Source organism: Haliotis cracherodii, unplaced genomic scaffold, assembly GCF_022045235.1.
Source record: "Haliotis cracherodii isolate W230 unplaced genomic scaffold, xgHalCrac1.p SCAF_12, whole genome shotgun sequence".
NCBI lineage: Eukaryota > Metazoa > Mollusca > Gastropoda > Lepetellida > Haliotidae > Haliotis > Haliotis cracherodii.
Genome location: NW_027266267.1, coordinates 29,365,261 through 29,599,582, shown reverse-complemented (window position 1 = coordinate 29,599,582; position 234,322 = coordinate 29,365,261). Strand labels below are relative to the sequence as shown.

Below are 234,322 nucleotides of genomic sequence, written 5' to 3'. Positions count from 1 at the left end.
ATTGCCTGATGGGGTAGCCGAGTGGTCAAAGCTTTCGCTCGTCTCGCCGAAGACCCGTGTCCGATTCCCCACATTGGTACAATGTGTGAAACCCATATCTGGTATCAGTGATATTGCTGGAATATTGCTAAAAGCGGCGTAAAACCATACTCACTCACTGAAAAAATGGCTGAACAAAGGTCAGTGTCAGAGTAGACGAATGCCGATCTATTGTAGTGTGTGTAGAATACGTAGACAAATAGGAGGAGATTGTATGACGAATATTGGTTATATTTTGATAATTTAATAAATTTGTAAAAGCAAAGTAACATGTAGGTAACTTACAGATGTAAAGAGTTGTGATACTTTTCCTTATCAAAAGTTCACATGTTCACAATCACTTTTAAAACAAGGTCAAAGTTGACAAGCCAGCAGAAAATTCAGGTATATAGACTGCTCTTCAGATACAAATTTGTACCTTTAACAATAGTTCAATCGGTTCGAACATGCCCTATGAACACTGTTAGAATAACATTATAAAACAGTCGAAAGAAGAATAATTTTCATAAAAGTACTATGGTTATCTTGGTGTTTCAAATATAAATAAGCTTGACCCAATATTGATACGAAAATGCAACAACTTCCTGACAACGAACGCCATGGTGTTTTGTTGTTTTGAGACGCACCCAGCAATACTCTCGCGCTATAACGGCGGTCCGTAAACAATCCCACCAGACAATCCAGTAGCTGATGTTATGACGTTATAAGCAGTAAGTTAGTATGGCCACCCGTTCCCGTCAGTCGTCTCTTACGACCAGAAATGATTGCTTGGGACTATATTCTTTTCCGGATTTATGTATCTTATTGATCAGCTTCCACCAACGCCTAGGTCAGGCCATACGGCACCAGACACACTTGACGGGTGCAGCACACTCAAGGGGGCGACCCAGGACGCCCGCCGGCGCAGGCGCGATGTCGGTGTTGTCTATTCCGACTGCTCTCTCAGGACCACACGGCTGACGGCAGAGTTCACGGTCCATGACGTACTGTTGTCTGACATCCGCGAAAGTCGATCACTGACAAAGTTAAAACATTTTCTTTTGGCAATTGTCTCTTTGCATACATGGTACTTACGCCACAATCATTATGACGTAATATATTAATGCAAAAGGGCGAGTTGGTTCTACTACCGGAATCAACAGTTTGGAGTGATCACTCCGACTTAAACCTTGTTTAATGATTGATCTAATTTTGCAAAGGGATTTGTAGCTGTATCAGATTTGTTTGTTTAGATGCACGTTCAGAATGGCACGTGAATCAACTGCAGAAACAATAGCGTGACGTCATCATAATGATTTAATGTATTAGTATTAATAGTACATAGTACACTATGAATTTGGCTCGCCATGGTTTGGTAAATGCAATGTTTATTGCTAATGCAGGATATTTAACATCCACATACACACTCGCCTGACAGCCTCAATGTATCTATACAAAAGCATTATGAATAGACCTACATTATGAGGTATCCATTCTTGTTTACGTTCGTAAACAAACTAATGAATAAATGAATAACAAGTAGTACCAGAAACGTCAAAGGTCGCATACCGGTAAATCAAATGTCATGCAAGTGTTATGAGACGCGTGTTTCATAACAGTTTGTTGGTGACGTCATGGATATGGTGAGGGACACAGATATTGCGCTCCGTGGATATTTGTGATTTAGTACTTCCGGTTCCAGCATGTGAAGTGATATGTCAGTGACAACACGTGTGTCAGGTACCCAGCATGAGAAGTGATATGACAGTGACAACACATGTGTCAGGTACCCGGCATGAGAAGTGATATGACAGTGACAACACGTGTGTCAGGTACCCAGCATGAGAAGTGATATGTCAGTGACAACACGTGTGTCAGGTACCCGGCATGAGAAGTGATATGACAGTGACAACATGTGTGTCAGGTACCCAGCATGAGAAGTGATATGACAGTGACAACACGTGTGTCAGGTACCCGGCATGAGAAGTGATATGACAGTGACAACACGTGTGTCAGGTACCCAGCATGAGAAGTGAGATGACAGTGACAACACATGTGTCAGGTACCCAGCATGAGGAGTGAGATGACAGTGACAACACGTGTGTCAGGTACCCGGCATGAGAAGTGATATGACAGTGACAACACGTGTGTCAGGTACCCAGCATGAGAAGTGATATGTCAGTGACAACACGTGTGTCAGGTACCCGGCATGAGAAGTGATATGACAGTGACAACACGTGTGTCAGGTACCCAGCATGAGAAGTGATATGTCAGTGACAACACGTGTGTCAGGTACCCGGCATGAGAAGTGATATGACAGTGACAACACGTGTGTCAGGTACCCAGCATGAGAAGTGAGATGACAGTGACAACACGTGTGTCAGGTACCCAGCATGAGAAGTGAGATGACAGTGACAACACGTGTGTCAGGTACCCAGCATGAGGAGTGAGATGACAGTGACAACACGTGTGTCAGGTACCCAGCATGAGAAGTGATATGACAGTGACAACACGTGTGTCAGGTACCCAGCATGAGAAGTGATATGTCAGTGACAACACGTGTGTCAGGTACCCGGCATGAGAAGTGATATGACAGTGACAACACGTGTGTCAGGTACCCAGCATGAGAAGTGATATGTCAGTGACAACACGTGTGTCAGGTACCCGGCATGAGAAGTGATATGACAGTGACAACACGTGTGTCAGGTACCCAGCATGAGAAGTGATATGACAGTGACAACACGTGTGTCAGGTACCCGGCATGAGAAGTGATATGACAGTGACAACACGTGTGTCAGGTACCCAGCATGAGAAGTGATATGTCAGTGACAACACGTGTGTCAGGTACCAGTGCACCCTTGCCAAGAAGAAAGAGACAATGTAAAGCTGCTAGTGCACAAAACATCAGCCAAGATTGAAAGAACAGCTGCCACGTCGAGTGCGATAATTCGAAATCGCCATCAGAAATCAAATTTAAGTCAAGGAAAAGCCTTCAACACCAGTGACTCTATTTGGCAGGCCAGGACAGTGCTGTATAACATCCTTTGCAAATATGTCGGGGACTTTTTTGCCTATATTCACGGCCACGCTCCACGGCACACCGTGCACTCATTGACCCCGATGCAAGTCACATACCAGCCTGAGGATATGGGTCAACTAGCAAGACTCGGCCTTTTGGAAAATAAGATGAATAAACTAGTGTCGGTGATTGGTTGTTATGAAAGTAAGCTGTATAATTAATACAAACAGGGTCAGTGTCGGTTCAGAGCCTGAAAGAATTACTCAACATGAAGATGCACTAAGGAAACAACAAGACACCTTACAGCACTTACAGTCCAGGTCAATGAGGAAGAATCTGATACTATCTGGTGTACAGGAGGAAACGTGAAACTGAGGAAGGAGAAGAAAATACGGAGGAAGTGGTGAGAAAACTACCACCCGAAAACTTGCTAATGTCTCAGGAATGTGTAAACAACATCACATTTGGGCGAGTCCATAGACTGAGAAGCTAGAACAGCAAATACCCAAGACCTATATTCGTCGATGTCTGGGGCCACCGAGATAGAGATGCAGTGCAGTCGTAAGGAATTCAGTAACACTTCAAGGGACAAACATATTTCTATCTCAAATAAATGAGCAGAGAAGAAAGCTGTCTGCAGTTATAAAGTTGGCTGAGGCCAGGGGAAGAGATGTTGACAAGTCTACAGTCGACTCCACGTCGACACTGAGCTGTACTGAGCTGGTCAAGGAACGCGATGGGGTACACCACGAACTCTATGGAATTGTAATGGCCTTAAACGGGCCAAAAACATGTGTTTTTGGCGATATCTTAGTTGGCTATGATATTGTGGCCCTCATGGATACATGGACAGATACAAATAGTAAAATGGACTTTAAAAGTTTTACTTACAAAATATATACATACACGTGCACAAAGAAATAGCGGCGGTGTAAATGTATACGAGGGCTGGTCACAAAGTTCTAACCCTGACTAACTTTCACCTATGGGCCATAACAAAGTGAACTAATCGATGTAGTACATTGTTTGAGTAGTTCATTGCAAGTGTATTTGGTCTGTTGAGGCCGTTTGTATATTAGTGACAGTCAGTTGAACGTGATAGAGGTCCAAATGGACACAGACATGGAAACGAACGAGTACCGAGCAGTCATCTAGTTTTTTTTACTTTAGAGGAGAGTACTCCCCAAGAAAATCATGACCGCATGTCACAAGTGTATGGGGAGAAGTGTCCTAGCAATTCCACTGTTAAACGTTTGGCAGCTATGTTTAAGGCTGGGAGAACAAGCCTTGATGATGACGCTATGTCTGGACGTCCCTCAACTTCCATCAATGAAGATTCAAAGAGATAGAAAAACTATACTGTCAGATGTATTACCATTGCTGAACTTGAAGATGACAGAAGTCTGAGCAAAGGATCCATTAAAACTATATACATGAGCATTTACAGATGAATAAGATATCTGCTCTTTGGGTGCCAACGTTTCTAATTTCTGGTCTTAAGGAAAAAAGAACTGACACTCCAGAGAGAAGTTAGAGCTAATTTAGAGAGATTAGTAACGCGTGAGGGAACATGGGTCTACCACTTTGATCCCGAGTCAAATCCTCAATCCATGGAATGGCTTCATTCCACTTCTCGGGCACCAAAGAAATTAAAGTCTTCAAGATCAGTGAAGCAAAAGGTGTGACCCTTATTGAATAATTCAAAAGACGATTGCCGGTGCCTTCTATGCTGATTTGCTTCATCGCCCGAGAGATTCTATCAAAGAAAAGCGGCGAGGAATGCTGACTTCTGGAATTCTACATCACCAAGTGATTTCCGGCTGTTTCCTAAACTGAAAGAACACCTTCGTGGAAAGCGTTATGACGACAACGATGACCTCAAAGCTGCGGTGAAGGGATTTTTCGGGGTGGCTTCTGAGTCCTGACTGGAATAGTAAAGCTTCACTTTTGATATGAGAAGTGTATTGAAAAGCAGGGAGACACTTTCACAATTGTTGGTTATGTTATTTTAGGCTTAGAACATTTTGACCAGCCCTCGTATATACGACAGGCCTTCTCGGAAGGGGTACATATTATCAGAAATGACTTCAATGACTTCGCTGATATGGCTGAGACAAGATAAGAATTTCTTCTCTGTTGAAAAGTATATTGTTCTTTGTTTTGTACTGAACACTCTGCAGTGTATGGCATTCATAATGTGGATATATTCGGTACTCTGATAGATGGTATAAATACGTACACAACTCAGTATGACGTATCTGAATCGGTGATTGTAATACCCGCGTGGGTGCAAACGCGGACTTTGTGGAGCATGATTACTACTCCAGGTACACCGATGACGACGACGACTCTGCGGATAACATCCTTCCAAGGAATTCGATGAACAAGAAATGTTGATGGACGACGAAATAGGTTTGGACCGGTTCCCGCATTTGCGCCTGTTGATGTCACGCCATTCAGTGACCACGCAACAATGTCGGTAAGACTGAAGTGTGAATCGGGTAGAATAAAACCAGAGACAATACAACGTAAACGTTTTAAATCAAATTTATATTTCAAATGGGATGACTCAGTTTTACGAAGTGTCCAGGAAATAAGTACCATTCTCCTCACCACTGCTAAAACCTACTCGGAGCTGAAATGTACAATGTACAATGTACAATGGACGTACAGAATTCAGTGAGGCATAATTCTGAGTGGTTCGATAAAGACCGTGTAACCAGCGAGAATACCCACCTCACGGCATCAGATACTTTTAAAAGAGATTTGTCAAATTACAACAGAGGAAGATTACATTCTAGCAAAAAGTCATATCAGACACTTGTGAAGAAGAAGAAACGAGCATATTGTGAAAATAATGCAAGGGACATCAGAAATTCTGGAGAGATTTTTTTTAACGTAAAAGCAAAAATCACATAATACAAATATAGCTGCATCGTATTTTCCATGTAATTTTGAAAGTATTTCTTCGGAAATTTGGGCGGTGGGGTAGCATAGTGGATAAAGCTTTGGCTTGTCACGCCGAAGACCAGGGTTCGATTCGCCACATGGCTACAATGCATGAATCCCTTTTTCCGGTGTCCCCAGTCGTGATATTGCTGGAATATTGCTAAAAGTGGCGTAAAACCATGCTCACTCACTCTTCTGAAATTGAATCTTCAAAGAATCCCGACGTAGAAGAAAGTGTCGCCGTAACTAAAGTACAGACCGACTGGTACAGTGGGGAACTTGAAGGGGACATCACCCAGTACAATGAGCAGCCGTGTAATAATCCAGGAAACTTCAGACCAATTACTTTACTCGAAGTCACGGGTAAAATCTTTTCTAAAATTCTGTGCACTAGACTTTCTAAATGGGCTGAAAATCAAAATTTTATTATTCCAGAACAGTCAGGGTTTAGAAAAGGTTTTCAAACGGTAGATAATGTTTTTGTAATTGATACTATCATACAGAAATACCTATCATTATATAAAGGTAGACTTTATTGTGCTTTCATCGATTTGAAAGCAGCCTTCAACTCTGTTCATAGTCCATCTTTATTTTATAAATTGTGGATTGGTAATGTAAAGGGGAAAATATTTAGACTTTTGAATAATATGTATCAAAATGTGAAGTCATGTGATTTGGTTAATAATAGATGTACTCATTTCTTTGACTGTCCTTTTGGTGTACGGCAAGGTTGCCAGTTGTCACCTTTCCTATTTTCATTTTTTGTAAATGATATAGTACAGTTTTTGAGTGTGAATAAGCAATACTGTGTTAATTCAGACTTGCTGGATCTCTTTATACTTTTATTTGCAGATGACATTATCCTATTTGATAGCACTGTTCTCGGGTTACAAAAACGTTTAGATAAGTTAGTGGATTATTGCAATAAGTGGCAATTAAGGGTTAATTCTACCAAAAGTAAAATCATTATTTTTCGTAAGGCAGGTAGGCTTAAAAGCTATGAAAAGTTTTTTCTTAATGGCAGCCCTCTTGAGATAGTCCCCAATTATAAATATCTTGGAGTACATTTTTCTAGCTTGGGTTCCTGGTATAAAACTCAAAAGATATTATCCCAACAAGCTTGGAAGGTAATATTATTGTTACAATCACACATGTACAATTTTCATAAACTTCCCCTGGAAATGTTACTTCGTATCTTTGATGTTAAAGTACTGCCCATACTATTATATGGCTCAGAGATAAGTGGATTTCATCCCTCTAAAAATATTTTAAATGTTCATGATAAATTCTGCAAGCTCATTTTGAAACTGAGAAGAACTGTTCCTAATATTGTAGCAAGAGCTGAACTTGGGAGATACTCGTTAAAAATAAATCAACATCTGAAAATCATTACGTACTGGCTGCGTTTATTAACTCAGAACGAAAACAGTATACTATATCACACCTATGTGAACTAGTATGACAGGGCAGAAAAGGGTCTAGATTGCTGGGCACTGAAAGTTAAAAATCTGTTATTTTCCTTTGGATATGGTGCAATTTGGAATAGACAGTCAGTTTCGTGTATCCATTCGTTTATATCCGCTTTTAGAACAAGATGTATTATTATTGATAACCAGTGTCTCTTTAATTCTTTTGACAAATTATCTTCATTATATTTGTATAAAACAATTACGCTGTCAAATGAATATGAAAATTATTTAAGTGTTGTGAATATTGCTGCATTTAGGATTACTCTCTCACAGTTTCGCACGTCGAGCAGTGATCTAATGGTATCACAGGGTAGAAAGTTAGGTATTCCAAAATGTGAAAGACTCTGTCCATTTTGTATCATTCCAAATGTAGAAACAGAATACCATGTTTGTTTAGTTTGTCCGTTCTATGACGATCTTAGAAGAAACTTTCTGCCAAGTTATTATTATACATTTCAATCAGAGCATAAATGTAAAGCTTTATTTACTACCAGTAATGCTTTCACAATCAATAATCTTGCCAAGTTTACATTCTTTGCTCTTAAGATGAGGAGCAAGCAGTTGTCCATTATATAAACTATTAATTCTACCACCATATGTATATGGTCTCAGATACACTTGTACTGATTAGTATTGATATTACTACATGCACTTGTGGCGCAACATGTTTGAATGCTTGAATATATATATTGTAGAATGGGCCTGTGGCCTGATTTACTGAAATAAACCACTACTACTATATACTACAATGAGCAACTTGAAGGGGACATAACCCAGTACAATGAGCAACTTGAAGGGACATAACCCAGTACAATGAGCAGCTATACCCAGTACAATGAGCAACTTGAAGGGGACATAACCCAGTACAATGAACAACTTGAAGGGGACATAATCCAGTACAATGAACAACTTGAAGGGGACAAAACCCAGTACAATGAGCAACTTGAAGGGGACATAACCCAGTACAATGAACAACTTGAAGGGGACATAACCCAGTACAATGAACAACTTGAAGGGGACATAACCCAGTACAATGAACAACTTGAAGGGGACAGAAAGAAGATGCAGATGCTCATGATAATTAACTTGAAGAGAAATAAATCCTTGGCATTAGATGGCATCATTAATGAATTCTTCAAGTGTGTTAAACATGTTGTGGCTCCAATAACTAAACTATTCAATAAGATATATTCTTCGGGAGTTTTTCCTTAAGCCTGGGCAGTTGGTATGATAATACCAATCCACGAAAAGGGAAATACTGGTGACGTGGGCAGTTCTAGAGGTATAACGCTAAACAGCTGTTTCTCTAAACTGAACTGCCGTGCTGGCAAACAGGTTATCAACATGGGTGGAAAGATATTCTAAGATATCTGACGCACAGCTCGAACTCAAACATGGACATTCCACTACTGAGGCGACATTTGTATTACAGTCATTAGTAAATAAGTATTAAAATGTAATTAGACGTATATATTGTACCTTTGTTGATTTGACATTAGCCTTTGACAGTGTATATAGAAACGGAATAGAAAATGGGGTTTCTGGGAAATGTGCTTTATTGTTCAATCAATGTTGATAATGTTAAAGCATAACATTGTGTAAAATTCAGTTCATCGTTGTCAGATTATGTTTCTATGTGTGCTGGTATAAAACATGGAGAAGTGCTTTCTCCATTTGTACTTTTTCTGTTTCGTGAAGATCTTGAAACTAAGCTTAAAGAACATAATTTGATTATTGAATTTGTAAATATTTTGTATGATTTTATTCGCAGGAGTCAAATTAAAAACTTCACATGTTTAAAAGTAATCCCATATATGATATACAACGGACAAATGTATCAGAGAAGGTAATTTTTAATCATTAATGTCCAAAGAAGGATTTAAATTAACGGTGGTAACCATAATTTGTTCCAAGCACCTACGGTATTCGGTAGTAACATCAACAGTTTAAATCAGGAGACTGCAGGCAGTGGGTATCAGAGTCTACACACTGTAACCAGAAGACTGCGGGCAGTGGGTAACAGAGTCTACACATAGTAACTAGAAGACTGCGGGCAGTGTGTATCAGTGTCTACACACAATAACCAGAAGACTGCAGGCAGTGGGTATCAGAGTCTACACACTGTAACCAGAAGACTGCGGGCAGTGGGTATCAGAGTCTACACACTGTAACCAGAAGACTGCGGGCAGTGGGTATCAGAGTCTACACACAGTAACCAGGAGACTGCGGGCAGTGGGTATCAGAGTCTACACACAGTAACCAGGAGACTGCAGGCAGTGGGTATCAGAGTCTACACACAGTAACCAGGAGACTGCAGGCAGTGGGTATCAGAGTCTACACACTGTAACCAGGAGACTGCAGGCAGTGGGTATCAGAGTCTACACACTGTAACCAGGAGACTGCAGGCAGTGGGTATCAGAGTCTACACACAGTAACCAGGAGACTGCGGGCAGTGGGTATCAGAGTCTACACACAGTAACCAGGAGACTGCGGGCAGTGGGTATCAGGGCCGATACAGCAACCAGGAGAGTGGTTAGAAAAAATAGCTACCGAATAGATGTAACATATTTAAGTGTGTTCCATTGGGATTTGGGGGAAAATGAGTTTACGATATGTGACCTTTTTCATTGTGTGAACCCCGACTGGGTTTGCCGTTCATCATGCTATCAACCACGGGTTTAGCTGGCCCAGACCCGCTGTGCTACAAGTAGATGGTCGTGAAAGTGGCGCAAAACAACATTCAATAGCTCCATGAAGAAATATTTCCACATAGTTCCGCATGGTTGAATCCATGCCTCAGTCGGGCAGTCGTTAAGTTTCGAATTTCACTTGAATTGTTTGGACCACACAAACCCGGGCTTGAGTGCATGTCCCAAGCCCGCAGTTCACGATGAATCATCCAGGACCCACAATGCCATCTTATAGCACTGGGTCAAATTTACGTTATGATCAATGGGCCGAACTCCTATTACAACTACAGCAGAACACGGATATAACGAACTGATTTCTCTGGTCCCTTGTAGTTCGTTATATCCATGCTCTACTGTATTTGTATTGCTATTCGTCAGTGTTTTCTTTGTTGACAAATGAAGAAAGTGACTGTAGGATTAAATGTGATATGCTCCTCTGAAACTCCAGGTGTGCCGTGATATGCATGCTCATGGTATAGTCGGTATAGTCGGAACCGCACATACTAGATACTAGTATATATTTTATGATTATGGAAAGGGGTTTGTCGCTTTTATCTGCAGCTGTACATGTTGAGTAGAATATGACACCATTGTATCAGCATGTTGATGTGGTGCTATCGCTATAAATATAATAAGAGATCTAGATGGGCGATGAAACAAGTATGCACGATTGGCTAAAGACGCGGGCATCTGATCAATGACGGCCCATCTGTCTTCCTGGTTGAAAGTCCAGGTGTTACTGATGGTCCGATTGTGACAACACCTTCTTGTTATGAGTTGGATAACACTTTACTGAACAAGCGTTCTTGTTTATAGTCATAAATAGTTTACTTATACTACATAGAACGAAGTATTGGTTTTAAATGTTCCGAATAACACTCGTAGAGAAGGTAATCTTCAAATACAATTCACGATAGTGACAGACTCACTTACACATTAGGAGAAATCTTTATGGAAAATGCTTATTAAAGTTGATACGGCGGAGTCTCCTGATAGTTATCATAATTGACCGTTATGGAAAATATTATATTAAGAACATTGTAAATAAAATTGTTCAAATTTACCATGCGTGTTTATGATTAAAAGACGTGTTTCATTGTGCATGTTTGTACATAGGAAGTATAGTATTCGTGTTTGTGCATGTTTGTAAATAGAAAGTATAGTATTCGTGTTTGTGCATGATTGTAAATAGAAAGTATAGTATTCGTGTTTGTGCATGTTTGTAAATAGAAAGTATAGTATTCGCGTTTGTGCATGTTTGTAAATAGAAAGTATAGATTCCCGTTTGTGCATGTTTGTAAATCGGAAGTATAGTATTCGTGTTTCTGCATGTTTGTAAATAGAAAGTATAGTATTCGTGTTTCTGCATGTTTGTAAATAGAAAGTATAGTATTCGTGTTTGTGCATGTTTGTAAATAGAAAGTATAGTATTCGTGTTTGTGCATGTTTGTAAATAGAAAGTATAGTATTCGTGTTTATGCATGTTTGTAAATAGAAAGTATAGTATTCGTGTTTGTGCATGTTTGTAAATAGAAAGTATAGTATTCGTGTTTGTGCATGTTTGTAAATAGAAAGTTTAGTATTCGCGTTTGTACATGTTTGTAAATAGAACGTATAGTATTCGTGTTTGTGCATGTTTGTTTCCCGCATCACGAACAGCAAGACATTCACACGCCAGGGTATCTGCAGTGTTCGCATCGTGCCTTGCTGTCATGACTAAGGGGCATTCGTTCCGAAACGACGTGTACATGTAACCTGATATTTGACCACCAATGTAGCACCCATACTTCATATACATTGTTTATCAATAATATATCATAGACTTATATATTACTCCGTCGTTAGTACCCGGAGCTGGATGTTAATACATAGATACGACTCACGCCTTCATAACTTTCTCTACCCGGGGTAGAATAGGTCTTCAGCAACCCATGTTGCCGTAAAAGGCGACTATGCTTGTCGTAAGAGGCGACTTACGGGATCGGGTGGTCAGGCTCGCTGACGTAGTTGTCATTGGTCTCAACTGCGTGGATCGATGCTCATGATATCAATCACTGGATTTCCACGGAGATGTTTTATTTTCACCACGGTAATCGGGAAACAAACAAACTTTCGCATAATGTTTTTGGTTTTTACATTATTGGAGATTTACAACCTGACTAGACTCACTACGTATCCAGTGTGCAATGTTAACAAAATAGCTGCCATGGACATTTTGTAAATATTCGCATATTCAATACGTTTGCTGAACTATCAGCTGCTGATAATCACGTTAATGCTTTACAACACTTACATAGCCAGTTAGAGAAATGATTGAACTTTTAACATTATGTCGTGTTTAGACGAAAATGTGCAGTTTTCATAACGTCAAATACACTCGGCACAGCGATAGTTCACAGGGTATCTTTATGTGGCAACCCGAGGGTTTTTGTTAAACATATTTTATTCCGATTGAAATAGATTGGGAACAAGTTATCTAACTTACCACTCCCTCTCGATGGTATTTACAAAAGCTTGTACAGTAAATCATATACAAGGAAAACAGAAAAAAAGATGAGTGTATAGACATAAAAAAAATGTACAAAAGAGAGTCTAGTATATTTACATAAAAATGTTACCCAAATCTCTTTGTATGACTTATAAACATTTGCACTGCCTTAAAGATATGTTGATTTTCGATAATGGACAAAATTTCATTTCCGTTTAACGTCAAACGTAAATCTAATTTAACATTGTTGTTCACGGCGTTCTGTAAAATGTTCCGAATAATTATTAACTTAGATTTTCTTTGGTGGACGTACAATGGACACTCTGATAAATAGTGAAATGCGTTTTCACATGGATTACCACATTGACATGTTGGATCACATTTGATCTCTATTATGTATAAATCATAATTTACAGTTACAGTTGATGGAATAAAAGAAGACGTTGAGTGTTTCAATCTAGTATATGGAATCACAATATTCTCTGAAATTCTTAAATAAAATGATACATTTGAACATACAATGTCTTTTGTATTTTGTAGGTGAGAGGTGAGGTGAAATGGGGTTTAACGTCGCGTCCAAGATTATTGCACTTATATAGCGACGTGCATTCACGTGTGTGTGTGTGTGTGTGTGGCTGCTTGTACTAGTCCGGACTGATGCCGATTTATAGTGCTAGCTCACTGAGATACCATGCCACAGTTTAACATGAATACCCCACTCAGACACAGTATACTGACTCCGAGCCGACCAGTCTTTGTTTTAGCCCCTTAATGCCGAGCGCCAGACAGGGGAACAACAAGTACCATCTTTTAACGTCTTTTGGTTTATATTTTGTAGAACAAACATTGCTTATGTTTCCTCCTTCGTTCTATTAACGTTTCCCATCCTGTTCATAATACAGATATTTGTGCAAAGTTTGGGAACTTTGGGAGCCTAGTAACTATTCTGGCAGCTTCTAGTTGGAGATTTTCTAATTGAGGTTTAGTGTGTGGAAGAAGTTTAGTGTTTGGAAGAGTTTTAGTGTGTGGAAGAGGTTCAGTGTTTTGAAGAGGTTTAGTGTGTGGAAGAGGTTTAGTGTTTGGAAGAGGTTAAGTGTGTGGAAGAGGTTTAGTGTTTGGAACAGGTTTAGTGTGTGGAAGAGGCTTAGTGTGTGGAAGAGGTTTAGTGTGTGGAAGAAGCTTAGTGTGTGGAAGAGGTTTAGTGTTTGGAAGAGGTTTAGTGTGTGGAAGAGGCTTAGTGTGTGGATGAGGTTTAGTGTGTGGAAGAGGTTTAGTGTGTGGAAGAGGTTTAGTGTTTGGAAGAGGTTTAGTGTTTGGAAGAGATTTAGTGTGTGGAAGAGGTTTAGTGTGTGGAAGAGGTTTAGTGTGTGGAAGAGGTTTAGTGTTTGGAAGAGGTTAAGTGTGTGGAAGAGGTTAAGTGTTTGGAACAGGTTTAGTGTGTGGAAGAGGTTTAGTGTGTGGAAGAGGTTTAGTGTTTGGAAGAGATTGAGTGTGTGGAAGAGGTTTAGTGTTTGGAAGAGGCTTAGTGTGTGGAAGAGGTTTAGTGTGTGGAAGAAGCTTAGTGTGTGGAAGAGGTTTAGTGTTTGGAAGAGGTTTAGTGTGTGGAAGAGGCTTAGTGTGTGGATGAGGTTTAGTGTGTGGAAGAGGTTTAGTGTGTGGAAGAGGTTTAGTGTTTGGAAGAGGTTTAGTGTTTGGAACAGGTTTAGTGTGTGGAAGAGGTTTAGTGTGTGGAAGAGGTTTAGTGTTTGGAAGAGATTGAGTGTGTGGAGGAGGTTTAGTGTGTGGAAAAGGTTTAGTGTGTGGAAGAGGTTTAGTGTGTGGAAGAGGTTTAGTGTTTGGAAGAGACTTAGTGTGTGGAAGAGGTTTAGTGTGTGGAAGAGGTTTAGTGTGTGGAAGAGGTTTAGTGTTTGGAAGAGGTTTTGTGTTTGGAAGAGGTTAAGTGTGTGGAAGAGGTTTAGTCTTTGGAAGAGGTTTAGTGTGTGGAAGAGGTTTAGTGTTTGGAAGAGGTTTAGTGTGTGGAAGAGGCTTAGTGTGTGGAAGAGGCTTAGTGTTTGGAAGAGGTTTAGTCTTTAGAAGAGGCTTAGTGTGTGGAAGAGGCTTAGTGTGTGGAAGAGGTTTAGTGTGTGGAAGAGGTTTAGTGTTTGGAAGAGGTTTAGTGTTTGGAAGAGATTTAGTGTGTGGAAGAGGTTTAGTGTGTGGAAGAGGTTTAGTGTGTGGAAGAGGTTTAGTGTTTGGAAGAGGCTTAGTGTGTGGAAGAGGTTGAGTGTGTGGAAAAGGTTTAGTGTGTGGAAGAGGTTTAGTGTGTGGAAGAGGTTTAGTGTTTGGAAGAGGCTTAGTGTGTGGAAGAGGTTTAGTGTGTGGAAGAGGTTTAGTGTGTGGAAGAGGTTTAGTGTTTGGAAGAGATTTAGTGTGTGGAAGAGGTTAAGTGGGTGGAAGAGGTTTAGTGTGTGGAAGAGGTTTAGTCTTTGGAAGAGGTTGAGTGTGTGGAAGAGGTTAAGTGTTTGGAAGAGATTTAGTGTGTGGAAGAGGTTTAGTGTGTGGAAGAGGTTTTGTGTGGAAGAGGAAACAGGATTGGCATGGTTTTACCACGCATTTAGCATTATTTCAAAACTGGTCATCTCACATTGTGGATTTGAGGGGAATAGATCCTTGCCCACTAAATAACCCATGTCACGATACAGCATGGGTCATTTCCACGCTTATTAGTACATCGAATGGTTGCACGTTAAATCATAACCAGTTTATTTAGAATACGTTTATGTAAATATATGCACGTATTGTATTGTACATGGTTCAGCAATCAACTTTAAAGTAAACACAATGAACGAGACAAAGCCAATCAGCGGACACAACAATGTTGTGCTTCAACATTCAAATGACTTTGATTTTTGTTTGGATATGAACGTTGTGATGATGTTGAAATGTCGATGTTGAATCAACATCAGATATCCATGACGAATTGTGGTTGGGTGTTGGTTGGATTTTAAGTGAGTGGGCGAGTACGGTTATACGCCGCTTTTAGCAATATTCAGGCAATATCACGACGGGGAACACCAGACATGGGCTTCACACATTGTACCCATGTGGGGGATCGAGCCCGGCTCTTCGGCGTGACGAGCAAACGCATAAACCACAAGGCTACCCCACAGCACCTTGTTGAATATTGGCTGCACTGACACATAAAGCTCTTTGAAGTATATAATCCGTTTAATCACTTCCAAAATATACTCCTAGTCTGAGTTCAATCTCCTAAGATACTAGAAGACATTGTGTGGGGATCCCGGTTCATCGCGTGTCGGGGACATGCCAATTTCTCCACAATGGAGACCAGATCTATAGGGTGAATGTTGCATTTTAAGAGAGTCCGGTGTCACTAGTGGTCTGTCACATACCCACAGGGTTATCTCCGTCCACTATGTGGAGTTACCGGCCTTTAGTAGTTTCGCGAAGTCACCTTTGTGTGACACGTTGACATGGAACACTCCTCCCCTGTTAAACTCCCCCGTGTCCTTCAAATACGTAGGTGCAATCCGTGACAGTGCTATTGGGGGACAACCTGTGAGCACCATCCTGAACAGCATAGAGCCTTTGGCACATGCATGATTTGACACAATTTAGTCTTCTGGCATATACCTCGAAGGGTCTCCTCTTGTCGAGTATTTAATGTCGGGTCTGAACACACCAAATTAAGAGCGTGTATCTTCCCACAACATGAACATTACAGCATAAGGGTTGCATTATCTCCCTTGATTCACCAGACATCTGCCCTTGTCCTGTCGACCAACTGAAAGAGAAAGAAAAAACATTCTTATTAACACATAAAGATATCCATTGTTGTGGCAATAATCACGCTATGCTGATACTCTCCCACCAAGAAAAGTTTATTTCCATTTCTCTTATATACAAAAGATGTAGCGTTGTAGCGTTATTACAGTATAAACATTGATCGTTGAATACCAGTTAGGACAGTAGCTGATAATGAGGTTCAGACAAATGCAAATAGAAACAAAATGTTTGCAAAAATCAACAACTACTTCAATGAAACATGTATACATAGAAGCGTTATAAATGTAAAGACTACAACTCACCTCTGTGTTCTGCTATAACAACCATTTCCCTAGCCATTTCCCTCACACCAAGGTGCCCCCTTACCCTAGCCATTTCCCTCACACCTAGGTGCCCCCTTACCCCAGCCATTTCCTTGTGAGTCTGGTGCAAACATGGAGACCTCCTCCCCCACTTTTATCATGTGATCCTGATCATGTGATCTGATGCCAGGATGTGGCTTTTACAATAAAGTTGCAAAATATTAAACAGCAACCTGGAATCACAGTACTGCTAAATGCCTAATTGCTAAGTCCAACATACCCTGGACACTGGCTTAGACTTTAGTTGACATTTAAAAATATTATATTTAGCTGATTGAAACCGGACCCCTGTGACACCGGGTGATTCACGTGCAATGCCGTTGCTGCACGTGATAGATGCTAGCATATTATGGAGCTTTAGACGAGTTCATTATTAACAGTGATGTAGGTATCACATTAATACAAAAAATGCATCAATTCATGCATCAGTCTCAGTTGATGTGAGTTTATAAGTCTGTTATTTGGTCTTGGAGGCCCTGTGGTCTTACGTTTTGACCCACCCAACCGCAGGTCTTACTAGTCCTCGGCCGTGAATCTTGAGGCCACAATGTCATCAATTGCTTTGAAGGGGAACGCCGAGTTGGCGATGTATAGCAGCATGGTATCAGTAACTGATTAGGATTGTAATTATTTGCTCAAAACAATGATAGACTGCTACTTTTGATCTGACACAAGCCCAGCCTTCCAACCCCCAGTTCTTCACACTTACAATCACTTTAGGCTTCGTATTTGGATAAATGTGTTAGGAACAATTCTATGTGATCTTGTATTAAAGTTTTGCATATTGTTATTTTTATTTTCAAAAACAATACTTTTTTATTTCTAAACACATAGTATACTGACTAGTTAAGTCCACTTGTCTCAAAGCTAACAGTGGTGATCCTGAATTGGATTTGAATGAGCGACCATCCTGGAACTTCAGTCTGTCCATGGTGCAGTGATCGGGAATCGTGTTTCTTAGCCAGGATGGGACAAGTCAGTCTGACGAGTGGGTGTGACTTGTATGACTATTCAAGGTGTCACTAATGCACTAGTCAGTTTGGCTAATGTGACTAGTCAATTTGACTGAAGGAACTGGTCATGTTGACTGAAGAGACTAATTACTTTGACCCAAATGACGGCAACTTAACAAACGCAACTTTATAGTTTGTCGACATTTTCCCGAGGCAAGGGGGTTAACTGGCTGTAAAAGTCCAGTTTCCACCCTTGCCGAACTGGGCTAGACTTATGGAGTTATAGTTTGGTTTGACTAACGTGTCTGTGCAGAGTCCAATCAAAATCACGTAAAGAACTAGACATCCGGTTCCTAAACAACATAGCAACTGCCGTGCAGATTTCGGTAAAACTCGTAATAGCCACTTGTACGATCGAGCCCAGAAATTCAATTTTAGAATGTGATTATGGCATACATTACCCTGGGTAGCTGCAGTGACATTTTCAACACAATACACATATTTCATTTATCGTCTTAACCAGAAAATACCTGTAATCTTTAAGGCACGTTGCCTGGAATTGGCCAAAATCTTATGAAGGTACTTCCATGAGAGTGTTAGGAAACAACCATCAAATCATCAGTTATGTAAAGGGATATACTCCAACTTTGTATACATTGTACATGTATATGTGGCTTTGGTTGTTTTTTTCTGGATACTTTAATGGCGGTATGCTTATGCATAGATTCACATGTGTGATTTGGTCAAAACACGCAAGTAAATAGGCAATTTCCTTCTCATCTACTACTTTGTTTTGCTTTTTCTCAGTGCTTCCACGATTACATCAAAAGCTAGTTTTGTCTTTGAAGCAATGCCGATTTATCTTCTGTTGGCCCGTCTGCCCGCCCGTTAGCGCGGATATTTAAAACCTCTTCTTCTGATCAAATAAATATAGTCTTCACGTTATACATGCCATTTCTACATGCTCCTGACTGAATCAATATCAATGTACATTTTTTAAAACCACCACAGTCTTCCGGTTGTACATAGCCCCCCACCTACCCCAACACACACACACACACACACACACACACACACACACACACACACACACTCACACACACACACACACACACACACACACACACACACACACACACACACACACACACACACACTCACACACACACACACACTCTCTCTCTCTCTCTCTCTCACACACACACACACACACACTCACACACACACACTCTCTCTCTCTCACACACACACACTCACACACACACACACACACACTCACACACACACTCACACACACACACTCACACACACACACACACACACACTCACACACACACACTCACACACACACACTCACACACACACACACCAGCAGGTATAGAGGCCCAATGTTTACACTATATATTGCAGCCATCTCTCTGAGACACAGAGAGTGTGGGGGAGGGGAGGCGGTACATTGCTGTGGATCAAGGTCTGAGAAGACAGAAAGATACAGATATCACTCGCATTGTACTGTTCATATAGGTGATATATTATTTGCATTGTACTGTACAGATAGGTGATATATTACTGGCGTTTAACTGTACAGATAAGGTGATATATTACTGGCATTTTACTGTACAGATAAGGTGATATATTACTGGCATTTTACTGATTTTATCGTTAGCCACCCCGAAATCTGAGATGATTCAGATATTTCAAGACAGTCGCATTTGTCACCATCATTATCTATTTGTGACCATGCTGATACTGATTTTATTACTTTGAAACCTCTCAGGTGTTTCATCGACGGCGCCTGCTACAGAATATATTATCAGTCTGTCCGTCTCAGCATGAATATTGTTTTTGTCTCTGGTATTTAAAAGTACAAAAACGCTTACATGCTGGATGTTCTGAATAGAAACGGTGTTGTGTAAAAGATGAAATGGTTAGGCTCATTTTTTTCACAGAAAATAAGCGGTGTCGGTAAAAATATCCCGCCCCACAAAAACTCCTACAAGAAGAATATCAACCACAATCTAAGCCTTGAACTTTGTTTGTCGTCAATACGTTTGTTTAACTTTTAGAATGCATCATAGTTGTGTTTGGGGCATTAATTTGCAGTGTTTCGGCGACTGTATTCCCGCTAGTAACGTTTTGATAACGTTTGTAATGTTTTGGTCAAACCTATCTTTACAGACCCGTGAAGATTCTGGGGTGGCATAGGTCTTCAGCAACCCATACTTGCCGTAAAAGGTGACTATGCTTGTCGTAAAAGGCGACTAACGGGATCGGGTGGTCAGGCTCGCTGACTTGGTTGATGCATGTCATCGATCCCAATTGCGTGGGTCGATGCTCATGATATCAATCACTGGATTGTCTGGTCCAGACTCGATTATGACGTCATTCTATTGTTATCCAGTCGGGTTAAATCTCATAAACAGGGACGTTGTAATGTCCCTGAGATTTTATATAATATCCCCGGGATTTTATAGGATATTCAAGTCATATTTGCTATATAATGTGTTATAATATCCCAAGGATTTTATATAATGTCTTGGGTTTTTTATTAATATAACTTCCGTTCGGATTGTAATATGTAATGAAATGTAAACTCAAATGACAAATGTTTTCTTTATATTCCCGAGGATCGAACTCGCAACCTCCATATCTGTAGCCCAGTGATTGTACCACAAGGCTACAGAGCTGTTATTAAGCCGCTCTGCTTTTAAGAATGTCCTTTTCATGATCCGTACGCCAGCAACAGATATTTTACGCTCGTTTCCTAAGGTTCATGGAAAGTATGTTCGAAACATAAAAATGTTGATAAATGTTGTTTTAAGTTTCTTTTTTCGGTTCATAAGTTAGAACAAACACCTCCCCTCGGGTTTTTGCGTGTTTTAAATGTGATAAGAACCCTTGGACGTTCTTTATTGTACACTTATCATGGGTTGAAATTTAGTTTGTGGATAGTTTTAAGGTTCAAAGTCGGTTTATAAGTAGCCCTCGGACGTGTTTTATCCTATACTTAATCTGGAACGCGACGTTCTACCCCATTTCACCTCACCTTTCCACACTTAATTATCTCCTTTTAACACTTGAAATTCCCATGTTTCTGATTAATAGGTGAGGTGAGGTGAAATGGGGTTTAACGTCGCGTCCAAGATTATTGCACTTATATAGCGACGTGCATGTACGTGTGTGTGTTTGTGTGGCTGCTTGTACTAGTCCGGACTAATGCCGATTTATAGTGCTAGCTCACTGAGATACCATGCCGCAGTTTAACATGAATATCCCACTCAGACACAGTATACTGACTCGGAGCCGACTAGTCCTTGTTTTAGCCCCTTAATGCCGAGCGCCAGACAGGGTAACAACAAGTACCATCTTTTAACGTCTTTTGGTATGACGCGGCCGGGGATCGAACCCCGGACCTTCCGCTCTCCGGGCGGAAGCTCTACCACAAGACCACGGAGGCGATCTCTGATTAATATGAGGGGGTGGGAAATATTTTGATTTACAACAATTTAAAGTACACCCTGGACGTGTATTTAAACTTGAATAAACATTTGAAATATTAATTTGTCTGGTACAGGGTGACAGAAGTGTACTTAGTCGACGATTAAATGCATCTTCCCTAGGCAAGGGCGTTAACTGACTACATAAGTACAGTTTCCACACATCTTCCCTACCCTAGGCAAGGGAGTTATCTGACTACATAAGTCCAGTTTCAACACATCTTCCCTACCCTAGGCAAGGGAGTTAAAATGTTTTAAATGTGATAAGAACCCTTGGACGTTCTTTATTGTACACTTATCATGGGTTGAAATTTAGTTTGTGGATAGTTTTAAGGTTCAAAGTCGGTTTATAAGTAGCCCTCGGACGTGTTTTATCCTATACTTAATCTGGAACGCGACGTTCTACCCCATTTCACCTCACCTTTCCACACTTAATTATCTCCTTTTAACACTTGAAATTCCCATGTTTCTGATTAATAGGTGAGGTGAGGTGAAATGGGGTTTAACGTCGCGTCCAAGATTATTGCACTTATATAGCGACGTGCATGTACGTGTGTGTGTTTGTGTGGCTGCTTGTACTAGTCCGGACTAATGCCGATTTATAGTGCTAGCTCACTGAGATACCATGCCGCAGTTTAACATGAATATCCCACTCAGACACAGTATACTGACTCGGAGCCGACTAGTCCTTGTTTTAGCCCCTTAATGCCGAGCGCCAGACAGGGTAACAACAAGTACCATCTTTTAACGTCTTTTGGTATGACGCGGCCGGGGATCGAACCCCGGACCTTCCGCTCTCCGGGCGGAAGCTCTACCACAAGACCACGGAGGCGATCTCTGATTAATATGAGGGGGTGGGAAATATTTTGATTTACAACAATTTAAAGTACACCCTGGACGTGTATTTAAACTTGAATAAACATTTGAAATATTAATTTGTCTGGTACAGGGTGACAGAAGTGTACTTAGTCGACGATTAAATGCATCTTCCCTAGGCAAGGGCGTTAACTGACTACATAAGTACAGTTTCCACACATCTTCCCTACCCTAGGCAAGGGAGTTATCTGACTACATAAGTCCAGTTTCCACACATCTTCCCTACCCTAGGCAAGGGAGTTAACTGACTACATAAGTCCAGTTTCCACACATCTTCCCTACCCTAGGCAAGGGAGTTAACTGACTACATAAGTCCAGTTTCCACACATCTTCCCTACCCTAGGCAAGGGATTTAACTGACTATAAAGTCCAGTTTCCACACATCTTCCCTACCCTAGGCAAGGGAGTTAACTGACTATAAAGTCCAGTTTCCACACATCTTCCCTACCCTAGGCAAGGGAGTTAACTGACTATAAAGTCCAGTTTCAACACATCTTCCCTACCCTAGGCAAGGGAGTTAACTGACTACATAAGTCCAGTTTCCACACATCTTCCCTACCCTAGGCAAGGGATTTAACTGACTATAAAGTCCAGTTTCCACACATCTTCCCTACCCTAGGCAAGGGAGTTAACTGACTATAAAGTCCAGTTTCAACACATCTTCCCTACCCTAGGCAAGGGAGTTAACTGACTATAAAGTCCAGTTTCAACACATCTTCCCTACCCTAGGCAAGGGAGTTAACTGACTACATAAGTCCAGTTTCCACACATCTTCCCTACCCTAGGCAAGGGAGTTAACTGACTACACAAGTCCAGTTTCCACACATCTTCCCTACCCTAGGCAAGGGAGTTAACTGACTATAAAGTCCAGTTTCAACACATCTTCCCTACCCTAGGCAAGGGAGTTAACTGACTATAAAGTCCAGTTTCAACACATCTTCCCTACCCTAGGCAAGGGAGTTAACTGACTATAAAGTCCAGTTTCCACACATCTTCCCTACCCTAGGCAAGGGAGTTAACTGACTACACAAGTCCAGTTTCCACACATCTTCCCTACCCTAGGCAAGGGAGTTAACTGACTATAAAGTCCAGTTTCAACACATCTTCCCTACCCTAGGCAAGGGAGTTAACTGACTATAAAGTCCAGTTTCAACACATCTTCCCTACCCTAGGCAAGGGAGTTAACTGACTATAAAGTCCAGTTTCCACACATCTTCCCTACCCTAGGCAAGGGAGTTAACTGACTATAAAGTCCAGTTTCAACACATCTTCTCTAGGCAAGGGTGTAAACTGACTATAAAGTCCAGTTTCTATGTATTATGCTATTATATGTTTGTGTATTCTATGTAGTATGCTATTATGTATGTGTGTATTCTATGTAGTATGCTATTATATATTTGTGTATTTTTTGTAGTATGCTATAATATATATGTGTATTCTATGCGGTATGCTATTATATATTTGTGTATTCTATGCAGAATGCTATTTCATATTTGTGTATTCTATGCAGTATGCTATTATAAATTTGTCTATTCTATGCAGTATGCTATTGCATATTTGTATATTTGTGTATTCTATGCAGTATGCTATTATATATGTGTGTATTCTATGTAGTAAGCTATTATATATTTGTGTATTCTGTGTAGTATGCCATTACGTATTTGTGTATTCTATGTAGTATGCTATTATAAATTTGTTTATTCTGTGTAGTATGCTATTATATATGTGTGAATTCTATGCAGTATGCTATTAAATATCTATGTATTCTATGCAGTATGCTATTACATATATTTGTATTCTATGCAGTATGCTATTATATATATGTGTATTCTATGTAGTATGCTAATATATATTTGTGTATTCTATGCAGTATGCTATTACATTTATGTGTATTCTATGCAGTATGCTATTACATATATGTGTATTCTATGTAGTATGCTATTATATATTTGTGTATTTTTTGTAGTATGCTATAATATATATGTGTATTCTATGCTGTATGCTATTATATATTTGTGTATTCTATGCAGAATGCTATTTCATATTTGTGTATTCTATGCAGTATGCTATTATAAATTTGTGTATTCTATGCAGTATGCTATTGCATATTTGTATATTTGTGTATTCTATGCTGTATGCTATTATATATTTTGTGTATTTTATGTAATAAGCTATTATATATTTGTGTATTCTGTGTAGTATGCCATTACGTTTTTGTGTATTCTATGTAGTATGCTATTATAAATTTGTGTATTCTGTGTAGTATGCTATTATATATGTGTGTATTCTATGCAGTATGCTATTAAATATTTTTGTATTCTATGCAGTATGCTATTATATATCTATGTATTCTATGCAGTATGCGATTACATATATTTGTATTCTATGCAGTATGCTATTATATATATGTGTATTCTATGTAGTATGCTAATATATATTTGTGTATTCTATGCAGTATGCTATTACATTTATGTGTATTCTATGCAGTATGCTATTACATATATGTGTATTCTTTGTAGTATGCTATTATATATATGTGTATTCTATGCAGTATGCTATTACATATATGTGTATTCTATGCAGTATGCTATTACATATATGTGTATTCTATGCAGAATGCTAATATATATATGTGTATTCTATGTAGTATGCTATTATATATTTGTGTATTCTATGCAGTATGCTATTACATATATTTGTATTCTATGCAGTATGCTATTACATATATGTGTATTCTATGTAGTATGCTATTATATATTTGTGTAGTCTATGCAGTATGCTATTATAAATTTGTGTATTCTGTGTAGTATGCTATTATATATGTGTGTATTCTATGCAGTATGCTATTAAATATTTTTGTATTCTATGCAGTATGCTATTATATATCTATGTATTCTATGCAGTATGCGATTACATATATTTGTATTCTATGCAGTATGCTATTATATATATGTGTATTCTATGTAGTATGCTAATATATATTTGTGCATTCTATGCAGTATGCTATTACATTTATGTGTATTCTATGCAGTATGCTATTACATATATGTGTATTCTTTGTAGTATGCTATTATATATATGTGTATTCTATGCAGTATGCTATTACATATATGTGTATTCTATGCAGTATGCTATTACATATATGTGTATTCTATGCAGAATGCTATTATATATATGTGTATTCTATGTAGTATGCTATTATATATTTGTGTATTCTATGCAGTATGCTATTACATATATTTGTATTCTATGCAGTATGCTATTACATATATGTGTATTCTATGTAGTATGCTATTATATATTTGTGTAGTCTATGCAGTATGCTATTATATATATGTGTGTTCTATGCAGTATGCTATTACATATATGTGTATTCTATGCAGTATTCTATTATATATATGTGTATTCTATGTAGTATGCGATTATATATTTGTGTATTCTATGTAGTATGCTATTATATATATGTGTATTCTATGCAGTATGCTATTATATATATGTGTATTCTATGCAGTATGCTATTACATATATGTGTATTCTATGCAGTATGCTATTACATATATGTGTATTCTTTGTAATATGCTATTATATATATGTGTATTCTATGCAGTATGCTATTTACATATATGTGTATTCTATGCAGTATGTTATTACATATATGTGTATTCTATGCAGTATGCTATTACATATTTGTGTATTCTATGCAGTATGAGCTCATGGCTACATTAGATTGTATATGGAAACAATCTAATTTGCTGACCTATTCTTTGAATTTGGCTATGGTTCATGGCATCAATTAACAATTAAAGTATAAACGTACATGATTTGACAAGCATTGATTCCATTTGTTCTCTTGTCACCCGCTGTGTGTGCCAGAGATGGTTGGAGAGCGTAGGGATTTTACATTCGCTTCTCGTGCAACTTAATTGTCAATTCCATTTAGTTTACTTCAACTTGTGGCTAAAGAACTGGTGAAACCACACATTGATATTCAGTTACGGTTTGGGTCCGACTTTAATGGGGCAAGTTTTATCGGAAACCACAAAGGCTACAAGTATGCCATTTTGCATGTACGTTGTCAAGGGATATCCATGCAGGTTCGTCGAAAATTTACATTTTACAGAGTTATGGCCCTTGTTTGACCCTTTACACACAATGTACAATACGCCCAATTTCTCGGCAATGATGAATATGTAATAAAGTTTTTGGTTTTTTTCCGTTTTAAACATGTTAGATTTTCTTCCTGAAGATGTAATGAGATATTGTTATGTGACAATTGTTCCTAGCATGGAATGTGGCAAACTAAAGAGCAACGCTTAGGTCTGATGTTAATGTATAGTAAGTATCGATACTACATGTATTTAAAACTCCAGGCAAGCGCCGGACTGTGTGGTCCAGACTTGATTACTTACAGACTGCCAACATATAGTTTATATAGAAAATTGCTAAGTGCGATGTTAAGCAACAAACGCATATACTAACAGTAACAATTTTGGGGACTGCATATCGGCGATACCAGTGTGACACCATACGTATAAACTATAGACACTTGCCACGCTTACATACCGAATTCGGGTATCAGAGGGATTTCAGCTGAACTAACAATGGCTTGAACACACTCGTATACATATAGTCAGAAAACAAATTAAAGCCACGCCCTTCACATGTACACATGTAAGGGGCTGAGGCCGAAATTTTCAAAAAGGGGCGTGGGAGGTGCACGCTAAACACAGATCAAGAAGTGAACAAAACACGTGGCAGCTAGGTTGGCATGATAGATGCCTGAATAAACAACACTGAACCCACACCTGCCCACCGCCCGCGTTCCAGCCCTATCCTTCTCTCACCTAAGGGCTCAGTCAAACATTGAGGAATTTTACTGCCGTCCTTGATAGGACCATTCTCGATTAAAATTTGACAAAAACCTGATCAAGATCCTGTGTTTCGTGACGGGATATTAAAAAACAATCAGATATTGTTGAGGAAGCTTCCCGATTCTCCCGTGTTTACCTCCTCCTGTTTCAGACGCCCTGCATATAAACGTCTAACTAGGTCAATTTTAGTAGCGTTTCTTGACAAGTTCGGCTTTATTTTAAATATTTGAACTGGACTTAGAAGAGAAAAGGTTTGACCATAATCACATTTTATTTCGGATTCGAACTCTTTCCAAATTTGTCTCACGTTCTGATTATCACACTTTCTATCGCTGGCAAATAGAGTTACTTCCCCTGAAGAAAGCCGGAAGTACAGAATCATGGCGAACTTGGCAAGGAAGTGGATAATACTTTCTGTTGAATATATTTTGGTGTTGGCGCTATTACCGAGTTACACAGGTATGTAATTCATCGGAAAAAATGCTTGATCGTTAAGACATGTATTCGAATAAGATGTGACTTCCTTAAGCCCAACCGCTCTTTCAAAAGCGCATTTTGTTTTATTGATTAGACAAAAGTATCCATGACTCAGTTTATGGGCATGGCCTAGGAAATAACGTCAGTGAATAGGTGTAGAAATTTCAGTATGGATATGCAGTAGAATATATTGTCCATTTAGCGGTCCATTTATTTGAAGGTTTAGATTCAAAACTTGAGATCTAATTAATAAACAAACCTCGAAATCATGAAGACAAGATCGGTCCAGATCATGCGACAGACGACAGTCACGCGACTACTGACTAGACTAGTCACTGATCTCGCTTGCCATTTCGATCCTTAGGGTTAGTGTAGATTACCCCCAACTCTAAAATTGGATCTTCTTTCCGATCATAAGGATTGGTGTCCTTTTGAGGTATTTTTTTTATCCAGTTTCACAAAGGAATCTGGCTACTGGGCATGCACATCGAGGTAAACAATCGGCTGCTGATCACTTGCTAACAAGCACTAATTTTTGTTCAAGCACCTGTGGCCCCCCGATAAGTCTTAACTTATTACACCAACTCATTATCACAGCTCAGCTTCAAACGGCAACATGAGCTTGATCCTCTGTGTGGTGCTAATTGATATCCATTTACTGCACCCCATAAAGTGCAGAACTCCCCATTAAAGTGAGTGAGTGAGTTGGGTTTAACGCCGCTTTTAACATTATTCCAGTTATATCGCGGCATGTCAGCTTAATGTGGGAGGAAAGCCCGAAGTGTTTCAGGTCTCAGACGTTTACCACTTCGGTGAAACCCACGAGCACGGGTATGATGGTCACAGACCTAGAAACATAATTGGGCCGAACCGGGATTTGAACCCACAATCATAGGTTTCTGGCGTGCCCAAGGGACGCAACTCCCCATTAAAGACTGCTATAAGACATATAGGGAGTACTGCACTTTACAGGGCACACTTTTCCAGATTCCAATATTCCAACCATTGGGGTAGTGTAGGATCGTACCTGCTTTGTCAGATTGAAGATACAATGAAGACTGAAGGCTAACGAGTTACTGAGCCTGAGAAACTGGCAGTAAGCCAACACTTTTCCATGGGACTGCAGAAGCTTTAACACATAATGAGTGCTCTCCTACCTTGTGATTAGCATCACAGGTAACGAACATGTAAAACACTTTTTAAGGTTCCTTATCCTTCTCTGTTTTTGCTGAAGACTAGTTGGACATACACCATTGTACATAATACTTGAGTTTTGTTTCAGATGCAAAGAGAACAAAGGAGAAGATTTATATTGACCTTCAGACTCAAAATGCTTGTTTCCGGTCTCTGAACGCCACCCACCAGATTGGGTGTACATGTACGTATGCTGTGGGAATGCCATGGTTCTGTCATTAGGTAGTGTTTGAGTACATCGTATACACCTACAACACAATACACCTGTCCGTGTATCAATTCTTTTTTTAATTCTGTATCAATGTAAGTTTCAAAAAGTAACATTTATGAAGCTTTGTAGTAACTGGTTACCTCACCACCTGTCTTGGAACATAACACCATAAAGTGTCATGGGACATGATGAGTTTTAAACACAAAATAGTTGATAGTCTCGGGCCTCATGGAACATGGAGAATTTCACACAAAAAATCTGTGAATTAAGTATTGTTTTACATATTGTATCGTGACACAAGTATGGTAATGTGTATAGACAGAGATGCCAACCATTACGCTCTTGACTTAATAATTACGTTTTTTGGCCTAAAATTACGCCATTATGCTTATCATCCCCAAATTATGACTTTGACATTTTTTCACAAATTATTTAAATGTATAAAATATCATGAAGAGCAAATTGTTAATGCACTGATCATGTGAAGCATTCTGCAGGGAGAGATTGCATCTACACAGGGGCAGATTTAACAACAGATTCGAATGAAGCCAGCTGGCCTTGCTACTTTCAAAAGTTAACTGGCAAAAAACTAAATGTTGGAGGCCTCAACTGAGTTACTCAGCATGCCCAGGGGGCTCCGAAAATTTTAGAACTCCTCACCTCTAAAACGTCATTTCCTGCTCTCTGAGATTATATCTTGACTTCCATTTGCCCCATTTCGTGGCGATTTTATGAACAAATAAAGATGTTGTACGAAACACTACAGGATTGGCCATCTACCGAGATGGTGTTGAGTTAACCATTCACACGACTTCACCCCCCTAAATATTTTTGCAAGATATGACTTGATTCACGAGCAGTGACCAAATAAAAAAATTATACATTCAGGGAGAAGGGGTGAAATTTTGACTAGCCAGACAGGCCATCTATTTTATGTTTGAACAAGCCTTTCATAAATTTGGCTAGCCACAGCCATCAGTTAAGTTCACAGCCATCAGTTAAGTCCACAGCCATCAGTTAAGTCCACTGCCATCAGTTAAGTGACAAGTCAAACCCTGTGTACACCACACCACATTGCCTTTCTGCAATAGAGTTAATATTGTCACATGATGAATTTTTTGAATGTGTGGAACATTGACCACATGTTTATATTTGCAATGTTGATGTCCTTTTTTCACATTTTTAATGATATTCAATTTCGAGGTTTAGTCATATTTGGCCATACAAAGACAAGCAGTTTTGTTTTGCTTATTTTGAGCTTTATCGCCCTACATTACTACCATCAATGCATGTGCACCCATGCTTCATGTACATATGGGCCTCTCACAAACATCAAAGCAAAAACCAGCATCATGCCATGGTACTCTGAACATTACATTACACATGAAAATACACTATTTTACCCCACTGATTACTCCAAGCCTTCAGGCTTTGTATCTCTGCTATACATTCTCAGAGGATGTTTAAGTTAGGGGTATCATGACAACCCTAGAACCCAGGTAGAATTAGTTATAAGGTTACTTGAGACCCTGAATGATATCACATGCAGGGTAAAGTATACAAATGTAAAAAATGTTCAGATTTTACTCATTTTGTTTCAGCATGATAAGTGTCTTAGATACAAATGTAAAATGGCAGGTGAATTGAACCCACATTTCTGGCTGTTCATTCAAATCAAATTAGGGATGTGTGTTGGAGGTTTAAAGTGTATCGAAATATTTTATGATGCACAAGGCCGTGCTGCGATATGTATCAAAATATATTGTATAACTCGAAATATTGAACTCGGGAGCAATTTGAAACATCAGTGTATGAACATGATGAATTGAAGTTAATAGATTGAACCAAACAAGAGGCATGTACACCATGTTTACTCACTCAATAAGTAGGCACAGAAGCACCCTCCTGGACAGTGATGACATGGCATTACAATGGACTAATCCTCCTATCACGTGACTGGACTTTTCTCGTTTGTAAATAAACAGACTGATTCTGAAATCAGAGCAGACTGGGCAATGCAAGCCTTTCACTGTGTTATCTTATTGTTTTGCGTAATTATATAGCTATCTTACTGTGAGAGTGGGGTGCATGACAATATGTCTTTCTACATCCAAGTGACTATAAAGCTACCTCTCCATTGTGCTTTGATGACAGCATGTGGAGCCGGAGAACCATGTGCCACAGGTGTTGTTGATGTAAGTGTACGAAATGATGTGACCCGTGAACATCAGGAGTAGAATAGGTCTTCACCAACCCATGCTTGCCGTAAATGGTGACTATGCTTGTTGTAAGAGGCGACTAATGGGATCGGGTGGTCTAGCTGACTTGGTTGATGCATGTCATCTTGTCCCAATTTCATGATTGATGCTCATGATGTCAATCACTTGATTATTTACAGACCGCCGTCATATAGCTGGAATATTGCAGAGTGCGGCATTAAACAACAAACAAAACGAAATGATGCAAATGCATATAAGGGAGGTAATCTTCATGTCCTTGCATTTTGGAGTTATGGAAACATGTCAGAGGTATTTGGCAAGTGTACAAGATTAAACACAGGAAAAAATTGCTTCTTGAAATCACCCGAAATACCGAGCATTAAAAGGGATATTGTGGTACGTATCATGGAAAGAATGAACCTCAATTACCGATATACCGGTAATACTGCATTCCCTTAGTCTTATGTTTATTTATATGGGTTAGGAGACGAGCTCAGAGGACTTGTGTAAACCTTACTTCACCTGCTTTAACAAGAATATAATATTTACCATGTTTACAAGTTCTGTCCATCTTTTCAGTTCCAATTTGTTGAGAAAAAGAATCACTGAGAACTGGTTCATCAGCATAGCCCTCTAATGCTACTAGTCAATGAGGTCTACCAGCATTGTCATCAGCACTATTTCAGAGTTCATTTCGAAGGCTGGCGTGTTAAGCTTTATTCGATAATGTGTCCACACTGTGTCACACCATATCTCAAAGCAATTTTCGTAGAACCTATTCCAACTATGACCGACTTGACTCGCCCTTGAACTGTGAAGTGTCCCTGCCCACTGTTACAGCCTCCTCCGAGGGCAATGTGGGCGTCCTGCACTACCTGGAGACACAGGACGACTACAGCTGGATACTGAAGGATGGCCCCAACCCTCCCTACGTCGTCTTGATGAACTCTCTCGAGTTTAACAGGTATGCAGTAGTCCTCACGCCAACTGCTTTCAGATGTCGTTTACACTAGATAAAGCTTCTCATGGCTATAAAGGGCAAGTAGACTGAACATAGAAGTTTTGCTATTTAAATATTTAGAGCATGCTTAATCACAAAGGCTTGACATAGATTCAAATTTGAAAAATGTAAATAGAGTAAAACAGATGTTGAAAAATGAAATGATCTTGGTCAGATCTTATATGACTAGCACAATACCCGGACTCTCAAGGTGATACATTTTGACAATCGTCAGCCAAATGAAAAAATGCGCCACTGATGTCAAGACAGGTTTGAATCATGTTTTTCACTTTTCTTGCCCTTTAGGAGGTGTTGTAAGTGGGTGAGATGTTGCACCATGTGTAAGTGGGTGAGATGTCGTGTTGCACCATGTGTAAGTGGGTGAGGTGTTGCAGCATTTGTAAGTGGGTGAGACGTCGTGTTGCACCATGTGTAAGTGGGTGAGATGTCATGTTGCAACATGTGTAAGTGGGTGAGACGTCATATTGCACCATGTGGAAGTGGGTGAGATGTCCTGTTGCAACATGTGTAAGTGGGTGAGACGTCATATTGCACCATGTGGAAGTGGGTGAGATGTCCTGTTGCAACATGTGTAAGTGGTTGAGATGTCGTATTGCACCATGTATAAGTGGGTGAGATGTCGTGTTGCACCATGTGTAAGTGGGTGAGATGTCGTGTTGCACCATGTGTAAGTGGGTGAGATGTCGTGTTGCACCATGTGTAAGTGGGTGAGATGTTGTATTGCAACATGTGTAAGTGGGTGAGATGTCATGTTGCACCATGTGTAAGTGGGTGAGATGTTGCACCATGTGTAAGTGGGTGAGATGTTGCACCATGCGTAAGTGGATGAGATGTTTCACCATGTGTAAGTGGGTGAGATGTCATGTTGCAGCATTTGTAAGTGGTTGAGATGTCGTGTTGCACCATGTGTAAGTGGGTGAGATGTCATGTTGCACCATGTGTAAGTGGGTGAGATGTCGTGTTGCACCATGTGTAAGTGGGTGAGATGTCGTGTTGCACCATGTGTAAGTGGGTGAGACGTCATGTTGCACCATGTGTAAGTGGGTGAGATGTCATGTTGCACCATGTGTAAGTAGGTGAGATGTTGCACCATGTGTAAGTGGGTGAGATGTCGTGTTGCACCATGTGTAAGTGGGTGAGATGTCGTGTTGTACCATGTGTAAGGGGGTGAGATGTCTTGTTGCAGCTCTTACCTGGACATACTGGTGGCCTCGCAGCGAGTCAATGGGATACTGGTCATCAACGTGCTGGAGAACCAGACCTTGACCCCATTTCCTGGCCAGTTCTCCGCGGACAAGTCATGTCCGAATGATGCATATGGTGAGTAACTGGCATAGGAGAGGACATCATACTGGTTCTCCAGAAACAATGATTGCAGATCAGTTCCTTTCAAGTCATTATTGTGTGTGAGCTGGAAGGTCATGTAGCAGTACGCATTTTGGAGTCAGAATCCGAGGAACGTTTGTTTGATTCCCCAAAATTTCTCTGATCATGTTTCTTTGGTTGTCAGCTCCCATTTCGAAAGACCTGCTTAGCTCAGGGTTTCCTCCATAAGATGACTAAAATACAGGTGGTGTTGGACTCCACCCAACTGACTCAGTCATTACCACGGTGATGTTGTTTGAGACACATGGCGCAAGGGCACTCTAGAAGATGATTTATCACTGTTGGTGGGACACACTTCATGTACTCCTATACCAACAGCATTTCTGAACATGATCTGTATCTGTGTTCACCTTGACAATCTATCTGTGTTCACCATGACGATGTATCTGATCACCATGACAATGTATCTGATCACCATGACGATGTATCTGTTTACTATGACGATGTATCTGTTCACCATGACAATGTATCTGTTCACCATGACGATGTATCTGTTCACCATGATGATGTATCTGATCACCATGATGATGTATCTGTTCACCATGACGATGTATGTGATCACCATGACGATGTATCTGATCATCATGACGATGTATCTGTTCACCATGACGATGTATCTGATCACCATGACGATGTATCTGATCACCATGACAATGTTTCCTATCAGGCATGTACCACAAGGACAAGGACTACAGCAACTGCAGGAAGCAGCAGTGGAACGTAGGGGGGACTGACATTGGCATGATGTTCAAGGACTACAGCATCCCCATGTTCTCCCTGCCTAACGAGGACGATGTCACCAAGCTCATCAGCACGGTCAGTGGACTAGTTGACACTCCCCGCTGTATTTTGCGGTCAAAAATAAAAATTCTGCGATCAACTTTTGTAAATTCTGCAGACAATTCTTTTAGGTTAGTTTTCGTAGTTGTGCATCTGTTTGAGCTGTGGTAGGTGTGTAAAGATATGCTCACCATGGCTAGAATAGCTTATGACAGTAAATCTGGAGATCACTAGATGCACTTTCTGTAAGCAACAATACAAAAGTCAACTTCACTTCAAAACAAACTAAATATCTGTGTACATGTTTAAAACCACATTTTGACTCACATGTTAAACTTCTGCAGTGTATTTTACAAATTCTGTGCAAAATGTTATTTTCTGCAAGAAAGATACATTTCTGCACCCAGGAGGCATTTCTGCAAAATATTCTGTGACCATGGAATCGGAGATTACAGCAGGGACTGATTTGAATGCTCTAAGTGGGAAGTAGCCATAACCATCTTCACATTCATAGCATGTCCGTTACGGATTAGGTATATGGGCAATATTTCCTTATCAAATAGAAAATAAAGATAATAATTATCCACTTTTAGTCTGACTGTACAGGCATCCTCACACTCGGCAGCCTGAATCATGTCCAGGAATTAGGTCATCAGTTGGCAGAAAAATTCATTCTGTCTCCCTTTTGAAAATGATATCAATTGATTAGTCATTGTGGATATTAGTGATTGTGATAGTAATACACACTAGACTTGTTATTTGGCTTCAGGAAAGCTATGTTGGTAAACTGGTGAATTATATTGGCAGTGCTATGAGAGATTCAACCGGCCCATAAATGGCACGCCGCGCAACTACCCGCTGTGTGCCGTCCAGCTGAACGACAGGATGGACGCGGCCAAGGACTCCGTGACCTGTACCAGAAGGACGAACAGAATCACCAATCTGAGTAACCCCGTCCGATACTGCGACCCTCTCGGAGACAAGAACATTGTCGCCACCATGAAGACTGTCAACTCTACAGAACAGAGGCTGAACAAGTCCGTGATAGTGTTCGCCACCAAGGTACCTGCTCAACACAGGGCACAGAAGCTAATGTCCATTGCCCTTATTTAGGAGGTTTCAAACAACACACAGTGTTATGTTCACTATGAGACAGTGTTATGAACAGTGTGAGACAGTGCTATGTACAGTGTTATGGACAGTGTACAGTGTGAGACAGTGTTATGGACAGTGTGAGAGTATTATGTACAGTATGAGACAGTGTTATATACAGTATGAGACAGTGTTATATACAGTGTGAGACAGTGTTATGTACAGTGCGAGACAGTGTTATGTTCACTATGAGACAGTGTTATGGACAGTGAGACAGTGTTATATACAGTGTGAGACAGTGTTATGTACAGTGTGAGACAGTGTTATGTTCACTATGAGACAGTGTTATGGACAGTGAGACAGTGTTATGTACAGTGTGAGACAGTATTTTGGACAGCGAGACAGTGTTATGGACAGTGTGAGACAGTGTTATATACAGTGTGAGACAGTGTTATGTACAGTATGAGACAGTGTTATGTACAGTGTGAGACAGTGTTATGTACAGTGTGAGACAGTGTTTTGGACAGTGAGACAGTGTTATATACAGTGTGAGACAGTGTTATGTACAGTATGAGACAGCGTTATGTTCACTATGAGACAGTGTTATGGACAGTGAGACAGTGTTATATACAGTGTGATACAGTGTTATATACAGTGTGAGACAGTGTTATGTACAGTATGAGACACTGTTATGACATGTCTGAGACAAGTATTTGATGTCTTACAGATGGACTCTCTGGCCATGTTTCACAACGAGTACCCAGCCTCGGACTCCACGGTGACGGGCATTGTGACGGTCCTGGCTGTGGCTGAAGCTCTGGGTGCAACCAGACAGGAGATCCAGGACATGCCCACTGCCAAGGACATCATGTTCACCTTGTTCCAAGGGGTCAGTCATACTTCCCTCATCAGTTCAGATCGAGTTTAGTTTGAAGTTAGTTTTATGAGTGTATTTAGATTCTACTTCTAACAAGGACAAAAAGCTGGAAACAACAAATGACCTAGCCTCAGGAAACAATGTACATGTACAATGCTGTGGTTATTTACCCCCTGTTGTGTGGGCACATGTACAGTGCTGTGGTTATTTACCCCCTGTTGTGTGGGCACATGTACAATGCATTAGTTATTTATCCTCCGTTGTGTGGGCACATGTACACTGCTGTGGTTATTTACCCTCCGTTGTGTTGGCACATGTACAATGCAGTAGTTATTTACCCTCCGTTGCGTGGGCACATGTACACTGCTGTGGTTATTTACCCTCCGTTGTGTGGGCACATGTACAATGCATTAGTTATTTACCCTCCGTTGCGTGGGCACATGTACACTGCTGTGGTTATTTACCCTCCGTTGTGTGGGCACATGTACAATGCATTAGTTATTTACCCTCCGTTGTGTGGGCACATGTACAATGCTGGGGTTATTTACCCTCCGTTGTGTGGGCACATGTACAATTCTGTGGTTATTTACCCTCCGTTGTGTGGGCACATGTACAATGCTGTGGTTATTTACCCTCCATTGTTTGGACACATGTACTATGCAGTAGTTATTTACCCCCTGTTGTGTGGGCACATGTACAATGCTGGGGTTATTTACCCCCCTTTGTGTGAGCACATGTACAATGCAGTAGTTATTTACCCCCCGTTGTGTTGGCACATGTACAATGCTGTGGTTATTTACCCCCCGTTGTGTGGGCACATGTACAATGCTGGGGTTATTTCCCCTCCATTGTGTGGGCAAATGTACAATGCAGTAGTTATTTACCCTCCGTTGCGTGGGCACATGTACAATGCAGAAGTCATTTACCCTCCGTTGCGTGGGCAAATGTACAATGCTGGGGTTATTTACCCTCCGTTGTGTGGGCAAATGTACAATGCTAGGGTTATTTACCCTCCGTTGTGTGGGTACATGTACAAACCCGGAGGTGATTTACCCTCCGTTGTGTTAGCACATGTACAATGCTGCGGTTATTTACCCCCCCTTGTGTGGGCACATGTACAATGCTGCGGTTATTTACCCCCCGTTGTGTGGGCACATGTACAATGCTGTGGATATTTACCCTCCGTTGTGTGGGCACATGTACAATGCAGTAGTTATTTACCCCCGTTGTGTTGGCACATGTACAAAGCTGGGGTTGTGTTTCAGGAGTCATTTGACTACATCGGCTCAAGTCGTATGGTTTATGACATGGACTCCAACTCTACCCAGTTCCCCCAGGAGATCAGTGAGAAGGTCGTGAGTCTCCAGGAGATCCGACTTGACGACATTCACAGCTTCGTGGAGGTCAGCCAGGTGGGGCTGCGAGATCAGGGCAAGCTTTGGATACACACCGACCCCATCACTAGACCCAAGCTACAGGATCCCACTCAGGTAAAAGGGGCAAGTGAGGATACTGAAGTCCTGCCTGTGTCATGCTGCAGGATCCCACTCAGGTAAAAGGGGCAAGTGAGGATACTGAAGTCCTGCCTGTGTCATGCTGCAGGATCCCACTCAGGTAAAAGGGGCAAGTGAGGATACTAAAGTCGTGACTGTGTCATGCTGCAGGATCCCACTCAGGTAAAAGGGGCAAGTGAGGATACTGAAGTCCTACCTGTGTCATGCTGCAGGATCCCACTCAGGTAAAAGGGGCAAGTGAGGATACTGAAGTCCTGCCTGTGTCATGCTGAAGGATCCCACTCAGGTAAAAGGGGCAAGTGAGGATACTAAAGTCCTGACTGTGTCATGCTGCAGGGCCATGTGTCGACATACAAGGTAGGTTTTTTTTCAGTCCAGCAGGAGCCTTGGGTGGCGGAGTCATGTGGTCCTGGAATTTGCTTTGCAGAGCTGGTTCCTTCAGCACCATATCCATGCTCCTGGGATTCACTAAAGTGGTCAATGCAAGGTCTTTGCATCTTGAGTATTAATGGTGATATTACATTTTTTCTAGTCAAGTAATCCTTTTTCAGTTATGGTGATATCTACCATGTACAAGTGTTCCATCAATCCTCGGTGTCTACATTCCCTTGGACATGTTGTGTCTTGTTTCTCCTCACGCAGCTGTCTGACATGATCCAGTCCCTCAAGTCCATCGGGTCCAGGCTGGATGTTGACCTTGCCAATGTGACGGAGGATACGCCGCTCCCCCCAGCCTCGGTCCAGAGGTTCCTGATGAAGGCAAACATTCCTGCCATCGTCCTCACTGATCATGAGAAGCAGTTCACCAACAAGTAAGTCTCATGCATGTCATCAGTAAGTCCTTGCATTGTGGCACAAGGATAGATGTTTCATTGCCCATATATGACCTGGAGGGTTGACCTGCAGCAGACATGCCCTGAAAGGTTGACCTGCAGCAGACATGACCTGGAGGGTTGACCTGCAGCAGACATGACCTGGAAGGTTGACATGCAGCAGACATGACCTGCAGCAGACATGGCCTGGAGGGTTGACCTGCAGCAGACATGCCCTGGAAGGTTGACCTGCAGCAGACATGACCTGGAAGGTTGACATGCAGCAGACTTGACCTGCAGCAGACATGGCCTGGAGGGTTGACATGCAGCAGACATGACCTGGAAGGTTGACATGCAGCAGACTTGACCTGCAGCAGACATGACCTGGAAGGTTGACATGCAGCAGACTTGACCTGCAGCAGACATGACCTGGAGGGTTGACCTGCAGCAGACATGACCTGGATGGTTAGCTACTCTCAATAGTAGTTATGACAGTGGATTGTTGAAAGATCCACTGGCTACAGTTTGTTTTGCCCCAATGACAATCTTTGATCTGTCAGCTACATGTTTGTGGTAAACATCCATGACTTGACATCTTGGTTTATCCAAACCCATTATGCGGACATGTTTATCTTTAACTCCGAACTGCTGTAAGCTGCCTGAAACCAGCTGACTGTCTCCTATTGCAGGTACTACAACAGCCGCTTTGACCTTCCCTCTAAGATTAATGTGTCCGACCACGGCAACCAGTCGGACCCCTCGGACGACACACAGACTCAGTCTCTCACAGACCTAGCCACCACTCTTGCTCAATTCCTGTACAAACTCTCGACTGGCAAGGACGCCCCCAGCACTCTCAAGGCTAATAAGGACACAGTGAGTTATCTCCCGTTTACCTGTCATCCAATCTGTTTCCTAATCTGTGTCATGACGCATTTGTTTTCGTGTTCATTTAGGTGCGCGGTATTACCGGTTTATCGGTGAATTGAGGTTCGTTCTTTCCACAATACATATCAAAATTATAAGTAAATTGGGTGGATTCAAATTTTATCATGTGTTTTAAGTTATACACTTTGAAATACCTTTGAAATGCTTCTGTAATTCCAAAAGGAATCTGCATGCGCATACTTACACTTCTGTCGTCAACTTGAATTGTGTATGCAGCCGATTCGAAGGGTAATAAGAGGGCTGTAATGTAAGTGATGACTGAGTGTTTGCCTGTCCAGGTGGAGAGTCTCCTCCAGTGCTTCCTCTACAACCAACACTGTGAGCTGTTCCGCAGAAGCATCGACCCAGATGATGCCGAAAGTCTGGGTACGTACTCTCATGGTACTGGAGGTACATATAAACAGTATTTGTATCCATGGTAACTGACATATTAGACCACACTGGTTGAGATATAGTACTTGACTGTCACTGCTCGAGACAGCATCTGGAGATGCCACCCAGGATGGTTTAGTCATAATTGGTATGAAAAGTGTTAGTAATAATGTGGCTATTTAGTTGGTGCCGTACCTCTACACACCGAAGGGGCATGCTCAAGGCGCATACAGAAGACATGAAACACACAAAATATATATATACAAAGTAACAAGAGAAAAAGTGTAGCAGAGATCCATAGTGAAGCAGAGATCAACAGTGAAGCAGAGATCCATAGTGAAGCAGAGATCCATGATGAAGCAGAGATCCATAGTGAAACAGAGATCCATGGTGAAACAGAGATCCATAGTGAAACAGAGATCAATAGTGAAACAGAGATCCATAGTGAAGCAGAGATCCATAGTGAAGCAGAGATCCATGGTGAAGCAGAGATCCATGGTGAAGCAGAGATCCATGGTGAAGCAGAGATCCACGGTGAAGCAGAGATCCATGGTGAAGCAGAGATCCACGGTGAAGCAGAGATCCATAGTGAAGCAGAGATCCATAGTGAAACAGAGATCCATAGTGAAACAGAGATCCATAGTGAAACAGAGATCCATAGTGAAGCAGAGATCCATGGTGAAGCAGAGATCAATAGTGAAACAGAGATCCATAGTGAAGCAGAGATCCATAGTGAAGCAGAGATCCATGGTGAAGCAGAGATCCATGGTGAAGCAGAGATCCACGGTGAAGCAGAGATCCATGGTGAAGCAGAGATCCACGGTGAAGCAGAGATCCATAGTGAATCAGAGATCCATAGTGAAGCAGAGATCCATAGTGAAACAGAGATCCACAGTGAAGCAGAGATCCATGGTGAAGCAGAGATCCATGGTGAAGCAGAGATCCATGGTGAAACAGAGATCCATCCATGGTGAAACAGAGATCCATGGTGAAGCAGAGATCCATGGTGAAGCAGAGATCCATAGTGAAGCAGAGATCCATAGTGAAACAGATCCATAGTGAAACAGATCCATGGTGAAGCAGAGATCCATGGTGAAGCAGAGATCCATAGTAAGGCAGAGATCCAAGAGAACCAAGACTGGAGTGACCCAAGACTGGAGTGAGCAAAGACTGGAGTGAGCAAAGACTGGAGTGGCCCAAGACTGGAGTTAACCAAGCCTGGAGTGACCCAAGACTGGAGTGAACCAAGACTGGAGTGAACCAAGACTGGAGTGAACTAAGACTAGAGTGAACCAAGACTGGAGTGACCCAAGACTGGAGTGAACCAAGACTGGAGTGAACCAAGACTGGAGTAAATCAAGACTGGAGTGAACCAAGACTGGAGTGAACCAAGACTGGAGTGAACCAAGCCTGGAGTGAACCAAGCCTGGAGTGACCCAAGACTGGAGTAAATCAAGACTGGAGTGGCCCAAGACTGGAGTGAACCAAGCCTGGAGTGAACCAAGACTGGAGTGACCCAAGACTGGAGTGAACCAAGACTGGAGTGACCCAAGACTGAGTGAACCAAGACTTGAGTGAACCAAGACTGGAGTGACCCAAGACTGGAGTGAACCAAGCCTGGAGTGAACCATGACTGGAGTGAACCAAGACTGGAGTGAACCAAGCCTGGAGTGAACCAAGCCTGGAGTGACCCAAGACTGGAGTAAATCAAGACTGGAGTGACCCAAGACTGGAGTGAACCAAGACTGGAGTGACCCAAGACTGGAGTGAACCAAGACTGGAGTGACCCAAGACTGGAGTGAACCAAGACTTGAGTGAACCAAGACTGGAGTGACCCAAGACTGGAGTGAACCAAGCCTGGAGTGAACCATGACTGGAGTGAACCAAGACTGGAGTGAACCAAGCCTGGAGTGACCCAAGACTGGAGTGAACCAAGACTGGAGTAAATCAAGACTGGAATGACCCAAGACTGGAGTGAACCAAGACTGGAGTAAATCAAGCCTGGAGTGACCCAAGCTTAGAGTAAATCAAGACTGGAGTGACCCAAGACTGGAGTGAACCAAGCCTGGAGTGACCCAAAACTGGAGTGAACCAAAACTGGAGTGAACCAAGACTGGAGTGACCCAAGACTGGAGTGAACCAAGACTGGAGTGAACCAAGCCTGGAGTGACCCAAAACTGGAGTGAACCAAAACTGGAGTGAACCAAGACTGGAGTGACCCAAGACTGGAGTGAACCAAGACTGGAGTGACCCAAGACTGGAGTGAACCAAAACTGGAGTGAACCAAGACTGGAGTGAACCAAGACTGGAGTGACCCAAGACTGGAGTAAATCAAGGCTGGAGTTAATCAAGACTGGAGTGAACCAAGACTGGAGTGAACCAAGACTGGAGTGACCCAAAACTGGAGTGAACCAAGACTGGAGTGACCCAAAACTGGAGTGAACCAAAACTGGAGTGAACCAAGACTGGAGTGACCCAAGACTGGAGTGACCCAAGACTGGAGTAAATCAAGGCTGGAGTTAATCAAGACTGGAGTGAACCAAGACTGGAGTGAACCAAGACTGGAGTGAACCAAGCCTGGAGTGAACCAAGACTGGAGTGAACCAAGACTGGAGTAAATCAAGGCTGGAGTTAATCAAGACTGGAGTGAACCAAGCTTGGAGTGACCCAAGACTGGAGTGAACCAAGACTGGAGTGAACCAAGACTGGAGTGAACCAGGCCTGGAGTGAACCAGGCCTGGAGTGAACCAAGACTGGAGTGAACCAAGACTGGAGTGAACCAAGACTGGAGTGAACCAAAACTGGAGAGTCCCAGGAGAGGGAGACGTTGTTTAGTGAGGAAGCGAGACATGGTTTATTTAGGGATGTTGATTAGAGGGAGGCATTGGTTTGGTATTCACAGGCTGCCCAGTTGAGTTTCTATTTCATTTGCAGAGAAGGCCAAGAAGCCATTCCCCTTCTATGTGAGTGTGAATTTGAACACTAACCAGGTGACGACCTTGACCCATCACATCCTGGCACAGTACCTGGGGGAGAAAGTCAACACTTCTAAAGACAGCTGTAAAGCTCCAGACAATGATAAGGTGTGTGTGGAGCTTTGAATTGTCAGTCCCTACGTCATTCTGGTGAGACATCCTTGAGATGTCGAGATTGACTTTGCCAAATTCTATTTTCTATAGACAAGTTTTAGATACAGTTTTAGTGAGTCAGTTTTCCAATAAAGAGCATTTTTACAAAAATTGTTGACACTCTTATATACCATAGATGTATAAGTACAATAAATTTCTTGTTCATATAAACATTGGTATTTGGTGATATTATATGTTCAACAAACCTTTCATTTCTGTCATTGTGAGGAAATTATTTCAGCTGTTAAGTTTTATCTGCCTTCAGACACATCAGTTTCTGTGGATACAAGGAAACTTGAAACCCAATGCAACTGACAACTCTCGAGTAGGAGCCTGTATAAAGTCTACCACCATGTTGACAACAGCTAAGTCTCCAGCGTTTGATATTGATGGTAAGTAAAACGGCAATTGAGTAGGAGCCTGTACAAAGTCTACCACCATAATGTTTTTACAACATATTGGATAGTGCTACTTGTTTCTTGCCTCAGTCCCAGGCCAGTTGCCTGTTACCCTTTGAAGGCTGCTGCCCTGTGTCAGGCTAGTCCCAGGCCTGTTGCCTCTTACCCTTTGAAGGCTGCTGCCCTGTCTCAGACTAGTCCCAGGCCAGTTGCCTGTTACCCTTTGAAGGCTGCTGCCCTGTGTCAGGCTAGTCCCAGGCCAGTTGCCTCTTACCCTTTGAAGGCTGCTGCACTGTGTCAGGCTAGTCCCAGGCCAGTTGCCTGTTACCCTTTGAAGGCTGCTGCCCTGTGTCAGGCTAGTCCCAGGCCAGTTGCCTGTTACCCTTTGAAGGCTGCTGCCCTGTCAGACTAGTCCCAGGCCAGTTGCCTGTTACCCTTTGAAGGCTGCTGCCCTGTGTCAGGCTAGTCCCAGGCCAGTTGCCTGTTACCCTTTGAAGGCTGCTGCACTGTGTCAGGCTAGTCCCACGCCAGTTGCCTGTTACCCTTTGAAGGCTGCTGTCCTGTGTCAGACTAGTCCCAGGCCAGTTGCCTGTTACCCTTTGAAGGCTGCTGCCCTGTCTCAGACTAGTCCCAGGCCAGTTGCCTGTTACCCTTTGAAGGCTGCTGCCCTGTGTCAGGCTAGTCCCAGGCCAGTTGCCTGTTACCCTTTGAAGGCTGCTGCACTGTGTCAGGCTAGTCCCAGGCCAGTTGCCTGTTACCCTTTGAAGGCTGCTGCCCTGTGTCAGGCTAGTCTCAGGCCAGTTGCCTGTTACCCTTTGAAGGCTGCTGCCCTGTCAGACTAGTCCCAGGCCAGTTGCCTGTTACCCTTTGAAGGCTGCTGCCCTGTGTCAGGCTAGTCCCAGGCCAGTTGCCTGTTACCCTTTGAAGGCTGCTGCACTGTGTCAGGCTAGTCCCACGCCAGTTGCCTGTTACCCTTTGAAGGCTGCTGTCCTGTGTCAGACTAGTCCCAGGCCAGTTGCCTGTTACCCTTTGAAGGCTGCTGCCCTGTGTCAGGCTAGTCCCAGGCCAGTTGCCTGTTACCCTTTGAAGGCTGCTGCCCTGTGTCAGGCTAGTCCCAGGCCAGTTGCCTGTTACCCTTTGAAGGCTGCTGCACTGTGTCAGGCTAGTCCCAGGCCAGTTGCCTGTTACCCTTTGAAGGTTGCTGCCCTGTGTCAGACTAGTCCCAGGCCAGTTGCCTCTTACCCTTTGAAGGCTGCTGCCCTGTGTCAGACTAGTCCCAGGCCAGTTGCCTGTTACCCTTTGAAGGCTGCTGCCCTGTGCCAGACTAGTCCCCGGCCATTTGCCTGTTACCCTTTGAAGGCTGCTGCCCTGTGTCAGGCTAGTCCCAGGCCAGTTGCCTGTTACCCTTTGAAGGCTGCTGCACTGTGTCAGGCTAGTCCCAGGCCAGTTGCCTGTTACCCTTTGAAGGCTGCTGCTCTGTGTCAGGCTAGTCCCAGGCCAGTTGCCTGTTACCCTTTGAAGGCTGCTGCTCTGTGTCTGGCTAGTCCCCGGCCAGTTGCCTGTTACCCTTTGAAGGCTGCTGCCCTGTGTCAGACTAGTCCCAGGCCAGTTGCCTGTTACCCTTTGAAGGCTGCTGCCCTGTGTCAGGCTAGTCCCAGGCCAGTTGCCTGTTACCCTTTGAAGGCTGCTGCCCTGTGTCAGACTAGTCCCAGGCCAGTTGCCTCTTACCCTTTGAAGGCTGCTGCTCTGTGTCTGGCTAGTCCCAGGCCAGTTGCCTGTTACCCTTTGAAGGCTGCTGCCCTGTGTCAGACTAGTCCCAGGCCATTTGCCTGTTACCCTTTGAAGGCTGCTGCTCTGTGTCTGGCTAGTCCCAGGCCAGTTGCCTGTTACCCTTTGAAGGCTGCTGCCCTGTGTCAGACTAGTCACACTCAGGCCAGTTGCTTCTTACCGTTTGAAGGCCGCTGCCCTGTGTCAGACTAGTCCCAGGCCAGTTGCCTCTTACCCTTTGAAGGCTGCTGCCCTGTGTCAGACTAGTCCCAGGCCAGTTGCCTGTTACCCTTTGAAGGCTGCTGCCCTGTGCCAGACTAGTCCCCGGCCATTTGCCTGTTACCCTTTGAAGGCTGCTGCCCTGTGTCAGGCTAGTCCCAGGCCAGTTGCCTGTTACCCTTTGAAGGCTGCTGCACTGTGTCAGGCTAGTCCCAGGCCAGTTGCCTGTTACCCTTTGAAGGCTGCTGCTCTGTGTCAGGCTAGTCCCAGGCCAGTTGCCTGTTACCCTTTGAAGGCTGCTGCTCTGTGTCTGGCTAGTCCCAGGCCAGTTGCCTGTTACCCTTTGAAGGCTGCTGCCCTGTGTCAGACTAGTCCCAGGCCAGTTGCCTGTTACCCTTTGAAGGCTGCTGCCCTGTGTCAGGCTAGTCCCAGGCCAGTTGCCTGTTACCCTTTGAAGGCTGCTGCCCTGTGTCAGACTAGTCCCAGGCCAGTTGCCTCTTACCCTTTGAAGGCTGCTGCTCTGTGTCTGGCTAGTCCCAGGCCAGTTGCCTGTTACCCTTTGAAGGCTGCTGCCCTGTGTCAGACTAGTCCCAGGCCATTTGCCTCTTACCCTTTGAAGGCTGCTGCTCTGTGTCTGGCTAGTCCCAGGCCAGTTGCCTGTTACCCTTTGAAGGCTGCTGCCCTGTGTCAGACTAGTCCCAGGCCTGTTGCCTCTTACCCTTTGAAGGCTGCTGCACTGTGTCTGGCTAGTCCCAGGCCTGTTGCCTCTTACCCTTTGAAGGCTGCTGCCCTGTGTCAGTCTAGTCCCAGGCCATTTGCCTCTTACCCTTTGAAGGCTGCTGCTCTGTGTCAAACTAGTCCCAGGCCAGTTGCCTGTTACCCTTTGAAGGCTGCTGCCCTGTGTCAGACTAGTCCCAGGCCATTTGCCTCTTACCCTTTGAAGGTTGCTGCCCTGTATCAGACTAGTCCCACGCAGGCCAGTTGCTTGTTACCGTTTGAAGGCTGCTTCCCTGTCAGACTAGTCCCACTCAGGCCATTTGCCTCCTACTGTTTGAAGGCTGCTGCCCTGTGTCTGACTAGTCGCACTCAGGCCAATTGCCTCTTACCGTTTGAAGGTTGCTGCCCTGTATCAGACTAGTCCCACGCAGGCCAGTTGCCTCTTACCGTTTGAAGGCTGCTTCCCTGTCAGACTAGTCCCACTCAGGCCAGTTGCCTCTTACCGTTTGAAGGCTGCTGCCCTGTCAAAATAGTCCCAGGCCAGTTGCCTCTTACCGTTTGAAGGCTGCTTCCCTGTCAGACTAGTCCCACTCAGGCCAGTTGCTTGTTACCGTTTGAAGGCTGCTGCCCTGTGTCAGACTAGTCCCACTCAGGCCAGTTGCCTCCTTCCGTTTGAAGGCCGCTGCCCTGTCTGACTAGTCCCACGCCAGTTGCCTCCTAACGTTTGAAGGCTGCTGCTCTGTGTCAGACTAGTCCCACGCCAGTTGCCTCTTACCGTTTGAAGGCTGCTGCTCTGTGTCAGACTAGTCCCACTCAGGCTGGTTGCCTCTTACCGTTTGAAGGCTGCTGCCCTGTGTCAGACTAGTCCCACGCAGGCCAGTTGCCTCTTACCTTTTGAAGGCTGCTGCCCTGTCAGACTAGTCCCACTCAGGCCGGTTGCCTCTTACCTTTTGAAGGCTGCTACCCTGTGTCAGACTAGTCCCACTCAGGCCGGTTGCCTCTTACCTTTTGAAGGCTGCTACCCTGTGTCAGACTAGTCACACTCAGGCCAGTTGCTTCTTACCGTTTGAAGGCCGCTGCCCTGTGTCAGACTAGTCCCACTCAGGCCAGTTGCCTCTTACCGTTTGAAGGTTGCTGCCCTGTATCAGACTAGTCCCACGCCAGTTGCCTCTTACCGTTTGAAGGCTGCTGCTCTGTGTCAGACTAGTCCCAGGCCAGTTGCCTCTTACCGTTTGAAGGCTGCTGCCCTGTCAGACTAGTCCCACTCAGGCTGGTTGCCTCCTACTGTTTGAAGGCTGCTGCCCTGTGTCCGACTAGTCCCACCCAGGCCAGTTGCCTCTTACCGTTTGAAGGCTGCTGCCCTGTGTCAGACTAGTCCCACGCAGGCCAGTTGCCTCTTACCGTTTGAAGGCTGCTGCTGTGTCAGACTAGTCCCACGCAGGCCAGTTGCCTCTTACCGTTTGAAGGCTGCTTCCCTGTCAGACTAGTCCCACTCAGGCCAGTTGCCTCTTACCGTTTGAAGGCTGCTGCCCTGTCAAAATAGTCCCAGGCCAGTTGCCTCTTACCGTTTGAAGGCTGCTTCCCTGTCAGACTAGTCCCACTCAGGCCAGTTACTTGTTACCGTTTGAAGGCTGCTGCCCTGTGTCAGACTAGTCACACTCAGGCCAGTTGCTTGTTACCGTTTGAAGGCCTCTGCCCTGTGTCAGACTAGTCCCACTCAGGCCGGTTGCCTCTTACTGTTTGAAGGCTGCTGCCCTGTGTCAGACTAGTCCCAGGCCAGTTGCCTCTTACCGTTTGAAGGCTGCTGCTCTGTGTCAGACTAGTCCCAACCAGGCCAGTTGCCTCTTACCGTTTGAAGGCTGCTGCTCTGTGTCAGACTAGTCCCACGACAGTTGCCTCTTACCGTTTGAAGGCTGCTGTCCTGTGTCAGACTAGTCCCACTCAGGCCGGTTGCCTCTTACCTTTTGAAGGCTGCTACCCTGTGTCAGACTAGTCCCACTCAGACCAGTTGCCTCTTACCCTTTGAAGGCTGCTGCCCCGTGTCAGACTAGTCCCACTTAGGCCAGTTGCCTCTATTTGCTAGGCCCATGGAGCAGGCAGTGATATGTATGACTGTGTTTCAGGCTATGACTGGCTGTCAGGCACATACTCTACATGGACGGAGAGTGTATGGGAACCTCTCAAAGTCAGGATATTCCTCGTCCCTAGTCAACAGTTCCAGGTAGGAATAACAGCCATAGTCTTTTCATTTACATACATTTTGGATTTCTCGTTTTCAATGCAACATTAATTTCTTGTTTCTCTTCCTTTTCTGTATGACCTCTGACCTCTGATACTTAACAGCATTTTCTGCATCAGCTTTCTTCAAAGCATTTCTCCTCAACCTTGTAGCAAGTGATGATGTGGGTTAACTTCAGTGACAACTCAAAGGGAAGAAGGTGTAGTGTAGTGTGGTTAACTTCAGTGACAACACAAAGGGAAGAAGGTGTAGTGGGGTCAACTTCAGTGACAACACAAAGGGAAGAAGGTGTAGTGTAGTGGGGTTAACTTCAGTGACGACGCAAAGGGAAGAAGGTGTAGTGAAGTGGGGATAACTTCAGTGACAACACAAAGGGAAGAATGTGTAGTGAAGTGGGGATAACTTCAGTGACGACGCAAAGGGAAGAAGGTGTAGTGAAGTGGGGATAACTTCAGTGACAACACAAAGGGAAGAATGTGTAGTGTAGTGGGGTTAACTTCAGTGACAACACAAAGGGAAGAAGGTGTAGTGTGGTTAACTTCAGTGACAACTCAAAGGGAAGAAGGTGTAGTGTAGTGGGGATAACTTCAGTGACAACACAAAGGGAAGAAGGTGTAGTGAAGTGGGGTTAACTTCAGTGACAACACAAAGGGAAGAAGGTGTAGTGAAGTGGGGATAACTTCAGTGACAACACAAAGGGAAGAATGTGTAGTGTAGTGGGGTTAACTTCAGTGACAACACAAAGGGAAGAATGTGTAGTGTAGTGGGGATAACTTCAGTGACGACGCAAAGGGAAGAATGTGTAGTGAAGTGGGGATAACTTCAGTGACAACACAAAGGGAAGAAGGTGTAGTGTAGTGGGGTTAACTTCAGTGACAACACAAAGGGAAGAAGGTGTAGTGTAGTGTGGTTAACTTCAGTGACAACACAAAGGGAAGAAGGTGTAGTGTAGTGTGGTTAACTTCAGTGACAACACAAAGGGAAGAAGGTGTAGTGTAGTGGGGTTAACTTCAGTGACAACACAAAGGGAAGAAGGTGTAGTGAAGTGGGGATAACTTCAGTGACAACACAAAGGGAAGAAGGTGTAGTGTAGTGGGGTTAACTTCAGTGACAACACAAAGGGAAGAAGGTGTAGTGTAGTGGGGTTAACTTCAGTGACAACACAAAGGGAAGAAGGTGTAGTGTGGTTAACTTCAGTGACAACACAAAGGGAAGATGGTGTAGTGTGGTTAACTTCAGTGACAACACAAAGGGAAGAAGGTGTAGTGAAGTGGGGATAACTTCAGTGACAACACAAAGGGAAGAATGTGTAGTGTAGTGGGGTTAACTTCAGTGACAACACAAAGGGAAGAATGTGTAGTGTAGTGGGGATAACTTCAGTGACGACGCAAAGGGAAGAATGTGTAGTGAAGTGGGGATAACTTCAGTGACAACACAAAGGGAAGAATGTGTAGTGTAGTGGGGATAACTTCAGTGACAACACAAAGGGAAGAATGTGTAGTGTAGTGGGGTTAACTTCAGTGACAACACAAAGGGAAGAAGGTGTAGTGAAGTGGGGATAACTTCAGTGACAACACAAAGGGAAGAAGGTGTAGTGTAGTGGGGTTAACTTCAGTGACGACGCAAAGGGAAGAAGGTGTAGTGTAGTGGGGTTAACTTCAGTGACGACGCAAAGGGAAGAATGTGTAGTGAAGTGGGGATAACTTTAGTGACAACACAAAGGGAAGAAGGTGTAGTGAAGTGGGGATAACTTCAGTGACAACACAAAGGGAAGAATGTGTAGTGAAGTGGGGATAACTTCAGTGACAACACAAAGGGAAGAAGGTGTAGTGAAGTGGGGATAACTTCAGTGACAACACAAAGGGAAGAATGTGTAGTGAAGTGGGGATAACTTCAGTGACGACGCAAAGGGAAGAATGTGTAGTGAAGTGGGGATAACTTCAGTGACAACACAAAGGGAAGAATGTGTAGTGAAGTGGGGATAACTTCAGTGACAACACAAAGGGAAGAATGTGTAGTGTAGTGGGGTTAACTTCAGTGACAACACAAAGGGAAGAATGTGTAGTGTAGTGGGGATAACTTCAGTGACGACGCAAAGGGAAGAATGTGTAGTGAAGTGGGGATAACTTCAGTGACAACACAAAGGGAAGAAGGTGTAGTGTAGTGGGGATAACTTCAGTGACAACACAAAGGGAAGAAGGTGTAGTGTAGTGGGGATAACTTCAGTGACAACACAAAGGGAAGAAGGTGTAGTGAAGTGGGGATAACTTCAGTGACGACGCAAAGGGAAGAATGTGTAGTGAAGTGGGGATAACTTCAGTGACAACACAAAGGGAAGAAGGTGTAGTGAAGTGGGGATAACTTCAGTGACAACACAAAGGGAAGAATGTGTAGTGTAGTGGGGATAACTTCAGTGACGACGCAAAGGGAAGAATGTGTAATGAAGTGAGGATAACTTCAGTGACGACACAAAGGGAAGAAGGTGTAGTGTAGTGGGGTTAACTTCAGTGACAACACAAAGGGAAGAAGGTGTAGTGTAGTGGGGTTAACTTCAGTGACGACACAAATGGAAGAAGGTGTAGTGTAGTGGGGTTAACTTCAGTGTCAACACAAAGGGAAAAAGGTGTAGTGTAGTGGGGTTAATTTTAGTCACAACACAAAGGGAAGAAGGTGTAGTGTGGTTAACTTCAGTGACAACACAAAGGGAAGAAGGTGTAGTGTAGTGGGGTTAATTTTAGTCACAACACAAAGGGAAGATGGTGTAGTGTGGTTTACTTCAGTGACAACACAATGGGAAGAAGGTGTAGTGTAGTGGGGTTTACTTCAGTGACAACTCAAAGGGAAGATGGTGTAGTGTGGTTAACTTCAGTGACAACACAAAGGGAAGATGGTGTAGTGTGGTTAACTTCAGTGAAAACTCAAAGGGAAGATGGTGTAGTGTGGTTAACTTCAGTGACAACACAAAGGGAAGAAGGTGTAGTGTGGTTAACTTCAGTGACAACACAAAGGGAAGAAGGTGTAGTGAAGTGGGGTTAACTTCAGTGAAAACTCAAAGGGAAGATGGTGTAGTGTGGTTAACTTCAGTGACAACACAAAGGGAAGAAGGTGTAGTGTGGTTAACTTCAGTGACAACACAAAGGGAAGAAGGTGTAGTGTGGTTAACTTCAGTGACAACACAAAGGGAAGAAGGTGTAGTGTGGTTAACTTCAGTGACAACACAAAGGGAAGAAGGTGTAGTGTAGTGTGGTTAACTTCAGTGACAACACAAAGGGAAGAAGGTGTAGTGTGGTTAACTTCAGTGACAACACAAAGGGAAGAAGGTGTAGTGTGGTTAACTTCAGTGACAACACAAAGGGAAGAAGGTGTAGTGTGGTTAACTTCAGTGACAACACAAAGGGAAGAAGGTGTAGTGTAGTGTGGTTAACTTCAGTGACAACACAAAGGGAAGAAGGTGTAGTGTGGTTAACTTCAGTGACAACACAAAGGGAAGAAGGTGTAGTGTGGTTAACTTCAGTGACAACACAAAGGGAAGAAGGTGTAGTGTAGTGGGGTTAACTTCAGTGTCAACACAAAGGGAAGATGGTGTAGTGTAGTGGAGATAACTTCAGTGACAACACAAAGGGAAGATGGTTTAGTGGGGTCAACTTCAGTGACAACACAATGGGAAGAAGGTGTAGTGTAGTGGGGTTAATTTTAGTCACAACACAAAGGGAAGATGGTGTAGTGTGGTTTACTTCAGTGACAACACAATGGGAAGAAGGTGTAGTGTAGTGGGGTTTACTTCAGTGACAACTCAAAGGGAAGATGGTGTAGTGTGGTTAACTTCAGTGACAACTCAAAGGGAAGATGGTGTAGTGTGGTTAACTTCAGTGACAACACAAAGGGAAGATGGTGTAGTGTGGTTTACTTCAGTGACAACACAATGGGAAGAAGGTGTAGTGTAGTGGGGTTTACTTCAGTGACAACTCAAAGGGAAGATGGTGTAGTGTGGTTAACTTCAGTGACAACACAAAGGGAAGATGGTGTAGTGTGGTTAACTTAAGTGACAACTCAAAGGGAAGATGGTGTAGTGTGGTTAACTTCAGTGACAACACAAAGGGAAGAAGGTGTAGTGTGGTTAACTTCAGTGACAACACAAAGGGAAGAAGGTGTAGTGTGGTTAACTTCAGTGACAACACAAAGGGAAGAAGGTGTAGTGTGGTTAACTTCAGTGACAACACAAAGGGAAGAAGGTGTAGTGTGGTTAACTTCAGTGACAACACAAAGGGAAGAAGGTGTAGTGTAGTGTGGTTAACTTCAGTGACAACACAAAGGGAAGAAGGTGTAGTGTGGTTAACTTCAGTGACAACACAAAGGGAAGAAGGTGTAGTGTGGTTAACTTCAGTGACAACACAAAGGGAAGAAGGTGTAGTGTGGTTAACTTCAGTGACAACTCAAAGGGAAGATGGTGTAGTGTGGTTAACTTCAGTGACAACTCCCAAAACACTGATCTTTGAAAGTAGGCTTTCTCAGAAAAGACTAGGAATATTTCTAGAACAGTTTGTGAAACAATCCCTGTGGATAGAGAGTAAAGCATGTGTGGTGTATGAAGAGCCCAGGTGAAGGGTTTGCTGTACCCCCTCCTGGTTTCTGTAGAGAACAACAGCAGCTGTTAATGCATCAGAAGTCTTCACTGTACGTCTGGTGGCTGTAGCTTCCACAATGTTTTATGTGTATCCTTCATGGGAAACTATGATGACTTAGAGCCTCGGTGACCTATGATTTGAATTTGAATCATGTATATATAGGAAGACTCATAAATGTAATGTCTGTTAACTGTCTAGTGGTCTTGTTAATCACGTATATCTATACTGTCAATTTCCTTGTACTCATCATCGTCATAACTATCTTATGTGGGCACAAGATTGGATTTTATGTATCATCGTAACAGATTCACACACCTGCTCAGCTTCAACTTGTCTATGGTATCTGCATTGTATATTTGCTGTTGCCATGGTTACCATGTAACCTATACCTACCACTAAGTATCAGTTTGTGTCATTCTGCTTTCATTATATTGAATTAAGCTGTTTTGTAGTGCTGTGTTAACTCGTAGCATATATAAGTTGAGAAAAGTGTCCAGCTCTTGATGTGTAAGGTTTCATTCAATACATGTTTGTCCTGGAAATGAATTCGTTATAACATGCTGTGGGAGTTTTAAAACACTTTAGTAATTTCATCATATGGTGGTGTTTCCATGACAACAATAAAATCAAAATTGGATTCCATGACTTGCTTTGGGTGACTTTGGCAATAACTTGGTATTTGAAATCATGCACTTTTCCAATTCACCAAACCTTAACAAGCATGGTGAAGATTTTCTTCAAATAGAAGCTGCTATATCAGATATATTCAGTATGCCATGTGAAATATTTAAAAAAACACTTTATGGGATAATATTTTCATGACAACTACTTTGCTTTCAGGTTTTAACCCTTTGTGTTGGGATAGCCATTCTACTAGTCTCAATGATAGTAGTATATTTTGTCAACGGGAGCGCAGATGTAATATTTAGCACTGGCTCGAGCCAGACGCCACAAAGTTGATGAAAGAATATAATGTAAGCCCGAGCGATGATGTCTCCAGAACCGTAGACCTTGTGGTGACTGGGTACATTCTCAGCATGGCTTCCTTATCAATTTAACCTTCAACTGCCAAGTACTGCACTGTAGTTCACTTAATATAGTTCAGTAAAGCTTTTTAAAATCTTTTCTAATTTTTTAATTTTGGGAAGTCTTGTCCAAGTCTTTTCACATTATTCAGCATCTGTTGCCATCTGGAAACTTATTCTCTTCCCCATTCCTTATGAGGTGAGGTGAAATCGGGTTTCCTGTCGCGTCCAAGATTACTACACTTTATATAGCGACGTGCGTGTGTGTGTGTTTGTGTTTTGTAATGTCTTTTGGTATGAAACCACTGCTCTCCGAACAGACGCTCTACCACTAGGCAATGGAAATGATTCCCATTCCTCAATAACTGCAAAGTAGTTTGGGGTATGTTTTCAAGAATTAAACCTTATTATGTAAAGTTGAATTGTCATCCTTGCAACATAATTAACAGTATACCATTGTTCTTATTTTTCACTGTTGAGGATGTAGGTTTCATATTTACTTATTTATGATGCTGATGATGCTGATGCTTTTGATAGTCACAGGCTCAGTGAACTAAACCGTGATCTGTAGGAGTCCTGTAGATGCCCAGCTACTCTGTGACATCACCTGAATACTTGACACCAGGAGTCATGACACCTGAATACTTGACACCAGGAGCCATGACACCTAAATACTTGACACTAGGAGTCATGACACCTAAATACTTGACACTAGGAGTCATGACACCTAAATACCTGACACTAGGAGTCATGACACCTGAATACTTGACACCTGAATTCTTGACACTAGGAGTCATGACACCTAAATACTTGACACTAGGAGTCATGACACCTAAATACTTGACACTAGGAGTCATGACACCTGAATACTTGACACTAGGAGCCATGACACCTGAATTCTTGACACTAGGAGTCATGACACCTGAATACTTGACACTAGGAGTCATGACACCTGAATACTTGACACCAGGAACAATGACACCTGAATACTTGACACCAGGAGCCATGACACCTGAATACTTGACACTAGGAGTCATGACACCTAAACACTTGACACTAGGAGTCATGACACCTGAATACTTGACACCAGGACCCATGACACCTGAATTCTTGACACCAGGAGTCATGACGCCTGAATACTTGACACTAGGAGTCATGAACCTAAATACTTGACACTAGGAGTCATGACACCTAAATACCTGACACTTGGAGTCATGACACCTGGAGCCATGACACCTGAATACTTGACACTAGGAGCCATGACACCTGAATACTTGACACAAGGGGTCATGACACCTAAATACTTGACACTTGGAGTCATGACACCTGAATACTTGACACCAGGACCCATGACACCTGAATTCTTGACACCAGGACCCATGACACCTGAATACTTGACACCAGGACCCATGACACCTGAATTCTTGACACTAAGAGCCATGACACCTGAATACTTGACACCAGGAACCATGACACCTGAATACTTGACACTAGGAGCCATGACACCTGAATACTTGACAATAGGAGTCATGACACCTAAATACCTGACACTAGGAGTCATGACACCTGAATACTTGACACTAGGAGTAATGACAGCTGAATACTTGACACTAGGAGTCATGACACCTGAATACTTGTCACTAGGAGTCATGACACCTAAATACTTGACACTATGAGTCATGACACCTGAATACTTGACACCAGGAGTCATGACACCTGAATACTTGACACCAGGAACTGTGCACATGTATTAACCCTTTCGTGTGCAGTGTGCTGTATGTTGTGTGGCAGATCAGGGAACGTGCGGGGTACTGTGACAATGCGTGTGCTGTGTGCTGTACGTTGTGTGGCAGATCAGGGAACTTGTAGAGTACTATGACAATGTGTGTGCAGTGTGCTGTGTGCTGTACGTTGTGTGGCAGATCAGGGAACTTGTAGGGTACTATGACAACCTGTGTGCTGTGTGCTGTGTGCTGTACGTTGTGTGGTACATCAGGGAACTTGTAGGGTACTATGACAACCTGTGTGCTGTGTGCTGTACGTTGTGTGGTAGATCAGGGAACTTGTAGGGTACTGTGACAATGCGTGTGCTGTGTGCTGTACGTTGTGTGGCAGATCAGGGAACTTGTAGGGTACTGTGACAATGCGTGTGCTGTGTGCTGTACGTTGTGTGGCAGATCAGGGAACTTGTAGAGTACTATGACAATGTGTGTGCAGTGTGCTGTGTGCTGTACGTTGTGTGGTAGATCAGGGAACTTGTAGGGTACTATGACAACCTGTGTGCTGTGTGCTGTGTGCTGTACGTTGTGTGGTACATCAGGGAACTTGTAGGGTACTATGACAACCTGTGTGCTGTGTGCTGTACGTTGTGTGGTAGATCAGGGAACTTGTAGGGTACTGTGACAATGCGTGTGCTGTGTGCTGTACGTTGTGTCGTAGATCAGGGAACCTGCAGGGTACTGTGACAACGTGTGTGCTGTGTGCTGTACGTTGTGTGGTACATCAGGGAACTTGTAGGGTACTGTGACAATGTGTGTGCTGTGACAATGTGTGTGCTGTGTGCTGTACGTTGTGTGGTAGATCAGGGAACTTGTAGGGTACTGTGACAACCCGTGTGCTGTGTGCTGTGTGCTGTACGTTGTGTGGCAGATCAGGTAACAGAGGGCAAACATTGGTGTTCCATCATCCCATGGTTACTTGGTCTGCATGACACACATACTTTCAATATGACTATTTTACCATTAGCTACACCTCCAGAGGCTGTGAAGGAGAAGTCCCTCTGATCTGGTGTATCCAGAAGTAGAAGGAAGGATCCCCACAGTGGCTAGTTGATTCTACTCCCAGAAGCATAAGATTCAAGTTATTTCTCCGACTTAAACCATGTTATAGTTGGTGTATTATTTCTCTATAATTTGGCACAATGACCAATAGGTGCAACAACAGCGTGGCATCATCCTAATGGTTGATGTAGTGATATGTGTATCTTCCCCTTTATTGATATGTTTGTTTGGGATCTCCCCAAACGCAAAGGCTAAACGTTTCAATAGTTGGCAACAGGTAGTAGATAGTGATTGTATATTTGTTGGGTGGGATGAGTATCAAGGGAGTCATTGTATATTCCCTATATGGGAAGTCCAGCTTAATGAGGATGTACCACAACAAAGCCACTCTACGATTCTGAAGTCTGTATGTGGTGTCGGCCATGAGTGGCAGTTGTCTCCCTTAGATAGTAGTCTCGTGGAAATGAAGTGTAAAATATATCACTCTTGTAATGGCCACGAGTGAATCTTTTGCATGTTATTTGACCACCTACAGACATGTTCTTGCTTTTACTAACAGCATGCTGGTTTTTTCTCTGATCAGGATCAGTCAGACTGGGCTACTTTTTTTCTGGACATAAGATATATTTTTTAAAATAAATCACGTCTTCCATAACAAATTTAAGATGAAAATTATATATATATGAGATTATCAGTTACAAGCAGGCCATGACAAGATGTTTCTTTTGTCAATAATTTCCAAATTTTATTGAACATTTAACACAGAATGGAAGACAATATCCAAAGTCATTGTCCTTGTTTGGTGTTGATGAAGAACAAGCTGAGTATAATAGACTGATGCAACTCACGCTGACAGTCTGACTTGCTCCAGACTTTGGGAAGCTTTAGATGTTGTGTTGTGACAGTTGTCTGTTGTTTAGCAGCAAGGCAGGCACAGTTTGTATAGTCGGTGGAATGGATTTAGTTCTGTAGAATTTATTTTAGCTAGCTCTAGCTGGTGTAGTTTGAGCAAGGTGTGGGGGAATCATCTGTGTGTCCCAGTTAACGTGTCCTATTGCCTACATTTTGTTTATTGGTATATTCGAGTACTTCTTGTTCATTATGTATTTAGTGATGAAATATCATTCATAGCCTCTGAATATAAAATATATATTTCACAAGAGTGAAATTTCAAATGCAGGAACTGTTTTCTATGTTTTTCAGACGAAGATCATTGACAAAATACATTTCTATATAGAACATTTGTCCAATCTTGTCAAATAACATGCATATCAGATCATGTGATAAGTTGGGCATTTTCACGTATTGCCAGCCTCATGATAGTGTTGTCTCTTGGACTACTTGTTACGTACTCAGCGTACGTTATGGATTAGCATTATTGGACCTGATAAGCCACGTGTGTGTGTAGTTAATAAGTTCTGATGCATAGTTTACCTTGAAATGTTCTGTCAAACTCAATTTATAAAGGTGATGAATGAGATGTAAGGCTGACAAAGCTAGAATTGTGACTATCAGACAGTATGTAGCTTCAGCCTGAAGTAGTTATTGTTATTGTGTAAATATGATGATAAGAACAAGCTGCTGTCCCCATTCAATGTTGTGGAATTCTTAGCCTCACACTCTAGGTGTTTGCGATGGCTGATTAGTTGTTCCGGTTCAAGGGAAGGGCTACTGACATTAATTTGGTGATGCACTAAGTTCCTGATTTCTGGTATTGCCCACTGCCACTACAGACACATACTAAGATCATAGCCTTCTCTGTGTTACAGTTAACATGTCTAACATCTTGCAATGGAAACAGAATCAGTTTTTTCCAACTAAGCCAACCTTACAACACAACTTACATTTGCAGTTTAGAACTCATTGACCTAGACACTTTATGTTTTAGTAACCTTGTCATGTTGTTTGGGTTGTGAACTGTAAGATTAGAACGTGTGTCCTACTATTGCTGACCTATGACCTGACTGTTCGTCACTCACCTCATCAGGTCCATCTCTATAATGCCTTTCAAACGAGCTGGCTTTGTCACGTCTGTCTCTCTGCCTACAGAGCAGTGTGTCTGTCTCTGCCTACAGAGCAGTGTGTCGGAAAAAACTTTTATATAATCCTAAATATACTCTTTCTTGCCAATATTACATATGGTTCATTTTTTTCAGGGAGTTCTTATTGTGTTTAATTTGTTCAGAATTTGTGCATATCAGTGTTTTTCTAAACATTAAAACCTGTGAACATTTTGATCATGAAAATATATGTTTGCTTTTTTATCATATAGGATGCGTCTTAAAAATGTGGGTGACCTTCACCTTTGATGAAATAACAATGAAAAGAAATGAAATTAATTTATAGGATAGCACTGAGTATTATTACATATTATTCATTTAGTTTTGTATTAACTGACGAAAATATACTAAGAGATTAATATTAAAGTGTGGTGTATGTTGAATGTCATACAGTGTTAACGATTGTGAACAAAACAGTACGCTGTTCTTATCATCATATCTTGACCATGTGACTTGATTGTACTGGAACCATATCATCTTTCTGGTCCTTCCCAGCAAGACTGTGTAAACATACTTCTTATTGCTTGAACATTTTCTGTTTCAGACAACAACTTTGAGCCTTGGGGTTGTGATCATGTTGGTGTCTTTTGTCATCGTGTACTTTATCAATGAGCAGTCGGATATACTGTTCACACACCCAACATCTAATAGATATTACACGTATTGAAACTAGGTCAAGGTCATCACCAACTCACTTTAGTTCTCCACTGAGGTTGTCATGATGGGTCAAGGTCATCTTGATTGCCAAGGTCACATGTTGCAATCTATATTTCCTTAACAATGTTTATGACTCAGTGATGTTTAAACAGTTTATGAACCAAATTTGTTGTAGGCTGTAAGCCTATTGTAAAACTCTCTAGCCATCAGATGTAAGTTCAGAGGAACTGTGAAGCTTTAATTCTCAAAGGTCACCCTGAAGGTCACTTGGCATGCTTAGTGTGTTGAGGTATGATTACATTATTATTATTCACAATATTGTCGATAATTCATAAGTTTGGCCTAAGTTAACAATTTAAATATATATATGTTAATATTATTCGAGTTAGTGAACAAATTTACTAGTTAGAAGAAAAACCCAAGGTAGCTCAATTTAGAAGTGAAATACAACTTTTGTGCCTTTTTTTGCACTCTATTCTCTTATTTCTTTTTTTACTTCACTCTCCTGAGTATGCTGAAAGTTTTGGTAGCTCTTAATAAGAATGTTTTGTCTACTTTTACTTTTCTGATATTTTGACCATGGACCCAAGAAAATCACTAACCAAGAAGATGAAAGCTGCATGTGAATAGATGACACATTCAAGCATTCACCAATGACGAGCTGGTCCCCAGCTGGTAGACTGGCTCCCGCTTACCTGGTGCAGTGTGCTAGCCATGCAGTGGCCGGGGTCTGACAACTGTGTTGGATGTTCTGTGCTGGGTGATTGTGGACCTCTGCCATGCTTGAAGTGACCCTGTGGAATCTGGCAGTCCTGGGACTACAGCTGCCGTCAGGCACCAGGCGGGGAGGAGCAGACAGTTAGCCCAGATCAGGACTGTTTCAAAAGTCGGGCTTCTATGATTCAGATCAGAAATATGCTTTTGGCCACACATTTTTTATTTTTCCATTTCACAGGCCTGCCGCCCCTTCTGAAAATTGACCAGTCTAAGAAATGAATTAAACATTAAGATGTTTATCGTCATTATGTCTCCCGCTAGTAATATAGACCCTCTTCTGCAATATTAAATGTTATATATGAATTCCATGTCTACATCCCTATCAGGGATTTAAGAGGCCACCTGCAGTTTTAACTCCACATCAGAATGACATTCATAGAAATAAATGAATAAATGACATTTATTTTATTTTATTTTGGACTGACCTTGTGTGGAAAGCTGGAATAATTCCGTGAAACATAAAATTAAAAGAGTGTGGCCTTATGGTAATAATCTGTTTTTGATTCTACTAGACATCTATGACTAATGATAACTGACAATAAGTTTTCTCAAGTTCCATATCTTCCTAGAACATTCCAATCTTGTAGGGGGACCACTTAGAAGTAGAGGTGTAGTCGTCGTTGTGTTGTCACCTGTGTTGGTGTAAGTGTGGCGGTCGGTGTGTCAAGTAAAGGCTGCACCCTTTTGTGCAATTCAGTGGCACACAAATACTCAATGATGAAAACTTTCACTTTCTTATTGTCGTGATGATACAACCAACAGAAGATAAGGGATGCTGTATTCCTTCAGCTCACCTCATCACCTTGCTACAAGTCAACATTGAGGATGCCTGCCATATATAGTGATGGTAAACTAGAGATTGCTTGTAGTGAGATATTTTCCAAACCTTTTCATGTTTTTAAGCAAGGTGCTCACATGATTTGGTGCACTTCACAATGTAAGATCCGTTTTATCTCAATATAGATCTTGATTATCGATCAGATCATCTTGACTGGGCACAGCCATTTTGTTTGAAACAATTGATGGTGATGGAATCCGATTGGTCCATAGGAGAGGCTTATTAACTCGTAATAACCACTGGTGGCGCTACAATCGAGCCCAGGAATTCCAGCCTAGATCGGCAAGGCTGGCAACTGTACTATTAAAGTCAGTTAACTCTCTTGCCTCGGGAAGATGTATTCCCTGCTGAGGTGAAGTTGTGACATGGCCATCTTGCCAAACCATCACCTGTGGAAGAATGTACTTGACTTCTAAAATGTTCTTGCCACATATTATCTTGACTACATCTATAGATACTGGTGTACTATAGATACTGGAGTACTATAGATACTGGGGTACTATAGATACTGGTGTACTATGGATACTGGGGTACTATAGATACTGGGGTACTATAGATACTGGGGTACTATAGATACTGGTGTACTATAGATACTGGTGTACTATAGATACTGGGGTACTATAGATACTGGTGTACTATAGATACTGGGGTACTATAGATACTGGGGTACTATAGATACTGGTGTACTATAGATACTGGGGTACTATAGATACTGGGGTACTATAGATACTGGTGTACTATAGATACTGGTGTACTATAGATACTGGTGTACTATAGATACTGGTGTACTATAGATACTGGTGTACTATAGATACTGGGGTACTATGGATACTGGTGTAATATGGATACTGGAGTACTATGGATACTGGTGTACTATAGATACTGGGGTACTATAGATACTGGTGTACTATAGATACTGGTGTACTATAGATACTGGGGTACTATAGATACTGGTGTACTATAGATACTGGGGCACTATAGATACTGGTGTAATATAGATACTGGTGTAATATAGATACTGGAGTACTATGGATACTGGAGTACTATGGATACTGGTGTACTATAGATACTGGTGTACTATAGATACTGGTGTACTATAGATACTGGTGTACTATAGATACTGGTGTACTATAGATACTGGAGTACTATAGATACTGGAGTACTATAGATACTGGTGTACTATAGATACTGGTGTACTATAGATACTGGTGTACTATAGATACTGGTGTACTTTAGATACTGGAGTACTATAGATACTGGTGTACTATAGATACTGGTGTACTATAGATACTGGTGTACTATGGATACTGGTGTACTATAGATACTGGGGTACTATGGATACTGGTGTACTATGGATACTGGTGTACTATGGATACTGGTGTACTATAGATACTGGTGTACTATAGATACTGGGGTACTATGGATACTGGTGTACTATGGATACTGGTGTACTATATATACTGGGGTACTATAGATACTGGTGTACTATAGATACTGGTGTACTATCGATACTGGTGTACTATGGATACTGGTGTACTATAGATACTGGTGTACTATAGATACTGGTGTACTATAGATACTGGTGTTCACTTACTGCGTAGTAGTCTGTGTTTGTCTCAGTAAGGAATAAGCTCTGAAGACCCGCCAATATGTGTGTGGCCTTTGTTATGTTACCACTTATCATGAAACAAGGTGCGAAATCTTCAGTGCATAAATCAGAACAAACTAAGTTAACTGGTCCTGCAAGTAAAACACAAACTGCTTGATAGCAACAATGTCTTTAACAGGGAGGGTCACATTGAACATGACCAATTTCAAGCTAAAACAGTGCGAAAAGAGTATTGCAGCTCAAGTATCATGATATGTATAGCCACACCGTGGTGCCGTGCTGAGGTTGGACGATTCCGTCTGAAGAGACAAGAGCAAGCCTTGGTTCAGGGCTTTGAATTGTCACATAATTGTGTGAGTATGTCGCTTTCATGGCCAATGTAGCTAGAGTTGATTGGCACTCCACGCTCACCTCTGTGATATGGACACATAGGATGGCGCTGACCAATACATGCACGAGGTAGACTACGGTGACACCTACAGTGTGGTAGTCATGCAAGGAGCGGGGCCGGACCTCACACCACTACACTGATGGCATTCTTTGTGACTGTTGGTTGTACATTCACCTTGAAATGTGTGGCAATCAAATTGTATTGAGTGCTGACAAGGTTGGGTTACACTGTAAATATCCTAGTTGTTGGAGAAACAAAATAGATTGTGATATTAATAGTTACGACCCAGTGATATACCCCTGCTACTGCTTCTGTTTCTGTTAAAACAATGTGTAATATACAAAAGAAAATGTAGATCATCATTTGGGGGCGCTTAAGATTACTTTTTACAGATTGGTCTAGAAGCTGGTCGTGGGCGCTTAATATGGAGAATAGAATAGATTTATATGTACACATGATTTCAGTTACTTTTCATTAAGAATAAAAAATTCAGACTATATTTTCCTGATCAAGTTATGTTTAAGTTGAACAAGAAATAGTTTATTCCAGAAATGATGATAGCATCGGGATGTGGGGACTTTTCTAGAAGTGTTGCTAGTGTGTTGTATAATGTCCTCCTGTGTTCCTCCTTGTGGAGGACATGTCAGTGAAGGTGGACAGATTGAATACTTAACTGCTTCAGCTTGATGCTTCTTTTTATTTGCACAGAACATTGTATTGTAAACACTGATTTCTGGTGACACATTTGAATGCTGGTGATTGTGTTGTCATAGCAACAAGTGTTGACCTAAGTATATTAAATAACAGCGCATTGTCGGTGTTTGATGATGTCGTCAGGCTTGTATTTTTATCACACAATCTTACTTTTTATTTCATAGACAATCGTGGGAAGAAAAATATTTTTCATAAATTGTGCATGAGGTTTACTCATGGTGTACCAGACCCGTGAAGATACGGGTAGAACAGGTCTTCAGCAACCCATGCTTGTTGTAAGAGGCGACTAACAGGATCGGGTGGTCAGACTCACTGACTTGGTTGATGCCTGTCATCTTATTCCAATTGTATGGATCGATGCTCATGACATCAATCACTGGTCCAGACTCGATTATTTACAGACCATCGTCATGTAGCTGAAATATTGCTGAATGCGGCGTTAAACAACAAACAAACATTATGTACCACTAGTATGGCGGTGTTTGTCACGTGATGGGACTTGTAAATATATTTCATGGAAACTGCAGCTTATTGTTTTCTCAAACTTTCATACATAATTTTATTTTCATCTTTTAGTTGCATACATAGATTTCTTTGATCAGTTCTCTTACTGTATTTTATTTTCTTATAATAATCATAAATGTGCCAAGGTTTAGTGATCTATTTAAAAACATTTTTGGTGCGTGATTTATAATTGTCTGCTGACACCTTGTGGCTATGAGATCAGAAATAAGTATTTGGTTGAAATGATTATATTGTCATGGGCAATAAGAAAGTAAAACATGCATCAGGAATGAATTTCTTTCCTGGTTAATGCGAGAACAGCTGTAGAGAATCCATTGTCACCTATTTGTATTGTCTTTAGTCTGGTGTGTGGACATGTAGGTTGTACATTTTATCACAGAATGGAAACATTCTAAAATACCTTATCTCATAAACAATATAATAAAATATGCCTGATCAAAATTATTTTGTTTGCTTGCCTGCAAATTATATTTGTGTGAATCATTGTCAAGTGACAAGTGAGTGTTGAGTGGAGAATGGTTGAACCATGTACTTGTACATTCCAGCATTCAGCTATGTCATTACATCTTTAAATTAAACATCTCACATATGTATATATTTTTTGCCATTAAAGTGTATGAATCATTGTCGAAATCCATTTTGTCATGACAAATCACTGGATCGTCTTCATACTATTTGTGTTGCCATGGATTTAAGAAAAGAGTTTAACTGAATGTCTCTCATTGTTAATGACAGTGTATTTGTTGTGTTATCATGTATTGGTTTGTATTGTAGTAATTTTATGTCAGGCTTTGTTTAAAGTTAGGTTTTCAATTACCAGAATGTGTTTTGCTATTCAGCTTATTTATCGAATATATGAAGTAGTAGAATTTTCATTGTATTTATGATTATTACACTAATGACTAGTCTAAGAACCTTTCTTGGTTATTTTTTTTCAAATGAAAAGAAAAGTATTTTTCTTTAATCAGGTTCAAAGGAACTAATTTAGATGGCGATGTTTCAGTGGAAGCAGAGTGACAGCTTTATGGTGCTGGGGTTCTTATCAGAGAGATGCTGACCAAGATTGAAGCTTTGGGTTAAAAAAGAGTAATTTCATGCGAAAAAGAGTAATGTTAATAGTACCAATACGCAGGTTTTCGCTTCGACATTATCGTTAGGCCTGGATGTACGTGAAATATTTGTACACGCATAGATGCTACTAATATAGCCCCATGTGACAGCATCACTATTTGAAAAATCTGTGGTAATTAAAAATTACATTTACATATGAAAACATTTATTTCAAGCTGTTATTTACTAACTGTATTGCAGAAATACAATGAGTTGTTTTTAGTTTGAGTGTAAATGCAATTAGTTCCCTCTGGATTGCTGCACAAGACTGGTGCACTAACAATTTGCTCTCCATGATATTTTATGCATGAAAATAATTTGTTGAAAAAAATTCAAAAATCAATATTTGAGGACAAGTGTAATTATAGACCCAAAGCCTAATTATTATGCCTAAAGTGTAATGGTTTGTATCTCGGCTATAGTAATGGTTCTTGAAATTAGAGATCTACTTATTTTGAATCTTTAAACATCTGTAACTGTTTCTACACATACAGTTATGACTTCCATGCTTCCACTGTTTCATGTTATGTAAATTAGTTTCTCATTATGTATACTGTATGTCTGTTTTGTACATGATCATGTGTAAATATCATTTTATGGAACAAAAAAATTCTCATGTAAATAAAATATCACATTGTCCTTGAGTTATGGTCTTTGATTGAAAGGACAGGGTCTACAAGATGTGATGGAGAGCCTGCTGCCAGCCTTGTCGCTACAGCACTCACCCGGCACACCCACATGGCACACCCACCCGGCACACCCACATGGCTTCACCAGACTTGAAGGCTGTTCATGATACATTGTAGTGCTAAAAGCAGAGTGACAGTACGTTTGTGTTGCTACAGTTACATGTGTTACTGTTCACAAATTCACATCAGAGTTACTTATTGAACTGATAAGTGCATGCAGCACATTCAGCTTGACACCAACTTAAAACATTGTGTACTGGAATAAGTACACACATCGGCAGGCCCAGTCATTCAGGGCGCGCTGCTATTCCCTGTGCAGTGCTGCATTGCATCCCTTAGATTAACACTAAATCACTTCAGGCTTTTCCCACATGGAGCGGACAGTGGCTTTGAACAGTATTTCAGTAATCAGTGTCCATGACTGACACTCTGATTAACTGAAACACTGTTCAAACCCAACTCACTCAATTGCTATCTGTGCACTGCCACAATGAGACAAGACATGGGGAGGATGGTGAACATTTAATGGCAGTAGGTACAGTTACAACAGTGTAAAAGTAACACATAACAAACATGACTGTAAGAAACTGAGTTTCTTGTGGTCTATGGACCCGGCGTGTCCAACACGGTGTGTACGTACTGGTCACACACACAACTACCCCTGCTGTACACATAGTTGTCACATAAAAATAAATAACATCAAACTCAAAGCTCTACAGTTACCTTGGAAATTGCTTACCTTGTACATAATTAATTATTTATAATCAAAAAGCCATTTTAGCCTGGAACAAAGAAAACTTATTGCTTAACATGGCTTCTTAATTTTATTTGTTGATCAGAGATACAAAGTCAACCAATGTTTGGGCTGACCTATCGTGAAGACATAGTGACAAGGAAATACTTCCTCAGTCTTCTTAGTCAATCAGGAAGATGTCATTAATTGTGACTAACTGTGACTTCAGCCACTACCCTAATGCCCAAATCTAGTAAAACCATGTTCGGTCTGGTAAGCTCTGGTTTAGCCTATAGATAGCTACTAAAACCTTCTGAATGTGATGTCCATAGACATGTTTGAACATTTGACATTTTTGGCACAGACTTTTACTGGTTGAACAACAAAATTTAGTTCAAAGTATTTACAGACATTATGTGTGTGGAATTATGCCCATTTGTGAAATATACTGGAGGAGGATCTCGGGTTTCTATACACTTGAATTGCTTCTTTTGGAAAGTACACAACCCAATAAAGATGGGGTATCGGGTTAAATCTGATGCCGTAGACACACAGGAAACCAAGTGGCATCCGCCTTCAGGTGCTTGTCACAGATTTCTCAGTGCCTGTGAACTGACAGTCTTATTTTTAGGCATTCTAATTTTTCATTAGTTGGTTCACAAAACCAGCATATTAATTGAAGTTAGAAAAATTTGAAATGATATCCTTAATGTTTTGAATGGGTCAAAATTCACAATTAAATGTGTTGTCCCAGGAAAATGAAACTAATGTAAGTTACAGCTGTTTGCATAACGAATACCATCCATTTAGAAACTGATGCCTCCTGTAACTACCTGTGAGTATCCTGTATGAATACCCTGATGGACACACTGATTGATGTTCCCTGATGTTTCTCTGCACATATCTGTGCCTACCAACAGGACAGAAACTGCTGAAACTAGAGTCCAACCATCATTTCGATGTTCTGCCAAGTTTAATCTTGTTCTTCATTAGAGAGGGTATTTTGTCAAGTATATTCCCCCTACCTACACTGATTTTTGGGCCAATCTTTTATGAACCAACTACTAAAACAAAGAAGTCTTCATACTCGTAAGATGTTCTGAATCCAGGTGACACAAGATGAGGATTATCTCTACGAGTGTTTAAGCCAAGACATATTTGTACAGATATCTAAACCAGCTAGTAACTACCAGATACACAGACAGATTGTGGAACAGCCAGCTCATTTCAGACTATAATGCAATCAATATAAGACACACATCCACATTAGTATATGTACGCTAGGCAAAATAAAAATCACTGTTCAACTGTAAAATGCTTTTCATCCAGAACAATCTATTACATTCATGTATTTGTATTTAAGTTTTACACATATTCTAAGTTTCATATACTGTGTCAGATGTCCAAACAGTAGTATGTAGCACAGTAGCTCACCTGAATAAGTAGTCCACAGTCTAACATGACAACAGACTGCCATTTAAGAACAGTTGGTGCCAGTATTGCTACTCAAGTACCTTCTGCATCAATACTGAAGACAAAAGTGTGACACAAGTAACAAAGTCACTAGGATTCTAAATCTGCAAGAATAAATGTACTATTGTAGAACATTGTTACAATACACAAGTTTCATCTCCGAGCCTCATAAACCTTTCAAGGATAATAATTTTCCGATGCCACAGAACTGTTTCACAAGAAACATTGAAATCTTACTGATTGAAAACGATATGATGCCATGAGGGGAACGATCTGCAGTCTGGCAATGTCACAGATGTTTACAGAGAAAATGCATTTTGAGATAATTTCAGAGCATTACATTATATTTGGGGCAGAAATTGCTGAGCAGTGGCCATCAATACCTTTTTTTCCAATATAACTGTTGTGGTGGCCATATTGAAATTCAGATTAGAGCCTGTTGAACAAATTCAGTGGTGAATCAATGGTGGAAACAAGCATGTTATGGTTACAGTGTGAGAAAATGCATTTTGAGATAATGTAAGGGCATATTTTAAAAGTGCAAAGGTCAAACCAAGATCAAAATAAGATTTAGCGTAAGATGGAACACATGTGTTGAGCCCACTACCAACTACACACATACCAAATTTCAGGACCATAGGAAGTTTCAGCTTTCAGTATGTTTGAAGTACCAAGGTCAAATCAAGGTCAAAATTTAAAACATCACAAAAAACAGCACACATTACGTATGCTGAGAGCCACTACAAACTAAACATGTACCAAATTTCAGTAATTTTGTAAGAAATGGCCATAAAGGGTTTTTTCAATATGGCTGCCTTGGAGACTTTGAACATTTTGAACAAATTGGGGTGTCATTGGTGGGAACAAGAATGTGAAGTTTTAGTTTCATCATTCCAGTGGCTTAAGTCAGGTGAGTTAAAATGTAGTTCTCTCTAAATGAGAACAAAATCCCCAAGCAGATTTACAGCTAGAAATGTAAGACCAAATTTGGCCAACCCTTACCGTGCATATGATGAAAACATTTGCCATAATCATAATACTGGACTCAGATTCTTTAGGATTTTGAAATATTACAGAATAATAGCCTTACAAGTGAAAACAAAGTGAGAGAATTCAACTTAACATTCAATTCATGCATTTTAATTGCCTTACGTGGAAGTCTAAGTATATATATATACATGACACTTAACAAATGCGGGTGATACACTATCACTTCTGTATTGGATTAATTAAAATTAAAATCAGATCTTTTGTACAAATTAGACACCTACACCTCCCTCAGAGGTAAAAGATCGGATTTTAAATAGATTAATAAAATGATAGTAAACTAGAGTACAAGGGGTAGGATTGTACTACAGTAATTACTACAGCAATATGAGATTACAAGAGACATAAAGCGACACAGAGACATGCTTGAGCAACAGCTTCACCATGGTGGAGTCGCCAACTCAAGATGTACTCAAATTGTAGAGAAATTGAATTGCAAAATACTAGAACCTTAAATATATAGTGCCACAGCATTAGTAGATACATGAATTTAATTGCATGTCTGCAATCATTTGTTTGTTGTTTAATGCTGCAGTCAGCAATATTCCAGCATGGCAACCTTTAAGATAATACTGCCAAGACAAACCTGTAATATTACAAGTAATGTCCAGATCTGACAGGGTACAACGACACAACATCAACCCAGTCACTGAGCCCAACCACAGCCTACTGGGGAACAAATCTCACCTTGAGTGCCCATGGTGTTGGCAACATGTTGATAAAATCAATCTCAATTAAACTCAGATCTTTTACACCTATTTGATACCCCTCAAGTTGATACCTTTCTGTCAGAATCTGACAATGAGAAAAATTTGAAAGTGCAGGATTTGTGTGCTTTTGGGCTACTCCAATGTCAGCTTTCTAAAACAACTCAGCTTTGTCAAACTGGAGGATCACTTTAGGAGTCAGTTTTACTACAGTTTGTTGTAGGAGAAATGAAAGCACACCTGGGGAAATTCTGAGGTCACTGACTGTAAGAAAGGACAGGGTGTAAAATATCCACAACATTGTGCAACCACAATTATTCCCATTCGGAGCTGCCTGTTCATTTTTCAGTATACGGAAATCAGATATGTTGCTTGTTATACTATGCTGACTTGTACGGACAATTAGGCCTCCACGATGATTGGCTGATCTGAAAGTTCACCTGATAACTGCTGCCATGCCGTGACCTGATAACACCTGCCATGCAGTGACCTGATAACACCTGCCATGCAGTGACCTGATGACACCTGCCATGCAGTGACCTGATAACACCTGCCATGCAGTGACCTGATAACACCTGCCATGCAGTGACCTGATAACACCTGCCATGCCGTGACCTGATAACACCTGCCATGCCGTGACCTGATAACACCTGCCATGCAGTGACCTGATGACACCTGCCATGCAGTGACCTGATGACACCTGCCATGCAGTGACCTGATGACACCTGCCATGCAGTGACCTGATGACACCTGCCATGCAGTGACCTGATGACACCTGCCATGCAGTGACCTGATGACACCTGCCATGCAGTGACCTGATAACACCTGCCATGCAGTGACCTGATAACACCTGCCATGCAGTGACCTGATATGACCTGATAACACCTGCCATGCAGTGACCTGATAACACCTGCCATGCAGTGACCTGATAACACCTGCTATGCAGTGTTCGTCAGATCTTTATGGAGAGGGCTATCAAATCAGAGTGAAAGATCTGACGTTAATGAGATTGTTGTAGGAATTAAGCAGCCATTCACAATAGCAACTGAACATGTATTTACATTGATGATATATAGACAAACAAAAGTTGATAAAATCTCCATTATATTAATGTAACAAAAGCTGGTTGATGGTTCCCACAAGCCTGTGAACACGTATGGCACTGTGATACACGTTGGTCCATCTGGTCAGTGCCTTGGACTGAGTCACTGGGATCTCTATGCAGAAATGTCACAACCACAGTCTGAGAGCGGGTGGGGTGGGTGGGGGTGTGTCTATTTCACCCATGATTCACATGCTGCTGACTTGCAGGCAGAGGTCGTCGGAACAGCAGAACATGGGGCTCTGCAACAGATCATCACAAGTCAAAAGAACTGTGGTTGGTTTTGGAAAAAAAGTGAGAAGAAATAAAACGGTTTATTGCAAGCAATTTTACTGATAGTGGGATCTTGAATAGAATATACTTAAGGGGTCCTGGGGTTCTTGAGGTTCACTCCTGTATTTGAATCTGGTGACTCTGGTGACTCTGGTGAATCTCCTAAATATTAAACTTTTAATCATTAGGGCAAAGGTCCCCTTGCCCTTCATTCTTAATATTTAACACTGTGTGAACATTTATTACAGACTTTTGAAGGAGCATCATCAGCATTATATCAGTTCTCGCCGTATTCCGTGATTCCGTGGTCACAGAATATTTTGTTGAAATGACCAGTCAGAGAAGAAATATGCCTATCTTGCAGAAAATCTATCTTTTAGCAGAACTTGTGAAGAATTTTGCATTTCTCTGCCACAGAGTTCGTCAAATACACTGCATGATTTTAACACGTGAATAAAAAGCTGTTTTTAACGAGTAGAAGGACATTTATTGAAGTGAAGTGAGGTGTCAAATAGATGCGAAACTATGAAATTCACGAAAACTAAGCTTAAATGCTCACAGAACAAGGGCAAAAGTGAGCGTGGCTCACTAATACCCCCGACCTGCCTAGTGTGTCAGTACTTTCAAACTGAATAGCTAGGATAGGGTTAGGGTTTGAAAAATTCATAAAAAAATGGAAAATTAATAAAAACAATTTTTTTCTTTTGACTGCACCCCTCCATATGACACAGATTATATGTACTAAGTTTGAGATGAATCCACTGAATAGTTTAAGAGGAATCACGCGGACAAAGTTTTCGGACGGCCGTTAGGGTTCGAAAAATTCATTAAAAAATGGAAAATTAATAAAAACAGGTTTTTTTCTTTTGACTGCACCCCTCCATATGACACAGATTATATGTACTAAGTTTGAGATGAATTCACTGAATAGTTTAAGAGAAATCGTGGGGACAAAGTTTTCGGACGGATGTTAGGGTTTGAAAAATTCATTAAAAAAATGGAAAATTAATATAAACAATTTTTTTCTTTTGACTGCACCCCTCCATATGACACAGATTATATGTACTAAGTTTGAGATGAATCCCCTGAATAGTTTAAGAGAAATTGCGCGGACAAAGTTTTCGGACGGACAGAAGGACGGACGGACGGAATCTTGGTATAATAATTATCAAAATTTGGTTGTATAATTCACAAAAATAGATTCCAGAATTTTGATTCCCTAGGCTCAACCCTGCAGCCACACACAAAGGCTGATAACCCTCATTCAGTGATATTACATCCTAGCAGAGCTCCAAATCAACCATTAGTTCCAGACTAGTCAAATTCAGGAAGGACTAGTGATCGTTCCTTGTGGACTACCACTTTTTCCATTTGGGTTGTGTGAGTGAGTGAGTTGGGTTTAATGCCGCTTTTAACCGTATTCCAGTTATATCATGGCGTGTCAGCTTAATGTGGGAGGAAAGCCCAAAGTGATGAAGGTCTCAGACGTTTACCACTTCGATGAAACCCATGAGCACGGGTATGGTGCTGACAAACCTAGAAACATAATCGGGGTGAACCGGGATTTGAACCCACAATCAAAGGTTTCTGGCTTGCCCCAGGGACGCAACTCTGCACAGCAAATCACGGTGCCTTAGACGACTGGGCCACCTGTGCCCCCTTTTCATTTGGCAGTTGACAACTATGGATCAGATCATTTTTGCGGACTAATGAAAATAAAAAAATAATTTCTATCTCTGAAAACTCAACAGAGAGAACCATTACGATATGCCTCACACATGATATGGTGTACAAGTTGTGTAAATAGATATAACAAGATAAGGCCTTGTCAAAAAAACACTTTTAATTAGGAGTGTGTTTCAATGCATATGATAAAAGTGAAAGTAAGTTGGATATGTTTTACTAAATAAATGTTCTCAAGTTGTAATAAATTGAGAGAGTGAGTTTGGTTTAGAGCCGCTTTTAACAACATTCCAGATACGTCACAACATGTCAGCTGATTGTGGGAGGAAAGACCGAAGTGATGCTGGTCCCTGAAGTTCAACGCTTTAGTGAAACCCAAGAGTACAGGTATAGTGCTGACAAACCTAGAAACATAATCAGGACGAACCGGGATTCAAACCCATAATCATAGGTTTCTGGTGTGCCCAAGGGACACAACTCAGCACAACAAACTGGGAGGCCTTAGACGACTTGGTCACCCGTGCCCCCGATTGTCTTCATGTGTACACGTTGCCTATGTTAGATTGTTTCATGAGTCCTGTTTCCCAACAAATTACAGTTGTATACATCCCTGACTGCGCCATGCAGATATCAAGTCTGCCCCTGGCTCAAAATCTAGGTCTAGCCAAGCAAGGTTTTTTTCTTTATTTGGTTTCCAGATTCTGCTGACCCACAGAAATGAAAACTTGATAAACTGTTTTTTCAGTGTTATTCCAGCATATATGCCTAATGCAACTGTGTACATGCAGAGGTTGAAAAATACCATTGCCCGACGCCCGTGCCAAGCAAGGTTTATATATCGGGAGTTTAATATACGTTTCCTAGTATGCCCGTGGACAAGTGGAGCATGCTTACAAAATGAACTGGGTCAAGTTTCACGTGAATGTAATCATGTGATCATGTTACAATATTTGATTGGCTAATATTTTGCTAGTATCCCAGACTGGCAGTCTAATTTGCATACAGCTACACCAGTCAACCAATGGTATTTATACACTTCGATGTCAGGCAGGTCAACAACGAGAACCAGACTTGTTTCATTGTTAAATCGTAGTAACACTTCCATATATGGCACATGCTTCTTGGAAAATGGAATAACAGACAGTTGACTACTTTACTTGGATTTTGTAATGCGAGGTAGAAACGATTTCCGACAATAGACGCTTCGTTAGGCCTAGCTTTGATGAAATTTATTTTTTTGACCGTCGAGGCTCACACGCTCTTGGTCACGTAGACTGTTGACATAAAACAGTCGAACTACGACAAATGTGACTTTTAACGAGTCAAAGCAAGGCATTTATAATATAGATCTATATATCTATTTCCTGCCAACTAAAGTTCGTTTCAAGGCGTCAATAGCGATAACCTGACCGTGGTTGCTGTAAATAACGGCGAGTTGTGCAATCTACCGATCCTTTTACACACGATTTCGCCAAAATTAATATAAAATATATTTAACGAAATTTTGAATAAAATTAATAAAATATGCTACAAACATATGTAAAGGTGTACAACGAACATGTTTTTATAACCAGATGTGTAATAATAGGATTAAATTGAGGACTTTATTGCGGATTTGTGATTGGTATTTCCGGTGTTGCGTGCTCGCAGTGATCAGCTTGTAATATTTTTTTTGCGATGGGGAAAAGACATCATGTCAGTGACTTAAGTTTACTGAACGTGAATATAAATTTTTGGAGCCATGTGTTAAAGCCGGCAATAACTGAGTTATCGCGATATTGAAGAGCGCAATAGCGAGGTATCACTGTAAGTAAACCTGTAGTCTTTTGTTTCAAATGAGTAAGCTAGTGATAGAGTAGCCTCCCTTTGCCTCGTCAGGGATATCAACAATAACAATCTCCATTGCCAGTACCGCAAATGTCAGATCATGTCACAGCTAGCGGTCTATTTAATTTTTTTCAGCGGTGGGGACAAACTTAAAAGGAAGGCGGAGGGGAATTCTGAAAATTCAAATGAATCTATTTCGGCCAAGAATAAGAAGTATGACGAATGTAAACGAAAACGAACATTCATCGCTGAGTGGAAAGACACGGCCAAAGTCATGAACTGCACCATCTGTTCCAAGTCCCCAAACATACAAGCTTGCAATCGAATACAAACTTTCAAAGTTGGATGTTCAAATTTCAGAATTGAATATTTGAAAAGTCACAATACATCAGATGTACACTAACATTTTACTGAATTTATTAGCTTGATTTTGGGCAAGTACATTTTAAAATAGGGCAAGTAAGAATGTTGGTCATACTTGTCCTTGGTCAAGTAACATTTTTCATAAATTTTCAACCCGACATGACAGGTTAAGCTGCAAGACAAGCCTAACACTGCACACAGCAACATATTCACATAACATTTGAAGACCAAACATAATCTGAATTGTCTTTTTTTTATTTTCTCACTACTCAACTTTGAAAACCAAGAAATAAAAAGTCTGGCCTAAAAATATCTTTCCATAATAATTGAAAACATACTGAGTTGCAGATTGTGTTTGGAGAGGTAGTGGAGTGTGGCGTGTGTGCCTGGTTACCTGGTGAGTGCATCATGTAGTGTATCCAGCCTGGCGACTGCTGCACTCCCAGATTTCTCCACTCAGTCTCCGTCATCAGGTGGTTCTTGGGCACCTGCTTTGCTATGTCGGACGGCAGAATCACGTGTCTGGGGATGGCAGGACAATGAAACAGAGCATTTCAAGGATCATTGTGTGTACTCTTCAGTGTTTGAAGTTATGGGCTCCCTGAGGTCTTTCCTTAGGTATTAAAACCTCAGGAATCTTAAATCTCTAACTTTCAACAATAGGGTTATAACAAGGATCCCACGACTTTCATGCTGAATTTCAAAAACTGTTCTTGATATTTTAACACACGAGACACGACAAATGGTCCCACTTTTCAAGATTTATGGTAGGATCAAATTGTCCTTTCAATATCAGAATGGCTCCAGTTGTACATTCGAACACATCAAAAAAATCAGGCATGCCCAAGTGCACTGGACCTGTTTTTCAGGTGAGCCATTTTCAATTTAGGTGTGCCTTGTCTACCAAACCCGTGAAGATCCGGGTTAGACTTGGTCTTGAGCAACCCATGTTTGTTGAGACACATGACTAACAGGATCAGGTGGTCAGGATCGCTGACTTGGTTTGAAGCATATCATTGTATCCCAATTGCACAGATCAATGTTCATGACGTCAATCACTGGATTGTCTGGTCCAGACTCGATTATTTACAGACTGCAGTGATATAGTTGGAATATTGCTGAGTGCTGAGTTAAATAAACTATATTTCCCAATATTTATAACAAGAGGCAGCTAATCCATTAGACAGAGATCTAAGAGGCTTAGAAAGTTTTTTCCTTAAACATACTAATGAACTGGTTATGATCATCATCATACCCTTTGCAAATTTGGCAAAATATTAAATTTTTATCCCTGTCACATATTAACCACAATTTGTACTTTCGAATTTGTACCTCGTGAATACAAAATTTGTTCTATTTGGACAAATAGCGATCCTCTCCTAGGTTTTTCACAACATTTAACACGAATTACCTATGTAATTAATTTATGATATACAGCCAAAATACAGAAAGAAGCAAGTACATCCAAAAGTATTTCGTGCAATCTTAAGCTATTGTGAAACATGCAACTAATGGGGGAAATTCTTTCATTTCACAGTTTATTTTGTCAAGACATGAAATAAACATTATTTTAAGTACTTGTAATGAAAATGGCCTTGCCCAAGAGGCACTGGACATTAAATTCAAGCATGCTACTTCCTATATTATGTGTACATAAAACCCCATTGGGAGTCTTGATCCAACAACCTATGCTGATCGTAAGAGGCGACCAAATGGTCAGGCTTGGTGACTTTGTTGATACTGACAGCATGGATCACTGCTCACAATATCAATCACCAGATTGTCAGGCCCAGACTTGATTATTTACAGGCTGTCGTCAATGTTAATTTACCTGTATTCAAACTTCTCATCATAATACTTTTCTGAGTAGGTGATTTGGTTGACAGGCATTTTGAAGATTCAAGTCTGAAAGATAAAATAATTGTGTTTTTTTATGAATCAATTAATTCAACAGTTTAGACAAAGCAGTAACTAGTTCCACACTCATATCATGGCAGGGAAACAAGGATAAGAAAAATCAATCAGTGGTTTATAGTTTGAGCAACATGGAGATATACAGAATAAGTTCACAGCTGGGATTTTGTTAATGTTCATGTTGTGACTTGGGCATCATTTGAAGACATGGTTTTTTTCATGTTAAGGATACAGCAAAACCCGTCTAGGCCTGAAACTCAGCCTTCCAGACGACTACCATTTCGAACATATTACTGCATACAAATTCATTTGTCCAGAAACTTGTTAGTCTGTATGATTTCAGTACTTCAGTGCTGTACTTTTGCTAGATTCTATTCAATGACTTGCTTCAAACAATAATCAAGTCATCTCATATCAATTTGTGCTACCTGAAAGTCAAACTAAGTTATCTGTCTGTCATTTTCTGGGGAAATGAGATTTGTCATATACATGTATTTTATAAAAAAAACAACATATTAAATACATTGCAGTGGCATTCCCCTCCAATTCACAAATTTGAAAAACATCACGTTTTTGTTACAGTAAAGAGTATGATCAGACAGGTCATAAATTGTTGATTTACATGCTGAGGCTGAAGAAAAAAAACAATATTATTGGGGTAAACATGTTAGCATAGCCTCCAAATCTTTGGTCCTTTGGCACTTGTCTACATATTGTACACATATTCCAATTATCCCTGTTTTACAAAGTGACAACATTTTCCCAATCAGTTAATACCGAGTAACTATTTTTATGGATGTGGTCGAAATAATCTATTAGTATTAGCCACTTAATAGATAGACAAGTATCGTGCGAACCAAGTTTGAATACCGAATACATGTTATTAAATGACATGTCACGTAAGTTGTCCTATTCCGTAGGTAACTACACGTAGACCGAATGACAAGTTGTCAACCAACTTCATCTGCTCGAACACACGTTTGACCTGCCGTCTGCTTGAGAATGTTGGAAGGAACGAAAATACATTTCATTGATATGAAATGTGCTGTCTCATTAAGTGCAAATGGTACACAAATCACATTCTGGAAACACTGGTGAGAGACAACCCCAAAGTATACCTATATGCACAAAGTAGTGTTGGTTTGGGTTTGTTGACAAATTTCGTGTGTGGCGCGCCTGCAATTTGAAATCTCGCGGTATTTCACATCGTACGATACATGCTATTTGTAAGACACCTTTCGATATAACTAGCATCGACTTTGGGGGTGTCTGTTGATTTATACACGTATTTGCATGTGAAGTGTTTTGTTATAATGCACGTTTTTGCTTTGAGACAATTGTACCTGAATTTCAGTTAGACATTTTATTCTTGAAATGTCATTATTTTTTATTTCCTGTTAAGTTTTGAAATGAAGGTTTCAGCTTCAACTGCGTGTATAATTGTGTGTGTAATAACCGCTGTACGCGTAATACTGTATGGTTAACACTCGCTGTACGTGTAATACTCACTGTACGTGTAATACTGTATGAGTAACACTCGCTGTACGTGTAATACTGTATGAGTAACACTCGCTGTACGTGTATTACTCATAAACAAATATTACGTCATGAATGGAATTCCCCATTCAATGACATACGCGATGCGTTAAAAGTAGGTGCATCGCCTATTCAAAATTATGTTTCATTGCGTTTGAGATCGTTGGTGACATCTATTAACTCATCATCTTCTATGTTGTAAATCTTAGGCAATATTGTGTCTCGGGCCTCATGGCCGAGTATTGTATACTTTTTAATGGATTTGACATTGTTTTTAATATGTGTGCAATACATGACACAGTAATAGAATCATTTTCTTATTATTAATCTTATAAAAGAAAAACACGGTGTGCCGGGAGGGTTGCGGTAATCTCGTACACAAATCGATCTCGTACACGGAAATTACGGTAATCTTGTACACAGTTTAGTATGTAATCTTGTACGTAAAAGATAAATTGGTAAACGTCTGAGATCTGCATCACTTCGGGCTTTTCTCCCACAATAAGCTGACACGCCCATGGCCAGATACAACTGGAATACTATTCAAAGCGGCACTAAACCAAACTCACTCATACACCTTGACTGGCCGACCTATGCACATACACTTTTGTTGACAGGTTTTAACGGGATGAATAATTATTAGGAATGGACGCAAATGATACCCCAGTCCCTTTAGACGCAAAAGAGTATGGGTGTTTGAATGATTGAAACAAACTAAATTAATGCAAGCACATTAGATTCGTCACATATTTCTGTTCTGGTTATAAAATGCAATAAAAGTTCAGACACATTATCTTCACTCGATCACAAAGTTTCAAACAAGGAAATCCCTTATACGGTCAGCATAAGGCATCACACATATAGTTTCTACTCTACTTCCTGCTGGTATGGCGGCAGTGCCTGGAGCCCCGTCTGTCGTGTGACTGGGACCCCAGCAGTTATGACGGAGAGTCCCCGGGACTCTCTACAGACACTGAAAACATATATGTACATCAGGTTTCAGAATGAATCATATTGTTTTACTATTTACATTGAACATTTAAAATATAGAGGATTGTTTTCTCAAAAAGCATGTTTATTTCAGCGAGTGACAGATATATATTGTCATGAGCGGCGCAACTTCGCAGACCACGAAATTAATTAAACATGTTATTTTATCAAGAAAGGAAAATATTTATTATGTATTTTCTCACTGATTCACACGGCCAGACAAGCTTAGCCACAAGCAAGTAGGCTGAAGGTAGTTCCGGCACCAAGGGGTATTTCACCAGAGTGAAATATTGATTTGACTTTTTCAGACATGGTATTTCATCTGTCAATAAATAATAATTTGATAGTAGACTGAGGAGCAAAAGAAACTATACCTCTCAGTATATTTCATCATATGCTTGATTTGCAATTTAAAAGATGTTAAGTAAGCGATATTATACCAAACATGGAACTGTACTGGCTTGAAGTCAGCACTCAAAGAATACTTCTGCATGGTTTTATTTAAAAAAAATATAATTTGATTTAAAAGTTGTTAAAATGTACAAACATTGCGTATACACACATTGCTAATGGGTATTTTAGACATCCTATCTTTAAAAAATACTAAATTTGCTCTTTTCGGCACAAAAATACAACATATCAAGGTGGCGTGTGGTTGATAATTAAATTCTTACCCCAACCTTCATTGAACCAGTTTATTTTTACACAAAACTACCCAGCCACAGATTACTTTCTACAAACTGTTGCAGGAATGAGTGGTGTTTAAACAGACATAATCAATTTAACAACAGTTATATCAGTTTTCAATTTCATTAAAAACAGTCGCGGTCTACTACCTCGCCCTGAAATGTAGCTTAAATACTGCTGCGGGAACGTGCGTACACTTACATCAACAGTCCTCCATCTTCCCTAGAAGACTTCGGTTCACGAGTAGGCGTGCCTGAATCACTTTGGTGGACCACCGAGAACCGACTTATAACCATGACGCCTTATCTATATTGTGAAAACTGAAGTGAATAATACTGAACTCTCGACCACAAATTTAATCTCTACAGTTTTACACAAATATGAAGAAAAGGGTGTGTTTGTTTTTTGTTGACAATCGGAATGCTGACGATAAAGTAATTGTATCTTTGCGAAAAATATGAAAATCTAAAACAAATTCAAAATATACATGAATAAAATCAACATATAAAATCGTCCATGTCATGTTCTCTAATTTTTGTTCATTAAAATGTCAGTGATACCTATACTGATATTGCCTCATACCGACCAGATAATGATAAATGTCAAGTATTGTTAAAAATATACTGTGAGGCAAGTGATTACGGACCAGCAAGTTGTATTTATGAAATATTTAATACAGGTTAGGTAATGTTATGTAGGGGTATCATTGTGTAGAAGTTGACCATTACCTGTATTACATAGTCACAATAGTGATAGTTATATTTAAGTGTTTGGCGGAGTATTCAACATTTGCCCAACAGTACCCGCTACGATTAATTATAAATGCGTGACGGTTGAAGTTTCAATGTCTTGGAGACAATGTTAACTACTCGTCGACAAATACAATTTACAAAATGTTGTCATACCGGTTTATGTTAAATTGAACATTATTCTACATTTCCGAAATAGATAAAACATCGATTTCATACTTTTCACTTTGAAAGTAGATTTGTAATATTCAGTGCTAAACTTGCCCCCCTTGCTTTGTATAACAATATACAGTTTATATATGATTAACGTTTTGGTTCAGTGGAATCGATGTGAAGCAAATTTCGCTAATGTTGCATTCGTTTCATTTTCCGTAGCCGAGTCTTCATTCCACCTGCAGACAAGATGGCGATGCTTTTGAGGTAGTTGCACGGTTATCAGCGCTTATTTCCTATTCCTTTTTCCCCACTTGCTCAAGAATTAACTAAATGGCAGTGTGCACGAACGAAATTAAAGCTTAAAGCACCTTTCATTGAATTGAACAGCTAGTTTTCCACTGTTTTGCTGCTATGCTTCGCCAATATATTGAAGGCCGGGGGCCGCCCTTCCATGTCTTCATTGGTTTCATCTCATTCTTGTTTATTAGGAACCCCTCTTTCTACTGGACATTTGCGTGTCACGTTATTTGGTTGTTTACACACCTGACGTAGTTTATAATCAACGGAAAAGTTTGATGGGAAAAGCCAACGCGTTATCGACTGACCTTCACCTATGTGACCTTGATTGTCGTTTTCATGCTTTCAAAACCCAAGTTCTAAGTGGCAACTGTGAATGGTCAAGCAAAAGATTCATTTGGAAAGATCTACTATACTGGAACTAGCTATATGAATTTTCTTGTAACCAAAATTTGACAACATGTGGTGCAGTTTTCAACTCGGCAATGCTGTCAACTTCCTGATAAACAGCAGCTTTCTTTCCATGAGCTTTCTACCATGCCAGTGACGAAAGATATTTTAAGAACATTTTAATCAACATGGCTGTCGTCAGAGTTTTCTGTTGATTGGGAGATGACTTTCCATTAGTTACACACGAGTGGGTGGTTGTTATTTGATGTATAACTCATTAGTTTTGACAACACAGGAAAAAAATGGGTAACAAATGATACTATTGATAGGTTCTTTAAGGAATGTACATACTGCTCCCCTACTCAAGTTAAACACATTAAACAAACGCAATGCAGTGGTCTTTTCCAAACCATCAGACATGTTGGACAGATAGCATTTAGAGGGTTATTCAGATCATTTAGTATTTGTTACATCATCAGACTCATCATGATCATGTTGTGGTTAGTGTTAGGACATGGAGAATATAGTCTTGTATACCAGGTACACATAGGACAGGTAGGACTGCTAACAGGAAGCATAGGTAAATATTGAAACAGTGTTCATCAAGTTTATTCTCAGTCTCTAAGAACAGTTACCATAAGCACGTTATGAAGACTTATTCCCATCACTACACTAGTCAATAGACAATCCACACCAAAGGAGGTACGTACCCATCTGAAATGGCTTATACACACCTAAAATTCCTGTCTTCCATTCCTGATATTGAGCATTTTATTTTCCATGACTCATACACAAATTGGATGAACCATACCCATTTATTTATAGAGTAAGCACCAATTAACACATTCAGCGTCCCACAGAAGCAGTTTACACTTCATCAGCCGATAGGCGCTGATTTCTCTGATTGTTTCTCATATTATTCTAGGTCATTGCTACAGATAACAATAGAACACTAGAGGTGAATAATGTTTAGTTTAATAAGAAATCATCTACATTTACATTGTGTACAAATACACGTATTTGGGGTATGAGTCATCCCGTAGATCAAGTACAGGTGTGTAGAGGTAATGCAGCATTTGTGTAGTAGTCCGCCAAAATATACAAGGTACGGATCTCCGTGGGTATTGATTGTCCAGTTCCCGTCACATGTTGTGTAAAGACTTGTTCCCATGGCTACACAAATCCCATGTTGTGTTCCAGATCTGTAGGCAGGCAGAGCCTGTTGAGGCAGCATGCAGTGTTTGTCAACAAGTAAGTACCTCACGACGCACGGACCATGTGCAAATGTCAACAACTAGCGTGTTTGTCTGTAAACACATAGTACACTTCAATAAGGTTATGTGTTACCTACATTATAAATAACATAATCGTTCGAATGTGCTGGCCCAGACATGGCGCTTACATCATTTCAGTAGATTTTTGTTTTATTTTAAGGATTTTGGACTAAAGAACAGTTAGAAATGCCATAAAAATGCTTTTCTGGCTTCATTTAGTAAATACGAATCATAGCGCTATGAAAGTAGCATGTATCCAAAGAATGCAAATCTATCTAATCTAGTTGATTCTGACACTGTGATTAGCCTAAAAAGGTACTTTTTCAGGTAAAATGATGGTGAACTTATGTGGTAAAATAAAATGATGGTAAAATATGTGCGTTGCCATGCATGAATGAAACAGCTTATTGCCTGAGGTAATCACCTAACACCTGTCCCGAAGTGATGACCTGAAACAGGCCCATGCATTCGCACTGCCACATTAGTGTGATTATTACGAAGTTATTTGTGGGTGATGGAAGAATGTTGTGTGTCCAGAACATAAAGTAATGACAGTGTAACAGGATTATTTCCATGTCTTCCAACTAGCTGTCAATTGCTGAACTCTGTTGTTGTCCAGGATTCCGATGTCTTCAAGTACAGCCTATGAAGAAATGCGGAAGTACTGGGACAAGAACAGACAGCTGAATCGCCCGCTCTCACCGTTCCTCTCCTCATACAGGCAAGTTTTAAGTATAAATTATTTTTATCACAATAACCATTAAGAATCAAAACTATTGATATACTCATACACAATAATTGACGACAAGAAAATGTTCTTATTTATATCTGCCACTAACAGTGGATGATGAGTGAGTGAGTATGGTTTTACACAGCTTTTAGCAATATTCCAGCAATATCACGGTGGCGGACACCAGAAATGGGCTTCACACATTGTACCCATATTGGGAATCGAACCCAGGTCTTCGGCAAGACGAGCAAACACTTTGACCTCAAGGCTACCCCACCGACCCTCAACATATGATGACCATGTAGTCCAAATTTGTAACACAAAGCAAAACAATCAAGACATCCTCTAGCTCCACTTCCACCGACATGCCAAGCCCTAACCCCATCTTGTACACAGCCACGGAGACATCCTCTAGCTCCACTTCCACCGACATGCCAAGCCCTACCCCTATCATGTACACAGCCATGGAGACATCCTCTAGCTCCACTTCCACCGACATGCCAAGCCCTAACCCCATCTTGTACACAGCCACGGAGACATCCTCTAGCTCCACTTCCACCGACATGCCAAGCCCTACCCCTATCATGTACACAGCCATGGAGACATCCTCTAGCTCCACTTCCACCGACATGCCAAGCCCTAACCCCATCTTGTACACAGCCACGGAGACATCCTCTAGCTCCACTTCCACCGACATGCCAAGCCCTACCCCTATCATGTACACAGCCATGGAGACATCCTCTAGCTCCACTTCCACTGACATGCCAAGCCCTAACCCCATCTTGTACACAGCCACGGAGACATCCTCTAGCTCCACTTCCACCGACATGCCAAGCCCTACCCCTATCATGTACACAGCCATGGAGACATCCTCTAGCTCCACTTCCACCGACATGCCAAGCCCTAACCCCATCTTGTACACAGCCACGGAGACATCCTCTAGCTCCACTTCCACCGACATGCCAAGCCCTACCCCTATCATGTACACAGCCATGGAGACATCCTCTAGCTCCACTTCCACCGACATGCCAAGCCCTAACCCCATCTTGTACACAGCCACGGAGACATCCTCTAGCTCCACTTCCACCGACATGCCAAGCCCTAACCCCATCTTGTACACAGCCACGGAGACATCCTCCAGCTCCACTTCCACCAACATGCCAAGCACTAACACCATCTTGTACACAGCCATGGAGACATCCTCCAGCTCCACTTCCACCGACATGCCAAGCCCTACCCCTATCATGTACACAGCCATGGAGACATCCTCTAGCTCCACTTCCACCGACATGCCAAGCCCTACCCCTATCATGTACACAGCCATGGAGACATCCTCTAGCTCCACTTCCACCGACATGCCAAGCCCTACCCCTATCATGTACACAGCCATGGAGACATCCTCTAGCTCCACTTCCACTGACATGCCAAGCCCTAACCCCATCTTGTACACAGCCACGGAGACATCCTCTAGCTCCACTTCCACCGACATGCCAAGCCCTAACCCCATCTTGTACACAGCCATGGAGACATCCTCTAGCTCCACTTCCACCGACATGCCAAGCCCTAACCCCATCTTGTACACAGCCACGGAGACATCCTCTAGCTCCACTTCCACCGACATGCCAAGCCCTACCCCTATCATGTACACAGCCATGGAGACATCCTCTAGCTCCACTTCCACCGACATGCCAAGCCCTAACCCCATCTTGTACACAGCCACGGAGACATCCTCTAGCTCCACTTCCACCGACATGCCAAGCCCTACCCCTATCATGTACACAGCCATGGAGACATCCTCTAGCTCCACTTCCACCGACATGCCAAGCCCTAACCCCATCTTGTACACAGCCACGGAGACATCCTCTAGCTCCACTTCCACCGACATGCCAAGCCCTACCCCTATCATGTACACAGCCATGGAGACATCCTCTAGCTCCACTTCCACTGACATGCCAAGCCCTAACCCCATCTTGTACACAGCCACGGAGACATCCTCTAGCTCCACTTCCACCGACATGCCAAGCCCTACCCCTATCATGTACACAGCCATGGAGACATCCTCTAGCTCCACTTCCACCGACATGCCAAGCCCTAACCCCATCTTGTACACAGCCACGGAGACATCCTCTAGCTCCACTTCCACCGACATGCCAAGCCCTACCCCTATCATGTACACAGCCATGGAGACATCCTCTAGCTCCACTTCCACCGACATGCCAAGCCCTAACCCCATCTTGTACACAGCCACGGAGACATCCTCTAGCTCCACTTCCACCGACATGCCAAGCCCTAACCCCATCTTGTACACAGCCACGGAGACATCCTCCAGCTCCACTTCCACCAACATGCCAAGCACTAACACCATCTTGTACACAGCCATGGAGACATCCTCCAGCTCCACTTCCACCGACATGCCAAGCCCTACCCCTATCATGTACACAGCCATGGAGACATCCTCTAGCTCCACTTCCACCGACATGCCAAGCCCTACCCCTATCATGTACACAGCCATGGAGACATCCTCTAGCTCCACTTCCACCGACATGCCAAGCCCTACCCCTATCATGTACACAGCCATGGAGACATCCTCTAGCTCCACTTCCACCGACATGCCAAGCCCTAACCCCATCTTGTACACAGCCACGGAGACATCCTCTAGCTCCACTTCCACCGACATGCCAAGCCCTAACCCCATCTTGTACACAGCCACGGAGACATCCTCCAGCTCCACTTCCACCAACATGCCAAGCACTAACACCATCTTGTACACAGCCATGGAGACATCCTCCAGCTCCACTTCCACCGACATGCCAAGCCCTACCCCTATCATGTACACAGCCATGGAGACATCCTCTAGCTCCACTTCCACCGACATGCCAAGCCCTACCCCTATCATGTACACAGCCATGGAGACATCCTCTAGCTCCACTTCCACCGACATGCCAAGCCCTACCCCTATCATGTACACAGCCATGGAGACATCCTCTAGCTCCACTTCCACCGACATGCCAAGCCCTACCCCTATCATGTACACAGCCATGGAGACATCCTCCAGCTCCACTTCCACCAACATGCCAAGCCCTATCCCCATCTTGTACACAGCCATGGAGACATCCTCTAGCTCCACTTCCACCGACATGCCAAGCACTAACACCATCTTGTACACAGCCATGGAGACATCTACAAGCAAACAGACAGACACACACAGACACACACAGACACACACACACACACACACACACACACACACACACACACACACACACACACACACACACACACACACACACACACACACACACACACACATGTTGCTATATAAGTGCAATAATCTTGAACAAAGAGCCCCATTTCATCTCACCTTAACAGCCATGTCACGTATAGGGCCCCAACAACCTTTGCTGGCGACGCCTATTTGGATTGAGTGATTATGCTCTTTGACTTGGTTGATAACGAGTTAATGAACCTCAATAAGATGAGACGTTCATCATAATATCCATCACTTGCTTGTGTGGTCCAGCCACCAATATTTACAGGTTGTCATTTGTAGAATATTGCAAACTTATCAAATAATTTACAGGCTGTTGTGGATAAGCCTCTAATATTGCTGACTGCAATAAATAACATCGACTTGCTCATTTACCTGTTAATAAGGACTTTGTTTTGTCTGGCAGGCCACATCTCGCCATGTCCATGTCCCTGACTCACCGAGTGACTGGTGTCGGCATGTCAGTAGGTGAGTATACTGTCTCTGACTCACCGGGTGACTGGTGTCGGCATGTCAGTAGGTGAGTATACTGTCTCTGACTCACCGAGTGACTGGTGTCGGCATGTCAGTAGGTGAGTAGACTCTCTGACTCACCGAGTGACTGGTGTCGGCATGTCAGTAGGTGAGTATACTGTCTCTGACTCACCGAGTGACTGGTGTCGGCATGTCAGTAGGTGAGTATACTGTCTGACTCACCGAGTGACTGGTGTCGGCATGTCAGTAGGTGAGTATACTGTCTCTGACTCACCGAGTGACTGGTGTCGGCATGTCAGTAGGTGAATATACTGTCTCTGACTCACCGAGTGACTGGTGTTGGCATGTCAGTAGGTGAGTATACTGTCTCTGACTCACCGAGTGACTGGTGTCGGCATGTCAGTAGGTGAGTATACTGTCTCTGACTCACCGAGTGACTGGTGTCGGCATGTCAGTAGGTGAGTATACTGTCTCTGACTCACCGAGTGACTGGTGTCGGCATGTCAGTAGGTGAGTATACTGTCTCTGACTCACCGAGTGACTGGTGTCGGCATGTCAGTAGGTGAGTATACTGGATTCTTCAAGAAAATTGCTAAAAATATCCTTCCCATACCAATTATGGGTAAAATTTAAAATAGGCTTATCAGAGTCTTGTTGTGAGGGCCAGTAGAATTTCCAGCTCATTGGAGTGTCCTTGTGTATTATCTTCCCACTGGCATAGTTATAATGCAGGGGGATATAGTTGAAGCCTCATCTGTCTCCATCTGCCTGCCTGTCTGTCTGTCCATAATAATTTTGTTTCCGGTGCAAGCCAGAAAACTGTTCAATATATCGAAAACTGTGAAAGACTTTTTTTTCTTCCATACTGGCTACATGTATTAACAAAGGTGGTGCCTTTTAATTTTTAGAAATTTAGGAGAAGTAATTTTTTTCTGTTTTCATGGCAACAAGTTTGACTTTGACTCTGTTCATAGTGGTGTGTTTGTCTGGACCATATCTCTAAAACTATTCTTTCATGACACTTTGCGAAAACAAAGACCAGGTTGTCAACATGGAAACAAGTTAACTTTGCTGAAATGGAGGTAGGTGTTTCCAGAATAGAACCACAAAACTATTCAATATTTTTCAGCCAAACTAGATAATTGTTTTAATCAAGGTCTGAAGTGGTTCCCTTTGCTATTGAGGAATCTTTAAAAAAAATATTTTTTCAGTTTTCTGTTTCCTGTTTTTCAGAGAGCTACCCCCAACTCCCTGTCTCTCTATCTGTCTGACTTCACTGTGTTGTGTTACAGTTGTGTCCGGGTCACTGTTCTGATGCTGTGTCTCCCAGAGAGCTACCCCTACTCCCTGTCTGTCTGTCTGTCTGACTTCACTGTGTTGTGTTACAGTTGTGTTACAGTTGTGTCCGGGGTCTCTGTCCTGATGCTGTGTCTCCTAGAGAACTACCCCTACTACCTGTCTGTCTGTCTCTCTATCTGTCTGACTTCACTGTGTTGTGTTACAGTTGTGTCCAGGTCACTGTTCTGATGCTGTGTCTCCCAGAGAGCTACCCCTACTCCCTGTCTGTCTGTCTGTCTGACTTCACTGTGTTGTGTTACAGTTGTGTCCGGGGTCTCTGTCCTGATGCTGTGTCTCCTAGAGAGTTACCCCAACTCCCTGTCTCTCTATCTGTCTGACTTCACTGTGTTGTGTTACAGTTGTGTTACAGTTGTGTCCGGGGTCTCTGTCCTGATGCTGTGTCTCCCAGAGAGTTACCCCTACTCCCTGTCTCTCTATCTGTCTGACTTCACTGTGTTGTGTTACAGTTGTGTCCGGGTCACTGTTCTGATGCTGTGTCTCCCAGAGAGCTACCCCTACTCCCTGTCTGTCTGTCTGTCTGTCTGTCTGACTTTACTGTGTTGTGTTACAGTTGTGTCCGGGGTCTCTGTCCTGATGCTGTGTCTCCTAGAGAACTACCCCTACTACCTGTCTGTCTGTCCCTCTATCTGTCTGACTTCACTGTGTTGTGTTACAGTTGTGTCCAGGTCACTGTTCTGATGCTGTGTCTCCCAGAGAGCTACTCCTACTCCCTGTCTGTCTGTCTGTCTGTCTGACCTCACTGTGTTGTGTTACAGTTGTGTCTGGGGTCTCTGTCCTGATGCTGTGTCTCCCAGAGAGCTACCCCTACTCCCTGTCTGTCTGACCTCACTGTGTTGTGTTACAGTTGTGTCCGGGTCTCTGTCCTGATGCTGTGTCTCCCAGAGAGCTACCCCTACTCCCTGTCTGTCTGTCTGACCTCACTGTGTTGTGTTACAGTTGTGTCCGGGGTCTCTGTCCTGATGCTGTGTCTCCCAGAGAGCTACCCCTACTCCCTGTCTGTCTGTCTGTCTGACCTTACTGTGTTGTGTTACAGTTGTGTCCGGGTCTCTGTCCTGATGCTGTGTCTCCCAGAGAGCTACCCCTACTCCCTGTCTGTCTGTCTGACCTCACTGTGTTGTGTTACAGTTGTGTCCGGGGTCTCTGTCCTGATGCTGTGTCTCCCAGAGAGCTACCCCTACTCCCTGTCTGTCTGTCTGTCTGACCTCACTGTGTTGTGTTACAGTTGTGTCCGGGGTCTCTGTCCTGATGCTGTGTCTCCCAGAGAGCTACCCCTACTCCCTGTCTGTCTGTCTGTCTGTCTGACCTCACTGTGTTGTGTTACAGTTGTGTCCGGGGTCTCTGTCCTGATGCTGTGTCTCCCAGAGAGTTACCCCTACTCCCTGTCTGTCTGTCTGTCTGACCTCACTGTGTTGTGTTACAGTTGTGTCCGGGGTCTCTGTCCTGATGCTGTGTCTCCCAGAGAGCTACCCCTACTCCCTGTCTGTCTGTCTGACTTTACTGTGTTGTGTTACAGTTGTGTCCGGGGTCTCTGTCCTGATGCTGTGTCTCCCAGAGAGCTACCCCTACTCCCTGTCTGTCTGTCTGACCTCACTGTGTTGTGTTACAGTTGTGTCCGGGGTCTCTGTCCTGATGCTGTGTCTTCAAGAGAGCTACCCCTACTCCCTGTCTGTCTGTCTGTCTGTCAGACTTTACTGTGTTGTGTTACAGTTGTGTCCGGGGTCTCTGTCCTGATGCTGTGTCTCCCAGAGAGCTACCCCTACTCCCTGTCTGTCTGTCTGACTTTACTGTGTTGTGTTACAGTTGTGTCCGGGGTCTCTGTCCTGATGCTGTGTCTTCAAGAGAGCTACTCCTACTCCCTGTCCGTCTGTCTGTCTGACTTTACTGTGTTGTGTTACAGTTGTGTCTGGGGTCTCTGTCCTGATGCTGTGTCTCCCAGAGAGCTACCCCTACTATCTACAGATGATCAAGGATTTGTCCCTGGGGCCAGCTATCCTCACCGGGATGAAGTACACGCTAGCTCTGCCTGTCACATACCACTTTCTCAATGGAATCAGGCATTTGGTAAGTAAAACATGAGGCTTGGAGAAAAGTGATTTAATATTTTATTGTTTTTTCCAGGCTCATTTTCAGATCCATGCATCAGACCTTTTTCCCTTATTTTCTGGACTACAACAGATGGATTTCCAGGACAAGTAAATCCTGCACATTACCTTCCTCCTGGCATTCCAGAAGAAAGAAGAAGTTTGCATGAGTTGTTTGCTTCGATTTGAAATATCAAATTATATCAAAAACATAAAACCTTTTCTCGTATACCTTCACATTTAAATGTCCTGAATAAGCGTCATATGTACACACATATGTACAGCTTGACTGCATTAGCCCTCAAATAACACATACAGCCTGACTGCATTAGCCCACAAATAACACATACAGCTTGACTGCATTAGCCAACAAATAACACATACAGCTTGACTGCATAAGCCAACAAATAACACATACAGCTTGACTGCATTAGCCCTCAAATAACACATACAGCTTGACTGCATTGGCCAACAAATAACACATACAGCTTGACTGCATTAGCCAACAAATAACACATGCAGCTTGACTGCATTAGTCCTCAAATAACACATACAGCCTGACTGCATTAGCCCACAAATAACACGTACAGCTTGACTGCATTAGCCCTCAAATAACACATACAGCTTGACTGTATTAGCCCACAAATAACACATACAGCTTGACTGCATTGGCCCACAAATAACACGTACAGCTTGACTGAATTGGCCCAAATGACACTTGTAAGGGGCAGATGCTTTTCTGAGTCGACTGACAAGTAAATTGAGGATGGGGTGGTTTCCACATGCCAGTGATGACTGTGTGTCAATGTGTCCTGAGTCGGGTACTTGCTGTCATCCACCTGTTCGCCTGGTCACCAACCTTGTTGACTGCTCCCTAAAACAACATTCATTCACTGTATTCATACAATTTCGTGTTTTGCAGGCATGGGATGCTGGATACGGTTTCGGACTTAAAAACCTGTACAAGTCGGGCTACTTTGTGATGGCCCTGTCACTGGCTGTATCCACAGTTTTTGTGTTTGGTATGTGAAGTCAACAGTAGTTTTTCATCTCAAGCAGCTGATGTGTCTATGCTTGAAGAAGCCAGCTGGCAGTTCGTCATAGGAACATCACTAGCAGCTTGACCAGATCTGCTCAACACAGTCATATTCACAGGAGAGTGTTTGTTCCTGCCCACACAAAGATCAACTTAATAATGCCAGTTAGTTGAAAGTGAATTGATGTGAGATATGATCTGTGATGAATCTGTGTGCTGGACAGAACACAATGGACACATGAAACCTCTTGTGGATTCAGTTATTGAAAACATTCAATCTTGGAGTTTATGGTAACAAGGTGTGTATGTTCTGGCGGACAGTATGACGGTGTCCATTGTGCTCTTGTTAATTTGCATTGAATCACGAATCCTGACTTAAGTTTGTCTGTGCACTGATTATCTTCTTTATCTGTGAAGCTGGCTCAGGCTCTGTTCACATATTGCATGTTAAAACTGGTTGACAGTGAATGTATGCACGGGGTGGAAGGTATGAATATATACTGCTGTAACACATTTTTGTAGTACAGTGCGCTTAATATTAGTGGGAAATGGTTTTTTGTAAGCAGCTTTAAAATAAAGTGATTGCAGGCCTTTCAATTAAAGGATTTTGTACTATTTTGTCTATTGAAATTATCTCTGATGGCTTTCATTTTGTGGAAATATTGTCCTGTGTGGTTTAAATAATGATATCAATCATGGAGAAACACTGGCTGAGATATGTAGCTTGTTTGATCAGATAGATATATTTGAAACAGTGGAATTCTAATTTACATCATTCATGCATGATGAACATGATAAATGTATCTGTTTACATTAAAATACATGTTTTGTTAAATATATAATGGTGGTTGATTGTTATATCTTTTAATGGGGGTACAGGCCAAGATGCAATATACTCGTCATAATTGCTGTGCAAGGAACCAAACCTTCAACGGTGTGCTACATTTCCTGGTCCCTGTTTATCGATAATGTCCTGCACCTACTCCTGCAAGGATCAGTCCATATCACAGCAGGGATGTAGGTACAGGGTAAGACGGGGCAGTAGTGCAATTTGGGATATACTTACCAAAGTTTCACATGAAGTTTGGGCTTACAGCCTTGTGCTGCAAGGATACACATTGGTCCCGTGTCTACATAGTGATGTTTGAGAGGCTCCACACATGGCAGCTGTCAGTAAGTTTTCGCGTGTCCAGCATACCTGTGCTGGCAGGTTACACCTATCAACGTAGCAGATGATCAGATGGACTTAGGACTCATTTTTTTGTTTGTTTTGTCTGTTATTTAATGCCGTTCTCAGCAATATTCCAGCTAAATGAAGGCGGTCTGTAAATAATCGAGTCTGCACCAGACAGTCCAGTGATTGATATCATGAGCATAGATGACATTCATCAACCAAGTCACAGATTCTGACCAACCAATAACGTTAGTCTCATTTTGTACTAATTGAGAGTGAAGGGAACGCTGAGTAGTTGACTCGGTTACAAAAAAGGCAATCATGAGATCTGTCTTTTCCACCAAATATGTGTTGGAAACAATGCACAGAAACTCATCTCTACAGTAGCTTTAGCATATGCAAACCATAACGTAATGGGTATAAAGACAAAGACGTCTGGTGTTACCTATGATTGTAGAACTGAACTCTGACGTATTGAGGGTAGCCTGGTAGGTCTTTGCTACCGTGAAGAAGTCAATGGTAACAAACAGTGTAGTGTTAAGCGACACTTGGAGTTTCATGAGACTGTGCATGTCCACATATGGCCGTGTGTCAGTGGACTTTCTCAAATCCACAACGTCACATTACTCCCCTGGCCCGCCAAGAGTCCAGATATTAGTCTAATGAAACATCTTCGTGATGTTCCACGAGCTGTCTAGTGGAAGTTAATCCAGAGTGAGCCAAGCATGTGTTGCATTTGTATGTGCAGTATTACGAATGTACTGACAGTTAAGTTTATTTCCATATTTTTTTTCCATTGTTCCCTTATTCGTTTCCATCAGCATGATCAGTACATGTAAAAACTTGACAAAAATCACAAAAATATGACATTTCTGAATACCGGCGCCACTTCACTGCCTCATGTAGTGCTGCGAAATCGAAATCGTAATCGTAGCTACATGTACTGCTCTGCATTTACCATAGTCGGACATGCAGATAGCTATGATTCATACTTTCATAGTGTTCTTATAAAGTCAAATGCTGACTGCACGCTCCACCATAGAGCAAATTATTGGATTTTTCCATGTGACAAAAAATTCCAACAAACAACATGTGTTCAATAATCAGTCTAAGCACTCGTCAAAATGAGAGTATTTGACTGACACGTAAAACAATTATGAAAACAAATTCATTGTCCGAAAAAATCCAACTTGCCATAGCGCAAATGTGATCCATATGATGCTAATACATCTTCGCAACATCATCTCATGCTCCCAATAAGTGTCTGGATGGTTGCCAAGGGAAGATTGTTCCACTTTTCATTAGGACCATTGCTGAGTTCCAGTAGAGTTGGGGGAAGGACAGGTCGTCATGAGAGGCGATCTGAAGCTTGTTCCACATGTGTTCGATTGGGTTGAGGTCTGGTGACCGGGCTGGCCACTGAAATCTTTCTCCTTGTCTACGCCACACTTGGGCACGTCGATCTGTGAAGCCAGACAGTATATTGATAATATGTGAAAAGTACTGGTCCTGGTCTGTCCAATTAACGTGATCTTCATCCCAATCCAAACGTGCCTGCCAGTGATGTCGGGTCAGTAGCATGGGAATGGATGCTCTCCGTGACCGGAGACCACCCTCACAAAGACAGTTACGCACTGTCTGAGTAGAAATGTTGACGCCACTGGCGTTCCGATGGTCATTTCTGAGTGTGGTGGCAGTCACGAAGTGATGACGTCTTGCTGCTGAAAGGCCATAAATTAAGTGTATTCAGCTGAAGCCATCTTCACAAGCAAATGCTGTTTTGCTCTCTGATAATAACGAACATCGATTCTGTCAATATACATCCAAACAGGTTTTAAAGCACCTCGAGCACATCGTGCCCTTGACAGCATGTCTCTGTCCGTTCATCGTGAAATTGAGGTCCTTTTGAGGTTACACAAATCATTGTGTACCGAGATATTTAAGTCTTTTATTTGTAGTGGATTCTTGGATACATCAAAACTTAAACCTTAGCTTACTTTGAGGAGTATATTTCAAAGGGTGTTTTTACTTGATAGTTGTCTTAGTAACAATAACTCGATCCCGTTTTTTAATCATTAACACTTACATTGCCAAACGAAAGGTTAAGCTGTATTCAAATGTAAATGGCTTGGGAACAAGGGGTATAAAAATCAAGGTATTCATAAGTTTCCAGCATTCAATTAACATATATATGCATTAACGATAATTTTCAATCTCAATAACATTGTGACAAATATCTGATTTTTCTTCAAAGCCCGCCCTCCACGAGCACCATTTCAAAGTACAACTCACACTGTATATAAACCAACAGTGCTTGTCTCGTTTACGCAAACTTGACCATCGAAGCTTTGAGTAGATACTTGTTCAAGCTTTCAAGCACTTCGTTAATATATGAAGTCATGTTTTCGAAACTTTCAAGATGGCGACACTACTGAGGTAGGCATGTAATTCATAGGATAATGTTGAATAAATCAATATAGTGAAGATACATTGATGGGCGTAAATATGTGCAATGACGTTCGTTACATTGTCTTCCTTTGTGTACATATTGTCTGCTAATCGGTGATATTGACACGTTGAGTAGTTACAGATTACCGATAGACTCAAGCAAACGTGTAACGTCATAACACCACCACTGATTGCACGTGAATCTTTCAGTGTGTAACAGCACCTGTCTTATTGTTGTAACTAACATGCATAGACAAATCAGTATTGACTATTATAATACGTGAATGGCTAGAGTTCATTGTTTAAGAAACGCGTGACATTAAAGATTTCCTCTGAACAGAAATGGACAGGAAAGATAACTCTTGCTTAACAGCTGGTTAGTACAAAAAGTGGTAATTCCGGTGGTAGACACGGTGGGATCACTCGTCACGGAAGCAAGAATCCCATTGAGAAGAAATGATTAACTAACGAAGATAGCTGCATGTGTGCTAATACTTATAAAGTGAAGACAAGCCATTCCACCGATAAGGAATATTACTTACACTAGTTACAACACTACCTGCCTGTACAACAATGCTTAACAATACAATTCATGATTTCTAAATGAGTGAATTGTGCAGTGGGGGATATATGACTTAGTCTCTTAGTCTTCTTGTTGGAGTGACACTTGTACTCCTAAGATATTTCATTGGGAACAGAAAATGGTTTATTCAATTTTTATCAAACTCCCTCAAGCTGTCTTGCTTGGAAAAGTGAATATTTCAGAGTTTTGTTTCACATTCATCATCACTGGACATCACAAAAGAATCAAGGATGATGTCGATCGGCATGTTTGTAATATTTATTTGTAATGTTATTCAGAGCACTGAGCAGACAAAACCTGCTGAGTCTGCGATTGCTGGGCATCAACAGTAGGTAAGTAATTGCACATGCCGTCTTTATTTATATTATATATTATCAGTCCCCGCTGTATTCCGCAATTCGACAGTGGGGGCGTAGTTTGCAGCAATGCCCACTAGGTGCAGAAATGTAACTATCTCCCAGAAAATCACAATTTGTGCAGTCTTTTCATTTGTCTGCCGCAGAATTCGCCCAATACACTCCACAATATTAACATGTGGGTCAAAAGCTGGTTGTAAGGTGTAAACATATCAATTTAGTTTTGAAGTGAAGTTGACTTTTGTATTATTGCTGACTGTAAGTGCATGTCTCCTGATTCACTAATAAGCTATTCTAGCCATGAAAAGCATAAGCATGCATGTCAAACAGTTGCAAAACTACCAAATTCACAAAAACTTGCAGAATTATCAAAATTTGGTTGCAGAACTTACAAAAATGACTCCAGAATTTAGATAAATGTTTTTGGGGCCGCGGAATGCAGGGAGCGGGCATTCAAATCCTTACATAGCCTTTACATGTAGATTTACGAGTCTGTCAAGTGGAATCCAGGAGAACCAGTCCTAATTTTCTCTTGATTTCGAAGAGGGTTACCTCGCATTCTGTTTAATTACATAATAGGTTTAATCAGGGGAAAAGTTACACATGAATGAATGCTTACTGAACACCCGCCTTCCCTTAGACTAGTCCTTTTAAAACATAATTATAAAGACCAGTATATGAAGAATGTGAATACATATCAACCTATCTTGTCTCATGACACAGTGAGAACTGGCTTCTGACATTTGCTGCAGTTAATTTACTTAAATTTAATTTGACTTGTGACTTAATTTTTTTAATGTCAAGATGACATATATGAACATATACTGTACTTACGATGTGATGTCATGTATATGATAAGAATGTTATTTTGTCAAACGTGAAATATGATGAATGCAATACAAATGAAAGATGTTGACACAATCGGTAACGTTTTACAAAATGGATAATCACCTCTTATCCGAATATCCTTGAAGGCTTATTCCTAACACAGTTGACCGCCTCCGTGGTCTAGTGATAGAGCATCCGCCTGGAGAGGAGGGCCGGGGTTTGATGCCCGGTCGCGTCATACCAAAAGACGTTTAAAGGTGGAACTTGTTGTAACCCAGCCAGGCGCCCATCGTCATTAAGGGCATGGTCGGCTCGGACTCAGTATACTGTATCTGAGTGGCGTATGCATGTAAAACTGCGCATCTCGTCTTAGTGGGCTAGCACTATAAAATCGGCATCGGTCTGGACTAGTACAAGCAGCACCACATACACACACGTGCATGCACCTCGCTATTTAAGTGGAATAATCTTAAACGCGATGTTAAACTCCATTTCATCTCACCTCCTAATACAGTTTCGGAAAGAATAAATGTAATTTATCAACATGGTTACTCTTTACAAATAGTGCTTTACGGAAATTCGTATTTAATCAAGGAAGATCAAATTAAATTATCAGATTCTATTCAAAACATCATATCAAAAACTAGTAGATTTTCAGTTTAGTAAATGAATTGATTAATATAAAGTGCAAGTATATCTATCATATATACACATCTAGCTTGGCATGTATATTTCATTTGTAATTGCAATTGGGATACGATGACATGCATCAACCAAGTCAGCGAGCCTGACCACCCGACCCCGTTAGTCGCCTCTTACGACAAGCACAGTCGCATTTTGCGGCAAGCATGGGTTGCTGAAGACCTATTCTACCCCGGAACTTCACGGGTCTCGTGTATTATGTTTTAGAGCAGTATGAACACGATTCGATTGTTCACCCATCCTTTTCACTTTTGGGTTAGGGTTAGTGTTAGGGTTAGGGTTAGGGTTCTATTTTGTGAAAATAGATAGGTTATAATCATACACATGAACATAAGAGTATAATTACTTATGTGATATCAGTATACTGTGGCAGTGTGGGGTATTCCTGTGAAACTGCGGCATGGTATCGTCCCTATATGACTGCAATAATCTTGGAGGCGAGGTTAAACCCCATTTCACCTCAGCTATTAATACAAATATCCATAGAGTATTTATTATACCGTTGTGCTTCCAGTTCCAGTGATACCCTACTTAGATCCTCGCAGAAGGTACAATCTAATTTACTACCTCAGTCCTGTTTCAGCCAGGATATACAAAGGAGTCAGTATATAAAAGTGTGTTCATTACTGAGTATATTAACTAAAAGTGTAAACAATCTAAGCATAGTTGTTAAAGGGTCCTTGTGTGGTTTTAGTCTTGTAATCTGGTACAACTGATCCCATTCGGCACACAAATAGTTCCAAGGTACCACGTCTTCACATTGGTATGCAGTCTGTCGCTGGGTGACTGGGGTTACCACTGCTCTCATCTGTCCTCAACAGGTCCTCAATGGGGGCCCCATTGTAGGAATGTGTGCGGGTGTGGCAAAACATGATAGGCTACAGTTTTACTGTTGCTGATGACAAACGACACCTGTAACAATGAATGCAATAATAAGAATACACTTGTCCATCACACAATGCACGTAAAGCCGTAGCAGACTTAGTAATAATCTACTACACTTATAAGATGTTAATGATGTTAGATTCCACAATTAGAAGCTATGGTATATCCTTTTTTGTTGTTACATTTGTACATATAATATAAATATGGTACAATGAACGTAATATTATTGTACGGTAAAATTCTTCCAATCAGAATCATACATGTATGATAATATGTATGTATCTATACCAGGTGAATCCCATTTGGGTGTATCCGGGTGGTTATCCTCATGATAACATGGCATAAAACATCATGAAAACACAAAATTACGTAGATCAACACAAACACGCATACGATAAAATCAATTACATCCTATTGGCGCCGTGCTCTATTTGTTTTTGGTTTCAGAAAGTTACGTGAGGATGAGGAATCGTTGGAAAAATGTAAACCAACTTCCCAGAGACACTTTGTATTTGCCTCACATGTGTATAGAATGATATGCGTACATGCGAAATGATTTAATATTAAAAAAATATTTTTTAAGCAATCATATCTGTAAATTATTACACTAAACAAACATGTTTGCGTTATTCGGCAAATATGAGAGGGATTCACGGCCTGTCCTAGACCGGTTTACCTGACCTAGAGCGCTTACGCTCCTCGCCTGCAGCCTCGAGGAGGGGAAGGGAAAGTTACCAGACCAGCTCTATCCGACCTATTTCCCCATACAACATTTCGCTGCGATGAAACGTTGACCTATTTCCATGTAGCGGGTCTGTCTGTCGAGAGGGTCGGGGACAGGCCTACATCATATCGCTATGCGGGAAACATTGACCCAGTATCCGTGTAGCGAGATATTATAGACAGTGTATATAATTAAGACAGTATAGGTACTTGCCTCAATAGGTAGGTATAATAAAAAAATGTTTTCGCCATGTTGATCCTCTGGATCAAAGTTATCTTGTACAAATACACTCACCATGCACACCCACACACTGGTATAGGTGTCATGTTTAAATACCACTAAGGAGATATAAACATTTATTCATACATCATACTGGATTAAATAGAATACTATGATAACTTTTAAACTACTAGCCTTCACTGGTCCTCTCTTTTCCCCAGTGCAGAGTGGAGTGTCATTGAAAAGTGCAGAGGTGAAAACAAAGGGTTATAAAAAAGTAGGGCACTGAGATTTCAAATTAGCCAATCAAGACAAAACCTGGGCTTCCACATTGATAGATCACCAAAGATACCTGCCTCCCCTTCATTGATGGGGACAGGTAAAGAGTAGATCTTTAATGATGATACTAGCTTACAACTACTTAAATATCTTATGCAGCCTGAAATGAAGAAATACAATTATTGCAGATACATCAATAAATATACTTGCTTTATAAACCTGAAATATATACAATAAATAATCGATAGTGACTGCATTATCTGATTTATACAAATAACATTGTTTATTACTTACTGAAGTAGAACAGCTAAATAATAAAACATGATCAATTTATACAACCGCTAGTCTATCACACTTATGATGAGATATAGTCTTAATAAACGTACTATTCCCTTGACTACAAATAATACAAATGCTTCTGCTCGTGCAGTTCATGCACACAGTTGTATTTGGGAGGTCATATCTAATGGTTTGCATGGTGATCACGTGCATCAAACAGCGTGCCCTACATACATGCACATCCAGTAACTGCATCGGCGGATGCGACTTATCGGCAGAGTCCTTTTGGATCAGACAAGACTAAATCGTAGAAGATGACGGGTTGTTGGAATAGTTCATTAAAAGAGTTTCAGACATAAAATGTTGGGCATTTTAAAGCAGTTTTATTCATATGACAGTTGAGCATACATCAGAACAATTTCTGATCACCGCCGGTTCAGCAGCTTTACGCCGACAAGGGTAGTCGTTTGCTCTGCTGATGCAGCTGCAAATTTCATACCAGTACATAGATATATGTAGATAAAAACTTACTTTGAGTGATGTTGATGCGATGATCTGTTTTTGAAAGATTTATATAACATTATTTCCTATCTGTTGAACTCTAGTTGTAGTCATACACACGGACATTGTAGTTGAAGAGCGAAAGTTATGAGATTTGCACTCGAAGTAAAAACTTGATTGTATATTTTTGCACATTCTTAGGTCGGGTGACCTCTGACGGGATCGGGTGGTGAGACTCGCTGACTTGGTTGATACGTGTCATCGTATTCCAACTGCATAGATCGATGCTCATGATGTCCATCACTATATTGTCTGGTTCAGACTCGATGATTTACAGACCGCCGTCATATAGCTGGAATATTGCTGAGTGCGGCGTTAAACAACAAACCAAGCAACCCAGCCATTTGCTGTATACATGCTGTATACATGTTTATAACGAACTACAGTTATAATGAACTAAAATTAGTGGCCCTCTTAGGTATGCCCAGAAATGGTTCTGGTGTATGCTTTTAAACTGCGTAATACTGCTTTAAAATGCTTTAAAATGCGCTACATTTAATGCCTGAAACACTTTTAATGAAGTATTCCAACAACCCGTCATCTTCTACGATTTGGTCTTGTCTGCTACAACATGACTCCGCCAATACGTCACATCCGCCGAAGAAGTTGTAGGTTGATGGGTGTGACGTCTGTACATGAACGTCCTGTACACAGGGTTGTACCGGATGCACAATATTGCGTCGCATGCGCATACACACTGAGCAAGGATAAATAAAGACAACACTGTGAGTCCCAAGAATTAAAGGCTGGCTGTCATTGCATCCATTTCAGTTGTGGCCATGATAGCAAGCACATACAATTTTATGACTAGTGATCATTGTTTTCACTTAAACACTCATGTTAATTCAAGCACGGAAAACACGATCCATAATCAGCATAAAGCTTTATGTAAGTTGTGTGTTCAGTAGTCACCCGGGAACTCCTGTTATCATCCCTTGGACCCCTACACATAATAACTGAGGGTGCCCACGACTCACAAATAGAAAGACCAGGTAAATCCCTGCCCTAGTGATGAAATGATGGTGTCTCATTGGACAATCGAAACTAGTACACGTGGTGGTTTTAAGGTATTTGACGTCACGATCCCGTGGCAGTAAACATATAACTGTACGTACATGGCTTCTTTCAGATCCATAGACAGGTCCTGTCCAGACAATGATAAAAGGTCACGTTTTTCACAATATTAGTATTTCATAAGAATTAACCTGTCTTGACTGGGTAACTGATGTCTGTGTTGCTATGGTTTGCGCAGGATGTCCATGACGTCATCGCGAGGATACGAGGAAATGAAACAATACTGGGAGAAAAACAGAGCCCTGAGTCGTCCACTGTCTCCCTTCCTCACATACAAGTAAGTTCATAATGCATGGTGCATCGGGGTGAGGATGTGTAGGGGCGTTGTGACAAGGAGGGTCAGGGGCAGGGTGGGTAGGGGTCAGGTTACAAGACATCAGGGGCGGGTATGGGAAGGGGTCAGGGCCCCGTTCCTCAAAGCGATCTTAGCGCTAAGGTGATCGCAAGTCCCATACTTTAACATAGGCTTACGATCATCGTAGCGCTAAGATCGGTTTGAGGAACGGGGCCTAGGACATCAGGGGCGGGGGTGGGTAGGGGGTCAAGAAACGGGACAGGGGCAAGGATGGGTTGGGGGTCGTGACAAGGAGCGTCATGGGCGGGGTGGGTAGGGGGTCAGGACATCAAGGGCGGGGGTGGGGAGGGGATCAGGACATCAGGGAATGGGTGGGTAGGGGTCAGGACACAGGACAACGGGGTTAGGGATGGCATGGCGTGACACAGAGAACATCGGGGAAAGGGGGCTATTTCGTAATTGTAGATAACAAAGACTGCCAGTCAGCCAGTACTGTCACCATACACTGTTTAACTACATATAGTCAGTGACTTTCTCCTCTGTTCCAGACCTCACCTCGTGATGAGTATGTCTCTCACACACCGCATCACTGGAGTGTATCTGACTGTAGGTGAGTGTCATTGGGGTGTATCTGACTGTAGGTGAGTGTCACTTGTGTGTATCTGACTGTAGGTGAGTGTCACTGGAGTGTATCTGACTGTAGGTGAGTGTCACTGGAGTGTATCTGACTGTAGGTGAGTGTCACTGGAGTGTATCTGACTGTAGGTGAGTGTCACTGGAGTGTATCTGACTGTAGGTGAGTGTCACTGGAGTGTATCTGACTGTAGGTGAAAGTCACTGGAGTGTATCTGACCCTGTTGTGATATAGTTATGTCCGGGGTCTCTGTCCTGATGCTGTGTCTCCCAGAGAGCTACCCCTACTCCCTGTCTGTCTGTCTGTCTGTCTGACCTCACTGTGTTGTGTTACAGTTGTGTCCGGGTCTCTGTCCTGAAACTGTGTCTCCCAGAGAGTTACCCCTACTCCCTGTCTGTCTGTCTGACCTCACTGTGTTGTGTTACAGTTGTGTCCGGGGTCTCTGTCCTGATGCTGTGTCTCCCAGAGAGTTACCCCTACTCCCTGTCTGTCTGTCTGTCTGACCTCACTGTGTTGTGTTATAGTTGTGTCCGGGGTCTCTATCCTGATGCTGTGTCTCCCAGAGAGCTACTCCTACTTCCTGTCTGTCTGTCTGTGTGACCTCACTGTGTTGTGTTATAGTTGTGTCCGGGGTCTCTATCCTGATGCTGTGTCTCCCAGAGAGCTACCCCTACTCCCTGTCTGTCTCTCTATCTGTCTGACTTTACTGTGTTGTGTTACAGTTGTGTCCGGGGTCTCTGTCCTGATGCTGTGTCTCCCAGAGAGTTACCCCTACTCCCTGTCTGTCTGTCTGTCTGTGTGACCTCACTGTGTTGTGTTATAGTTGTGTCCGGGGTCTCTATCCTGATGCTGTGTCTCCCAGAGAGCTACTCCTACTTCCTGTCTGTCTGTCTGTGTGACCTCACTGTGTTGTGTTATAGTTGTGTCCGGGGTCTCTATCCTGATGCTGTGTCTCCCAGAGAGCTACCCCTACTCCCTGTCTGTCTCTCTATCTGTCTGACTTTACTGTGTTGTGTTACAGTTGTGTCCGGGGTCTCTGTCCTGATGCTGTGTCTCCCAGAGAGTTACCCCTACTCCCTGTCTGTCTCTCTATCTGTCTGACTTTACTGTGTTGTGTTACAGTTGTGTCCGGGGTCTCTGTCCTGATGCTGTGTCTCCCAGAGAGCTACCCCTACTCCCTGTCTGTCTCTCTATCTGTCTGACTTTACTGTGTTGTGTTATAGTTGTGTCCGGGGTCTCTATCCTGATGCTGTGTCTCCCAGAGAGCTACCCCTACTCCCTGTCTGTCTCTCTATCTGTCTGACTTTACTGTGTTGTGTTACAGTTGTGTCCGGGGTCTCTGTCCTGATGCTGTGTCTCCCAGAGAGTTACCCCTACTCCCTGTCTGTCTGTCTGTCTGTGTGACCTCACTGTGTTGTGTTATAGTTGTGTCCGGGGTCTCTATCCTGATGCTGTGTCTCCCAGAGAGCTACTCCTACTTCCTGTCTGTCTGTCCGTGTGACCTCACTGTGTTGTGTTACAGTTGTGTCTGGGGTCTCTGTCCTGATGCTGTGTCTCCCAGAGAGTTACTCCTACTCCCTGTCCGTCTGTCTGTCTGACTTTACTGTGTTGTGTTATAGTTGTGTCCGGGGTCTCTGTCCTGATGCTGTGTCTCCCGGAGAGCTACCCCTACTATCTACAGATGATCAAGGATTTGTCCCTGGGACCAGCTATCCTCACCGGGATGAAGTACTCGCTAGCTCTGCCTGTCACATACCACTTTCTGAACGGAATCAGGCATTTGGTGAGTACTCATGGAAGACCGGCTTTGCCAAATTCAGATTTTAACATCGCGAAAGAAGTCCCGTAAAGTTTAGGGTGCACAATCAGCCGACCACAGCCTGCACGCAAGTCTGCCAACATGTTTCATCACATTGTCTGCAAACATTGGGGAGAAAAGGCAAACACTATTTAACAAATGTTTTTCTGGGATAACACTTTCTTAGTAATGTACAGATTCCGGGATTCGAACTCACACTGCCAGAATGAGTCACCTAATCGCCATTACACAAAGTCAGCGATATAACCCACCACCGAAGCTTCAACAAAAATGAAAGTCCGACAACTGGTTGTCTAGATCACGTATTTTGTGTACCCCTCTGACAAGTGTCTTTCTTTCGGCCATGGGGGCCGTGCCAATTGACACTTGTCCTGGCGATTAGGTGCCTCACAATGGCAGTGTGAGTTCGAATCCCGGATGGGATTCAACCTAACAAAGTGCGAGATTCTGTACTTTACTAAGAAAGTGTTATTCCAAATATAACATTTTGTTACATTTGACCACTTGCTAAATGGCATTGTGTGTTGGTAACAGTGGGTATTTCAAATATGTCAGATAAGCTACACTGCGATGTGTCTCTATTACTTACATCAACTTGCAATAGACATGGACAACATTATGTGCGAACGTCCCTCTCCTTCACTTAGCATATTGACCGTAAAATCGTAAAACAATGCGTTACTCACAGATCACCTTTTAAATATCAATACACACTTTGCTTAAGCATGACTTCAATACTTTTTAGCGTTTAAGTAAGTGTGATCGTACAATCCGCTGTGCACACTGCAACTCCGCCAGGCCTAACGAGGGAAAGACTCGGAATGAAAACGGTATCTAACGACGACTCATTTGTAATCTATAAAAAAAATTAAAATTATCTGACCTAATTCATGAAATTAAGAAATGTTACACTTCTGTTCCAGGCTTGGGATGCCGGTTATGGATTTGGAAAGAAAGACATGTATACCTCTGGATACCTCGTTTTAGCGCTGTCTCTCGCTATATCATCCATGATGGTGTTTATGCTTTGATGTTGGCATTCCACGGCCTTCCGGCCTTCGTGACCAGTTGTCACTTATTTTGGTTACGTTAGTTCAACCACAAGGATGTTGCGACAAGCAGAACCAGGCATGAGCAAAAATGGAAAGACTGCATGTATTCAAACTGAAAACATTCACAAATACCTTTCGTATTTAGTAACCTGTCGTAAACAGAATACAATATGGTAACGTATCTTAAGGGTTAAAACGTCTTCCTTTTAATACAGTCGGAATGACATGAGAAGAAATCAAATAAGTGAGTAAAGTTATTATAGAATGAGAGAATCTGGTTACAATATCAACAGTCTCCGCAATCGGGGTACGATGACACTCGTCTCCCCAGGTCACAAATTATAACTACATGGGTTTACCGCCGCTTTGTACAGTGTTTGGGTTATATCACGGCGTGATGGGGAATAAAAGCCCGATGTGATGCAGGTCTTAGACGTTCTACACTTCAGTGAATCCGACGAGCACGCTGTTTGTGCTTAAAACCTAGAAACAATCACGGTGAACCGGGATTCGAACCCACCATGTTAGGTTTCTAGCACGCATAAGGTACAGAACTCTGCACAGCGATTTGCCGCGCCTTTGATGTCGTGCCCCCTGCAATATATACTGCCTCTGTGGTCTAGTGGATAGAGAATCTGCTGAAGAATGGAGGTCGGTGGTTCGAATACCAGAATACGTTAAAACATGGTATTTTTTGTTTCCCTGCCTGGCGTTATGCATTAATCGGTTAAAACAAAGGACTGGGCTAGCACGATAAAACCGGCATTAGTCAGCACAGGTACAAGCAAGCACACACGCATGCACGCACGCGCGTCGCTACATAAGTGCAATAATCTTGAACGCGACGTTAAACCACATTTTACACGCATTTGACCTGTTGGATGCAACAATGTAGAAGTGAAGTCTTTACATCATAAAAAGAAATAGGTGCATGGGTCAAGAGGTCATCCGCGGACTTGCAGCCAGAGGCTACATAAGCTCTACTGGAAAAACATGTTTGCAGGAAACCATCTTGATAGCTTCACCCAGTGAAACACGAGGGTGGTATTTTGTTTGCAATATCAATACATCATGACTTGGGAATGGATCCCTGGGCCCACTTGCACAAAGCGATCCTAGTGCTAAGACTATTGTAAGCCTATGTTAAAGTATGGGAGTTACGATCACCTTAGCGCTAAGATCACTTTGTGCAAGTGGGTGCTGGTGTTCTGCGTGTGGAACGAACGCTTTAGTTTAAACTATTGGCTATCCTGTAACAGAGAAAAGAAAAAATCTTCCAACTAGGAAATTGGAGCAGAAAAAAGAGCGCATACGCTTGAAAATAAAGACTTGACCAAAACATTAGAAATGTTATCCAAACATCATTAGGCTGAAAACAGTCACCGAAACAGTGCTTAAGGTCCAGAACACAACCATGAAACACGTAGCAAATACATCACCATCGAATAACCATTTCTTGTTCGTTTCATTTTTAGCCACTATCTATTGGGTGTATACTTTCTTTGGCCCGGCAATTATTACGTATATCCTCATGAACTTCCGTTTGTGCTTTGGAGACAGGAACTGACTATAATTATTATTATCATTATTATGAATTACGCTGAAGCACATGATTACTAGAGCTTCCAGAAACAGATCGATTTGTTTGTGAATTTCTACTCGGATACCAATACGATAACAAAAAGCGAGAGATGTTCAACCATCAATGAAGTGTTATAAGACAATGATAACATACATTATTTATACCACTGAAGAATATCACCGTCATGTGAGCCATTATCTTCATAATTGTTGCAAACAGTTATTGCAGCAATAGTTTGGTCTCAATACACAGCACAAGTAAAGTTGGGCTTCCGGAATGCAAGTAAACCCTATAAGAAACAGCAATGACTTGAGGAGAAAATTACAACACAAATTTGATTCTTTAAGCAAGAATGATTCGAAATCGTTTTGGAAACTGTTAAAACAAGGACATTCTGATGATAAGTTACCTCCGTTGGAAGAGATCTATGATCATTATAAGGAAATGAATGAAGAAGATGATGATTGTGATAAACTTGTACATATAGAGTTAAATGAATTGATTGACCTATCACAAATGAAGAGGTATTGAGACGTGTGGTATGGTTAATGTCATCAATGAATATATTATATACAAAATGATCAAAGTGTACATAATACAATGCTTGATACGGGATATTATCCTGCTAGTTCGTTGAAAGGGATTGTAAGACGCATCTATAAAGTGACTACACTGATCCGAAACATTACAGATCTATTGCATTGCTGTGATGCATGAGTACATTATTACTACGTTCTTAGATCTCATACCATGTCATACATTCCAACTGGATTTAGAAACGGCTAGTCAACTTGAGACCACATATTTACACTTCATGATATTGTACGTTTGTTGAAGAACCGAAGAAAAAACTGTTTTTTGCTTTTATTGACTTTGTAAAGGCGTTTGATTGTGTATGGAGATCTGGTTTATGTAATAAGCTCATTAAATATGAAATTACAGGTAAATGTTTCAGAATATTTTAATCTATGTATGACAGTATTTAGTCATGCCTGTCATTCAAAGGCCATGCTACATAATATGTTAACTGCTTAAAAGGCTGAAAGGCAAGGTGAAAATCTTGATACAATACTTCACTTTCAATAACAGTGATGGGAATTTACTCGAAGATGACCGCGTAAATATCTACGTGAAGTTATTCCCTTTGCTCTGTGCTGACGATACAGTGATGTTAACTTGTTCTTAGGATGATCTGCAGAAAGGACGGTGTATTTACCGATTATTGCAATCGATGGAAACTAAAACTAAATTTTGAAAAATGTAAAGTATTCAATACAACAAAGTATTTATGTAAAAAGGGTACAAAAGCCATTGCTTTTATTCTGTCACGAACTAGGCATAATAATCTGACAATTAACTGCCTGCTCAAGCTATCGTAACTTACGAATCAGAAATACTGGGTTTTGAAAACTTACATATGATTGAAAACATCCACTTAACGTTCATAAGAAAAATATTACCTGTTAGGAAAAGTACCATATGCTCTACGTATGCTATACAGTAAAGCAGGAAGAAAGCCTCTATATATAGATATTTATACTACAATTATCTCGAAGCTATCTGGTCTTATCTATAACGTCCTTAACTTGGTATTTCAGAAGAAAAGACAAAAAAGTCAACCAAACAAAGGATGTCTTCCTTTATGAGTCTAATTAGGACAGGTAATAATCACACGTGGACTGACTAAGTCTATCAACACAGTCATTGGCTTCATCATAAAAAAGAACACTCGGACCTATATATTCAAAAATGGAACTCTGATCGAGAAACATCATGTAGAAGCAGATTCTGCAAGACAAGTTATGAAAATACTGTCATTGAATTTTTTCTACAATATTTATCTAACAAATGTCCAATTTAGTTCAGTTCAGACTTTCTTATCACCGCGTACCTGTTGAAAGAGGTAGATGCCAGAACATTCCTCTCAGGGAAAGAAAATGTACATTATGTCCAACAAATGATCCTGCAGATGAATACCATTATTTGTTTAACTGTGTGTATTTTAATGATTCAAGAAGCTTTTTTATCTTCTTATTACATTAATCGGCCATCGGTTTTTAAAATGACCAAGTTATTACAGCGTAAAAATGTACCTACTCTGGGGAAACTGTGTTTGTACATTTATACAGCACAACTGTTGTATATGGAAGAGAGTATGTGGTGCCGCCATGTCTATTTTTTAGATCTCTATATTAACTCCGCATGATGCTATGTTCATAGCCTTGAGCGAATAAGTTCTGTTTCGTTCTGAATCATCATCATCGTGGACAATCAGATCTCACATTGTCGCCATCGCTCTGTCTTCCAGGACTTCACACAACACTGTCCGTCCGCGACATCGCTATTTATAGCGCAACCCCTAATACGCTCCGCCCACTGTAATCGAGTCTTACGTTCAAACACGATCGATTCTACTTTTTATGATAAAACTACAGAAAATTTATAGTCTTATATCTGGGTATGGAGCGATTTGTGGTATCCAAGGTTTGACATTCAAGTTGATAGGAAGTTTGACGGTCTTTGGTGATCTTGTTTACGTACGGTTTTCAAAAAGCTTCTCCCGACACTCGGTTATGTCGGTCACTGTTCGAAAATGAAACACCGCCACCTTGCGGGACATTTATACTTAGTCAGCGTGGGGCTTTAAAAAGATATATACAGTCGTAGATATGTGACAGATTTAGTTTCATCGCCCTATTACCAATAAAAAACTAGGTCATGATGATATTTATTTACTTATCGACTGTCACTAATTTCTTCAGATATCCCCAAGTGCTCAAACGGGCAGTTAATGTCAAAAACATTTTCAACGTGTATTATAAATCACTTCGTCTTGACAGCAAAAGATGTCACTGAAGGGGCATAACTCGTGAAGGACTGTTATACATTCATGCACACATAAAATATACTTTTCACTCGTTCTTGTATTGACGTGAGTGACTTGGGTCTAACGCTGCGTCACGGCGTGTCGGCGATCATAGGTTTCTGGCACGGCGCCTCGGACGATTTGGCCACCATTGCCCCTTGAACTGACATTACCTCTGTGAAGATGGTGAATATTATTATACTAGTGAAGATATGCTTAAGTCCCAAGCAAAACGCTTGTGTTTATTACACGCCGGGATCATTCGTTCGCCCCCTCACCCATGCACGTCGCTTGACATGCGAGCAGTTTGTTAACATAAGTTTCGGATCAAAATCTGTCGGTCAGCAAAAACGTTTAAAGAGCCCGCATACGCCTGCCACGGTGCCAGCACGCTTCACCGTCAAACATATAACTCTCTTACTGGTATCACAGGATGCTGCATCACCCAACATCATTGTCAAAGCTTGATCTTGTGGTCGAATCCGTTTTTCACTCTGATTGTGACGGTGTTGTACATTACATATTACATAGTATAGGTGTATTTTATAAAAGGAAACCAGGATTATTAGTTTGGTGGTAAAATTAAAATTACGTCTGATCTCATTCATATTTGAACAATGTTTATACTAAGTTGAAAGATGTATTCGTTTCTAATTTCCACCTATCATATAATGTAAATATGTTCTTTTAAATTATGTTTTTATCATTCGTTTAGTTGTAATATATGATCTGTGTTGGCGGGTAAGGCAGGGTTACAGCGGAATTTCCTGCGAGCAATTAAAATTTCCCCTTCTCTTACATGACTTGTCATGGTTTTAGAGGGAGATAAATATCACCATGTTGAAGTATCTAAATACATATATGTATTGACATCAGACTAAAATATATCTGATTTTCTTTGATATACATCAAACAATGAACAAGAATAACAAACAAATGAGACGCTAATTGTTTTATTGATGAGAACTAAGGTCATAGCTGGCGCGCTCACGCCTCACAGATCACGAAGCTGTTTAGCGAGGATGGGCCCCGGCTTGAACCGATCCGAGAGACAATCGACTTTCTCCATTGAGCAAATCATAAATATAATTAACTCAGATTATATCGCGAGACACATCGACAACCAGAGACTTAATTACCCCTCTTTGTTCCGTACCCAGTAAAACACGCCTTCTGCTGACATGGGCGACTCCTCCACTGCTCCAGTGCGGGTCGGGTTTGACACTGACACATGTGCCCGACCCCATGTTGAGATTCTACCCGTCGTCGTCCAAAGGAACAACGTTATGGTACAAACTATTAATTTAAAGTTTCGACATATTAGTAGTCTTTAAGAAAAGGTATGATCACTCAGGCCCACCCGCTCACTCTATGCATACACGCACGATCGGGATTGTCAGGGGTCTGGATCCACGACGAACGTTTGCGTGCACTGTAAGGGAAGTAACTCTGCACAGCGAAGTGTTCCGCCCGTACATGACATGTTTTGGCTCATACGGCTTGGCATGCAGAGACCAGCGAGTTAAATATAACGTCGCATCGGCATATTGCCACATAGCACTGGGCATAGAGGTCTTAGTTCAATGATTATGACAAAGAAAATAGTATAGTACGCTTTTGTTCGTGAAAGAATATTTTACAACTCATAAGCTTGCGTATATATTACCGTCCACACGTTCTGTTTCAACATGGAAGTGAGTAGGTCAGGTGAAATTAGCGACATTCCAGCCTCGTGACGACGCAGGGCATAGAGAATGGCTACCTTTTTGTTTGTGTTTGTTTAACGCCGCATTTAGCAATAGTTCAACTATATGATTGAAACTGATCGAGTCTGGACCAGACAAACCAGTGATTTATGTTATGATCTTGGAACGATGACTCACACTCACCCATGTCACCAGGCCGGCTGTCAGCGACCATTGTAACCGGGAATCTTAATGCGGATTTCACCAATTATTGTGTCAACATATGATCTTGACATGACGAGTGAACGCTCTGGTAAACAAGGTTGCTGTGTCCGCCTCTTACATATATAAAGCAATATTTCACATATTTAAGTCAAAGCGGTATGTTAAGCCATGTGTTTGCGTTATCGGCATATTTTTTGGTATTATGTCAACACTTCGGTTCATATAGAGGTCAGAATCTGATCACGTGGTACTCACAGATTCATTTCAGTCACGATACGCCCGTACGCCCGTCGTCAACACCTTGCATGAGAGATGCACATTTCGAATGTAATCAGTCGTTGTGACGTACTTGCGTGAATCAGTGACAAAACAATCTGTTGCTCTTTTCTTTCCAAACCGTTATTGCTGCACTTGACCGTTAGTCAGACAGTATTTACTCGCATGACATTGTTGTCGAATTTGTTTGTTGGTTTGTTTATTTGATGTATAACGCCGCACTCATCAATATTCCACCTATATGACGGCAGTCTGCAAATAATTAAGTCTGCAAAGGTGGATCCAGCATTTTCAAAACCCTCTCTCCGATTATTTTACAGCCTACAACATGGGGGGGGGGGGGGGGGGGGGGGGGGGGGGATCCAGTGATTGACAGCATGAGGACTTGAGGACCGATCTACCCAATAGGTATATAAGTTGGCGTGCATCAACCAAGTCAGCGAGCCTGACCATCCGATCCCGTTAGTCGCCTCTTACGACAAGCATAGTCGCCTTTTACGGCAAAAATGCATGGGTTACTGAAGATCTGTTCTAGCCGACCGGATCAGATTGTGAATGCGTCGTCTACAACGTGATTACCTGCTAAGGGCTATTTAGCAGGCTTCGAAATGCTTCAACTCGAGGAGGGGTTGACAATATGTTCAATTTTCCCCGGTCTCTGATTTGCAGACTTTCCAACAGGTTTCTGCAAACACAAAATGAAAGTGACCGGCCCCGCACAGGACGCCATAGGTCAACAAATAAAATCTAATGACCATGGTGTGTTTATGAATCCATTATGAAAAAACACATGGTCGATTAATAACAAACCAGGATTACAAAATCGAGCCCAAACACTCGATGAAATCGCTGTTCACATGCGCCCAGCCAACGGAGTTCAAGTTTCTGCATGCTCGGCGACCACCTGCATTTTGTACACGCGTTAAACAAATCAACACATTCTAGTGATATGCCCATTGTGTTTGCAGCGTAGAAACTTGGAGAATCGCCTGCAGCCTCGTGTTGTGTTATCAGATGAGTCCAACTATGGACTTTCTGGATACGGGTTTATTTTTCTGAAGGCGTCATGCGAATGTCAACGTAACGCGACATTGGGTTGGGTCTGTAATAATATGGGGCGGAATCACTGTAATTGCCAGACCACCACAGGAATGGTCACTGGACAGTACTACCGAGACAACGTATGCGTGTATGCTGGCGCCAATGGGTGTACTGCCGTTTGCGCGTCATGCCAGTCCACGTTTTGTTTTTCAAGACGGAAAAGCTCGTGCCCACCGTGTACGTATCATAGCTGTTTACATCCATCAGCAAAACATCACCAGAAAGCAACGGCCAGCCATTTCCGACTGATTGAGCACAACTAGGACATGATCGGGTGACGTGCTCGCCGACATCAACGGCCACCCGCAACGTGAGCTGAAATTGACCAGGCGCGGCAAGAGAAGTGGACATGACACCCTCAAAATGTCAATGACTGAAAATTTCAGTCAATAAGTACATTGCCTGAGTGAATCATTTAATATGTATATTGACAGGAATGTTTTCTGTCAATAATCAATATACATATTGCTTGATCAAAGACATTGACTGTCACATCACCATCACTCGAGTTATGTGTCTGTAATCATGTGTTATTTTCTAATATCCCCTACTGTTTTAGAGTGTGTGTATTCTCTACTCAAATATTGGCTTTAAACATCTCTTAAGTATCTGTCGTCTGTACTCTCCCTACTTGAAACTAATATTCAAAGCATTTGGATACTTCCTAGTTGATGCATTTTAAAAATAGCGTAACATACCGGAAGCATACGAGAGACACCGAATGTAGTCACGTACTGTGATTCACGCTTTAAACAATCTGAATAGCCCGGTTAGGTTTTTTCCTACTTTTACGTGAAGGTGTGTGGTATAATTATAGAAACTCGTGCATTGAACATGACTTAACGTTTATCGCTTACTTCCATCTATCGCGTCAATGTCTTGGCGATAAAGTCTTCCTCGACGCTAAAAATAGATATGTTTAATATAAACTACATTCCGTGGTACGTACGTGGTTTGCGTGGGTCTGACATAAAAGTATACATGTATATACCTTGAGATTTATGTTCTCAGATAATCTGATTTTTGTTATTTAGTTATAATCAAACACGGCACTGGTGGTTTGAAAGGTTTTATAATTACTTCTACCTTTGTTTATAGGTTGTTGAAACCTATGAAGAAACGCCCACTTCACAATATATTTAGGTACATACGCAAAGACGTTGGCGTTCTTTTTTAAAAACTGGAGTAATAATCACAACACGTGTATCAACTGCTTGTCGACAACATAGTATCGTCTGTTCGTATCTTTCTGACTGTAGCGAGCTTTAAGATAAAATAATCAGGACACTGGGAAATGTCGCTTTGTAGATTTGTAATCATTTCTTATTCGCTGCTTAATACTGTGAACGTAGCAATACGTCATGTAATATGTTATATCACCGTAGGAGGCACGCTTTCTGCCTCAATACGACTGAGTCATTGCGTTTTGCAATCCTGTCCAGGAGAACGTGGGCCCGGATCGAGCCTAGCCAACAAGTGTAGTAACTCTCATAGTAACTGCATACAAATACACACAAATGTGCGTCCCGTGTTTCCATTTACAGCTGTTGACCCACATAGCTGTTATTTGATTGGCCAATGACAAGAACCCTGGATATGATCGTGCGCTCATTGGCTCTTTTCGGCGTGACGTATTCATTATAACCCTTTGTTCGATAAATGGATTATAACCCTGGATTTCACGAGGAGTAATTTTTTGATACTGCTGCATATATATGCATGTGCATATGTTTCGATATAAATGCACACTATATGTCTGCAATTTGCACCTACGTTACAATGCAGCACTAATGCATAATGTTGTTGTGGTAGTCTCTTCGCTGATAGTAAATCCCAGATAGTAAACGATGAATGTCAGCCACAACATTAGGTAGCCAATCAATGCAGTGGAATCCATCTATGAAAGGTCACATGACTGGTTGGGCTCCCAATCGAACCAATCAAACGAGAGGGCATAAGCTCATTCACCTTTTTTAGCTCAAGCCAGTTTCCCAGCTTCGAGTGCTGTGGAAATGGTCAACTCGAAGAAAGACTGCCAGTAATATGGTGACCGTTCAAGGTAAACCAGTTGTCTTTTCTTCATCGTTGACTCATTTCGTAACGGTACTGTTACAATCTGTTTAACTGACTATTCAATCTTCGACTCAAATTTGATGTACTTTCCTTCTGAAAGGCACGAAAGTTGCCGGAATGTTACAAACGCCTGTCCTCGATTCGTGATAAGGCGTTCACCGAAGACGCAATTTGTGGCAAATTTAGTTATATTATTGCCCGAACCATAAGTCTCTCTGGAGCTGAGAACATTCAAATTGAATCATAGTTACATGTCCGTGAACAAAATAAGAACTTGTTGTACTATTAAGCCTAACTTTGGAGATCAAACGTGTCGCATATTTCTCTACCGGCGAAGCCATTTTGTTGTCATCGGTATAGCTGAGCGAGGTCAGCGATTTGCACGAAGGCGAACCAACTAGGGTGACCGCTCTCTTTGTTGAAATGTTTCTCCATATTTAGGCGACGCCTTAAGATGCCAGTCGCATAAACTGTCATGTTGTCATTATTGATATATGTAGAAGTTGCGTTCTCTTCTCATAGTATTTACACAGGTATTTGAAACACCACTGTCTGTGACAGTGCACACGACCTATTTGACAGTGAGCTGGATGAGGAAAAGGTGACTGGGGGTGGTTAGTGTGGGACCAAATCATGGGTGGTTCATCTGAAATAGTGTGGGTCTATTATCTTAATATATATAAGAATACGTTTATGTCTAATAATAAATTCATGATATTTACAGAAATGTAACAGTACTAACACCTTTTCAATGAATATTATCTCATGACAGACAATGATGAAGATTAATGTTTAGAAGTTTCAAAATATGTAAACAAAATATAAACATGATAAAACATGGGTTAATGGAGGGATCTTTTAGCAGAAACTACAGTAGACTATGTTTATAACAAACACGCTTATAATGGCGGATGTAACCCACATTTTTTTGGTCCCAGTCTTTTGCGACAAGTGAAAGGTGACTATGCTTGTCGTAAGACAGGACGAACGGGATTGGGTGGTCAGACTCGCTGACTTGGTTGATGCATGTCATCGTGTCCCAATTGCGAGGATCGATGCTCGTGATATCGATCACTGGATTGTCTTGTCCAGACTCAATTATCTACAGATCGCTGCCATAGCTGGAATATCCCTGAGTGCGACGTTAAACAACAAACCAACCAACCCAGCCATTTGCTGTATACATGCGGTATATATGTTTATAACGAACTACAGTTATAATGAACTAAAATTAGTGGTCCCTTTGAGTTCGTTATAACCTTAGTTATAACCTGTATATAGATATCAACTTGAGTTAAAAGAACAACTGGTTGGTATAGGGTAATGTGTTGGTATTTGTAAACACTGAAAGGTTGCGGCCATAATGTATTATATTCCACACTCTTAAAGGACGGGGTAAGATTAATATTTATTAGACCTATGGATATAAACTGGACGTCAATCTTGGAAATACTGGCATGAAAATTTCCTATGTTCATATAGCTGACAACTAGCTGTTTTTCTTAACTACATTTGCAAGTCTTGGACCAGTTAGAGCCTGATCAAAACATGCACGTATCATATCAAGCGCTCCCTGCCCTATTGAGAACCATATGTAAATTAGTGAAATTGTTATCTCTTGTGTGTCCAGTACTACGCCTGAGCAGTTACATGATAGTCCATATCTCCTTGTGTATTATTTGTAGATAGGGCACACGTCTGTTTAAATACTAACTATTATTGAAAAAGTTTTGATTTCATCAATGTTTTTCACTACTGATCAATCTCTGATGACAAAATGAACTTGTTGTGTTTTGTTGTAATAACCGACCATCCCCTTTGTCAGTTTAGTGAAATAATGATCTTTTGCCGCATGTTTGTACAATTCCTTACAATACTAGCTTGGGCCAAAACTGGCTTGTGTTCCAAACTCTCATATTCATTTTTAATATTTTGCCTATCTTTACATTTGTTGTTATTTTAAGTCAGTCACACATGTACAGGGAAACACATCTGATATGTCTGATATGTGAATTAACTCAGATCCCATCGGTCAAAACAGCGTTTGTCATACCTTACCCTCGGGAAACCATGCCACAGGGATTGAGGTTCTGTGTTGTTAGTTCTACAGTATGTGAAACAAAAGTGAAGCGTATGTTGACAGTAGTTTCATAAATATGTAGGTAAATGGCCACTGCCTGTATTGTAGGAGTCCAGGGTGGCCATGTTGTCGGCGGCTTCACGTAATGGGGGAGGGGGAACACAGCCACACATATGATGCAGCATGTTGCTGTAACAATAAGGCCTTGTATTTAGCTTACATGTTGGTAACACCACTGTAAAACATGTTCACTTACCCAGCTGTTGCAGACACACTATCATGTTACACTGTCATGGTAACTCCCATTTTAATCCTGTGGTACTGTTGATCGGTTCTTCACCAGGCGGCACGTTGACCGCTCCACCCCCTTGTAATCCTGTGGCACATTGTAATCCTGTGGTACTGTGGATCTGTTCTTCATCAAGCAGCACAGTGACCACATTACAGTGTACATGGTACAACACAGGGATGGGGAGACACTATGTCACACTGTACATGGCACAACACAGGGATGGGGAGACACAGTGTACATGTCACAACACAGGGATGGGGAGACACTATGTCACACTGTACATGGCACAACCCATCGATGGGGAGACACTATGTCACACTGTACATGGCACAACACAGGGATGGGGAGACACAGTGTACATGTCACAACACAGGGATGGGGAGACACACTGTACATGGCACAACACAGGGATGGGGAGACACAGCGTACATGGCACAACACAGGGATGGGGAGACACAGTGTACATGGCACAACACAGGGATGGGGAGACACACTGTACATGGCACAACACAGGGATGGGGAGACACAGTGTACATGGCACAACACAGGGATGGGGAGACACTATGTCACAGTGTACATGGCACAACACAGGGATGGGGAGACACTATGTCACACTACATGGCACAACACAGGGATGGGGAGACACAGCGTACATGGCACAACACAGGGATGGGGAGACACAGCGTACATGGCACAACACAGGGATGGGGAGACACAGTGTACATGGCACAACACAGGGATGGGGAGACACAGTGTACATGGCACAACACAGGGATTGGGAGACACTATGTCACAGTGTACATGGCACAACACAGGGATGGGGAAACACTCTGTCACAGTGTACATGGCACAACACAGGGATGGGGACACACTATGTCACACTACATGGCACAACACAGGGATGGGGAGACACACTGTACATGGCACAACACAGGGATGGGGAGACACAGCGTACATGGCACAACACAGGGATGGGGGGACACAGCTTACATGGCACAACACAGGGATGGGGAGACACAGTGTACATGGCACAACACAGGGATGGGGAGACACTATGTCACAGTGTACATGGCACAACACAGGGATGGGGAGACACTATGTCACAGCGTACATGGCACAACACAGGGATGGGGAGACACTATGTCACAGTGTACATGGCACAACACAGGGATGGGGAGACACAGTGTACATGGCACAACACAGGGTTTGGGAGACACTATGTCACACTGTACAGGGCACAACACAGGGATGGGGAGACACTATGTCACAGCGTACGTGGCACAACACAGGGATGGGGAGACACTATGTCACACTGTACATGGCACAACACAGGGATGGGGAGACACAGTGTACATGGCACAACACAGGGATGGGGAGACACAGTGTACATGGCACAACACAGGGATGGGGAGACACTATGTCACAGTGTACATGGCACAACACAGGGATGGGGAGACACAGTGTACATGGCACAACACAGGGATGGGGAGACACAGTGTACATGGCACAACACAGGGATGGGGAGACACAGTGTACATGGCACAACACAGGGATGGGGAGACACAGCGTACATGGCACAACACAGGGATGGGGAGACACAGTGTACATGGCACAACACAGGGATGGGGAGACACTATGTCACACTGTACATGGCACAACACAGGGATGGGGAGACACAGCGTACATGGCACAACACAGGGATGGGGAGACACACTGTACATGGCACAACACAGGGATGGGGAGACACTATGTCACACTGTACATGGCACAACACAGGGATGGGGAGACACAGCGTACATGGCACAACACAGGGATGGGGAGACACACTGTACATGGCACAACACAGGGATGGGGAGACACTATGTCACACTGTACATGGCACAACACAGGGATGGGAAGACACTATGTCACACTGTACATGGCACAACACAGGGATGGGGAGACACTGTGTCACACTGTACATGGCACAACACAGGGATGGGGAGACACTATGTCACAGTCTACATGGTACGACACAGGGATGGGGAGACTGTCATAGTCTACATGGTACGACACATGGATGAAGACAATGAGACGCAACACTTTAATCGTATTGATTCGATCATAGATTCATTAGTGGGGGGCTAAAACAAATAGACACTTAAGCTGTAGTAAACATGGTTGACAAATTCATTGGTATGTTTCAGTCATTTTTTCTTGAACATTCCACTTTCACTTCGACATGGTTACCCAGCAGTATGAATGATGCGATGTGTAAACATACTTATTCTTCAACATGACATGTTAAATATACTGTTATTCAGTGTAGACTTTTGATGATAGTTTTTGTGCATTGCAGATCATGCCTAAAAGATGACAAGACGTAGCGACAGTCGCACCAGGCGTGGTCGATCTAACAGCTCTTCACCAACAGGCCCCAGACAAACCAAATCCAGACGCAGAAATGCCAATCAGACATCTGAAAGCCCAGCCCCTGTTCCTGAGGAGTCTCCCATTCAGGAGAACAACACTGAAGTAGAAACAAAAGGCAAAGACGAACAAATGGAGCAGACGGCCAAACGCCAAAGTCAGAGGAATGCTGGCAAAGAGTCTGAGGCAAAGAAGCAAACTCCTGCAGCAAGTCTTAAAAGTACACGCACACCTCGGGCTGGGAAGAAAGTTGGTATGGAGCTTGATCAGGAGGCAGCCTCTGAAATGGCGAAGCCCTCGTCTTCTGTGTCACTGGCCACCAGCTTGCCCGTCACCCCCAGCAACATGCCCAAACCAGAGCCTGTGGATACTCCTGGTGATTCAGGTATCGAGAAGTCTCCAACTGAGCTGCAGGTCGTCAGAGCAATAGCCAAGCCTCCCAAAAAACGTAAAGCAAATGATATTGAGCCTGAACTTGTGGTGTCACCTCCACCAAAACGACCTGCTATTGACTTAAATGAATGGAAGAATCAACGTGTTCTTGCTAAAAGGGAGACTGTTTTCCAGCCTGGTGTTGTGAAGCAGATTCGTCAGAATCGACACATTGGAATCTGCTTTGATGATAAGACTTTAATCTATTACAACGACATCTTGAATGCCCCATTGTGTGACATCATATCAGACAACTCCCCGATGGGGATGCTGGTTTCCATAGGAACTAAAGTGTGTGTGAGAATCAGTTCTGAAGAAAATGTTTTCTATGAAGGTTTTGTGATGGAAAAGAAAAATGCACCTGTTATGTATAAAATACACTTGGACAACAAACCCGAGAACAAGCCTGAAGACTGCTGGGTGACTCGGGCCAACATTCGGCTCCTCCAGCCTCCATGGTATGAGGATATGGAGGACAACTTCTCCGAGCCGGAGCACATGTATCAGCCCATCCCTGGTGGAGGAGTCTATAGAATAGAGAGGCCTGCATCAAGCGTTGCTAGTATAGCAAGCTTTGATAAAAATGACTCGTCTGAAGATGAAATGACAGCGGAGAATCTGAGCTTTGACTCTTCTGGAATGAGTACACCTAGATCAGGCAGTGCAACACCAGGTGCTCGTTCACAGAATGGACGGGAACGCAATAAGCAGCCTCCTAAAAAACGTGAATCTGCACGCAGTCGGAGTGCCCAATCCACAGAGAGTAGTCGGTCGAGTACTCCTCGATCTCCCCTGACAACAAAATACAAGAAAGGTGATGTTGTGTCCACTCCTAATGGAATACGGAAAAAATTCAATGGAAAGCAATGGAGAAGGTTGTGCTCTAAAGAAGGGTGTACAAAAGAGTCTCAGAGGCGAGGTTTTTGTTCAAGACATTTATCACTGAAAGGCAAGAGTCTTCGTCAAGCTCCAACTTTCCCTGGGTGTCGGAAAGGGGAGATGAAAGAAGGCCAGATTCAGTGGACAGACCAATCAAGAGAAGGTGAATCTGAACATGACAGACTGCTACAGCATCAGTTTGATATGGATGAGAAGGAGGCAGCCAATATGTTAGTCTCATTGGGCAACTCTCGGTCAACGACACCAGCCTTCTCTCCGACACCGCAGACACCCATCTCGCCACGTCTGTCAGCCCAATCACCCCCAGGTTCCGCCATCTACAGAAGTGGGTCAACATCATTCACCCCCATCTCCCCGCATACCAACCCCCAGAACCCTGGCTTCATTACCTCGCCCTCCCGATCATGGAGTGCTGGCACCTCCAAGTCCAGCACCTCGTCTGAACATGTATCCCCAGTCACACCAAGATTTCCTCCATCTTCAGGTGGCCCATCTGCCTTCCAGCCGAAGATTAATGTCATTGACCCTAACGTCTTGCCCAAACCCAGGAGTTTGTCCATTGCTACTCGACAGGACTCCATTGTGAGTGAAGATTCGGGAATTGAAATTCAGCCCCCAAAGACACCAGATCAACATTCTTCACATTCTGCACATACAAGACAGAATTTGTATCCAACCGGTGCATGTTCGATTCTCACTTCGACAATTCAGCAGCGTCTTGCTGCCCACAATGCTGAGATGGCCAGGGAAACGGCATTTGTGACAGTGTCTCAGCAACAGGCACATGCAGGGAGGGAACAGAGGGCATATTCTGAGACTGGGGTGAGGAACTATTCTGTCATGGTTTCAGGAAAGAGTCACTCCATGGACCATGTGGCTGATAGACATGTTGCCATATTGCCTGATCATATCAATGGTGGGAGACTACCTCGACCCTCACACCAGGAATATGAACAACAGTTGCATCATGGGATGCAGGAACGTGCCCACGATGCACATTCTAACGTTCCGATGGAGCTGACCAGTCGGGCGAGTGTAAGTGTATCCCATAACACCCTTTCCCAGAATACAGTTGTCAGCCAAGCACATACCACCCTGCAACAACAGCTGCACCAAGCTACACCAAATGCTGGTCAACAGCAGGGGTCAAGTTACCACGCTGGAGCCGTGCACCCAACAGCATCCACGCTGTTGCCAGTGTTACCAGTGAATGAGCACCCGAAGGAAGCCGCCCCAGCAGAGAGAACCAATCACATGAGGGAAGACCATTCAGAACGTAAGTGTTGACAATATTTCAGAGCTTCACTCAACATTGTAGAACTCTTTCATTTGCAATGTTCCCAGACCAAACGAGTCTCCCTACATAGAGATGTATCTGGGAATTTCAACTAAATACATGTAGCGTGGAAATTGGAGAAAACAACTCATCTTTTTGTACCAAATTATAGAGTATTTCTGTATTCTTATGTTCTTACATTCAGAGGTCCTGAAGCAGTCAATGCAGTGATGTCAAACTAGGACACATATACAAAGATGTAACATATTCAATCAAAATGTATGATAAACTGAAATGGGATATTCCAATTTGGAAGACAAGGGGCTGAATTTCAGCCCATGAGAATGTCTAGATGGATCCTAGCTACATTAATGTGTACACAATGTTTCTATTCTTGTGAGTGGTTGATGGTGACTGAAATATAGGAAATAATTATACTTATATGATGTACCACATTGTACGATTCGTACCAATGTTTGATGCAAGGGGCGGTTTAACGAACTTGAATGTAAAACCTGAACCAGGTGCATGTTGACGTGAAAAGCTAGTTGCACCCTAAATTTATCAAAGTTAAAACACTGATGCATGCATGCTTAATTTTGAAAACTGTCCAAGAAAGTAGAGTTACTTTGTTTGAAGGTGTGATAGGCCTTAGTGTTATCAGTATGGTCACAGCGACAGACAGATATGTTGGCGTTCATCAGTTAGCACCAGACCAGTCATACTAAGTTGACGCTAAGTTGAGTTTCAAGTGGCCGTAATTGTGAAGTTTCTGTGCGATTAAACAGTCCCCAACATCCAGTTACTTATCCATGGTGTGACGTGATATGCGGACAAAAGTTGTCCCTGACTGACCTCCACTGTCCCAGTGACATTTGAGGGACATCAATCAGGTGCAGTGTTCTGGATTACCATCATCAGTAGGGGTCAAGCGGTGGGCATGACAACAATGAACATGACAGAATATGTAACAGACAGCACATTAAGGGAAAGACACCGCCTTTGTCTGCTAGTCCGAGACTAGTGAAAATCTAGTTGGACTAGTTGTTGTCTCCTGTAATCTGGTTGCTCTGAATAAGCCTCTTGTCCAACATGTGTTATGGCCCAGTTGTATTTGACCAGTGGTGTCTACCCTGGCTGTTTGGTTTTTGAGTGTGCGTCATGTTCATCCATAACGTGGCATCCATTAGCTCCAACAGTTCATTCTGAGATGCCAGTGACAGAGCTGTTAGTTCACTTTGGATAGTTCATCTACTAACAAGACTGTTTCTTCAGAAATGTTTGCACACAATGATGTGCTGCTGATTAGGTATTATTTTTACATATGTCATTTCCATGGAAACAGTTTGTATCCTGGCTGTCACGGATCTGTTTCAGTCGTTCTGGCACTATGAATGGGAATATGTCCTGCTGACTATCTGACTCTGCAGCCCAGTGTGGCTGGTCTACTTCTGAGACTTATTGATGAAGGCATTCATCCAGTGCTTTGTGTACTGCAGCTATCTGCTCCAGTGTTGTGGGTCCTAGGTCCCTGAATGAGCTCATCCCAAATGTAGATGAACAACATGGAACCATCGCTCTAGACTTTGCACACAGCAAGATGGTACCCTCGTTCCTTTCTTATTCCAAACTGAAGATAATAATGATAATAAGTGTCAGTTTACAAGCTTTAGAGAAGGAAAAAGGAATGGGAAACCTCAGTTATGTGTTATAGGTTCTACACAAATATTGTCTTTAGGATTCATACGACATTTCAGCATAATGTCAGACGTGATTGATATAAATAGATACATGTTAAGTTTATTTTTTATTCCTCACTGGTACCTTGTTTGTATGGCTTCTAGGTCTTGGAGATGTATTGATGCATGTTGTACTGCACTGTGGTCAAACTATGCATCCAACATGTTTGTCATATTTGTGTAGAATCAGTGTGGTCAAACTATGCATCCAACATGTGTGTCATATTTGTGTAGAATCATTGTGGTCAAACTATGCATCAAACGTGTGTCATGTTCGTGTAGAATCATTGTGGTCAAACTATGCATCCAACATGTGTGTCATATTTGTGTAGAATCATTGTGGTCAAACTATGCACCCAACATGTGTGTCATGTTCGTGTAGAATCACTGTGGTCAAACTATGCATCCAACATGTGTGCCATGTTCGTGTAGAATCATTGTGGTCAAACTATGCACCCAACATGTGTGTCATGTTCGTGTAGAATCACTGTGGTCAAACTATGCATCAAACGTGTGTCATGTTCGTGTAGAATCAATGTGGTCAAACTATGCACCCAACATGTGTGTCATGTTCGTGTAGAATCACTGTGGTCAAACTATGCATCCAACATGTGTGTCATATTTGTGTGGAATCATTGTGGTCAAACTATGCATCCAACATGTGTGTCATATTTGTGTAGAATCACTGTGGTCAAACTATGCATCCAACATGTGTGTCATATTTGTGTAGAATCATTGTGGTCAAACTATGCATCCAACATGTGTGTCATATTTGTGTGGAATCAGTGTGATCTGGTAATAGGATTAATCAATATATTTTATATCTGAAGGTAACTGTTGCCTTCAGGCTTATTTGTAATATGAGCATGATGAGAATGAGTGGGTTAAGATTTAGCTTCAATTTTACTGCCACGTCAACAACATTGCAGCCATGTAGAGACTGTGAGACAAGAAAATGAATTTCCTAGAATGTCACAAGGGTTTTAGTAGTAGTCAAAAACCACTTGACATTCCTCATATTGTTTTAGAAAATGTGGATTCACCGCGAATAGCTGCAAAATTACTGATGCGGCATTAAGCAATGCCTACTCACTTACTCACCACTATCAGTGCCATGTTTGTTTCAAGTTAAAGTGCATTTTTGGATATGACAGCATAGAAATATTCTACTTCCTTATAAGAAATTAAAACAAGACATCAGTCATCGTGGGGACTGCATACTCCAGTGGAGGTATCCCTTGTCACATGAGTGTGCACTTATTGTGCAGGTTGTTATAGCTGCATGAGGATAGCTTGGCCTCGTGCTGACATAACCAAAGTGATTTTTAAGCAAGTAGGTGTGAAAACCAACACTGCTGGCTAGCCTCGTCTCTCCACAGACTCACAATTAGAGTGACCTAAATAACTGGTGAACACCATTTTCTGCAGTAGTTCTACCCTTCCTGCAGTTCTCGTTTATTGAGTGTTATTTGTGTGATCACACATTGAATCTGCACAATTCTTTTCCTGAATTGTTTTTAGTTTCTTTTTTGGGGGTTGGTTGTGAAAATATGTGAGCTTGGTGTTCAGCTTGCTCTAGCTGTAGTGGCTGAGATCAGCTGGGAAGACTCCATGCATTTCATTATCCTCACTCAGGGCTGTCCTGTCACTTGATTGGCTGCTATATGCTGACATCACAGTTTTCACTTTAGGGCTGAGTGCACAAGTGTAGTCTGATTGGTTGGTTGTGATGAAAGAACTCTTTTGATTGGCTGTTGATGATGTAGTCAGTGTTTCAGTGAGAATGCAGTTTGTAATCTACATAAGCCATCAGCAGGATGTGCAGACATTGCAGGGAGGCTTTGGGCTGGCCTAGTTACTGCTGCAGTGTAATTTTGCACTTAGAGTGTGCACTTGTGCATCATTTGCACAACACTGGCACAACATCTGTTCAAATGCTTACAATAATTAAACAGATTTAGGTTTCAGCAGTCTGTTATGCAAGGCACATTCAAACTAAAGGCATGTTACACAGAGATCCATGTAGACAGTTAGCTGCACTCTTCACACCTGAGCCATAATCACAATAATGCAAAAGCACAGCAATTGACAATTAATTACATTCATATATATTTTTGTTATCCATGGTCAATGAATGTCAGTCCTTCTGTAGCATTAATTGTGTTCCAAGTCAATAATTCAAGCCATCCCTGTACAGGCAGACGTGAAGCAGGTCAGGACTTGTATCAGTCATCTTTGTCATCGTGAACAGTTTCAGAGAAATTACTGTCATCATAGGGGAAGTGATCTTTGTTCTCGTTATGTTATTGTTAAACAAGGAAATACAGTATGTCAGATTAATAGATTACAAATGTGCACTTGAAATTCTTTTGGAAGTAGAAACTAGGAGTACTTTCAAGTTGATCTTCCTCATCCTTGAGACCTGGTGTACATGCCAAACATTGTTCAGGTATCTCAAAACTCGCATTAACTCTTGAATTATTGGAAGCAGTATTTATCTCTGTACCATTTATGAACAATGAAGTTTATTTGGGTTATTAATATTTTTAGACATCTTGTGTTTTTCTGTATTTTTTTTACTAGCTTTGGTTACCTGACCCTGTCACTGATTCAGTTAGCTGGTTAGAATTAGATTAGGTGATTGGGTACGAGCTGGTGACGCACCCTGCTAATCAGGGTGATTGGGTACGAGCTGGTGACGCACCCTGCTAATCAGGATGATTGGTGACGAGCTGGTGATGAATCCTGCTAATCAGGGTGATTGGTGACAGGCTGGTGACGCACCCTGCTAATCAGGGTGATTGGTGACGAGCTGGTGACGCACCCTGCTAATCAGGATGATTGGTGACAGGCTGGTGACGCACCCTGCTCATCAGGATGATTGGTGAACAGCTGGTGACGCACCCTGCTAATCAGGGTGATTGGTAACAAGCTGGTGAAGCACCCTGCTAATCAGGGTGATTGGTGACAAGCTGGTGAAGCACCCTGCTAATCAGGGTGATTGGTGAACAGCTGGTGACGCACCCTGCTAATCAGGATGATTGGTGAACAGCTGGTGACGCACCCTGCTAATCAGGGTGATTGGTGACAAGCTGGTGACGCACCCTGCTAATCAGGGTGATTGGTGAACAGCTGGTGACGCACCCTGCTAATCAGGGTGATTGGTGACAAGCTGGTGACGCACCCTGCTAATCAGGGTGATTGGTGACAAGCTGGTGACGCACCCTGCTAATCAGGGTGATTGGTGAACAGCTGGTGATGCACCCTGCTAATGCACCCTGGTGTGTAGGGTTGTGACGGGTATTCGAGTACCCGATAACGGGTCGGGTAGTTTTTGACTCGAGTCCAATTTTCAGGACTCGAGTACCCATTCAGGGGAGATAACTCTAATCGCCTTTCGTAACTCGTAAGTCACTTCAAAATGGACGACAAAGCGGACAAACGTTCAAATGTTTGGGCGTATTTTGACCTTGATGACACAAAGAGAAAGACCAAATGCCGTCTCTGTGGCATATGTTTGAGCTACGCAGGTAGTTTGACGAGTTCCATGAAAAAGCATCTAAGTTTTAAACACGAGCATTTCTCTTGCCGGCAGCGACAGCACAAAAGCCAAAAAACAATCAACTTTAACGTAAGGGGCGTTTGGATTGTATAATCTTAAGCGGATTAATAATACCTTAGAATAGATCAATAGATGTTTGATGACCTTTTATTCGCAAAAGCATTACAAACAACATTGAACTACGGGTACTCGAGTCTGGTTCGAGTATTGTGTGATGTCAGGACAAAAGACGTGTACAGTTGTAGTGAGATGTAAGGACAATAGACGTGTACAGTTGTAGTGAGATGTAAGGACACAAGACGTGTGTACAGTTGCAGTGTGATGTAAGGACACAAGACGTGTGTACAGTTGTAGTGAGATGTAAGGACACAAGACGTGTGTACAGTTGTAGTGAGATGTAAGGACACAAGACGTGTGTACAGTTGCAGTGTGATGTAAGGACACAAGACGTGTGTACAGATGTAGTGAGATGTAAGGACACAAGACGTGTGTACAGTTGTAGTGAGATGTAAGGACACAAGACGTGTACAGTTGTAGTGAGATGTAAGGACACAAGACGTGTGTACAGTTGTAGTGAGATGTAAGGACACAAGACGTGTACAGTTGTAGTGAGATGTAAGGACACAAGACGTGTACAGTTGTAGTGAGATGTAAGGACACAAGACGTGTACAGTTGTAGTGAGATGTAAGGACACAACACGTGTGTACAGTTGCAGTGAGATGTAAGGACACAAGACACGTGTACAGTTTTAGTGAGATGTAAGGACACAAGACGTGTGTACAGTTGCAGTGTGATGTAAGGACACAAAACGTGTGTACAGTTGTAGTGAGATGTAAGGACACAAGACGTGTGTACAGTTGCAGTGAGATGTAAGGACACAAGACGTGTGTACAGTTTTAGTGAAATGTAAGGACACAAGACGTGTGTACAGTTGCAGTGAGATGTAAGGAGACAAGACGTGTGTACAGTTGTAGTGAGATGTAAGGAGACAAGACGTGTGTACAGTTGTTGTGAGATGTAAGGAGACAAGACGTGTGTACAGTTGCAGTGAGATGTAAGGAGACAAGACGTGTGTACAGTTGCAGTGAGATGTAAGGACACAAGACGTGTACAGTTGTAGTGAGATGTAAGGAGACAAGACGTGTGTACAGTTGCAGTGTGATGTAAGGACACAAGACGTGTGTGAAGTTGTAGTGAGATGTAAGGACACAAGACGTGTGTACAGTTGTAGTGAGATGTAAGGACACAAGACGTGTGTACAGTTGCAGTGTGATGTAAGGACACAAGACGTGTGTACAGTTGTAGTGAGATGTAAGGACACAAGACGTGTGTACAGTTGTAGTGAGATGTAAGGACGCAAGACGTGTGTACAGTTGTAGTGAGATGTAAGGACACAAAACGTGTGTAGAGTTCCAGTGTGATGTAAGGACACAAGACGTGTGTACAGTTGTAGTGAGATGTAAGGACACAAGACGTGTGTACAGTTGTAGTGAGATGTAAGGAGACAAGACGTGTGTACAGTTGTAGTGAGATGTAAGGACACAAGACGTGTGTACAGTTGTAGTGAGATGTAAGGACAAAAGACGTGTACAGTTGTAGTGAGATGTAAGGACAATAGACGTGTACAGTTGCAGTGTGATGTAAGGACACAAGACGTGTGTACAGTTGTAGTGTGATGTAAGGACACAAGACGTGTGTACAGTTGTAGTGAGATGTAAGGACACAAGAGTGTGTACAGTTGTAGTGAGATGTAAGGACACAAGACGTGTGTACAGTTGTAGTGTGATGTAAGGACACAAGACGTGTGTATAGTTGTAGTGAGATGTAAGGACACAAGACGTGTGTACAGTTGTAGTGTGATGTAAGGACACAGGACGTGTGTACTGTTGTAGTGTGATGTAAGGACACAAGACGTGTACTGTTGTAGTGAGATGTAAGGACGCAAGACGTGTGTACAGTTGTAGTGTGATGTAAGGACGCAAGACGTGTGTACAGTTGTAGTGAGATGTAAGGACACAAGACGTGTGTACAGTTGTAGTGTGATGTAAGGACACAAGACGTGTGTACGGTTGTAGTGAGATGTAAGGACACAAGACGTGTACAGTTGCACGTACTTTCTAACTCTTTTAGCATGTTTAATGTTTGATCTGTAACCATCATTTGGCCAGCTGTTTTTATGTAGATAGAAGTCTTGAGGTATGAGGAAGATGGTGGATTGTGGTGAGTGAGGTCGTGGTTGTGGCGGCTCTGCTGGTCATGCTGTTGCTTCTACACATCCTGGTCACAACACTGTCTGGTAGTAGTACTAGCACTGCATGCCGGGGCTCTGTCTTCCTGGTGGAACACTTTACCTCACCAGCTGCGTGTCAGTGGTTCACTGGCAGCCTGAACATCATCATTAACACCTGCTACTGCTGACAGTGCTTGATTAACATTTAAGTACTGTGTACAATTGTTTAAGCACTGTGTACAAATGTTTAAGCACTGCAGCCTAAGATATGGGCACTAGTCCTATAGTCCTTACCAAACTGCCTAATAGTAAAGGTATCATATGGACTCATAGAAATTGGCCATTTTTAAGGATTTGGCTGTATGTTATCATAATAAGGACTAGGGGACTGAAACTGTTAGTTTCTATCGCTGCACTTTGTTCACATGTTTTTCTACCGTGTAACAAATGTTTTACCACTGTGTAATGTCCTCAATTCTTTAACCACTTTCACGGCGTGTACTGTGTACAAATCTTTAGACTTGTGTGACCTGTGCTCTAAATTGAGCTAATCCGTGAAGATTCGGGGTAGAATAGGTCTTCAGCAACCCATGCTTGCTGTAAAAGGCAATTATGCTTGTCGTAAGAGGCGACTAATGGGATCATGTGATCAAGCTCGATGACTTTGCTGATGCATGTCATTGTATCCAAAATGCGTAGATCGATGCTCATGATATCAATCACTCGATTGTCTGGTCCAGACTTGAGTATTTACAGACCGCCATCATAAAGCTGAAATATTTGCTGAGTGCAGCGTAAACAGCAAACCAACCAAATCTAAATAGAACTGATTTCAGAATAGCTCTTCAACGGTAAAGCATTTCATGAAGTCTTTGTTGTTGTGCTCTTTTGAAGTTTCCATTAGAATTACTGTCACTATTTATATTATTTTAGTGTGAAAACTGCAAATTTTATTGCTTTTCATTTCAGTAACCCTTTTGGTCGTCAGTGTCACTGACCTTAAACCGTGAACAGTTGTATAATGCTTGTAAAATCAATGCCCAACATCACTAGGTGATAACTGTCATACATAACAGTGATATATTGTCCCATATCACATGGTGGCTGTAGCTGCTACTGATCAATAGTTCACATATTGCACGTCAATAGCACACTGACATCACTTTCAGCTCATCTCATTGGCTGCTTCTTGCGTCATTCACAAATATATTTGTATCCTTACATCATAGATGTCATTATCATACCTTTTTCCATTGCTTGTAATGTCAATCAGGCCTTGCCAGTCTCAGTATGATGCTTGACAAATATTTAAAATGCCCCCCAAAATGTTTACTAAATCTGTAAATTTAAAGAAGTTTATGCATGTGAAAAAACTAATCATTAGTGAGTAAATATAAGTGCAGCTGTGCTACCTCATATTTTGACTGCTCCTACCTTCATGTCATGTCAGTGCATGGCATCTGGTTTATGAGACTTATGCATGTTTTTGTTCATGCATTAAATTGTTTTTCAGTTGTTCATGAATACAAAGTAGTTATACTAATGTGTAATTATATTGTATTACAAGTCATTCTGTAAATAATTCAGTTTTCCATCCAGTAATTAATTCTCATATGACATTTGTATCTTTTGGCGATGTTGTCATGGTGATAAGAGTTGTATTTTCTCATCAGTCTGATCTATGTATATTAGCATGTCATAGCATCTCTGTGTTTCAGTAATTGTGTTACTGATCACCACTGTGATGACCGGAGATGGCTGGTGATGGTGTTTCACAGTATTTGTTGAGTCATGGCTAAACGAGTGGACAAAAATCAGTTGAAATAGTTTAAGTACTGTATGAACGTTTCTCTCTTCATTGTTCATACATCAGTGATCAATGTACATCTGTTTTTGTGTTTGTTAATAATGTTTCTGGATTGATGATTTTATGGAGATTGGATTATTTTATAAAAACAGTGACATGGGAATCTGTGACCGAGAGCGAGTGACCATGAACTTGGATTAATATGAAACACAAGGTACAGGTTGAGATCTTTCTGTTGTCAACAAGGAAGCGTTCAGCAGTTAGCGTTCACCCCCCAGCTACATCCGTGTAGGGGAGGATGCTATGATGCCCCAGTAAAACATCCGAGTCGGCTGCAGGAGACCTGGGCACTCACCTGGGAGTCTTTGTTAGGGACACAACATATTTTATTTGCAACAAAACATACCCAATAAAAATCGGGGAGCTGAACAGTTTGCCACAAGATGTTTTTTCTCTCTCAAACTCAAACTTGTTCTCAAACTATTGTGAAGACGGTTTCAAACTACTGACTACAGTGCCATGGAGAATGCCTCATAAGTGCGTTGGTTGTGCCTAATCCATTGGATTTTTCACAAAAAATATCTTTTTAATCGTTGAAAGGACACCTATGGTGTGTTTAGAAAATAGCAGGCTTTTATTAAGGAGATTTGTAGTTCTTCATGAAATTATATCAATAACTGAATGACTAGTTTTATTGTCCAGTTATAACAGATCTCTAGTTCCCACATACACTAGTAGTTTGTTCTCCAGCAGCATCTGACTCTGGTGAAAGTAGTTTGTCAATGAATGGATGTGGTCATTGATTGGGAGTTTGTTGATATGTGATAGTGACAAGCTGCTGCCATGTTGATATCTTGTAGTATTTATCGGCATGCTGGCTACCGTCTACTCTTGACATATGGAATTTTAGGTGACTCTACGTGAGTCTCCTTGTGCTCCTGTCTGCATTACAGCATTGGCATGTTTTTTATTTGTGGGTTTACAACACACTTTCACTCTCTTTGGTTTTACGCATTGATCTCATGATAGAATTTTGTAATGAAACGCCCCTCCCTCCTGCCACTTACTGGCCAGGAAATGAGCGGTTAGGTCAATTATGCAGTGTTCATTTTGTCAGAAATTTTGAAAACATAAACTCTTACAGTCTGTGGCTGAGAAGTATTGACATGTGAAGGTATGAAACCCTGGGACCTAAACACATGCACCCACCAATCACAGCCTTAGTTCCCTTGTGTCATTGCACTGTCAACTCCACTCACACCCACTGGAGCTGCCAAATACATTCTGGCATTGCAGTCACAACTATAACAGCTATGGGCTAGTGGAGGGAATGGGGGGAGATATTCTCACTCCAATGTGTGGCTCGTCAATCTCACTGTCATTAGGAAAGTGTCTGTTTATGCAGTAATAGGGACAGGTCATTTATTAAATGGGAGCATGGGACAGAGGAAATCAGGGAAGGGTCACCAAAAACATATGACATTATATAGCGACGTGTGTGTGTGTGTGTGTGTGTGTGTGTGTGTGTGTGTGTGTGTGTGTGTGTGTGTGTGTGTGTGTGTGTGTGTGTGTGTGTGTGTGTGTGTGTGTGTGTGTGTGTGTGTGTGTGTGTGTGTGTGTGTGTGTGTGTGTGTGGCTGCTTGTACTAGTCCGGACCGATGCCGATTTATATTGCTACCACACTTAGATACCATGCCGCAGTTTAACATGAATACCCCACTCAGACACAGTACACAGTACTCCGAGCCGACCAGTCCTTGTTTTAGCCCCTTAATGCCGAGCGCCAGACAGGGTAACAACAAGTACCATCTTTTAATATCTTTTGGTATGACACGGCTGGGGATTGAGCCCCCGGACCTTCCGTTCTCCGGGGGACGCTCTACCATTAGTGGTCTATGTCATTAGGAAATTGTCTCTTTATGCTGTAATAGGGACTGGTTATTTATTAAGTGGGTGCATGGGGCAGAGGAAATCAGGGAAGGGTCACCAAAAACATATGACAGTCTCCGGGGGAGGGTCATAAAAAATAACACATATCTGGGGAGGGTCATGAAAAAATGGACATTTTATAATAAAATATAAAGTGCTTTTGCATTTTTTCTTTTCAGGGCAGGTTGTGAAAAAAATGTAAATGGTCATGGGGACTGTCATCTGAAAATATGACAATCATTAGGGGAGGGTGATTACTTTCTGTGTGTTAATTAGTGTATCAAAAACCTGTCATATATTGAGTAGACCGTTGAATATCACCATGCACATAACGATATAATGCAGAGCTCCACTGTGATTAACAGAAACACTTTAGTGATATTATTCGCCACACCCACTTGTAACGTCACAAACACTGACTAGCCCTTGTCACTGTTACTGTTAGTCAGAGCTGGTAAACATGCTCAAAGTTTGCAATTGTTCGCAAAATGATTTTGGAATGATAAGATAACTTAGCACTGAAATTCATTGCAATGCTGCCAATAAAATAAATATATTCTGTATTTGCCTACAAATTCCCCTTATAAGCCCTTTGAAACTTTGCCTAGCCACATACATGCAAGTGGTCTCGTGTTGATCTTCAACACGGTTAAATGGAGATCCTCAATATTTGTCACATGCTATTATTTGTCAAAACCTGAAAGGAAAAACGTATAAAACTGTGTGACAAATTGCTAATACCATTTTCAAATTAGCTTTGACCTGAAGATAAATATAGCTCCTTCAGCACCCCACTGCCCCTTTTTCTAGCATCTGTAAATGCCAGGGTTCTGGCCACGCTTGGCCCCAGGTCAGTGCTACTAATAGGGTAGGTGCCAAGCCTTCATTAGCCTCGGCCTCATCACAGGCCCAGGAGCAGGTCTTGTCAAACTCTCATAAATCAGATGTATTTGGGGATGTCAGATGACGTCTATTTTCCTAAAATATATTTAAGAATGAGGAAAGAAAAGGCTTGTTAAATATGGAATTGGGGATATGAAGAACAGATGACCTCTTGAGTTTATATAACCATCATGTGTGGCTGCAGCCAGGGGGTGATATATGACAGAATCTGTTTTCCACATTGTAATTGACACATTTGATAAGACTAGATATCAGGGCTAAATGTAGACAAGATATAGATGTAGATATGTTTTGTGGAAAGCAGTGGAACTATGAAGGAGAGCACTCACTGTGTGTGCTGTGCCTTGTGTGTGTCCCATGTGCCCTATGTGTGTCCCGTGTGTGCCCCGTGTGTGCCCCGTGTGTGTCCCGTGTGTGTCCCGTGTGTGTCCCGTGTGTGTCCCATGTGTGTCCCGTGTGTGCCCCGTGTGTGTCCTGTGTGTGTCCCGTGTGTGTCCCATGTGTGTCCCGTGTGTGTCCCGTGTGTGTCCCGTGTGTGTCCCGTGTGTGCCCCGTGTGTGCCCCGTGTGTGTCCCGTGTGTGTCCCGTGTGTGTCCCGTGTGTGCCCCGTGTGTGTCCCAGATGTGTCCTGTGTGTGTCCCATGTGTGTCCCATGTGTGTCCCGTGTGTGCCCCATGTGTGTCCCGTGTGTGTCCCATGTGTGTCCCATGTGTGTCTTGTGTGTGCCCCGTGTGTGCCCCAATGTGTGCCCCATGTGTGTCCCATGTGTGTCCTGTGTGTGCTGTGTGTGCCCCATGTGTGTCCCATGTGTGTCCCGTGTGTGTCCCGTGTGTGTCCCGTGTGTGTCCTGTGTGTGCCCCGTGTGTGCCCCAATGTGTGCCCCATGTGTGCCCCATGTGTGCCCAATGTGTAGTGAGGGTCCTGATGGGATATACTGTTAAGTACAATACAACTGAGAGAAACTGTCATTAGGGTGAGATGAATAAAATATTTATTTGATTGTCCAAAAAACTGCTTAGCGTAAGTTAATACTTTACTATTTATCGCAAACATGTGAAAATTTCGTAAAAGTCGTATATAAATACCTGGATCTAGTAACACAATAAAACTGTTTATAGTGTTTAGTATTTGCAAAACACCAAATGCAGTAATGAAATAAAATCAAACAGCTGTCCCAATGTTTCCTACAGTCAGACTGAGGACATTGTGAATACTGTGTGTGTGTATGGTATGTGTGGTATGTGTGTAGGTTGTCATATATGATGAATTCAAACCTGACTGATGACAGATCTCAATATCTCTATGAAACTGCTCTCTAACTGATAGTCATTAACACTGACAAAATGGCATATGTGATTCACCGGCACACCATGGCACCATGCCTTCTATGTAGAGTCCTTATGAATACAAGGACCACATTTTGTGTAAGTACTTCAGCTGTACCCAGTATGGGTGTATTTCAAGCTTATATGTCCACTTAGTGGATCCCCCATTCACTAACTGCTCTCCCTCCTGCACTCCTTCTGACATCAAGTGCTGTTGCCAGCCATTCTAGTTCCACTCTCGGCGACTTTCCAGCATCACTTCTTTCCGATGCAGGCGTTTCATCAGTGGGATAACATGAATAGAAGCTGCCTGGCTGACACCCTCAGGCTCCGACACAAGGATGGGCTTGTGGGATGAGGCTGTACTTGGGGAGAGAGAGAGATGCTGTCACAGTCTTGCCCTGATGCTGTCACAGTCTTGCCCTGATGCAGTCACAGCCTTGCCCTGATGCAGTCAGTCTTGCCCTAATGCAGTCACAGTCTTGCCCTGATGCAGTCACAGTCTTGCCCTAATGCAGTCACAGCCTTGCCCTGATGCAGTCAGTCTTGCCCTGATGCTGTCACAGTCTTGCTCTAATGCAGTCACAGCCTTCCCCTGATGCAGTCACAGCCTTGCCCTGATGCAGTCACAGCCTTGCCCTGATGCAGTCACAGCCTTGCCCTGATGCTGTCACAGTCTTGCCCTAATGCAGTCACAGTCTTGCCCTGCTGCAGTCACAGTCTTGCCCTGATGCTGTCACAGTCTTGCCCTAATGCAGTCACAGTCTTGCCCTGATGCAGTCACAGTCTTGCCCAAATGCAGTCACAGTCTTGCCCTGATGCAGTCAGTCTTTCCCTAATTATGGTATATCTATCCCCCAAGGCTGGAATGACTACTATCTGCCTGTTTTTAAATATTAATCAAATCAGGTCGTTGGGTCACCGAAACTTCTTTTCACGAATCCGTGACTTCAGGTTGAAGAACTGGACATAACTATTTCGATAATGTTAATGTAATTTTAGTTTTCAGGTTATGTTTTGACAAATTGAACTCATGATGAACCTGTTTTCATCATGCCTTGTCTAATCCAGGCGGGACTGGCAGACCTACACCCAGTATTGTATGTGTCAATGTACAGTTATAAATACACTACTACATGACTGCCAGCGCTGGCCAGCGGTGTCTGTACACAACCATGACCACACAATGCTGGTGCTATTTTTACATCTGACCTGCCAACGAGGTCACAACACATATAGAGCTGATGAAAGGTAGTAGTAGGATGATATTATTCCTGTGTAAGTGGTAAAAACATAAATTATAATTTGGTAATATATTTCTTGTTCCTTGAGTGGACATTGGTCTTTTATCAACAACCTGTATTTTGATACTTTTCTTGCTTTCATTTTCAGTAGATCTTAGTCTTAAAATATAGACTATTATTGACTAAGATTATTAGGAAATTGTACTCAATTTAGCCGTTGGCTGTATTACCATGGTGATTACGGGTATCTAAAATCATTTGATGTTTCATAGAATCTAGTTGAAATATATTTTAATGACCATTCTACTCTTTAGTGTCAGCCAATATATTGAGTTATGCGCCATGGGTTGAGTCAAGAGTTTTGTGTGGATTGTCAATCTGAATTGTGGAATTGCCACCAACAGCCGTATACCAAATAAGGCGCTGTATATGCTGTTAACACCGTAATATTTCACTGAAACATAGGACAGTAAATGAAAGTATGCTGTACACCAACAACCCAAGCTGACAGAAAGGGTACTCCTAAATAGGCCTACCAAAGAGAACCACTAGAGAGCAAGCAAGCTATGCTGGGTTTCTTTGGTCGGCCTGCTAAAGAAAACTAAACAAGCCTGACTACTACACCGCACATCACTATAATGACATCATATCGCTCATTGTGAACCCAAAAGTATGATCTCACAGTCATACATGATGAGATATAGAAAAAAAGAGCTAAATACCATGTTTTCTGCACAAAATGTATGCCACACATCCTTGGAGTGTTGAACTGCAACTGTGTATTTTGTGATCTATGATTGTACAATCAATTATTTTAAAATGTCTACTAATGATTAAAAAAAAAGTATGATTATTATGAATGTTAGCTTCTGCTGTGATGCAGCCATCAAACTGTCTGTTTCAGTTTTTAGTGATTTGATTACCTCTGACTGACCAATCAGAATAGTAATGTCCAAATTCAATGTAGAATAATGATTTGGTCATGTTCATAAAATTGCTATAAGACTGAAATTTGATTGGAATATGTTGACTGTGGACAAAGGGCAAGCCTTGTGATGAGTGAGACTGGTTGTAGGTTGTGTAACAATTAGTACATTGTTAGAGACGGGGTTGTTCCGTATGGCTGCTAAGGTGCTTGTCATGCTTTTAGCGGAAACACTTGAGGCCATACTGGCAGGGGTGATACTCTCAACTGCACTGCAATGCTCAGAATAGGCACATTAACTGCGTCATTCCCTCTGATCCGGTCACAATTACTAATTGTATCACTTTGAGATTGTATTTCACTGGGAAGTTTGAAGACAGTGATGGCTGTTGAGGCTTGAAGCATGTGAAGTGACTTTTGTGTTGGTTGGTATATGGAGCAGAGCTGTTCACTGCCTGTCCAGGTTGAAAACATGACTCCCGGGCTGGGACACATTGTACAAGACTGTTCTCAGTGACACACTTTCAGTTGGGGAGAACTACAATGCATGGGATGAACTCAGACTAAATCAAATATTCTCAGTGGCACTGTGTTTTGGTTGAATGCCAGACATGAATATCAATTAGAATATTCATTAAGGACAACATACAATGTCGGGTGTCGGCATAGGCTATAGACTGCCCAAATTCATAATAAATTTGATAATATCTTTAAATGATATTAATTACATTCTTAAGTGGTACTGGAATGGTCCAGTATTTGTGAGTCAAGAGTAAGAATTATCAAGTTTAGAAAAAAAGTGATTATTGCCTCCAAATATTGGCACGATGAAAGTTGAAGAGGTCTTTGTTGTGGCCTAGCTTGTTATGAAGATAATGACTGAGTCATGTTTCTGATAGCTGAACATTTTACTGCCATTAGTGAAACAATAACTGTACAGGATTCAACAGGAGTGTTGTAACAAATGTCATAAAGGATGTTTTCATAATTTTACCATCTTTTTTTAGAACATTCTTCTATGTCATTACCAAATTGAAAATGGGACATTTTGGATGACCATCTGTCAGTGTCCTCGAGAGGAACTGATCAAATACCCTGTAACATGCCGGCCATTGGTATACTGCACTGTCGCATTATGTAATATTGCACAATAGCAAAAAACCCTCTAAAATCCAAGCAATATTCCAGTTTTCTGCCTCTCATCCCCAGAGAATAAATTAAAGGAGTCCAACTCAAGTCTAGAATGATGTGCCAAGTCTAAATTGCCTCAGCTCGAGGCTGAATTTAAGGATTGTTCTAGGCTCCATTTGGATGTAAATATTTATATTTTGTAGGTACATATTTATGAATAATATAACTTTATTTCCAGGACTAAATGTCAGCCTATGGTTCTTGCTGTACTTAATGACAATTAACAACTTCCTTTTCTCTGTTTTAGCTTCTCGGAATGAGATCCGTGTGTATCCTTGGCATTCACTGGTTCCTTTTCTGACCAATACGGGACCAGCTGTTCCAGCAACCCCCCCAAATGGAGCAAGTCACCCGCCCCCACAGCCAGCCACCCCACCCCCTGTTGTTAGCAAACAGGAACCTCCTCCAACGACACCAGGAGTGGTGGAAACATGTGAGTAATATGTATATGCACTTGATAACAAATAATCAGTTTAATGACTGCTCACAGAGCTGCTCAAGGTATTGAGATTTGCAAGTATGAATGAATATAGTCACAGCTATCTGACAAGATGGTTGCCTGATAATCCATAAGAGTTGTTGAAGTGATTGTTCTGTGGAACGTGATACTGGGTCAGTTATACTGGTCAGTGATACTGGGTCAGTGAAACTGGTCAGTGATACTGGGTCAGTTATACTGGTCAGTGATACTGGGGCAGTGTTACTGGTCAGTCAGTGATACTATGGCAGTGATACTGGACAGTAATACTGGTCAGTCAGTGATACTGGACAGTAATACTGGTCAGTCAGTGATACTGGGTCAGTGATACTGGGTCAGTGATACTGGGTCAATGACACTGGGGCAGTGATACTGGTCAATATACTGGTCAGTCAGTGATACTGGGTCAGTAATACTGGGTCAGTGATACTGGTCAGTCAGTGATACTGGACAGTGATACTGGTCAGTGATACTGGTCAGTCAGTGATAATGGGTCATTGATACTGGGTCCGTGATACTGGGTCAGTGATACTGGGTCAGTGATACTGGTTCAGTGATACTGGGTCAGTGATACTGGTCAGTGATACTGGGTCAGTGATACTGGGTCAGTGATACTGGATCAGTGATACTGGATCAGTGATACTGGGGCAGTGATACTGGATCAGTGATACTGGATCAGTGATACTGGGTCAGTGATACTGGACAGTGATACTGGGTCATTGATCCTGGGTCAGTGATACTGGATCAGTGATACTGGGTCAGTGAAACTGGGCAGTGATACTGGGTCAGTGATACTGGTCAGTCAGTGATACTGCGTCAGTGATACTGGTTGTGATACTGGACATAAAATACTGTGGCAGTGATACTGGGTCAATGATACTGGTCAATGATACTGGGTCAGTTATACTGGACAGTGATACTGGGTCAGTGATACTGAGGCAGTGATACTGGTCAATGATACTGGGTCAGTGATACTGGTCAATGATGCTGGGTCAGTGATATTGGACAGCGATACTAGGTCAATGATACTGGGGCAGTTATACTGGGGCAGTGATACTGGGTCAGTGATACTGGTCAATGATACTGGTCAGTCAGTGATACTGGATCAGTGATACTGGTCAGTGATACTGGGTCAATGATACTGGTCAGTCAGTGATACTGGGTCAGTGATACTGGATCAGTGATACTGGTCAGTCAGTGATACTGGTCAGTCAGTGATACTGGTCAGTGATACTGGTCAGTGATACTGGATCAGTGATACTGGTCAGTCAGTGATACTGGGTCAGTGACACTGGATCAGTGATACTGGTCAGTCAGTGATACTGGGTCAGTGACACTGGATCAGTGATACTGGTCAGTCAGTGATACTGGTCAGTGATACTGGGTCAGTGATACTGGGTCAGTGATACTGGTCAGTCAGTGATACTGGTCAGTGATACTGGTCAGTGATACTGGGTCAGTGATACTGGGTCAGTGATCTTGGGTCAGTGATACTGGATCAGTGATACTGGGTTAGTGATACTGGACAGTGATACTGGATCACTGATACTGGATCACTGATACTGGTCAGTCAATGATACTGGGTCAGTGATACTGGTCAGTCAGTGATACTGGTCAGTGATACTGGTCTATGATACTGGTCATCGATACTGGATCAGTGATACTGGGTCAGTGATACTGGGTCAGTGATACTGGACAGTGATACTGGTCAGTGATACTGGGTCAGTGATACTGGGTTCATGATACTGGGTCCTTGATACTGGTCAGTGATACTGGTCAGTCAGTGATACTGGGTCAGTGATACTGGTCAATGATACTGGGTCATTGGTACTGGATCCGTGATACTGGTCAGTGATACTTGGTCCATGATACTGGTCAGTGATACGGGTCAGTGATACTGGTCAGTGATAAGTGGTCCGTGATACTGGTCAGTGATACTGGTCTATGATACTAGGTCCGTGATACTGGGTCCGTGATACTGGGTCAGTGATACTGGTCAGTGATACTGGTCAGTCAGTGATACTGGACAGTGATACTGGTCAGTGATACTGGACAGTTAGTGATACTGGACAGTGATACTGGTCAGTGATACTGGACAGTGATACTGGTCAGTGATACTGGACAGTGATACTGGTCAGTGATACTGGTCCATGATACTGGATCAGTGATACTGGTCAGTCAGTGATACTGGTCAGTGATACTGGGTCAGTGATACTGGGTCAATGATACTGGTCAGTGATACTGGGTTCGTGATACTGGGTCCGTGATACTGGGTCCGTGATACTGGTCAGTCAGTGATACTGGGTCAGTGACACTGGATCAGTGATACTGGTCCGTCAGTGATACTGGTCAGTGATACTGGTCAGTGATACTGGTCAGTGATACTGGTCAGTCAGTGATACTGGTCAGTGATACTGGTCAGTCAGTGATACTGGTCAGTGATACTGGGTCAGTGATACTGGGTCAGTGATACTGGACAGTGATACTGGGTCAATGATACTGGACAGTGATACTGGTCAGTGATACTGGTCAGTGATACTGGGTCTGTGATACTGGGTCCGTGATACTGGGTCAGTGATACTGGTCAGTCAATGATACTGGGTCCGTGATACTGGGTCCGTGATACTGGGTCCGTGATACGGGTCTGTGATACTGGGTCCGTGATACTGGGTCAGCCTGAGAGCGAGGTCAGACATCCTGTGAAGTGCCACCTATCTGGGGGAAATGCAAGTGTTATGTCAGTTGGTGAACATGCTGACCAGGAGTTGTGAATAATTAGGGCCCTAAACAGGGATGTTTGTATCTCCAGTTTTTTGTACCTCATCAAAGATGATCTTGAATATTGTTATAGCTACAAATGTTACACAACATCACACACGTAATGCATATTACTTTCCCAAACTTCATCATATGCTGCCATGGCCAAGGTGCTCCCTGATAAGCCAGTGTCTCTTGTCTCATTTCCTTTATGATAAGGACCCTGGACCCACATGCTTGGAGTCCTGTTCAGATGACGATGCACTAAAATAGCCTTCCAGTCAAATTATGCTGTTCTTTCATTGTAATGTAACAAGGTGTGCTTTGACAGTACTTGACATGGCCTGTGTACATCTCAAATACAACGGGGTACTCCAGGCAGCATGAGGACTTACTCCCCACTAATATGAAACAATGCAGGTTCAAGTCCACTCAAATCGAACAATGCAGGTTCAACCCACTCAAATCAAACAATGCAAGTTCAAACTCACTCAAATCAAACAATGCAAGTTCAAGCCCACTCAAATCAAACAATGCAGGTTCAAACCCACTCAAATCAAACAATGCAGGTTCAATCCCACTCAAATCATCCAGAACAGGTTCAAGCTTTACTCAAAGATCTAGCAGAAATACAAGTGTGTGTGTGTGTGTCTGTTGTATTCCTGGCAAAGATCTAGCAGAAATACAAGTGTGTGTGTGTGTGTCTGTTGTATTCCTGTCAAAGATCCAGCAGAAATACAAGTGTGTGCTTGTCGTGCTGGGTGTATGGCTTGGTGCTTGGTGCTTGTTGTGCTGGGTGTATGGCTTGGAGCTTGTTGTGCTGGGTGTATGGCTTGGTGCTTGTTGTGCTGGGTGTATGGCTTGGTGCTTGTTGTGCTGGGTGTATGGCTTGGTGTTTGTTGTGCTGGGTGTATGGCTTGGTGCTTGTTGTGCTGGGTGTATGGCTTGGTGCTTGTTGTGCTGGGTGTATGGCTTGGTGCTTGTTGTGCTGGGTGTATGGCTTGGCGTTTGTTGTGCTGGGTGTATGGCTTGGTGCTTGTTGTGCTGGGTGTATGGCTTGGTGCTTGTTGTGCTGGGTGTATGGCTTGGTGCTTGTTGTGCTGGGTGTATGGCTTGGTGCTTGTCGTGCTGGGTGTATGGCTTGGTGTTTGTTGTGCTGGGTGTATGGCTTGGTGTTTGTTGTGCTGGGTGTATGGCTTGGTGCTTGTTGTGCTGGGTGTATGGCTTGGTGCTTGTTGTGCTGGGTGTATGGCTTGGTGTTTGTTGTGCTGGGTGTATGGCTTGGTGCTTGTTGTGCTGGGTGTATGGCTTGGTGCTTGTTGTGCTGGGTGTATGGCTTGGTGCTTGTTGTGCTGGGTGTATGGCTTGGTGCTTGTCGTGCTGGGTGTATGGCTTGGTGTTTGTTGTGCTGGGTGTATGGCTTGGTGCTTGTTGTGCTGGGTGTATGGCTTGGTGCTTGTTGTGCTGGGTGTATGGCTTGGTGCTTGTTGTGCTGGGTGTATGGCTTGGTGCTTGTTGTGCTGGGTGTATGGCTTGGTGCTTGTTGTGCTGGGTGTATGGCTTGGTGCTTGTTGTGCTGGGTGTATGGCTTGGTGCTTGTTGTGCTGGGTGTATGGCTTGGTGCTTGTCGTGCTGGGTGTATGGCTTGGTGTTTGTTGTGCTGGGTGTATGGCTTGGTGCTTGTCATGCTGGGTGTATGGCTTGGTGCTTGTCATGCTGGGTGTATGGCTTGGAGCTTGTTGTGCTGGGTGTATGGCTTGGTGCTTGTCATGCTGGGTGTATGGCTTGGCGTTTGTTGTGCTGGGTGTATGGCTTGGTGTTTGTTGTGCTGGGTGTATGGCTGAAAGTGTAAACAGCCCATACTTTACTTCCAGCTTTCAAAGTGGATGATGACATAGATGAGGATGATGACGATGTTTTTGAACCTGCACCAATTGATTCACCCAAAAAGTTGAATGCCAGGTCCCCCACCAAGAGACGTACTCAGTCCCTGAGTGCTCTGAAGGACAAGGAGGAGCCGCGCAGCCCACGCAAGGTAGGAGAGCATCGTCACCAGCTTACTGGCACATGTAGCAAGGTAGGGGAGCATTGTCACCAGCTTACTGTCACATGTAGCAAGGTAGGCTAGCATCATGACCAGCTTACTGTCACATGTAGCAAGGTAGGCTAGCATCATGACCAGCTTACTGTCACATGTAGCAAGGTAGGATAGCATCATCACCAGCTTACTGTCACATGTAGCAAGGTAGGATAGCATCATCACCAGCTTACTGGCACATGTAGCAAGGTAGGATAGCATCATCACCAGCTTACTGTCACATGTAGCAAGGTAGGCTAGCATCATGACCAGCTTACTGTCACATGTAGCAAGGTAGGAGAGCATCATCACCAGCTTACTGTCACATGTAGCAAGGTAGGAGAGCATCATCACCAGCTTACTGTCACATGTAGCAAGGTAGGATAGCATCGTCACCAGCTTACTGTCACATGTAGCAAGGTAGGATAGCATCATCACCAGCTTACTGTCACATGTAGCAAGGTCATAATCTTGGAACTAAGTTAAGATCCATCTTTATAAATTTGAATTTTAGTCTTGACTGTGTACATCACATAATATACTTTGAATCCTTGAATGTCAAACAAAGGCCAGATGTGTTGTTGGTAGGACTATCAGGCATCAAATTCTGTCGGAATGACAAAAGAGGGAAAGAATGCTAATTCTAGTTTTGTGAATGTACTTATAGAGTTTTGTCTGTCTACAATACAATAAGGTTGGTGGTAGGCATGTTTGAGAAAGTATACCTCAACAAGTGGTAATGTAAAATATTAGTCCACTCAACCACACATTTTGTAGTTTGACAACGGATCTAAGACTTGGGTATTTTCTTCACATTAAGCTGATGCCCATGTTAATTTTTAAACACTGTTCAAGGTGCTGTTATACCAGACTTACTCAACAAGGTTACTCCTTTGTCTTTTGGGTAACTGATCATGCTGATGAGATCTCAGGTCTCCTTAAAATCAGATCTTAGTTCTCGCTACCGCTAAACGATCTGAGGACATCTTATTACGGGTCTAGTAAGAACAACCTTTCATCCGACCAATCAGAGCATCGCTTACCAGATCAAGAAAGTGACAATCAGAATGAGGTTTTCATGCAATGAGTTACCTCGAAAAGGTTAACAGTGGGTATTCTGAATGACAGTTACAGGCAGATCATAAACTATTATCTGTCTCTCGCTTCAATGGGCTAAACATGTAAATGGAAGAGACTTTCATTGCCTGCAGGAAGTACTGCCATGTAAAATCGACCATCTAATAGACATTCAGAATGTTTTTTTGTTCTAAATATTTTTCAAAGTGTAGTCTGGAATGGAAGCCGCCAGTTTGAAACACTACAAAACGAGCTCCTTTCTGATTGTTGTTGACTTCTTGTTCATCATTTCATTCGTCAGTCAAAGTCCACGAAAGGTCATTCTGATGTGATCTGTAGTGGGATGTCCTCAGAAGTTTGTTTAGCAGCAGCGAGAACTAAATTTGATTTTAATGAGATTGATGGGATCCCAAGACCTCAATCAGAAAATAAGATAAACATCTTTGATGCAAAAAGTAGAAAGATAAAACAAACAAAAAGGTACCTGTTTACCTTTTGATCACATAAAGGTATCGGATGCATTGTGGTAACCTGTGCAGTTGCTGTCACACAGATCAAAGTCTTCCCTCTACATACCTGACCAACCACACCACTACATGCCAAGTGTATATGTTTTTGAGCTACATAATTTTTTTGTTTGTTTCAACATACCCAAGCTAACATATGTAACCCATGAAATAGGATAAATGTGGCCTCCTCAGTCTTTGCCTTCCTCCTCTCCAGTCCCGGGACAAGGACCACATCCGCCGTCCCATGAACGCTTTCATGATCTTCAGCAAGCGGCATCGAGCTCTGGTTCATCAGCGCCATCCCAACCAGGACAACCGCACAGTCAGCAAGATCCTCGGCGAGTGGTGGTATGCCCTGGGGCCCAAGGAGAAGCAGAAATATCATGATCTGGCATCACAGGTAGGGACACTGACACTCTGTTCTTTAGCTACTAATACCACTGTTGCAAGTTTAGATCACATTGTCCATGTGGAACTGGTGGAGTTGGAAGACACAGTTCGATTCCCCACATGTTTACAATGTGAGAAGCTCATTTCTGGTGTCCCCAGATATTGCTGGAATATTGCCAACAGCTGGGTAAAACCATACTCAATCACTATATGGTTGTTTTTTTTCCAGGTGAAAGAGGCCCACTTCAAGGCGCATCCGGATTGGAAGTGGTGTTCCAAGGACAGAAAGCGGTCTAGCACAATTGCAGCGACCTTGAAACAAAGGGGAGGTAACCGACGTCTGAGTTCAACTGATGACCTCTCTGAAGCAGTTGGAGACATAGGTGAATACTGAACTTTACAAGCAAGGTGTCAGGGTGACTATCAGTAAGCGTAATGGAGTAAGAGGTTATTTATTCCACACCTGATAACCCAGTTGATGATTCCTTATACAGTAGAACACGAATATAATGAAGACGGATACAACGAACTGTTACAAAATCCCCGATTTATCTCCTATATATAATATTTACGTACATAACAAACTCTCTACAGGGAACTAATGTATATAACGAACTGATATCTGATCCCTGACAAGCCCAAATGCCACGAATTAGTGAAGTGTGTAGCGAACTGAGAAATCTCACTCAGTGTCACTGAAAATGAGCGGCAAATCAACACAATCAAACTTGTTAAACTTGCTTTATGTTAATCTTAGTATTCTTACCCGTACACAAAATATGACTAATCTTGTCTGTAAAACAAACATTTAACCAGCAAAACAGGGCCAGAGCAAAATCACCGACTTTCTAGAAACAAGGTTCTAAAATCAAGGTTCTGAAAAGGTTAAGAATTTAATGTCATTAAATGAATGTTATGAAATGCTAACAATTAAATGCTATGAAGTGATCACTGCTAATACAAGTCAATGCTGCAATTACGTGTATTGTGTTTTGTTTTATCCAAGATGGCGGATGTTTCCAAGGGGAAATGTATGTAATGAACTGATTTCTCCGTTCCCTTGTAGTTCGTTATATCCATCTTCTACTGTATTGCCATCTCAATTACTGCTGATTGTCCAGAACAATGCAAGGAAATAAATCTATATTTTATTTAAAATTTGGATTTTTTTGTAGCTCTTATATTCTTAAATTCAGAGGTATTTTGATATTGTATTATGAGATTGCATTCAATACAATAATATGAAATAACCATTTAAACTTATTCCTCTTTATTGATCCTGTTATCAGTGAAGTACAGGTCACCTCTGCAAAGCCAAAATTAGTTATTAGTTATTAACTGAATTGGGAAATTTGTCATTCCTATTTGTCGGCCTTTTAGCAGGTCCAGATAAGTCCCTACAATGTTACCTTTGTGCTGGTCTTGTTAGTCTGGAGTTGTCAGTACAGGTTTTTGTTAGCCCAGATCTTGTTAGTCTGGAGTTTTCAGTACAGGTTGTCTTGCTAGCCAAGATCTTGTTAGTCTGGAGTTGTCAGTACAGGTTGTCTTGTTAGCCTAGATCTTGTTAGTCTGGAGTTGTCAGTACAGGTTATCTTGTTAGTCTGGAGTTGTCAGTACAGGTTGTCTTGTTAGCCCAGATCTTGTTAGTCTGGAGTTGTCAGTACAGGTTGTCTTGTTAGCCAAGATCTTGTTAGTCTGGAGTTGTCAGTACAGGTTGTCTTGTTAGCCCAGATCTTGTTAGTCTGGAGTTGTCAGTACAGGTTGTCATGTTAGCCCAGATCTTGTTAGTCTGGAGTTGTCAGTACAGGTTGTCTTGTTAGCCCAGATCTTGTTAGTCTGGAGTTGTCAGTACAGGTTGTCTTGTTAGCCCTGATCTTGTTAGTCTGGAGTTGTCAGTACAGGTTGTCATGTTAGCCCCGATCTTGTTAGTCTGGAGTTGTCAGTACAGGTTGTCTTGTTAGCCCAGATCTTGTTAGTCTGGAGTTGTCAGTACAGTTGTCTTTTTAGCCCAGATCTTATTAGTCCAGAAACTTGCTTGAGCACATATGATTTTTTTCTGTGATACATTGTTGAGTTCATCTGGAAAAACTGTTGAATGTGGTGTGCACAGCTGGATCTGGACGTAGAGTGTACTGCTGTATGTAGACGCAGTGTGTACATCTGCTTGATGTGTTGGCAGATGACAAGTTGGACCCTGAGGTACTGGACCTGGAAGAGCGTGAGGTCGTCAACAGCCTTGACCCTGAGTCCTCCATGCCCCTGTCCCAGGCGGCTATCAGTGGCATCATGAAGCAGCGATCTCTCAGCTTCTCTGCTGTGCCGCAAGAGGAGGTGCGCGGCTTCCTGCCACCCACCTGCAAGTCCTATCAACAGCCCGAGGTAAGTGTTCACACAGGGACTGAATTCACCAAGCTTGTTGTTTGATGTGACTAGAATGTTGATCCACTGGCCACAATGGCTTCTCGTCATGACAAATTGCATTGGTACGTTACCGTCTTCCATGTTGGCATGAACAGGTTGATCCAGGATTTTGGAAAATGGGTTGCACACTACCCAAGTCTTGAAGTGAAAAAATATTATTGGACTTGCATATGATGACAATGGGGTGTCTGAGGATAAGGTGTGCACCCTCCCCTGGATCAACCAGTGAGCAACAATCCAAACTTCCAGGCTGCATCACACTCATTCAAGTATGATCAAGCTGTGATTTTGGTCACAATGGCGTAAAAAATCTTCACTGTCATGATGAATAGAATTGTCTGAAGAACAGCTGAAAAGAACTAAATGTCTTCTTGATGTGTCTTTTCAGGGCCTGGCAGTGGAATCTGGAGGCATCTCAGTGGGCAGGCCCCATCAGTTGTATCAGCAACCTGGCTCTTCTAACAACCCCCCTCGCACCACTGTGGCATTCCATGATGCCCCACCCCCACACACATCTCAGCCGTCGCAGATGTCCCAGCAGCATTACAACTTCACACAGGAGCAGGTGCGGCAGTTTCACCGCAGCCTCGGTTCAAAGGGTGATGATGATGACAGTGATGATGAGAAGATGGTTATATGCGAGGATGGTGAGCAAAATTTGGATTTTGAAGCTCTGCATGATTCAGTATTGATTGAATAGTATTGGGTGCTGCATTAATGAGTCTATTATTGCTGCACATCGGTAAACAGTTTCTGCCTTACAACACCTTACAACAAAGCACCAGAATTACAAGTGATCCATAAGATTGTCTCGTTTAATTCTGTATTGATATGTATTGTTTGAATTATTTTGGAAGGTCTACAAACCATTATTTCTTCCTACCTCTATTACATCATAGCCACAAATTCCTGTTTTGGCTGTCAATCACACTGCAAGAGATGCCAGATGCAACCGGTCCCAAATTGGCTATTATGTATTTGCTTTGTCGATTCCTACAGTTCTTCCATGTGGTCATGTAAAGGTATTGTCTTGAGATAGCATGAACATTTGTTGAAATATCAGTCAGTGAATATCTGGGGAAATACTCTCACAACCAAATGATGCAATTCTACCTGATGTGGTGTTTCACATTTGCGTTGTGACTTTGGTGTAATATGGACAAAGAAAACCCCCAAATGCAGTGTCATCCCTACTGATGATATCCAGAGTCTTGCTGTGCTTCAAGGATGCTGGTTTGAGTTAATAAGCGCTACATGGGGCTTTTTTCACTATTGCAATTGTATTGAAATAGTAGCCCACACAATTGCAATAGTATTGTGATAGCTGTAAACCAACTTTAAGGCTTGATAATTATATCAATCAATGTAATCAAAGTTGGCCATTTTCCTCCTTGTTGCTTACTCTACCCAAAGTGATGTAACTCTAAACTGAAGTAGTCATAATCCTTGCAGGTTTGAAATTGGCAAAATTAATGTTTTATGTATGACTAATTGCAGCTATTAAAACTTTCGACTGTTGTGCATACTATTGACAATACTATTGATATTTTTAAATTTAAATTACTGGTGTAGGGCAAACTATTGCAATCGTTCGGTCGTTTCAAATATATTGTTACACTCTTATAAGTTAATGATTACAAGGTTTCTGAATATTACTATTATTTTCTCTTCTCCTCAGAAGGTGGCATCAGTGCTGGTGGTGAGATGGGTGGCATTGACCTCAACTGTAAGGAGCATGTGTCGGACAGCGAGACCGACAGTCAGACGGAGGAAGACACTCTCATCGAAAACAAGGCGTTCCCCCAACAGCGCTTCTCTCCAGTCATGAAGAACATCACCCCTGCAGATATCGCTTACCGCCCCAAACCCATCCGCCGCATGCCCGATCCTCAGATGGAGATGGATGTGAGCTCCCCCATCAACAAGCAGCTGGCAGAAGGGCTGTTGATGCCGCGACCCTCCAGCACTGGCTCCAGCTTTCAGCCGAAGGGAGCCGTGTTTAAAGCCAAGTCACGCGATGGGCGACTTATGTCTGCCAGTTCTCTGGACATGCTGACCGAAGCCCGTGATGATGAGGGCATGTACAGCACTAGTTCGCGTATGCCGGGTACGCAGCAGCAGACGGTCAAACTTGGTCAGATGAAGATCCACAACATTACAATGACCCAGGACAAGCAGCAGTTTATTGTGTCCTCCAACATGCAGACCACTCTCGGCAAGCAGAATGGGCGGGGGCCGGTGATGGGGAAGATAACTCAGAAGTCGCGAGCCGCTAAACCCATGCCTCAGAGTCCTCTATCGTATTCTCCAAGCCAGGCTTCCCCTGTTTCCTCACACCACGTCGCCCGGCCCCCCACAGCCAGTACAGTCCAGTTCCCTGCCGTGCCGCAGGTGATGGTAACTCATGCTGGTCATCATGTTGGTGGAAGTGTGGCCCCAACGTTTTCCACAACGGACAAACCCATCACTACTCCCATCCCCATTGCCTCAAAGCCTATTCACAATTTACCACAGACAACATCATCTAAAACTGCCTCCGTTAACAATGTGTGTATCCCCCAACAGACTCTTTTGACCGGCAACAATTCTAATGGCAGCATGAAAAACGTGAGCACAATTCTGTTACAGAGCATTCCAAGCAGCCCATATGGCATGACAATCCTCAACTCCCCAACTGTTAGTGCTGTCACGGCCAATAAACTCAACAATAGTGCTAATGTGCAAACTTCGGTCAACTCGGGTGCATATGTTACAACGCTACGCAACATTGCCCCGCCCCAGAGTGTGCAGCCGCCGCAGCAACAAGTGCAAAACCTGGCTTCCCCAGCATTGCTGACTAATGTGCTACTTAAGACCAACCAGTCCAGTCCTGGCACTGCCACCATGGCCATCCAGCAGCCCCAGACCCCCACACAGCCCACCCTGCAGCCCACGCATGTTCAGTATATCCTACCGTCAGTGCGAGTGCAGCCTGCTCCTCCGGGGGGCAAGGTCCAGAACGTTCTGCAGATGGCTCTGCCAGGAGGTGCTGTGCAGCAGAACATTGTCGCTGTGGCCAGCAATAATGTGGCCCCGCCTGCACAGGTTCAGACCAGCAACTTCCAGATCAGCACAGCACCTGGAGGGCTTCGTATGACAAACTCTCCTCAAAGCAAGGTCATGCCACAGCAACAAACACAGACTTTGATGGCAGCACCCAAACAGCATCCTCAGCAAGCGAAGGCTGTTGCCATGGTTACACAGCTAGTGACTGTTAATCCGTCGCCGGCAGTGCTGGCGACATCCCCACATCACGTACAGCTGGGTCAGCCGGTAGTGTCACTCACTGTGGCTCATCCCTCGGTGCAACATCAGATGCAGCCCACCCAGTCACAGAGTGTCATATCACAGCAACTACAGCAACAGCAGCAGCAACAGCGCATTCTCTTGCCTTCTACACAGAAGTGAGTGAATGCCCAAGTTAAACATGTTAAGCAGACAGGAGGTAGTGAAATCTTCCCGATAATCAGTAATGAACCATAACATGAACTAGAGAAACAACCATTTGTTTCAATATCAGCAGAAGCAGTATTTTAATAAACTGTGTTTACAGATCAAATCTTCACGCTTCTGAACATGTTTGTTTTGTTTAACATTGCAGTTAAAGATGTTGCTAATATAAGGTGATCTGCAATTTGCTTTCAGAATTGCATACGTCCAGCAAGGGACGGGCATAGCCGTGCCTGTGGCGACAACCCCCCCAGGGAACAAGGCTGAGGTGTCCCACGCATACATCCCAGCAGCTTACGTAGGCTCTGTGCCTCAGGGTAGGTAGCGGCTCCAGGGGGGACACAGTCAGGTAGACAGGGATCTGTAGACATCCCAGCAGCTTACGTAGGCTCCGTGCCTCAGGGTAGGTAGCAGCTCCAGGGGGGAGACAGTCAGGTAGACAGGGATCTGTAGACATCCCAGCAGCTTACATAGGCTCCGTGCCTCAGGGTAGGTAACAGTTCCAGGGGGTAGACAGTCAAGTAGACAGGGATCTGTAGACATCCCAGCAGCTTACATAGGCTCGTTGCCTCAGGGTAGGTAACAGCTCCAGGGGGGGCACAGTCAGGTAGACAGGGATCTGTAGACATCCCAGCAGCTTACTTAGGCTCCGTTCCTCAGGGTAAGTAACAGCTCCAGGGGGGACACAGTCAGGTAGACAGGGATCTGTAGACATCCCAGCACCTAACGTAGGCTCCGTGCCTCAGGGTAGGTAGCATCTCTGGGGGGTGGTGGGGGGTGGGGTGGTGCACAGTCAGGTAGACAGGGATCTGTATACATCCCAGCAGCTTAAGTAGGCTCCGTGCCTCAGGGTAGGTAGCAGCTCCAGGGGGGGCACAGTCAGGTAGACAGGGTTCTTGCATTTGTGTGTATGTAACCAACATCCATTGTCAGCCAGTTATATACTGTAGACTATGACCTGATTGTTACATCGTCTGAATGTTCCATGGAAATGCAGACAAATTGACCCCTCTTCCATTTTTGCACAAAACCAAGTGATACTGAGACCATCTGTGTTCCAAATCAGTTGTCAGAAGCCAACATTGGGCAAGTAAACCTTGTAAACTTCTGTAACCATTTCCTAGATAGTGTAGCTGTGAAATAGGGAGACATGGCTACCATGAAGACTTTAGACTCACTACTTTGTGATAAAGTCATGAACAGATCTCCTTTGTCCTTTTTATGACGCCAAACACCAGTTGGAAGACTTTAAGATCCAATGTTGTTGTCCTCTGTCTATTGTCTAGTGCTATGCCACTGTCTTGTTTCCAACTTGTGACCATGGTGACAGTGTTCCCTTATTGCAGTATCATGCATTGCAATCGTCTGTCAGAGGTTGAAGCATCTGAAGCATACTTCTCAAAGGAACATGATTAAGTTACTCACCTTCTCTTCCAATAGTTTTGTTACAAGGGGTCTGTTTGCCCACAGTGAACCAGGGCAACGTACAACAGGTCCTGATTCAGCCACAAGCAGTCCCATCTCCATCACTGGCCACCAGTCCAGCTCCCCCTGCCCAGCCAAACATCGCCCCTAAACCTCAGCTGTCTGCGCACAAGACACAACAGAGTCCACCACAGTCACAGAGTTCCATGTATTATGGTATGTAGACACTGAGACCCATGAAAGGGTATGTAGACACTGAGACCCATGTGTTATGGTATGTAGACACAGTGACCCATGTGTTATGGTATGTAGACACAGTGACCCATGTGTTATGGTATGTAGACACAGTGACCCATGTGTTATGTAGACTTAGCAACCCATGAGTTATGGTATGTAGACAAAGTGACCCATGTGTTATGTTATGTAGACATAGCAACCCATGAGTTATGGTATGTAGACACAGTGACCCATGTGTTATGGTATGTAGACACAGTGACCCATGTGTTATGGTATGTAGACACAGTGACCCATGTGTTATGTTATGTAGACACAGTGACCCATGAGTTATGGTATGTAGACACAGTGACCCATGTGTTATGGTATGTAGACACAGTGACCGATGTGTTATGGTATGTAGACACAGTGACCCATGTGTTATGGTATGTAGACACAGTGACCCATGTGTTATGTTATGTAGACATAGTGACCCATGTGTTATGGTATGTAGACACAGTGACCCATGTGTTATGTTATGTAGACATAGTGACCCATGTGTTATGGTATGTAGACACAGTGACCCATGTGTTATGTTATGTAGACATAGTGACCCATGTGTTTTGGTATGAAGACAAATGATCAGATAACCGAGTCTACTCTAAGTATACCACTACTGCAGTCACTTCACTGGCTGCCAGTACAATCTGGAGTTGATTCAGTTCTTCCTGTGACATATCAGTGTGCCAGTGAAACGGCCCCTGACTACCTCTGTGTGTTCATAAATGTGTCAAGCCCCCAAGACTCCTTTGTTCTGACTCCTAAGAATCTGGTACAATCTCAAAGACGAAAACATTTCTTTGAAAAACTCTGCCGTTAAATGGGTCAGATGAAATCCAAAGTTCTCCATCAGCTACTCTCATTTACTTAATCCGGCGATTAGAGAGAATACAGTTTATTTGCATCTGGTGCTGTGTTTGTGGTCTTATTATTTATATATTTATTCACAAGGCTAAAAAAAAAAATAGTCATGGGTCTCAGGCACGGCCCGCATCATAAAGTCCGCCGCATGTATCATTTTTATTTCCATTCTAATTTTTTTTTAAACCTTTAAATTATCCACGTCTCAAACACACGACCCCAGCAATGAAATGCAACAACACTTAACATGATTTCACCGAAACTATTGTAAACAAAATTTGGTTACATACTGGTGTGAACAACCAAGAAAAACACTGCCCGCCTGCACAATATTTACAAAAGCCATTACCTCAGAAGCAATTCTTTTATTTTTTAAGCCTAATGTATTACCAAAACTGGCATAAGGCACTGTAATGTGAAGTATTCTTATGGTCAAAGGGGAGATAATTTAAAGATATGTTATTAGTTGTCTGCCTTAGAAAGTATTAAAGTGATCATGATCATGATGCTATTTTTGTTGTAAGATTTGTTTATTCAATTGGGGAATATTTGCTATCTACATCATTATTTTCTTTAGAAAAGCAAATGATCATCAATTACTTTGTGCAGTTGATCACACCAAGCCTTTCCTTCATTATGATTGCAGCAGTTCTAATTTCATTTTGGTGATGACTTCATTTTAATGAGGATCAGGTGTCCACAATGACAATGGCTACTGAATGTGTCTACTATTGTCTTGCCCAGTTTGTATGGGTTTTGTTCTGTCTCTCACTGTTTGATATCCTGTGTTTCCAGGTGTGATGAACGTGCGGTCTTCCAGCTACATCACTTTCCCAACCGATGGGAAGGGAGAGATTGGCTACATCAGCAACCCCAACTTCCAGACTCGACCCACCAAGGTGAAGGCCACCCTTGCCAGCATCCCTGTCGCCACAGAGAGCCTGCAGAGACCACCAGTCTCTCAAGGTCAGTTATACTTGACAACTTCTCAAAACAAATATTGTGTGAGGATTCAGTAATTTTAAGTGTTCTTCTTTCACTTGTATCATTATAAATGGTTGTCTTAATGTTTTATTCCCACAGGCCGCCAGGTGTCTGTCAGCTCTCCACGCCCCTCCCCCTCCCCAGGATATCACCTGTCTCCTAGTCCCAGCACCCCAATACACTGCAGCCCCGCCCCCTCCCCTACTCCCATCCACAGACCTCCCCCACCCCCTCAGCCGGTTATGACACAGCCCCAAGTAGAGCCACAGCCACCACCTCCTCAGCCTCTGCAGTCAGCCATGAGTCAAGGGCGGACAACTGTGGACACTCGTGAGGTCACATTTAGCTTTGACGTAATGAAGGACTCAGACAGTGGGGAGAAACCTCAACGGGCCTGTAAAGGGAAAAAGTACAGTCAGCTCCGGGAGTCAGAGATGAGGGTGAAGAGGAAGAAGCCAAGCCCCCTGTCTGACATCCATGAGGACCAGGGGATGCTGTCACAAGAGTCCTCCCCCCACGGAGACCCGAGTGAGAGCGATCACCAGCCAATGGAGGCCATGCCCGAGACACAGTCGAGTCCTGCAGCATCAGCATCACCAGAAACACCATCACAGGTGGGGGAGCAGCTGGGGAATGTTGTTCTGTAGACTTGAGCAGTAGCCAGGATGATGAGAGCAAGGCACTGTCACAGTGATGACAAGCACTGTTCAAATAGCTGTACTTAGGTTGGGAATTGATTATTATTCAAATGTAGAAAATCTGTTTGAAAATGCAGTTCATGACTGATTAAGGATAAGGAATGACAATTGAAAAAAACGTTCACATGGTGGGTCTTTTTCACTATCCTTCACTATTAAGAATGCTAGCTATGTTCTCCTCACAAACACATTCTCAACAAACTCATAATTTCATGATCAATTCCCTGGTTGGAAATGACAGCCACCAGTTTCTTTGAACAACTCTGATGTGTATATATGTGATGTATATATCTCACTTATCATGAAGTACAAGTTTTGATATTTGTTTTGCTGTTGACATCTTGGCCGTTGTGTGTGCTCCAGCCCAAGGCCAAGCACAAGCCCCCTCCTCTGTCCGTCCCTCCACACGTACTGCAGACCTCAAGCGCCCCCATGCCCTCGCCCAGCCTCAACAGTCCACGCAGGAGCTTCTTCAAGAAAACAGTGGACGACGGCATGGACAAGTAAGTGTTGAAACATGGCTCAGCTGCCTTCACAAGGGACACAGCAGACACTCACACAGGCTTGAAAAGGCCTTTATACTGGAATACATGCTGTGAGAAACCTTTGCATTTAGCAACTTGTCTTAGCTCCGCTGGTAAACAAATGTGGATATTCATTTCATTAAAACCGGTAATGCCTGTTGACATCATGCGGCAAGAGATTACTCCCTGACTTGATTGACAAATAACATGGAGATACTTGTGTGGACTTGACTATTTTTATGATGTATCTGACAAGGACAAGCTGTGGGTATGTACTATTTGTGCCATGTACGATGTTCAGGCAGAAAAGAGGATAGAAGCGGGATAGAATATGGAATCAGGATGGAATTTAACGGAAAGCCACACATACTAGGGACTCCACCTGTCACAGAAGGGAGCAACAATTACGTAACAAGGCAATAAACATGGCCACAGGTTAGACCAGAAACTGGCAATGTCTGGTGACAAGCAGTAATGGGAAGTTGTGTGATGTCATCGCTCCCGGGGTTACGTGGGTACTGTCATGGGTCCTGCATCGGTTAGTTGGAACAACTTTTCCTCTACAGCTGGACCCCATACAATTTTGTTTCTGTCAGGGTAAGCAGTAAATGCATTAAGGAGTAATGCAGAAGAAGTATAAATTATGAAAAAAATATTTAGATTTTACTAAACTTTGGTGTCTGGTTTTGTATGAACCATGTACCATGTACAATGTTTAGGCAGAAAAATGGATAGAGGCAGGATAGAATATTTATGGTTAGATGTATGTATGTTATTACAGAGTATTGAATCTTTTTGTATGATAGATAAATAATTATAGAGAATTGTCACCAAGAGATCTACATTTCCATGCAAGACTAAATTGATATCTGATGGAATTATTTTCATGACTACATTGTGTGTAACTCAAACTTCTTAACAACTGGCATGCATACACCTTACATTGAAAAAAAGTACAGAACTCAGTTTTCCCATGGATCCCCCCACATATGCTTTGAACTCTAATAATGCCTATTCTGTACATAGCATAATTTAATTGAGTGGTTATTTAGCTTAGTATGGTATAAATTATTTAAATCATGTTAATTTTGCCAAATTAAACCTATTTTGGTGCAATCAAATGATCTTTTCTAGAGTTGCCCAGAACTTTGATAAAGGTGTATTGTAGAGTGTAAGGCATGTCGTGCAGTATTATTCCACGTTCTTATTGTCAAAGGAAAAGATAATTCATGAGAAGGATGTAATCTTGCAAAGGAAGTTGAATGTTATTAGCATTTTGAAGAGAAAACATGTCTTTTGATCCAACTTTTCCTGAGGTGAGGTCTTGAAACTGCTATGTGGTGATTATTGAGAAGACTGGTGTGGTGATTATTGACAAGCGTTCTATGCAGTGTATAGAAGTTTTGGTTCAGGATAAATAGCTTGATAAATAATTCTTTTGAAATGGATGATTTCATTCATGCATTATTTCAATCAGCAAAGTTTGTAAACAGTTGAGTAATATGTATGTTCTAAACGGTCCCTCAGGGTGCTGGAAACAGTGAACTTCGAGAGGAAGTTTGAGTCCCTGCCTCAGTTTGTGCCTGAAGAGACGGAGTCCAAGACTCCCATCCCCCAGAGTCCCAGGGCCATTATCAATGTGTACAGGAAGAGGAGGAAGGTCTCAGGACTCGGTGTGTACTTCTTGTTGTTGTCCACAAGGAGCGTTCATATGGACCATACCATGAACAGTCTATTTAGCCTTGAAAGCTCTAGCAGCTTTCAACTACTATGAAACCGATAACATTGTTTTTGATTTGATTTTAATGGTATCTGATCAAGAAATTAATTTCCTAAAAAATTTAAATGTATGGAAAATCATATATTTTTTATTAACTTTTACCTCAGAAGAAAAGTGAATTAATGTTCTTACTTGTGCACTATGGCCCTTTTTGAGGGTTGTGGTATGCTTTGATGTGTTTCTTTCTGTGGCCAGTGAAAGGGGATATAGGGGAAACTGACAGTAACAAGTTCTCCAGTGAGTCGGAGACCACCACACCCAAGACTCCTCACAGTGCCAGGTTTGAAGACACCAAGTTCTTTGGATCCAACTTTAATCTGGACGCTTTGAAGGATCCGGATTTTGTGAACAAAATGAGTGAGTGTATGTCTTTTTGCCACTTTATTTAACATGAGTGACTAATTTTGTGTTCAGATTTGTGTGCTAAGTACACAGCACTATCTGGTTCTGTAGTGAGGGGGTAATGCTCCAGCTCTGTAGACGAGTGTCTGGCTGTACGTGTACCGTGATCATGTCACCAGATGTTGCAGTCATCCTGTTTGGGACTGTCCTTCAGTCTGTTGGCAGAGTAATAAATGGTATATTTGGGGAATTGTTTGTTCATATAATTTTTACCTCAGATGTAATTTTTTTCTAATCTTAGGGCTGTTTTACTTGTGCTCATGGTGACATTTTTCTGCTACTTTATTGAAGGTTTGTTGGAGTATGAGGATTTGAACTCCCCCCGCACTCCAAAGACGCCTAGTTCCCCAGGTGCGTTCTCCAATCGCAGACTGCTGGACCAGAGACGCCAGCTTGTGATGCAGCTGTTTGAAGAACAAGGGCTGTTCCCTACAGGTAGGTGGACAGGATGGGAGGAGGAGGAAGAGGCAGGTGATTAGTGGGCCCTGGAATCTGTACTAAGTGAAATTATTTGAAAATTTTAGTACTTAGAGAATGCACTTTCAAATATTCATATTTTTTTTTATTTCTAATCACTTAATGAGCATTTGGTGGTGAACCTTCTCCCATGTTAGATTTGTCGTTTACTGCCCACTGCATGGAGGCACCAGGAAGGGTAGTCTGATGCAGTTAATGAAGTAGATGTCTGCCCACTAGCTCGTGGCTTGCCAAATTTCAGTCGGGCTAAAGACGCTCAAATGTCCCTAGCCCGAATGCCTCCTAAAATGTAAACTGTGATTTTGTTTTTGCATGACTGATTGAAATAAAAAAGTCCTAATAAATCAAAATAATATCCGAAACGAATCAACGATCAGAGTACACCACTTCTTAATATTTGACTCATGTATTGCAGTGTAGGTTTACTTTATTGTTACCTAAGCAGAATCACATTTCTTGAAAAGTAAACTGTTGCATAGTTAAGATAGTGAAATTTGAAACTGGCTAGTTACGTTAAGGCCAGCTTGGCCATCTGGCCAGCAATATGTTGAGACTATTAGCCACTGTTCTGAAGGACACTAATGATTAGTGTCGGAATGACTGAGTTTGGTGTATGTATGTGTGCGTGCACGGTGCGGTGGGGTTTGTGTTGTGGGGTGTCAGTAGTCATGAGAAAACACTCCCCATCTGCACAGAGCCAACAGTGTCTGGAGTATTGGTAAAGCTGTGCAGCCTGTGAATGACAATGTATGATTCATTGAGCATGTGTCACTTATCTTGGGTAGCTAGGGAACAAAATGGGAATTCACGACCGTCCGTACGTCCCCCCTGTTTGTTGCCGCAATATCTCACGAACTAAACACTGGATTGTCTTTATATTTGGAACTATGTTGTATATACAGACTCTGCAGACACCAGTCGGTTTTGGTGACCTTGACCCAATTTTCAAGGTCACAGCAGGCAAATCTGCTTTTGGAGTTGGAAAACGGTGTTGCCGCAATATCTCAAGAACTAATCACTGGATTGTCTTCATATTTGGAACTATGGTGTATATACAGACACCGCAGACACCAGTCGGTTTTGGTGACCTTCACCCCATTTTCAAGGTCACAGCAGGCAAATCTGCTTTTGGAGTTGGAAAACGGTGTTGCCCCAATATCTCAAGAACTAATCGCTGGATTGTCTTCATATTTGGTACTATGGTGTATGTACAGGCGGGGAACATTTCGTCACTTTGTGACAAATACTTGTTGTATAAGTAAGTGTGATTATCAGGCTCTGTGTTAATAAAATAACATGTTAACCTGGAATTATATTTTCTTTCTGGACTCCTTTGTAGTTGATGTGACATTGATGTAAAATCACTGGCTCTTTGATGAACTGTTTTCACCTTGTTCCAGCACAAGCTACAGCCGGCTTCCAGTCCAAGCACCAGGACATCTTCCCAACCAAGGTCTGTCTCCAACTGAAGATCCGAGAAGTCCGACAGAAAATGATGGCCCAGTCTGCCGCAGCTACCAAGGACTTTGAGGAGGGCCACGGCCCATTGACCCCCAACACCCTGGAGGCACAGTTCATGGCGGCAGTAGCTTCCTCCACGGCCACCACCTCCAGCTCCTCCACTGCCACTGGACCCAACCCCGTGTCCACCGCGGGCCAGATGTACCCCCCCACTACCTACCCCTGAACTCAGCAGTGAGGGGCCATGTCTCAACATGGATTTCAACACTGGAAAATGTTTGTTTGCTCAAACACGAAATTAAAAAAATCTATTTTTGACTTTGAAGAGTGAGAGAACTGCTTTGTGCTTTGAAGTACGACCGATATGAGAGGTTCATCGACTGGGTCTGCTTGTGAGTTGCGTGGGTTGAGCGATGGTATTTTGTCAGATTTGCCTTTTGGAAAAGGAAGGTGTTATGTATATCAACGAACAGTAATATCAATTCATTTCTGACTTTTTAAGATGAAACTTTTTGTTTCACAAGGTGAATGCATGTATTAGAGAGAGTTGATATGTATTGGAAATGTGCAAGACATTTTACGCATTTTATTTGTGTTGTTGCTTCCTCTGTTGGAGTAAGTTCTGTTACCATTGTTAGTGAAATGTGGTTTCACAATGACATTCTTCTTGTGGTTTTACCATAGGAGGGAAAGTTGAAGATGTAAGAGGTATGAACATATTTGAGACAAGAAACTAAAAGGTGATGGCATACCTTCACAAATACTAAAAGACTTAGTCACTTAGTAATGTTTTATTTGAAACGATGTATGCCTGTTTATTTTCCTATTTAAATGTTGAAAAAACGTGCTTATAAGTAGTGCTTTGAAGAACTTGCTTCAAAATTCCTGGTGTTTAATGGAATGAGATGGTGAATCATTGTTGAGTTTGCTACTCCTGTGTTGCAATAAAAATATGTCAAATTTTCTTCCCACTGCTTCAACAATAAATTATGTTCAGCCCTGTGATAAGGCATTGATGCTTGGGGTTGGGAAAGTGTCGTCGATGTGATATTCCGACATGACGCGGGGTGTTGATATGGGCAATAGGTGACACTAGTTATACAACGTTTATCATGCATTCTGGTAGTTGTACAGGACACATTCTGTTTGCTATACGGCATGTTAGATGAAGAGAAGGATGTAAATGCTTATGAAATGCAAGGGCGGATCCAGCATATTTAATGCTCTCTGTCAAATTTACTGCCAACAACATACTACATTTTGTTTTCAAGGGTTGGGGGAGTGGGTGTGTGTATGTGTCCGGACCCCCTGGACACCCCCACCCCCCATCACCCCACCCCTCTGGATCCACCCCTCTGGATCCACCTGTGACATGTGCTGTTCACCAGCTAGTGGTAGTTGGAATGGCTGTTCATTGTTCCAGCCACCCACACAGTCCTTGGGTTGCAATAAATACAAGGCTCACCTGTTTCTGTAGAGTGTATCACTGCATTTTTCTGCTGAACTCATACAAAACCTAACATGTTCCTTTCAAATTTACTTTTAAGAAATCTGATTTACTTGTATGTGCCTGAAGGAAGTTTTCATAACATCTTGCTTCAGTGGAGAGTGTTTGTTACAATATATGCGAGAGGTTTCTGTGCAGACAGTTGATGTAGTAGATTATTACCTTTGTATTTGCCTTCTTGGATATTCTAGAAAAGTAAGCAAAGCCAATGGAAGTTTTTAAGAGATAAACAATACTGACAATATGGTAATGACAGCTTCAGTCACAGAAGTATGATACATCATTTGTTGGTTATTTATGATACAGGACTTGGTTTGAGCTACCCGGTATATGATTTCTCTACTGTTTTTCTGGAATATATTTGGTGAGGCTTGCAAGTTGTACATTGGAGATGTGTTTGGCAGGTTCGTGTGAGGGGCATTTCCAGCCGCAATGTGACTCCTGATTTATTGTGAATGACGTTTTGGAAAAGTATGGTGCTCACACATGCTGAATAAAACATGTTTTGAAAGCATTGAAAGTCCAAATTTGCACAGATTACCTCTAGCAGATTCAGTAAAGAATTTGTACACTCAAAAACAATGTGAAAGGAATTTTGATGTTGGTGGTTATCTCTGATACAAGGGAGACAACTCTAGATGAACGTTTGGAAAGGAATATTTTTGCCTTTAAATGTAGGCAGCGTGTTTTTATATGAAATATATCTACCCATTTCTATTTTTGCACCAAGAATGACTTAAGCACCTGTATATCAACTAATCAGAGTGAACCATGATATAAATGTTGCTAATTTTATACTTGTCAGACCCTAATGTCTTGGTGAAATCACTTTTTTGTACCATGATATCATGGTAAAATATATTGTTTGAAGTTCTTTAAAAAAATATTTATGAAGTGTATTCTTTGAATTAAGACTCCAAATGGCATGGAAGTGTCAAAGACGAAGATATTATTTGGCCCTCTCAGTTGATCAATAGGTCTCTGAATGTCATGGTTTAATTTGTGTGCATCTATCAGGCCGAAATATTTATTTATTAGAAATAATTTAATTATGAGATGATATACCAAAGAGGTGTGTTACCAAGACATTCCGGTTGATGTATTTATCCAGTATAGCTTCACAGGGATGTGAACATAGGAAGAAACTGTGATAGACTAGTTGGTTTACTTAAATACTTGCTACTTTGTTACACGTGTGTGAACAGTGGTTAGTTAATGACAATACTTTTTAAACATTGTTGATTTTGTTAATATGTACATTTCTTGTAAATACTTATCTGTGTAAAATAGAACACACGTCATCTTGATAGGTCATTGTTATTTGTTCTCAAGTTGATCAAGAGTAAAACCTCGAAGCATTTATGTCTGAAATCTGATTCTTTGTGTAACCATGGATACGGAGTCAAGGTATTTAACATTAGACTCAATCCCTTAGAGGACGTGAGATTTGTGTTTTGAAGGATCACATTTTTCTAAAAGTGGCAGGTTGGCTTTGTCAGCTCAATTAATGCTCATCTCCTTTGTATGTCAACATTTTTGTGAAATCATTTGTCATTTTTCAAAAGTTAATGTTTTAGTGCTTATTTTATAATGTCCAATGTTTTGAACTAAGAACTAGCAGCAGTGTTCCTCAATGAAATTGTTCGTTATTGGCTATCAAGTTAAAAAGTATTTGTCCCCATTCTTTCTTTAAAACTTTAGGATATTTGCCCTTCATTTTGAGCATGAAAAGACCTCTTTGTCTTTTTTCTGACAATCGTTTGTTACAAAGTGGTCCATCTGTCAAATTGTCCTGAAGATCTGTATATTTTCATGTCTGGTCACTTGCATTTATTATCTGTCACAAGTCTATCATGTTTTGTAAATTTGTCATTTCATTCCTTTGTGTGTAGAAATAGCTTAGTTTCCCATAATGCACAAACGTTGCCAATGTTTTACAAGAAACTCCTTGTATTCTTTGAATATGTATTTTATACAGAGTTTGGCCTGATGAGGCACATTTTTTGGTTCCCAGTTTATCATGTCCTACAGGGACAACAGTGTTTTCTGATAAGTGAAGTTTCTTTTTCTAAATTAATGAAATAGGGATATTTCACAGATGATTATGCTGGAGATGTTAAATAGCTCTTGAAAGCTCTTGAAATAGTGAGGCATCCTTAAATTCAAAATTCTAACACTACTTTGTGTACATGCTCTGTTCAACACCGTTGAGGTTTATAAGAATGTTCTCTAAGAGATGCAGATGCAGATGCTGGTAAATGCCTTTGAGTGGAAGGAGTCCTAACATCGCTCTTCCTCATACTGTATGTTTTAAAGTGAACTCGGTATGTATACAGTTTGTTATGTACATAGTGTATATGTTGGTTCTGGGGTCGCCACTAGGTGGCTCTAGATGTCAAGGTCAGTGCAAGATAATAAACACATTGATTGTATGAACTATCAAGGAGTGTGTTGTGTTGTGTCTGGCATGGGTCTTGGGCTGAGTGCTGCTGTGTACCTGAAGATTCAACTGGTGATCAGATGTTAAAACACCACTTTGTCTGCAACTCAAGTTTTATTCTGTATATCAGTCCAGCAGTTACACATTACAATCACTGCTCAGACAAGCAGTAAATTTCACTTGTCACTGCGGTAAATACATAGATGAGACCTAATAGAAATAGAACACTGCTGAAAACAGACCCCTTGTAATATCGGAGGTAGGCATAATGTATGTGATGCAGATTTTCTAAAATCCAGTAGCACCTTCCAATGCTGATAAATGGTGATGAGTGTGGATCTGGGGTTTGAACAATGTTCAGCAGATCCTGGCACAGCTAAGGGATGCAACTATGCCCTTATGACTTAGTTCATTCATCCACAGCCCTGAAGACGTGCAGTATTTGTCTTTGTATCAACAGCTTGATTGTCTTGCTATTGTATGACAAAGCTGGGATGACTCTAAGGGGTGGTTGTTAAAAGGTTCATGGTATAAATTGGCATTGTTGTTTGGTTACAGTTGTTATGAGGTCATTTCCAAGTTGAATCATGAAGGTTAACCCAGAAATTGGAACAATATTGTGAAAATTGAAATAAATACATAATGTCGCAAGTCCTCCTTTTTAACATGTTAATTGTAGCCGTACCTGTACTTCCCCATCTTCCTGAGGCCAGGGCGTTTACGGACTATAAAAGTTCAGTTTCATTCCTTGCTGTGCAAGGCTCAAATTTCCAGGTTTGATCGTAGTGCATTTGCTTCAAACAAAATGGCCATCTGATCGATATCTATGCTGTAATGAAACAGGTCTTACCCTGCAACCTACATCATATCAATGGAGCACCTTGATTAAAAACATGCAAGGATTTACAACATATATGTCAACGCCCACTTTGCAGTACATATGCTTTGCAATCCTGCAGGTTGAAATCCATGTTGTTTACGAACTGGATGTCTAGTTTGTTACACGATTTTGATTGGACTATGCCTAGACTCGTTAGTCCAGCCAAAATGTAACTCCGGAATTCCAGCCTAGTTCGGCAAGAGTGGAAACTGGACCTTTATAGTCCTTGCCTCGGGAAGCTGCTACAATTTAGAAAGAAGTGCCTGGTCTATCTCACGATAAAACATTTTTCTATCATGACGTCATTTCTGGAGATTCAAACATCCGCCCACAACTTGATGAGGTCGTAAATGTAGAATACGAAACAAGCTCCCTTGTAATATCAATTTTATGAAACGAGTGAATAGTTGTGGTATCTGATGAGTGAGTTTCATAATATTGGTTTTACACGGGAGGGAGTTTAGTATTTTATTTATTACTTGCCATTTATAACGTTTTTTAGAATTGTAATGTTGGTTTATGAATAGGCTGACACCTACACGATCCACGACATAGTCCAATTGAGTTTAACAGAATAATACTTCAAACACGTCAAAAGTTGAAACGTATGAATTTAATACCATACAACGGTCCACCTTTAGAATTCACAAAATATCGTAGGGCTAAGACTATCGCAACTCACATACTTTAACTTATAACGACTGTCGTTCAGCTACAATTCGATCGCCTTGTGGAACCGGCCTTGCAACTCAAAGTTTACAATCACGTCACAATACCCGATGACGTAATTTTGTGGAATTTTGTTGCAAGATCCATCAGCGAAACAATGCCATGTGACGTCATCGTTGCTGGGTCATCGAGTGTGCATAAGATCCTCTCAGGGATCTATCAACTCCACACGCAATGTCGTTGAATAAGCCAAGGGATGTTGAGAGCTTTCAATAGTTGTTCGTGTTCCGAGAGTACATAAACACACACTGCTAATAATCTCTTCATCATATAATACCATGCTTACGATCATTGAAGTTTGAGCCATATTCCCATTCTCTGAACTCAGCGAGCCTTCCTCTTCTGTGTACTGACATGTTTATAAATAGATATTTGGGAATCCCAATGACATCCGCCATTGCGCAGTCACACGGCTCACTTTTACACCTACGTCTACAGCATTTATTTCCCTTTTGTTAGCAGTAAAGCGTTCAATATCTTACTCTTTCTCTTAAGCATATTCAGGTTTCATCACCATTTTCCAGGGATTTTCGAATGAAGATAGTTGCATAGCGGTCTCTGCTTATCATTGTCAAAGGTTGGTGACTTGATATGTTGTCTATTTTTCATATTTCTGCAGGCCCCATGACAACAAGTCGCCTCCATTTACTGTCACAGTGTGCGGCGCCTCCATTCACTGTCACAGTGTACGGCGCACACCTCTTTACCACACGCTCGAATTGTCCGTATGGCTCACACCGCCTGCTGGGTTTTCATGTAGCAGATACACGATAAGGTGTTTAATACAACCCGTATTTACCTGCACATGATGCCATTTATAGTGATAGAAATCTGACCTGTTGCACACTCGCACGGTACTCTCACTATCCTAGTCGTCCACCTCACGTCACCTATATTCGTGGGTGTCACAATGTCATACTGATTTTGCTCAATTTAGTTGCCAAATTTGTATTAATGAATATTTCTTATGTGAAAGTCTTCTAGTTGGAGATATAGACCAACACTTATGATATATACACTTGACCCCCCCTAAGAAGCAATGACGTAAACCTTTATATTACGCCCTTTCATTTGAATCCGATGTGTTGTTTTTCCCACGAAAGCGAAAGTAGAAATGAATTTCACTTTTCCGGCCTCAGCAGTATTTTGATGGATTTGTTTCGACGATTTGTTTTAGCTTCTCTGACTGAAATTAAAGTGTCCTTATGTCATGGCCTGTTTTCCGTCGTAAACATCTTATCCCCAGAAAGCGCTGAGCCAGAGAAGCACCAGTTCACATGCTTGTACCCACAATGACCCGCGAATAGTTGGAATATTGCTGATGCGGCTTAAAGCAACACTTACTCACCCACAATGATGGCACACCAACTTTTTCAAGAGGTTCAGTTTATGGCCATTACTCTATCATATTCCTGTCAATTTCTTTAATTTCATTTAATTTTATACATGTGTAATCAGTAGTGGGGTTTAACATACATTTATGTTTTCCCCCGATATTTTAAGATATGACCTTTGCACTTCGACCATACTAAATGCTGAAACTTTTTCTGGAAACTTGGTATATGTGTAGTCCGTCATCAAACTTTGCACAAATTATGTGTAGTGAACACAAATTATGTGTGCCATTTACCTTTTATTTTACTGACTCTTTCGGTTTCGAATGAAATTTACAGGTATCGATTATATGTTAGAAATCTCAAAATTGAAATATAGAAGGGTTATCTTCTAAATTTACATTGTCCCCAAAGCTGATGTTGGGCTAAGACTGTATTGTCACGATAAGGCCGATTGAAGAGACGCTTCTGTGGTCGAGTGGATACAGAGCGCCAGCCCAGAAAGCGGAAGATAGGAGGTTTCAGAATTGAAATTTACACACTGATATGACTGGTCAGGATCTTAAATGAGTTCGAAAATTGGTGTCTTAAATTCATGGCCCTTGCTCCCCATTTTTCAACTTAGTGCATACTGCATGAAATGGGGACAAGTTGTCTAAGAAACTACTGAAGTTACATGAATGAAAATTTGCATGCTTATCTAAGAGATACTTGTCAAGACTGAGTTCGAAAATTGGTGCCATAAATTATTTTCTTACAGAGTTATGGTCCTTGCTCTATACTTTTCAACTTACGACATAGTGTCTGCAATGGGGACAACTTTTCTCAGAAGTTACTGGCGTTATATGAATGAAACTTTGCATGCTTATCTAAGAGTTACCTGTCAAGACAAATTATATCTTCCAGAGTTACTTCCCGTGCTACATTAGATTTTAAAATACAAATACAAATATACCAAAGTTTTCCGTTACTTTACAGTTTGACAGTTCCAGTTGACCAATCTGACCATTTGATGTTTCAGATGGCGACAAGTGGTCCAGACTCAACACAAGCAAAAAGCACATACCCGCCAAAGTGTGACATCTGCGTAAAACGACAGAAACACGTGCTAGCCACGTGCATGTGTCACGACTGTGACATGGCGATGTGTGTCGACTGTGAGTTCACGCACTCGGTGACATGTAAATCTCATGATGTCAGAAAACTCAGCCATATCGCTAAGGAAGGGTCGAGCGTTGATTTTGAGATGATGGAAACGGATGTTGGGTCGGTTGCTTCCAGTATGCCCGAATTGGAACAGGATGCCGACGTTCCACGTGACGGTGATATTCCCAGATTTGCCCTCTTAAAAGTGTTTTCCTCTGAGGTCGAAGACGATGAGGTGCCTCCAGATGTCAGGTCTGTGTTGGTACTGAAATCTGGTGTCATCTTGGCAACAGATTGGGCCAATTGTTCTCTGAAGGCTTTCAACCAAAACGGGACATTTTTAGGGGATCATTACTTCGATAAAAAGGGCAACGATGCTGGTCGGATTATGGGAGTTTGCCAGAAGGATGAAGACACAGTGCTTGTCACACTTCCATCTTTAAGAATGATTGCAACGATTACTATCAAGCTACGGGAAGGTAAAGTGACCTTTTTACCTGTAATGCACACGACCAAAAGAAGATATTTCGGCATCGCGCATCTCTCTGAAACCAAACAAGTCCTAGCCGGGACAACAGATACCGTTGATATTTTGACTTACAGTGCTCGTTTTATTACATCAGTTGCAAAAAACACTTTTGAGAATCCTTACAACATGGCGACCGAGTCCCCAACCTCGGCGTTAGTGTCAGACACCAAACAGAACTGTTTGTTCCGAATACGCGCAGATCAAAGAGTAAAGAGAATACACGTGGATGATACCACTGTTCGGCTAAGAGGAGTCACTGCGGATGACGATGGCAATGTGTTTTTCTGCGGCTTGAAGAGCGAAGGAATCGGATGGGTGAACATCAAGGACGAGATAATGGGAAATGTGTTGCCTGGCGGGTCATGTCTTCGTGACGCCGTGGGGATCTCCTTTAAGAAGACTGACTGCGGCCGACAGTTGGCAGTGTCGGTCAGTTGTGGGGATGTGAAGGTCTACAAGGTGACATATGGCGCCTAGAGACAGAATGAACACGTTAGACACAATGCCATGCCTTTTACCGATTGGCAATAGATACCTATTTTTAGATATTCTCGAAGTGCTTGCTTGTTCATTCCCATTATGTTGTTAGTATTTGAACCAGCTGAGTCTTCTCGTCGTTTAATTGTACAGGTTGACTTTAATGTGATCACTATCTTGTGTACAAGAACAGAAAATATGTCTTTTAGTAATAATGCTATTTCGTTTTTCCCTCCTTTTGGATGCTGATAACGCTAATCAGGTTCTAATATCTCTAAATAATGGACATACTTGTAATACATGGACTCTGTCTTCCTGATAGCGTTACAGTAGGAACACATCGCCACAATACATTGTTTATTTATAAGTAAGGAGCCTGAATATTTTGAATGAAAACCACCCTGCAACAATGTAATTTTGTGGCAGGCAATTTCTTTGTAGTCAACAGTATGAAGCATAATAATATTTTTCAAGAATTTTTCAATTTATTTTTTTCGATATATTCACAATCCCCAAAACAACGCAGGTCAGTGCGTGAGCTTTGACCACCAGCTGCCCCTATGCCCTAGATGTTGCATTTGGCCATATTTCGACGTATCTTTTATAGGGATCATTCATTCACCCGAAATGTATATGTCAACATTTCGGAGAAATTGATTTGTTTCCAGACCTTTGAAGATCCGGGTAGAAAATAGGTCCTCAGCAGCCCATACATGTCGTAAGAGGCGACTATAGGGATCAGGTGGTCAGGCTAGCTGACTTGGTTGATGCATATCACCATAGCCTAGTTCCGTGGATCGATGCTCATGATATCAGTGACTGGATTGTCTAGTCCAGACTCGGATTATTTACAGAAAGCCGTCAAGCAGCTGGAATATTGATCAGTGCAGCGTTAAACAAAATCAACAAACAAACTTTAGAGGTTCAGGACAATTAATGAAAGGGTAAATCTAATGTCATCTGAAGTTTACTGAGTAAATTATGTGAAATGCTGCAGGTCCTCGTTGATAACATCAATGTTAAATTTAGGTGTAAATGGCCAAATGAAAACTAGGTAATGTGGTCAAGAACATACTAGGCTTCAGGTATGTCGACGATCTGTTCAATACAGTCAAATAGCTATTCCGGTACAGAGACCAGTAAAACCGCCTCATCTGTTTCATATTTAGATCTATGCATATAGATTCAGAGTGACAAAACACTCCAATTCCCCACAAGACTGTATGACCATAGGCATGACATCAACTTTTTCCTAATGCCGATTTGGTTTGTTGTTTCTAACGCTGCACTCAGCAATATTCCAGCTATTTGACGGCGGTCTGTAAATAATCCAGTCTGGACCAGACATTCCAGTGATTGATATCATAAGGATCGATCCACGCAATTGGGATCGATGACATGCATCAACCAAGTAAGAGAGTCTGACCACCCGATCCCGTTAGTCGCCTTTTACGACAAGCATAGTCGCCATTTACGGCAAGCATGGGTTGCTGAAGACCTATTCTACCCCGGATCTTCACGGGTCTCCCTTATGCCGAGCTATATGCAACTTATGCCGACCTATATGCAACTTTTGAGGTACATTCGAGTACCTCTTAGGTGGCAGATATTTTATTCTGAACACAAGTGCTCTTAGTGACAAAATTTGATTAAGACTAGCTTTAGAATTAAGAAGGAACAATATTTCAGTGCTCAGAAGAAAACAGTTAGTAGCAGCTGGTAAGGATTCTGGAGAATACTTAAACAATGTACAGTAAAGTACGGTTATAACGAAATTAAAGGGACTACAAATTTAAGTTCGTTTTAACCTAGTTCGTTATAAGCATATATACAGCATAACTGCAGCAAATAGTCGGGACCAAAAAAGTAGTTCGTTATATCCGTCAGTTCGTTATAAGCGTGTTCGTTATAACCGTAGTTTACTGTAATATGTTTTGTGGCATTTCACAGTCAATATCATGTCAGCAGGTGGTGGATCACTTCATGTCACTCCTGTCTGTTGAACCAGTCAGTGTATTGCCCCCTGATGTCGATGATGATTTGCTTCCTTCTACAGACATACCTACTGGAAAACTTAATAAACCATTAACTGACCAAGAAGGGATCATTACTCCACTATTGACAATATCCTTTCTATTACAGGCTATAATTTAAAAAATACTTTCTTTGGTAAGAGTCTTTTCTTTCTGTAATAGTAAAAGCTGCCTCTTGGCAGATTGTACTGCAGCTTCATTGACTTTGCCAAGGCATACGACACTCCTAAGACGTGATGTTCCCCTGCATTCACTGTGTGACGTTGGTAGTAAAAGTGCATTTTTTATCCCCTCAATGTATAATACTATATTTGCTTGAGTTAGAACCTCTAACGTATATCTAAGTGGTTTACCTGTAACATTGTCATCCATCAAGGATGTATTTTAACTCCACAACTATCTGATATATTTATAAAGGAAATGGCCCTAATGGGAAGCGAGGTGGTCAAGCTATTACTGTAACATCTTCCATGAACCATTTGTGTTCTCTCATGTTTGCTGACAATGTCTCAGCAATGTCCGACACCCGTTCACAACAGTAGAGAAAGATTACTGTGCCAGGGAGTGTTTGTAAACATACTGGCCTGAAAGTTAATATGAAGGAATCTGCAAGTATTGGGTTTAGAAATGGTGGTCCCCCCAGGTCGTATAAAAGTGGTTGTGTGATGGTGCATCTATAGAAACAGTAGCATCATATAAATACCTGGGACTTGTACTCACCCCTACCTTAATCTGGAGCAAAGATCAGATCTGTTCTGTATCCAAGCGGTTGTGTGATGGTGCATCTATAGAAACAGTAGCATCATATACATGCCTGGGACTTGTACTCACCCCTACGTTAATCTGGAGCAAAGATCAGATCTGTTCTGTATCCAAGTGGTTGTGTGATGGTGCATCTATAGAAACAGTAGCATCATATACATGCCTGGGACTTGTACTCACCCCTACCTTAATCTGGAGCAAAGATCAGATCTGTTCTGTATCCAAGCAAATGAGGCAATATTTTCTGTTGATAATTATCACAGGTCAAGTGGTTATATGAGTTGTCCAGATATATTAAATACTTAATTGTATTAAACACCTTTTTCAAAATATGAAGAACCACATATTGTAATATGTAAGCTGTACATATTAAACTTTGTAAATCTAGTTTAAAGTTTAGTAGATCAACTTATAATAACCTGGTTCTGGGGGAATGTGGGAGAATGCCATACAGGTTGTAGATACGACAAAGGCAGACATAACATTCAGCAAACAGTAGGTGTGTTATATTATGTTACAATCTGTGGATGATGTAGAACGTAATACATGGGAAACACATTTTTTGGCTTGGTCTGGATTAGTCAGCAAATAGGGAACCATACAGCTCTCACTGCACTGTTTAAGCAAGGAGAACATGATAATCTCTTTCAGCCTTGGCAAGCATCATTACACGCAAAACAAGAAAGTGTTTACTATAACCAGTTTAAATCCCTTCAAATTGTTGGACCGGAGGCATTATACTGTCTGCCTGTCTGTCTCTAAAGATACAATATACAGCTTGAACAGACATCAGCATCAACATCCTCAATGTAGAAACTGATGGCATGCATGTCTACGTGGGCAGTAATTATATGCATATATACATATATGCAGATTGCAATCATTAATATTATTTAAGTCGCGGATATATCTTTTTTAAATGCTAGACGAAACAAATAAATTGTTCAGGATACCATTCAGTCCCCTCACACCCACCCCACCCAGATCCGGTACGCATATTTATTGAGCTCAAGATACCCACAGTTTGCAAAGATCACCACCTAGTTATGATAAATAATCACTCACCCCACGTTTAACTGGTGACTCATGTACCGATATGCCACTGGGACACCACCACCCCACCACCCCCACCCACCCACCCACCCCTTGACCACCCGTCGGACTGCCACGTCATGATACCATAATCTACTGTGAGTGAGTGAGTGAGGTTTAAGCTGCTTCTAGAAGTATTCCAGCAATATCACGGCGGGGGACACCAGAAATGGGCTTCACACATTGTACCTTTGTCGGGAATCGAACTCGGGTCTTCGGCGTGATCGAACGAATGCTTTAATCACAAGACTAGCCGACCGCCCCCCATAATCTTAAATTATATCTGATAATTAAGACCATTCGACACACATGGTAAGTGAATGAATCGTTTTACTTTATAATAATTTCTTGAATACTAAATGAGAGAACATCTGCGAGTTTTGTTACGTAAATGCATATCTCTAACAAAGAACTGCCAAAACAATTGAATAACTGAAGAAACTTTACTGAAAGCTTAAATACTGTAATGGTCTCTAATGATTTTTAATTTTTGTTTAAAGGTTCTTCCGTATCAAGGCTTATTTTGCCTTTAGTTTCTTGTGCATTAGATATTCCGTTTCCTTGATTAAGGGAATATTTTTATGTCATATGCTTCCGGCGTGCACATTCAAGGCTGTGCATCACTTGCAGCTGCGGTCGTTGGGGCGTTTCATAATGGCGCGTACACGGCCCAATGTCGCAATACTCAGACTGCTCTTTGTTGTGTTAACGTTTTGCATCGGACTCTTGGTTTTCTATTGGATCATTATTACGAGGTAAGCAAATGTTTCTTAAATTGGATGAAAATCTTGTCAAATGTGAGGTAAATATATTTATAATAATTTAAATTCTAAGATATATTAATAAAACAAGCGTATGTTAAATTCTTTATATCAAACGGAGACCCGAAGGCTCCCGCAAATCAACTAACACTCTTGTTTTCTAGTTGACAGTTTATGAATTAACAAATAGTTAATGATGCCCTGTATTACAGAAACACATGTCTCAGTTTCACAGGCGACAGTAATCCCAACGCCCAGACAACAGACGGTGAATTGGCAACAGGCTGTAACCGTCAAGTAACTATTATTAGTAACCATACCACTCGCCGGAGTTTTATAAAACCTAACTAGGGTCGCATAAAACGCCATGTACCCCGAGTGCTCCTGCTCCAACTAATTTATCTTAGTCTGACTTTGTTAAAGAATTACCACAAATTCAACATTGATAGAAAACTGTTGTTCGACTGAGCAGAGGTTTACTTGTGCTATATAACGTGACTTCCATTGACTCGGGGAAAAAAGCATGTGGCTTTTTTTGCATTGAAGGGGGTTTTAAGGGATTTATCTCCCCTTGAGAAATCCACGTGCAGCCGGTTTCGCACGTGGCGGGGTATCAGGGATTTATTCACCCGCTGAGAAATGTATGACCCTCCAAGACGGGTTACACAGTATTGTACCCTTCGAATACACCGCAAATAGAAGATATATGGTCACGAATAGGGCCGTGGTATAAAGCCTTCTAGCAGGGATATAAAATACACTTGATAATCCAGTAATGCACCGTCGCGATATTTTTATTTCTATTATCTTTGGTGAAAATCAACGTTTCCCGTCGTGAACAGCGGCAGGTTGACGATGCGTATGTTAATCATGTTCAGTCAGTGGAATAATAACAGTAGTATGACGAAAAATATTGATTTATATTATATCAATCTCTGTCTTTCATATATCTTACATATAATGTCTAAAGTGTGATTCACTTCAGGCAATTTACAAATTGACTGAAACAGCCCAAATGGCTTAAAACATCCCAGTAGACTTATTTATGTTGGGACTAGAAGCCACAAAGTAAAATGTCGTTTTGATTTAACCCTGTCATTTTCAGTTAATGGGTGACGGAATTCAACATCAAGATGTTTGGAGAAATCGTTATAATAAAATAAATGGAAAAATAATTGGAACATTACTGAAATATTAAGGTGTTTTGTAAATTGCCTAAGTGAATACTTCAGTCATATTACACATGGACTGCAACGTGACTCGTACACAATCGTAACAACACTACCAGCGAGTTGATACTTGTGAGAAAGAAATTCTTGTTATATCAAATCTCAGTGGCCACACTGTGCGGCTAGCTATGTTCACAGTTATATGACGGACTGTGCAGTGGATATGAAGTTTCAGATTTATATTCAAATATTGGTATTTAGTGGTTATATTGAATTTTAGCAAATGAACTATAAGGGAGATAACTCATAGACGTCTTGTGAAACAACTGGTTTGGGGTAAATTCTGAGAGGACCTCATATAGATCATACTTGTTCCAACAAGTATTTACATGAATGAAAACTAAACTTGTTATAGCCTTTATTGTCATGTTAAAAAGTAGATTCAGACAATAACAATCAACATTGATATCTAAACTCGCCAAAACATGTAATTTAAGAGATAAATATTGGTATTTGGTGGTTATATTGGATTTATGCAAATGACTGAGTATTCTACATACATCCTTGGGTCTGTTTACTCAAATGTAGAAGTTCAAATCATTCAAATATGTCATCAGAGAACAACAGTGTCATTAAAACACTTGGCGGCCATCTTGGAATTTTGGGCCACCATGGGGCTCTGGTGATGGAATTTCTTATCTTAAAGTGTTAACTATACTTCAGTGAGTTAATGTGCCAAGATATATGCATATAAGTCCTAGCACACCATTTTAGAAAAGTTCAAAGATTCAACAGTGTAAACACACATTTAGAAAACTTGTCGGCCATCTTGAAATTGGTGGCCATCTTGAATTTTTGCAGATTTGTCAATAGTCGAAAACGTTCAGTTGTTGTGAATATCTTTTTAGAAACATAATATGGCTATTTCGCAATACAACACATGCTTTTTTCACCAAAACATTGACCCTAATCTGAAATATAGAAGATATATTGATAATTGGTGGCCATATTGGATTATGCAAATTAGACATATTTCCCAAGCTGGGAATGCTTGGGACTTTTAGTATGTTGTTTTCGGGACCTTGTAGAAATGCATTGTGGTAAAATAAATTCTGTTGCAATTTGTTCCACCTTTAGCGAAAAAATGGCCTAGATTGCCTGGACTATATAGAGAGTTTCCGAACTGTCCCCAGCGGCAGCAACTTGTTGGACTGGCGGTTGTTGTGTTTCCTAGTCACGCAGACAAAGGACTTGGATTCCTGACTTGAGTTCTTAAGACATCTGGTATATCTGGCTATAGTGGTAATATTTACAGCTATAGTTTATTCTTCGGATATACGTTTTTACCACTGTTGACTGCTTTAAAGAAAAAATATATAAAAAAAATGAATGGAAACATTAATGTTCTTTTTGACCGACTGGGTCCAAGTTTAAATAGTATTTTCCCCTAAAAGTAACCTACTTGATCTATTATTCGGTTGGGAGACAGGTGGTCCATAAACATTTGTACAGAGTTGCGTTCCTTAGTGTTCCCAGGATTTGCTGATCAAAGGTTCGTGGGTTTGCCGTGATTATCATACTTGGTCGATCAGCACCATCCCCGTACTCGTTGGTAGTTAACGTCACTTTGGGCTTTCCTTCCAATTCGAGCTAAAACGGTATAAATGATCAAAGCGGCGTTAAACTCAACTCGTTCACTGTTTGGCGAATCGCCCGGATCAACGGCTCAGCTGAAATGCCCGCTTGATCCACCCACAGCTACAGAATGTGCAGCTACACCAGTCAATGAGGACAAATCACTTTATACTAGAATGTCTACTTCTACACCTCTCCGACCCTCGCCTACATCGACACCTCCCCGACCCTGTCTACTTCTACACATCCCCGACCCTCGTCTACTTCTACACCTCCCCGACCATCGCCTACTTCTACACCTCCCCGACCCTCGTCTACTTCTACATCTCCCCAACCCTCGTCTACTTCTACACCTCCCCGACTCTCGTCTATATCGACACCTCCACGACCCTCGTCTACTTCTACACCTCCCCGATCCTGTCTACTTCTACACCTCCCCGACCCTCGTCTATTTCTACACCCCCCCGACCCTCGCCTACATCGAAACCTCCCCGACCCTGTCTGCTTCTACACCGCCCCGAACCTCGCCTACTTCTACACCTCCCCGACCCTCGCCTACATCGACACCTCCCCGACTCTCGTCTACATTGACACCTCCCCGACTCCCGTCTACTTCTACACCTCCCCGACCCTGTCTACTTCTACACCTCCCCGACTCCCGTCTACTTCTACACCTCCCCGACCCTGTCTACTTCTACACCTCCCCGACCCTCGTCTACTTCTACACCTCCCCGACCCTCGCCTACTTCTACACCTCCCCGACCCTGTCTACTTCTACACCTCCCTGACCCTCGTCTACTTCTACACCTCCCCGACTCTCGTCTATATCGACACCTCCACGACCCTCGTCTACTTCTACACCTCCCCGATCCTGTCTACTTCTACACCTCCCCGACCCTCGTCTATTTCTACACCCCCCCGACCCTCGCCTACATCGAAACCTCCCCGACCCTGTCTGCTTCTACACCGCCCCGAACCTCGCCTACTTCTACCCCTCCCCGACCCTCGCCTACATCGACACCTCCCCGACTCTCGTCTACATCGACACCTCCCCGACTCCCGTCTACTTCTACACCTCCCCGACCCTGTCTACTTCTACACCTCCCCGACTCCCGTCTACTTCTACACCTCCCCGACCCTGTCTACTTCTACACCTCCCCGACCCTCGTCTACTTCTACACCTCCCCGACCCTCGTCTACTTCTACACCTCCCCGACCCTGTCTACTTCTACACCTCCCCGACCCTGTCTACTTCTACACCTCCCTGACCCTGTCTACTTCTACACCACCCCGAACCTCGTCTACTTCTACACCTCCCCGACCCTTGCCTACATCGACATCTCCCCGACCCTCGTCTACTTCTACACCTCCCCCAACTTCGCCTACTTCTACACCTCCCCGACCCTCGCCTACATCGACACCTCCACGACACTCGTCTACTTCTACACCTCCCCGACTCTCGTCTACATCGACACCTCCCCGACCCTCGTCTACTTCTACACCGCTCCGAACCTCGCCTACTTCTACACCTTCCCGACTCTCATCTACATCGACACCTCCCCGACCCTCGTCTACTTCTACATCTCCCGACCCTCGTCTACTTCTACACTTCCCCGACTCTCGTCTACTTCTACACCTCCCCGACCCTCGTCTATTTCTACACCTCCCCGACCCTGTCTACTTCTACACCTCCCCGACCCTCGTCTACTTCTACACCTCCACGACTCTCGTCTACATCGACGCCTCCCCGACTCTCGTCTACTTCTACACCTCCCCGACTCTCGTCTACTTCTACACCTCCACGACACTCGTCTACTTCTACACCTCCCCGACCCACGCCTACTTCTACACCTCCACGACACTCGTCTACATCGACACCTCCACGACACTCGTCTACTTCTACACCTCCCCGACTCTCGTCTACATCGACGCCTCCACGACTCTCGTCTACTTCTACACCTCCCCGACCCTCGTCTACATCGACGCCTCCACGACTCTCGTCTACTTCTACACCTCCCCGACCCTCGTCTACTTCTACACCTCCCCGACTCTCGTCTACATCGACACCTCCTCGACCCTCGTCTACTTCTACACTTCCCCGACTCTCGTCTACATCGACACCTCCCCGACCCTCGTCTACTTCTACACCGCTCCGAACCTCGCCTACTTCTACACCTTCCCGACTCTCATCTACATCGACACCTCCCCGACCCTCGTCTACTTCTACATCTCCCGACCCTCGTCTACTTCTACACCTCCCCGACCCTCGTCTACTTCTACACCTCCACGACTCTCGTCTACATCGACGCCTCCCCGACTCTCGTCTACTTCTACACCTCCCCGACACTCGTCTACTTCTACACCTCCCCGACTCTCGTCTACATCGACACCTCCCCGACCCTCGTCTACTTCTACACCGCTCCGAACCTCGCCTACTTCTACACCTTCCCGACTCTCATCTACATCGACACCTCCCCGACCCTCGTCTACTTCTACATCTCCCGACCCTCGTCTACTTCTACACTTCCCCGACTCTCGTCTACTTCTACACCTCCCCGACCCTCGTCTATTTCTACACCTCCCCGACCCTGTCTACTTCTACACCTCCCCGACCCTCGTCTACTTCTACACCTCCACGACTCTCGTCTACATCGACGCCTCCCCGACTCTCGTCTACTTCTACACCTCCCCGACTCTCGTCTACATCGACGCCTCCACGACTCTCGTCTACTTCTACACCTCCCCGACCCTCGTCTACTTCTACACCGCCCAGAACCTCGCCTACTTCTACACCTTCCCGACTCTCGTCTACATCGACGCCTCCCCGACTCTCGTCTACTTCTACACCTCCCCGACTCTCGTCTACTTCTACACCTCCACGACACTCGTCTACTTCTACACCTCCCCGACCCACGCCTACTTCTACACCTCCACGACACTCGTCTACATCGACACCTCCACGACACTCGTCTACTTCTACACCTCCCCGACTCTCGTCTACATCGACGCCTCCACGACTCTCGTCTACTTCTACACCTCCCCGACCCTCGTCTACATCGACGCCTCCACGACTCTCGTCTACTTCTACACCTCCCCGACCCTCGTCTACTTCTACACCTCCCCGACTCTCGTCTACATCGACACCTCCTCGACCCTCGTCTACTTCTACACTTCCCCGACCCTCGTCTACTTCTACACCTCCCCGACCCACGCCTACATCCACACCTCCCTGACCCTCGTCTACTTCTACACCTCCCCGACCCTCGTCTACCTCTACACCGCCCAGAACCTCGCCTACTTCTACACCTCCACGACTCTCGTCTACATCGACGCCTCCGCGACTCTCGTCTACTTCTACACCTCCCCGACTCTCGTCTACATCTACCCCTCCCCGACCCTGTCTACTTCTACACCTCCCCGACCCTTCCTCTGCCTCGGTAGTCGTCCACTCCTACCCCTTCCTGACCCTTCCTCTGCCTCGGTAGTCGCCTACGCCTATCCCTTTCTTACCCTCGTCCATTCATGATCCCCGTCCACTCCTACCCCTTCCTGATCCCTGCCCGCTTCTGTACCTCCCTTACCCCCGCCCACTCCTGTCAGGACCTTCTGACCCTCCCTGTCCAATGCACTTTCCTCCCGTCCTTTCCTGAATTATCCGGTCACCTCTTGTCCCTCCCCGATCCACTCTGTCCGTTCCTGTTCCCACTTGTTCCTTCCTGTAACCTCTGTCCCCGACCCTCCCTGTTGCTTCCTGTCCCTTGCTGTCTTGCCGTGACATTAAGTGCCGCGCTTACTCCCACGTTCAAGTGTCCCTTGCTGTCTTGCCGTCACATTAAATGTCTCGCTTACTCCTGTGTTCAAGTGTCCCTCGCTGTCTTGCCGTCACATTAAAGGTCTCGCTTACTCCCACGTTCAAGTGTCCCTTGCTGTCTTGCCGTCACATTAAAGGTCTCGCTTACTCCCACGTTCAAGTGTCCCTTGCTGTCTTGCCGTCACATTGAATGTCTCGCTTACTCCTGTGTTCAAGTGTCCCTTGCTGTCTTGCCGTCACATTAAATGTCTCGCTTACTCCTGTGTTCAAGTGTCCCTTGCTGTCTTGCCGTCACATTACATGTCTCGCTTACTCCTGTGTTCAAGTGTCCCTTGCTGTCTTGCCGTCACATTAAATGTCTCGCTTACTCCTGTGTTCAAGTGTCCCTTGCTGTCTTGCCGTCACATTAAATGTCTCGCTTACTCCTGTGTTCAAGTGTCCCTTGCTGTCTTGCCGTCACATTACATGTCTCGCTTACTCCTGTGTTCAAGTGTCCCTTGCTGTCTTGCCGTCACATTAAATGTCTCGCTTACTCCTGTGTTCAAGTGTCCCTCGCTGTCTTGCCGTCACATTAAAGGTCTCGCTTACTCCTGTGTTCAAGTGTCCCTTGCTGTCTTGCCGTCACATTGAATGTCTCGCTTACTCCCATGTTCAAGTGTCCCTTGCTGTCTTGCCGGCACATTAAATGTCTCGCTTACTCCTGTGTTCAAGTGTCCCTTGCTGTCTTGCCGTCACATTAAATGTCTCGCTTACTCCTGTGTTCAAGTGTCCCTCGCTGTCTTGCCGTCACATTGAATGTCTCGCTTACTCCTGTGTTCAAGTGTCCCTTGCTGTCTTGCCGTCACATTGAATGTCTCGCTTACTCCTGTGTTCAAGTGTCCCTTGCTGTCTTGCCGGCACATTAAATGTCTCGCTTACTCCTGTGTTCAAGTGTCCCTTGCTGTCTTGCCGTCACATTAAATGTCTCGCTTACTCCTGTGTTCAAGTGTCCCTTGCTGTCTTGCCGTCACATTAAATGTCTCGCTTACTCCCACGTTCAAGTGTCCATTGCTGTCTTGCCGTCACATTAAATGTCTCGCTTACTCCCACGTTCAAGTGTCCCTTGCTGTCTTGCCGTCACATTAAATGTCTCGCTTACTCCTGTGTTCAAGTGTCCCTTGCTGTCCTGCCGTCACATTAAATGTCTCGCTTACTCCCACGTTCAAGTGTCCCTTGCTGTCTTGCCGTCACATTACATGTCTCGCTTACTCCCATGTTCAAGTGTCCCCTGCTGTCAAGCCGTCACATTAAAGGTCTCGCTTACTCCTGTGTTCAAGTGTCCCTTGCTATCTTGCCGTCACATTAAATGTCTCGCTTACTCCTGTGTTCAAGTGTCCCTTGCTGTCTTGCCGTCACATTAAATGTCTCGCTTACTCCTGTGTTCAAGTGTCCCTTGCTGTCTTGCCGTCACATTAAATGTCTCGCTTACTCCTGTGTTCAAGTGTCCCTTGCTGTTTTGCCGTCACATTAAATGTCTCGCTTACTCCCACGTTCAAGTGTCCCTTGCTGTCTTGCCGTCACATTACATGTCTCGCTTACTCCCACGTTCAAGTGTCCCTTGCTGTCTTGCCGTCACATTAAAGGTCTCGCTTACTCCTGTGTTCAAGTGTCCCTTGCTGTCTTGCCGTCACATTAAAGGTCTCGCTTACTCCTGTGTTCAAGTGTCCCTTGCTGTCTTGCCGTCACATTAAATGTCTCGCTTACTCCTGTGTTCAAGTGTCCCTTGCTGTCTTGCCGTCACATTAAATGTCTCGCTTACTCCTGTGTTCAAGTGTCCCTCGCTGTCTTGCCGTCACATTGAATGTCTCGCTTACTCCCATGTTCAAGTGTCCCTTGCTGTCTTGCCGTCACATTAAATGTCTCGCTTACTCCTGTGTTCAAGTGTCCCTTGCTGTCTTGCCGTCACATTACATGTCTCGCTTACTCCCACGTTCAAGTGTCCCTCGCTGTCTTGCCGTCACATTGAATGTCTCGCTTACTCCTGTGTTCAAGTGTCCCTCGCTGTCTTGCCGTCACATTAAATGTCTCGCTTACTCCTGTGTTCAAGTGTCCCTCGCTGTCTTGCCGTCACATTAAATGTCTCGCTTACTCCTGTGTTCAAGTGTCCATCACCTGTTATATCTGGTTTAATCGGTTTCGGAAGGGATGAACACATTTAGGACATTAACATTCTACCATGCCGACAAGAAGAGGTGGTCTTTTTGGAACGCGTAATTACACGTGGTTACACAGGTAAGCAATCTTAGAACGCTCCGTAAAGGGGTCACAGGAAGTGAAAGGCAAAACAAATATTACTCAAGCCAATTCAAAATAATGGTTACAAAATTAATAGTTTTTCAAAAGGAATTGATATAATTAATTTCATCGCTAATTTCAACTATTGCATATTTCCATTCAACCAAGTCATTTAAAAAAAAAATATCAATATGACATCTCCCCATTGTTAGGGTTGACATGTTGTAGAAATAGTGCAAAAAATGATGAATGAATTTATTTCTCCAACAAACTTTAAATAACAGGATTTAGGTATTTTGAAGTTGTTCTTATGTAGCAGTTGGTTTGAAATATCTCAATAATACATCATTATTACGAATGACTATCTCTCCACTACAGACTTCAAACTGGCTGAACTCGACTTACTTCCGTTACTCTGCACTGTCCAGCTGTTGTTTCCGATGACAGTACTATTTACAAATTCCATAAACCCAGAGGACAATCCCGATCTGTAGTTATGTGCAAAATTAACCAGAGTTACTGCCGAAAATGAGCCTACTGGCACAACCACTGCGAGCTGAAAGCCCTGTCGTATGGCTGAATACTGCAGGTTTTGGCTGCAGACGATAAAGAGACTGCTGATATGACTGTGACCGATGATTATGTGACGGGCGTGTGTTCTAGGTAGCGTGTTTGAGGTAATGTAGGATGTTTGTTAGCTTTGTGGTGCTGAGTTCTAAGGGTAGGCCAAGAAGTATAGTCTCCTATAAACATTCAACAATGCCGGTTGTGTTACATGCCTGGATAATAGGAAGATGGGCGAGTGATCATATGACATGTTGTTCTTCTTGTGGAGTTTTATGGTCTTATGTGGTTCTTTCCACAGGTCTACAATCAATTATGAACCACTCGGAAACCACCCAAATCCATCCATACCGGATCAGTCGGACATACCTCCAGGTGACAGAGACGTTGTATTTCCCGAGCGTCTTCCGAGGCTAAAACACGAAGATCTGTTCACCGAATTCGACGATGTTGTGTTGAACGGGTTATACGAAGACGGTGAATATGTAATCGATTATAGATTCGACGGGGATCGAAGAATCGATGAACTAGCTTTAGCGAATGCTTCATATTCAAGAGTAACACTTCTGAGTCCTAAACAATTTTACGAAGTGGGTGACGTCATACACGTATCAATAGAGTTGCAGAATGGATACAACAAACGTATACTTCGAGGTGGGGACAGGGTCCGGGTGTGGATAAAGGAAGTAAGTCACGGCGCATGCGCAAGAGGATATGTGGTTGATCACGGAAACGGAAGTTATACTGGCGTCGTTCGTGTTTTGTGGCCAGGACGGGTGGACGTTCTTGCGGCAGTTGTCTTGTCCCGAGAGGCCGTGAGAGTGTTGTATAAAATCCACAGAGAAGGCCACTTGGTGAGGCAGTTGTTTGCGATTTTTCAGAGAAGATTCATGTATGAGATGACGTTGTGTGGCCCTTCCCCCTTTCTGCTCGGGTACACGCGAGTCTGTAACCTGACTAGACGCCATTATGGCCTCCCCTGGTACTGTGGACATCCGGAAGTACTGACATGCGCAGAGTGGACCCGGATAGGTGGTTCCCAGCCTCCATGGCCAATGTTTGAAGAGGAGCGTAAGCTGTTTGAAAAGTAAATCGGGTCTTCTTTCTATGATAATGGAATTTCTTTTTGACCATGGACAATAAATATAGAGACGCGATATTGAGCCAAACTATGGAAACTGTTATGTTTTATTATTACTAATACGGATTCGTATGATATGTTTTATTACATATTTTCCAATTTCAGACATAATGTACAACAGAATATTCACAAGCATGTCACCGTGGAGGCTCATGGTATGATTTATATTATAAATAATGAAATGATGACAATAATTTTTACCTCTAGTTAGGAAATATATGTATAAAGGCACAATATCACAACCCAGATAATATCCGAGTAACGAGTATCTCTCTTTCTTAAAATTAAAAAAAAAAACATTCGAAAGAATTTCATTCATGTTTCTAGCAACACCGAAACCTGTCTGTATTTGTGTACAGCAAGTAACATGTATTGACGGCCTATTGAATCCTAGAATCTCCTTGTATTGGTGTAACTCTTCAAACAGTTAGTCATCCCCCTACCAACATTCGCGAATGAACGCCAATTACACAGTAACCATCGACAAACGACGTATTTAAATAATCTTTCATAAATCATTTTCTCTATTTTACCTTGTTCAGGTAGAGGCCCGTTCAGTGTACAGACACCATGCAACCAAATTCCAGCACTTGTCACGTGGGGACAAGCACCCCCTGTCGGCTACTTCCTCAACTGGACATGGTGTTCCACGGCTTGCACCAACACCCTTCCCAACACTGTACGGAGCTGGGACGAGTGTCTTCGTAACAGAAGAATATGGATGCATGGAGACTCCACACTACGCCAGTGGTTCTCATATCTGAAGCAACGCCAAAAAGTGACTCTGGTGTCCGACATATGGCGCTACCCAGCATGGCCGCTCCCCTCTACTCTCTCCAGCACCAAATACAACTACGCTGTTTTCTGGGGCACTCACGAGTTGCCGTTCACAAACTCCGGTGAGTTTACTCCCATGGAAGCACACAAGGCCACCCACGCCTACCTAGACGAGCTGCCGAGAGGCAACCGAGACATCGTCATCATTCATTTCTACCTCCACTTCACAGCCTACCCTCCCACGTTGCTAAGGACGCACGTCAGGCGGACTGTGCAATCAGTGAAGGCGCTTCTGGAACGTGCCCCGGAAGCGAGGGTATTCGTGAAAGGCCCGCACTCGTTTCGTATCACTACGTACGCACGTGGTGTGATTGAAGACTACTGGGGGACCATTCATCAACAGATACTGAAGAAAGAATTTGAACCCATTCAGGACAGAGTGTATTACCTGGACTTTTGGGACATGACCGTTGCTGGTGAAAATAACGATGTTCATCCCAACATGACGCTAGTAGGCCAGATGTTACACACTCTGCTGGGTTATATATGTCCGAACTAATCTATTTGACCATTTACAGCTACTAACATCACTTTTGATTCTGCGTGCTAGGTCATGACGTGGGTTGAGTACACATCGATGCCGGCAGTGTGAGACACGGATAGTCGGCCCAAGATTCAGAGAGTGGCGCTGTCTGACGTTTTGTTGGGAATTCTTAGTTCTGTGCGCTTGAATTACAGTTAGTTGAAATAAGACGTAAATAAAGATGTTGATCGTTGCTAATGTCATGTTTACACACACAATAGCAAAACACTTTAATAATTCGTGTGCCTAAAAATATTAACAATGCCCATGTTTGGGCATATACCTATCCAATCGGTTTCGGTTTGGTTTGACGTGGGCAATAAATAGAATATCACACTCACCTTAAATACCAGCTTATTGCAGTATTTCTATTTATGCGATAGTCAACAGTATTGTAGTTATACCAGGGCGTACTGTAACTATACCTAATCAAAACTAACAACCAGACCTAAATCAGGATGGAAAATAGATAAATACATATATTAGTGTTATTCTTTATTGAGGAATAATATCCCTATATAATGCAGTTATGAAATAGTTATTAAGTAGTTAGTCGTGACCGGTTCATGTCCAGTGTAGTCTCTGTGTTCAGACCGGTTGACTTGAGATTGTGCATCTCTTTGAAACATAAGCTCCTCATACATGGGCGTAGTCGGAGTGAGCACTGGCTGACATGAGGAAATAACGTGCTACAAGCTCCTTTATCGCTAGCAAGGGAAACTGATTGACTGTGACTGCTTCCTTGTAAGAATCTGATAGTAATGATTTACACAGATACAGAAAACTGTCTTTTGTCATGCAGACGCAATCTAGTCGACATGCCACCCGAATAGGCAACTGTAAGCTACTGTCACGTTATTGCCAAATGCGCACATACAATGTTGTTTATCAGCCATGATGAATGTTAATGATATGTACTCTGACAGATGGATTGGGTTGGCCTGTACATTGTTACACAGCAGGCCATCTACACATGATGTGGAGTCTGTATACCAACTCCTTTCAAGGTACTTACGACTCCTGTAGTTAAATATAGATCATCTTGTTCCGGTCCTGCTCATTTCAAGGTTTTGGCAAACGTCTTGAATCTAAGTCTTTCAAAGTATGCCATACCAGGACACCAGGTTGTACGTCATACCAGGACACCAGGTTGTACGTCATACCAGGACACCAGGTTGTACGTCATACCAGGACACCAGGTTGGCGCACGACCCTGCAGATACACATTGAAGGAAGTGTGCCATGGACCTGACCATGTGGGTGGTGGTGGTGTGCGGGATTCCCACAGTCTGTGGTAAGTGACAGTTTGTTAATGTAAGTTAAAGTTCTCTAGTATTGTCGCTGAGGTCATTATCAATATCAGTATTGACTGACATTTCAAAATATACATTTCACAATTTCTCCATTTTAGTTGGGAACAGCACTGTTGTCGTTATAGTAAAGGTATTTGTCACAGCATCAGTTTGTTGCGATGTAGCATCCACATTCAACTTTACAAACCAAAAAACATTAAATATATGATTGTGTGATACATCAACAGGTTCGGTGATTCTGACAAGTTCCCCAGAGACAACAACTGATGGCGATGCCTTGACACTGATCTGCAGCAGCATCCCAAGCGGGGGGAAAAGTAGACAGTGGTTCAGAGAGTATCAATGCGACTTCTACACGATGCGTGAACCCTCAAGTCTCAGTGTACCGTATACTGACATCTTCAACACCTTCCTATTGGGACGTATCAACACGTCTGATGTCTCCCAACACAATGTGACTCTTAGGATAGACGCCGACATAGACGATGGATCTGTGTGGCAGTGCATTCCTTCCTCATGTCGGGGAAACGGCTCTATTCCCAACATGTGTATAATGTCCGATGACAATTGCATGTCCCATGACGTTATTTTGAAATCTTGCTGAACGCTGCGTGAAACTCACTCACTCAAAATAAGTGACGTTTGCATAACAAGTTATCGCTGTCTTTGCTTATATGAACAGCAAGTGGCTGCTATCGACTCTAACCATATTCTCACAAACAGAAAAGCAGCTGGATATTTCACTAAATTATGTCTTTTTCTGGTAACAGCTAACCGTCCTATTCCCATTTCTTCAGGTGTTGTAGTGCCTTCGACGACTGTTCCACCCACGTCAACATCAACATCCTCGTCCGGAATAACAAATGTCGACACTACAACTGATGTGTCCGTCCGTGGTCACACACATGCTGTGACCAGGAACTGTCCAGGTAAACGCAGCTGCTGATCATGGTGACCGTACCTTTCAATGAGATAAGATAAACAATGGCTGCATTACCTCTTGGCTCTTGCCCTTTGTTTGTTTGTTGTTAAACACCAAACAGCCCAGTGACTGACAATACGAGCATCAATCTACGCAACTGCGAAGCAATGACATGCATCAACTGAGTCACCGAGCCGACCAGTTGTTGTTTTGTCCCCTTAATGTCGAGCGCCAGGCAGAGTAACAACAAGTACCATATTTTCACGTCTTTTGGTATGACGCGGCCGGGGATCGAACCCTCGACCTTCCGGTCTCCGGGCAGACATTCTACCCACTAGACCACGGAAGCGGCCATATGTTATCAGATAAAACATGTTGACAACATTGCTCCTTTCCCTCAATGAGTTCACTGTTGGAAGCACTTCCCAGGTTTATACCCACATTTCAAAGTTACAAAGGATTTGGGTTCAAACATCCAACTATATAAACGCGATTTCTTTCTTCAAACGTATAACGTGTATATATGTATACAAGTCTGCTGAGCTGTTTGGTCACTGGGTATACACAAATGATGTCTGCTAGTGCACACACAATGAGACGAATAGCGCTGTTTGTAACATCTCAATTAAAACTTATATCGATTCAATACAGTTTGGGAAAGGGTCAATTATAACAGTGCTGAATCTGTACAGCTGAATGTTTTCCAAGATGACAAAGGTCTTTCGCTCATGTTAATAGACATCGTCATCTTCATCGTCACGAGCGCTGCAGGTGGTGTCGTGGTTGGCGACGGCGTTACCTTGATCATCATATTCACATGGATGAGAATGAAAAAGAGAAAACGTTAGTAGTTATTTTCCATTTTACTTTGTCAAGTTGCAAAGAATTATTCTCTTGTTACAGTAGAACGAGATACTAGAACTGAAGTATAACATTGGTATTACACGTGATCTTATTCAGACACGAAATGTTGCTTTGTTTCAGACGTCCGAGCTCACATATACGCCTCTCCATCTGCGTATGAGAACATGGATCATCAGTACATGACGGCGCCGAGACAGCCTACCAACACTGTAGAGACACCTCGCAAAGTGAACACAGACATAGATACCGGAGAACCAACATACTACAGCACCATACAGCCAACACTGTAGATACACGTGAATACAGACACGTCCTACTAGAACACTACACAGTGAACACTGTGGGCATAGACACACCACACCACGTGAATACAGACACGTCCTACTAGAACACTACACAGTGAACACTGTGGGTATAGAGACACCACACCACGTGAATACAGACACGTCCTACTAAAACACTACACAGTGAACACTGTGGGCATAGACACACCACACTGCGTGAATACAGACACGTCCTACTAGAACACTACACAGTGAACACTGTGGGTACAGAGACACCACACTCCGTGAATACAGACACGTCCTACTAGAACGCTACACAGTGGACACTATGGGTACAGAGACACCACACTACCCGTGTCGAGCGAATGCAACTCTTTGTGTTCTAATCATGCTAATAAATAAGCGTTCCTGCATTGATAAGCGTAGAGAGTGTCTGACTCTGGCCGACAGTTGAACAAGGTGAAGCCGGGGTTAGACAATGGCTTCACCAACTGAAAAGAAATCATATGGACATGGCACCCAGGAATTAATAGGTTGTATGCAAGGTTTCATTGTCCTTGTTTAAAATAACATGTGGCTCTGCAAATATGCATTGCGATTGTCAATGGAATGCCTTTGTGATATTATATAACCTGCACACCACGGAAGTGTGTTCCTACAACGTATATGCGCTGTACTCAATTTGTAGTGACTAACCACGGTGAGTGCGTTATAGCATGTGACAACTGTATCACCGATAAATATCTTGCAACATCCTTTGATCTTACAGAAATGCTCACCAGAAATGAGCTTCACACATGACATCCAGAGAAGAAGATGAGTGTAGAGATAACAAGAAATGTACAGAAGAGAGACCAGTATATGTACATTAAAGTGTTACCCAAATCTCTCTGTATGACTTATAAACATTTGCACTGCTTTAAACATGTGTTGATTTTCGATAATGGACAAACATTCATTTCCGTTTAACATCAACCTTAAATCTAATTTAACATTTTTGTTCACGGCGTTCTGTTAAATGTCCCGAATTATTATTAACATGGATTTTCTTTGGTGGACGTACAATGGACACTTTAATAAATAATGATATGCGTTTTCACATGGATCACCACATTGACATATTGGATCACATTCTATCTCTATTCTTTATAAATCATAATTTAACTGGCTTTTCATGTATCTTAAAGTATGATAAATATTCAACTTTCTAACACCATAGGAAAAATATGGAGGTGCAATTACTTGCTCTTTTTGTATGTATGTCTTGAATTGGGATGTAGATGTACAATTTCTACCTGCTGCAGGAATAGTGTTCCATAACCTTACAGTTGATGGAATAAAAAAAGACGTATCGTCAGCAAAGAGTCTTGTTATGCAATCTAATTCATCAGCAATGTCGTTAACAAATACAATGAATAAAAAGGGACCTAACACCGATCCCTGTGGAACGCCAGCCTTTAAAATTGGATAGAGCCCCGCTTACAAACACTGATTGAGTACGATTGCTTATGTAACTCGACAGCCATTCAAGTAAATTCCCTTTTATACCATACATTTCTAATTTGTACATAAGCCCTCTATGCCAGACACGATCAAATGCTTTTGACACATCGCAAAAACCCATGCAATATTTTTCTCTATTATCTAAAGATATACAAATTTGATTATACAATTCAATTAATTGATGGACAGTGGAATAGCCTTTTTGAAAGCCCGACTGGTATTTATATAACAATTTATTGTCGTGAAAGTAGTTATAAAGATGCTTAAATACAACTCCCTCAAACACTACCAGTACAATTGATGAGTGATATTGGTCTGTAATTTGTCACAACTGAATGATCTCCTTTCTTATACAATGGCATAACATGCGCTCTTTTCCATTCTGTTGGATATGCATTTAAAGCCAATCAATGATTGAACAACATACAAAAAACAATACTAATGCTGTTTACTGTTTTCTTTAATAGGTTGTTACTTATTCTGTCTGGACCAGATGCCTTGTTAATTTGAAGACATTTAATAACGTCAGATATTTCATTTTCTGAGACAGTTAATTTGTCGAAAAATACTCTTAGTGCGTTGATTGAAATATGGTAATTCTTCCCGTTCTTCTGTTAGGGTAGATATGGATTGGAAATATTCATTTAATTTCTCTGATTTTTCTAAATCTGAAAATATAGTGGGACAGTCATCGGTATCTTGTTTCCTTAACGAGGGAATGCTCGTAGATGTTCCAGAGTTTTTGACGACATATCTTAGTAATTTCCAATATGATTGTTTATTTACTATATATAGTTCCGAAAGAAATTCATCGATGTTAGAATAATTCTTTTCTTTCGCATAACTTTTCATGTTGTTGACTTTATTGCGTTGTTTTTTGTATGCTATAATATCTGTCTCCTTATTACTCCTTTTTGATTTCTTTCGTAACCTATTACGTATCCTACACCCCTTTCTTAAATGTGAATAAAACCATGGTTTGTCATTTGGTCGAATAGCGACAATTTTAGATGGAATACATTGTGTTACAAAATAATTCAATCTTTCATACAACACTTCACACATATCATCAACATTTGTACATTCATTAAATAAAACAGATTGGTAATGTTTAGGAGATCATTCAATTTAACAAAGTCTCCTCTGTTATAACATAAAACCTTGCGTTTATAAGCTATCATGGTGCATATGTATGTGTCCATTTCCATATAAGTACCTCTGCGATCAGATATTGTACTATCGAAGTCGATCACACCACTGACCTTTACATCAACATCTTCACTAACAATGATTGGATCTAAAAGTGTGCTAGATTTAGAAGTGAGGGTTCATCAATTACATTCCTTAATTTTTTTCTGTGTAAAATTTCGTTTATGTTATTTTTTCTGTTAGATAATAAATATCCATATTGACTCCTATTGAATCTGATGTGCAGGTCTCAGACGTACACACGGGTTTATCATTCTTCAATGACCGGGCGACCCGTCCCAGATCCTCGCGCTGTTCACACATCGAACACCGGCAATTGTGCCCGATGTTGTGAATCGCTTCTCGTGTTTTCAACCATGTCCACGTTCTTTTCGGTCAAGAATTAACAGATCGCTGTGATTACCGCGCCTTTTTTTCGTATAATAGATAAACGTTACACAGAGACGCCAGCCACTGATTGGGCTGGGTTGAGTGATGGAAGACACCGAAATTCTGACTTATATAGGATACTTCTTAGTGATGAAAAGAAGAATGTCAACAAGAGGATTAAGGAGACTGATGTGCTGATCCTTGATAAGATAAGCATGATCAGTAGAAAGATATTTTGATATCTTCAAAGTTCCATCACAAATCAAAACTTCAATACAGTTTAAACGTGTAAACATCAATATGCCCAAACAAAGGTTATCTTTAACATTTTTATGTGTAGGAAATATTCTAATGAATATGGCAAGTCACATTTATAGTAACTATATCTGTAACTATATCTATATCTGATTGGTTGACATTGGTTAGCCAAGGTTAACCGGGTCGTCAAGGGTTTTGAAATCTAACGCAAGCTGTATGTTCGGAATAGCTTGGCGAAGCAATTTATTTGCGCCTCACTGTTCAGTCACCGATGCTGAGCACCCGAGCCGCAGTCGCCTCTTACGACAGCAATCCGGGCGAGAACAGGTCATCAGAAACCCTTGCTTGCCGTAAAATGCGACTGCAAGTGTCGTGAGAGGCGACTAACGGGAACAGGTGGTCCGGCTCGCTGACTTGGTTGATGCATGTCATCGTATCCCAATTGTGTAGGGGGCGGTGGGGGGTAACCTAGTGGTTAAACATTCGTTCGATTCCCCACATGAGTACTATGTGTGAAGCACATTTCTGGTGTCCCCCGCCGTGATATTGCGGGAATATTGCTACAAGAGGCGTAAAACCATACTCACTCAATCCCAATTGCGTAGATCGATCCTCATGATGTAATTCACTGGATAATGCAGACAGATTATTTACAGATGCCATCATACAGCTGGAATATTGTTGAGTGAGGCGTTAAACAAAACACACACACACACACACACACACGCACACACGCACGCACGCACGCACGCACGCACGCACACACACACACTTATGACAGTATAATGCCCTACGGTGTACAGTTAACACCATATTCATTTTGCAAATGTCTCATATGTCTCAAGTGAGTAAAACCTCCAAGTATTAGTAACTAGTAACCAGTATATTATTGTGTGAGTCACGCCTTGTGCTTCTGGGAAGCTTCACCTGAAACTCGTTCCTTCTTCTACGTATCATGTGTGTACTGCCTGCCAATGAACACTGGTAATTGTCCGGGTGAACACTGCTCTGCTTTCACCATCTGAATGGGAATGCAACAGAGTCTTTGTGCCAAACCAGGTGTAGGGGTGTTAGTATGACAGCTTGTTGTGCTGTCAATGGTGCTGACTGAATACGCTGTCGGTGTTTGAACTGTGTAGCCTCGCCAATTCTTCTCTCGTTAAGGCGTAGCGTCAGGCTATATACAACATACCTGCAGGATATGTCATGTCCATGACAGTACACACAAACATGGCCACGGCCCAGAAAGTGCGGATATAGCTGGAGGTGTGTCCATCCAGATGTGCCTGCTCCCTTATCTGCAGTGACTGACTACTAGTGACATGGGACTGTAGCATAATATGGAGAATTTATACATCCTCTTGTTCGTGTTGTGTTGTGGTGTGGTCGGATTTGTCAACGGTGAGTAAATAACAACGTTCAATATATCCTGTTATGCAGTTACTTTATTGTGAACATATTCAGTGATGATCTAGGTCGAACCGGAAATGAGGCTGATGATATAGATGCATACACTATTACGTCATCGATGTATTGACAGGTTACATAAAGTCAACTTTTACTTCTGTTGTAAGAAGAATACAAATTTTGGCCACGTCATAACTAAAGGCAAACATTTCTGACCAGAAAGGGGCATCAGGTTCAATTACCTGTCTACTGCGCCGCAATCTGTGTCATGCCGGGATCCACTGATGGTGGGTTGGAATCCCAGATTGGCCCCTCTGATGCTTGGCCCCTCTGATTCTTGGCCCCTCTGATTCTTGGTCCGTGCTCGTGGGTTTCACCGAAGTGGTAAACGTCTGACACCTGCATCACTTCGGGCTTTCCTCCCACATTAAGCTGATACGCCGTAATATAACTGGATTTAGACTACCAGTTGTCGGACTTTCATTTTTATGGAAGCCTCGGTGGCTGAGTTGGTTAGATCGCTGACTTCGTGTGCTGGCGATTAGGTGCCTCACTCTGGCAAGTGTTGGTTCGAATCCCGGACGGGACTCAACCCCCAAGAGTACGAGAATATGTACTTTACTAAGAAAGTGCTATCCCAAATATAACATTTGTTACATTTGACCACTTTCTAAATGGCATTGTGTATTCACGTTTATGCAGGTTAATGGAAAGTTTAAGTCATCCCTCTTGTCATGTAGTCTCGCCCACAGTGGTTTGTAACTCTGAATCTGCATATACCTGAATATGAAACGGATGAGGTGGTCTCATCGGTCTCCTTTACGTTATTTCTAGTTCAGGTGGGTAAATCAGTGGAAGGGAATTGGTTATTGTGTAAGTTTGATCAATAAGTACATGCGCCACAATCTGTTTTCCTTACACACACAGTACAAATAAACGACTGTTGGCTAGTTTTGATGACAGTTCAACCAGATATATATAGCCACATGTGTTTAATAATATTTTTTGTATGAAACGCTATCTTCATTATGCTTTACATTCATCATCCGATTGTGGGTCAGAGAGTTTAAAAGAACATGATAACTGACACTTTAAGATTACAAATAATGGCACATTGTAACATTACAACATTCACGGCATAATCATCCACAGCGTGGGTTGTACAGTACACATGTAACTGTTGTGTCACCAGGCTCCCTGCAACTGACGACATTCCCCGCCCAGGCCACGGAAGGAAACGCGTACACACTCACGTGTTCCAGCAACAACAATGTATCAGCATCAAAGATTATCTGGTACTGGAGGACTGTTGCCGTAGTGGAAACAACATATCTTAATGATACGTGCGATGTGGTTGTGCCCCAGAATGAATATTTTGAGACCTACTTTTCAAAACGTGTCAGTATCAGCTGTGGTGTTCTCCAACACAATGTGACTCTCCGTATAAACTCTACTGTAGACAATGGAACGTTATGGTACTGTAAGGATCCAAGTACAGATGAAACCAGCCATACTGTAACAATAGGTGAGTAGATATTGATGCGCTGCTTCTACGATGAGTGTTAGACAGTCTGAAAATTGATAAATGCATTAGCTGCACAAAACCAAAATAGTATTACTGCAATGTTGTGTTCCCCTACAATGTGACATATTACGTAACATAAACACATTTGAAAATACAAACATAGTGATAAGGTAAAATTCTGACAGTGTAAAATCCAAATTTGATGGAGTCTTTTGAGTAAATATTTTACGTAAAACCAACAACCTCCAAACTAATTAAATATTATTTCGAACCAGTATAGAAAATTTAGTTAACCTACAAGGTTTAATCAGATACATCTCATGATTCAAACAAGATTCGCACTGTCCATTATTGCGAAGATTGGTGCTCATGATGTCAATCACTGGATTGTCTGGTCCAGACTCGATTACTTACAGACCGGTGTCATTTAACTGGCATAGTGCTGAGTGCGGAGGTAAACAACAAACAACAACCGTTCAAATCTTTTTTAGATGTAACAGATGAACCAACACATTCAACCTCTGTCACCACAACGCCAGCATCTGCAACGCCTACAATTACAACTGATGCAGAAATAGTTTCATCAACGTTCAGTCCCATTTCAACCAGTACAGGTACAGGGACAGGTAATGGTACGTATTTGTCTCCATGGACTGATAGGAACTGCAGCTACAAGTCAAAGTATAATGACTTAAACATGTAATGGCATTATCATATCTGTTGAGTTTCTCAATGTTATAATTCCTGTTTGAATTAATGGAATGCGTCATTACTGGCTCAGCTTGATATTATTTGCGCGCAGCCACTATTGACATGTGCAGTGTACTTTAAATGCTTAACATCCTGATAATTAAATCATATATTCCAAAAAAAGTCTCCATTTGTGTCACTTCGTGAATACAACAAATCTACAAACCTACACAGCAGGCGACCATTACAGCTGGACTTCACAGCTAGAATGTACACGCGAGGACGGCCATGTGACATAATCTGTGCAGTGCATGATATTCAGGGGCTCTTTTTTTTACCTCGCATCAACCATGCATGTAATATTGAAACGACATTCAGAGTTGTGGAGTTGTCCACTGTGTCGTGACATCCTGATGGCTTGTCTATATATTTATTGATTGAGGTTGATAGAAGATCTTTAATTGATATGAGCAATAGTAAGCAGTATATACTTCAACTTTTATTATCTACGTTTCCATGTGACCCATGTTACACCCATACATTTCTTTTCTGTAGCATGAAGGAAGGTGAGATAGCCAGCACGTAAATAGTATCCCCGTATTTAATTTGGCTTGGTTATTGTCATATGACGATGTATTTTTGTAAATTTGGGCTACACATTATCCGCCCGTGTGTTATCCGTAACAGACACAGCAAGTACACCGGCGACATCTTCCCCGACGTCCACAGACACGACTCAGAGCATGGGACAAACATCAGTGACGTCAACTAAGCCAGGTATCATATATTTCATATATCCATTATTGAGGAGAGTGTTCTGTATGTGTATTGTTTAACGCTGCAATATTCCAGCCATATGACGGCGGCCTGACACCCCCCCCCCCACCCCTACACCCCCACCCCCCCCCCACATCCCCCACCCCCCACCCCCCAGTATGGACGAGGCAATCCAGTGTTTGATGTTACAAGCAACAATCCGCGCCATCGGGTACATTAACAACCAAATCACCGAGTAGGACCACCCATCTACTTATTCGCTTTTTATGACCAGCATACGTGTAGGTGCTGGGCCCTGTACTAACCCGGAATCCCCATGTGTCTCTGAAAGTTGACACACGGTGCGATAAACACGATACAACACAGAAATAATATCCTGGTATTTTATTTGGCATTATTGGGCATTGCCATAGGACGATTCGGGTTCCCATGGTTGAAAACATTATTCTTAAGTATTGTTCCTGTATAGACATAGAAAGAACTCCAGTTGTATCCAGTGGTATCTAAAGTCACGCCCACAGAAAGAGAAATGATATTTTTAAAAAATTGATTGAGTGGTAAAACATTCCTAACCTGTTTATGACCTACTTATAAATTATCATTCTAACTGCATATTTCGGGTTCTGTGAAATAAATGCTAGAAACGTATACAGATAGATGAATATATAAACAACACACGCCTGGTGTGGAAGTATACTGAACAACAAAAGTTCCTGTGACATTGAATAAGATTTAATGCAAAGTTATGTTTTTTTACCAAATCTGAAACAATTTCGGTTTGCAACAGATAAAAGACTCCTGTAAGTGTTTAAATGGTTTAATTTGCCATATTGACTTCAGAAAATGCGTGATTTCATAAAAAACCATGGACATGCCAAAATGTCAATTCACAAATCAATAGCGTGTGTCCAACTCTGGTTGCGATGCAAGCATCACATCTTTGTCTCATGGAATGGATCAGACGTCGCACAAAGTCTTGTGGGATACCTGTCCATATCTGCTGGAGCATGTTTCGAAGTTCCTGGAGTGTCTGTGGAACACGTGGTTGACGTCAAAGGAGCGTATCCATCTCTTAACACATGTGCTCGATTGGTGAGAGATCAGGAGAGCGAACCGTTCAGGGGATGACATTCAAGTTGTTTTGTTGAAGAGAACCCTGAACAAGTCGAGCAGTATGAGGCCTGGGCGTTGTCATGTTGAAAGGTAATGACTGGGCCATGACGACGCAAAAACGGTAGAACAACAGGGCCGATGAACGGGTCGCGGTAGCGCTGTCCATTGAGATTTCCCTCTACCACTATCAAACAGGTCCTCAGTCTTGCTGTAATCCCACCCCATACCATAACGCTGCTGCCCCTGAACCAATCTTCTTCCATGACACAATGATTGACGTAACGTTCACCTCGACGTCGGTACACTCGAATCCGTCCATCGCTGTGGCTGAGGTGAAAACGAGACTCGTCAGTGAATAGAACTTGTCCCCACTGGCCGTCCAGCGTAGAGGCTGTCTTGCACCACTGTAGACGTGCTTGATGGTGGTTTCCTGTCTGGCGGGTTTTCTGGCGACAATCCCTGCACATCTGAGGCGACGACGTACGGTTTGTGAAGATACTCGTCGAAGGCCAGGGATGCTTCTTGCAGTCACTGTTGCTGGCTGGAATCGATTTCGTAGGTGTGTTGTTCGAATCCAGTTGTCTTATCAATTATTGGTTACGCGTGGCCTGCCACTCCGAGGATGGTCTCTGACAGCATTCGTCTGTTGCCAACTTTGCCATTAACACCAAATGATGTTTCTGTGGACATAAAATTGTCTTGCAACATCACGTTGACTCGATCCTGCTTCGAGCATACCAATGGCTCTCAGACGCTCATTTTCTGACGCTCCAAACTCGTAGTTTATTCTCTAATTATGTAACTTGATTCATTACAGAGAATCAACTGCCAATTATCTACATTGCCGTTGGTGGAAGTATTGCTGTTGTCATTATCATCGTCATCGTCGTCAGTATTGTCCTCTTGAGAAGACGGAAAACACGCACAGTTAAACTGGGTAAATTTTTCATACAGAATTGTACAGCAACACTAATAGGAGTGATGTTGTGTGAATTGTGGTGAACGTATTTGTAACTCTAAACTGGAGCAATATATACTGAGCATATTAACCCAAATAGCCCCCAAATGACCAAAAACGTTTTCTGTACAATAAAAGGACATGGAACGCCAGTACACTTTTCCTTCCCGATTTAAGACGTTAATGCTTAACGAGTGTGCATTCACTACGTCCCATCATTAGCCGTGAATACACACTGCCGCCTTGCTGTGTTGTCGCACTGCCGCCTTGCTGTGTTATCGCTGTGTTGTCGCACTGCCGCCTTGCTGTGTTATCGCTGTGTTGTCGCACTGCCGCCTTGCTGTGTTATCGCTGTGTTGTCGCACTGCCGCCTTGCTGTGTTATCGCTGTGTTGTCGCACTGCCGCCTTGCTGTGTTATCGTTGTGTTGTGGCATTGCCGCCTTGCTGTGTTGTCGCATTGCCGCCTTGCTGTGTTGTCGCACTGCCGCCTTGCTGTGTTGTCGCACTGCCGCCTTGCTGTGTTATCGTTGTGTTGTCGCACTGCCGCCTTGCTGTGTTGTGGCATTGCCGCCTTGCTGTGTTGTCGCATTGCCGCCTCGCTGTGTTGTCGCACTGCCGCCTTGCTGTGTTATCGCTGTGTTGTCGCATTGCCGCCTTGCTGTGTTGTCGCACTGCCGCCTTGCTGTGTTATCGCTGTGTTGTCGCATTGCCGCCTTGCTGTGTTGTCGCACTGCCGCCTTGTTGTGATGACGCTATTTTGATCCACCCAATCAACCCTCGGCCTGGCCCCAGTGGGAGGGAAACCAGCGAGTGCACTGACCAATGAGCGCTCAGGTTATGTCGACATCGTATGAATGTACCACTGCCTTGCGGGTCGTATCCGTGACTGTGGAAGGTGTATTTTATGAAACCAGCACTGATCTATTTTAGAGAAAAAGCAAGTCAGACAGTTCTATTCCACAAATTCAGTATTAAGAAAATTAATAGAGGAGAGAAATGTATTTTTTAATATGTACATGTACCAACACTTGTTATATAATTGCAGCTGGTGACGATAAGTTTGTGAAGACAACAGAGGTGTAGCCATACAAGTTCACCATCCCAGCAGCCAGGGCAACCATGAAGTCATCACCCGGCCATTACAGTCACTCAAAGAAAGCATGGTGATGCCGTCATATTGATGTTAGACGGTGGATGTTTCAGGAGATACAGTACATCACGTATTGCATGGAATGTGCTTCCAGGCCTTACACAAACTACAGGCGACGGTTACCACATTAGAGAACCTGCTTCAGATAGGACTGTGTGTATGTGTTCAGCGTGCAGACTGACAAAGATGACTGGGACCGGGGTAATAATTTCACAGACTTTCAACATGCGTTGTGTGGAAGGGTCGTTATTCAAATGTACATATTATTTTGGCATATTACTGAAATTTGGTATAGTCCAAATGTAGAGTAGATACCTATTATTGAAATTTGGAACCCATCGCATTAGCTAATCACCTCTTTTTAACCAATCAAAATCAATCAGACTTCTAGGTCATGGTAGAATATTATCTAATTATGTTTGTGTTATTACTATGGAAAAATAGGAAGAAATATCGCGACACAAGAGGGATTATATTTCACGATAGCTGACTGGTTATGTAAGTCTGGAAGACCAGTTGCAGTATTTAAACATTATCTGGAGCTGTGCATGTGCGTGCATGCGTGCGTATGTGTTGTGGGTGCGTGTTTCGAGTGAATGTGTGTTGTGCGTGCGTGTGTGTTGTGGGTGCGTGCGTGTTATGCGTGCGTGTGTGTTATGAGTGCGTGTGTGTGGTGGCTGTAGCGAGAGATGTGTGTTGTGCGTGCGTGAATGTTATGTGTGCGTGTGTGTGTTGCGTGCGTGTGTGTTATGCGTGCGTGTGTGTATTGCGTACGTATGTATTGTGCGTGCGGATGTGCTGTGCTGTGTTGTGCGTGCGTGTGTGTGGTGCGTACGTATGTATTGCGAGTGCGGGTGTGCTGTGCTGTGCGTGTACATCCGCCTGTTTGAAGAATACAAAACATTTATGAAGAGTAAATAGTGTACAGATGATGGGGTTCCCCGGAAAACGATGACGTCACTATAAGGAAGCAATGTTGTGATTTGAAATCATGCTTAGAACTCTGCTTTTAGCAGCCGAAAGGGTTTTGTCGCTTTTATTCATCCTGTATACTTGTAGAGCTCCATCAGTGATAAACACAACAGCGTGTGGGGCGCCATAATTTACCTCAAACTTAACTTGTTGTTGTTTCATATTTAGATCTATACATTAAGGTTCAGAGTAACAATAAAATATCCACAAGACTGTACGACAAGAGGGATGGCCATCGTTCCCTTTGTGTCTCTATGTCGCTCAATACTCCTGCAGCTCCCGCCGTTGGTGTCAACAGTTCACAAGCTTCGAGGTACCATGTCCGTGATGGCCCTTGGTCTGCTGACTGTTGACAAATGATGTGATGTTTGATGGGGTGAGACGAAGACTTTATTGATCTTCAACGAAACGATATCCGCCCGCACATGGTCAATATGTGTCTACAATAATAGACCTTCAATGCATGTACGCTACATCATGGAGCATGCTCTTTCTGTGAAGATTTCTGTGACTCTTACTCAGAAGTTGTTTGATCAGGACTACAACATTCAAAGCCTCAGTAAAGCTTTCTAAACGTTAGTAGACATTTCCAAATTTGACGCATCAGTGAAACAAAATGAATTTCTGATGCAAATCACTATTTTGACTTGTATGATATGTTCCCTGTTTTGTCAGGTGAACACGTGACTCGCCTTAGCGTCTTGGTGTTAGCACTGTGTACCAGGATCAGCAGACATTTATTATGATTATGGGAGGGTTTTGTCGCTTTAAGTTACTGCGATCCTATGATCACACGTTCGAATTCCGATTCGCCCCGATTATGTTTCTAGGTTTGTCAAGACCATACCTGTTCTCGTTGGTTTCACTGAAGTGGTGAACAGAAACAATCTGCATCACTTGGGAGTTTCCTCCCACGTCCTGACACGCCGTGATATAACCGACATACTCCTCGTTACACCCAACTCACTCGTTCCAAGTACCTGCTGTCGTCACTGTGAACTCGGTCACGGATCCACACTGCGTTAAAGGCTGAACCACTTCCACTCCAACTATATTCCATTATAAGCAATGTTTCCAGATGTAATTAAGCACCGTTATACAGACTACGTAGCTCCACCATATAATTACAGAATGTGTAAATCTGTGAGGTGAGGTGAAATGGGGTTTAACCTGGCATTCAAGACTATTGCCCTTAATATATAGCGGCGTGCATGCACGTGTGTGAGGGGCTGCTTCAACTAGTCCGGACTAATACCGATTTTATAGTGATAGCCCACTGAGATACCATGCCCCAGTTTAACATGAATACCCCACCTAGACACAGTATACTGACTGCTAGCCAACCAGTCCTTGTTTTAGTCCCTTATGCCGAGCGCCTACTACCACTAGGCCACGGAGGCGGTCTGTATATCTATACACAAAGAAAAAAGTTAAGCACACCCCTATTTTTGAACCATGACAAAAATCATGGCAAGGGATGACTGACCACAGGAGCTGGGCGATACCAATATCATCGGATAGAACAAACATTTGACAACAAATAAAGAAGATATTGGTGAGTTGTGATTGAAATTTACTGACATAAACTTCATGGTAACACAGGTACTGTTTTTGACCTAAGACAATACCTAAAAAAAGTATGGAGCTGCAGGATTAAGTTAAGGAGTTACTTTGGATGTTTCATGTGAAAATGTTCTTTAAAGTTTCTACTTAACATGACACGTGAAACAGATCAGTAGGGTTATTGAAAGTGAAAGTGAAAGCTATGTCTCCGCTCTAAACTAAACGTACTTGTAAAGCTGTACTACGTCCAGACAATTGTATTTCAAACTACTATTTAGTGAACAAAAAATATATCTCTGCCATTGGATGGGGAAGTTTGATAAGAAATCAGCAATCACTTCGGTTTAAAGCATAAAGGTTTATAAGAGCCGAAAACATCTGAGACTTTTTCAGTCCACAAATTGATAGCTTTCGGCCCGTCTGCAGCCATGGGCCTTTGTAAAATAAAACTAAACTAGGCCTACATTTTAAAATATATATTAATTTAAAGAACATTTTAACTTTATTGTTGACCAACGACATTGTGCAGCCTCTAACAAACTTCAAGAGGACAACCACGGTGACAGCTGCATTGAGTAATTAGAGTGGCCTTCCTGTCCAAATATCAACTAGCGACAACACAGCATCACGCATTATAACCACGAGGCATGCAGTATGATGATTCAGAGGCAGAGGCGTGAGAATGAGTGAGTGAGTGAGTGAGTGATGTTAACGCAGCAATATCCCAGCTACATCATGGTGGCCTTTGAATAGTCCGCCCTGCACAGGCTACCGGTGGCTGACAGTATGAGCAACTATCGGGACAACACGTGATCAGCCAGATCACATATTAATTGTCTTAAATATTATATACTTATGACAGGCATGGGGACCCATACAGTCCATATTGGATGAAAATATTGCAATACGTCTTTAACCTAGGCACATCTTTCACGTATCGGGTTTCCGCTGATTGTAAGTATTATTTTATTTGTTGTTTAACGCCGCCCTCAGCACTATTCCAGCTATATGACGGCGGTCTGTAAACAGCCGAGTCTAGACCAGTCAGTTAAGTGATTGAAGCAATTGGGATACGATGACATGCATCAATGAGGTCAGCGAGACTGATCCTTCCCTTCCCTCTTTTCACGACAAGTTTGGGTTGCTGAAGACCTTTCCTGACCCGGATGTTCAAGGGTCGAGTGAATGAGTGAGTGAGTAACACCTACCCACGCTATAGTCGGAATCGTACAATGAATGTGGAAATGGTTTATCGATTCTGGTTATTGTCATGCAATGTGTAAACGCTATCAAGACCATGTCGTCAGTAAGGGTTTTGAGTCAAGAAATGTCTAAGTCTTTGCTTTTGCTATCTTACCTGAACATCATTAGACGTGTAACTATTTCAGTCTAATGTCACGTGATGGAGGACAGATTTACCATACAAAACCTACACGTAATTCAGTGTAAAGTTAGTTTCTGTCACTGTGGCAACTGAATATTCAAAGGTTGAATAACGACGGTACAGGAAACTTACTATGAGGAAAATGATCATATTTATTTTTAAATGACACATTTCCCCAGACAGCGAAGTTTATCAGGCTAAAATCAATCCAAACTCATTGTGATTCAATCACCTCTTGCGTCACACATTGAGTACATGTACCCGCGAGCTATTCTGACCTGGAATCCCCCACGGATGCATGCCACGAACATGTTCTTTCTGTTTCCTGGAGTTACACAATAACGATAGTATACATATGTATTTGTCTTACGTAAAGCGGTTGACGTGATTTCACTTTCATTTATTATTTACATTCATGCAACAATTAAGTCAAATGTATTCGCGGTTATGATACTAGTATTTGGTTCCTCCAAGGTTAACCTTCTTGGTTTGTTTCTTGTTTTACGCCACACTCAACAATATTTCAACTTTATGACGGCGGTCTGTAAATAATCGAGTCTGGACCAGACAATCCAGTGATTGATATCACGAGCATCGTTCCACGCAATTGGGATCGATGACATGTATCAATCAAGTCAGCGAACCTGACCACCCGATCCCGTTAGTCGCCTCTTACGACAAGCATAGTCACCTTTTACGACAAGCATAGTCGCCTTTTGCGACAAGCATAGTCGCCTTTTACGGCAAGCTGGGGATGCTAAAGACCTATTTTACCTCGGATCTTCACGGGGATCAAAGGTTAAAAATATGTCTTCAAGGCATATCGCCTATCGTCTTATTACATTTCATTGACAGATATCCGCTGTGAAAGTTATCCAGAAAAGTTACCAGACATGTTTATTTCCTCAAGTGGGCGGGTTTGTTTAAAAGCTGCTATGAGTGATATTTCAGTAAAATCCGGGCGAGTATACGTTATTTTTTGGTTTGGTCATACGTTGACCTTAATAAGTAAAGTAACGATGGCCCAAAAGGACCCAACAGAAACGTAGACACTGAAAGAAGGTAATTGTGATGATCGTCTACTCCCCATTGAGGAAATGACTGTTTACAGCAGCCAACAGCCTATAGGAACCATGATGCGTGTTTGGCGAAACTTCCTCCATACTACTCCAGAGAACACTTGCTCAGGGACAAGACTGCTCCACTTACGTCCATATCGGTTCGATGCCCGGCCGCGTCATATAAAGAGAAGTAAAAAGATGGTGCTCAAAATGTGGCTCGGAGTCAAGTACACTGTGTCCCAGTTGGGTGTTCATGTTACCCAAATAGTCTAGAACTGTATAATCGGTATTAGTACGGACAAGTACAGGCACGCACACATACACACACACACACACACGCACGCACACATACACACCCGCACGCACGCAAGGGCATACACAATCACAAACAAACACAAGAACAAACACAAATACACACAATAACAAAACGTTCGTAAAGTTGTTCTTGTAGATTAGTAAAGTACACCGATTTACATGTTACATGTATATGCAGAAGGTGGCATATACATGCATATAGATAAGTGTTGTACGACTTGATCAACACCAGCCCAAATTTCAAGTCTAGGTTTAGATATGGGAGTTACGATCACCTTAGCGCTAAGATCTTTGTACAACACCACCCAGATCAGTATAAACAAAGATGGACTTAAAAAATACAAACATCTGTTATAGTGTGTTATAAACAGTCATATTGATATGGGAGAGTGTATGCTATATAGCACTATATATCCCCAGGTAACCACTAGTCGGCCTCTCCTATGTCCGTGTCGCCCTGGACACCCGATGTCGTTCCTCCCTGATAGTGATTCACTAACACATGCTGATGAGACAATCACTGGACCCTGCCTCTAGCAGATATTTGTTATGATGATGGAAATGGACTTGTTGCCTTCTTCTGTGTACCGTTTACGGTAGAATGGGGGAGAGGGATTAACACCCAGCTGAGTGACAGTACTTGTCCTCTTGCCATGTACAAGATTTTGGAGATAAAGAACGTTATGAATAACGTTATTCACAAAGAATTTTCTAAGAAATTTACATAAGTTTTCTTAAATTCACAAACAGTCTAAGCATGATTCTTGGCAAAGTATTAGCGCAATACCTAAGAATGTTCTTAGTCTTTCCCGTTTCATCTTGGGATATAAAATTTTGACTAAATATTTTCTTAACACCTTTCGAGTGACGTTTTGGAGATTCCCTTATCTATAAATAGCAACGAAACACGACTCTTCAGTGTTGAAAACGTAAAAGTCAAAAGTTTTGGTAGACGACCTATTTTCGATCGGAGGGAACATCGACGGTAACCATGACAAAATGCGAAAACCTAACTGAACAAGAGGACCAAAACCTGCTTCTGGCAAAGCTCGTAGAAGATATAAAGGGTTTTGTCGGTAATGTTCGGCGCAGGAGTTATAGCGCAGAAGAAAAAGGAAAGAATAGGCGGAGTTGATCCACACGATCAAGGCAGCATTTCCAGGTACGGCACAGCATATTGATCGATAATTATAAAGATTGTTTGTTGTATCGAAATATAAACAAGATTCAAATAATGTTTATAATTCTGTTTCCTTTTAAGATGTTTCACGGGTGATATTTTTATGATGAATTAGGCGATGGAACATACATGTATGTTTAATTTCCATTTAGAACAGCTTATATAATTGTTAAAGAACAAACACACAGTCAAAATATATCACCATGAAGTACTCTCTTACCATACACTATATGCTGTACCTGTAACAATTTTTATTTAAGATTTTAGTATTTTGGCAAATTTTCACAGCAAAAACCCACATTAAATCGGACGGATATTTTTAAAATATCAAGATTGTATTGTATTATATTTTATTTAACATAAATTTATTCATTTTCAGGAAGAAAAAAAGTTTATTGTACAAATTTTCAGTTATATCAATTGTCATATCCAGGACATATTCGTTTATTTCTGAAATTTAGATTACACAGTTGTGAATTGTATATTTTTATGTAAATGACAGGATGCGTCAGAGCCCCAGGGGAGGTGGCCAAAGTGGCATAACATACACAGTAATGCAAGGTGTTTTCAGAACAGATATTTATTGTCGTTCACATTTTGCAAAACTTAAGAAAATTCTAAAAAGATTTGTGAATACCGCCACTGGACTATTGCCCCTGGCCTCGTCGCCCCGGACAAATGAATAACAGGGCAATCTCTACATCCACCATACCAGGATTGCTTGGGATAGTAAGAGTGACGCCAAGGAACCGCCTTCGTGAGGCCATGTGTGGTTTCATTGCTGGCAGCCATGACCCGGGTGATATGTTGAGTGTTTGTTGCTGTTTAACTCACACCAGCAATATTCAAGCTGTATGACCGAGGCATGTACATAATCAATTCTGAACCAGACAATCCAGTGATTGTTATGACAAGCAACGATCCACGCTTTTACCGAGCCTGACCACCCGGCCAATTAAGTCGCCTTTTACGACCAGCACAGGTTGCTGAAGATTTGTCGCAATTTGTGAATTATTCAAACAGTCGACACAGCTCCCACATCTTAAAACTTCGTTCATTTCTGGAACTCTGAATCTGACTATTGTGACAAATTACTTATCATGAGAGCTGGATTGTGTGAAGATACCAGTGCCTCAACGCCAATCATGTATCTCGTTCATATGGGCTATACATTGCATGACAGTCTGTGAACTGAATGTGACTATCGCCCTCTCCATTGTTCATGGCGCTCTATTCAAGTTAAAGTAAGCCACAGGCCGATGCCAATACACGTGCTCTAAATTCGTCACAGTGGAAACCTTTTCTACCCAAGAAATCAGTTATATAACAAGCAGTTTAGGTGTAGGTGTAGACACGCCCGGTCACGCTACAAATGAGCCTCGTTTTGGTATTCAACGGTGCCTGGAATGAGAGTTTGATGATGACCTGCAACTTCCCGATTATGATCCTTGGTTTGTTTCTTAGCACCAGATACATTTCGCCAAGGTGATAAACGTCTACAACGTAACTACAATAATGAAAACACAATTCACTCAGTGATTACTTGCGTCAAAATGAACACTAATCGGCGCATATTCCTTTTAAATTAAGGTCAGGTTGCTTTGATTACCTAACAATATGATATTCATGCTACTGATAATGGACGTATCAGTAGATAAATCGATTGGTATGAATATGTTATTAGTCTATCACGTGTTAAATACTGGTTTTATTCCAGTTACAACTTCCTTGGCTGAGAACACGAACACAAACAATTTGCACACTGTTAGAAAACCCAGGAAATATAGAACAGTCCTAACTGTGGATCGAATGGATTATTCATTCGCGTTTGTCTGGTTGGTGTTGGGATATGTTACTGTCGGTTACGTTGTCGGTGAGTATATGCCAATAGTCCATTGCTTTGTATTTCATTTGTTTTCTTTGGGACAATACCCTCACATTCAATGCCATGTGGCAACATCTGTACCTCTTTACTTACGAGTGTGCGGCCACGGTTTACAGTCTCAGACGCTATCATGTTATTGAAGTAAAGTTAGGTCTGGTGTGGACATGTGTGTAAACCGCTAAGAGGGTCACGTGACTGTAGCTGAATGGATGACATCACTACGAGTACAATATGGCAGGATTGTGCTCGATACAGTTCTCCACCAGTGTTCCTATATTTAGTACTTTAACTCCTTTTGTTTTACAAACTAACTTTACATTATGAGTGTTGTTGATAGGAGTATCATAACAGTAGCTGTTTTTTTTTTAACAGATTCTCTAATCTTGACGACGTTCCCAGAAAGGGCAACAGAGGGAAAACCTTACACTCTGGTGTGCAGCCGCATTAAAAGTGCACGCAATATTGACTGGTTCTTGAGGAATGACCGTGTCATTACATCACGTTATATATCGGACACTCAGTGTACAGTACACAACCTGAACAATTCCAATTATAACACTTACGTGTTAGAGCGTGTCAATGTGAGCTGTAGCTTCAACCAATCCAACCTGACTCTCACAATAGACTGCGCCATTGACAAAAGATCTGTGTGGTGGTGTGCGATGAATGGTGGAGGGTATAGCGGTAATAAAGAAGTCAGCAACAACATAACTATAGGTGAGTAAGGACCTGGGTGATGTGTCGTTGATCATGCAGCACAGAAAATATGGGTCAGCCATGCAAAAAATGAACATCGTGGCTGTTAAAGGTTGCACACAACCAAATGTTTTCCCATAGACTTCTATAGTAACGTTATATTTTTTTTAAAATAACTAAGCATTCAACAGCCATTACCTGTACGTGTGTGCACAGGTTGGCCTTAGAGCAGCAATACAAAAAAATGATTAGCTTAGCCAGCTCCTTTTCCGAGTACAGGAAGCTAAACACACCCCCACCCAGTTTCGCACCAATGTCACCTACTTGAAAATAGCTGTGGTCACATTCAGCATAAGTCATCATGTTGAAAAAGACAGTACTAAATATAGAAAAACATGGTCAGTTTTAATAACTGGATGGATGTAAATTTGAAAGACATAAAAATCTTACAGAATATCCTTCAATCACAGCCTGCAGATATCCATCGATCTGCACTGAAGGCTCCCTACGAAAACCGCACTCTCCAAACTGGTACTGATTTGGTGTAGTAGAACCTTAAGGCACAACGAAGCGAATCTTCATTGGTGGGCTGTAAATGTGTCCAACTCGCTTGATTTGATATGTCCATGTATTTGCTGTTAGACTACAGTATTATTCTAACTATATGTTAAAACATGTACAGTGCATACACACAGGACCACTGGTGTGGTACTCATGTGGAGAAGGTGTCGTGGGGCTGTGATACGTGATCGTTGACTGAAGTAATATTTTGTCTCAAACACAGTTCCCCAACCACCCGCTGGATGGTAAGTCATGGAAACGAGATATATAATCATGGGAACGAGGTGGTAAGTTATGGAAACGAGTTATATAATCATGGGAACGAGATATATAATCATGCGAACGAGCTAGAAAGTCATGGAAACGAGATATATAATCATGAGAACGAGCTAGTAAGTCATGGAAACTAGATATATAATATTATAATCATGGGAACGAGCTAGAAAGTCATGGAAACGAGATATATAATCATGGGAACGAGGAAGTCAGTCATGGAAACGAGATATATGATATTATAATCATGGGAACGAGGTAGTCAGTCATGGAAACGAGTTATATAATCATGAGAACGAGCTAGTAAGTCATGGAAACTAGATATATAATATTATAATCATGGCAACGAGGTAGTAAGTCATGGAAACGAGATATATAATATTATAATCATGGCAACGAGGTAGTCAGTCATGGAAACGAGTTATATAATCATGAGAACGAGGTAGTAAGTCATGGAAACTAGATATATAATATTATAATCATGGCAACGAGGTAGTAAGTCATGGAAACGAGATATATAATATTATAATCATGGCAACGAGGTAGTAAGTCATGGAAACGAGATATATAATATTATAATCATGGCAACGAGGTAGTAAGTCATGGAAACGAGATATATAATATTATAATCATGGCAACGAGGTAGTAAGTCATGGAAACTAGATATATAATATTATAATCATGGCAACGAGGTAGTAAGTCATGGAAACTAGATATATAATATTATAATCATGGCAACGAGGTAGTAAGTCATGGAAACTAGATATATAATATTATAATCATGGCAACGAGGTAGTAAGTCATGGAAACGAGATATATAGTAATGGAAACGAGCTAGTAAGTCATGGGAACGAGATATATAATCATGGGAACGAGCTAGTAAGTCATGGGAACGTGTGGATTCCGGGGAGGAACATATGTCCCCCGTCCCCGCCGCCACCAACTACTACACCGCCACCAACTATTACACCATCCCCACCACTAACATCACCTCCTGCTTCGACTTCAGCTCCCTGTGAGACATCTCAAGCAACGTCTGGAGAATCAACGACTTCTTCCAATGAAGGAAAAGGTAATTATAGGCTGTCATTTAACCAAAGCAAGCTAATGCCCCCGTGGGATTCTGGGTAAGAATAGGTCCACAGCACACTTATGCTGGTCACGAGAAGCGACTAAATGAATAAAGCGGTCAGACTCGCTGACTTGGTTGATGCATGTCATCGTATCCCAGTTGCTTAGACCGATGCTCATGATACCTACCACTGGATTGTCTGAGCAGACACGATTATTTACATATATAGTCAAAGGTATTATAACGATTATTTACCCAGTCATATAGCTGGGATACACTAATGACTGCGGCGTTTAACAAGAAACAAAGAATTTACTTAATTCACACTGTGAAATCAAAGCTTTGTTAACTTTCTGCACAGAGACTGGGAACTCCATCACATCAACTTCATCTACAACAATGCATACAGATATGAGTGGCCACAGTCCTTCACCAGCTGCTGGAAGTAAAACCTTTTTCATGTTTAAATCGTACTAGAACCGGGGGATGAACTAGAATGGGGGAGAGGGATTAACACCCAGCTGAGTGACAGTACTTGTCCTCTTGCCATGAACAAGATATTGGAGATAAAGAACGTTATGAATAACGTTATTCACAAAGAATTTTCTAAGAAATTGACATAAGTTTTTCTTAAATTCACAAACAGTCTAAGCATGATTCATGGCAAAGTATTAGCGCAATACCTAAGAATTTTCTTAGTCTTTCCCGTTTCATCTTGGGATATAAAATTTTGACTAAATATTTTCTTAACACCTTTCGAGTGACGTTTTGGAGATTCGCTTATCTATAAATAGCAACGAAACACGACTCTTCAGTGTTGAAAACGCAAAAGTCAAACGTTTTGGTAGACGACCTATTTTCGATCGGAGGGAACATCGACGGTAACCATGACAAAATGCGAAAACCTAACTGAACAAGAGGACCAAAACCTGCTTCTGGTAGTAAGTCATGGGAACGAGATATATAATGATGGGAACGAGCTTGTAAGTCATGGGAACATGTGGATTCCGGGGAGGAATATATGTCCCCCGCCCCCGCCGCCACCAACTACTACACCGCCACCAACTACTACACCATCCCCACCACTAACAGCACCTCCTGCTTCGACTTCAGCTCCCTGTGAGACATCTCAAGCAACGTCTGGAGAATCAACGACTTCTTCCAATGAAGGAAAAGGTAATTATAGGCTGTCATTTAACCAATGCAAGCTAATGCACCATGTGTATAACTCACTACTGCTACTATACCCCCGTGGGATTCTGGGTAAGAATAGGTCCACAGCACACTTATGCTGGTCGTGAGAAGCGACTAAATGAATAAAGCGGTCAGACTCGCTGACTTGGTTGATACATGTCATCGTATCCCAGTTGCTTAGATCGATGCTCATGATACCTACCACTGGATTGTCTGAGCAGACACGATTATTTACATATATAGTCAAAGGTATTATAACGATTATTTACCCAGTCATATAGCTGGGATACACTAATGACTGTGGCGTTTAACAAGAAACAAAGAATTTACTTAATTCACACTGTGAAATCAACGCTGTGTTAACTTTCTGCACAGAGACTGGGAACTCCATCACATCAACTTCATCTACAACATTGCATACAGATATGAGTGGCCACAGTCCTTCACCAGCTGCTGGAAGTAAAACCTTTTTCATGTTTAAATCGTACTAGAACCGGGGGATGAACTCAGGCCGGTACATGCAAATGGTGGTTTATTCCTACTTTGAAAACCCCCCCGATAGTTTTGCTGTAAAAGATGTCAATACATTCAGAAATCACAATACTTCAAACGGGGCAAATATATTTTGTTATTTGGGCTCCTAAAAGGGGGACTCCCCGATGCAGCAATAGGCGCAGTAACGATGATGTTGTTGAATTGTTAATTACTTAACAACAAGATGCATTGTTATGGTCGTTCATTTACTTTTACTGGTGTTGCACTTATATTTAGCAGATGGCTTGCAAGTCGTTTACATCGTCGTTGGAGTAGCAGCAGCTGTTGTTGTTGTCGTCAGCGTTCTATGCGTCGTAAGGAGAAAGGGATGGAGTCCTTTTAACAAGGGTAAATGGTCATCCGTATAACCATGCACACGATTTGATTCTGTGATGTAATGTGCAATGTCCATAATGAATGATGTGTGAGATATATTAATGTGTGATCACAATACGGCCGTCTACAGCGAGTCCAGAGATACATGCTACACCCTTTTGCAGGTGAAACAGAACAGATCGGAAGCACCAACCTGAACATACGACACAACAACGAGTAAGTAACCTCCAAGTATTTGTACTTTAAGTATTAGATTCAAACTGTTTGCGGTATATATTAAAACCACTCAAAAGAAATATTTTAATGGTTTGAATAAAGGCCCTGTATTAGTGATAGGAAATATATATTTTCTACATGGACTGATTCTCAGCAGTTGTCAGTTAGGAGTACATGTACGTTAATTCCAAACTATGACAGAAATCACGGCCCATACAAAATACAAGCCTCTGTGCAGTAGAATTTCGCACCACATAATTCATTCGGCTATCTCCCACCCCCACATTATGAAACGTTCGCTCGCTTTTAATGTATATTCTGATGCGGTTTTATGAACAAAAATCCCCATAATTATATTTGCAATTGTCTGCTAAAGATGAATGTTGTATGTTTAATATTTGTTTTTTATGATTGTTTAGAAATCTGGAGCTGCAAAACAACAGCGACCATAACAGAGTAACTGGTAGGTTTCTAACATATATTCACCTTTAGATCTAATGGTTCAAAACAAACACAAACGCATGTACGACAATTAACATTTACGATAGTGTGCACATGTGCGATCACCACGAAGTTCTATATTTTGTCTTTGTAAAGTAAACATATCACAGTGCACACATCCATTGCAAGACAAAATGCTTTCAGAAGAAAAGTGTATATTTCTCCTTTCTGTAGACAATGGTATATACGTGGGTGACAGTTCATCTGACGGTGACTCAACAGAATGGTCTACTGACGATGATGACGAGGTCACAGGTCAGGTTCTTTGATCACAATCTATTTACTATACTGTCTATCATTGAAGTACTAGCATCATCATGTTTGAGGGTTCCGGGGATTAAATAGATTCGAATTCCTTGACAAATGTTTTCAAATTCCGCAGAATATACGGCAAAAACTCATCAGTCTTTCGATAATATACTGAAAACCTCATTTTGAGGAACCTCGGTTATGTAACTTAATAGTCTGACGTTCACGATTACATAAAGAAATATTTCTTTTAAATAAACTCCCCACAATTCATCTGGATAGCAGCTGGTGTCCATTACCTCAGTATTTGTAAATCTGTCCGACATTCAGATCTTACAGGGCAGTGACACGATCAGTGCACGTCCTTTTCGAGTGAATGATTCAGTTATGTAATCTCCACGGGGTATTACTGAGTGCTTGATCGGTGTCGGGCCGGGAAGTCGAAAATCTATTTACCAGTAGTACCGGAAAGGCGAATGGAGGGGTAAGGGACTGGGGACCGGGAAGGCGAATGAAAATATCAGTTGTGTTGTCGTTGCATTAGGTGTTTAAGAGGTCGCCTTCTGCCTAGGCAATTTCGGCTGACCTGTCCCTCTTTGGGACTCCTGTGTGTGAAAAGGGTTCACATATCTATTGTGATTTCGGTGTTCACATAATTTCTGTTTTTGCATTGATATGATTTCTATTTTCTTATATTGATATGATTTCATTTTTATCCTTGGCTGCTCTGTTTATATACGTTCGAGCAGCTGTCCATCTCTCAGAAATAGAGTTAGTTTGGCCTTCGCTATTGCATCTCTTGGCTTTAGGAGATCCATGACAGATAGCGGATCTAACTGCAATTCTTGTTTTAACCTAGCCCGGGCTGGGGCATGGTCTTGACATTCTAGTAACAGGTGGTCAATGGTTTCAGCCTGATTGCAAGATGAACAAACCTTGTCATAGTGCTTTTTGTGACCAAGTCTGAGGCGTGAGATAGCAGTTTCAATTCTCCTTTCATTTGAGTATGAGTTTGGCTTTTGTTGGACCTTGGGTTGAATTTTGTATAGCCATCTGCCGATCTTACTTGCGTCCCATTGGGCTTGCCATCTTTTTGCTATGGAGGCTTTGATTTTGCTTTTTATCTCTAGTTTACTAAAGGGAATAGGCTGTATATCCGCTTTGTCTAGAGCTAGCTTCGCCATTGAGTCTGTTTTTTCGTCATGAATATCTATGTGAGAGGGGATCCAACACAGCTCCACCTGTTGCCCTTGGTCCGATAGTTTTGTATATTCGTATAGAATATTGTTGACTGTGTTTGGCCTGGAGTTTGAGTTTCTCCCACTGATGGCATGAAGTGCACTTAGCGAGTCTGATAGGACGACTGCCTTTGCTTCCGGGAGTTCCGGTATGAGTTTGAGTGCATGATGAATTGCCTCCAATTCAGCCGTGAATACTGACTGACCATCAGGCAAGCGAACTGAATGTGCTTGGGGTTTGGAGCTGTGGATATGGATCCCGTAACCAGCACTGTTGTTGATAGGATTCTTGGATCCATCAGTGTATATATGGGCCCAGCTGTCCCAGGTAGTTTGAATTTTAGTGATAGCTACTGATCGTAGTAGGGTTGGGTTTTCTCTTTTAGTGACTTCTGATGTTAAAGCAGTGTCAACTTTGGGTGTTTGTAAAGTCCAGGGAGGGTGTAACCCTTTGTAGTGACTTTCTGGAGGCTGAATGTCATCGCAATTGTGACTTCGAATGAGTTCACGTACTAATATCCCAGATGGCTTTAGTGAGGGATTTTTTCGAGCTAGGGCTTCATCTCGAGCGTTTTTGTCTTGCCATATCTTTTTAACCAAAGGGTTTGATGTTCGTCCCCAGAACGATAATATTGCCTGCTCTCTTCTTAGTTTCAATGGGAGTTCTCCCATCAGTGATGTGTACCCTCGTTATGTATACAACGGACACTTATACATTGAGGACACTGGGGTGTTGTGAGACGGAAAAGTGAAGAAAGAGATAAAAAAAAATTGAACTCAGAGAACGTGATTACTAACTTCCATTGAACTCGTGAGACGGAAAAATAGAAAGAGATAATCTACTAAAATTGTTAAAATTGAACTCAGAGAATGTGATTACTAACTTCCATTGAACTCAGATTTAGTAATCTAGTAAAGACACGATGAAGCTATAACAACACGCGGGAATCAGTTAATCTCTACTACTATATCTTGTATTGAGAAGATGCGACTTTAACGCAAAAGTTGTTTGAATTGTGAGTAGGATGTCTCTTTGTTCTGAAACCCAAGTAAGAAGTATATACGATTTTTATATGTACAAGATCATTAACGTTCAAAACGATGGCTAATGCATAGGTACGTTTGTTTTCATCGACTCTGTTCGTGGCGGCAAGCATCTTTACTACAGTGGTCATAAGTATCGTTTTAACAAGAAGACTGATGAGAAGACTTATTGGAAGTGTGTCACCAGCCAGTGCAAGGCCAAACTCATCACCTCCGATGATGTCCTTCAGTCACAAAGACAGGCACACAACCATGTAGAACAGCCCTTCATCATGCACGTTGATGCCTTCAAATCGAAACTAGTTCATCGTACCAAGACCGAGGTGACTCCTATACCCAGGATCTACGATGATGAGATCGCCAACCTGAGGAAGAACCACGACGTTGTACCTGATGGTGTGCTGGCTGAGATCCCGACCTTTGCAGCGATGAAGACTATCCTTTACCGCCAGCGTCACAAGACTGTTCCACGCCTGCCTCAAAGTAGACTACATGTCAACTTAGAAGGAGTGTGGCCCCGCACTCAAGGAGGAGAGAGATTTCTTCAAATGGTACCTATGTCAGAAGGCGAAGACCCTATCCTTATCTTCACTACTGACAAGAACCTAGAACTGTTGTGTGAAGCAGACATTGTGTATGCAGATGACACTTTCTCGTCTTCTCCGAAGCTGTTCGACCAAGTGTACACCATTCATGCTGAGTTTCAAGAGCATATGTTCCCTCTTGTATTCTGTCTTCTACCAAACAAGGCAGAGTGTACTTACGTGAGAGCTTTTGAATACATCCAAGGGGCTGCACACAACTTACGTTTTGACTGGACTCCCCGGGTGTTTCAGCTAGACTTTGAGCGCGCTGCCCACAACGCCGTTCAATCTGTGTTCGCAACTACACATACTAGAGGCTGCTTCTTTCACTTTACCCAATGTATGTGGCGACGCGTACAGAAGGAAGGACTGGCAACAGAATACACTAGCGTTGAAGAAGTGAAGAAGGTTGTAAGACGAGCTTCTGCCCTTCCCTTGGTGCCACTAGACATGGTTGAAGACGCGTGGGCTGATGCGATTGCAGACAGTCCTCAAGGCGTCAAGGTGACGCGCTTCATGGGCTATGTTACCACTACATGGGTAGAAGGATCTTGGAGCAAGGACCTGTGGAATCACTTTGGAAACCAGGGACGCAGAACAAACAACAACCTTGAAGGATGGCATCATCACCTGAACAAGAGCGCCCAGAAGACTCATCCTAACATCTTCGAGGTAGTGAATCTTCTGAAACGTGAACAATCTCTAACAGAAGTTAGGGTTGAGCAGCTAGGCGCTCACCCAAGAGCACCTGCTCGGAAGAGAAAATACCGAGTGATTGACTCTAGACTCCATGCCTTGAAAGAAGATCTGTTGAACCAATTGACGACAACAATGGACTACACTGACGATATGGCAGATCTACTGCACTGGGAATGAACTGAATTATTACATAAATGATAAAATGTATGTCTATATACATCTTCAAATACATGCATGATATATGATATGTTATACTATACTTGTTATATATTGACTTTGTTGCCCAGATTAAATAGTGACCTCATTTCATTGGTGTTTTCTTTTTAATTAACAAGTACCGGGAAGGCGATCATCTGCCATAATAAGAATTTTGTGATGACCGGGAAGGCGAACGTAATTTCTAACTCTGAGGGATTGATTTTCGCCTTCCCGGCCCATAACCGCTTGATCATTCACTTATTTGTCCAACCATTCATTCACTCCTTCATTTGATATTTATCTATGAGTTATTAAACGCTTACGTTACTTGCCCTTCCTCCTTTGTGTATTGTTCCCTTGATGAGACATTATAGATTTCCTTCAGTGTTGTTGTTCTCCATGTATTAGCGTGCATTAGGCAGATCTTTACTTTCTTGTTATCAGTTTGGTTATATGGTTGTCGGTTTATCAATCAATTACAGTTCCTGAAGTATATAATCAATAGTTTACCGATGTAAGCCCAGGAAGCATGTTGTAAATAAATGTCCGATAATGTTCGACGATGCCGGTTAACTTAGTACAATACAGGCAAGCTGTGTGTCTGTTCGTGGGAAATAATCTTCATAAGATTAAACACAAGCTTGATTACATTTCTCACAATTGTATATTACTGCGCCTATATAACATGCAAATTTCACTACTGATAACACTAATATTTCTATGCTCTGGGAATGTGCAACCAAACCCTAGCCCTGCTGGAGATAAATTGCTAAAAATAGTTCATTTAAATGTTTGTAGTTTGAAAGGCAAAACTGATATAATCGAAATTGAATTTCATGATTATGATATAATTTGCATCACAGAAACCTGTTTGCATTCTTATATATTAGATAATGAAATAACACTGCGGGGTTTTCATACTCCTTTCAGGAAAGATAGAGGAGGTGGAGGTGCAGGTCGAATGTATGACCTAGAACTACCCGGGCTTGAGGCGGTATCAGTAAAGACAACATGTAAAAGACAAAATATGCTGATCTGTACTATCTACAGGGTTGATACACAAAAATCATACTGGGAATTAATTAACGATTCTAATGTCATAGGCTTCAATATTGTTACCGTTATTGCTGGGGATTTAAATATTAATCTTCTGAGTGAAAACAGCCCAAAAATTTACTTTTTGAAATCAGCATATGGACTTCGTCAGTTAATTAAACATCCAACGAGAATAACAGAGCAATCTCTAGGAAAAGTCTCGCAATTATGTATAAATCATTCATCTTACCAATATTTGATTATTGTAGTATACTTGGGAATAATTGTACTAAAGACACTGACTCTTGAAAACTTAAATCTGGATGCTCTAAGAACCATATTTGGTGCTACACGGGGCACACGCCATAACAAATTGTATACAGAAACAAACCTGAAACCTATGTCACTAAGACGATGTAAAACCCATTTCTGGTGTCACCGCCGTGATATTGCTGGCATATTGCTAAAAGCGGCGTAAAACATCACTCCCTCACTAAGGCGCAAAAATTAATCTTTATCTTTATTCTACAAAATGGCACACAATTAAGCACCAGCTTATCTCTGTAACCTAATCCCAGACCAGGAAAACGCTCGCAGTGATCACAGTCTTAGAAACTTCTCAGACCGCCAAATAGTTAGATGTAAGTCTGAACAAGATGCAAAATTCTTTATACCTAACTCCACAAAATTATGGAATAATCTATCTGAAGAAATTAAATCTACTGGCTATTACTCAAATTCTCGAAATGTATTATCATGCAATAACAATAACAAAGATATCTTTAATACAGATTTTGGAACCAGATTCTGTCCAATTATCCACTGCCGCCTCAGACTCGGATGTAGTGACCAAAACGGACATACATCCGATAGATTCATAACTGACAGCCCCGATTGTTCCCCTGTCACTACTGTGAAGGCCCACTACACTACTTCTTTGTTTGTTGCAACTGTGATCAAATCAACGTATTATATTGTATATATGGATATGATGTAAATACAGTACTTTACGGATGTGAAGGCCTATCATTTGAAACAAATCAAGAATTTTGTCTCTCTGTCCAACTTTCATCAAATTCTGGTAGATAAATAATACATCAAACTCTCGCATATAATATGTACCTTGTGTACATTATGTAGTAGTCTATACTACGAATAGCCCCATAATTCTGACTATCAAAACCGGACACTTATGATCATGCTTGATAACTGACCACCAAGGTATTTTTGTGTAAATATTTTGTAAACACCTTGACCATCTTTCTTACCTGATTTCTATGTAGGGAGAAGTATTTGAATCAGCGCTGTCTTGTTTACCGATCCCAATTTTCAGTTGAAATAAAATAGATGTTTAAACCACGTGCACTTGTCGACTGAGCCACAACGCCAGCCCTGATACTGTAAACTAAAGGCTCTTGTAATAAATGTACATTACTGGTGAATTAATAAACATAAATCTCTAGTATAATTATTCCGCTTACTGACATTCCTAGTTTGATAATAGAATTCTCTTCTGTTTTAGCAGACCACGTTAACGCACCTCGCATTTACAATACTCCAAACTACTACGGCAACGTGGATCACCAGTGTGATGTATTCCACGTGCAGGGACAGAACGTCCACCCTGGAGAGTGGACAGAGAGGGAAACATCAGGCTATGTTGCTGAATTTTAACGAGCACCAGCTTGGATGTGTTTCATGTAACAAATACTTGGGATTATTATTCTCTAGATCACTATTGTGGTCTGCTCATGTTAATAGTGCACCAACTCAGGCAAAAAAGGTTATGTGTGGAATTATTAAATCATTATATATGTTAAATCCATTACCTCATGATCTATTTTTTTAAATCTTTGATTTCAAAATCAGCCCGATTCTGTTGTATGGCTCTGAAGTTTGGGGTGTTCATAATTACGAAGAAATAGAAGTTGTACAAATGTTTGCCTGTTTTTATATGTTAAGCAGTCATCCGCAAGTCACGTTGTTAGAGGAGAATGCGGAAGATACCCAATGTACATATTTGCACGTGTTGTTAAGTATTGGTGGAAAATAATTAATATGCCTGGATCACGTTTGGTAAAGAAATGTTATAACTTAGTATTGTTAGAACGTAGTAATGGTAAAACTAACTGGGCATCAAAAGTAAGACACATCCTATTCTCTTCTGGTTTTGGTTACATATGGGAACAACAATTTATAAGAAATATCTCCAGCCTTCTGTCGGAATTTTTACTCCGTCTAAAATTATCTTTACCACAAAATTGGTACGCAGCTCCTTCATCAAACTCAAATCAACTCTTTACAGTTTATTCAAAACAAATTTGGGCTTAGAAACATACTTAAAAGAGTTATCAGTTTTTAAATATGGACGTGCCCTTGCGCAATTCAGATGCTGCTCCCACCAGCTCCGAATTGAGACTGGGAGGTCTAAAAAAGAGTTAAAATCTGAAAGGGTGTGTCTGGCTTGCAATCAAAATCAAATTGAAGATGAATTTCATTTTATAATAATTTGTGATCGATATGTACATTCAAGACGAAAGTACATACCCAAAAAGTTTTACCTGTACCCCTCCATACATACGCTTAATATATTAATGGCATCAAATAATGTATTAATCATACAAGATCTACCCATATTCATCTACAAAGCAATGAAACTACGTCTTGTGTAAATCACCTAAAATTTACTTTTGTATTATAATGTTTCTCTCTCACTGTTGACTCTGTAATGTATAATGGGCCTGTGGCCTACAATACATAATGAATAAAGACTATATATAGGTTGCTGTAATATGTAATATGTAATAAGAGCAAGGAACGCAGCTTTCTGCAACACAGTACAGGATACCGGCCTTCACCAGAACCTCTAATTTAGCAGACAGCGTACTACAACACAGTACAGGATACCGACCTTCAATGTTGCAAATTGACAAATAAATGTACTTGCATATCGTACTTTGTTGAAAACCGCTTGAGTGAGTGAGTCGGGTTTATGTCGCTTTTAACAATGTTCCAACAATATCACGATGGGGAACACCTGAAATAGGCTTCACACATTGTACGCATGTGTGGAATCAAACCTGGGACTTCGACGTGACGAGCGAACCCTATAACCACTAGGTTATCCCACAGCCCCAACCGCTGTAACATTGGTGTTTTCACAGTTGATGGAGAAACATGCTTATTGGTGTGGTCACACAGCTAACGTGTGTGTGTGTGTGTGTGTGTGTGTGTGTGTGTGTGTGTGTGTGTGTGACTGTGTGTATTTTTGTGCTAGATAATTACATAACTCCCACCAGAAAGAAAACTTGATAGGAGCTATACAGTTCAATAGATAGAGACTTGTTACATAGATATGAATATTCCTTCTTGAACAAAGAGCCTATGCTTGGTATTATGAATAAAATACAAATTTGAATAGCGACTATTGTGTTGTAGTCTGTGAATCTTACTAATTTAATACAGTACACAATAGAATGCAGGGTTCATGGGAGAATGCTTGGTTCATGGTAGAATACAGCGTTCATGGTAGAATGCAGTGTTCATGGTAGAAGGCATGGTCCGTGGAAGGATGCAGGGTTCATGGTAGAAGGCATGGTTCATGGTAGAAGGCACGGTTCATGGTAGAAGGCATGGTTTGTGGAAGGATGCAGGGTTCATGGTAGAAGGCACGGTTCATGGTAGAAGGCAGGGTTCATGGTAGAATGCAGGGTTCATGGTAGAATGCAGTGTTCATGGTAGAAGGCATGGTCCGTGGAAGGATGCAGGGTTCATGGTAGAAGGCATGGTTCATGGTAGAAGGCATGGTTCATGGTAGAATGCAGTGTTCATGGTAGAAGGCATGGTCCGTGGAAGGATGCAGGGTTCATGGTAGAAGGTATGGTTCATGGTAGAAGGAACGGTTCATGGTAGAAGGCATGGTTTGTGGAAGGATGCAGTGTTCATGGTAGAAGGCAGTGTTCATGGTAGAATGCAGGGTTCATGGTAGAATACAGTGTTCATGGTAGAATGCAGTGTTCATGGTAGAGTGCAGTGTTCATGGTAGAATGCAGGGTTCATGGTAGAATGCAATGTTCATGGTAGAATGCAGTGTTCAAGCTAGAATGCAGTTTTCATGGTAGAATGCAGTGTTCATGGTAGAATGCAGTGTACATGGTAGAATGCAGGGTTCATGGTAGAGTGCAGTGTTCATGGTAGAATGCAGGGTTCATGGTAGAATGCAGTGTTCATGGTAGAATGCAGTGTTCAAGCTAGAATGCAGTTTTCATGGTAGAAGGCACGGTTCATGGTAGAATGCAGTGTTCATGGTAGAATGCAGTGTTCATGGTAGAAGGCATGGTTCGTGGAAGAATGCAGGGTTCATGGTAGAATGCAGTGTTCATGGTAGAATGCAGGGTTTATGGTAGAATGCGGTGTTCATGGAAGAATGGTTACAGGTATTTAGTTACAGGTCAGTCTCCTGTAACCGTGTGTACTTCTAGCTTTAGTTACATGTCAGTCTCCTGTATCCCTGTGTACTTCTAGCTTTGGTTACAGGTCAGTCTCCTGTATCCGTGTGTACTTCTAGCTTTGGTTACAGGTCAGTCTGTTGTATCCGTGTGTACTTCTAGCTGTAGTTACAGGTCAGTCTCCTGTATCCGCGTATACTTCTAGCTGTAGTTACAGGTCAGTTTCCTGTATCCGTGTATACTTCTAGCTTTCGTAGCAGGTAAGTCTCCTGTATCCGAGTGTACTTCTAGCTTTAGTTATGGATCAGTCTCCTGTATCCGTGTGTATAGCTAGCTTTAGTTACAGGTCAGTCTCCTGTATCCGTGTGTACTTCTAGCTTTAGTTACAGGTCAGTCTCCTGTATCCGTGTGTACTTCTAGCTGTAGTTACAGGTCAGTCTCCTGTATCCGTGAGTACTTCTAGCTTTAGTTACATGTCAGTCTCCTGTATCCGTGTGTACTTCTAGCTGTAGTTACAGGTCAGTCTCCTGTATCCGTGTGTACTTCTAGCTTTAGTTACAGGTCAGTCTCCTGTATCCGTGTGTACTTCTAGCTGTAGTTACAGGTCAGTCTCCTGTATCCGTGTGTACTTCTAGCTTTAGTTACATGTCAGTCTCCTGTATCCGTGTGTACTTCTAGCTTTAGTTACATGTCAGTCTCCTGTATCCCTGTGTACTTCTAGCTTTGGTTACAGGTCAGTCTCCTGTATCCGTGTGTACTTCTAGCTTTGGTTACAGGTCAGTCTGTTGTATCCGTGTGTACTTCTAGCTGTAGTTACAGGTCAGTCTCCTGTATCCGTGTGTACTTCTAGCTTTAGTTACAGGTCAGTCTCCTGTATCCGTGTGTACTTCTATATGCTTGTATATCCAGTATACTGATGTTTAAGTTCTTGGAATGCTTGTTGATATGATAAGGAGTTCGCATCTGCCTTTTTCAAGTTAACTCAATATTGACATTGGGCTGTATTGACTGGTGGCACTTCAGGTAGTGTTTATCTTGCATTTCAAGAACTATTTAGATCCGAATCTGTAATGTGTTGTTGAATACGGATACCAAGTGGAGAAATTCAGTTAGGTTTCTTGTCATACAAATATTAATGATGTTAAACGACGGATTTTATTGACTGGAATGGAGTTTTGTAACGTATTGCCGTGCAAGTTTTATCCTTCTCATATCAAGACAAAGTTCATTAGCATCAACATATAAACTTTCAACAGGGGAAGTTCTAAATGCATCCCGACACAATCTAAGATCTTGATGATGAAAGGTGTTAAGCTGTTTAATTTCCGATTTCCGGGCTGAACCATATATGAACCCAGCCGTAAACAAATTTAGATCAAATCAATGTTCTATGGAGATGTAACAATGTTTGTTGTCTCAACCCCAGTTAGCATTTGATACCACCTTAAGTATATCAAGATCTTTCAAACATCTAGCCTTCAGATGTTTTATATGATAATGAGGTATAAAGGATAACTTATGATCAAAGGTAAGACCAAAAAACTTGGTTTCTTTGTCCACTTTAAAAAAAAAAAATATTCAAAGTCAATTCTGGATCTTTATGTATGTCCGTTTATTGCAAAAAAATGAATACAGAAGGTTTTACTTTTTGAGAACGTAAAACCATTTTCTGTATATTATTGAAACAAATTTGTAATTGTCTTTCAATGGTATTCATATTTCGACCACAGCACAATACATTGAAATCATCAACAAATAACAAACCATCAATATTATCATTCACAACTTGTGCAAGGCCATTGATTTTTATGCTAAAAAGTGTCACTGATAAAATACTGACATGAGGGACCCCCATTTCCTGATGATAAATCTCAGATAATGTGGAGCCCACTCGAACTTTAAATTGTCTATCTTCTAACAAGCGTGTGATAAAATCAGGCATACGGCCAAGAGGACCCATATTATGGAGATAATTTAAGGTGCCATATTTCCATGTTGTATCGTCTGCCTTCTCTAAATAAAAGAGATTGAAACGACATATTATTTATTAATAAAACCATTACGTACATATGACTCTGATCTAACGAGATTATCAATGATGCTCCTCTGATGCCTGAAACCGGACTGAATATCAGTTATCATGTTATTAGATTCTACACACCAGTCAAGACGCCTGTTGATCATTCGTTCCATGGTTTTACAGATGCAACTTGTTAAAGCAATTGGACGGTAATTAGAAGGATTCGAGTGATCCTTCCCTTGTTTTGGCACAGGAATGATAGTAGCCTCGCGCCAAGAAGAAGGAAAATTACTCGATTCCAAAATATAATTGAAAATATACAAGAAGGTTAAAAGAGATGACTCTGGATGGTTGGTTCGCTTGTTGTTTTACGCCGCATACAGCGATATTCCAGCTATATGACGGCGGTCTGTAAATAATCGAGTCTTAACCAGACAATCCAATGATTGATATCATGAGCATCGAACCACGCATTTGGGATCGATGAGATGCTTTCAACCACCCGATCCCGTTAGTCGCCCCTTTATGGCAAGCATGGGCTGCTGAAGACCTATTCTACCCCGGATCTTCACAGGTCAGATGACTCAGGTAGATGTTTCACTAATTGATAATGGATATCATCTGGCCCAAATGCTGTATCATGAGCTTTGTGTAGAGCCTCTTGCAGTTCACTTAAGGAAAAAGATTTCATTAATTATCGGATCTGAAATTCAGAATATTCGCTTCTTGCTGATTTTGATAGATGTGAAATTTGGGGTCATGGTTGGCAGACGATGATTTTTTACTAATTTACTCTGTCAGCTTATTAGCTATGTCCTTTTTGGATGTTAGTGTATCAGTATCAGTTTTCAAGTGTTGAACACTGCTAGAGGACCCTTTACCTTATATTCTTCTAACCATATTCCATTGAGTCGAGTACGAGTAGTTAATTTGGAGTAATAAAAGTGTCTCCAGCTGCTACCTTTATTTTGTTAAATTGTTCTACGAGCCTTTGCTCTTGATATCCTTCGGTGTTTTAAGTTATCTTGAGTGGAATGTTTATTGAAAACTCTTCGAGCCTTTTTCGGGTTTTTCCCCAGCTGTATTGCAATCATCATTGTACCATGGTGTACTAACACATGGCGTTGTAGAAGTCTTAGAGATTGTTTCAGTACTAATGTTTAGTGAAGTATCAGAAAACAGCTTAATTTGGCCCTGATCATGATCATTTCAGTTGAGTGCTGCACAAAGAGCTAAAAGATAGCCAATCAGCCTGGGAGAATTGCCATTTGGAAATGGAACTAACAATGAAAATTCATTAAAAAGTGATGTGTCAGAAATTGACAAAACCAATGCTGAGTACGTACCTGTTGCCGGATGTCTATTCTTATCTAGAATCTGTCACTTTTCCTTTATCATTATGATGGGATGAAGCCCATAAGGGAACCAAAAAAATGGTTTTGGAAGTTGCCCAATAAGATTATCCAGATCCCTGAGATGAAGCGCACAACATGATGGAGTTATACATAAAGAACACAGAGTAATTGTAATATGCAATGTTATACCTACTGCAACATCCTGTAAGGATGTATTTAGTGTAATGGGGCTATGACGTGTTCCCTGTTTCTCTAGTATACTTGTGCCACCAGAGGCCTTACCATTAGTCACTCTTGCAAACGAACTACAGGTTTCATATTGCAAATAGTTTATCATCTCTTAAAAATGCATATGTTTCCTGCAGGTTAGTGAGTGATTTGGGTTTAACTCCGCTTTTAACATTATTCCAGTTATGTCCCGGCGTGTCAGCTTAATGTGGGAGGAAAGCCCGAAGTGATGCAGGTCTCAGACGTTTACCACTTGGGTATGGTGCTGAAAAACATAATCGGGACGAAACGGGATTTGAACCAACAATCATAAGTTTCTGGCGTGCCTAAGGGACGCAAGTCTGCACAGCGAATCGCGGCGCCTCAGATAGGTTAAATGGAGGTTAAATGACACTGTGTTATAATCTTTAGCTAAAAATTTGACTTCATCAAAATAATCCCAAATTCCCAGACAGTTCCATTGTATGATATTGTGATTCAAGGAGGGTGAACAGGTGATCTACTTCTACCCTTTTTCTTTCAGAAGAATGGGGGCGGTCGGGTAGCCTAGTGGTTAAAGCGTTCGCTCGTCACACCGAAGACCCAGGTTCGAATCCCGACATGGGTACAATGTGTGAAGCCCATTTCTGGTGTCCCCCGCCGTGGAATATTGCTAAAAGAGGCGTAAAAACATACTCACTCACTCACTCACTCACTCACTCAGAAGAGTGGCCATGTATGAGGCCACTTTTACCTGGTTCGGGAGTCACATCCATATCTTCAAGAAGACCAAACCGATTGTATATTTGGACAGGGACCTCTAGGCTTTTTGGACGTCTGTCTGTTTCACGAATCCTTTGTTTAATTAAAGGATGCACTAATTCTGCTTCTGCCGGGGTGCTACTTCTATTGGTGATATTACTTGTTGTTGTTGTGTTTGGACATTTGTAGGGGATGTTTGAACGGAAACTGAAGATACGTTATTAGATTGATCAGAGGAAGATATGCAGGATTGTCTGACTTGACCCTTGTACAGTTTGTTTGACACATAACAGAACTTTTGGTGGGTTTTGGGGCTTATGCATAAGATCATTTAGTTGGCCCTGCGGGAGAATTACCAGTAACTATCTTACGTGCATCAACGTAGCAATTACCTTGTTCAAGACGTGCTCCGCTGCGCGCACTGCCGACTCTCTAGCAACCTTTCAGATCTTGACTTTCTAAATTATTTACATGCATTTGACATTGTATGTCTAGTTGAAACGTTTTTGTCTAACGAATTACCAAATAGTTGGTTACCTGGATGTATAAGTTTTTATTCATCAAAATATGTAAATGCCGTCGATGTTGTGGTGGTGTTTGTGTCTGTATTAAGCAAGCTATTGATGGTTTTTGCACCGTTATGCAAACCAACTCGGATAATGTTGTTTGTCGCAGGCTATCAAAACGTATTCTTAAAATTGGTTTTGACTTTGTTCTAGTTTGTGTATATATTCCTCCACAAGGATCTACTTATTAAGCTAATAAGTCATCAACGCGTGCTACAGATCGGCTGGAGTTGTTTTGTCTGATTTACTACCCGATGTATCAGATCGTCATGTTGTGTTGTGTGGAGACATGAACGCAGTTGTGGTAATGAGAATAACTACAGAGACTGTAACCCAGACAGCATACAGAATAGAGGTGATAGTTATCCCGGGGATACCACCCCTAGTGGACAGAACTTCACAAGATACCAGTATTAGCAGAATCAGTCGCACGGTGTTAAACTTATGTGATGTGTTTGACTTCTGTATTGTGAACGGTCGAATGGAGGGTGAAACTAATGGTGAATACACGTTCGTCAGTAGCCAGGGCAGCAGTGTAAATGATTACTTTATATGCTCTATGAATGTTTTCACACATATCTATGTTGAATGTTGGTGCAATATTAGACTCTGGAACTCAGTTGTAAATATGGCGATGACGCAGAGGATCAGCAGCTTGGAATTAGTAATGTACATTATAATATAAGTACATTTGGAATGATAACTTCAGTTTTCAGTTTCTAGATACTTTACGATAAAACTATACTCTCAACAACAAAGGTTCCTGTGACACCACTATTTTAGTGTATTTTTCAAACAAGTAAAGTTTGGTTTTCAATATTGTAGTACATGTATGGAATCAAGTCACAAAAAACGCAACTGATACACAGAAAAGCATGCATTCCATGCAAGCCCCATGCATTTCACTACCCAAGAATGGGTATAAAAACATGTGCGTTAACGGGATTCCATATGCATCGTTTAGCATCATGCTGACAACATCTACTCGGAAAAACAACAAAATTACGCAATTATTCAGCATCACGAAATGCCACGCCTGTCCGAAAATGAGCGCCTGGGAGCCATTGGTAAGCTTGAAGCAGGATCGAGTCAACGTGATGTTGCAAGACAATTTAACGTCCACAGAAACACCATCTGGTGTTTATGGCAACGTTGGCAACAGACGAATTCGGTCAGTGACCATCCTCGGAGTGGCAGGCCACGCGTAACAACAATTCGAACAACACACCTACGAAATCGTCTCCAGCCAGCAACAGTGACTGCAAGAAGCATCCCTTCCTGGCTTTCGACGAATATCTCCACAAACCGCACGTCGTCGCCTCAGATGTGCAGGGATTATCGCCAAAAGACCCACCAGACGTCCCATTCTGACAGGAAACCCCTGTCAAGCACGTCTACAGTGGTGCAGACAGCGTCTACGCTGGACGGCCATGCAGTGGGGACTATTCACTGACGAGTCTCGTTTTCACCTCAGCCACAGCGATGGACGGATTCGAGTGTACCGACGTCGAGGTGAACGTTACGTCAATCATTGTGTGGAAGAAGATCGGCTCGGGGTTGGGATTACAGCAAGACAGAGGACCCGTTTGATAGTGGTAGAGGGAAATCTCAATGGACAGCGCTACCGCGACGAAATCATCGGCCCTATTGTTCTACCGTTTTTGCGTCGTCATGGCCCAGGCGCGGCATTACCTTTCACCATGACAACGCCCGGCATCATATTGCTCGACTTGTTCAGGATTCTCTTCACCTAAACAACTTGAATGTCATCCTCTGGCCGGCTCGCTCCCCTGATCTCTCACCAGTAGAGCACATGTGGGATGAGATGGACCGGCGCCTTCGATGTCAACGACGTGTTCCACAGACACTCAAGTAACTAAGAAACATGCTCCAGCAGATATGGACAGATATCCCACAGGACTTTGTGCGACGCCTGGTCCATTTCATCAAACGAAGATGTGTTGCTTGCATCGCAACCAGAGGTGGACACACGCTATTGATTTGTAAATTGACATTTTGGCATGTCCATGTTTTTTTTATATGAAATCACGCATTTTCTGAAGTCAATATGGCAAATTAAACCATTTGAACACTTACAGGAGCCTTTTATCTGTTGCAAACCGAAATTGTTTCAGATTTGGTAAAAAACATAACTTTGCATTAAATCGTATTCAATGTCACAGAAACCTTTGCTGTTCAGTATATGTTATTAGATCGTCTGTTGTTAGATGTTGATGAAAATGAAGATATAGCTCTGTACGATCTTGTAAAAATAATTTTAGAATCATCTGATTGTATGAAAAAAATGTCCGTCAAATATCCACAGTACAGCCAATAGAATAATATTAAAATTTAATGGTGAATGTAGATCTGCTAAACATACCTGCAGGCGAACACTTCGACAGTTCAGACGAGATAGAAATGAACATTCCAGAAAACAATATTGTACTGTTCGGAATAAATATACGCAAACATGTCGGAGGTAAAAATTTCAAGTTAGGCAACATAAAGTTGATAAATTATGCAAATCTCTCGGTAACCCTACAAAATTTTGGAAAGAGATTCCAAATATTAACTCAAAGACATATACCACTTGCAAAATTAATCCCACCAAATGATTAACTCATTTCAAAGATGTCTTCCATACTGCTGATATGTTTGAGAACTTTACCAGTTCAGATACAGACAGATATATGTTATCATGAGTATTATACTGATATTGATCGATGTATTCTTGATGCCAATATCACTGTTGTATTGATGCAATGTATTCTGTGAAGAATGGAAAGTCCCCTGGACTAGATTATCTTCTTGTTGAAATGCTTAAATGTTCCAAGGAAATGATACTGCAGTTTTTCGCGAAATATTTTAATATGATATATTCAAGTCGCCGTTTCCCTAATATGTGGTCGAAAGCTATAATTGTGCCTCTCCACAAAAAGGGTGATCCTAATAATCTTGATAACTATAGAGGAATATCCCTGAATAGTACACTTAGTAAAGTCTTTACACAGGAGACCTACGCCTTGGGCAAATATGAGAGACAAAATTCCGGAAACGCAAGCTGGTTTTCGAAAACATTATTCTACTACTGACCACATGTTTACACTTCATGCTATTGTTCAGAAATATCTATTAAGGCGTAAGAAGACGCTCTAGGTAACATTCGTTGACTTTAAGAAAGCGTTTGAGTCTGTTAATCGACATAAATGATGGCTTTGTTTGCAAAATACTGGCATGAAGGGTAAAATGCTACATATGTTAAAAAGTATGTGAGAGCATATGTACGGTTGGATGGTCAGTTAACAGACTTTTTCGATTGTCCTCTTGGTTTGAAACAAGGCTGCTTATTAAGTCCTATGTTGTTCTCATTTTTCATTAACGAGTTAACGTACGATATTGTCAGACAGGGGAAACACGTGATATAAATAGATAGTTTTGAGTTATTCATGCTATTGTTTGCTGATGATGTTATATTTGTGTCAGATACTGTGATAGTGCTTCAAAACCAGCTGAATATCTTAGAAAAGTTTACAGATGAATGAAAACCTTTAGATAAAAAACCTAGATAAAGAAATGTGGTTGTGTTTAGGAGAGGCGGTCAACTCGCTAAGTCCGAAAAATGGTTTTCTTGTAGATGAATATGAATACCTGGGTATTTAATTTACTACGACTTTGAATTTAAGAAAAACTGTCAACAATTTAGCTGTAAGGGCCAAGAAAGCAATGGTCATGCTACTTACCACTGTATCTAAATTAAAACTTGTTCCACCTTGAGCTTATTTTAAGCTATTTGATGCCAAAATACAGTCTATCCTTTTATACGGCTCACAACTTTGGG

General features: G+C 42.0%; 12 protein-coding genes and 1 long non-coding RNA gene across 18 annotated transcripts; 10 read left to right on the top strand and 3 right to left on the bottom strand.

The window, feature by feature from the left end:
- Positions 1-27,347: 27,347 nt before the first annotated feature.
- Positions 27,348-61,721, top strand: LOC139458333 (nicastrin-like). The gene is made up of 15 exons (XM_071239722.1): positions 27,348-27,437; positions 28,738-28,833; positions 31,920-32,043; positions 33,287-33,420; positions 34,154-34,302; positions 35,074-35,328; positions 36,086-36,247; positions 37,501-37,725; positions 38,392-38,561; positions 39,251-39,437; positions 39,788-39,875; positions 42,816-42,964; positions 43,275-43,401; positions 48,234-48,331; positions 59,384-61,721. Exons 1-15 carry the CDS (start codon positions 27,359-27,361, stop codon positions 59,504-59,506), a joined length of 2,166 nt encoding a protein of 721 aa, XP_071095823.1. The 5' UTR covers positions 27,348-27,358; the 3' UTR covers positions 59,507-61,721.
- Positions 54,590-55,156, bottom strand: LOC139457762 (glutamine-rich protein 2-like). The gene is made up of 2 exons (XM_071239116.1): positions 54,847-55,156; positions 54,590-54,771 (listed from the first exon to the last, which is right to left on the bottom strand). Exons 1-2 carry the CDS (start codon positions 55,154-55,156, stop codon positions 54,590-54,592), a joined length of 492 nt encoding a protein of 163 aa, XP_071095217.1.
- On the bottom strand, positions 55,161-55,746 carry LOC139458000 (lamprin 1.8-10-like). The gene is made up of 3 exons (XM_071239321.1): positions 55,446-55,746; positions 55,221-55,415; positions 55,161-55,174 (listed from the first exon to the last, which is right to left on the bottom strand). The coding sequence occupies exons 1-3, from the start codon at positions 55,744-55,746 to the stop codon at positions 55,161-55,163; spliced, it is 510 nt and encodes a 169-aa protein (XP_071095422.1).
- A 9,258-nt stretch (positions 61,722-70,979) lies between the features above and the next one.
- On the bottom strand, positions 70,980-78,462 carry LOC139457761 (cyclin-dependent kinases regulatory subunit-like). The gene is made up of 4 exons (XM_071239115.1): positions 78,390-78,462; positions 77,189-77,262; positions 75,752-75,879; positions 70,980-71,453 (listed from the first exon to the last, which is right to left on the bottom strand). Exons 2-4 carry the CDS (start codon positions 77,245-77,247, stop codon positions 71,389-71,391), a joined length of 252 nt encoding a protein of 83 aa, XP_071095216.1. The 5' UTR covers positions 77,248-77,262; positions 78,390-78,462; the 3' UTR covers positions 70,980-71,388.
- Positions 78,463-81,615: 3,153 nt separating this feature from the next.
- On the top strand, positions 81,616-92,900 carry LOC139458331 (succinate dehydrogenase cytochrome b560 subunit, mitochondrial-like). Its single transcript, XM_071239720.1, has 6 exons — positions 81,616-81,653; positions 83,277-83,327; positions 83,970-84,071; positions 87,755-87,816; positions 91,079-91,242; positions 92,185-92,900. The coding sequence occupies exons 1-6, from the start codon at positions 81,637-81,639 to the stop codon at positions 92,290-92,292; spliced, it is 504 nt and encodes a 167-aa protein (XP_071095821.1). The 5' UTR covers positions 81,616-81,636; the 3' UTR covers positions 92,293-92,900.
- Positions 84,446-85,843, top strand: LOC139457999 (uncharacterized; the record flags this gene model as incomplete). Its single annotated transcript, XM_071239320.1, has 1 exon — positions 84,446-85,843. A coding segment is annotated over exon 1 (1,398 nt), but the record flags the coding sequence as incomplete, so codon positions are not given.
- On the top strand, positions 85,898-87,508 carry LOC139457998 (uncharacterized). Its single transcript, XM_071239319.1, has 2 exons — positions 85,898-87,274; positions 87,365-87,508. The coding sequence occupies exons 1-2, from the start codon at positions 85,898-85,900 to the stop codon at positions 87,506-87,508; spliced, it is 1,521 nt and encodes a 506-aa protein (XP_071095420.1).
- Positions 92,901-102,589: 9,689 nt separating the features above from the next.
- On the top strand, positions 102,590-106,359 carry LOC139458332 (succinate dehydrogenase cytochrome b560 subunit, mitochondrial-like). The gene is made up of 4 exons (XM_071239721.1): positions 102,590-102,687; positions 103,254-103,315; positions 104,959-105,122; positions 106,082-106,359. The coding sequence occupies exons 1-4, from the start codon at positions 102,590-102,592 to the stop codon at positions 106,187-106,189; spliced, it is 432 nt and encodes a 143-aa protein (XP_071095822.1). The 3' UTR covers positions 106,190-106,359.
- A 9,567-nt stretch (positions 106,360-115,926) lies between these two features.
- On the top strand, positions 115,927-166,267 carry LOC139458330 (protein capicua homolog). 2 transcript variants are annotated; one of them, XM_071239719.1, is made up of 18 exons: positions 115,927-116,004; positions 120,729-123,407; positions 140,511-140,696; positions 145,373-145,533; positions 147,376-147,561; positions 147,781-147,934; positions 149,731-149,930; positions 150,361-150,619; positions 151,651-153,415; positions 153,657-153,778; positions 154,932-155,102; positions 156,816-156,986; positions 157,104-157,618; positions 158,066-158,205; positions 159,754-159,899; positions 160,202-160,363; positions 160,700-160,843; positions 162,286-166,267. In XM_071239719.1, exons 2-18 carry the CDS (start codon positions 120,743-120,745, stop codon positions 162,570-162,572), a joined length of 7,434 nt encoding a protein of 2,477 aa, XP_071095820.1. In that variant the 5' UTR covers positions 115,927-116,004; positions 120,729-120,742; the 3' UTR covers positions 162,573-166,267. The 2 variants fall into 2 exon arrangements, with proteins under 2 accessions (XP_071095820.1, XP_071095819.1); XM_071239718.1 differs by having other exon boundaries at positions 160,202-160,369.
- A 1,229-nt stretch (positions 166,268-167,496) lies between these two features.
- On the top strand, positions 167,497-172,723 carry LOC139457760 (uncharacterized). Of its 2 annotated transcripts, none has more exons than XM_071239112.1 (2): positions 167,497-167,516; positions 170,258-172,723. In XM_071239112.1, the coding sequence occupies exon 2, from the start codon at positions 170,258-170,260 to the stop codon at positions 171,386-171,388; it is 1,131 nt and encodes a 376-aa protein (XP_071095213.1). In that variant the 5' UTR covers positions 167,497-167,516; the 3' UTR covers positions 171,389-172,723. The 2 variants fall into 2 exon arrangements, with proteins under 2 accessions (XP_071095213.1, XP_071095212.1); XM_071239111.1 differs by lacking the exon at positions 167,497-167,516 and adding an exon at positions 168,397-168,479.
- Positions 172,724-189,984: 17,261 nt separating this feature from the next.
- LOC139457759 (uncharacterized) lies at positions 189,985-192,222 on the top strand. Its single transcript, XR_011652631.1, has 3 exons — positions 189,985-190,232; positions 190,964-191,068; positions 191,210-192,222. It is a non-coding gene; the product is annotated as an uncharacterized lncRNA (long non-coding RNA).
- A 3,709-nt stretch (positions 192,223-195,931) lies between these two features.
- On the top strand, positions 195,932-203,435 carry LOC139457757 (uncharacterized). 4 transcript variants are annotated; one of them, XM_071239108.1, is made up of 6 exons: positions 195,932-196,113; positions 197,312-197,644; positions 198,136-198,270; positions 199,022-199,111; positions 201,042-201,161; positions 202,229-203,435. In XM_071239108.1, exons 1-6 carry the CDS (start codon positions 196,053-196,055, stop codon positions 202,264-202,266), a joined length of 777 nt encoding a protein of 258 aa, XP_071095209.1. In that variant the 5' UTR covers positions 195,932-196,052; the 3' UTR covers positions 202,267-203,435. The 4 variants fall into 4 exon arrangements, with proteins under 4 accessions (XP_071095209.1, XP_071095208.1, XP_071095210.1 ...); XM_071239107.1 differs by having other exon boundaries at positions 198,136-198,276; XM_071239109.1 differs by lacking the exon at positions 199,022-199,111 and having other exon boundaries at positions 198,136-198,276.
- Positions 203,436-214,877: 11,442 nt separating this feature from the next.
- Positions 214,878-222,902, top strand: LOC139457756 (uncharacterized). Its single transcript, XM_071239106.1, has 6 exons — positions 214,878-214,948; positions 215,264-215,371; positions 215,524-215,575; positions 215,995-216,038; positions 216,251-216,331; positions 222,649-222,902. The coding sequence occupies exons 1-6, from the start codon at positions 214,915-214,917 to the stop codon at positions 222,795-222,797; spliced, it is 468 nt and encodes a 155-aa protein (XP_071095207.1). The 5' UTR covers positions 214,878-214,914; the 3' UTR covers positions 222,798-222,902.
- The last annotated feature ends 11,420 nt before the right edge of the window (positions 222,903-234,322 follow it).

What these genes read in the sequence shown, in the direction of transcription:
- LOC139458333 (XM_071239722.1), top strand. Translation starts at nt 27,359, where the DNA reads ATGGCGAACTTGGCAAGGAAGTGGATAATACTTTCTGTTGAATATATT. An exon ending in TCACCAAGCTCATCAGCACG is followed by an intron (nt 34,303 to 35,073) that starts GTCAGTGGACTA and finishes TTATATTGGCAG; the next exon opens with TGCTATGAGAGATTCAACCG. An exon ending in AAGCTCCAGACAATGATAAG is followed by an intron (nt 42,965 to 43,274) that starts GTGTGTGTGGAG and finishes ATCTGCCTTCAG; the next exon opens with ACACATCAGTTTCTGTGGAT.
- LOC139457762 (XM_071239116.1), bottom strand. Translation starts at nt 55,156, where the DNA reads ATGACTCCTAGTGTCAAGTATTCAGGCGTCATGACTCCTGGTGTCAAG. An exon ending in TTCAGGTGTCATGACTCCTA is followed by an intron (nt 54,772 to 54,846) that starts GTGTCAAGTATT and finishes TCAAGAATTCAG; the next exon opens with GTGTCAAGTATTCAGGTGTC.
- LOC139458000 (XM_071239321.1), bottom strand. Translation starts at nt 55,746, where the DNA reads ATGTGCACAGTTCCTGGTGTCAAGTATTCAGGTGTCATGACTCCTGGT. An exon ending in TCCTGGTGTCAAGTATTCAG is followed by an intron (nt 55,416 to 55,445) that starts GTGTCATGGCTC and finishes TCAAGAATTCAG; the next exon opens with GTGTCATGGGTCCTGGTGTC.
- LOC139457761 (XM_071239115.1), bottom strand. Translation starts at nt 77,247, where the DNA reads ATGCCTGTCAACCAAATCACCTACTCAGAAAAGTATTATGATGAGAAG. An exon ending in GATGAGAAGTTTGAATACAG is followed by an intron (nt 75,880 to 77,188) that starts GTAAATTAACAT and finishes TGCCATCCCCAG; the next exon opens with ACACGTGATTCTGCCGTCCG. An exon ending in CTACATGATGCACTCACCAG is followed by an intron (nt 71,454 to 75,751) that starts GTAACCAGGCAC and finishes GATCTGTTGCAG; the next exon opens with AGCCCCATGTTCTGCTGTTC.
- LOC139458331 (XM_071239720.1), top strand. An exon ending in CCGTTCCTCTCCTCATACAG is followed by an intron (nt 84,072 to 87,754) that starts GCAAGTTTTAAG and finishes TTTGTCTGGCAG; the next exon opens with GCCACATCTCGCCATGTCCA. An exon ending in TGGTGTCGGCATGTCAGTAG is followed by an intron (nt 87,817 to 91,078) that starts GTGAGTATACTG and finishes GTTGTGTTACAG; the next exon opens with TTGTGTCTGGGGTCTCTGTC.
- LOC139457998 (XM_071239319.1), top strand. Translation starts at nt 85,898, where the DNA reads ATGCCAAGCCCTAACCCCATCTTGTACACAGCCACGGAGACATCCTCT. An exon ending in AGACATCTACAAGCAAACAG is followed by an intron (nt 87,275 to 87,364) that starts ACAGACACACAC and finishes ACACACACACAC; the next exon opens with ACACACACACACACACACAC.
- LOC139458332 (XM_071239721.1), top strand. Translation starts at nt 102,590, where the DNA reads ATGTCCATGACGTCATCGCGAGGATACGAGGAAATGAAACAATACTGG. An exon ending in TCTCCCTTCCTCACATACAA is followed by an intron (nt 102,688 to 103,253) that starts GTAAGTTCATAA and finishes CCTCTGTTCCAG; the next exon opens with ACCTCACCTCGTGATGAGTA. An exon ending in TGAACGGAATCAGGCATTTG is followed by an intron (nt 105,123 to 106,081) that starts GTGAGTACTCAT and finishes CTTCTGTTCCAG; the next exon opens with GCTTGGGATGCCGGTTATGG.
- LOC139458330 (XM_071239718.1), top strand. Translation starts at nt 120,743, where the DNA reads ATGACAAGACGTAGCGACAGTCGCACCAGGCGTGGTCGATCTAACAGC. An exon ending in AGCCGCGCAGCCCACGCAAG is followed by an intron (nt 145,534 to 147,375) that starts GTAGGAGAGCAT and finishes CCTCCTCTCCAG; the next exon opens with TCCCGGGACAAGGACCACAT. An exon ending in ATCATGATCTGGCATCACAG is followed by an intron (nt 147,562 to 147,780) that starts GTAGGGACACTG and finishes TTTTTTTTCCAG; the next exon opens with GTGAAAGAGGCCCACTTCAA.
- LOC139457760 (XM_071239112.1), top strand. Translation starts at nt 170,258, where the DNA reads ATGGCGACAAGTGGTCCAGACTCAACACAAGCAAAAAGCACATACCCG.
- LOC139457757 (XM_071239107.1), top strand. Translation starts at nt 196,053, where the DNA reads ATGGAGAATTTATACATCCTCTTGTTCGTGTTGTGTTGTGGTGTGGTC. An exon ending in AGTGACGTCAACTAAGCCAG is followed by an intron (nt 199,112 to 201,041) that starts GTATCATATATT and finishes GATTCATTACAG; the next exon opens with AGAATCAACTGCCAATTATC. An exon ending in AACACGCACAGTTAAACTGG is followed by an intron (nt 201,162 to 202,228) that starts GTAAATTTTTCA and finishes ATATAATTGCAG; the next exon opens with CTGGTGACGATAAGTTTGTG.
- LOC139457756 (XM_071239106.1), top strand. Translation starts at nt 214,915, where the DNA reads ATGAGTGGCCACAGTCCTTCACCAGCTGCTGGAA. An exon ending in CGACCATAACAGAGTAACTG is followed by an intron (nt 216,039 to 216,250) that starts GTAGGTTTCTAA and finishes TCCTTTCTGTAG; the next exon opens with ACAATGGTATATACGTGGGT. An exon ending in CGATGATGACGAGGTCACAG is followed by an intron (nt 216,332 to 222,648) that starts GTCAGGTTCTTT and finishes CTGTTTTAGCAG; the next exon opens with ACCACGTTAACGCACCTCGC.